Here is a 288,358-nt window from a genome sequence, read left to right on the forward strand (position 1 = left end):
ATAGAAATAGCCCAAGTGTCCAATAGATGAATGGATAAAGGAGATGTGGTGGTACATATACAAGGGATAAAAAATGAAATCCTGCCATTTGCAACAACATGGGTGATCAAGAGAGTGTAGTGCTAAGTGAAATAAGTCAGAGAAAGATAAATACCAAATTATTTCATGCCTATGTGTGGAATTTAAAAAACAAAACAAATGAACAAAGGGAAAAAAGAGAAAGAAAGAAATCCCAAAATGGACTCTTAACCATAGGGAACAAACAGATGGTTACCAGAAGGGAGATGGGTGGGATGATGGGTGAAATAGGTGAAGGGGATTGAGAGTACATTTATCTTGACAAATACTGAATAATATATGGAACTGTCGAATCACTATAGTGTATACCTGAAATGAATACAACACTGCATGTTAACTACACTGGAATTAATATTCTACATGTACATATATATATATATATGTACATGTAGTTAGATATATAAAGAATGTGCTCTGATAAAGGGGCTTTTCTAGAAAACAGCTATTCATTGCAGTAACCTAAGAGCTTGAGTAATTTTTTCTTTTTATGTTGACTTAAATTTCTATAAATCTTATCTTAAAATTACAAATTGATGTGTGTATATTTTAAGTGTGCAATTTGATGAATTAAAAACTGCATATATCCATGTAACCAATCATGATATAGAACATCTCCACCCAGAAAGTTCCTGTAGGCTCCGCTCTCTTCCAAGCAATCTCTACACCCACAGGCAATTATTGTTCTGATTCCAATCACCACAGATTCCTATCACTGTGTTCTTGAATTTTGTATAAATGGAATCATAATGTATGTATTCTTTTATGTATGGTTTCTTAAAAATGGCACGGGAAGATACAGATATCTACCAGTAACTATGCCCAAGGCGGTTGCTTAACTCTTAACAAAATTTCATAATGACTAAGGGTTTTTTTGAGAATGGTGATCTTACACTCTACTATACAGGGAATTCAGGGGATCCCATATCAATCTCCCATTCCACTTCATTAAGAAGCTGTTAGAACCCTTAACCTGTGTGCATGGAGAATAGCATCCATGTTGGTCCCACTTTTATGGTGTATGTGATCTGTGTCGCACAGGTATGGATCTTTGTGCAAATGCTGAGTTTCTCTTCAAAGATCATAGTTTCAAGATTTGGTCTTTGCAGGATGCATATTCTTATGAATTGCCCTTAAGCATGGAGCCTTTATTATTTAGCTAACCTGAGAATTCCTGCAGTTATTTCTAACACAGGTTTGCTGTCTTCTTCTCTGGAGCTGGGGATGAGGTAGGTTTCATTATGTTTTCCTGGGACAAAGGAAAGCCTTTGCTATCTAGTTTCCTTATAAAATATCTTACTGCTCAAAGAAGCTTTTGTGCGATATCTTTATGCTTCCTCTAATCAACAGCTGCACAGAATTTCTATTTAATGAATTTTCTTCTGAAATTGTATGGGTTACCTACGGTGCAAGAAGCCTGGAGCAGTGGGAGGCTGTGAGAGGGACCCAAGTCTGGGTCTTTCTAAAGACGGTGGTGATGATAGTGGCCTAGAAATGTTATGGCATTTCTTTGGCTCTCCAGATATGAGAATTAATGAATGAATGATTTTTGAATAATGCCTGTGAAGATGGAGTGCCTGGGTGGTTCCGTTGTTTCAGCATCTGACTCTTGGATTCCTTTCAGGTCATGAGCTCATGGGCGTGGGATCCATCCCCAGGAGGGCTTCATGCTCAGGACAGAGTCTGCTTGGGATTCTTTCTTCTTCCCTCTCCTTACACCTCTGCCCCTCTCCGCAAGCACACACATACTCTCTCTCTCATAAATAAATGAAACCTTACAAACAATGCTTGCAGAGGTACTAAGATACCCAACTGCAGATTCCCCCACCTTTAAGCTATTCTTCTGCCTAACAGTACATTCATGAGTGGCGCTTACGAGATGATGACTGATGCCTACCCTGAGCTATGAGCTACATATATGCTCCAAACAAGTGAGCACACGATCAGTAAACTGCCCCCCTGCTGGATTGTTAAATAGGGCTGTGTTAGCCTCCCAGACTTGAAAAGAAATGCAGGCAATAACATCCTAGCGAAGCTTGGCCCATGTAGCAAGCGGGTGACCTTAGCTGATGAGCTCTCTCTCAGCTCCTTCCCCACATGAACACCTGTCAACATGTATGCCTTTTTTCTCCCAGTGGTCAACTTTTGGATATTTTAGTTAGTCCGTGATGGCAAAGGTCTTCCTTGTTTGAGGCTCCAGGCAGAACTTAATCACAGCAGCTCAGGGCTGGAATGGCCTTAAAGGTCTGGTTAAATCAAGGCTGCTGGGATTCAGATTTGTGCTTTGTGACACCTCAGTCTACAATGCCACTGGACACCCTCTTTATCACAGTGGTTGAAGGAGGGAGAAAATATTTCACTTGGTTCAAAGTGGGAGTGGGAAGAAAAAGGGAGGTAAGTGGGCAGGAATGGAGGCATCGAGGCTTAGGAGGAGGATAAGATAGGCCTGTGAGGACAGGAGACTGGGACAGATCTGGGGAGGGCAGTGAGAAACTCAAGACCTCTGACCCTTCACCCACAGTGAAGACTGATGAGAAGAAGGAGATCAGGACCCGGGGAAGAACGTGGGCCATGAGCCACAGGCAGGAGAGAGGTCTGTGAGCAGCCTTCCCCCAGCGAGCACCACCTTGGCATGAGGTGGCTACTGTGCAGATGCTGAAGGCCTCTTTCAGCTGGCTCTGTGGCAGTCATTCAAGCCTTTTTTTTTTTTTTTAAAGAAAAGATTGTATTTATTTATTTATTCATGAGAGACAAAGAGAGAGGCAGAGACACAGGCAGAGGAGAAGCAGGCTCCCTGCAGGAGCCCGATTCAGGACTCAATCCCAGGACCCCGGGATCACGACCTAAGCCGAAAGCAGACGCTGAACCTCTGAGCCCCCCAGGCATCCCATCATTCAACCTTTTTTTTTTTTTATGCCAAATCTCTCTAGTCATTTCTGAAAGAAGAAAAAAAATTGACGAGGAGCTGTGCTTTTTCCTTCAGAACTGATATGAGTGAACCTGTTATATTTTTCATTAGTAAAAGCAACCACAACCTAAGAGCAGCCAGTGGGGGGTTGAGGAACGAATGCTACTTTAATACATTTTGTCCATCTGCGATGTTGTTGACGATATTGGCAAAGATAGGTGTGGTCTGTCCAGCAGTGACACATAAAGATTTGTCAACATACCACTACCCCCTAGACATACATTTCAGAAAGTTGCGTGGGACCTTCACTCATTTACAAGGCCAAAGAGAGCTAGCTCACGAACTCTATGTGTTTCAGGAATAGATACAGACGGATTTCTCAGCAGGCGCCTCTTCTGGAACTGCTCACCCCAGCCAGGCTCTCCCCTTTCTCAAAACCTGGGTCCAACCTTCTGGGCAGTACCTGCATGCGCGAACCAGTCACAGGCATATGTCTGTATTCAAATATCCTGGTTCAAATCCTGCTTCCACCACTTACTGGTTGTATACACTTTGGATGTGTTTTTATTGTTGTTTTTAGAGAGAGTGTGGGAGAGAGCGTGGTGGGGCAGAAGGAGAGGGAGAGAATCTCAAGCAGATTCCACATGCAGTGCGGAGCAGGATATGGGGCTGCATCTCATGACCCCAAGATCATGACCTGAGCTGAAACCAAGAGTCGGATGCTTGACCAACTGAACCAACCAGGTGCCCCAAGGATGTACTTCTTCTATTTCTTCATCTACAAAACAGAAAATATGGTACCACGGGGTCTTTGTGAGAATAAATTTTTTTTCAATTTCATTTGAATTCAGTTAATTGACATATAGTGTATTGTTAGTTTCAGAGGTAGAGGTCGGTGATTCATCCATCTTATATCACACCCAGTGCTCATCCCATCACATGCCCTCTTTAATGTCTATCACCCATTGTCCCTCTCTTTCCCTATGATCCTCTGTTTTGTTTCTTAAATTCCACATATGAGTGAGATCATAGGATGATTGTCTTTCTCTGACTGACTTATTTCACTCAGCATAATACCCTCTGGTTCCATCACGTCGTTGCAAATGGCAGGATTTCACTCTTTTTTGATGGCTGAGTAGTAGTCCATTATAGATATATATGCCACACCCTCTTTAATTATTTATAAAACACATACCACAGTATCTGAGGCTCAGTAAATATCGTCATCATCATTGTCTCAGGTTTTTTCCCCACTCAGTTTCTGTTTTCTCTGTCTTTTGCCCTCAACTCACAGGGCCAGAACTGGCAGCAGCAGCCCTGTCTCATGACTGACATTGGTATGCTAAACCAATGTATGCCCAAAGCACAGCATTCCAGCAATACCAGGGCTAGAAAGGAACATCCTTCACCAGATCTTTTTGAACATTTTATTTTACTTTTTAAAAGATTTTATTTATTCATGAGAGACACACAGAAAGAGGCAGAGATACAGGCAGAGGGAGAAGCAGGCTCCCTCTGGAGAGCCCCATGTGGGACTCAGTCCCAGAACCCCAGGATCACAACCTTGGCCAAAGGCAGATGCTCAACCACTGAGCCACCCAGGTGCCCCCATTTTATTTTATTTTAAATATTTTATTTATTTATTCGAGAGTGATCATGAGTGGAGGGAGGGGCAGAGGAAGAGGGAGAAGCAGACTCCCCGCTGAGCAGGGAGCCAGAAACAGGGCTCAAGCCCAGGACTCTGGGATCATGACCTGAGCTTCAGCTCAGATGCTTAACCAACTGGGGCACCCTTTTCAAACATTTTAAACCAAGCAATAAAGCAGGTTTGGATGGTACATATTTATTATACTATTAGTCTGATGGGGGAGTAGTACCCGGTTAGGGTACTCTAGACTAATTTTTAGCTAAATAATGACACCTGGGAATTTTCTGAGTAGCACATCAAGTCATATGCTCCTTCTTCATATCAGGTGGCTTGTAAGCTTCTGGAAACAGGAAAGCCACTCTGGTATCCAGTCTAATGTGGGAGAGAAGAACATGCATAGGCAAGTGATGGTAACATCATGTGGTCATGCTGCCATTCAGACATATGATAGTACTGGTTGTGACAGATACTGTTGATTGAGTTCCTGCTCTGTGTCTAGCATAATACTAGTCAGTTCCCAATTTGAGACATATTTAATTTTCATGACTACACTTCAAGAGAGTGCTTATTACCCCAATGATGTAGATGAGAAAGCTAATGCAAAGTGGTTCCAGGTCACTGACCTACCAAGGGACAGAGCTACTGTGGCAACTTTTAATTTAGGTCTGTCTGACTCCAAAGCTACTAATCCACACTGGGTGCTAGGAGGCTGGGAGAGACATGGTAAGGGCATGAAGAGTGATGGATTTCACAAGGAAGAGAAGTAGGGGAAGCCTCACAAAGGAGTTGGATTTAACCTTGTAGAATAAGGTCAAATAGGAAAGAAAGAGCATTTTAGCAAGAGGCTATGTAAGCAAAGATACGGAAGCACACTGCATCTGGGAAACTGTGACACAGAGGCACAGTGTGATGGTGGCACTGAGCACATGGGATGGGGCTACAGTCCCTTATCACTGGAGTAGCATGTCCTAGCACTGGAACTAGCACCTCACTTCACTCACGACCTCCAGTGTAGACCATGTTGCCTTGTCCCATCTGGCATCCCAGTTCCAATCTGTTTCTACTTTCCTCAACTCCCAGGTCTGTGCGACCAGACACTTAATACTGCCCTTCTGAGACAAACCCCTTACTCTTTTCCTGATCATCGTCAATTCCTCCAACTAGTCTGCTTCCAGAAGTTCAAGCAATTGACCCATCCCATCTACCTTGAGAGTGAAGACATTATCCATGTGCTATTTCCTAGACCCAGGAATTGGGCTAGGGCTTGGATTTTACCCTGTAGGCCAGGGATTCTCACTAAGGATACATGGACAGGCTCCAGGGAATACTGAACCACTGGAATCTAGGAAAAACACTGTAAATGAACTATTTATTAAAGGGATACGAAGCTTTCCTTAGATTCCCAAAGGGAAACATGACTTTCGCAAAAGATCAAAAACCATAGAAATGCTGCACTGTTCAATACTGTAGCCACTAGCTACATGTGGTGATTTAAATGATCTAAATTTAAAAAAAAATGTTCTAAAATTATATAAAATTAGAAATTCAGTTTCTCAGTCTCACTAACCACATTTCAAATGCACATGTAGACATCAGCCAGCAAAGATTACAGGACATTTCCATCATTGCAGAAAGTTCTATTGGATAGTGCTGGCATAGATAATGAGGTGGCCCTGAAGATGGCAAAGGGGGGCACCACCTGTGGTGTACCTGACAACAAGTGGAGGACAGATCTGGGGAAGGGAAAGCTATGAATGAGTCTGGGAGTCTCTGGGAAGAATCAATCTTATACAGTAGTGATGAGAATGGAGAGGAGCTCACAAGTATGAGAAATGTGTCAGAGCCCTCGGTGAAGGACTGGATGAGGGGATAGAGGCAGAGAAAGAAGTCAAAGCCAACTCTAAGCTTTCTAATTTGGAAAATGCCCACATGGGTTCCTCTCCAGTTTCCCTCTCCTACTGCTCCCTCCTCATTCTTTTTCAACACCCTGGGTCAGGTCCTGGGTCAGGGCCCTCACCCTGCTGTTCCCTCTGCCTAGAAATATTCTTCTTCTTCTCTTCTTCCAGGGATCCAAATGTCTTCTTCCCTCACCAGCATGAGTGACTAGGAGACAGGGAGACAGTGACTGTCACAGAAGCAGGTGTGAGGGTGAAAAAGCTGATGAGTCATTCTGCTGATGGGAGTCTCAAGAGGCCAACAAAATGCTGAGTCACCACGGATCAGTGATGCACATTCACTAAAGAAAGGCAGATGGTCACTACCAGGCCTGGCAGTGCACGGCATCTGCAAACTGCTCTCTTACTCCAGGTACCCAAGGCCCTCAAGCATTCACCATCTTTTCAAATCTTCTCTCAGGAAATGTCCTGATACATGTATCAATACTGAGTTCTAGAACACTAAAATGTACAGTCTGTGAGCCAACCCCTGTGCTTTTCATTTTAATGTGGGAAAGGTTCCTAAGCCAGAAGACTGAGTCTCTAGTGGTGGATTCTCACCCATTGCTGACAAATCTGGTGAGAACATACTTCCCCTACTCCTTCTAACCCTGATACTTCATAGGTGGCCTTCTGATCTCCTTAGGAGCTGACTAAAGCCCCTTTTTGAAAGGCATTTAGTAAAGGGTGGACAGAAAAATTCTTTGTGACTAACTCCCCATTACTCAGAAAATGTAAGTGGATCAAACGTCCCATCCCCTCATCCTCTGAGCATGTTGGTAATCACAATGTTACTGTATAATGTGAAAATTTCCAAATAGAACTAAACTCAGGACTATAAATATACATGATTAAGGCTTCAAATATAGCACTGCTTTATTTTCATGGGGGCTATTTCTGTGTGGTGATTGCCTGGCTGATTTGCAATTTCAGAATACAAATGGCTTTTCTCCATAACTAATGGGAAACTTGGCAGGGTGCTGCACACCCAGGCCCTCCTGAAAAAGTCTGTTAAATGGTGGTAAGTGCTCTTCTTCTGAATTACATAAGCAGAGCTGACAAAAGGCAACAGTACAACTCCAGAGCCTGCTAAAGTGAAATAGTGTTTGTTTGGTTTCCCTTCCTATGCTAGAAGAATACGGACTCCTCTGGTAATAAATAATGAAATGATTATGAGCACATCACCCTATGATAGTCTAAATTAAAAATACTATGGTACAGATGAGGAGTAATGCCAACGGAGATTTCTCCAACACTGGATTTACCAGTAGCTAAAAAAATGTTAAATAAGAATGGTGTAAATAAATTCATAACCTTGGGACAGAACCGAAAAGGGAATGCCTGAAGCCACACTCTATGGCTGTTATAAGCAAAACACGGACTAAAATGTTTATTATCTCCATCTAATAGGGAGGACAGTATAATTATGATCTTTGGTGATCTCAATACCATAAAGCAGCTTTTCTAATATCATCATGGACAGTACAGCCTACCTCTGAGCCAGGCCCTTGCAGATAAATATAACAAAACGGTTATATATTTTGCAGCAGTTTAGAGGATGAGGTACTTTGGAGTCAAAGTTCAAATCCCAGTTCTCTCACTTACGCATTTTCTGACTTTGGAAAGTAAGGCTTAGAAGAGTTTTCTCAAATGTACAATGGGGGTTTTAAAGTAATACCTGAGTCTTAGGGTTATTGACAAACTAAAATGAGAGAGCATATAAAAGCACAGTAAATACCTGGTAAACATCTTTAATATTTTGTCTAAAAGTCTATCTTCAGTGTCTCTCATTGATTTGTGAGCCTTCTTCTGGCTCCGTTGTCCCTCTTCCTGGAGAACCTTAAAACATTTGTTCCCACCAGGCACTTTTAAGGATGTAGTCAGACCAGGTGTTGAATTAGAACTCAAGTCAATTGCAGGGCCCCAAACCTTGTGTGGAAGAAACAGACCTAGCTACAGTAGTTGTCTTCATTAAGACAGAACTTTAGGTAAGGAGGCAGAATTAGAGAGAAGTTAATAAAGTTTAGGTTTTAAGACTCCTCTCTTGGATGGCCCCTTGTAAGACATTATGCCTGATTTTGTATTAATAAATTAGCATCCTTTTTCTTAAGGATGGCCCTTAAAATTGTATATGCTTTGGGCTCACCAAGACTAGCAAGTGCTCCTATCTATTGCATAAGCTCCAAGCACACCTGGCAGCAGGGCTGACCTGAAGCTGTGGATCACAGGGCTACCTTGGGTGTCTGACTTCCACCTTCTGCTGTTGAGTCCCACCGATGGTCAGAGATCAGGGATAAAGCCACGCCTGCAGGTGAGGTCTAGAGGTTCCTTGAAGCAAAGATGAGTCAAGTGGTATCAGGAATGAGGCAGGGTCTGACCACGCTGAGGATTAAGGATAATTTTTCTGCAACAGTTCAACTCCAGAGCCTGCTAAAGTGAAATAGTGTTAGTTTGGTTTCTCTTCCTAATACTGACTCATAAGTTAAAGTTCAGTAAAAGAAATAAGATGTTACAAAAATAGGTACAATAGGGTATTAAATCAGTGTTTCTCAAATGGGATCCAGTCCAGCTCTGTTGCTGTAGCCTGACCAAAACTCACTGAGAACTACTTAAAATGCTAGATTAAAGGGGAAAAAAAAATCTGCCAGAGGCACTAGAAATCTGCTGAGATACCCAGGACGTGAAGGAAGGGAAGCTAACTGAGGAAATCCTCACTTTTTGCACAGTGATTTTCCTCTAGGGGCATGTAGTGGACTGAACGTTTGTGTCCTTCCCAAATTCACATGTTGAAATTTGAACCCCCAGTGTTATGGTATTTGGAGGTGGGGGCTGTGGGAGATGATTAGACCATGAGGGTGGAGCCCTCATGTATGAATTAGTGCTTGCAGAAGGGACCACAGAAAACATTCTTGCCCTCTTTCCAACAGTGAAAAGATTGTACTTTATGAGGCAAAGTGAGTTTTTACTGGACCTGGATCTGCCAGCACACAGATCCTGGACTCTCTAGCCCCCAGAACTGTGAGAAATAAAGATTTGCCATTTAAGCCTCTCAACCCATGGTATTTTTGTCATAGCAGTCCAAATGCAATAAAATAGGGCATTTGGCAATTCTTGGTGCTGGACAAACAGCTGAGAAGTCAGCAGTAATTTAATGGGACTGGGAAGATAAATACTGAAGTTTGGAGCTGCCAAGCCATTTAGGACTTGGAATTTAGATCCTAGAGAAAACTGGAATGCAAGAATGTGAGCCCACCATCAGCATCAGTTTTCCCCAGGTTATTTACTGATTAAGTTATGTAGGACAAGAGTCTTGGAAGCCAAACAGAAACTGGGTGAAATAGCAAAGTGGAGTTTTGGGTTGTTTCAAAGTGCTACGGAAACGAAAATTGGATTCAGGACTGGCCACAGAGGACTGGTTCAAAAAATATCCCAAGCCTTCAGCTGGGACCTCTAGAGGTCTATGTCCTAGGGCTGAAGGTGAGCCAGACCTTCCCAGAGACAGTAAGCCAATCTGGGAGAGGTGTGGTTCCACCTAGATTGAAGCAATCTAACAAAACAATTTTTACAAAATATTATGTAAAAACAAAATGTAGAACAACAATAACACAAAGCAGGAAGATTGAATGTAGTTAACATCATCTGGGAAATGGAATAGGTATTAATTCTTAGTAGACTATATGTCAAGAATTTGGGGTGCTTGAGTGGCTCAGTTGGTTAAAGTGTCCAACTCTTGGTCTTGGCTTGAATCATGATCTCAGGGTCTCCGGATCCAGCCTCACATCAGGCTCCATACCAAGTACAGAGTCTGCTTGTTCCTCTCCCTCTGATCCTTCTCCTACGCTGTCTGTCTCTCTCTCTTAAATAAATAATCTTTAAAAAAATGAATGTCTTTTGTAATCTTTAGGATAACTGGTAAAGAATGTATTACTAATAAAGTAATGGAATAAGTAAACTAAAATAATAAAAAATGCTTTCTATATACAAAGGAAGTCAAGAAAGATGAGAAAAAAAGAACACAAAACACAGGGAAAATTAAAGGGTTAAAATAAACCCAAATATATCAGCAGTAAAATCATTTACTCTAATTAAAAAACAAAAATTAGGGATCCCTGGGTGGCGCAGCGGTTTGGCGCCTGCCTTTGCCCTAGGGCGCGATCCTGGAAACCCGGGATCGAATCCCACATCGGGCTCCCGGTGCTTGGAGCCTGCTTCTCCCTCTGCCTGTGTCTCTGCCTCTCTCTCTCTCTCTGTGACTATCATAAATAATAAATAAAAAAAAAAGAAAAAAAATTAAAAAAAAAATTTCTAAAAAACAAAAATTATTACACTAATTATATGTGTTGCTTACAAAAGAAAAATCTTAAATATATGGATGTAGAAAGATTGGATAAGAGGATGGAAAAAGATATGGCATGGAAAATCTAACCAAAAGAAAACTGGTACAGTTATATTAATATAAGATAAGGTCGACTTTAAGGCAAGAAGCATTACTAAAGTTAAAGAGGAACATTTCCTCATGATTAAAAAAAAGCCCATGAACCAGGAAGGTATAATAATTATAAATTTGTGTATACTTAATAACATGGCCTCCAAATGCATCAAGCAACAATTGACAAACTATAAGGACAAAGAAATAACACAGAATCACAAAGTACTCCTACCTGCCCTGTTGGTTGTGCCAAGAATACAAGACTGCTCCTTATTCAGGCCATTTCTCAAGATTGCTGAATCTGCAGCAAGCAACCTTGAGGGATGAGGTCAGGTCTCCTTCTGGGACAATAAACAAGCTTGCTGCTGTTTATTGCTTACTGCTTGCTGTGTAAGTGGTGGATTCCCCAGTGTTTCTCTCCTATAACACAATCCACTGACTACGCAAGCATCCCCCTCGGCCCTTCATCTCACCTCTGTGGGACTTGGGGAGCAAGAGGAACTGACACAAATAGACATGCTGATGCCCATGCTGCTTACTGTGCTATGAGTGATACAGCCTTCTGTGTATCACCTAGGAGCTTTACGTCGTCAACGTATTTGCTTATAAGTAGGAAATTAAATTCTAAACCCAACAATATGCTGCTTATGACAGAAACATCCTAAGCATAAAGACAAAGAAAATTTGAGTAAGAAAATGGAAAAAAAATATGCCATGCAATAAGCAACTAAAAGAAAGCTGGTATATATGTTAATATAGAAAATGTAAGCTTTAAGGGAAGAAGAGTATCTAGACCTAGAGAGACATTTCCAAATAATTTTTAAAAATTCATCTGTCAGGAAGGTATAATAATTCTGTTTGTATGCTTTTAATAACATAGCCTCAAAATACACAAAGCAAAATTTGTTGAAACTAAAAGAATAACAGGGACGCCTCATTGAGCATCTGATTTGGCTCAGGGCGTGATCCCGGGATCCGGGATGGAATCCCACGTCAGGCTTCTCACAGGGAGCCTGCTTCTCCCTCTGCCTGTGTCTCTGCCTCTCTCTGTGTGTCTCTCATGAATAAATAAATAAAATCTTTTTTAAAAAACCCTAAAGCTAAAGGAATAACATGCTAGGATTTTGTTTTAAACACACCTTTCTCAATAACTGATAGAACAAGCACACCGTACCCCCCCACAAGTAAGAATATAAGGGATTTAAACAAAATAATTAACAAACTTAACCATATATATTTACTATATATTATTATATTATATATTATATAAAATGGTACCTAACTACTATAGACTATCTTCTCAAGTGCACATGAAACATGTACCACAGAAGTCCTGACAAATTTCAAAAGATTATTAATGACCACAGTGAAACAAAGCTAGAATTACAAACAAAAAAGATAAGAAAAATGCCCAAATATTTGGAAATGAAGTAATCCACTTCCTAAAAATTTTTTTCTAATTGAGGTAAAATTCACATAATATAAATTAGCCACTTAAAAATGAACAATTCAGTGCATTCACAATGTTGTGCAACCACCACCTCTACTAAGTTCTAAAACATTTTCAATAAAAATGAAAAAAATGGATTAAAAAGAAGTTACAATGGAAATAAAAAATGTTTTAGTTGGAACAATGAAAATATGATATGGGATGTAGGGAATATATAGCTAAAGCTGTGCTATGAAGATATTATACATTACTTTTGGCAATATAAATTGGACAAATTCGTAGAAAAATGTAATTTACCAAACACGACAACAAGAAACAGAATAGTCCTATACTATTAAATAAATTAAATTTGAAATTAAAAACCTTCCATAAAGAAACCCTAGGTTTAGATGATTTCACTGAATTGTTCCAAATGCTGAAAAAATAACACCAATTTTAGAAAATCTTTTCCAGTGAATAAAAAAAGGGGAAAACACTTTCAAATCAATTTATGAGGTCAGCATAATCTTGATGCCCAATCTGACAAGAATGATACCATTATAATAATTATAGACCAATCTCTTATAAATATAAATGCAACAATTTTAATCAAATTATTGGCAAACTTAATAAAGACAATTTTTTTTTAAATTAGGAATGTAAGATTGCTTTCATATTTGAAAAAACAATCATTGGAAGACTTCTGCTACTGTGCATGAAACAGTAACTCATCAACCCACTATAATCAACTAGAAAACTGGAAAAAAATGAAGCAATTATTATCAGACATTAAGCAACAGGCAGCACGGTCTGTGATCTGCAAGAGAAAGGAACAAGACAAGGTGAGCCCAAATAGCAGCACAATGAAGAAGAAGCTAAGTAGAAGCCCAGCAGCCCCACTGAATTTAGGACCTAGAATTGTGGGGAGGCTGAGCTGGCTAGAATTTGTATATGAGAAAAGAGAGTCACACATACAAAGAACTGTAGAAATCTGAAGAGGGATCCCCTCAAGTCTTTGACTGATACAAACCTACATAAACACAGGGTAGAACTCCATGAGGTCAGGTGAAGAACTAACTGCCTGTAAACTATAAGCTACACAATTTCCAGAGCTTACACAAGAATAAGAAATGTTTAAACTTCTACCAGCCTGAGTACAGTATCTCATTGAACACCTGGGGCAGTGGCCATAGGAAGGGTCACAAACTCACTGAACTAAACTAGCCCTAGAGTTAAAGGTACTCTATACCAGTGCAACAAAGCTTAAAAACAAACATCAAAAAAAATTGACCAAAAAAAAAAAATCCACAACTGCCTGTCAAAACAAATTTCACCACTCTTTAAATGAAGACCACAAGGGGCATCTAGGTGGCTCAGTGAGTTAAGCAATCGCCTCTTGGTTCAGGTGAGGTCATGATCTCTGGGTTTTGAGATCAAGCCCTGTGGTGGGCTTCGTGCTCAGTGCAGAGTTTGCTTGAGGTTCTCTTCCTTTCCCTCCCTCTTGGGCCCTGCCCCCACTTGTACACACATGCCCTCTCTCTCTCAAACTAACTAACTAACTAACTAACTAACTAACTAACTAACTAAATAAATAAATAAAATCTTTTTGAAAAGACAACAAAATCCAAATATGCAACAACATAGCATTTATAATTTCCAAGATCCAATAAAAAAGTACTAGGCATGTAAAGAGTAGCAATTTTGGCACATAACCAGAAGGAAAAAAAAGCAATTAATAGAAAAACACATTGATGCAATTCACCACATTAATAAGAGAAAAGCTTATAATCATCTTGATGAATACAGAAAATAATTTGTAAAACTTCAACATTCATTCATATTGAAAAAAAAACACAGCACACTAGAAATAGAAGGAAACTTCTAAAATCTGATACAGAGCAACACAAAACCTATAGCAAACACTGACTAGTGAAATATTGAAAGCCTGGTCCCTAAGATTGGGAAGAAACAAAGATACTCATTTTGATGGCCTCTACTCAACATTGTGCTGGAGGCCCTCAATAGGTCAATAAGCAGAAAAGGGAAATAAAAGGTATATAATTAAGAAGGAAATAAAAACTATTAAAATTATAAATAGAGATCAAACTGCCATCATTCATGGATGACAAATTATGTGTGTAAGAAATCCAAAAGAAACTACAGTCAAATTATGAGAAATAGTAAGTGAATTTATCAATATCACCATGTCCAGGTCAACATACAAAAATACATACAAAAATATATTGCATGTCTGTATACCTGTAACAATTACAAAATATACTAAAAAAGTACCATTTACAAAAGCATAAAAGAATAAAATATCAACAAAAGATGGCCAAGATCTTTGTATAGAAAACTACAAAATATTATTGAGATTAAAAGGCCTAAGTTAATAGAAAGAGATGCCATGTTCCTAGACTGTAAAGATGTCAATTTTCCCCAAATTGATTTATAGATTGAATGCCATCCCAGTAAAATTCCATCTTGTTTTTTGGGTTTTTTGTTTGTTTGTTTTCGGGTCTTTTGTTTTTAGAATTGACAAGATGATTCTAAAATTTATACAAAGACTAAGGTCAATATCTTGAAGAAGAATATAGCTAAAGGATAGACACATCCAAATTCCAAGACAAGGTATAGTTACAGTAGTTAAAGCAGTGAAATGTTGGCAAAAGAAAACTATACAAATGAAACAAGTTCAGAAATAGACTCACACATAAACTATCACTTGATTTATGACAAAAGTGACATTATAGTGTCACATGAAAAACGATGGTCTTTTAATAAGTAGCGCTCTATCTTGATTCCTACCTCACATCATACAGAGAAATCTATTTGAGAAGACAGACACAAAAAAGTACATTCTGTATGATTCCATTTAAATAAAGCTTGAAACCAAAACTAATCATGGCAGAAGACATTTTTTATGGGAGAGAATAATGAGCGGTAGGGGGCCTGACAGCGAATTTCTGGAGGTGGCACTGTTCTATTTCTTGATTTGGGTGACGATTACATGATTGTATTCACTTTATGGAAATGTACAGAGTTGTTCATCTGACTTGTGCACTTATCCATGTGTATAATACACTTCACTAAAAAGTTTACTTAACCAGAAGCATATAGTCTATACCTATAATATTTATATTTAATATAAATATATATATTTATATATTTTATATATATATATAAATAACCAAATGTATTCTTAGGAGCCCCAAAACCCTACTGATATGTAGCACATCTTGCTTTTTGCAAGGTCCTACTAATTTAGGAACTCCTCATTTAATTGCTGAAGTATCAATGACTGCTGACATTCGTGACTCTTCACCAAAGGTAGGGCTGTTTTTCTGCAGAGGAAACACATTCTCTATTTGCTTAGATGAGCTCATTCACTTACTGAGAGTTCAACTAGATCAAGAGTTGCAATGATAGCTTCTAAAAAACTTATCACAATTGATTTTGTAATTGTATAAGAGCATCTTGTTTTGAGTTGTGTTAACAATAGACTTTTAAGACTCTCAACCATAGGAAACAAACTGAGGGCTGCTAGAGGGGAGAGGGATGGGGGATGGGGTAACTGGGTGACAGGTAATAAGGAGGGCACATGATATACTGAGCACTGGGTGTTATATAAGACTGATGAATCACTGATCTCTACCTCTGAAACCAATAATACATTATATGTTAATTAACTGAATTTAAATAAAATTTAAAAAAAAACAATAGACTTTTATTCCTGGGAACTTTAACTGTAACTCACATAGATTTTCCTTTCAGCTTCCAAGTGTGCTAAGGATTTGTGGTAGGTAGAGTTAAATTGAGATGCTGAATCAGTTGATGTATAACGGTAATTTAAAGTTCAGGTTTTGGTAAGTCTTGTCTTTCCCCTGATTATATGTTATACTTTTAAAGCTGTTATTTAACCTGTTCTGACTTTGCTTAAAAATAAAGACTTTACCAAAGAGAGAGGCAAATAAACCAGAAGAAACACTTAAGAGAACAAACTGAGGGTTGATGGAGGAGGGAGGGGAGGGCCTAGATTGGTGATGGGTATTAAGGAGGGCACTTGTGTTGAACACTGAGTGCTGTATGTAAGTGGTGAACCTGAATTCTACTCCTGAAACCAATAGTACACTCCATGTTAACTAACTAGAATTTAAATAATAGTTTGAAAAGAAAAAAATAGGGTATTTGGAGAGGCTCCCCTCCACCCCCACCCAAAGACTTTAGGCTTTAGCATTTCAGAGGCACGGATTAAATACTGCTTGTTAGAGTTCCTTCCCATCTTATGTTTCTCATGACTTTTTTTGGAACAAAACAAGTATTGATTTGGCTTTCACCCCTAGGTGTAAACACTATAAACATCAAAGCATACTTTCTATAGATCTCTCATCTCCTATCCTGATCTTGGTATCCTCTCTGGTGCTTTAATCATGAGGAGCTCTTTAGGAAGCTTGCCTTACCCATTGTGGAGTATAAGTGTTGCTCCTTTTACTTTGTTTCAAGCAAGTGAATTTAATGAATAGCATGGTAAGGGATTTGTCTGTAAGTTGGAGGGTGGTTCTAGTCCCAGTGCCCACAATAGTATAGTGTCTTAGGTAAATCACCCATTTCCCTTGTGTTCTTTTTTTTTTTTTAATTTTTATTTATTCATGATAGGCACACAGTGAGAGAGAGAGAGGCAGAGACACAGGCAGAGGGAGAAGCAGGCTCCATGCACCGGGAGCCCGACGTGGGATTCGATCCCGGATCTCCGGGATCGTGCCCTGGGCCAAAGGCAGGCGCCAAACCGCTGTGCCACCCAGGGATCCCTCCCTTGTGTTCTTATCTATGAATAAATGGGGTCATTTCTGGCATTGTTTCCCATCACACGGTATGCCCTCAACAGTCCAAGAATTCACAAGAATTAAATACTTGAATTTCAAAGATCTCTTCCAGCTTTTTCACATATTTAACTCAATTCATTCCTGTGAAAAGTAGTATCAGCAAAATAAAATACAAATTAACTAGGTCTACTCCTGTTCCACTACTATTCTTGGGACAGTCTGGGATTAGAAGAAACCACACCAGAAGGTGCTACAGGAAGCAAAGGGGTAATGAGAATACAGCAGTACAGCAAGTACTTTTATTCATGAAAAAAACAAAACAAAACAAAACAAAACAAAAACCTCTTCCCAAATGGCCAAAATAAACCAATGAACTAAAGTAGAAAACAATATTTTATACAATCAATTTTCATCCAGAACCCATAGTTTTTTGAAAAATGTCAGTAAAATCAATTTCTCAAAAAAAGCTTTTTAAATATTAAACCAGGTATTTCCCAAGAAGTGGCTACCATTATAGCTCTTGAAATTAGATTTACTGTAAAAGAGGTTGTTAGGTAAGTGTATTATGTAAGCCAAAGATGGTGAGGAAAGGGATCATGGGGACAGTCATCTCTGGAGATCAACCAAGAGAGAATTCAACATATCCGATGCAAGGTAACTCTTGGGATCCCTTGTGTTAAACTTTCTCAGGACGGGGTAATTTTCTTCATTTTCTGTATTTGCCTTTATTTTCTTCTATTATTTCTGGTCCATTCTTCTTGCCCATACTTTTCCTTCTTTGAAACTTTAAATGTGTGTTTTCTTTTCAAAGTTTTAAGAGCTGGAAAAACAAGATATATTGGAAATACAAACTGTTTTTTCACTGCATGGTAAGGAACGAGAAAGGCCTAGTGTGAAATCCTGGAGTCTAAAATTAAAACCTGAACAGAGAATGCTCAATGACCTTTTCTTAGGAGGCTCACATGAAAGAATGTCATGGTACATTGATCAAACTTCTATTCATTTGCATTTTCAGGATGTTGCTATTAATACCATATGACACTCAACAAATTACACTACAATATGACATTTTGTACAAATTACTTCACCTCTAGTTTCTTCTTCAGCTGTGTTATTTCAGCCTCTGGTTAATTAAAAAAAAATTAAGAGGTGTGTTTTGTTTTGTTTTTGTAGGGGAGGAAAAACTTTACCTCTACCTTTTTAGGGTTGGTCACTGGGGGCCTATGAGATAAATGGACAAAAGGTTAACAAGAGAAGCATACAAATTTTATATTTTAAACTTTACTTCTGTGGTGGTTACACAAAAAAGAAGTAAAAATCCAAAAGCTGTCTGGCTTATATACTGTTTTAACAAAGAGCAATAAATTGTGAACCCAATAGACAAAATGGGGGCTTGGGCTTTTAGAAGTTGCAAATTGGGGGAAAATAAGTATATGGGGAAACTAATGGAGAATAAGAATTATTTTATTAAGATTTATTTATGCAGACTCATCTCAGTGCCATCTGTTTCTAGCAATAAGGGTTATTTTCCTCTTCCTAGTACAGAAGAAAGAGGACACCTTAACAAATGAAAATTTGTCACTTTACAAAGGGACATTAGTGCCCTGATTTTTGGCAGAAGGAGAGGATGGAGTCTTTCCTATGCCTGCTACTTCTCAATTGCCTTTAGGTCAAAATAATCCTTATGCCAAAGTGGCATATTTCACGGTGGTATATTATAATCCCCTTAATTTCCTAAGGGGAAATCAAAGTTCAAGTGCTCTGGTAAAGATACTGGTTCCCAAATTACTGTGTTTTGCAGTTAGTTCTCTAAGGTGTCTTAAAAAAAAAAATTCTATTGTCAAGTTTGGGAAATGCTTGGTTAAACAGTTAAGCATGATTTTTTTTTCTCTAGCAGTTCTCAGAATCTTTAATTAACTAACAAAGCAATGTGATTCTGCAAAAAGAGTAATTCGTTGTGTTCCCCAAGCTTCTTTGACCATGGACCATGTTTTTCAGGAGTTTTCAAGACTAGTGTTTTCCGGTAATATATGTTGAGAAGTGATGGGATTAGCCACCCTTGTATGTAAGTACAGAATTTTGAGCAGCTGTTGAAATAAGTATAAGCCAAATTGAGTAAAGGTGGCACAGTATCAGCAGTAACCATGCTACATTCTGAGTCATGCTTCAGGGGACTAGGCTCTGATTTTCCCCTGGGAAGAAAAACCAGTGTCCAGAACTTCTGGATCCTACTGAATTAAAACCCCTTCTCGGGCACTAAAGAGTATCAATGGATGAAGGAAAAATGATCTCGTGTTCATTTCCATCCTTGGCTCAGTACAGCTCGTTGCATTATTCTTAAACATCTATTAACACGATTGCTTTGTAATTACAAAGGCTAACTGCCAAGTCTTTTTCACAGGAAGCAAGGCACTGCTTGTCTTTAACTGCTCTTCTGGCTCATGCAAAAGTGTCAGCTTTAAAGAAATTTTTTTTAAAATCCTATGTTAACTGAAGAAACAACTCTAAAATGTCATTTGAGTGACTGTAAGATAAAAAGGAAAAAAGCACATTCAAGGTACAAAGCTAACTAAATGCAACCATTAGATGATTTGGGGTGTGTGTGTGTGGGGTGCGGGATTCAGAACTGATGGGAGTCATCAGAAGTGTGATGGTACCTAGCGCCTTCCCCTCTGGTTATCTTGTTTTGTCAGAATTTTAATTTCAGCAGAGACCATCCTCAATACTGTGATCGACTGATTCAGATTCTCAACCAGTAGACTTGATCCTTGATCCTCAACTGTCCAACTGCTGCCACATGTCCTCTTCTTCAGCAGCTTTCAGGTTCTCAGAGTACAGGCAAAGCTAAGCACCCAGGCCGAGGACTGGTTGGTAATATCCTATATTGTCTCAAGGATTTGGGAAAAAAATGGAGACAGAAGGACTAACATCTACTGAGCACCCACGTGCCAGGTATTTTCACAAATGTTACCTCATTAATAAATAGATTTTTTTCCAATTTTGAGAATAAAGAAAACTGGGGCTTAAAAAGGTTATAAAATGTATCTAAGGTCAAACCAAATGCTGATGAGCAAATGAAGTAAAATTTGAGCCAGGTCCAAGTCCAGGGTCTGCTTTACAATATTATGCTGTTTCCTGATCATAAAAAACTCCATTTATATAGGAGCATGAATGACCCACTTATGCCATTTTTCTCAGTATCTAGTGCAACATCTCAATTTTTATCATCACACTAACTTCAAGAGACCTGATAATGTTTGGATCATCTCATTCATTTGCTCAAATCAATGGAGCTATTTATTCTGAACTGCTGGTAATGAACTTCCTTAACTCAGCATTTTGTGGAAAAAAGTCTAAATACTTGAATTGCTTCATTTCATGCTCATTCTCTTGCATACATCTTTTTGGTTTGCTTTTAAAAATAGATTCCAAAATCATGACATATTCAGATCTGAGAAACAGGATGGAGGGCAATGAGAACATTAATGTGAAATGGTCACCTGTGTCTGTTGTAATCCCAATAGAAAACTCTTGAATTTATAAAGGAATCACGCTTGTGTGCTTGACTGAAATAAAAAAATGTAAACAAAAACACTGCTCTAGGGTTGTAGACTTGGATTTGATCCCTTCCTTAGAAGAGTCCCTTTGACTCTTCCACTGTTGCCACCCTCGTTCATCCTCAGTTTCCTCATTATTTAAAATAAGAATAGATCTCTTAAGTTCCTTTAAAAATTTCATAAATTTAGTCAACTATAACTCACTGATCATTCCTGTGAAAAGACAATTTAGGATAATTCAAATCCTACCACTATTGTCCCTTTTAAAATTTCTTTGACAAAGGTGAAGGACTCACCCATCTTTCAGTTAAATTTTCTTTTTAGCGTGACAGAAAATCAAACAGCAAAGAAAAATTAAGTCACTACCTAGACAGAGTGATATATAGTGTCTGGAAAGTAGTTTACTTAATGAAAAACCAGCATAACAGTTTGCTTATTTTGGTTGCAGGTATATACCCTCTAAAGGGTAGAGAGAAAAACCAATCTTTTCCAGGAAACAGTAATAAAGCTTCTTTCTCTTTTGCTTAGCCTGATACTAAAATATTCACAAATGAAAATAATTCTGTGAGTGCTAGTTCTCATACGGATGCCCAAAACAACTGCTTCCAAATTCTTATAATCAGAGAAATTATGTAACAGACTATCTGGCTCAATCCTTACTCCAGTAACAAACAGACCAAGGTTTTCCAATACAGTTTCCTTGACATTCACTTTCCTTTTCCTGTGTTCTGATGCAATAACACACCTTGTAACATGAGAACCTGACTCATCTCCACCACAGCCTGGTAGTCAGTCAGTCAGTCAAAAATATCATGGATTTCCAATCATGAAATGGGCAAAAGACATGAACAGAAATCTCACAGAAAGACATAGACATGGCCAACAAGCACATGAGAAAATGCTCCGCATCACTTGCCATCAGGGAAATACAAATCAAAACCACAATGAGATACCACCTCACACCAGTGAGAATGGGGAAAATTAACAAGGCAGGAAACCACAAATGTTGGAGAGGATGTGGACAAAGGGGAACCCTCCTGCATTGTTGGTGGGAATGTGAACTGGTGCAGCCACTCTGGAAAACCGTGGAGGTTCCTCAAAGAGTTAAAAATAGACCTGCCCTACGACCCAGCAATTGCACTGTTGGGGATTTACCCCAAAGATAAAGATGCAATGAAACGCCAGGACACCTGCACCCTGATGTTTCTAGCAGCAATGTCCACAATAGCCAAACTGTGGAAGGAGCCTCGGTGTCCATCAAAGATGAATGGATAAAGAAGATGTGGTTTATGTATACAATGGAATATTACTCAGCCATTAGAAACGACAAATACCCACCATTTGCTTCGAAGTGGATGGAACTGGAGGGTATTATGCTGAGTGAAAGAAGTCAATTGGAGAAAGACAAACATTATATGGTCTCATTCATTTGGGGAATATAAAAGATATTCTAAGGAAATAAAGAAGAAAGGAGAAAAAATAAGTGGGAAATATCAGAAAGGGAGACAGAACATGAGAGACTCCTAACTCTGGGAAATGAACTAGGGGTGGTGGAAGGGGAGTTGGGTGGGGGGTGGGGGTGACTGGGTGATGGGCACTGAGGGGGGCACTTGATGGGATGAGCACTAGGTGTTATTCTGTATGTTGGCAAACTGAACACCAATACAAAATAAATTTATAAAAAAAAATTAAAAATAGTCATCCAAAAAAATATCATTGACTTAACTTTCTTGGCTTAATCTCTGTATGAATTCATTTCTCTAAAATGTCAAGGTCAGAAGCATTTCAGTGGCAGTGTGCAGTTTTTGCCTATTTCTTCAAAGGTTCTTTGAACGTGGTCAAGCCTTTAGGTAGAGGCACTAGAAAAGGTATTTTGGGGAAATGCTCCCCATTAGATATAACAGATGATGTCGAAATGGGAAGAGAAGTAGTGGGCAGGCTTTCCCTACCTTATTCATCTCTTTTCTGGCCACCATGCCCAGGAAACCTTATAGGCAGAGGTCCCATGTCAGAAAACATTGGACATACCCACTATTAACTTTACCATCACAGAATCATCACTCCACCTCTCATTCATGTTGAGGACAGTACAATAATCTCAGAACAATGCTTCTCAAACTACAAAGTGTATATAAGTCACCTGGGCACTTTGCTGAAAAGGGGATTCAGATTTAAGAAGTCTGGGGTAGAGCCCAAAGTGCTACAGTTTTAATGAGCTTCAGTGGATGCGGATACTTCTGGTTTGCAAACCACACTTGAATAGCAAGGTCTCTTGAGCACATTCTACCTTAAGGTCTCCTTGTGGCTGGTTATCTATCAAGAGAACTAAACAGAGCAGAACACTTACAACCTCTGCATTGTAAGAATTCTATCCTTTAAAGGGGAGTTAAGTTCAGTGACTTTCACTGCCCAGACTCTGGATCTTTCTTTTTGCCCAGATGGATTTGCCAGATTCTTCTTGGTTAGCTGAATGACAGATCCTGGCTCACCCTTACCAGCTTGATTTGATGCTATTTCGATAACATCTCAAACATTAAGAGCACTTGCTAAAACACAGACACCTAGGTCCTAATCCTGACATCCTAATTAGGTCTAGAGTGGCCCTAAGAATAAATAGATATCCTAGGTGGTTCTAATACATAAGACTTTGGGGAAGGAAATACATGTAGTCTCTTCGACTAACTGGAGAGGTCTGTATCTATCTATGGCAGCCAAAGGAAAAAAGGAAACACAACTTGAATATCTGATACTGTAATAGAAGAAACCACTTCTTCCCAATTTGAACACTTACTTCAGGGCGTTTATGGTTAATTTTGTCCTTTTCCTCAGAAAGTTTCACTGAAAATGGCAAATATGTCTTGTGTATTCTACAGAAAACTCTTGTAATGTGGGTATGATTACAGCATTTAATTATAAAAATATCAAATGAATGGCTATTTGCCCTTCTGACTGAACAAATGAAACAAGTTGTTCACACATAATTTTCTTTTAAATATATCCAAGAAGACAAACACGAAGATCAGTTACCAAAAATAAGGAATGAACATTAACTAGTACCCTTAAAAGAGCAGAAGCAAATATAAAATACAAAAAGTAGCTTTACTTATTAGACTTTACAAATGAAATGTCCTCCCTAAGAAAGGCCACAGTTTGGCTACTTGGTCTCCTCTGGGGCAGGTGTGACAGCTTGAGAGGCATTAGCCTCTGCTGGTACAGTTACAGGTCCTGCCACAGTAGCAGTGATATCAGATGTAGTAGGGATGGCTTCTGGACTGGAACTAGCTCCTGTCTGATTGGGGGTGCTTTCAGTCTGAGATGCTGAGGATTCTTGACTGGAGGTGGCATCTGTCAGACTGGATAGATCAGCTTGAGCAGGATTGGCCTCTTCTTCTGTTTCCAACTCTGTTTCCTGACTTTGAACTTCCTCACCTTCTTCTACCATAGCAGGTGGCAGCTGTAATAAAGTCTAATAAAAATAAAGAAAAAATCAGTGTGAACTCCAATGAAAAAAACACCGGCTTATAAAGTTATGCTCATGAATATTATCTTCCTAATAGATACTGTTCGATCTAGAGTTCTCTAAAACACCACTTACCATTTTATATTACAAACATAACTCTGATGACAATGGCCTAGATCTTGCTGACTCCAAAGATCAAGTAACATATTAGATCTTCAGGGAAGAAAATAATATGAAAATCTATCAGTTTTTTTTAGCCAAGAAATTTGCTTTAACACTTCTGCAAAAACAGTGGCTGATTAGGACTGACTGTTACAACTCAAGGGCCAACTTCAATCAAGAGCCCTCTGAGGGGTGGTGAGGAACCATGCCTTCAGACACAACCATGGCAGAGAGGAGCAGCAGGGCCTGAAGCTTCTGTCCCCAACCAATAGAACCCTGGAGCAGGGATGCTTGGGTGGCTCAGTGGTTGGGCGGCTACATTAGGCTCAGGTCGTGATCCCAGGATCCGGGATCAAGTTCCACATTGGGTTCCTGAAGGAGCCTGCTTCTCCCTCTGCCTGTGTCTCTGCCTCTCTCTGTGTCTCTCATGAATAAATAAGTAATATATCTTAAAAAAAAAAAAAAAAAAAAGAACCCTGGAGCAGCTTTACATCACAAGTGTGGGTGAGGATGTATATCAACTACAGCTCTTGTATACTGCTGCTGGGAATATGGTGCCAACTAACTGGCAAAAGGGATGGGCAATTTCTTAAAAAGTTGAACACATATTACTTTATTATTCAGCCATTCTACTCCTAGGGATTTGCCCAAAAGAAAATACAAAGAGAGGTACAAGAATGTTCACAGCAACTTTACTTGTGATTGCCAAAGTTGGAAAGAACCCAAATGTCCATCGTGGTAGGTCCATATAATGGGATACTATTTGGCAATAAAAGGAAAGGATTACAGATTGATGGTAAGATCCTTGGTTGCCTGGAAAGGTGGGAACAGGATTGGTGAAGGATGAAAAGGGTTACCAAGGGGCATGAGGAAACTTTTGGGGATAATGATTGTTTATTATCTTGACTGTAGTGACGGTTTCGGTGAAACCGTCACTACAGTATATATCAGTGTGTGTGTATATATATACATATACACACACACACACACACACAGATATATGTGTACATATAGATATATATTCATATATACATATATATTATGCTAGATATATATACGTATATATATCTGTATATATACATATACATATAATTCAGTATGTTCTGTATATATCAGAACATATTGAATTATATACTTTAAAGGTATAGTCTGCAAAGGAGATGATTCTTTCTACAACAAGAAAAATAAGAGTGAATTTTGAGAAAACTCACCTGATGATAATGGTGTGTGGTCTGTATCAAATGCATGTACATGTTGTACACAAAGTTTGCCATCTGGGGCATGTTCTTTATTATCTGTACTTCATGAGATGGTCGTTCTCCATTCTAGAAGGCAAAAAGAAAATTAAGTACAGTGAGAAGTTGATATGCTAAAAACAAACATTCCAGAAGCCCATGTCTCCATCTTATGTATAAGCAGTACTAGGGTTTGGAGGACATCTGAATAGTACCAGGATGTTAAGATGTAAGTGTGAGAGCTAAATAACGACTTCATAAAGAGAGATTGAATTTAAATTTAGCAAAATGTAGAGACTAGAAGAGAACTAAGAGTTATTATCCTTTAATACAATTTCAGGCTGGCAAGTAAAATAGGAGTTTGGGTCTAGGAACTCACATAGAAGAATAAGAGATAAATGATCATTTGAATACAGAGAAAAATCAACATGGCCTAAAGTATGGTCTCTAATACCTTGTTTGCTCCAAAGGCAATTTCAAGTTTATTCAGAAAGAAAATATTAAAATTTTTTCCTATTTATGGTTTTCTAAAACTAAGCTAACATTACTATTACTTAATATACAGACTATTAGAAGGGTCAAAATTCAAAAGATTTTTTTTTTTAACTAATAAAGTATATGGTCAAATATTAAAAGTCCAAACTTTGTGGTATGTATCAGAACTATCTGAGAAGACTTAAATGGTGGAGGTGTGTTGGCTCCAGCTCCCAGAGACTGAGATTCAGTAGGTCTGATACAGAATGAGGAGATGCTGATGTAGTAGTTTCCGACAACCATCTAAGAAACACTGCTCTACTAGTGCAGGTAAAGTGGTAAAGCAAATAGAGACAATAAAAATTTTGCACTTCTTCCTAAGCCATCCTAGAGTAAAGATGAACAACTTTCCTATTTACAGTCAATTATATAATATTTATAAAGCCTCTTACTATAGAAGTAGTTCAGAAAACCATAAAGGTAAAAAAATTCTATCAAGAAAATGATTTTTACCATAAAGTAACAAATTAGCGCACCTAATTTCAGAAATAAGTGTATTAAATAGTACTTCTAAGAATTAAGCAGGATGGCAGTATTACATGTAGGCAGGTGTTCTTTGGATAATGGTCACTTTCTGCAATGGTCACACCTGTGTGCAAAGACCGTCATTCTGTTACAACTATGTAATAATATGGAGTTTACAACATGGAAGGTTTTGTTTTTGTTTTATGATTTTTATTTGTTTGCTTATTGTCTGGTGGTTCCATTGGGAGCTGCCTCTTCTGAGATGTAGCGCTAGCTGTGCAGTCCTCTCCACCTCCGGCACTGGTCTCTTGAGCAGAAGATGGGCAGGTGCTCTTAGCCCTCAGCACCCCCAGGGCCTGAATCCGTGGTGTTGGGTAAAGCACTGGTTTTCAAGCCTTCTCTTCATTGGCACTGACCAATCTCCTCTATGTGCCTCCAACTGTGTCCCTGCAGCCTTTGCATAAGACTGTGCCTCAGACCCTGTCCAGACTGCAGAGGCTGACACTAAAGGCTTCGTATGGCCCCATCCCATCAAATCATTCCACCCTTATCCTTCTATTCCTCCATAGCATCATTTCAAATGAATGAATGAATGAATGAATGAATGCAGTTTTAAAAAAATGTACTTAGCCTTACTATAACACAGAATTTTTTTTTTTTTGGGGGGGGAAGAAGTATACTGTGAACATTTATTTAAAATCCAAATGGACTCCTCAGACATTGCAGTAAGTGAAAAATGCAAAGCCCAAAAGTCACAACCTCAAGATTAGTTAGTATGCTAATCTTTATGAAAGAAAGAAAATCTAAGAAAATAAACAGGTATTTGCTTCTTTATGCAAAAGGAACTGTGGGAAGAATGAAGGAGAAACTAAAGGGACTGGTCACCTGTTGGGGTGGGGGTTGGAAAGGTAGCAGGGATGAGGAGGAGGAACACTGAGTATGTCCTTTGTTAAGTCTATGTGCTATCCCTTCCTACATTCTACAAAATGTAGCTTTCTTAAGAGTTCTCCAAGAGCTAAACCATTTATTACTGTTACCATGTAATGGGTTAAAATCTCCTTAAAAAGCTGAACAAAGGGGGATCCCTGGGTGGCTCAGCGGTTTGGCGCCTGCCTTTGGCTCAGGGTGTGATCCTGGAGTCCCGGGACTGAGCCCCGCATCGGGCTCCCGGCATGGAGCCTGCTTCTCCCTCTGCCTGTGTCTCTCATGAATAAATAAATAAAATCTTAAAAAAAAAAAAAAAAAGCTGAACAAAGGTAGTACAGTACAGTACAGTGCTTTATGTGGATTCTGGGGTCACACTGCCTGGGTTTTCAAATCTTGGATTCTTTACCTATGAGATACATGACCAAACTAATTGACTTTGCTCATCCTGTTTCCTCATACATAAAATGGGGTTGATATGAAAACCTACTGAACAGGAAGATTAAGTGAGATGAAAAGAGATAATGTATGGGAAGAACTAACTGCTTAATACATAGTGAGTACTCAATAAATGTTAGCATGTAATTATTATTTTGCACAGAAAATCTAGTTCAGTTCTACAGTGTCAGGAACACTCTAAACCAGTGACTGGATGATCCATGTGATGCTGTTCCTAGCTACTGGGTCATCTAAAGAACAGTGCTGCTCTACACAATGGAGAGTCTTACCTTTCTACTGGTTGGGAAAGGTTCTGTTGGAATTATATGCAAATGAAGTGGACGGGCAGTAAGCTGGCTGAAAGCTGGAGTTAGTTCAAAACAGTTTTGGAAGAGGGATACTCTTGCAAAGATATACAATCCAAGTCTGGCTCTAGACATGGCCACCACTAAGCGACGGACATCCCTTTTAGAAATAAACAAAATTAATTAGGATAGTTCAAGATTAATAACATATGTATGTAGCTTTTTTTCTTTTTTTTACTTATTCTACTAAATATTCCCAGTAAAGCTATAGTAATAAAAAGTTAAGCTTAATAAAAGTTAAGCTTTAAAAACAGAATAAACATTAGGTTAATCAAAATCAAGTGACTAGTTAAGCCAAGTAAAGTTATTGCTTTATCACTAACCTTTATGTTGATGTTTTTGTTTCTGAGGGGGGGTTATTATGACCAGTGCACTGACTACAAGGTCTAAGTAGCTACATGAGAATTATGGAACAAGAAGTCAAGTCATAAGAATGTGAAAAAGACAAAAGCATGTCACCATAAGAAAAAAGATGGGGAGGGAATGACACAGTATTCACATATTTATACTGTGAGTTTTGGAGAGATTTTAACTATGTAAATCATAATGATGCCCCATTCAGACAGCAGCTATAAATCTCAATGCAGAAAAAGAACTGTTTTTTTTTAGAAAACTGACTCTCCAAATACATGTTTGATAAATAAGCAAAAAAACAAAAAACAAAAAACAAAAAACTATTTTAGAATGCAATAGTTTTCAAACAATTTTTTGAGACATTACATTTTTGTTTACTCTTACATAAAAGTTATCGTTCTAATGGAGCCTGATCACTGGGCTAAGCTCCAAATAGATTTTGACTTAATGACAACATTATGAGAGCTTGGAGACTTTTCTCTTTATATCCACCAAGTAAAATAATAAAATGAACTCTCATTATAGTTTTGTTAGTAAGTCATATGAGATAAAGATTTATATAAATCTAAATGGCTGCTTTGTAGTAAGAAGATATTTTTCTCATAAATCTCTGACGCATAAATACATCACAATAAATGATAAAAATAGATTATTGTTATTTTTGACAATTCTTAATCCTGGGAGAACAAATGGTTCCTTTATCCTCTAACAATGAAGCTGAAAGACTGAGAAAAAAGTGAGAAAAAGGTCAGAAATCCTGTGCAATGAAAAATGTACTTTGAAGACTCTTTACCACCTTATCTCTTTTAATTTCTGACATTATATATATATATATATATATATATGATATATTAAGATTTTATAATAAAATGCTATCTCTGGGTGTTACTGAAGACTAGAAAGTAAATGTACTAAAATATTTAAGATTCAAAAAAATCAGAGGCAATGACAATAGTTAACTGTACAAAGAATCTGATACTGTTACATTCCAACAAAAAGCCTCCAAACCAAAGGCTGCCCAAACAATTAATTATGCTTTAAACTTAAAGCAGATAATAAAGTTCAATAAGATAAAAGATCTCCCTTATGTACCTCAGATGGCCCACTGCCCTGGTTCGTACCAGAGAAAGAAGAATATAATCATTCTGTTGACCCTGAAATCTGTCAACAGTTGTCACCTAGGAAGAAAAAATGGGAAATATGGTATATTTTCCAAAGCACAATAACAAGATTCTAGAGAGATCTTTTAAATAATATGCAAGAAATAAAAATCTTATTAAAATAATCAATCCCAAAAGAAACATGATCATATATACTTGGGGAGTTGAGAAAACCAGTTATTAATGAATTCTATGAAATAAACTTTAGTAACCAGATTAGGCTGTGTCCCTATGTTATTTACACTCATAGCACTGGTCTTAATGTCTGCTGACAACAAAATTACTATCTGTAGAATTAACAGTCTTCCCCTACTAGACTGCCCGACTCCATGGATGCAGGGACCTGTTAATCTTATAACCTGGTATCCCAGGTTTGATGTCCAGCAGCAAAACTTAGTATACTCACTTACTATCTAGCATATTCTTAGTTCTCATGAACAACATCCTTCTGACAAAAACAAAAACAACCCAAGTAATCTTCATAGTACTTTTGCTCAGTTTGAAACTCTGTACAACTAGGAAAATTCACGCAGGTCTCAGTCTAATATGGGCACTCAGGCATTTATCTCCTTTTCACTAATTCAACAAAAAAAGTTTATGTTTACCTGTATAACCTATAATTCATGGTCCATAGTTTTAAGAATTTTACAAAACATTTATTTTTAATCAACTTCTCAGAAGTGTAATTTACATATAATAAAATCCACTCACTTTAAGTGTTTACTTTGATCAATTTTGACAATATATGCTCCTAGATAAGTACCACGATGAAGTTTTCCATCACCTCCGGCCCCTTTGTAGTTAAAAGTACTCCTAAGCTCTGAGCAAACAATGATCTACTTTCTGTCACTATAGATTACTTTTTGCCTCTGTAAAATTCCATAAAAATGGAATCACATTTTTTTTTTTTTGTTTAGCTTCTTTCACTTGGCATGTTTTTGAGATTCATTCATGTGCTGTGTCCATGAGAAGTTCATACCTTTTTACTGTTGAATAGTATTCCTATGAACAGATATACCACATTTGCTTACCCATTTACCTGTTCATGCCATTTGGGTTGTTTCTGGTTTGGGGTTTTTGTTTTGTTTTAAATTTTGATTCCAGTATAGTTAACATACAGTGTTATATTAGTTTCACAATATAATGATTCAACAATTCTATATATCACCTGGTGCTCATCATGGCAAGTATATTCCTTAATCCCCATCACCTATTTTACCCAACCTGCCATCCTCCTCCCCATCAGTTTGTTCTCTACAATTGTTTCTTAATTTGTCTTACCCCCCCTTTGCTCATTTGTTTTTGTTTTTTAAATTTCACATCATTGAAATCATATAGTATTTCTCTCACTTATTTTGCTTAGCATTATACTTTCTAGCTCCATTCGTGTTGCAAATGGCAAGATTTCATTTTTTTAAATGATATTTAAAAATAATATTCTGTTGTATGTGTGCACACACACATCATCTTTATCCATTCATCAGTCAATGGACACGTGGGCTGCTTCCCTATGTTGGCTATTGTAAATTATGCTGCTATAAACATAGGGGTGCATGTATCCCTTTGAATTAGTGTTTTTGTATTCTTTGGGTAAATACCCAGTAGTGCAATTGCTGGATCATAGGGTAGAGCTAATTTTTAACTTTCTGAGGAACCTCCATACTGTTTTCTACAGTGGCTGTAGCAGTTTGAATTTGGTTTGGGACTATCTTAAATAAAGCTACAATTCATGTGTTTTTGTGGATGTTTCGATGCTCTTGAATGAATATCCAGGATTGAAACTGCTGAGCTATATGATAAGTGTATATTTAACTTCATGAGAAACTGTCAAACTGTTTTCCAAAGATGCTGTACCACTCTACACATTCACCAGCATTGTTCCAGATTTAAAGTTTCAGTTGATCCACATTCTTGCCAACAACTGGTATACGGTCAATCTTGTCAATTTTAGCCAATCTATTTGGTGTGCAGTGTACCTCATTGTAGTTTTAATGTGTATTTCCCTGAAGAAAAACAATGGTAAGCACTTTGCATGTGCTTACTGGCCATTCCTATGTTTTCTCGTGTGGACTGTCTATTCATTTGCCGATTTTATTTTAGGCTATCCTTATTTAACAATGACTGTTGCAGGGGTTCTTATATTTTGGGTTTAATTCTGCTCTTATGCGTGGATGTAATCCCTGGAAATTTCTGTTGCCAACCTGACCATGGAGAGAGTGTGTCTGAGAACTGGGCTCACACACTCAAAATGGCAGAACAGAAGGATGAAATGAACCTTGGTCTTTGTTGACATCATGGATAAAAATGAACCTAGGTCTTTGTTGACATCATGGAGTCGTCACTAACCCAGCCCTGGAGCCGTTTCACTCTTGTCTTCTTATAATGAGAAAGAATAACTTTCCTTTTAAGTTTTTCTATTCTAAATAAGAGGATTCAGATACCGAGGCTCTTCTATTTCCAGGTTTTCTTTATTTCAAAGTTACTAATTTCTCATTTTCACTTTCCACATGGAGTGTGTCCTTGTACTCCTTTCAACTTTGTCTCCATTTCTGTGTTTTTATTTTCTTCCAGCTCATATTTCATCTCTTCCCGAGTTATTAAATTTCTCTGCTTTGTAGCCTACCCCCCCCAGAAATGGTTACTTAAGCATTTTAAAATTCACAGCCAATGTGTATTCAAAGTTTTCATCTGTTCCAGACCAATGTTTTCTGAAGCAAATGTCTTGTCAGTATGTTTTGATGCCCTTCTTCTTCCCTATATAAATTGAGCTCATGCTAGGTTCCTTTTTCTATTTCATCACTGAATAAGTGGGTTTCTTTGATTAGCTATGAGCAAGAGGTTAAGTCGGGTTGGGCTGGATGGTTTCCTAAAGATCAGATGGTTTTCACAACAGAAGGTTCTCTATTCTTCTGCTACTACAGAGACAAGTCTGTTTTTTGGCTTTCCTATAGGCTTTTTTGAACCAGTCTGGGCCTACAAAGGTTTCTGCTCACCGCAATTCCCATCTATATCCATTGTTCAGTAATAGGAATGTGGCTCTTATGCTTCAGTGTGTGTCATTCACCTTCAGAAGTGTTTTGCTGGTCCTTTCAAGACTGGTCCCCCAAATTCTCTTCTTCCCATATTTTCTTCCTGATCTTAGTCACTTGATTTGTATCATCTCGCTAAAAATGTCATTTGTCTTCCCCTCCCATTTTCCTGTTACTCTTCAATGATTTCCAAGAAAAAGTGAAAGAGCTTTTATATAGCCATGTTTACAACCAAAGTCTTAATCTCATCATAAGTAATATATGTTATTCTAACCTTTCAACCTTTATTGATATAATCAAACATCTTCATGTTTATTTGGTATTACTTCCTACTACACACACACAAAAAAAGTATAAAACAATCTTTAGGTCTGAAGGTACTTTACAATCTTCCCTTATTCTCAAGAAAAAAAAAAACACTCTCTCACATACATACATACACATTAAAATGCAGTATTATACCTTTGCAAAACAACAAAATAAAAAATGCTATAGTAGAAATTCCTATTTCTACTATAACGGTACACAAATAATGTAATTCCATTATCCTCCATTTTACCAACAAATATTTTTAGGATCATTTATTTCTGATTACCTTCAATAAAAATCTTCAATGTTGTAGTTGTGATAAAGTTCACAGCAAACCAATAACACTGTCAGAAGGGAATGCTAGAGAATTATTTATAGTTCCTATTATTTCATTTTCTCATGTATTAAAAGGAGAGAGCAGAAAAATATAAATAACTTGTAGTAAATACAAATATTCCCATCTTGCCAACATGATAAATAAAAGAACATATCATATTCACAAAATTACCTTATTTGGTCTTCCAATCAACGGATTGCTTCCACATCGTCTATTGATGATGTCACGAATAAGATGCTTTTGCCCGTTATATGTTGTTAGAATACTGATCTTATCAGCAGGGTAACCAAGTAAACACATGTACATAAAAAGTGCCACTACATATTCTGCTTCTCCAAGATTCTGTAATGTAAACATCATCAGATTATGCAATTATTTCCTCTTGTTTCAATTTTGCAGGAAGAATGGTTAACTGGCACAATTCATTTATCACATCTCAAGAAGTGAAGTCAACTTGGACAAGTGAACACCTTCCATAAAACTAAGGAATAGGGATCCCTGGGTGGCTGTGGCTCAGCAGTTTAGCGCCTGCCTTTGGCCCAGGGCGTGATCCTGAAGTCCCAGTATCGAGTTCCATGTCAGGCTCCTTGCATGGAGCCTGCTTCTCCCTCTGCCTATGTCTCTGCCTCTCTTGCTCTCTCTCTCTGTGTCTCTCATGAATAAATAAATCTTAAAAAAAAAACAACTAAGGAATAATCCTATCCTAGGCTAACACTGATAAAAAGAGTATATGATAATTACTTCTCTTTGATATCTGTAATATATTAGCAATATATGGAATAATCATAAAATAAAAGTCACCAACTTAGGCTATTTCTGGGACTACAAGTCATGATATAGATCAATAATATTCTGATATGGTGTACTGCAGCTGTAGGTACGAAAGGAATATGAATACAAAGCAGCGAGGTAACCATCTAAGAAGCCAGCAGAAAATCTAGTCTACTAGCATCTAGCAGTACTGTAAGTGGACTCTCAATTTTGGGGCAGTGTTTTTTTTCTTTTTCTTTTTCCTCACACTTAATAGTATTTTTCTTCTGTTTTGTGTTTGTTCTCTCCTTATGGTCCCCACTTCTACTAGACCACCTTAAGTGGGAAGAGGATGTGGCCTCAAATTGGTCAGTCTGGCTTACATTTAAGCTTAGCTGAATCTGCATGTGAGGAAGTGTACATAAGGCTGCTCTTCCAGTTCAGTAGAGACTAAATTAAAAGCATTAGATGAGAGAAGGAAGTAAAACAAGAACAAAACATAACATGAAAATCAAAAAAGGAAGATAAGAAACTGGATTTCATCTAAAGGCAAAAGAAAAATCCTAGAAGACCTTCAGAAAAATCACTCATATTCTGGTTTTTGGTTATACTTTCATGGTGTAAGTTACCTCTTTCATTAAACTTTTCTAGTTTTTTGGAAGATAGGAGGGAAAAGCAGCTACATGTCTGGTAAATCTTCCCACTGTCTGTACTGATATAGCAAACTACCTTTATCTAAGCATCATCCCTAGTACAGATTAAAAAAAAAAACACCAAAAAATCTTTTGGTGTACATGTTGCTGGATCTTTTTGTATAGACTATCTGTATATACTTCTATGTTTTGCTGTTCCTCTTTAAAAATAAAGTCAGATGGGGCACCTGGGTGGCTCAGTTGGTTAAGCATCAGATTCTTGATTTCTTTTTTTTTTAAAGATTTTATTTATTTATTCATGAGACACACACACACACACACACACACACACACACACAGGCAGAGACACAGGCAGAGGGAGAAGCAGGCTCCATTCAGGGAGCCCCACGTGGGACTTGATCCCGGGACCCCAGGATCATGCCCTGAGCCAAAGGCAGGCATTAAACCACTGAGCCACCCAGGGATGCCCTGACTCTTGATTTCAGCTTGGGTCATGACCTCGGGGTTGTGGGATCTAGCCCTATGTCAGGCTCCATGCTCAGCAGGGAGTCTGCTTGAGATACTACCCCTCTCCCTCTGGTCTGCACTTCCTCTCAAATAAATGAATACATTTTTTTTTTTAAAGATTTTATTCATTCATGAAAGACACACACACAGAGAGAGAGAGAGAGAGAGAGAGAGAGAGGCAGAGACACAGGCAGAGGGAGAAGCAGGCTCCATGCAGGGAGCCCAATGTGGGACTCGATCCCGGGGCTCCAGGATCACATGTGGGCCGAAGGCAGGCGCCAAATCACTGAGCCACCCAGGGATCCCCCTAAATGAATACATTTTTAAAAAGAGTACTATACCATATATTTTCCAACCTAATTTTTTTCATTTAATATAGCATAAACATTTTTCTTGCCAGTAAACAAAGTTATAATGTTATCATATTTAATGCCTATTCATTATATGGAATAGGTAATGATGTAATTAATTCCTGATAGATATTTCAGTTGTTTTCATTTCTAAAATAATATGTAGTAAAAGAAAAAGATCTGATGGACATGTTAGCATTGCAACATGTCTTTGCAAATATGTCTGTATTTTTTAGGATAAATTCTTCAGAGTAAAAACACTGCTTTTTAATATATACTGACAATTTTTTTAAAAAGATTTATTTATTTATTTATTTATTTATTTATTTATTTATTTATTTATTTATTTATTTATTTAAGACACACAGGGAGACACACAGGGAGAGAGGCAGAGAAATCGGCAGAAGCAGAAACAGGCCCCTCACAGGGGGCCTCATGTTGAACTTGATCCCAGATCCTGGGATTATGCCCTGAGAAGGCAGATGCTCAACCACTGAGCCACCCAGGCGTCCCAATATATACTGACAATTTGTCCACCACATTGCTTTTCTTCAAGCATTGCATGAAAATGTCCCAAAACCTACTCCACACTATTATCAGAGCTGAAAATCCAGTCCAGTGACTTATACTTGCCATAAATCTCTTTTTTTGTGAACTGCATATTCTTATCCTTATTGAATTTTTTTGTTGGGGTGTTATTTTAAAAAGTGATTTATAGGAGTTCTGTATATATATTTGGAATTCAACCCACTGTTAGTTAAATCTTGAAAATAAATTTTGATCTCCAATCAGTATTTTTCTTCATGATTCCTGCTTTTGGTAATGAGCTCAAGATCTTTATCATCTTAATATTATATAATACATATTTTATATATATGACAAACACGTGTTATATATTAAATCAATGTTTTCTTCTTTCTAGGGTGGTTAGTTTCTTTGATGTATGTATCTTGAATCTATCTGAAACAGAAATTTTTGTGTGTTTGTGTGTGTGAGAGAGAGAGAGAGTGTGTGTGTGTGTGTGTGTGTGTGAGAGAGAGAGATGAGAACCTAATTTTGCTTTTTTCAATGGCTAGCCAAATGGTTCAGTATCCTGACTTAAGTAGTAATTCTGCTAGGTAAATGCAAACATACTTAAAAGTTTTACAGATTTTCTTACCTGATAAAAATAAGGATTAGGTTCAGACTCTCCCACTCCTTGAAAATCTTCAACATTGATGAGCTGGAAGTCATAAAGCAAGCCAGCATTTGCTGTACTAAACTCTGGCAAGAGCTGTACGTGTGGTAAGTTTCCCAGATTCTTGTATCGCCAGTTGTAGAGGTTACACAAGCTTTCCAAAGACAAATCCCCCCCACAACAGGAAATATTTAGTGATGTAAAATCTCCTTTTAATATACATAAGGGAGTTCCTAAGGAGCTGTGCTCTTTTAATTTTCATGTTAACCATTCTGCACTCATCTTTTTAGCAATAATGCTTTTTCAATTTAGCCTCCCTGCTTCAAGTAACCAAAGGTCAGAAGACTTAATGATACAGAAATAAAGCTCTATTGTATTCTCTGAGGTAAATGCTATCTTTACTCTTTAAAAAAAAAAAAAAAAAATCAGGGAAGAATCTATAGATTGAGGAATACTTTGAGGTAATTATAGGATAGGGCCTACACTTAATATCTGTAAGAACTGGTGTGTTTTCCTTTTAACCACCTTTTGCTTTAGATTTCAAAATGGTATTAGCTGTGTATCTTCTGAGGGCATGAAAAAAGGGGAAGGGACAGTGAAAAGAAGCTTCAGTTTACAAGTCTCATGAATTAATCTCAGTGAAGGAAGTACACAGGAAATAATTTGGTCAGTTCACACCCCATGCAGAAGGCAATAAAGGCATTTTCAGATTCAATAGATGGCAAGGTCCTAGATAGCAGGAAATTCTAGAGTCTCTACTGAATATGCTATCAAATAATTGGATCACAGAACTGGGGTCCTTAAATAGGGTGTACGTATAGCTCCTTTACCTTGCTCTGGCTCTCCCTTGAGCATCAAGGTCCACAGTAGGGACTCCAACCCGGACAAAGCGAGTGAAGAGAGATTGCTCCATGTTTGAATACTTCTGAAAGGCCATATTCTTAATGACTGGAGGTAACTGGTGATGATCACCAATCATAATCCAGCGTTTCAGTCGGCTAAAACCATCTTGAGGATTCTAGAAATGAAAAGTAAGGAGATGTCAAAATACTCTGTAATATATTGCCTTGTTAGTCTCCAATACATCACTCAAGAGTCCTGCTATTTAAACAAGCGGCTTTATTAGCTTACTACTTCTTCTTCACTAGGTTCCACAGAGACAAACCTGGAAAATTTATAGAATGACTTGTGAACCACAAACAGGTTGACTGATGGTGAGGTAGGGTGGAGGGAATGGGAAGGCAAGCATGCAATTACCCCACTTTAACAGGCAGGGCAAGCCAAGGGGGTCTGGGAGACTCAGATCAGAATTAGGTAAGGGGTGCATAGAAAGAAAAAGAGGCCCAAGCAAGGAAATGAACAGATGTCCAAGAATATACTTTGTATTACAATTATGCCAAGAGCCAGTATGAAAACCCCCCAAATAGTAAACATTATGTTTTTTAATCTCCCACACTACTACTGTGATTTCCTACTTTGCACAACTCCTGGTTCCTTTTAAACACACCGTGATAAAACACATTCCGAATCCCAAGCAACTTTGCTTATAAAACAACTGTTAGATCCAATTTATCTAGAAGTTGAAGCAGTCTCTATTCTTAAATTGGGAATTCCACATTTTGTTTTTAATTCTTCCATAGTAAAGACTATAGTACAATAAGAAACATTCTTAAACATCACCATTTAGCTCAGAAAAATTTAGGCATAAAATAAAACCAATGTACTCAGTGAACAACATCAAAAACAATTCTAGAAACAACTCTAACAAAAGAAATGAAAAAAAAAATTGCTCATCTACCCTCCAGACTGTGTAACAATGTAATTTTCTTGATTAAAATTACTAAGTCTTTTCGAAACTTAGATAAACCATGAATTTTTAAATAGTACTCCCGGAAACAACAAACTACTAAATAACCAGTGAATAGATTAAAGGAAGTTTACAGGCTTAAAATAGAATAGCAAACATAATGAAGTTAAAGAGAATATGTAAGTCTGGCAATTAGCCCCCCAAAACTGTGTAGCTCTTTGACACTGTCCCCCAGAATTCTTCAAACTCTACTTTCTTGGCCTCAGATCTGTTTCTTACCTGTAGAAGAAGAGGTATAAAAGTTTCTATCTCCAGAATCTGTGCAGCTTCTTCCATTAAAATGTTGTCATACTGAAAAACGGAGAAAAAGGAAAGCTTTTCAAAAAGACAGCTTGAAAGCCAAACAACTTTCACTATAGCTGTCCAAAAAAACTCCAAATAATTTCAGATGAAAATAGTATCATACAAATTATTCAAACAGAAAGTTCATGAACTTATTTATCATAATGCCCGTTTTTCTAGTTCAAATATGTAACCTCAGGGAAGCACCCTAAATATACAATTCAACCTTGAGATATCCTTCATATCATTTCTTGCATTGCTTACCAAATTGTTTTTTATCTCAGTTCATTCAGTTCTATGTAAACAAGAATCAATTTATGATTATATATGAGGTGATTTCCATTGGTACTCTTACCCTAGGTAGTATTTTGGGGTATTTTTTTTCCTTTACAAATCCTACCCAGCACTTGACAATCTACCTCTGTTAATATCTGTTTTACTCCTGGCATTCAATTTGTCATCAAAGCATGCAATTTTATCTTCAAAACTCTCTCTCCATTTCTACTACCACTACCACTAAAATCTAAGCCACGTTCTATTAGCCCCTCCCCTTCCTGGCTTGCCTCCCCCTAAACCACTGATACAACAGGTGTCAGATCAGGATCATGTCACCTACTGGTTTCAAACCCTTCACTAGTTTCCAATTGTCTTGGGGAAAAGATCCTGGAATATGACCTGGAAGAGATGTATTAATACAGGCCTATATTAAATTTGGTCACTGTCATTCCTCTCTTACCTTAAATGCCACCTCTCTCCTTAGTAATTAAGCTTCATCCACATTGACCTATTTCATTTTCTTAGAAATGGCAAAAACCATTCTGGCCTTAGGCTCTCTGCAATACTACTCTCTTCATTTTTTGTCTGCTTGGCTCTTTCTCATTCTTAAAGAGCTTACGAGCTCTTTATGAGCTTAAAACCCACTTTATCCATGTCTTCTCTGACCTCTCAAGTTAAAACTGATTTCACAGAACCCTGTTCCTTTATCTCTCAGCATATCACAATTTGTAATTCTGTTTATTTACTTGTTTGATGCCTGCATCCTTCCACTAGCCCAGTTTCCAGTAATGTCATGCACTGCACACTTATAAAATAATGAAAAATCAAGTCTTTCTCCAACATCAGGAAATTTCATTCTTTCTTTGATGATTACTTCTCTTCCATCTGCTCAATTACCTTCTAGATCTATTCTCAACATGTTTTCTTTCCCTTCCACTTCTAATTCGGATTGTTACTTAGTTGACAGCCTCTTCCTTGTCTTATTGGTAAAATATCTTTGAGAATCTTACTAAGTACAAATTATTTCTTTGTTTCGTGTTTTTAAAGTTCTCTCCTCTTATTTTGCTTCTTGGGAAGGTGGAAGGTAAGAGCATATTTAATCTTAAAGCTTAATTAACTTTTATTTTATTATGATTATGTTTTTTCAGTTTCAGCCACCCTGCCAATAGGGTACCCTATGAACTCTGTTTTTAAATGAATTGTTTACATATACTGTCATTTCTGTGTTACTCATTTTTACCAAACTGTGCTTGTATCTACCTGTCCAAGACAAGTAGCTGAGATGAATTTCCATTGGACATCCAATGATGAAAGTTAAGGCTCAATTCTGTACTGTTTCTTATTGAAAATACCTAAAGACATGTGGATAGATGTCTTCTCTAGCTCTATCTGATGTTGAATTTCCCTATTACAAGGATTAGTTAGGTCCTCCCTATGGGAGTTTAGGAGGAGGAGGAGGAGGAGGAGGAGGAGGAGGAGGAGGAGGAGGAGTTGTTGTTGTTGTTGTTCTAAGATCTACATTTTCTCACAAGTCCCTGTGTGGACTCTCAGGATAATAGACATGACAGGCAAAACAGAGTGAAAGTAGCTCAAGATGGTTTAAAGAGCCTACTTTCTGAAAAATAACTCTGAAAATCTAATGCAATTTAACTTACAAAAAAATGTATCTACAGATTCTGCTTTTTTAAAAGGCAATTTTAATCACAAAGCAAAATTATGACATAACTATATTGGGCCTATTAAAGAAGGAAAAGAGAACATGACTGTGCATGCGTGTTTCCTTGGGGATGGCACTGGGTCAAAAGACAAGGTCTATTTATCTATAAGGATTTTATTTATTTATTTGACAGAGAGAAAGCACAGGTGGGGGGGTGGGGAGGACAGGAGGGGGAGAAGCAGGTTCCTACTGCACAGGGAGCCTCATACTGGGCTCTATCCCAGGACCCTGGGATCATGACCCAAGCCAGAGGCAGATGCTTACCCTACTGAGACACCCAGGTGCCCCTAAAATGCAAATTTAATATTCTTTATTGATATAGATAAAAAGAACACAAAAAATACTAAAAGAATTGAAAGACTGGTTCATCAGGAAGTAGGGGACTGCCCTTTCTTAATGTTCTAAGTAGCTTTACCAAGTTTTTAAATGCTTAAATCAGATGCAGAGGAAGTTTGATAAAAATAAAATTTGAAAATTAAAAATACCAAAAGATCTAAGGAATACTGTCAGCTCTCATGCTAACTATATATGTAGATGCTTACCATATAAGTGATTAATGAAAATTTGATAAGCTACAAGTAATGTTTTTAGAATATGCATGTGAAAAGTTGCATATTTCCCTTGTTATTTAACTGATATGATTTGAAATCATAAAATACTGTTGCATAATTTCCCTTATTAAACTGATATGATTTAATATCAAATACAAAGCATATTTTATATGTCAGCCCAAGAACAAAATATTTAGGCGAAAAGTTCTCACTGATAATTTGCAAAAGGGTAGGTTCACACCACTAACATAAGTTCACAGTACCTTTTAATAAATCATTGTGCTTGTGCTACCTTGCAACTGAGGAACCTTCCATCTAAGATAGCAACTACTCTATCACCTTGAACTTATTTAGCACTTACCTCCAGTGAGCTCACAACATTTAAAAATTGTCAGTCACTTTCATTAACAAATGCTTTACTAACTTTGAATTCAAACCAGCACACAAAGCCTGCCTATTTATTTATTTATTTATTTATTTATTTATTTTTTACAAAGCCTATTTTAAACAATGGATAAGCCAACTGCAGAGAAGTTAAATGATTTGCATTTAGGCCAATATCACTAGCAAAGTTATAAAGCAAATTCAAATTTACTGCTTTCTTATTATATTCCACTTTAAACAAGTCATAGGCTATCAGGCTATGGTACCCATTAGTTCTCCTGTCTTTATCATATGATGAAATCATTTTAACATCTCATTCTACCATCTAAATAAGAGTATTCCATATTCTTATATGGAAGGCTTTCCATCTACTGAATGGAACAAATAAGTGGGAGCGGATGTATCTTTAAAACATGAACAGAAAAAAAAAATAAATAAATAAATAAAACATGAACAGTGTAAGCATATAAATGTCTATAGGTGAATACGTGTGTCAAATGTTAGTTTTACAGCTTTTAGGTCTATTTGGAGGTTTTTTTAATATAGTGAATACAAATCAATTACCCTAGCAAATATTAGAATTTGGTGAGACAATCATTTAATTATAATGTTACTTAATGGACATATTACTGATAAGCAGACTTAGAAAAATCAGATTTAGAGGTTGTTAATCATATAAACATCAGAAGTTACCATCCCTTATTTGTCAGAAGAGACATTTTTAAGTAACTGTAGGTGTGAACATCAGTAACAGGTAAGCCAACCTTCAAGGGAAATGGCCTCGGTAAAGGAAAGAAAAGGAAAGGAAAATTTAAATTAGAAAAAAAATTTTTTAAAGAAAAGCAAGGGAAAGGAGAGAAAAGAAAGACATAACAGCTATGATGAACTGAGGAACTAAAATATAAGTTCCTACCTTGAAACCCAGCTTGACTAAATCATGTCGTTTTAAAGCAGCATGAGTACAAGTCATAGCAATGATTTTGGCTTCCTTCACCAAAAGGTACTTAGATCTGTCCAGTCCACTTCGAAGCAGTTCAGAAGCTCTGAATTCCTATGGGAGTGGGGGTCAGTGAGAGAGTATTTTAGGAAAATAAAAACACATCTCATGCATACATTCACACAATCCAGTTTATCAGACTTAATTCCTGATTAATATAAGTATATCATAAACTAACAAATTGTAATTTTGTTCATTATTAATTAGGTACTAATTGAGTTCATATAATAACTGATACTCAAGCTATAATTTGGACTGTTTTTCTTTTTTTTGTATAAAATACTGAGAGTATCTATCTATCTATCTATTACCACAGTATCCTATTTTACTCAAGGTCCCTCCACAAAAACAGAAACTTTTTCAAGTATTCATAACAAAGGGAATTTAATGCAGGGGTCTGGTTTCAAAGGTACAAAGCAGTACAAAAGCCAGCCAGGGAATGGCTGAGGTAACCCAGAGATTAGCAAGAGCAGGAAGTCTGACCATTCCTAGATTAGGACAGATAAGGGAAAAGCGGCAGTGTTAATCAGAGCCCAGGGACTGGGGTACCAGAATAAACTAGAACAACAATCATAGCAAGCCAGGCCAACACAAACTGGAGCCATGGAAGAGATGAAACCCAAGGCAACTGATGGAGAAATATCCTAGTTTCTCTATTTCTGCCACATTTTTATTGGCTAAACCCACCCAGAAGTCAGCTGATATCGGAGGCCAGGAAATTAAACCAAAAAGGACCAACCCCACCTTTGAACATGGCATAGGATCCCCCACAGAGCAGGGCAGAATGGACAACAGATATTAAATGAAGAGCAAACAACCTCAAGCAGAGTATCTAGTATCAAGTTTTATAAATTCTGAACATTATATGTCATACTTGACATTTTTAAATTTTTCTTTTTTAAATAATTAAAACATGGCCAATACAGGAGAGGTACTCTGTTTAAATCTTTCCCCATGCCCTCCCAAGACAGCTATTATTAAAATGTTTTTATCCATTTACTTTATTAATCATAAACATATTCTAATATTTTTAGGGCTCTAAAATTTTATTTATTATTATACTATAAATTTATTATTCTTTACCTACCATCCATCCACCTACCCCCTATCCACACCATGCATCAATATTTACTGAACATATACTATGTGCCAGATACTCTTCTAGGAAGTAGAGATATTATCTTACCTAAAAGGTGCAAAACAAAATAGACAGTCATTGTCCCTTTTACCTGGAGTAATCCTAAATCATCTTACTGAGGAATCTGAGCCTGAATATGATCTCTTTTTGAGGCTGCTAAAGCAAACAATGTTTTCCACAGAGAATGAGAAAACTAGGAAGCAAGGGGTGGGGGTACTATAGGTCCTTGCTTCCAGATATATTCTTCTCTTCTTATTTTACCTTAATACTCAAGATAAATCAAACTGGCTAACAAAGCGACCACATGTTTTGTCACTGGTCAAAAGGCATGAAGAACTTAAAATAGCCATGTGGCAGTCTCAGATTCCAATTCAAAGAAATACTGTTGAATCTCTTGAGGGAAGCATTCCTTTCTTAAATTCTAAGACTTTTACACCAGAAAAGTCAGAATAAAGAGGATTCAATTTATATCTTAATTTTTACTCATTTTTTTAGCCAAAACTATAAATATTTTCAATAATCTCATTTAAAAGTAACAATCTAGTTTGTAAGATATGAATATTCCACATTTACTTCATTAAAAACAGAAAACCAACTAATCTTAAAGCCTTTAAAGAGTTAAAGCCAAGTTAAAAAAACCCTGAGAATTCTTACCTCAAGCTGAGTGAAGATTTTCTTAATATGCCTAAAACATCCTTCAGCAATTTCCATATCTTCTTCATAAGTTCGTCCTTTAAAAATGGGTTGAGGGGCATTTGCAAAGTATTCATGAAAAGGGAAGAAAGTGGAGACTTCTGTAACATCTGGCAGCATATTACCTTTATTTTTCACTTTGCTGATATATTCTTCCCAACGAGACATGACCTATGAAAAAAAAGGGACTCAAAATTAAATTTCCCAGCTAATTATTATTTTTAAATGCTAAAATAAAAAGAAATTTAATAAAAATAAGACCTAATAAATAAAGGGAAAGAAAAAGAAAAGCAATCCCTGACCTAACAGGACTATTTTTTTAATCCAAGTCACAGATTGCCCTTTTTTAAAAGAAAAAATGTTCTTTAATCAATATATAAAAAATACAAAAACTAGGAGTGCCTGGGTGGCTGTTAGATGTCTGACTCGGTTTTAGCTCAGGTCACGATCTCAAGGTTGTGAGATCCAGTTGGGCTCTGCGCTGAGTGTGGACTTTAAGGTTTTCTCTCTCAGGACGCCTGAGTGGCTCGGTGGTTGAGCATCTGCCTTTGGCTCAGGGTGTGATCCCAGGGTCCTGGGATCGAGTCCTGCATCAGGTTCCCTGCAAGGAGTCTGCTTCTCCCTCTGCCTATGTCTCTGCCTCTCTTGGTCTCTCATGAATAAATGAATAAAATCTTCAAAAGAGAAAAAAAGATTTTCTCTCCTGCCCCCTTCCCCCCCCTGCCCACCATGCTCGCTCACTCTCTCTCTCAAAAAAATATATAAATAAAAATACAAATTTTTTAAAAGATTTATTCATGAGAGACACAGAGAGAGAGGCAGAGACACACGCAGAGGGAGAAGCAGGCTCCCCACAGGGAGTCCGATGTGGGACTTTAATCTGGGATCCCAGGATCAAGCCCTGAGCCAAAGGCAGACGCTCAACCACTGAGCCACTCAGGCGTTCCCAAAATACAAATAATTTATAAGTATATTTAAACTGGAAAGAACCACAGGGTCATCTATGGGACTTTATCTCAGATATTTCAGATTCTCCATGTATACTCAGAACAGTATTACTGATGCTTACAAAATCAAGAATAAGTCTCTGGACAAAGAAATTTTTTTCCCCATTATTTCAGTTTTTCTCCATATACAGTAAGTCCCACTTTAGCAGCATTTTAGTAAATTCGATGCTAGCCAACCCTTCTCCCAGAAGGGTTTTTCCAATTCTCTTTAGTATATTTACAAAGCACTTCTGTTAATCTGAGTATATATTTGAAAGCTCATTTTAGGACTTTTGTGATACAGTTCAATTACTTTCTGATATGTTTTATTATGCCTCTACTGTGTGGTTCCTGCTTAATCTCAATTTTGGTAATTTTCCCAGTCACGGGTTTCCAGGTAGGTTCTTAGGCAGAACATCTAAGGGGCTAGAACGTGACAATTACCTTTTAAAATAACTTCCCAAAGTGATTCTTACATGTTGAAAATTATTGATCTATATTGTGAAGCTTCAAGTTTGTTTTTCCCAAATCGATTACTTAAGCCTCCACAAATTTATAAATTATTTCTCCTACTTTTAAAAGTAGTTTTCACTGGGAGCCTAGTGATTTTTATTTTGTGCCAAATATACATTTAGGCATGATCTTTACTCTATTAATCTAAGTTCTAAACTGCGTAAGTCTAATGAAGGTTACTTTGTATGATGATGTACATCTCTGTGTCACAAGAAACCATTAAATCTGCTCATTTTGAATGGATTGAACTGGTCTGTGTATCTACTTATGAGCATATATCTATTCTTTCATATACATTTAAAAATTTTAATGTTACCATTTGTACTTAAAATATACAAATAGCATGAATACAAAAAAAACTAAGTTATATAAAATTCTCCATTATATCATTATTCCTTAATCCACTTAAAATTATTAGTAAACCAACTGACTACTAAGGTTTATTTTTGTTCATTTTATTTAGTTTTCTATTTCTTAGTGGTTTTCACACCCAAAAATTAATCCTAACCAAAGCAAAAGCACACTTTTAAACTAAAGTCAAAAGAATTTTTAACCTAAACTCCTAACTCTGAAATTAGTTTTAAAACATAATTTTTTGTAAATTTGAAAGGAGAATATGTTTTTTCTTCATTAGTTGATATATATGAATAGAAGTAGGTACTTCTGTACTTTGCTACCACTGTACTGTGTAACTACTGGGTAGCTAGCATATTTAGTTATATTTCTACAGTAATGAAAACAAAAAGACTAGAAAAATTGTCAACAGCAAGAAAGAAAAAAGAAAAAACTTTAAAAAGAAGCAACATTTGCCTTTTAGTGAATGAATCATCAAGCAAAGCTATTTAGCTAAGAACTTCAAAAATAATAGGAATACAAACATTTAATATTCACAAATATAGCTTTGGCAGCAGCATACATTTTAATCTACTCAACAAAAAAAAAATCGCTTACAAGAAGAGTTTCAAGAACTCATCCCAGTTTCCAACTGAAAACCATTATAATTTAAAAACTCTTAATCCCTTACCTGATATAAGAAGAAATAGCCTGCAGTTTCACAAGTATATGAAGCATCTCCTGGAACCCCTAGACTCTTTTGTAATCGTTTGACTTCTTCTAAAAGTTCTATTCTTCGAGCCAGGACATAATTAACTCTTCCATATCTAGAAATTTCAATTAAACAAAAAAAGCAAAATTATGTAATGAAGAGACTATTAAGGAAACTATCAGGAAAAACATTTAAGAAAATCATATTAATAGGGGTGCCTGGGTGCCTCAGTCAGTTAAGTAACAGATTCTTGGTTTCAGCTCAGGTCATGATCTCAAGGTCATGGAATCAGGCAGCTCAGGTCATGATCTCAAGGTCATGGAATCAAGCTCCCTGCTGGGCTCCATGCTCAGCATAAAGTCTGCTTGAGATTCTCCTTCCCTCTGTCACTGACTGCATTCTCTGGCTCTCTCTCTCTCTAAAATAAATAAATCTTAAAAAAAAAATAATGAAAGGTATAAATGGCCAAAAGGGAAAAAAAAAAAGAGTAAGAACCACTGTTTATATTTGATATAAGTGGTAGTTCTTGGATCAGTGTTGATCTGCAAACATATTAGTGGTCTGTGAGGAAGGAAAATCAACTGTATCACTAAATGTATCCTTTAATTCCTTTTTTTCACCCCCATAACATGACCTTCACAAAGAGGGAAATAGTACAGTGTATTCTGGTGCTACATCATCTCATCACAGACCATAATTTATAGATTGGCTGCTTTGAATAGCCCTGTTTTCCATTACCACAAAAGCAGATCAGTTCTCAAGGCTTCAAAAAGTAATTTTAAAATGTATTTGATCGTTCTTCATTGTCTCAGCATGTACTGTACCACCTGAACCTAGTAGGTTCACAAATATTTGCTGAATGAGTAAAAAGAACTGAAACCTGAAGATTACCTGGCTCAGAGGCATGTAATTAAGACACAAAGTATGGAATCTAAACTGGATCCCAAAGCCTGTATACTATTTCCACAATAATAAAGTGCCTTCAATAACAACCTTTTAACATTAAACAAAAATTAAAATAGTGTAAACACTGCTGCTGTTATATTTAAAGACTGGACAGAGAAGTCCCGTTTGTGTGAAACAGCAAGAATGATAAGAGAATATAGGGTTATAAGACAGAGTCTATGTTTAAAGAATTTTCCAAATTAGAAGGATATAAACATTACAGCAGGTAACCTTTTTCTGTTTGTTAACCTAGAGTTTAATACTTTTTCTATGATCAACACTTTGGCAATGAGAAAAAAAATTGAGGATGCTTATAAAGAGTCTGTAATAAAATACCAAAATTCTTGTGACATAAGGTTAAATTTAAAAAGCAGGATACAATGGAACTTCATGTACTATTTAGTTGATTAGTCTGTAAATCTAAAACTATACTAGAAAAATAAAGTCTTAATTTAAAGAAGCAGTGTATGCAATTATAAACATAGCATGTTTACAGCTTGATCATTAAGACTAACAAAAAGTTGTTTTGTAGTAGTGGAATTATGTATGACTATTCTTTCTACTATCTCACAAGGTCTGAAAATTTTTCTTTAGGGAAAACAAGATTACTCTTATCATGAAATGATACTATTTTTCTTTTTAATTACAACAAAGGGAGAGAAATGAAAAGAATATGTCCAATTGAATAAGCACATACCTACTAATAAGACCTGGGGCTTGACTGTATCAGAAAGCAAAAAGTATTTTTTCTTTGGAAACTTGGGATTACCTGAAATCCTCTTTTAAGTTCTACTTCTGTTCTAGTATATTTTTTAAAAAACTATAAATTCTATTGCAGTGTAATTATAACTACAGTATTTAGTATTCCATCAACACCTTTATGTTCATTGAATGCTGGATTATTAAATTTATTAAATTTTAGAGTCCAGCCCACTGTAAGTTTAATATGAGGAAATACTCATGGCAAAAATTCAAAGTAGTATCTCTGGCTAATCCAAAATTAAGCATCTAGAGCCTCAAATAACTTAATGTGTATTGTTGTTTGCCCTGTGACTTTTTAGAGGCTAAAAAATGTTTGGTGAGCTCTGTAATATAAGAACTCAAAATAGATGCAACATAATAATTTAATACTCTTTTAGCTCTTTTGTTGTCTATGATCAAATTAGTCAAAGGTCATGTTTAATAGCCAAAGGCTGTATTAATAAATATGTACAGCTGTTTGTTATGATTATTGTCTAAAATCATGCTTTAAAAATGGATTTAAATATAAATAAAGGAACTATTAGAAAGTTTGAAGGGAAAACTTAAAATATTAATAGAGGAAATTTGATTTGTAAAATTTTAGTCACTCTATTTCATGTAATGTCAAACATAAGTCCAGCTCAATGGCAATTAAGTAATATAGTAAGACTTACAACCCCAAAGCTTATACTACCGCTAATCTTCAATTGTTTCATTAAATGAATCAACTTCTTAATTGATACCTAAAATATGTGCAAATTAAATATTTGGATGAAATGTGGAAAAGAATCAGGTAAACTTGTACAGTTTGAGTTGGCATTCTTCAATAGAACAAATGGCAATCTGCACGATGAACAAGATAACGATGAACAAGATAACAATGAACAAGATAACTCTCTTTATAGAAATAACTGTATTCTTTAGGAAAAAATGGCATAAACACACAGAACTGGAGCTGAGGGAGATCATGACTAGACTTACGTCAACTAAAAGCAGGTTATGCTAGAACCTTTCAGAATCAAGTTGTATTATTCATGGCCCTTGTCTCTTGGTGTTTCTTTAATAAAGAAAAGGAGAAGGTTAAAAATTATTTTGTATATTATTTCAAAACTCATCCCCATTTGCTCACCTGCTGAAATCTTTCTCTGTTTCCAGCTCTTCTTCTCCATGACCAAGACGCAGGAGGTGGCGCTCGTCGATATCTAAAGCCATGATTTTCTCAAACAACTGGTTCAGGGCCTGGAAAGTAAGACAAAAAGGATGATGGTGAATTTTAATGAACCAGTAGCTCCTTAAAAGTAAGAAAAACCAATATTTAGAAGGATAAAAAAGAATGAGCATTGTCTAGTCAAGTAAGAATCAACTCCAAAACATAGAAACAAATCTTACATTAGGTCATTTACAACTTAAACAAAATACTGATTTTTGATAGTATTGCCTACTTATATTTAGCTAACTGGATAAGTGAAAACCATAAAAACCATCTAATTATTAAATCTTTGCTTCTAATTTATGAAAAAAAGAAAGGCTTTGGACCAGTTTCTATTTTCCCCAAATAGTAACAATTACTAAAATAATTAATGAACACTCCAAGATTTCACTCAATAGAATATCCACGGGTTGCAGAAAACTGAAATGTTTTTGTAGTTGGAGGACTCTCAGGCAGTGAATGTATAAGAATATATCTAAAAGACCAGAGTGGAAAGATGCAGTGCATCATTTAAATCTTAGGCTGATTGTCTAAAGTACTCCATACAACAATGAGCAGAGCACTCATTTATTAAAAACTATTCTAAAAAAAAAAAACTATTCTAGGGCAGCCTGGGTGGCTCAGTGGTTTAGCACTGCCTTCGGCCCAGGGCGTGAGCCTGGAGACCCAGAAATCAAGTCCCATATTGGGCTCTCTGCATGGAGCCTGCTTTTCCCTCTCCCTGTGTCTCTGCCTCTCTCTCTCTCTCTGTGTATGTGTGTGTCTCTGATGAATACATAAATAAAATCTTTTTTTTTTAAACTATTCTGATGGAAGCCATCTAGAAGTCACGTTTTTCTAGTTATGAAATGTTCATATTTAGGATTCCCTTAAATCCTAGTATTAAGTATCTGAACATCTGCAGTTACAATGTTTTGAGAAAGGCACAAGTTTCCTAGTATGGAAAGATATACTAATAAAGACATCATTTAAAAATCAGCCAAACAGCTCTTTTAATTTATCATCAATCTAATCCCTCCCATGAAATCAACATCCAGTCTTATAAATATCCAGGTTATATAATGTAAAAACAGATACCCTTTGCTATCAAAATTCTAGCAATTAGAGCTCAAAAACTGAAGAAATTAAAATAAATTTTCAGAAAAAAATTCCCCTCTATCCAAACTCTTGATGCTCCCATCCAAACCTGGGATTCAATGGATCAGACCACCTGGCATTACTCACTATCCAAACTCAGGAATCACAAAGATTTAGAGAACAAAAAAATACTCTCACACTGCACTCTCAGAAAAAACTGTAAGGCTTCATTATGAATTAAAGGAATAATGAAGAACTATTTGCAGGAAGTATGTAAATGAAGATCTGACAAATGAAATAAACATAAAAAGGAACAAATCAATAATTTAAATCACTGAGGATGATATGATTATCAAGGATCATTCAATAGCAAACAATGAAGTCTTTGGTTATATTTGTAAAACAATCTTCTCTGTAATTGTACTATACAAATCAATCATATATAGAAGTTTCTACAGAAAGTCATTATCAAGTTATGACAAAACTTACTAAAAATACTATGCTAAAACAACAAATGAATTATTCTTTATTCATTTTAAGAATCTGGAAAAGGGGAATGCCTGGGTGGCTCAGCGGTTGAGTGTCTGCCTTCGTCTCAGGGCATGATCCTGGGATCTGGAATCAAGTCCCACATCAGGCTCCTTCCTACACGGAGCCTCCCTCTGTCTGTGTCTCTGCCTCTCTCTCTGTGTCTCTCATGAATAAATGAAATCTTAGAAAAAAAAAAAAAAGAATCTGGAAATAGGTAAGATTATTACAGACTAAATTTCACTAAATAGAAGAAAAAAGGCCTTTAAGTAATTTGTTTCTTTTATTAAGATAAAGCCTCAATCTTCTCCCCTACACAATTTTAGTATTCTGTATAATAATGTCACCATTACATTACAGTGGAGGGGGAGCAATTTAGTTTAATCCAAGTATTTGATCATATATCTAAGTATTCTTAGCTTTCCCACATTTTGACCCTCTCCATTAGAAATAAAAAACTGTTTTTATATTTTCCTAATATGTCTGGTCATAACCTGTTAACAATCCAAGAGTAACTCAATAGCAAACACTATACTCATCAGCCTTTCAGTATTCTGTTGTACCTATGATCACGTTATTGTACAAGCAGAAATCTCCACTGTGCTTTAATTTATTCCCCTCTCCTTTATCTCCCCTATAGTTCATCTTACATATATGTGTGCACATGAACACATACTTACTTGATTAGAGTGAGTAACAATCAGAGTCCTCTGCTCTGGGAAATTATGGTAGATGTTGGATATAATTTGGACTGCAACATCTGTTTTTCCAGTACCTGGTGGACCCACAACCTAAAAAGGAGATGAACACATATCAAAATACTAAGTTATCACATTGTTAGAAAATGGACATTCTAAAACTGAAAGATAAATGTAAAAAATTGTTGATAAGTTCAATAACAGAATGGATAAGACAGTTAATCTGAAGACAGAACAATAGAAACCACCCAATCTAAAAAATAAGCAGAAAGAAAAGACTGAAAACAAATGAATAAATAGTCTCATGAATCTATGGGGTAATACTAAAAGATCTAATATTTATGTTACTGAAGTCTTAGAACAAAAGGAAAAAGTTTATGGTATAGAAAAAAATATACGAAGAAATAATGGCTGAAAACGTCTAAAATCTGGCAAAATACTTAAATCTACAGACTCAGGAAGTTCAGCAAACTCCAAACAGATTAATCCCAAAGAAATTCAAGTCCAGAGACATCATAATCAAATATCTAAAAAAATTCTTAATAGCAACCAGAAAAAAAATGATACATTACATACAGCAAAAGGATATTTCAAATGACTGTGGGTTTCTCTCAGAAACCATAGAAGCCAAAAGGAAGTGAAGTAACATTTTAAATTGTTTCAAGAACTCTGTAGAATTCTATGTCCAGTGAAAATATCTTTAAAGAATGAAGATGATTTAGAGACTTTCTTATATGAAGAAAAACAAAGATATTTCATTGTTAGCAGACCTACTGTTAAAAGTGGTATAAGAGTTCTTCAGGCAGAAAGGAAGTGACATCAGAGGAAACTTAAACTATTAGGAATGAACGATAAATGGCAAATTTACAACTCTTTTCCCCTAGAGTTCTTTAAAATGTTTGACTTTTTGGGGTGTGTGGATGGCTCAGTTAGTTGAGCGTCCAACTCTTGATTTCAGCTCAGGAGATGATCTCAGAATTTTGAGATCAAGCCCTACGTTAGGCTCCACACTCAGCGCAGAGTCTGCTTGAAATTCTTTCTCCCTTTCCTCTACCCCTCCCTATCTTCATGTGTAAATGTGTGCTTTCCCTCTCTCAAATAAATAAATTTAAAAACTTGTTTGACTTTCTAACATTGCCTGACAGTATTTCCAATGTATGTAGATAGAAAAGAACGTAAGTGATAAATTAAAATGAAATATTAAAAACTAAATAACATAAAAGAAGGGAAAAACTAAAAAAGCTACACAAAGGGAACAAACATAAAATAAATAATAAAATGGGAGGCCTAAATCTAAACACATCAATTGCATTCAATGTAAATGGTCTAAACACACCAATTAAAAGATACTGTCAGAGTGAAGAAAATGGCATACCTCAACCATAAGCGGTTTACAAGAAGTTCGCTTCAAACATTAATAGATAGGTCAGAAATAAAATAATGGGAAAAGACATACCACACAACACTAATCAAAAGAAAACTGTAGTTGCTATTATTAACATCAAAGTACATTTCAGAACAAAAAGAATTACCAGTGATGAAGACATTACATAATAATATATGCATTAATTCACCAAGAAGACATAACAACCTTGAATGTTTATGTATCTATTCATAAAGCTTTAGAAACCATGAAGCACAAATTGAAAGAAATGAAAGGAGAAACAAATATATATGTAGTTGTAGTTGTAGACTTCAATACTCCTCTTTCAGTAATCAACAGAAATAGTAACTGGAATATCAGCAAGGACAGAGAAATACTGAACCAAATGAATCTGACATATATAGGACACTCCACCCCAAACAACAGAATAAACATTCTTTTTACGTGCACATGAAATATTCACCAAGAGAGATCATATCCTGGACCACAAAACAAACTTGAGCATATTAAAAAAATAAAAATTGAAATCATACAAAGTATCTTTTCCGACCATAAACAACTTAGACCAGAAATTAGTAACTGAATTTTTTTTAAAAGATTTTATTTATTTATACATGAGAGACACAGGCAAAGGGAGAAGCAGGCTCCTTCAGGGGAGGCTGATGTGGGACTCCATCCCAGGATCCTGGGATCACGCCCCCAAGTCAAAGGCAGATGCTCAACCACTCAGCCACCCAGGTGTCCCAATAAGTGGAAGATTAACAAAGAGTCTCTAAATACTTGGAAACAAAACACACCTTTAAATCAGTCGTCAGCAGGCTTTATCTGTAAAAGCCCAGCAAATAAACATTTCAGGCTTTGCAGGCCATATGATCTCTGTTGCAAGTATTTAACTCTGTTGTTACAGAACAAAACTGGACAGAGGTAATTCATAACCAAATAGGCATAGCTATATCCCAAAAAAACTTTATTTATGAACACTGAAATGAGCAGTAAGCAAAATCTCACATAATGCCACAATGACCTATAAACATTTAAATTCAGTTGGATTTTTGTGGTTCAAATATACTCTAAACATGTGAGGCCTACTTCTTGTCTGAATCCATGTAAAAACATGTGTATGTGTAACAATAATTCTCTTACCATAGTTAGCCCAGGCTGCATTCCAGCACGGATAGCTTCTATCTGTGTGTGAGTGAACTGAATTGTATTACTGGAAATAAGAGTAAATAAAAAGTTAGTTAAAAACACCGATGAACATTTGCTAAAAATTTAAACAATGAATGGAGGTCTAAATGCCTCCTCTGTATATGCCTCTGTTCTCCCAATCTCTTCTTCACCCTACCCCAGTGCTTTGGGTGTGTGTGTGTGTGTGTGTGTGTGTGTGTTAAGTTTGCATGTGCATGTATATGGTAAAACAAAATACAAAAAAACATGAGATCCTACCCTCTTTAAAAAAAAAAAAAAAAAAAGACTTTATTTATTTATTCATGAGAGACACACAGAGAGAGGCAGAGACATGGGCAGAGAGAGAAGCAGGCTCCTTGCAAGAAGCCCAATGCAGGACTTGATCCCGGATCCCAGGATCATTCCCCGAGCCGAAGGCAGACACTCAACCGCTGAGCTACCCAGGTGTCCCCCTCTTAACAAATTTTAACTGCACAGTAAATACAGGAGTGTTAACTATAAGAACAATGTTGGGTAGCAAATCTCCAGTACTTCTACATCTTAAAGACTGAACCAATCTCTGATGAATTATTTCCTTTACCTCTATACTCTACTGACTAACTAAAATGGAATGAATCTTATGGAAAGCAAAGACTACAGTTATTTTTCAATATACTTAGGCAATCCTATATTTCACTTGGAATGCCAAAATTCTAGTTCCTAATCTAATACCGAATATAATGCTACTTTTCTTGTCATGGCACACACGCATGAGAGTAGCTGCTACATGTAACACATGGTCAGGAACTAAGAACGCTGTGCTCAAATTAAGGTAGCCCTCTAATGTTTTTTTCTCATAGTACCTAAAAATGTTTATTTTGGAAATATGACTACACAATGCCCAAAAATGTTTCAACTATTCAGCTGACAGAATACAAGGAAAGAGGGTCAAGAAACAGAAGTTTCCTGGGGTTTCTAAAGGATCAGTAAATTTGAAATGAATTATTATTAATCCAAAATAGCAAACTATTATTCATCATACCAAATAATATAGACAGTAAAATTACCGTTTGGGTTGGTTGTAAGGATAAGGACCCCTATTAGGAATGACATGAGGTTCAACAATTAAGGTTTTTGCCTCTTCAGTATCTTCATCTTCACCATCTACATCTTTCCTTTTCTTCCCTTTTCCGCTCCTTACTGGAAAAGTTATTCTACAAAACCAAAATCTTTGTTCATTTTTTACAATTAACAACATTTACCAAGCATCTACCATGTGCATGACATTGTATGGAAGATAATCAGAGCAGAAAGAAACATTTATGGCTTAAAGGAACTATCTGTATATACATCCTGAAAAAAAGTAGACTTAAAAGCACTACAATGTATATAAATGGTGTTCAGATTAGAAGTCAATTGATTAAGGGAGAATCAAAGAAGGAGCATTTATATAATTATATCCATGCGCTATAAAGTGCTTTATACATCGTCACTCCTTAAATCAGAAAAGGCTTCATGGGAGAGATGGCATCAAAGATGAGTTTCAAAGAACTTAAACATACAAACATGGTAGGGAAGATATTCTAGGAAGACGTAAGACTAAGGTTCAAGTGCAAGTGGTCAGTTTTGCCACAGTGGATACAACAGAGAAAATAAGGCTAACAAGACAGGCTGGAGCCCTGTTATGACACTCTCAGAATACCAAGCCTTTAAGGCAGAAGTTCTCAGCTTGGGGTTAGGACACCTCAGGAGGTGATTCCTCCTAGGTGCCTGGGAGAGTCAAGGAATACATTAAAATTAAACTTAAAAAAAAAAAAAAAGAAAAAAAGAATTCTCTCTGTGCACTTCTTCCATGTAATAGAATTCAGAAAAGAATAGTGAGTTGCTTCAGGTATTTTATTCCATTTCTACTAAAAAAAATTTTTTTTTAAAGATTTATTTATTTATTCATGAGAGACACAGAGGGAGAGAGGCAGAGACACAGGCAGAGGGAGTAGCAGGCTCCTCGCAGGGAGCTTGATGCGAGACTTGATTCCAGATTCCAGGGTCACACCCTGAGCCAAAGGCAGAGGCTCAACTGCTGAACCACCCAGGCATCCCTCTACTCAAAATTAAAACCAAAGCTCCTTTAACATGAGATATAACTACATTGTGAATATTTAACATTTGTGTAAGTAAGCAAGCAAGCTTAAAAAGAAAAATATAATTTTTTCCTGAAAACTAAAGAAATTTAACATTCCATGACAATGTCCACTAATTAGGAAATATACCAGATTATACATAATATACAAAGACATATTTCTTTAGTCACATTCTATAAATATGTTTATGTAATACTCTTCCGACAAGTATATATACAGATCCCTTATTAGATGTGAGGCTACTTTTATTATGGTCATAAAAATGTTTTATGCACTAAGAATTTAGGAACAGAGTCAAATAAAATAAGTTTATCCCAGTCATTATATGGTGAAGGTAAAGACTGCTCAAACAAAATCACAATATTCAAAGCTCTAGCTATAGTCCTATGGCCTAGTTCACACTGGCTACAGAAAGCTTGAAAGGAGTACAGCCAGTTCTGACTTTACCTGAAAGGGGGTATCTGTAGAGCTGGGTCATCCACAGTTACTTTAACATTATGACCAGGAAAGCTGGTTTTTAAATGCTCAATGGAAAGAAATGTATCATTGAAATCAAGAGTGGCAATCTGATTGGGCATTTTTGAATAATGTGCACTACTTGGATCTCCATAACCTAAAATGATGTCATGCAGCCAGTCAGGTACCACACAATCAGTATTCATCAGGTTCCTGATGGTCTCCAGCACAGCCTGTCAGTGAAAAGACAGAAAAGGGTTGTGTCAAGAAGCCATCTCAAACATTTGCACTTCAATGGAACGCAGAGTTAGCTGCACTAATCCAGAATTCCCAAGTGTTTCAGAGCAAGAAGCTATTTTCTGCTGACAGGTGCTTGGCTAGACTGAATCAACAGTTATATTTTCAGCTGATACCATACACTGAGTTAAACAAAAGACCAAACTTAGCAAGGACAGTTTATCCGTTAGGAGTTCATTTAGAGAGAATGTCATAAATGAGTTCATCACTTGACTCCTGTTGTGTAGAATGAAAATCAGATCAGGATTACACAAGAAGAAAATATTATAGAATAAAACCATGAAGAGGATGCTTCCTCTTAGAAATTCACTGAGTTTTCTCTTTTTATATTCCATAGTTCCTCAATGCTAAGATGACACACAAGCAGAAGCATGTTAACATATGCCTCAATTGTGAAACATAATTTAAAAATATTAAAATTAACACTCTTAGAAAAAAGTCATAAATAAAAATGAAGTAGACAAAATGATAAAAGCGAAATGTCAAATAATTTTCAGAATGAAACATTCTACAATAAATAGTCATTAGAGTAGTTAACATACATTGTCAAAATTCCAAAGTTAAGGCAAGCTCTCAGACTTTCCAATAATTACTTTGACTAAGTGATCTATGCCATATATGGAAACCAGAAGGCTAGGCTATTAATTACTAAGAATAAAATAATCAAACCAGCCATGTTTATAACATAAATGCTATACACTCCAACAGGATAACAAAGTAAGAGGACAGTGCATGTTAATCACACTCTCCTCACATCACCTTCTGTTTATCATTTATCTAATTCCCACTAGAATATCATTTCCATGAGAGCAGGGATCTAGAAGTTTGACTATGAGATGGATATATCATCGGATGGACAGATAAATGAGTATGTTTACATAATAATAGGTAAGACAAGTGCTCTACTCCCTAAGAAAATGAAAATTTTAGTAGGGAGATGATATATGTCCTCAGCAATGACACAAAGCAGCAGAATATGGTAAATAATACATTTCAATTTAGCTGAAAGCAAAGGATCTGCAAAGGAGCTTTGGTTTATTTCATCATTAATGGAAAGTCAGAAATGTTTTGAGAAGCTGACTGAAATGATCAGTGGAAGCAATATGAAAAACAGGTGACTGACGAGGACAGAGATAGGGGTAGGGCAGAGGAAACTATTCAGGCAAGAAATAAAATATCCAGGTAAGAACAGGCTGTACGAATTGGAAAAGAGAGAAAGAAATAAGGGATGCTGCCTGAGTATATAGTGAAATACCAAAGACACCAAAAGAGCATTCATCCTTTCCCAAACACAGCAGAATTCATCACTGCCCCTTGTTTCTTGGATGGGAATCTGAATGCCTCTTTTGACTTCCCATGATACTTTTTGTTATTGTTTCTTAAAGTTTATTTTTTTAATAGTCTTCACACCCAGCACAGGGCTTGAACTCATGACCATGAGTCACATTGCTATTCTGACTGAGCCAGCCGGATACCTCTTCCATGACACTTTTACCTGCATTCTTCTGACGACTTTTGGCAACTTCTAACATTTCATGGCAGTTATTTGTTAATATTTTTAACTTCCCTTATTACTAGTCTAAACTCTTTAAAAATACAAGCTGTGTCTTACTCATCTTTACTGGCTCCACACAACTTAGCATAATGTCAGACACACAGTGGGTATTAAATAAAATGGTCAAATGAATGAACATAAGGAACTTTTTTCATTTTTAGTAAAGTGACTAAAATTCAATTTACTGAAAAACAAAACAGAGACAAACAAAAGAGAGACCTTACCCTCACAGACCTGCATTCTAATGTGAAGTCAGATAAATAACAAATACATAGTCATCAGGTATAATAAAGATTGTGATGAAAAATAAAGACAATCCACTTAGGAGTTAATATCTAAGCAAAGTTGACATTATACAGTAAGGGAGCGAACCATGTAAATACCTGGGAGGAAGACTGTGTTGGTAGAGGGAACACCATGGACAAAGGCTTGGATTTTTAAAGGACAGCAAAAAGGTCAGCATATCTGGCATGGAGTGAATCAGGGAAAGGGAAAATGATGTTGAGAGAGGTGGCCAGAGGACAGATAATGAAGGAGCCTTTTGGGTTATGAGAAAAATTTTCTACTGTGAGATGGGAAATCATTAAAGACTGTTCAACAGGGGGACCAAGGCATAATTTATATTCAGTCACTCTGTCACTCTGTGGAGACTAGCAGAAGGGGAAGAGCAGTCGAGAATGGAAGCAGGGATGTGAGAGATGATGGTGTCTTGAATGGGGTGTCAGTGGAGGTGGTGAGCTAACCAGACTGACTGACAGACTGGAGGTACAGTAAGACAAAAAGAAATCAAGAGTACTTCCACTGTTTTTTCTTCAACAATAGGGTAAAATGGGCAAATAAATCCCTTTGTATATGAAGTCTTCTTTTTTTAATCACAAAAACAGGCAAAAAAAAAAAAAGATAATAAACTGATAATGTACAGGAGGGGGGAGAGAAAGACATGTATTTGCAGAAGGTAGTAACACCAAATGTTAAAACCATTCCATGTTTACATTTTATAATATAGTTTCAAATAATTTTTAAAAAATCTTCTTTTATCAAAACTCCTTAGCTCATTGTTATAAAAGTAAAATTCTGTAGCCCCCAAACCTCCCTTTTCCTGCCAATGAGTAAAACACATTATATCATAAAGTAATTCAGAGCTCTGAGGTTTCACATCTGTATTCATAAAGTGATTTGGAAGTACACTTTCTTTTGATTTAAAAAAGAACTCCCAGTAGACAAATAAGCAGTTTTCTTTGCTTTATACTGGCTATCCTGAGCATTTAATTGACAAAAAGCAATGAAAGAGACTGACCTGGATTAATTTATATTGTAAGTTTCTAAACTCATCAAATGACAACATGTAGACTAAATATAAAAGCCAAAGAAAATTTATTAAGCTTATTTTAAGAAAATAAGAGAATTGTTTAGAATCAGAATAAAAGCAATGATCATTTTCTTAACAAAACATTCTTTTACCTAGAATCTATGTATTTATGTTTTAGAAGTTATTCAAATTGGACATGGTACATTTATAGTTATATAGCCTAAAAATTACCTTAAAGTTATTTTCCTTTGGTTTTCTCCTCATTATGATATTGAAAGTTTCATACACATCTTCTGCTCCATTTTGTATAGTATTGGTCATATCTTGTTGATACTGGTTTGGGTCCAAGAACACTCTAAATGTCCTTGACTCTCCTCTAAGATTGGGTCGTGGCTCAGGTCCTAGACATTTTGAGGAAGTCTGATAAGTGAAACATGTACTTTTCAAGTACTGAAGTTAGCAATATTCCTTTTCTAGAAATGATGAATAAACTGTCCACATCGAACTCCAGTCATTCCCTAACTAGAAAGTTATCTACTCATTTCAAATGCCTAGAAGCTGAAAATATCTTCTCCTTTCCCTAAATTCTTACTATTTTTTTTCCCAGAACAGTCATGTAATGTTTATGATGCAATGCCATGGACTGCAATTATCTGTATATGTCCTCAACCAAACTAAAAGCCTTGGAAGTCAAACAACTTTACTTCTGTTAGTTACTCATAGCTCCATTACTGCCTTACATATAGTAAGCACTTGACTGATCACCAGTGTGAATGGAAATTTTATATACTAATGGCTGAAAGGTCAGAGCCCTCTAACTCTGGTCCCAATATATGGCCATATGTTTACTCCATCTTTCCCATCTTCTTTTATTCTAGCCATAAGATCAGTTTAATTACCAGCACTTTTAGCAGTGGTGCAATCTTAAAATCAGAGGTAGAAATTAATTCAAGTTCTGAGAGAAGTTTCATAAACAAATTGGAAAATAAGCACTGGACATAGATAGATGTACTTGTAATTTAACAGTAAGTATGACAAAAAAGGATAACAGAAAGAATTTCAAAGAAAAGTCATTGATTAAGCCTAAGAAATCAAAGAGCTGACAGTTCTGTAAGGTGGTATTTCTAATGGGGTGATGTCTGCATGTTAGGTATGACAATTCCTTTTATGAGGCAATTCTGTTTAAACTGCCCTTTTAAATTTTTTTGTGAGAGAGAGAGCGGAGTGGGTGGGAGAAGGGCAGAGAGACAGGGAGAGAAGAGAATCTTAAGCACGTGCTCTGTGCTCAGCACAGAGCCTGATGTGGGGCTTGATTTTACAACCCTGAGATCATGACCTGAGTCGAAATCAAGAGTCTGATGCCTAACTGAACCACCCAAGCACCCCAAGGTAGCTCTGTTTCAATGTTTAGCATCCCTAGGTGTCATCCATCAAATGCTAATAGCTCACCAACCCTTACCTCTACCCTGTGCACATGAAAAGATAAATACCACCATACATTTCAAAATGCAGGGAGAGTCCAATTGAGAGTCACTGAATCAAATCAATAAAACTTAAGAAGGAAAAATTGGCAAATATATCATGAGAGGTATTAGAGATTTTAGAAAGCAATATTATAAAGTATTATAAAGGGAAGTTTTAAATAAAGGTAATTTCAAAAGATCTTGTCCTTTCCAATAGCTAACAAAAAGTTTAGAAACCATATTATTTATTTCTAAAAGTGGGTAGCAGGTACCTTACACATATTATACATATAATCCTTTGTGTTGATTTAGTATGTAAAATAACTAAAAAAAATATTACCTAAGATGCATAAAGAAAAAAGGCACAGAAACATCATTATGTACAAATTCTCTTTCAAAAACATAGATTGCCATACCGTCTTCAATGACACGGCCTTTATCATCTAGCATGCCCTGGATTTCACAGCCTCTGACATAAACCAGGCCAATCTGCTCAATAAAAGGTCTCCTCCGGTCAAACTTAGTACCGTAAGGTTTTGTGGGACGTACAGTAACTAAAAAACATACATCATGCTTACGAAGACCTGGTAAAACACAAAGACATTTTCACTTATTAGAATGTTACGGTTTTCAGTCTTTTGTTGGCAAATTCTCATCATCTTAAGAGATGTAAGAAACATTTAAAATACCAGAGGTGAACAATGATTTGCACTGTAATTGTGGGTATTCCTATAATCTTTAAAATTCAATGTCTGACAGGAATAATTAAAATGAAAAGTTCTCTTTATATTAAAATTTGAGACGTTTATGCCATGAATATATTACTGAATAAGCCCTCCAAGTCATGTTACAGCTCCAAAATTGGATGCTCATCATCATTCTTATTTTTAGCATTCTTAATAAGTAACCGAAAATATGGTTGGCATATAATCCATCTATATCATATTCAGCAGATTTCTAACATCAGTTTAAACCATCCATCATTGTCATTCTAACAACAGTCTAACTGCATTCCCTGAAAGAGGTCAACTCAAGAATAATTCATCAAGGCACAAAAGCATTGTTTATAGATACCATATTGAAAACAAGGTTGAATATATATAGTTTCATTTGGCAAATACTTTTTATAAATAAATGTCAAGAAATAGGAAACTTTGCCAAAGTCCATTAGCTTCTCAGTCATTAGACCCAATACTGGACTCAACTGGATCCCCAGTTCCTTTAGAAGTAGAGACATGGAAAGACAAGGGACATAACTTAAATCACATATCCATATAACGTCATGCCATTTAACCTTCATTTCTTTCCTGATTAGTTTTATTAGCTACTATATGATACAAATGAAAGCTTAAACATTTTGTTTGCTCATAACCTTGGTAATAAGATATACAACTAAATCAAATCAGCAGTGTCAGTGTGTGGCTAACATTATTGGACCATTCTGGTTTGTTTTAATATGGAGCAGGGTTTAAGTGTACGAGTAATAATTGCTCTGATTCATAATAATGACTTCTTTAGTTCCCAGCCAATTCTACATAAAGCAGGAGAAGCAACAGGAATGAAAACTGTTCTACTATCTGAGCTGTACTGCCTTTAGTACTTCTGATCTGCCTAATTCATTACAACGTGTAAGTCTTAGTAGAGTCCAAGAGGTGGTCCTGAGAAGTAATGCAGTCCCTACCAATGTCACTTCTTGGCATCACTAAGGGATGACTGCCTATTCCCTACAAAGGCAGATCATTTTATTGTGGGACATGTCAGATCTACATTAAAAAAAAAACCCTACGTAATAGAGAGCTCAACTACCTTTTTCCTTTCAACCATTTGTATCCACTCCATCTTGGCTATGCCTTCTGGAGCAAAATCCAGCATTTGTTTCATTAATTGTTTCCTTAATTTAAAATGGGATAATGGAGAAGATGAGGGCCTGAATTTTTGAAGGAACAAGAATGTTTTATATATTTAGCTTAACGTCTTCAAAACTATTGTTTCTACAGGACAATATTCACTACTACTTATAAAATCTCCCTCTCAAAAAAAAAAAAAAAATCTCCCTCTCATTTTTTTGCCTCTATTTTCTATTTAGTTACTCCATCTATGATGAACATAGGCTCTGGCCTCTCAGAAAACATTTTTCTCCCCACCATGCCCCCTACAATGAACCACCTATTTATTCTACGATACCCTATTGTTCCCTCTCTCACACATGAAATATATCCATTACATTTCTCATTCTACCAGAGACCTATGTTTAAAAGAATGAATGGGGGGGCAAAAAAAAGGAGACCGTGTAATGTCCTCCTGATAGAAGTCTCCAAAGTAACAAAGGAGTATAGGTAACTGTGTTGTAAAATAGTGTTTATTTTAATGCCTTCTTATATGTCAAAGGTAGTAAGTGTAAAACCTTCTCCAGTAACTTAATGTCCTTCTTAAGGTTTACAATCATAAAGATAGATAGTACTCAAGATGTGTAACACATTAGATTAGATTGGAACTCTTTTGAAGGATACAGGAATCACAAAAACATTGTCACAAACTACACCCACTACAGTGGCCATTTGTTAAACATGTGGCCAGCTTTGCTGCTGGATTCCTTCAGAATTAATGGATAAACATATCATATAGTCCCTTGGTTATAAATAGCTATATCGGGAGCAATAATTTCTGAAAACTGATCCATCAAGGGACTATCGCTTTTCTTCTGGCATGCCAAGAAGGTGGAAGGAGATAAAATCTACCAGCTACTGTTTCTCACAATGGACAGCAAGCAAGAGCTCTCGTAAGACAGCTGAGAGAAAAATTTAAAGTGCCACTTAAAAATTAGGTCATGTGTCATTTCTGGCACAGGTGTTATCAATGTTTTTACTTTTTACTTGGCTTAGTAACTCTGAACATATCTGCCTCTAAATAAAATTTCTTGTGGAACTCCTGTCCCTAAAATCTTGCCTGGAAAGAACAGGGGAAATAACTCATCTAATTTCTCTGCATCTGTTATTTATCCTTGAATATACTTAATATCACTAATTCTTTATCTGACTTCCTCCCTTTGATGCAAATAGTGAAACTATTATTATTTCTTTCTGAGTTGTTTTACCAGATCCCCTTAAAATTGCTTTTGAGGTTGTCTAATTTTGATTTTATATCTTTATTTTTCAGCAATTGTATGTATCCCTATTCTCTTCAGTTTGGCAGCTTTTATTATCTCTTAAGAATGCTAATTTTCCTTATTAACTCTACATGCATGCAAGTGATATGTGGGTTTCCCTCCTTTCTTTAGTGAACAGTAATATTTTGCTTCTTTTTTATATCGATCCTACAAATTCATAAATATTATTTTATTAAATTTGGGATTTAAAGAGCTCTTCTCTCAGCTTTGCAATCCATAATTTTCAAAATACTGTGATACGCATGCTATTTTATGTTTTTTATTAAATTATTAAGACATTTAATTATTCTTGTATGATCCTTGATACTTTTACTACTAGTAATCATAAAGACAATTTTTAAAGATAAAATTTCATAAATGTTTAGAAGGGTAATGTTTAGTAAAAGTGCTTTGACAATTTTCTAAGTGAAAGTCTATTAACTGAAAACGTAAAAGCGTAATTTTATGTTTTGAAATAGAAAATTACCTTCCCATTCATCTTTGATGTGATCTCTGACATTCAAATTGATGGTAACATCTGCACGAACTCGAGTTGGCCAGTTTTCACCTATGTTGGGCTTCGCAACCTCAACTACAGTGAAAGCCACAATGGGCTGGGCCATTCGTGCCCAACCACCAAACACTACACCACCATACTCAGACTGCCTGAAAACCAAAAAAGTGCATGATTACTCAAACAAAAAATGACTTTCCCCCAATTTTTAGCCAACTAAAATTAGTGAGGAACATACGTTTAGCTAGTAAGCCCTGACATTAGTAACTCTTATTTCTAAATTAAAAGAAAAAAAAAAAAAGGAAACTAAATCCTGATATATAGGAAATATATTCATTAGCGTGAAAAGGCAAATACGGTCCAATAAAGAGATAAGTAGAGAGGAGTATCCCCTACACAAACAGAAAAAAAGGTAACTCTATAAGCGTAAGAGTGGAGGCATTTTGTCAAAGGATCATCTATTATAATAATAATAGAGTGATCTAGATTATTGTAATATATATTAAAATTATTATAGATTATTATAATTCTTATCCTTTTCCTCTCTTCATCGAGATAGTCTCAACTGTTTACATCTTATTTATGTATTTAGGTATTTCTACAAGCTGTTTTAGGACAAACTAGAATTTTAAAAATCAAAAATCAACAAATGAGATCTATGCAAATGCTTGCTTTAGGGCATAATATTTAAATCATGTAAAACATACTGCCATGAACTGGGGGTAAAAATAATCAAGCTAGTTGTAATAACCAGAATCACTAACATTCAAACACCCAATCTTTTTTCTTATGTTAGTCTAACTAGTACTTTAGCTTTTACATTAAGTAGTGTATCTGGGAAATCTGTAACATAAATATAGCAGCAGCACTCCAAAACTGGAAAGTACTGCCAAAAATGACATGCTTACACAGATAAAGAAAAAATGCCAGGTAAAGGCTTTGTGTCAGAAGAAAAAAACTGTAGAACTTCACAACATCAAAGAGTGAAACTAATAATAATGATTACCTCCTCTATTTTTTACAACTTTACTACAGTACAGTTTACATATCATTAAATTCATTCATTATAAATGCACAATCCAATGATTTTTAGTACATCTGCAGAGTTGTGCATCCGTCACCACAATCCATTTTGAGAACATTTCCATCCTATGTGTAAAAGATCCCTCTTATCTGACTATAGTTGATCCTGTTCCTACCCCCAGGCAACCACTCATCTATTTTCCCCAACACTTTTCTCCTCCCTTATAAAATCTACCTGTAACATGAAGCATTAAAAAGGACAGATTTCTGCCCCTCAGAAGTACATTCTCTCTCATGTTCCTCTGTGCTTAGAGCAGCCAGAAAACATGATCGTTAGTTACATGCACTGAGTAAAAATGCCTCTACCTTTCCACATTCAGCACACAGGAAAAAGAAAGAGAGCCTGGCCTCTTTTTAGATCTCATCATTTTTAACAGCCTTCAATGATGGGCAATTAGGAATGAAAATCCAGAAAAATGTATTATCACAAGTTAACTCCCAAAAGTGACATTTTCTTTCCCTTAGCAGAAAATAATGTAAGTTAAAAAAATGTCCTTTATTAATAGACCATAAGAACTCTAAGTATTTTTGCTTTATTTGGCATTTGAGTAAAATATAAGGGAATTTTATTTGATAAACTGCTAGTTAGTAAATCCCTAGTTTGCAAAATGGCCAAAATTAGGTCCAGAATCTGAGCATGTAAACCCAAGGTAACCATAAAATTGAAAGGAAGCTTTCTGATCAAGCACTCCCCCAGGGTCCAAACAATGGGCAATAATTCCAGCAAAGCTGTGGGCAGGGATGATCAGCCAATGAGTATACAAACTTCACAGTGCTAGCCTGCCTACTGACTCAACTGATTATTAAGTTGAAAATACTTTATGTTGTGTTTTATAGTTTCACCCAGAATAACTTTTCACATAATAATTAATTAAAAAATAGAACTGTGTATGAAATAAAATAAAATGTGGAAGTGGAAAAAAAATAGATCATAATCATAGTGTCCATGTAGCTCTCTGTAATTAGTAAGCGGAGAAGCCTAAAAGACACCTGAATCTGTTCACATTCAAAAACTGAGGCTTTTCATAAAGAATGCAGTATTATTGTATGCGTATGCATGCTATGACGAGAATGTAATAAAAACTCATTTTATAGAATTAATTTTACTAGCTTTTAGTCACTTGTGATATATAACTTACTCTCACCAATTTCATGCTTAGAATGAAACAGTGAATGAAGGGCATTTATCTCAAGTCAGTCATATCTAAAAAGCAAAACTGACCACCACAGATCTCATAATGCAGAGCTGCCTTCAATAACTAGAATGGAAGTCTTTTCTTCACTAACAGAATTCCAGACATAAGCAAGCATGTGGGGAGTTGATTTTAAACAGAAGACTTCCTCACATAATGAGACCTACTCAAATGGTCCCCAAAGTAAATTCTGATGGTTTAAGTCTCTTCAAGGTAATACAGATGGAGGACCTGGGAAGACTTTCCAACATTTGATTTCCCTGTGATGCTCAGCAATGCTCCTCATCTCTTGCCAGGTCCCTTAGAAAGGCTAACTGAGATCCTGGTGACAGCCACAGAGCAGTTATAGTAGAAGACCCCTTTATCATGAGCTTCCAGGATTTAAACTATCCTGCCCTAGTACAGTCCTGGTGGTCAGCTCATACCTTCTATTTCCTCTTTTGCTAATGTCCAACCTACTACTCTCCTCTTCATTTCTCCCTCTCTATCCCCCAAGAATAAGACCTCTCTTCCCTTATTCTCAGTCCCTCAGTACCACCCTCAAGTACCCAGATACATATTTTATATTTTAGTACTTTTGAAATACTCTAATCCATATTAGAGAATTTCTCAGAGTAAATATCTCCTATTTTGGAGGGCATCTTCCTGCCAGGCATACTATTTCTAAATATACTCATGAGGTTTCTGATAGAGGTATATCAGTCACTGTTTGCATCTCTTCATTACAAGTGGAACCAATTTACTAACCATGGCTTCATTCTGCTGACACTATCCTCAATGTCCTGCCTAATTTCATAAGTTGATTCTAAGCGGAAGAGATTAAAGTTCCTTAGGAGGTAATCATGAAGAGTCAAAAACTGCAAATTCAACTTGGGAAGAGCAAGACAACCTGAAAAAGAAAGCAGTATTCACAATTGAATTATGCTTTTAATCAGACAGCTACACTATGTATAAAGAAATGTACTACAAATTTGGTAAGAGTTTAATTTAATGATGTCTGCAATATAGCATATTTGATAAGGTCCTATTTTTATTTTCACACAGGAATTGAAAAACCAAGTTAACAAATGCTATCTATTAAGAGCTGGAAAGGAAGGATAAATCTCACGAATACGTATACCATGCATCGATGATTCACATACAAAAAGGCTTCTAAAAAGTATCTGAATATACTTAAAATTAACAGTCTCGGGTAGTTTAAAAATTCTTTACCCTGTAATTTATATTTGGCAAAGCTCGAAGTAAATACTGACCATAAACTAAGCCCATGACAAATTTATCATGAAAGTTAATTAGTATGTTACAATGTATTAATCTACCTCCAGTGAGTACTATTGTGCTCTGAATCGTTGCCTTTTGGCTATACTTTATGGATAAGGTATTGGTTATGTTATTCCTGGAGCTACTTCCCTTTTCTGACTATATTAATGAACAATATTCTTTCTAATACATTCATTAACCGCTCTTTCCCTTGAATAATAAGTGAACAAGCATTCAGCTGCAATACCTAAAAGGTTAAGAAAAACCAAACCTCAAAATAAACATATTTTACTGGAAAATCATATTACTTTCATCATCTGTATCCATTCTTACCAAAGCAATAATGAACCTAATGGCAAAAAACATCAACGCAAAAAAATTTCATACCATTTATGTTAGTAATTCTAAGTATCTTTCAGGCCAGAGGCTAAGGGAACATATCTTTTTGGAAAGTATCATTTTATTAAAAAAAATTATAATTAAAATGTCACCATTTTGCAACTGTCACTGAATTAAATCTAGCCATCAAGCAGCAATGGCTACTTATATCTCACACACACACAAAAACAATCAGACATTCTGTGCCTCTGATTAAAGAATATAGCACTACCAAGAATCTTGCCAGAGATAAAAACTCAGTCTGACCAAATCTCTGCATTCAGCTGCCAATATGCAAGAAAAATAAAGAGCAGAGAGACACATTCGACTGTACACTGAGTAGTCAATTAAGAAAAAAACTAGACTGTGGGAAACTACAGATAAAAAAAAACTCAAGTTCTTCAAAAGAAAAGGAAGGGATACAGAGGGCATTTGTGAAGCAAAAGACATTTAAAAAATTAAAAAATGTGTAAGACATCGATGCATAGGTAGGTGATAAAACGATGAATAAATATATAGTTTTATACTCAGAGCGGCATCACTGAATAGCACCAAAAGCTAGATGTAAGACTGTATATGTTCAAGGACATATAAGCTCAGGACTGACAAGACAAAATATAAGTGGTATTTGCCTTTTAAGAACTGATTAGACAAAGAGTTAAATGTCATACATACAAGTCATAATCTTTTAGTGTGAACAAGTTGGAAAAGTGAAAAAACAAGGCACTGACCTTTGTAAGAACAAAAAAATAATATGAAGACTATCTATTCTGAAATCTAGCACAATTTTGATGTACTGGGTATACTGAAGTTATGACTTTAAGGATATGACTCTGAAGTATCCATTTTTCTTTTAAATAAATTACCACTGGTGAGGTCTTTAAACGCTGTTGTTCAAAAAATTTCCTGAATTTCTTTTTTGAAATATGCCTTCAAAATATGTCAGAATGTACTTCAGCATATGCTTAAATGTGGCAAATTCTCATCCCTGGCAGATGAACAAAAGCAGTTAAGAACAAATCTGTTAAAATAGATATGTAAACAAACCAAGGAATAGCTACTTGCAGTCAAAACTAAGGATTTATTATTAACTAATGACAATTTTTTGATCATCATTAGTTGGTTTAAACAAGGAATTCAAATGAATTTCCAAAGAAGGCTTTGAAAAATAAGACATTACCAAGCAAAGCCTTTTACAGTGACATAATGAGAGATATACTTCCTATGCTATTAGGTCTCCTTAAAACATAGTTTTATGCTTCCAGTCATATTTTATAAAGGATGACATATATATAATCCAAATAATATATATATTGAGATGTGTGCAACACACACACACATACACACACACACACACACACTCGGGCATGGTTAAATTTAGTAAAAATCCTTAATGCTAAGTATTCAAAATACTGAATAATTTACAGCTTTAAAACTGAACTTAAGGGTACCAGAAATTTATCCTAAGGATAGGAAGTAATTTCAGTTACATATGATAAATTCTAAACTAAATTTCATGGTACACCTGAATCCCATACTTCTTTGCCATACCTTCCCCAGAATAGTACTCAGTTGGGACAATATTTTCATCCCATATGATTTTCTCAGTTGGATACAAAGGCATCTGGTTCAACTGCTGAATTTGAGAAATTCGACGTTCATGACGAGATACCTAAAAAAAAAAAAACAAAAACAAACAAAAAAAACATTATGCAGAAAGTTAGAAGTATCTTTTCAATTATTTATTTCATTATTTTTTTAGAAGTATCTTTTTAAAATAAAAATATAATTTGTGGAGAAATTCATAAAGTATAGAATGAGAAGTTGAGAAGTTTCAGGTCTTTCAGTTATGGTAGCACTTAACGAAGAGGGTTTTTTTTCCAATCTGTATTCTCCATAAATCAAAGATTGGAGAGGTACCAATTATGAGGGGTTTTGGAATCAGAGAGATCAGAGTTCAACTCCAAGTGCCTCTTACGTATGAGCTACATAAAAGCTGGGCATGCTCCTTCAACTTCCCTGATCTTAGCTTCCCTTTTCGTAAAACAGATAAAATACCACTCACCTCTCAGGTTTCTTATGAAAATGAAATGGAATACTGTAAAATAGCATCAAAGTGCTTGGCACATGCCAAGACCTTAAAAACTACAGCACTTAGTATTCACCAACATTAAGCCCTAAATCCTAGAAATAGTTTTCATTCCTATATTAATTAAACAATGTAGTAAACTTTGTTTATTAAAAACCTGGGAGCGCCTAGGTGGCTCAGTTGGTTAAGTGTCTGACTCTTGGTTTCAACACAGGTCATGATCACCTGTCATCAACACAGGTCGGGAGACAGAACCCAGTGCTGGGCTCCATGCTCAGTGGGGAGTCTTGCTTCCCCTCTCCTGCGCCTCATGCTGTGTGTCTCTTTCAGATATAAATAAATAAATCTTTTTAAAAAAACCATACATGCAAAAACATCTGGCCTCAGTCTTCCTTGCAAAATGAAGAGTTGGACTATATGACCTTTATGTAGATTTCCATTGTTAATATTATAGTCATCTATCTCAAACAAAGAAATAAGCTTATTACCTAATTAATGTGTTAAAATCATGATACATGTGAAAAATATGTCACACTTTCTTCAGTAGATGGAGTATTTTTTTAGGAAAGAAAATAGTCTGATATCATCTAAACAATATACATATTTCAACTTTTTTAAATCATAATTCAGGTATTAAAGAATCCACAGCCTAAGGAAATCCTTTAGGAGAGAGAAGAAATGAAAGGTAATGCTGTAGCACTATAAATTTTTAAAATTGTTTTCTTTTTGGCATGAATATTTAAATTTCAAGGATGAAATCTTGGCTGTAAGATTATAAAAGGCATAGGATTATCCTTATACTTAAACCTATTTTCCATTAGAAACATTCCTAAAGAAATCCTCATGTCTTTGTATAGTAAGGATTTATTATTAATCACCAAACCTGATTTATGAGAGAAGATTTCACATTGTCAGAAAATGGGACAAGGAATTTTTTAGAAAACACTTGTAGTCAGAAATAATGAAAAGAAAGCAAAGATGGTGACCTAAGTAAGACATACATTTCACACAAGTAAACTTATCAATAAAAAAGTATTTTCTATACTTGAATTAAATTAAAACTCCAAGAATTTCTCTCCAACTGGCACTTAAACACCTGTCGTCAGGCTTAAAACACCTGCTACCAATAGCTTCTGGTTACTACACCCAAAACTAGCATTATCATCTTCTATACAGTAAAGGACTATATTTTACACCCCATATTAAAAGTATTAGTTTGGAATATAAATCACAAAACTGTGTGCTCATTATGATTTCATACATGTAAAAAAATGCATATACACACCCACACTGTGTATGTTTGTAGAGTTATAAAAAAAAAACTAAAAATGACTCAACCTATAGCAGACAAAAAAACAAAAAATTAAAACAAGCTATTATTTTTTCACTCCTGCAACTGGCAGAAATTGGGATGACTCATAACATCCAATCTTGGTAAGGGCGTAAGGAGACACATTCCAATACATTGTTGGTAGCAACATACATCTTTCAGAGGATAATTTGGCTGCATCTTACCTTTTAAATAAGCACATGCTTCAATCAAACAATTTCACTTCTAGGTACCTCTCCTAAATGTCTACACGTGGGCACAAAGATTCTGTGCCACTATTTGTACGAGTGAAGACTGTGAACAACTTAAAAATTTGTGGTGGGGATATAATTATTTGTGCATGTTATGAATTATTTTGGTAAAGATAAAAGTAAATCTCTTTCCCTCAATTTTTCTGTGAACCTAAAACTGCACTGAAAACAAAATAAAACTTTACCAAAAAAAGTATGTTGTTTTTTTTTTTTTTTAAAGATTTTATTTATTTATTCATGAGAGACACAGAGAGAGGGGCAGAGACACAGGCAGATGGAGAAGCGGGCTCCATGCAGGGAGCCTGACGTGGGACTCGATCTTGGGTCTCCAGGATCATACCCTGGGCTGAAGGTGGCGCTAAACCGCTGAGCCACCCGGGCTGCTCAAAAAGTATTAGTTTGTTAAAGTTCATTATTTCCCAAAAGACTGAAAAATCCCTTAGAATTCTGAAGCCACCAAGTCAGCAATAACTTAATTTTTCTAGATCTACATGAGTTTTCTAATGATAAAGGTATGCCTTGATATTCAAGGTACCATATTTTAAAAACTTTAAAAATAAACCATTAGATAGATACGAACGTATATATGTATTACCTGTGTGTATGTGTAACTATGACCTCTAAAAGGAAGGAATGGTGTCAATTATCTATCTAGCCTCAATGCCTGAATCCAGTGCCTGACACAGAAGCTGCTCATAAATGTTTGCATGGAATAAATTCATGCCATAAAGAAGTTTTAAAAGGTAAAAGAGACAAGAAAAGAAATCTAACAGATGAGAAATCGGACAAAAACCTTTAGCCCAGGATAAAATCTGTATCAAGTCACATCTTGGAGATGGGGAAAACTTAAAGAATATTAACATTTACCAGCAATTCTAGAAGAAATTCTTTATCAAAAGTTGTGTCTTCATTTTTAGGAAGAATTGGTAACAAGCAGAGATATGATGCCACCTGGTGGAGCGTATTTGAACTGCAGAAAAAGGAATAGTCAGACCAGAATATTAGCTCATCTTGCTTCACTTTCGAAATACATAATTTTAAAGACTGCTTAAAAAGTTTTACCTAGAAAATACAATCCTATGACACTGTAGCAAACAAAAAAAATTAGCAATTAAAGTTAACCCCCTTAATGAAGGTTCTCAAACTGTCTTCTGCATCCCTCCTGTGGTTCCTGAGACCTTTGCAATAAATCTGCAAGAACGATACATTTTTCTATTAATATTAAGACATTATTTGTTTGTTGTTTTCACCATCTTTGCATACACAGTGAAAGCAATTGTGGTAAAATTGCTGGCATAGATGAAAGTGGTGGCACCAACCAGGACGATAAGGAGCCATTCTTTCATTTAAGAATGCCCTAAATGAAGAAGCAAAATTAATTTATTAATTAAAATTAAATTGTTACTTAAAATTAATTATTAACATAATTAAATTTGGACTCGAGTAACTGTTTTTAAAAAATTCTGTGTGACAAGATAGGAAGTACACATTTTGCACACAGTTTTTGCTTGAAAGAACTACTGACAAGCTATGGTTATATAGAACTGAATAAATGGCAAAAAGTTTCCAAATCTGAACAAAATAAACCAGTAACTTTAAGGAAAACAACTGACAGCATTTGTTACCAAAGATAAAATTTTAACTTCCAAGTGAAACACTGGAATTTTGGAAAATGTACATTCACCACCATGAGCTGAACAGCTTTCCATTACTTAAATACAGTTTCATCATCCTTGCCAAATGCTGTCACACTCTATCCCAGTCCTCGGCAACCAGGGATTTTTCATTTCTGCAATCTTTTTTTCCAGAAGGTCATATAAATGGAACCATACAATATATAGGCTTTTGATGCTGGTAACTTTCATTTAGCATAATACCACTAAAATGTACCCCTACTGTGTGAATATGTAGTTAATTCCTTTTTATTGCTGGTAGTATTCCATCATATGGAAGGAGCACAGTGTGCCTATTCACCAGTTGAAGGGTATCTGTTTTTGATAACTATAAAGCCACTATATACATTTCCCCACAGAATTTTGTGTGAACATAAATTTTAATTTGGGAATATCTGTCAAAACACTAGATTGTATAGTAAATTCATGTTTAACTTCACAAGAAAGTGTCACATTTTTCCAAGGAGGCCCTACCATTTTGAATTCCCACCAGCAATATGTGAGACCTCCAGCTGTTCCACAACCTTTTCAAAAGTCAATACACTGCATGTTCTTTAACAATTCTAATAGATATGTAATATCTTATTGTGATGTAAATCTGCATTTCTCTAATAGGAAAGGAAGGATATATTCAATGTGCTGAATGGGAAAAATATGCAGCCAAGAATTCTTTATCCAGCCAGGCTATCATTCAGAATAGGAGAGATAGAGCGTCCCAGACAAACAAAAAATTAAAGGAGTTTGTGACCACTAAACAAGCCCTGTAAAAAATTTTAAGGGGCCTCTTGTGAGTGGAGAAAAAAAAAGAACCAAAGCAACAAATACTAGAAAATACCAGAGAACCCCACCAGAAACACCAACTCTACGAGTAACACAATAGCACTAGATATCATATCTCTCAATGATCACTCTGAATGTAAATGAACTAAATGCCCCAATTGAAAGACATAAGGTATCAGAATGGATAAAAAAAAAAAAGATCCATCTATATACTGCCTACAAGAGACTCATTTTAGACCTAAGACACCTGCAGATTGAAAGTGAGTGGATGGAGAACATCATCATACTAATCATCATACTAATGGACATCAAAAGAAACCTGGATTAGTCATACTTTGACAAACAAAGACTGTAAAAGAGATGAAGAAGGGCATTATATCGTAATTAAAGGGTCTATCCATCAAGCTCTAACAATTGTAAATATTTATGCTCCCTACTTGGAGCACCCAAATATATAAATCAATTAATAATAAAGAAACTCATTGATAGTAATAATAGTAGGGGACTTTAACACCCCACTTATAGCAATGGACAGATCATCTAAGCAGAAAATCAACAAGGAAACAATGGCTTTGAATGACACACTGGACCAGATGGACTTAAGAAATATATTCAGAACACTTCATCTGAAAGCAGCATTCTTTTTGAGTGCACATGGGACATTCCATAGAAGAGATCACACACTGGGTCAAAAAATCTGTCCTCAACAAGAACAAAAAGATCAAGATCATGCATAGTTTCAGACCACAACACTATGAAACTTGAAGTCAACCACAAGAAAAAGTTTGGAAAGACCTCAAATACATGGAGATTAAAGAATTAGGGGGTTAAACATGAAATTAAAGAAGAATTTAAAAAACACATGGAAACAAATGAAAATGAAAGCACAACAGTTCAAAACCTTTGGGATGCAGCAAAGGCAGTCCTAAGAGGGAAGTATACTGCAATATAGGCCTTCTTCAAGAAGCAAGAAAAGTCTCAAATATACAACCTGACCTTACACCTAAAGGAAATAGAAAAGAAACAGCAAATAGTCTAAAGCCAGCAGAAGAAGGGAAATAATAAGGATTGGAGTAGAAATAAATGATATAGAAACAAAAAAACTAGTAGAACAGATTAACAAAACTAAGAGAGGGTTCTTCAAAAGATTTAATAAAATTGGTCCCTAGCCAGACTTATCAAAAAAGAGAAAGGACCCAATAGATAAAATCACAAATCAAAGAAATGAGAAATCAAGATCACAACCAGTACCACAGAAATACAAACAAGTATAAGAGAATACTATGGAAAATTATATGCCAACAAGCTGGGCAATCTGGAAGAAATGGACAAATTCCTAGAAACTTACAAGCTACCAAAACCGAAATAGGAAGAAACAGAAATTTTGAACAGACCCATAACCAGCAACAATTGAATCCGTAATAAAAAATCTCCCAACAAACAAAAGTTGTGAGCGAGAGAGCTTCCCAGGAAAATTCTACCAGACATTTAAGGAAGAGTTAATACCTATTCTTCTCAATCTGTTCCAAAAAAACAGAAATGGAAGGAAAACTTCCAAACTTATTCTACAAAGCATTACCTTGATTCCAAAACCAGATAAAGGGGAGAATTACAGGCCAATATCCCTGATGAACATGGATGCAAAAATTCTCAAAATACTGGCAATCGAATTCAATAGTACATTAAAACAATTATTCACCACAATCAAGTGGGATTTATTTGAGAGCCACAGGGGTGGCTCAGTATTTGTAAATCAATTGATGTGATACATCACATTAATGAAAGAAAATATAAGAACCATATGATCCTGTCAATAGATGCAGAAAAAAACGTCTGACAAAATACAGCATCCATTCTTGATAAAAACCCTCAACAAAGTGGGATAAGTGGAATATACTTTAATGTCATAAAGGCCACATACAATTTATTTTCCAATGGAAAAAAAGGCAGTCTCTTCAACAAATGGTAATGGGAAAACTGGACAGCAACATGCAGAAGAATGAAACTGGACCACTTTCTTACAACATACACAAAATAAGTTGAAAGTAAATTAAAGACCTAAATGTGAGATAGGAGACGATCAAAATCCTAGAGGTGAACATAGGCAGAAACCTATCTGACCTTGGCCGCAGCAACTTCTTATTAGACACATTGCCAGAGGCAAGGGAAATGAAAGTAAAAATGAAATACTGGGACTTCATCAAGATAAAAAGCTTCTGCACAGAGAAGGAAACAATCAACAAAAATAAAAGGCAGCCTATGGAATGGGAGAAGATATTTACAAATGACATATCTGATAGAGGGTTAGTATCTAAAATATATAAAGAATCGGAGAGCAAGATGGCAGAGTAGTGCAGGTGCCTCGCCTCACCTGGCCCCACCAACTTACCTAGATAACCTCAAATCGACCTGAAAACCTATGAACTCGACCTGAGATTTAAAGAGAGAACAGCCGAAACGTGCAGAGAGAAGGCTTTTCGCTTCTAACAAGGTAGGAAGGCAGGGAAAAACAAAAGAATCCAGTGGGGGAGGGGCCCGCGAGGAGCCGGGCCAAAGGGTGGGGGGCGAAGGGGGCGCCGAGAGCCTCTGGGATGGGAGAGCCCCGCCCCGGAGAAGCAGGAACTTTAAAAATCCACACTGGATTCTTCCCGGGAGTAAGGGGCTCAGCAGGGAAAGCGGGCAGAACCGCAGGAGGGGCCGCGGAGCCTCCAGTCTCTCGGAGCCACTAACAGAGGAAGTGGCCGGGGGGAGAGCGCCCCCCACACAGAGGGCCAATCTCGGTAAAGGGCTGGAGCCCCGCACCCGATGGGGCCTCGGGGAGAAGCCGGTCGGTCAGGCGGGGCTCCAGACAGAGGGGGCTGCGCCCTGCTGCCTTCTGGGCCGTGCCCGGGACCCGGATTACAGCAGCACAGGCCCCAGATCCCAGGGCTCCGGGGGACACAGCCCAGGATCCTGTGCTCCCCCGGGACGGGCGCACAGGAAGGAGATAACTCTCCTGCCACCGGGGGCCCCCAACCTGTGCAGATAAGCGCCCCTGCCCCGGGAGCATCCAGGCCAGTGCAGACTGGGAGCTGCGGTAGTTACTGTGGGAGCTGACTCCAGGGCTGGAGAGCTGGCCGCCGCCACTGTTGTTCCTCCCTGTGTCACCGTGTGCCTGGGACGGAGTGGGGCCTCCAGGCAACAGGGGCCTTACAGGGTAAACAGCTCTCACTGAGCCACCTGGTAGGGGGCGGGGCAGCTCCCCAGGTGCACACACCTGAGAGTCAGCACAGCCAGCCCCTCCCCCAAAAGACCAGCTGGAAGGACAAGGGAAGAGTAAGTTCTTGACCCAGCAGCACTGGAAAGCTTCAGAGGAAGTCGAGGAATTTACAGTATATAGAACCAGAGGGTACCTCTCCTTTATTTTTCTTCTTCCTTTTTTCCAGTACAACTATTTTTATATCAGACTGTAAATTTCCAATCTTTTTCTCTTTTCCACCTTAACTACAATATTTTACCACCTCTTCATTTTTAAGATTCCTCCTTTTTGACTTTAATATTTCTACAATTACAGTTCCTAGATATATTTTCCACTTCCAGATTCTCTTTAACATACTCAATTTTGGGAGATATACAACATATGCTTTTTCTGTTCTATGTTTTTTGCTTTCTCTGTCTCATTTTGTTCTACAATGGTGTAAGTTAATACCTTCTAAGACATGACCAGTATGCACCCAGAACCAAGTGGTATACCGTGCTGGTTCATTTTGTGAGATTCCTCATTCCCATTCTGCCCCCCTCTTTTATCTCATTTATGTTTTGGTGGTCAATGTTGGGGCCCTCTACAAGTATTTCTGGTTTATATAAATTTAGGACTGAGCACCTTCTAACATATAGAACTTAATATACTCAGAACCAAGAGGATCACCCTCTAGGACCCCTCAGGTAGACAACATACTCCCTCCACAACTTTGTCACCACCACTACCACCATCTCCCAGTCCCCCCCCCCTCCTTTTTTTTCTTCTTTTTCTTCTCTTCTTATTTAAGATTCCTGGCCTTTTATTTTTTACTACGTTATTTAAAAATTTTTCACTTTAGTGGTCCTTTTGTTTTATTTTGTTCTGATCGCTGTTTGCAATTACTGGTCTCTGACCTAGGCAAAATCATTTAAGGTGAAATTTACTTAGGTTGTGGTTGATACTCTTGACGCAGCCACTCTGCACTGAGCAAAATGACTAGAAAGAAGAACTCACCACTAAAGAAAGAATCAGAAATAGTACTCTGCCACGGAGTTACAGAATTTGAATTACAATTCGATGTCAGAAAGCCAATTCAGAAGCACAATTATAAAGCTACTGGTGGCTCTGGAAAAAAGCATAAAGGAATCAAGAGATTTCATGACTGGAAAATTCAGATCTAATCAGGCTGAAATTAAAAATCAATTAAATGAGTTGCAATCCAAACTGGAGGTCCTAACAATGAGGGTTAATGAGGTAGAAGAAAGAGTGAGTGACACAGGAGACAAGTTGATGGCAAGGAAGGAAGCTGAGGAAAAAAGAGAAAAACAATTAAAAGACATGAGGAAAGGTTAAGGGAAATAAATGACAGCTTCAGAAGGAAAAATCTACATATAATTGGGGTTCCAGAAGGTGCCGAAAGGGCCAGAGGGCCAGAAAAGATATTTGAACAAATCATAGCTGAGAACTTCCCTAATTTGTGGAGGGAAACAGGCATTCAGATCCAGGAGCTAGAGAGACCCCCACCCCCCCGCCCAAATCAATATAAACCATTCAACACCTTGACATTTAATAGCAAAACTTGCAAATTCAAAGATAAAGAGAAAACCCTTAAAGCAGCAAGAGACAAGGGGAGAAATATTAGATTAACAGCAGACCTCTCCACAGAGACCTGGCAGGCCAGAAAAGGCTAGCAGGATATATTCAGGGTCCTAAATGAGAAGAACATGCAGCCAAGAATACTTTATCCAGCAAGGCTCTCATTCAAAATGGAAGGAGAGATAAAGGGCTTCCAAGACAGGCAGGAACTGAAAGAATATGTGACCACCAAACCAGCTCTGCAAGAAGTATTAAGGGGGACTCTGTAAAATAAAGAGGAAACCTGGGCAGCCCCAGTGGCACAGCAGTTTAGTGCCGCCAGCAGCCCAGGATGTGATCTGGAGATGCAGGATCGAGTCCCGTGTTGGGCTCCCTGCATGGAGCCTGCTTCTCCCTCTACCTGTGTCTCTGCCTATTTCTCTCTCTCTGTTACTCATGAATAAATAAGTAAAATCTTAAAAAAAAAAGAAAGAGGAAGCCCAAAGAAATAATCCACAAAAACAGGGACTAAATAGGTATTACGATGACACTAAATTCATATCTTTCAATAGTAACTCTGAACGTGAATGGGCTAAATGATCCCATCAAAAGGCGCAGGGTTTCAGACTGGAAAAAAGCAAGACCCGTCTATTTGCTGTCTACAAGAGACTCATTTTAGACCTAAGAACACGTACAGCTTGAAAATGAAAGGTTGGAGAACCATTTACCATTCAAATGGTCCTCAAAAGAAAGCTGGGGTCACAATCCTCATATCAGATAACTTAAAGTTTATCCCAAAGACTGTAGTAAGAGATGAAGAGGGACACTATATCATACTTAAAGGACTTAACAATCATGAATATTTATGCCCCTAATGTGGGAGCTGCCACATATATCAATCAATTAATAACAAAACTAAAGACATACTTAGATAATAATATACTAATAGAAGGAGACTACAACACGGCACTTTCTGCAAATGACAGATCTTCTAAGCACATCTCCAAAGAAACAAGAGCTTTAAATGATACACTGGACCAGATGGATTTCACAGATATTTACAGAACTTTACATCCAAATGCAACTGAATACAAATTTTCTCAAGTGCACATGGAACTTTCTCCAGAATAGACCACATACTGGGTCACAAATCAGGTCTCAACAGACACCAAAAGATTGGACTGTCCCCTGCATATTTTCAGACCATAATGCGTTGAAACTAGAACTCAATCACAAGAAGAAATCTGGAAGAAACTCAAACACGTGGAGGTTAAAGAGCATTCTGCTAAAAGATGAATGGGTCAATCAGTAAATTAGAGAAGAATTAAAAAGATTCATGGAAACTAATGAAAATGGAGATACAACCGTTCAAAATCTTTGGGATACAGCAAAAGCAGTCCTAAGAGGGAAATACATTGCAACACAAGCATCCCTCAAAAAATTGGAAAAAACTCAAATACACAAGCTAACCGTGCACCTAAAAACTGGAGAAAGAACAGCAAATAAAACCTACATCAAGCAGAAGAAGAGAGTTAATAAAGATTCCAGTAGAACTCAATGAAATAGAGACCAGAAGAACTGTAGAACAGATCAACAAAACCAGGAGTTGGTTCTTTGAAAGAATTAATAAGATAGATAAACCATTAGCCAGCCTTATTAAAAACAAAAGAGAAAAGACTCAAATTAATAAAATCACGAATAAAAAAAAAGGAGAGATCACAACCAATATCAAGGAAATACAAATGATTTTACTTTTTTTTAAATTTTTTTATTTTTTTATTTTTATGATAGTCACAGAGAGAGAGAGAGAGAGGCAGAGACATAGGCAGAGGGAGAAGCAGGCTCCATGCACCGGGAGCCTGATGTGGGATTCGATCCCGGGTCTCCAGGATCGCGCCCTGGGCCAAAGGCAGGCGCCAAACCGCTGCGCCACCCAGGGATCCTACAAATGATTTTAAAAACATATTATAAGCAGCTGTATGCCAATAAATTAGGCAATCTAGAAGAAATGGACGCATTTCTGGAAAACCACAAACTACCAAAACTGGAACAGGAAGAGATAGAAAGCCTGAACAGGCCAATAACCAGGGAAGAAACTGAAGCAGTCATCAAAAACCTCCCAAGACACAAAAGTCCAGGGCCAGATGGCTTCCCAGGGGAGTTCTATCAAACGTTTAAAGAAGAAACAATACCTATTCTACTAAAGCTGTTCCGAAAGATAGAAAGGGACTGAATACTTCCAAACTCTCTCTCTTTTTTTTTAAGATTTTATTTATTTATTCATGAGAGACACACAGAGAGAGAAGGGCAGAGACACAGGCAGAGGGAGAAACTGGCTCCATGCAGGGAGCAGGACGTGGGACTCGATCCCCGGTCTCCAGGATCACACCCTGGGCCAAAGGTGGCACTAAACGGCTTAGCCACCTGGGCTGCCCTCCAAACTCGTTTTATGAGGCCAGCATCACCTTAATTCCAAAACCAGACAAAGACCCCACCATAAAGGGTGAATTATAAACCAATATCCCTGATGAACATAGATGCAAAAATTCTCAACAAGATACTAGCCAATAGGATCCAACAGTACATTAGGAAGATTATTCACCATGACCAACTGGGATTTATCCCTGGGATACAAGACTGGTTCAACACTCGTAAAGCAATAAATGTGATAGATCCTATCAACAAGAGAAAAAACAAAAACCATATGATCCTCTCATTAGATGCAGAGAAAGCATTTGACAAAATACAGCATCCATTCCTGATCAAAACTCTTCAGAGTGTAGGGACAAACATTCCTCAGCATCTTAAAAGCCATCTATGAAAAGCCCACAGCAAATATCATTCTCAATGGGGAAACACTGGGAGCCTTTCCCCTAAGATCAGGAACACGACATGGATGTCCACTCTCACCACTGCTATTAAGCATAGTACTAGAAGTCCTAGCCTCAGCAATCAAACAGAAAGAAATAAAAGGCATTCAAAGTGGCAAAGAAGAACTCAAGCTCTCCCTCTTTGCAGATGACATGATACTGTACATAGAAAACCCAAAAGACTCCACCCCAAGACTGCTAGAACTCATACAGCAATTCGGCAGTATGGCAGAATACAAAATCAATGCCCACAAATTAGTGGCATTTCTATACACTAACAATGAGACTGAAGAAAAAGTAATTAAGGAATCAATCCCATTTACAATTGCACCCAAAAGCATAAGATACCTAGGAATAAACCTAACCAAAGAGGGAAAGGATCTATACCCTAAAAACTATAGAACAATTATGAAAGAAATTGAGAAAGACACAAAGAGATGGAAAAATATTCCATGCTCATGGATTGGAGGAATTGATATTGTGAAAATGTCAATGCTACCCGGGGCAATTTACACATTTAATGCAATCCCTATTAAAATACCATGGACTTTCTTCAGAGAGTTGGAACAAATCATCTTAAGATTTGTATGGAATCAGAAAAGACCCCGAATAGCCAGGGGAATATTGAAAAAGAAAACCAGAGCCAGTGGCATCACAATGCCAGATTTCAAGTTGTACTACAAAGCTGTGATCATTAAGACAGCATGGTACTGGCACAAAAACAGACACATAGATCAATGGAAGAGAATAGAGAACCCAAAAATGGGCCCTCAACTCAATGATCAATTAATATTCGACAAAGCAAAAAAAAAAAATATTCGACAAAGCAGGGAAGACTACCTACTGGAAAAAGGACAGTCCCTTCAATAAATGGTGCTGGGAAAATTGGACAGCCACGTCCAGAAGAATGAAATTCAACCATTGTCTTACACCATACACTAAGATAAACTCAAAATGGATGAAAGATCTAAATGTGAGTCAAGAATCCATCAAAATCCTAGAGAACACAGGCAACACCTTTTTTGAACTTGGCCACAGCAACTTCTTGCAAGATAGATCTATGAAGGCAAGGGAAACAAAAGCAAAAAATGAACTATTGGGACTTCATCAAGATAAAAAGCTTCTGCACAGCAAAGGATACAGTCAACAAAACTAAAAGACAACCTACAGAATGGGAGAAGATATCTGCAAGTGACACATCAGATAAGGGGCTAGTATCCAAGATCTATAAAGAACTTATTAAACTCAACAGCAAAGAAACAAACAATCCAATCATGAAATGGGCAAAAGACATGAACAGAAATTTCACAGAGGAAGACACGGACATGGCCAAACAAGCACATGAGAAAATGCTCTACATCACTTGCCATCAGGGAAATACAAATCAAAACCACAATGAGATACCACCTCACACCAGTGAGAATGGGGAAAATTAACAAGGCAGGAAACCACAAATGTTGGAGAGGATGCGGAGAAAGGGGAACCCTCTTACACTGTTGGTGGGAATGTGAACTGGTGCAGCCACTCTGGAGAACTGTGTGGAGGTTCCTCAAAGAGTTAAAAATAGACAGATCTGCCCTACGACCCAGCAATTGCACTGCTGGGGATTTACCCCAAAGATACAGATGCAGTGAAATGCTGGGACACCTGCACCCCAATGTTTATAGCAGCAGTGTCCACAATAGCCAAACTGTGGAAGGAGCCTCGGTGTCCATCGAAAGATGAATGGATAAAGAAGATGTGGTTTATGTATACAATGGAATATTACTCAGCCATTAGAAATGACAAATACCCACCATTTGCTTCAACATGGATAGAACTGGAGGATATTATGCTGAGTGAAGTAAGGCAATCGGAGAAGGACAAACATTATATGGTCCCATTCATTTGGGGAATATAAAACATAATGAAAGGGATTATAGGGAAAGGAGAGAAAATGAGTGGGAAATATCAGAGACGGTGACAGAACATGAGAGACTCCTAACTCTGGGAAACGAACAGGGAGTAGTGGAAAGGGAGGTGGGCAGGGAGATGGGGTGACTGGATGACAGGTACTGATGGGTGACAGGTATTGACAGGGGCACTTGATAGATGAGCACTGAGTGTTATGCTCTATGTTGGCAAATCAAACTCCAATAAAAAAATATACAAAAAAAATCTATAAAGTATCTATTAAATTCAACACCCAGAAACCAAATAATCCAGTTAAGAAACGGGCAGAAGACACTTTTCCAAAGAAGACCTGTAGATGGCTAATGGACACATGAAAACGATGCTCAGAATTACACATCACCAGGGAAATACAAATCAAAACCATAATGAGATATGACTTCACACCAGTCAGGATGGTTAAAATCAAGTGTAGGAGAGGATGTGGAGAAATAGGAACCCTAGTGCCCTGTTGGTAGGAATGTGATCTGGTGCAGCCATTCTGAAGAACAGTTTGGAGGTTCTTCAAAAAGTTAAAAACAGAATTACCATATGATCCAGCAATTGAATTGTACTACTAGGTTATTTACCCAGAGAACACAAAAATACAGGTTTGAAGAGGTACATGTACCCCAATGTTTACAGCATTATCAACAATAGTCAAACTACAGAGAGAGCCCAAATGTCCACTAGCTGAATAATAAAGAGGAGGCATATATATAAAATAGAATATTACTCAGCCATCAAAAGAATGAAATCTTGCCTTTTGTAACAATGTGGATAGGGCTAGAGCGTATTATGCTAACTGAAGTAAGTCAGAGAAAGACAAATACCATATGATTTTACTCACATGTGGAATTTAAGAAACAAAACTGATGAACACGTGGGAACAGAAGGGAAAAAAAGGACAAAGGGAAACAAATCATAAGAGGCTCTTAACAACAGAGAATTGAAGATGGATGGAGGGAAATGGATGGGGGATGGGCATTAAAGAGGGCACCTGTGATGAGCACTGGATGTTGTATATAGGTGATGAATCACTGAATTCTACTTTAGAAACCAATACTGCACTGTATGTTATATTATATATTTTTAATTTGGGGGAATATAGGGATACCTGGGTGGCTCAGTGGTTGAGCATCTGCCTTCAGCTCAGGTTGTGACCCCCCAGGGTCCTGGGATCAAGTCCTACACTGGGTTCCCTGCATGGAGCCTGCTTCTCCCTCTGCCTATGTCTCTGCCTTTCTCTGTGTCTCTCGTGAATAAATAAATAAAATCTTAAAAAAAAAATTGGGGGGAATGTATTTTTCATTAACACTACATATGCTAAGACTTTACATATGCTTTTACATATGCGAAAAGGCTTTTAATTGATTTTAATAAAGTCTTTAAATTTTTTCTAGTTTTAAATTTTTTTTGAAGATTTTGTTTATTTGACAAAGAGAGAGACAGAGACAGCAAGTATAAGCAGGGGGAGTGGCAAAGGGAGAGGGAGAAGTAGCCTACCCACCAAGCAGGGAACCCCTACGTGGGGCTCAGTCCTAGGACCCTGGGATCATGACCTGAGCTGAAGGCAGACGCTCAACTGACTGAGCGACTCAAGTGCCCCTAGTTTTAATTTCTAATGTAGTAAATATAATGGCTAAAATCCACATTAAAAAAATGTTTTTAGTATCCTCCATAATTTACAGGAGTGTAAAGGGTCACTATGGGCAAAAATCTCCATATGCATTATGCAGCTAAACTGAATGTAAAAAAAACAACAAAAAGCAAAACTATGGAAGTGTTTTAAAAATACAATATTTTATAATCTTGTGATGAAGCCTTCTACACAAACCATGTTATTATTCAAAAATAATTAACAAATTGATTAATTAAAAACCTAAAACACTCGTAATAACAAAATACAATGAAACAAAGTTTAAAAGTGAGAAACTAAAAGTGCAACACAAACTGGACAAAATATTAGTATATATATATATATAATATATAAAAACTTAAAAAAAAATTCAGTATGACAAGCAGTGAAGTACAAAATACCAAAATATAATAACAAGAAACTTCCAGGGGAAATGCAAGTGGCCAAGAAAAATTGAAAGATGCTCAATTTCCACAATATAATCACAGAATGCAAAGTAAAAAACAAGGAGGGTTCTTTTATCCTTGGATTGGCAAAAATGAAAGACTAGTACACTTACTTGGTAAGGAAAGAAATAAATCCTCATATGCTGTTGGTATAATTTATTTTTTTTTGAAGGAAATCTAGCAATATGTAACAAATTTTAAATACATAATCCCTTTGAGTCAACTATACTGCTTCTGGGAGTCAATACTAAGAATTTTTTTTTTTAAGAATTTTTATATATATGTAGAAACGATGTTGCTCATTACTAAATTGTTAGTAATGGCCGAAAATTTAGAAAGTAAAAATCTGTTAACAGGAGAGTGATTAAAAAATAGCATAGTAGACTTGCCCAATGGAATTCTACGTAGTTCATTAAGAGAATGAAATAGATCTTCATGTTTATGATAAGAGTTACTAATAAATCTTTTTATGAATATCAAAAACCAAACCAACTTTCAAGTTGAAACCAAGTTTGTTTCATTTTAGAGAGCCAATAAACTAAACATAATTTCTCTCAAGAATTAAAGACAATAGGGAGATAACAGAGCAGTTAAAAGTTAGCTGCTTAGGTTTAAAATCAGACTACTTAGGTTGGACTTCTATCTCTGCAACTTACTTGTTATTTGACCTAAGCAAATGACTTATCAATTCTGTGTTTTGGTGACCTTTTATCTAAAATGGTACCCTGTCATTCATCATTCATACATACATACATAAATAAAATGGTACCTTGTCCTCACCTGAATATTTTGAGGATTATTTATACACTTAATAGAGTACCTACCATGTAGTATAAATGTATTACTACCATTTTCAAAAAAGCATATTAGCTAAGTGTCAAGGAATATTACTAATTTCATAAATTTTAAACACACAAAAATTTTTCTCATACTTCTGACATCATATATGAACATTTACTGGTTCCTGCTTTATGTTATAATTGATGGGATACCAGTTATATGTTGTACTCTAAGAAAAACTTATGATCTAGGAAAAAAGTTGAAGTCACAAAAAATATAAATCTTGCCCCCTAAAATAGAAGATCAAAATTATATCTAAGTGACTTAAAGACACCAACTGCAAGAGAGAAGTACTAATTTTAGTGGTGCAATAAGTTACATTACCTAATAATGCAAAATGATTAAAAACAAAAAAGAAAATTAAAATCCGGTTTTCCTTCCATGTCAGCTTACCTAAGAGGTCCAAAAAACTTGACCAAAGATTCCCGAGTATCTACTTCTGCCACATTTGAGAGGGCAAAATCATAGAGTTCAGGGAAATGTGCAAAAGCAGCTCTCTAGAAAAGAGAAAACAAAAAAATCAGTAACTAATGCCTACATATTATTATAATCAACTATAATTTACATACTACAAAATAAAAATATCTTAATATTTTTATTCTTCTCTTTCTTACATGCTTCTCATATGTGACCTTTGCTTTATTTAGCCAGAATTCAATACAAACTAGGAAACAAACTAGAATTATTCTAGCAGGAGTACAAAAACAACAAAGAGTCAATGTTTAGTTTTTTTATTTCTAATGCTGTATTTTGAACATACATGAATAGTCATGAAAGCTAGCTTCACTGACAGGGAGAAAAATAAAACAAAATTCTTTATTATCAAGAACTGGCCCAGGCAGCCCAGGTGGCTCAGCAGTTTAGCGCTGCCTTTGGCCCACGGTGTGATCCTGGAGACTCAGGATTGAGTCCCAGGTCGGGCTCCCTGCATGGAGCCTCCTTCTCCCTCTGCCTGTGTCTCTGCCTCTCTCTCTCTGTGTCTCTCATAAATAAATAAATAAAATCTTGAAAAAAAAAAAAAAGAACTGGCCCAGCAAAACAAAGAAAGTTCCAAGGGAAATTCCCACTGAGGAGACAGCTTGAGGGAGAATTCAAAAGCCCAGTAGTTTGTACTTTTACTTTGGAGCTCTGGAAAGAACGGACCTTGCAGGGTAACACTACTAACCAACATGGGATAAGCTGCAAGGAAACAGAAATAGCATTACAGTGACTACGGAAGAGCATCTAAGATAACATCCCTAGTCTTCCTTAATGCCCATGAGGCACAGAAAAGATCCAGAAATTTTCATGTGCCCCATAGTAGGTGGCATCACAAGTTGCCAAGGTTACTGGTGAACGTGCCATTAGATTACTACAGGTAATAGCAAAATGACCTTGCGACCCCAGCCTCAGTGAGCTGTTTAAGCTGGGAAATGAATGGGAGTAAGCTCTCAGGAGAACTCCAGCACCACCAAGAGCAAGGCTGGAGTCTCATCAGCAAGGACACAGTCAAATTCCCTGGGAACAATCATCATCCCTTGCCTGGTGCCAAGAAAGCAGATCACATGCCATACCAGCTGTGGTGGCTTCAAGGGCAGAAGTGGAAGGACAAAACACCACTGCCCTGAGAAGAGCAGGAAAAGACCTCTGAAATGGGACACTGTGCAGATCATTCCTCTTCCAAAACAATGAGGCTATCACAGTGCCTCCACATACCCAGATGTCATTCTGGGAAAGAGGGAGAGCAGAGTGGAATCGATTATGGAAGACAATTTCAACTTAAGTTTGACCAAGTCTTTACCCAAAATGACTCTTTAAAACATTAAGAATGGAATTTCTTCAAAGTGACAAACAGAAGCTTCTTTCTGCTACCAAAGAGAGTATGAACAAGATGAGATCAGTAATAGAAAACAAACAAAATGAAACTGGTTAAATATATGCACCAAATTGGTCTAACAACCGACAGGAAATTTGAGTGTCAAATTTATCAGTATCTTGATTCTCAAAACTGAAGAAAGCCATTTTTTCCCCCATGGATTCATCAGAATTAGCAGTATTTCAAAAGTTCAAAATGAAAATATTATTAAAATAGTACTTTCTTCTACCTGTACTATAAGAAACTATGACCCAACTTGATGGAGCAGAAGCATAGACTGAACTGCATTTCAGTTACCTGTAGAGAAGTAATTCTGTCATAGTGAATTGTGGTCATCTCATTTTCTGTCAGAGCATTTCCAGTCTGGTCGTTAATCTCAAAACCAGTATAGAACTTAAGCATGTCTAAAAGCTGAAAGGATATGTTTACATTAATAAACTGTGTGAATATAAGAATAAGGAACCATGAACAAAAACTATTATAAAGAATAAACAAATCCTTATAACCTCCCAGAAGTGCTGAAGATCTCTGGAATGTAAACACTATGACAAACACTTCAGAACATATTCAAAACATGTTTTACTTGTGTGAGAATAAAGTGTGGGTCTAGTGAATAAATTGTTAAAGTCTTTTTCATATACATGGTCTACTTCTACAGAAAGGAACTTATACTGCAATCTCAATAATGAATAGACATTAAAGACCTAAATGATGAAAGCCAAACACTAATGGAAAAAAACAAATTACATCACTGCAAATTTATATAACTAGACCAGTAGGGGGAAACCCTGAGGTCTTTAATTTAAGCCACTTAACACAGAATTTTCTGAACAAGGTTTTAGAATTTGTAATTGGAGAAATTCTCCTCTGTGTACTGCTTCTATTAGGGAAAAGCAGCAGGGTGAGGAAAGTGAAGATATTTATTCCTGTCATCTGTCTCCATGGCCATCAAGCCCTTCCTTTGGCTTAATTATTGTTGCTAATGAAGGCCTGCTTTCCCTTCATAGCGACGGTGGTATCAAGAGTCTACTTGTTGCATTCACTCCAAATCTTTATTATTGATTCTAACCTGTGGCAGATCAGATATGAGAATTTTAATGTATTGGTAAATCCCTGGGTAGAAATTAATAAAAGAATGAGAAAAATATAAATACAAGATAAAAGAATGCTTAGGGCGCCTTGGTGGTGTAGTCAGTTAAGCGTCTGACTCTTGATTTCAGCTTAGGTCGTGATCTCGGGGTTGTGAGATTGAGCCCCAAGTCAGGCTCTGTGCTCAGTGGGGGGTCTGCTTGGGATTCCTTTGCTTTCTCTCCCTCTGCCCTTCCTCTAGCTTGTACATTCTCTCTCTAAAATAAATAAATGAATGAATGAATGAATGAATGAATGAATGAATGAATAAATAAATAAATAATAAAAGAATTCTTAAAAAGAATATATAGGGGCACCTGGATGGCTCAGTCAAGGTCAAGTGTCTGCCTTCAACTCAGGACATGATCCCAGGGTCCTGGGATCAAGCCCTACATTGGGCTCCGTCCTCAATGGAGAGCCTACTTCTTCCTCTACCTCTACCCCTCCCCGTCCCTTGTGGTCGTGCTATCTCAAATAAAATCTTAAAACACACACACACACACACACACACACACGCACACGCACACACATTGTATCTCCAAGTATAATCTCATTGAAAGGCAAGTGTTAGAAGTCTGTTAGAAGACTTTTCTTCTATAAAGGAGTTGTGATACAGCAAATGTGAAACACTAATGCAACTTTCTACCCAAGGTACCAAATGAGCATTTCCATGCTATCAACTGTCTTTGTCACCAACATCTTATGGAAAGACAGCCATGAAATTAGGGCATAGTTCTCTTAAAATTAATGCTCCTCATCTATTGTATTCCATAGTGATTACTAACATAAAATATGAGTATGTGGGACTACACTGCCAAAATTATAAATTAGTCCAATAATAAAATCACATGATTAACAAAAGCTCTTCATTCATTCATTTTCTATATTAAGACTTGATTTTACTTTAAAATGACTAATTAGGAATTTACATTATTCAACTCAACACTTAGCAAAATTTCCTTTAATATCATCCACTGGTCCTCTTAGCTGCATGGCAAAAAAAAAAGAAATTTAGAAATGAAAATATTTAACAGTTCAGATATATCAATGCTTACCTGGGAAAAAAGATGGCCATCCTCTTCCCTATGAACAAGATTGGAAAGGTAACAATGAACCAAAAGGTGGGAGTCATCAAGGATAGTATTAAACCAGCGCCTTGTGGGGAGTAGAGCCTAGAAAAAATAAACAGCATGGCAATAAGTCTGTATGCTCTCTGCAGCTAGAGGTAAAATCTACTATTTTGCTCATAAGTATCAAATCACATACAAGTACCCTCTAGTCTCCCAAAAAACACTGTGCACAAAGCAAGAGGTCTGGTCCATGCAGTAAATAAACTCAGTGGCAACGTTTAAAAATAAAATCTAGCACTAGAAGAAATTTCACAGATATGCTGGCCAGTAGTTTTCAAACAAAATCCTATATGAAATCCCAATATATACTGTGTTTAGATTTAAAAGTGGTGCTACTCTGAGAGAAAAGGAACCGGGGACCCCTGAGTGGAGACTTCTTTTTCTAATCTTTTTCCCACATTCCCCTTGTGACAGTCAGCAAAACAATGCTAGGATACTGGTTATCAGCTTGAAAACCACTAATCTAATCAAATATCCTCATTTTATAGATGAGATCCTCAGAGGTTACAAATTAGTTACTCGCAGAACTAGAATCTGAATAAAGATCTCATGAATGGCTGCTAGTCCAATACTCTAATCCTGATGTCAAGAAACCACCCTCTCCCTCCTGATAAGAAATGAACACAAAGGATTTTCTTTCAATTTCCTGCAGTGAAGAGGGAAAGGAAAGTAAATGAATTCAATCTGAATTATATCAACTCTGCATCTGAACTTTCTGTCAAAATCTTGCAGCTAATAATATGAAATCTTTTTTAAAAATCTTTATTTAAAAAAATGACAATAGCAACTATATCTTTCTTCATCAACAATATTATGCACATTTAGAGAAGTGAGATTTATTAAAGAGATGGCCATAAACCCATAACTTCAGCCACTATTAAAACTCTATGATGGGGGGAAAAACCCAAAAACCTCTATGATAGGGTATTAAAATATGATAGAAAATAAAATGTTATTGCTAGACTCATGTTTAATAACTACACTACATAATATTTTTTTTCTACAAATAACAGCCATCTGACAGTTTTTTGAAAACCTCAAGGTCCAACTACTTTTGACTTTCCTCTCTCTGTTACACCAAGAAACAGGGGAAAAAAAAACCAAGGCCAGTTTGGGGTAATGAAGAAATATTTCATATAGTCATGTGCTTAATTTATCCCCCTTAAAGATGATGTAACAGAAAAGTTACTGCACATTCTTACCTCTAGGTCAATCATAAGTTCAATGAATCTTTCACAGTAATGAACTTTGTCCATAGTGACTGGTTCTAGACATAACAGAGAAACCATGTAAGAATTTTCTTACTTAGGCCATTTTATACACTGTATCTTATAACTGGCAGTTATTTTTTGAAACTGTCATTTGTCTCTTACTCATCAGGACCGGACCATGATTCAGAGTAAGGACCTCACCTGTATTTCAAAAAAAGCAGGACCTTACCTTTATATTTAGCTCTACAGATAAAAGAAAATGAAAACCTCTCTAAGATCAGAAACATATTTTAAAAATGAGATTTGCAAAAATATGTTTAAAGTAGATAGATCTACTAATGTCTGTAATAATTAGTCATAATAAATGACCTATACTAAATGACTAGATTTGAAAAAACTCAATGATACAAAAATTACAAAGGCAGTTTAAAACAAAACAAAACTAAAAAGGCAGTTTTACATTAGTTCTTGACCCACTTCCCTTCTTGTCTTCACACACTAAACATCTAGAACTTCTCTCATATACACTAACACATACATATATGTGTACATGCAGATACAGATTGGTATCTTTAGAATGCAAAGAAAATGGATGGGAAAGGTACACACCAAACTAATTAAAAGACAATTGCTAGGAGTTTTTTTCCACTGTATATATTACTTTTGACATTAAAATGTCAGTGATAGGGACGTCTGGGTGGCTCAGCAGTTGATCATCTGCCTTCAGCCCAGGGCGTGATCCTGAAGTTCTGGGATCGAGTCCCACACTGGGCTCCCTGCAGGGAGCCTGCTTCTCTCTCTGCCTATATCTCTGCCTCTCTCTCTCTGTGTCTCTCATGAATAAATAAATAAAATCTTTAAAAAAATGTCAATGACAAAGCAATGAAATATTTTTAAATCACTACCTTATTTTTATGCTATTCATGAGTATTAATGTACTATTTTAAAAAACACTTAGTTTTGTTCTTAAATAATTACAACCTTGTAACATGACAAACTTTTAGAGTACAAGTTTGTTTTTTGTTTTTTGTTTTTTTTTTTTTCCTAAAGTCAGGAAAGTCTACCATTTTACCAGCTAAACTATATCTTGCCAAGATTGTGTCAATTAAAAAGGAAGTAATTCCAGGGTCCCTACTGTTGCTTAGTTTAAGGACTCCTAGCAATGACTAACCCAGTGCTAGACCATGGCTGGTTAGAACTAGAATCCAGGTTTTCTGCAACAGTCTAGTCATATAGTTCTTGAAACTAAAGAATTGAAAGGAGCAACTTTTAAATTAAATCCATTCAAACTTGTCCTCTATTTTTTATTCTTGTTACTGTAAAAGAAAACTATTTTTGTCCAAAATTTAAAAAGCAAGCAAACTCTGTATTTTTATTTATAGTTTGAGAAAATTACTGGCAATGGCCTATTTAAAATTAAAATTAGAACATGATGCTTGCCACTCAACTTCTGAGCTCTGGTGAATAAAGCTGCATGTTTTTGTGGAAGTTGGCCCTACTGGGCATATTGTTCAGAGCTGAAACCTTCTCATTCCTATTTCAGTCACCAAGATATCTTTATCTTTTGCTTCTTACATGTATTGTGGGTTTTTTTTTTCTTTTCTTCTGAAAGTAGTCCTGACATCTCAGATCAACCTACACAGATTTTCTTTGTAACAACTGATATTGATATGTTGTTTTTCACAACCCTGTAAAATGAAACTATAATCCTTATTTTTTTAAAAACCAGTTTTCTGTTTTCTAACTCTATAAACCATCCATCTTTACCCTTTCTGAACAGGCACACTACTTTCATCATCCTATTGGCTCCTCTGCCAGAGTTAACAAATTTTGATGAAAGCTCAAGGTCAAACTAAGAAATTTTGTTTTCTGGCTATATATAAACGATGGCAACAGCTGGTGGTTTATAAATTGTTAAAATTACAGCAGGTCCTATGTTGCTGTTGTTACTTGATTTTCAAACCTTGCTGGATGACCCAAGATTAACATTCCACAGAGATGTCAATTTTTATGGCCATAGTTATTACAGGCATTAGTAGTTCTAAGCACTATTACTACCTTTTGTGCCAAGAAAACTAAACCTAAGTCTTCCTTCTAGATTTAAGCCACTAATTGAACATCTTAAAAATACTAAGTGACTTAGATTATAAGCATATGACAATTTTTTCTTTATACTGATACAAGGAGCATTATGTCTCTAATCCAATCTAGCTAAATCAGCATTATTATCTATTCCTTGCTGAATTATAGGTATGATTTTCAGTTGTAAAATATTACTTGAAAGGTCAGCATTTATAATTAATTCTCTTGTATTTTAGTTTAAACAAAGTGGTAATCTCTGATGCAAAAAATATAAATATGTTACATCTACAGAGCTATTCTTAGATTATATCCCACTTAGGAAATAAAATTTTATTAATCAAAGACATAGCTTACATATATACACCTTTATTAAGTAAAAAACATTCTTTGTACATTCACTAAATGCTTATAAAGATCTTACAAATCCAGCATGATGTAATTAACCCCTCCTGGTATTAGGCATTATCACACACACAAAATGTAGCATAATCATGGTATATTTTTAAGTATATAGTCTACCCAACATATATTTGTTTCGTTAATAAATGGAGGCCATGTTGGAGGGAAATCTTTCTCATTTTGTCTTGTAGCTCAAACTCTCTCCCCTCCAAACAGTATCTGATGTTTAAAAGCACTATTCAGCAACGTATTATAAATGCCACATGGGTCTCTGATTGTTTTCTTCATCACTGCATCCCAGCACCTTGTTCAGGAACTAGGTCTGGCAAGCAAACTCAAAAAATATTTGCTAAATAAATGAGTATTTAAAAAAACCATGCAGGTACCTTTTAAATATGTGAATTTTTAAGGCAGTTACAATACTTAGACTGGTAATATATATGAAAAGGGGAGGACAGATATGTTGTCATTATGATTTCAAACTATTCTAAGAGAAGGTTTTTAGATTAGAGACTAGAAAATACCACAGAGGCACGTAACAACTTCACAAATGAGCTGATAAGATAGTTACCGGAAAGTGGCACTGATTTCAGCACAGAGATAAACTTCTGTATGAGCTGTGAAAGAAATCTTCTTTCTTGAAAGGATCTAAATCAGAGAATAACATTCACCAAATTATTTTTGAAAAGTAATTATTTCAAAAGTAATATTTAAATGTCCAACAAGCCTTTCTTACACTGCTCAAATGTCCCATTTCTCTCTGGAATTGGGACCATAATTTGAACACACAGCTGCTTCTTTGTATGTAAATACAAGACTACCTGAAGAAAAAGAAATGCCTCATTACTTGTATAACAAGCCAGCTAAGAAAACATCCCTTTCTCTTACTGTTAAAGTTTTCGCTTGTGATTTAAAGGTCAGAACTAGAAAGTTTTCAAAATTGCATTTATATTCTGCCCCATGGTTCAACATTTAATGTTTAAGTATGTAGTTAAGCAATTTTATACTTCAGTATGTTTGAAGTATTACATATAGTAGAATATTACAATGTCTAAAAATTAAATGTTGCTGTAAAAAACAATTTTTGGGACACCTGGGGGGTTCAGTGGTTGAGCATCTGCCTTTAGTCCAGGGTGTGATCCCAGGTTCTGGGGATTGAGTCCCACATTGGGCTCCCTGTAGTGAGCCTGCTTCTCCGTCTGCCTGTGTCTCTGCCTCTCTCTCTGTGTCTCTCATGAATAAATAAAATCTTAATAAATAAATAACAGGGATCCCTGGGTGGCGCAGCGGTTTGGCGCCTGCCTTTGGCCCAGGGCGCGATCCTGGAGACCCGGGATCGAATCCCACGTCGGGCTCCCGGTGCATGGAGCCTGCTTCTCCCTCTGCCTGTGTCTCTGCCTCTCTCTCTCTCTCTCTCTGTGACTACCATAAATAAATAAAAATTAAAATAAATAAATAAATAAATAACAATTTTCTACTCATTACTAATTTAAGATGCACTATGTACCTATCAATGAAGAAACATTCATCAGGTACTGGACAGCTGCAAATGATTATGCCAGTCCTGCTAGAAATACAAAGGAGGGCAATGACGAAAATATACTTGAAATGACAAGTATTATAATTTAAAGATAATCAGTAAACACAAACCAGCATGTAATTAACAAAACTGGCTGACATTAACTGAGCACTTAGTGTGCCAGGATCTGAGCTGCCAGATTATTCATATGGATAATCTCATTTAATGCTGACAACAGTCCTATGAAATAGGTACTACTTACTGTCCCAATTTCCGATTTTCCCACTCGTGCTCAAAGAGGTGATGTTAACTTGCCCATCATTACACGGCAAGTGAGTGTGAAGCCTATTTAAGTCTGACTATTCTCTTAATAACTACACATATTCTAACCATTACACAAACAGCTGGCATTTCAATAAAAAACACAGAGCATATTTTTGGAATTCAGAAGAAGAAAGTACTTTAGTGGCCTAAAACAGTTTGTCTAGAAGTGCTTACATTAACCTTCAATTAAGTGGAATAGAGAGGAAAGGGTACTTAAAGAAGAACTTAGTTTAAGAAACAATGAATAGACTGGGCTTAGTTTAAGAAACAATGAATAGACAATGAATAGACTGGATTTGGGGGAGCTGCAAAATATAGCTGGGGATTTCTGAATGCCACTGCAAGGAGTTCAGAGTTTATCCTATGGGAACTAGAAAACTACCGAAACTTTATGAATAGGAATATGGCAAAGAATATAAAATTTTCGTTCTCGTTTTTCTTTTTTTTTTTTTTTAAAAGATTTTACTTATTTATTCGTGAGAGACACATAGAGGCAGAGCCATAGGCAGAGGGAGATGCAGGCTCCCCACAGGAAGCCAATATGGGATTCGATCCAGGGACTCTGGGATCATGCCCTGAGCCCAAGGCAGACACTCAATTGTTGAGCCACCCATGCATCCCAAAACTAAAATTTTCTATAAAGATGGCTAGTAAGGCTCATTGTTGTGGGAAAGTTGGAAGAAACACCAGATAGGAATTTATTGGAGTGCTTTAGTCAGGAGCTGTGAACGCTTGTTTTAAGACAACAGCAATATGAATAGACAAGAAGAAAAATGACAAAAGATGATCCAGTAGAACTGGCTGATGGGATACAAATTGCTAGTCAAAGGACTGTAGTATTCCAAGCCCTACTGTCTGGAAGAATTAAGAGAGACTGGGCAGAAAGGCAATGGAGGAAAAACAACGGATATTACTTAATACAAACTGGAGTTCATGGCAAATAGAAGTATAGTTGATCCTTCAACAACATGGGTTTGAACTGTAGGTCTACTTACGTGCAGATTTTTTTCAATAAATACACTATAATACTGTGAATATATTTTCTCTTCCTTATTTTAACATTTCTATTCTCTAGCTTACTTTATTGTAAGAGTATAGTATGTAATAGATATAGTATACAAAATATGTGTCCACTTACTGTTACCAGTGAAGCTTCTATCAGCAGTTAGTTTTTTGGGAAGTCACAAATGATATATGGGCTTTTGACTGTATGGTTGGAGGGATCAGTGCCCTCAACCTACATGCTGTTCAAGGGTCAACTGTACATAGCAAAGGGTCATACGAAGATAAGAAAGCAGGGAAGAAAGGGCCACAGAGATTTATGGTTAAATCATACTGAGAGTGGGTTTAAAAAAAAAAAAAGAGTAGTCAAATAATGCAGATGCCATGCGATTAGTTTAATCAAGAGGCTGTTGGGTGGGAAGTCACCATGAGAAATGAATGAGACTAGAGTTGGAAAATTAAAGAAGGGATTTTCCTACTCTGACCCTAATATCTTGTCCTTATAGTTTTCACTGCCTTACATTCAAATTCATTTCACTGACACATAACTTTTCTCAGTTCTTCCCATTTTCAGTAACCGCCAGCATAACTACAGGTTTCACTTCTTTTTGTCCTTAACCCTCTTTTCATGGTTTGTTTATGTATCTCACTAGATCATCTTACTCATGGCTTTCATTATTAGCTACACATGTATAGAGCACTTTCCTAAGTAGAAGAAAAAATAAGATAGAGTTAGAAAGTTATCATAGGCCCAAGGGAAAGGAGTCTTCAGCATATTTACATAAGCCAAGAAAAAGGAGTGGAAAAGAACAATAAAAGATGGAGACAGAGCAAGGAGTGCTGCTCCAACAGTCATCATGTAGATAAGGCAAGGTTACAATTAGACCAGTTAGCCTGAGAGAGAGAGAGAGAGAGAGAGAGAGAGAGAGAACTCTTAGAGTATGTAGATCTTCCCCATGTCCTACTAATAGCATTTTATTTGGTGAAATAAATACTTGCTGACAGACTTAACCAACTGATAACAATTATTATTAAAAGAATCCATAACCCTCACCTGCTTCTTTAATCCTTATACTTGATTTATTCTTCTCCTTAGAATATACTACCATCAAATATACTAAATAATTGATCTGTTTGTTACTGTCTTCCCTAACTAGAATGTAAGCTCTATAGAACAGGAATTACTTCCATTTTGTTCCCTGCTATATCCTCTATATCTAAAATAGTACCTGGCAAAATGTTTATGATTTTTTTATTGAATGAATAAATGAATGAACGATAGTGTATAAAAGTCATTGTTAAGAGTAAGAGTAAAAAAAAAAAGAAAACTTGGATTGACAGCCTGAAGAGGTGGAGAAAATAAAGAACTATCCATGACAGACAAATTATGGTTAATAGACAGGAGAAGATCAGTGATATACTTATCACTGTGGCAGAGGAAAAAAAAGGGAGAAAAACATGTTGATATTGTGGCTTCCCCTTTAGATCTTTATATAAAATATTCCTCTGACAGTAAAAGCACTTAATTATTTATTTGGTTCAGCCTTATATAAAGCAAACAACAAACTTGTCAATATCATCTTAGACTCACAGCCACCATAACAAACTAACATGGAACAAAGCTTTGGCAACATACTGTTCTCTTGCTTCTGGATCCATCTTTTCATCATTCTTTTTAATCAAGTTCCAGAATTTTCTTAGCTTAGGTGTCTTTTTTAATTCTAACTCCAATCGTGCCTGAAAGAATGATGTGATATTACATCAACAGTAACCCCAAAATTTACAAGGTTAAAGACAAGCTCAACTACTAGCTATTTTTCCAGTGTGGATACAACGGGATAAAACCTGAAAGCAACATGATAAAACCTGAAAACTAAGAAATAATTCTATTTTTAAAAACTATTCAATTCTAACAATTGTTGATAATAACTAAAAGATAATAACAACAACTGCCTTTTCTCTCAAGGTTTTAAGTTCAATAACCAATTAAATTTTTCTTATTTCTAAAATGAAGGATTTAAGCTTGAAAAATTAGAGCATTAACAATTATTAGTATAATCACTGAAATTTGAAAAATGAGTCTGAAACATTGAACATAGAAACAGCTGTCACTAGTAAACAAGGAAATGTCCACATGACTATATTCTTTCAAATGGCATTTACCAGTTTTAATCTAGCATTCATCTACATAAGTCTGTTTTTATCACCATCAACTGGTACCTATGAATAAGTTTGCATATCTGTCTATCTGCAAAAAACCCACATGCAGAAAATGAAATTCTGAGTGAATTTATTATTTAAATTTCTGAAATTTGATAGTTATATAACTTTATTCCCCAAGATCAATTAATTTGGTTTTGATAGTAACAGATATGATCCAGTAAGTCTTTAATGAAAAAAATAATGAAGTCATTAATAAACATTATCTAGACCTTCTCCTATAGCTATGTGTACGTTCTAATCGTATGAAATAAAAAAATTCAAGTTGTATTTAGTCTAATCCAAAGACACACACAGAAATAATAACCACATTTTGTTAATTTAATCCTTTCTTTATGAGCTCAATAGATACTACCTTATTTTACCTCATAATAATGACAAACACCTACTAGCTTACATTTAAAAACTTTAAAACTACAAAAACTACATGTGTGATAAGTTAATGCATACTGTATTAAATATATTTTCTAAGCAGGAAAAGGGATTTTTAGTTATCATTTTAAATCTATATTAATGCTACACAGTTTTAGACCACCATTTCCCACTTATATAACACAAATACACATAAGTTTCTGAAACTAGATACTTACAGGCTGTAAGCCCATCCACATTGGGAGGGAGATAAGCTGCTGTACTTGACTCCGTATCAAGTCTACTTCCTGTTTAAGGCACAAAGAAAACAAATTTATAAGCATACCAATATTTTAACTTAAATCTTTATATAAGGAATATACTACCTTTTAATTTTAAGTCCTTGGGTGAAAACATGCTACCAATACTTTCAAAGTAATGATATCTTAATATTTCCTATTAAGGGCTTGAAGTGCTGGTCGGTGTTCCTATGTGCAAGAAGGCCGTGATGTGCCTTATAGAGAAAATACATATGTTATGATAAGGTTTGTTCAGACTTCAGTTACAGTGCTGTTGGCCATGAGTTCAATGTTAATGAGTCAACAATATATTATTACATAAGGTGTCTTTAAACAGAAACACATAAAACAAGATTATGTATTGACTGATTGATGAAAATGTTGTGACTGTAGGCTTGTAGGCACCTAACTCTATATTTTCCCTAGGAGCAATGGTTCAGTTTTGGTCAATTCCGTGTTTGCAACTACTTCATAGACCTAACTACCTCAAGTAATAAGAACTGATGGCATACTGAAAAAATTTAAGTATTTCAATAATAAACTAGTTTTTAAGTTAATCAAATCTAGCACCTAACTAATACTAAATACATCTTGTTTTTGTTCAATTTCTGATAACCATGTTTATATTTACATCTGCATTGTGTAGTTTAATAAATGATAAAGAGAATAGTAGCATTCACTTAGGGCTTCACAAATCTTTTTTTAATGCCTTTACAAGATTCACGTGAGGTAGTACCTACAAGTAATAACCATCCATCTATTAACAACCATTCTTTTTTTTTTTTTTAACAACCATTCTTAAGAAAGAATCCCATCCATTCTCCTGCACTATCAGTTCAGAAGCACTTATTTTTAAATAGGTACAGACCTCCACATAACCACAGTAGAGAAGCGCGAATAAAATATTAATTACCATATTTAATTATTTTGAAGATACTCTTATGAAAGATGAAAATGTATCATATGCAACCTAAGAGATTTTCAAAGATCATCTACAACTGCCCCTAATCAGTCAACTCAGAATACAACTCTCCTGCTGACCTGCAGCCTGTGCATGAAGCATGACTGAAAAGTAATAAAGGTAGTTTTGTGTGCAGCTTGTGGCACAGACCTCATTACTCAAAATTCAAATTAGCCAGACTCTGCTGTTCTACCTTTCAGTTCTGATTATTATTTTTCTTAGAGTCTAGACAGAAAAAAAGGAGCTGTAGTCCAAATCTATTTTAAAAGTGAATGGATCTTCTAAAATGTTTTTAAGAAGTCGCTAAAATTAAGCTTTTGGCATTATCCTCCTTCCCTACTACCATGGAAGAAGAGTTGGTCATAGAGGGTAATTTCATTTATGTTTAACTTAAAAAACAAGAGCATTTGAAAGTTTTCCCCAAAGATAAAAGTAAAATTACCAAACTATTGAAGCAATGATCAAGAAAAAGCAGTAAGACCGTCTGTTCATGGAGTGAAAATTCACCATCGGTTTCAGCTAACGCTGCTTTCAAGATACACTTAAAGAAAAAAGGAAAGTGGTCGGGCTTCTTCTTAAAAGTCTGAAAAAAGAATAAAAATTTATTTTGAAATGGCTTGCTCTCCACTTTTCCCTTAAACAAACATCAGTAAGACTCTTTAGAAGTCTATTAACAAAACCAAGTAATTACCAAAAAAGATTATTTTCTTACTTATAATTAATGGTAGCAAGTCAAATACAGGTTTCTGGCAAGACCATGGAAGAGTTGCAGAAAACTTTACCTAAAAAAATGGGGGTTTTGTGTGTTTGTTTTAAAAAATATTTTTTTCACTTTTATTAAAGTAATCTCTATGTTGAACATGGGGGCTTGAACTTGTGACCTCAAGATCAAGAGTCACAGTCTCTCCTGATTGACTCAGCTAGGTGTCCCTAAAATAGTTGTTTTACTTCCTTTTTTTTTCTTTTATGGATTATGCTCATATTTAGGTTAACCTTTGTTTTCTAAGGATCTGAAATGTTTTAACTCTTCTAACTTATGCCAAAAGATGTTTCTTTAGCAAAAATTATGGTTTCCCATTAACTAATCTCAAAGATAGCCTCTCTTGCTTTGTCTTAGCTCTTTACTCTTAACATATAAGTAATGTACAAAAAGTAAATAATGTAAATATATTCAAGCTTCCCACTGATCTGCCTCCCCATCTAGTTACTTCCATATCCATCTCTCTTTCAGAGAAGTGTTCCAAATGTGTGGTCTATACTAGTTGTTTTCATTTCATTTACTTCTCTACAACAGGTTTCCACCTCTCATATGTCTCTGAAGCTGTTACGGCTGTCAAGTCTGACGGACTCTTTCAACCCCCCACTACTTTTCAATGTGCTGAGGAGTCCCCTCTTCTTTTGTTGTATACACAGCAGTATTCTAGGGTTCTAATCTCATTCTTTTTTTCCCCCTCTCTTGACTTCAAGACATATGCTAATGATTCGAAATATACATCCTCAGCCCAGATTACTCTCATTAACTCTAGATCTCAAGATTTCTGTCTACTAGACAATTTCATCCAGATATTCAAAAGGCAATTTAAACTCATGAAATCCAAAAATCAATTCAACAATTTTGTACCCTCGAGAGTACTTCTCAATCCTCTATTACCACCTATTTTGGTAAACGGCAATATCATCTATTACACGTGGTTGCCCAAGCCCGGAAAGTTATTGAAAATAACATTCTTCCTTAATACTAATTATTCAATTATGAAATCTAGTCAGTTCTACTTTCTAAATATGTGTGTACCCTATTCTCTTCATCTGTATTTCTCTACTTCAAGCCCTAATCAACAAAATGGTCTTTATAACACGCAAACTGATCAGGTCATTCTTTAGCTCAAAACTCTTCCCTCTCCTTTCCTAGAATAGTTTGAAGCAACTTCAAGAAATCCCCAGGCTTTTTCAATAATACACAAGGCCTACAGTTTACTCTGGGCTCTAACCTGCCCAAAGATGGCACTTACTAAATGAATATCCAAGAGAAGTGCCCATGGTTTTATCTTAAAGAGTTTAATACTTCCTCAATTTAGAGACCAATGTCATAAAAAGATGGCAAGTACCTGTGCCTTTTATTTAAAAAAGTTGATGAGCGGACCATTTTATGGCAGCCAAAGAATATCTAGATTTTAGACCTTTATTGACCAAGTCTCTATTACACTGGCACAAAGAAAAAATGTTAGTCTATTAGAAATTTCTAAACAGGAAAGCAGATCCTAAATTGGGGATAGGGAGAAAATTGAAATTACAATTTAAACCATCTATCTTGGGATCCCTGGGTGGCACAGCGGTTTGGCGCCTGCCTTTGGCCCAGGGCGTGATCCTGGAGACCCGGGATCGAATCCCACATCAGGCTCCCGGTGCATGGAGCCTGCTTCGCCCTCTGCCTGTGTCTCTGCCTCTCTCTCTCTCTCTGACTATCATAAATAAATAAATAAATAATTAATTAAAAAAAATAAAAATAAAAATAAACCATCTATCTTGACTGTGGCAACACTACTTTATGTATGGAAAACTACAAATAAATATTCTTGGTCATGAAAGAGGACACTGAAAAATATTATCTCATTTAAGCACTATTTGTGCTAATGAATATGAACTTCGTATCAATCTGATGAAAAACCTTTATAATCCATACCATTCTTATTTCAAGCACAAAACAGAAAAATAATTTCACCTCCATAAGTTTTTGGTTCATAGTAAATGAGTTTGAATAAAGTATTGAAACCAAAAAAAGAATAGTATTTTTTATACATTTTTTTCCTCAACACTTGCTTTATTATTGGGCAAAGTTCTGTCCTTTTTTTTTTTTAAATTTTATTTATTTATTCATGAGACACACAGAGGGGAGGCAGAGACATAGGCAAAGGGAGAAGCAGACTCCCTGCAGAGAGCCTGATGCAGGACTTTATCCCAAGACCGTGGGATCATGACCTGAATCAAAGGCAGATGCTCAACCATGAAGCTACCCAGGCATCCCCAAAGTTCTGTTCTAAAAGCATTACTTATTATCAGTAAAAAGTTCTGCTACTTTTTAATGGCTTAAAGTGAGCACAGTATGAAAGCTATGAAGTAATTTAAGTCTGTTACCTCCCATGCAGGGACATTTTCTCTGAATTTCTCATTCACCATACAGCAGATTGACATTAAATAGGCCTTGCTGGACACCTCTGGAGAATAATTCATCCAGAGGTAATTTTCAAGATACTGGCTGTGAAGAGTGAAAAAGCAGAGTATTTCATTAGTTACCACCACTCACTATAATATGTCACTCACCTGGAAAAGCATGATTTCTACAACTTCCTGAAAACTTTTTAAAAACTACATAACTTGAACATCCTTCACAAATTTACCTGTAATCTAGGTCACTGTTACCTGCTACAAATTTATTTATAATAATTGCAGCTTTGGAGAATGAGAGTTTATACTTTTAAGGCAGGAAGACAGCAAGGATTACTAAGATCTTATTATGACCATCAGAACACTGGATATTCCCTATCTAAAGCTCTTAATGAAGTAAAAAAACCAAAATGGTGTAATGGGTAGTTTCTGTAGATAAATGTATCTGAGACATTAATACTACCTCATATGAGGACCAAATGACCTCCAGACACTAAGAAAGAGACTTAATAATAAAAAAAAGCATTTTAATACTTAATTTATTAGGTATTCAACACAAGTCAGTTTTCAAGGTAACTGGTGTTGTCCCCTTAAGATGCTAAAATTCTTATTTTAAGATTGTGGTGAAAATATTCCTAAATAAATTTAATTATTTCTGATTTCTAAACATAACTTAGCCTATTTTTATCATTCAGAGTAGTTATAAATAACAACTACCATACTGGGGTTAAAATACTCTCAAGCATTAATGAAAAAAAGCAAGGTGTTTTGTTCCCACTTTAAATCACTCCATATACATGTTGTAATCACTCACATACATGTTTGCATACCTATGCACAAATACACATAGTTAAGTGGTTTAGATTCTACCATAGCGCTGTAGTTTTCTACTTCCTTTCATGCTCACATCAGTATTTTCATGGGTCTATCTTTAGCAATACTTACTTTATTTATAAGAACTTAAGAAACTGGGCAAGTGAATTTTTACTTAAAATGATGGTCAAAGGCTCCAAGTAAGAAAGACACTTGAGTGCTCTTTCATAAATAAAATGCACAAAGCTTCATTTCATTCCTTTCTTATAAGTTTAAATTCCTTTTTCCTGAATTATATCCTTTAGAACTTCTCTCACCAAGTTCATTAGTGTTAATCTGTCTGCAATTTCTTTATTTCATGATAGTTTAGCTGATCATATAATTCTTTCTGGGTTGTTAGTGATTTTTTTCTTATATTAGTCTTATTCTTTTACATTCTCTATTACTACAACTGAGAAATCTACAATTAATCTGTATCTTTGAGTATTATCTTTTTTTCCTCTAGCAGATAAGATCTTCATTCCATCTTAGTCGGTCTTCAGTTGTTCTAATCAGAATTACTGTACTTCCTGAATTTAAAAGTCATGTTTCAACTGTAGGACATTCTTAACCACTGTATCTTCTAAATTGCTATTCTCTCATATCTCTTCTAAAATTCTTATTGGACTTTCTCATTTTCACCACTGTATCTCTGAATTTCCTTTTATACTGTTCATCTCTATTTCTCTCTGCTATTATCTAATGAATTTTCTGTATCCCTATCACTAATTCTGTCTTTAGCTGTGTCTAGTCCACCAAAGGCCTCTGTTGTTTTATTGTGGTTCGGTTTACTCAGTTTTGCAGATGTTGCATTTTTCACCAATTGAAGGTGTGTGGCAATGCTGCACTAAGTAAGTCTATTAGCACCATTTTTTCCAACAGTATTTGCTCACTTTGTGTCTGTCACATTTTGATAGTAAGAATTACTAAATAATTTGGCAGTAAGAGTATTTCAAAAAACTTTTTCAGTATTATTGTACTTGTTATGGTAATCCATGATTAATGATTAAGAGTTGTTGAAAGTTCAGATGATGGTATTTTTCAGCAATAAGGTATTTTTAAAATTAAAATTGATATATATATTTTAGACATACTGCTGTTGCAGTTAATAGACTACAATATAGTATAAACACCACTTTTATATGCACTGGGAAACCAAAAACTACATTTGACTTGCTTTATTAGTGGTCTAGAACTGAAAATGCAATATATCCTAGGTACCTGTAGATAATTTGTCTACTGAATTTTTAAATTTCAATAATTTTTGTTTTCCCCAAATCTGTCCATTTTTAGTGTCCTGTTCCACATTCACAAGCTCAATTTCTTCTTTTATACTCATAACTTTAAACATAATGACTTGACAGTGTATATCAATTATTTAATTACCTAGGGTCCTTGGTGGGTGGGGTAGGGGTCTAATTCTGTCCTCTGTTATTTCAACTGACTCTTGCTTAAAGTTGATTATCCTAACATGGTTTGTAACTGGGGAATCTGAACTCATCTCTACGAAGGTTTTATCCATAGGAATTTTTCTGCATTTGGAATACATATCCCTCTAGGTATCTTTGTTTCTCCTGGATGCCTCAGAGATATCACTGACTTGTCACAGTTAATGTGAAAAAACAAGTAATGTTTTGTCTTGGGTGTTATCTGACTACATATATTTTCAGATGAGGAACTGAGGCTACGAGAGTAGATGATTTGATATAGGTAGGTGGATAGGGGGATGGATGGAATAGGTGATAGGGACTTAGAAGTGCATTTGTCGAGATGAGCACTGAGCGATGTATGGAGTTGCTGAATCACTATATTGTACACCTGAACATAATGTAACACTGTATGTTAACTACACTGGAATTTAAAAAAAATGATAAGGCATCTCTATGGTATACAGACAATACAAATCTGACAGTATCTTTAACTTCATCCAAGTAAAGCCTTTAACTCACCTAAATTCCAAGAGCATTATCTTTCGGATGGCAAACCTAAAGTGTAAAAATAAATAATAAAAAAATGTTTAAACAGAAAATATAAACATTTCAGAGTCATTAATGTAGATGCATTTTGGAATCTTGCTTTAATATTGACCAACATATCAGAATAATAATATTTTAATATGCACTGAAGAAAGTTAATTTTGCTTTTATATTTTTTCTTTGTATTTTGTCAGGGTGGTTTATTTTTAAAAACTAAAAAAAGTTACTTAAGTGAAATCTTATCCTACCCCTGTTAAATATAATTAGCACCATGACATACAAAGATATAACACATACATTAATAAATCAAATAATTTTAATGAACACATAAATGTTCATCATTATTCATAATACTGAATTACAACTGCCAAAAGCTAGCCTATCTTAATTTCTTAAGCACTGACAAATATTCTTTTTTTCAATATTGAAAAGGAAACATTCTGAAGTCATGCCCTCCCGAAAGTACAAGGGAACACATGTATCTCTATCACAAAAATAGGAATCAGACTTTTCACAGGTTTTCTAAGTCTTGGCATTAAGTCTACAATATAACAAAATTGTGAAAGGAATATGAGATAACTCTCCTTACTATACTCTTTTTAAAGTAGAAGTACTTTGTTTCACAAGAATAAATGATGCTGTAGTTACCAGGTATCTCTCCAAAGGGCAGTTCAACCGTCCACTAATTCAGTTTTATCATTTTGTATATTGGAAATAAAGTAGTCAGGCCAGAACACTGCCACTAGATAATAGCCTCCAGCTTTGAAAATTAAATGAGTAGGCATTATGAATTTATATTACCCCAGCAGACCAATATCCTGTCAAAATACTATTCCATTGATTTCTCATCTCTTACACAGTTTCACCAAGCAGTATCACAGAACTTTAGTGAGAATAAAATATAGGTTCTTACTGTGTAAAAGCACACAGATATAACACTGACAAGGTACTAGCTTCTACACCCAGACAGACCACTGAGTAGATATGACATCTTGTGTGTCAGACACACTAGATCTCCAGCTGCAGACATGCTGGAGAACACAATTCCCTGCATGCACTATGCACTCAATTGGATGCTTAATTTCTTCAGCCACAAATAGGACTTCATGATAAAAGAAAAAAATACCAGTTCATGAGATAGAATATAGTATTCTGGGGGCTCAGTTGGTTGAGCATCTGACTCTTGGTTTTGGCTCAGGTCATGATCTCAGGTTCATGGGATCGAGCCCTTCATCTGGCTCTGTACTGGGTGTGGCGACTCCTTAAGATTCTTTCTCTTTCCAGGACTCCTGGGTGGCTCAGCAGTTGAGTGTCTACCTTTGGCTCAGGGTATGATCCTGGTCTCCTGGGATCTAGTCCCACATCAGGCTCCCCACAGGGAGTCTGCTTTTCCCTTTGCCTATGTCTCTGCCTCTCTCCCTGTATATCTCATGAATTGGAAAAAAAAAAAAAAAAAGATTCTCTTTCCATCTTCCCCCTGCTCCCTTGCTCTCTCTTTCCCCTGTCCTTTCTCTAAAAAATAAGTAAATAGATACAAAGAAAGAAAGAAGATAAGTAGTCTGGTCATGATTCAGCATTACCCTCACAACATTTTTTAAACATTCTGGGACCCAGTTTCCTCATATTCAGAAGAGGTGAAGCGGCCAATTTATTTTTGGATGAATGGTCAAGAGGATAAAAAGTTATGATAGTCAAGATAAAGCAAAAACACTCTCTTCTAGCAATCTTGGTGATATTCATTAAATTTAGAGTTTTATGCTTCTGCCAATAAACTATGCTGCTATAACTGCCCACTGTTTCCTCTCTTGGGGTATAATGTGTGAAAACATGAATCTGGAGTTATGGCAGCCCTCTTGCACCGCATAGGGCATGTAAAAAAAAAAAAAAAAGAAAAAAAAAAGATTGTTAAAAGGCTGACAAAAGCCTTCACATGAACTTCTGAACTACTCATTCTAGATTTATTGTAGATGATTAAAAAAAACAATAGTGAACAAAAGCCAGCCACAAAAGAGTATATACACCATGTGATTCCATTTTTTCAAAGTTTAAAAACAAGCAAAACTATAGTGTTCATGTTTCCATACTTACATCCTAAAATGTTAAAGCAAAAGGCCATGGAAGGGTTTCTGAGATGCTGACAAATATTGGCTTTTGTTACCTTGATGGTGGTTATGAATGATAATAATTTAGAAGGCTATACATTTTGTTTTACGCCCTTTTCCGTGTTATATTCCATAGTAAAAAAGTAGTTTAAACATTTTTTTAAGTTGTTTTTTGTTTTCTACTTACTGAAGTAATCTCTACATGCCATGTGGGTCTCAAACTCATGACCATGAGATCAAGTCTCATGCTTTTCTGACTAAGCCAGCCAGGCATCTTGGGGTTTAAACATTTTAAATAGAAACAAATATAAACACTGGCAAAAGTAAGCTACACTATAACTCACTCTTTTTTTATACATGAAAACCACTTAGATTCATAACAGAATTAATAGTATACCAAAGTGTGCTGGTTAAGGGAGTTCTAAAGGGCAGTTGATCCTGCACTACAAAAGAACAGAATATCAAAGAAGAGTCAGAGAACCATGATTTAATACCCCGTTCTTCCTCTGACTACTGAAAAACATTTTGGGTTAGCTACTTAACTCTTCTGTACTGCAGTTTCCTCATCAATAAAAAAGGATAATTAATAACAGCGACTATCATAAGGTTGCTGTGAGGAAAAATGAACTACTACACATTCAAGGTGCTTAAAACAGAATCTGGTATATAGTAAGCACTCAACAAATAACAATCACGATTATTTTTAAGACTTTTTTTTGAAAACTTTTTTAAATTTATTTATTCATAGAGACACACGGGGGGGGGGGGGGGGGCAGAGACACAGGCAGAGGGAGAAGCAGGCTCCATGTAGGGACCCGACATGGGAGGGACTCGATCCCAGGTCTCCAGGATAACACCCTGGGCTGCAGGCGGCGCTAAACCGCTGCACCACCAGGGCTGCCCTATTTTTAAGACTTTAAAATCAAAAAGATAAAAATATGTTAAGATATGCTTGCCAAATTTGATATTTGCATAGCAAATATGAATCAACTGTGTAATAGACCACACATTACATGGCTGACTAGGCGATATATTTTACTACTTTGATATCCTAAGTTATTATTTATATCATAAGAATATTAAGAATTGGTTGATTTATTTCCCAGATTCCTCCTACAGAAATAGGGTTAACATGCAAAAAATCTTAATGTATGAAGATTATGCCTATAAACTGCCTATTTTGGTAGCTTACAAACAAGTTAATAAATCTTACATCAAGTCATTACCCAATAAAGATTCTACCAGCACATGACTCTGCAAAACAACTTCTTCAGACATTAGTCTAAAAAATGGTCATTTAAAAATGTAAATATGCATCTTAGGGGGGATGGGGATTAAAGAGTACATTTATGATATATATACATTACAGCTTATGTGTATAGAAAGAAGCGCACTTAACTTTTTGAACTTTGAGATTTGGAGGCAGAATGTAATCAGGTTACTTTAAGTATCAAATGTGTACAAGATGAGAAAATGACCTGGAAGAGTGCCATGATAAATCCTAGTGGGCCTGGCCAACAACAGCTACTTATTATTAAAAAAATAATATAGCCAAGTATATAACTTAAAAATCATTGGCAGATTTTGGTTATTAGTTACATAAAAATTATCTTTAAGGAAGAAATATTAACAGCTAAGGTTTAAATGAAATAAACAAACAAAACCACAATTACTTTCCACTGGAGTAAAAGCCTGTTCTGAAGAGAGAGAAAACTAGTTGTGAAGGGTCAAGATAATTTTCAGATTGGTATATTCTTAATACATAAGAAAAAAGAATCCTAGAATTTATCTATCCACTCATCTGAAGTTTTACTAGGCAATCTCATCCATAACCATTCCCAGACCAACAGTTACATATCTGTTCAAATGTTGCATCTTCAGAGGATTTTCCCCCACTCATTCAATCTAAAATATAGGCCTTGCCACTACTAAACCACACTTTAATTCACAGCGCACTACTCCTTGCTAACATTATGTACCTATGTATTTCCTGTCTGTCTAGACTAGAATGGGAACATAAGTTATCATTTATAACTTATTTAATAAGTTATAAGTTTATTATAATTTGCTCTCTGTTGTACCCTTAGCACTGAAATGGTGGTTGATACAAAGTAGGTTCAACCCTGTCCTCTTTTTTGAGCCCTATACTGAGATATCCAACTGCTTATTCTGTATCTCCACCTGTATGGCTCATTAGTACCTAGAATTTAAAATTTCCAAAAGTGGATTAATGATCTATGCCCAACTCCACCCCTAGCAACAATAGCAGAAGTCAGTAATGGAATCACTGATCACCCAGCAACCTAACCCAAAAACTTAAGAATCACCTTTGATTCCCCCCTTTCCCTCACCTACCACATCCAACCACCAACCACCCTGACACTTCTATCTCAAATTGGCACATTTCTCCATCTCAATCTTCCACTGGTTAAAGCCATCATTATCTTGAACCTAACTACTACAATACTCACCAAATTTCTTGCTTCTTATACCGTCCACATTCTCTTTTTAAAATATCACCCCCATGGCTTAAATGCTTTAACTGGCTTCCTATTATTCTTCAAATAAGAAACAAAATCCTTAACATGGGCTTTGGCCCTGCCTCCTTTACAGGCTCATGAATCAATCATTAAAGCAAAAGAACTAGCCTCTCATTTTGACAATAGGCCATGTTTTGCCGTCACAATATTTAATAAAATTAACCTTCTAGGGCTCAAACACATGAAAAATAACACGTATGAAATTTTGTAATTTTTTTACTTTCATAACCTAAATGTTTCCATTTCATATTAAAACATTTAGTCAATTGTCCTTTTTTAAAAAAAGATTTTATTTATTTGACAGAGCATATAAGCACACAAGTAGGGGGAGGGGCAAAGGAGGATGGAGAAGCAGGGAGCCCAATATGGGGATCATGACCTGAGCCAAAGGCAGACACTTGATGGACTGAGTCACCCAGGCGCCCCTCAATTGTCCTTTCAAAATACTCACTGGGCATATATGTCTATAGCTGCAGATATAGAAATATGCCCAAAATATGCTGGGGGTGGGGGGGGGGAGACATGATATGGGATGATGTGTAGAGTATAAACTTTCTATATTAAAAAAATCGAGGCGGGGGGGGGGTACCTGGATACAGACACATATGTAGATAAATAAATTGAGGATTAAGGGACAGGGAAGATTTCTTGAAACTTATCCCTTCTGTATATTGTTCAAAAACAATTTTTATTATTTTATATATATTCTATACATTGTATATAAAATATATATTTTATTATTTTGTATAAGGTATGATGTATGTTTTACTTATCTAATTTTTAAATAATCTTAAAAATGATTAATCAGAAAATGATAAGAAAATTAGTATTAGTAAAATTGAAATAAAACCTCCATGTCTATTCTTCCTGACATTTCCTCAAAAACAAAATAAATCTGATGGGATTTAATCCCTCTAAGTCAAAAATTAGAAAGCAAAAAAATAATTCATGACTCTTCAACAACTAGACATAAACTTTCTCTAGCCACCATCTCCCTGATGACCAAATCAAAAAGAAAAAAAAAGTTCCAAGTTATGACCACATTTAGTTTAGAAGTGCAGAAGAGATCCAACTTGGTCCCACCTAATCACTATGCATGAAAATTAAACCCATTCTTACCTTGATTTGACAATCTCTTTTTCATATATATCTTCAATGACCTGTTATCAAAAATATAAAAATGCTTGATGTCTCAAACAGCATTTTTTTTAGATCCTACGTTGACAGTTTCTAGTTACTGAAATTACACAAAATAAACTGGTTTAGGATAGATATAAAATATTATTGAAATAATACTTAAGAGATTTTTATAATCTCATCACATTCCTCAAAATGTAAAATAATAGAAAGCAAAGTAGTAGAAGATAAATAATAAAATATATCTACATAAAAAGATTCCTAGAAACAATCAATAAAATGATGTATTCAAGGTGGCTCTGTCACGCAATGGATAGTGCCCTGGACTTTTAAAATGATGTATTCATAATATTTCTAGGAAAAATAAAAATTCACAAATCAGACTATTTTTTAAAAACTTAATTTTAAAGTATATGCTATCAGACTCCATCTACGAATCATAATAATGTACTTTCAAAAGCCAGATAGGGCACCTGGGTGGCTCAGTGGTTGAGCGTCTTCTGCCTTTGGCTCAGGTTGTGATCCTGTGGTCCTGGAATCAAGTCTTGTATCAAACTCCCTGCGGAGAACCTGCTTCTTCCTTTGCCTATATCTTTGCTTCTCTGTCTCTCTCATGAATAAAGAAATAAAATCTTAAAAAAAAAAAAAAAAAGCCAGATAGACAGCAAATTGGAAGTATTAGGACATAAGAGAAGCAAATTGTATCCTATTTTGCAAATACACATGCTAAAGCCTCAGAATTTCAATTCTTTTGGGTTAGGGACCAGGATTGTGGGACACTTTAGAATTTAGCATTGATATTAGAAGCCTGGTTCATATCACCCATTTTCATTGCAGATAGCTAGAATCCTTGCCTTGGACAGCTCTAACTAAGGCTTATTACTTTTTCAATCCACAAAAAGAATCTGCTAATACAAAGTATCCCACCAGTTGCTGTAAGATACCATGTGTAAAGAATTTAGTACAAGTCCTAGCATTTCATCTTTTTTTTTTTTTTAAAGATTTTATTTTTAAATAACTTCTATACCCAATATAGGGCTCTAACTAACAGCCCCAAGATCAAGAGTTGCATGCTTTACCAACTGAGCCAGCCAGGTGCACCCATAAATCTTTAATAATAGTTACCAGCAGAAATCATAAGAGTGCTAGTGGCTGGTGATAATAGCAGTTAAAAAAAAAAAAAATTGTACTGGGATGCCTAGGTGCCTCAGTGGTTTAGCGCCTGTCTTTGGCCCAGGGCGTGATCCTAGAGTCTTGGGATGGAGTCTCGGGATGGAGTCTCCCTGCATGGAGCCTGCTTCTCCCTCTGCCTCCCTCTTCTGTCTCTCTATGTCTCTCATGAATAAATAAATAAAATATGTTTTAAAATTTAAAAAAGATACAAAATATCCTAATGTAATATTATAATATTTTAATATGGTATATATTTTATGTAGCTATAACATCTTTTAACTGCTCAAAGTAAATGTTGGTGATGGAGGAAGAGAGGGAAGCAAGAAGTCTTGTTCAATTTATTTTATTTTTTAAGGATTTTATTTATTTATTTGAGAGAGAAGAGTATAAGCAGGGGGCAAGCAGACTCCCTGCTGAGTGCAGAGCTCCAAGGGCTTGACTCTAGGACTCTGGGATCATGACCTGAGCTGTAGTCAGATGCTTAATCAACTGAGCCACCCAGGTGCCCCAAGTTTTGTTCAAATTAGATAAAATTTGTTTTTGCTTTTCTTTTTATAAAAATTCAAGTTAAACAATAAAATGAAGGGCATAATCTTCAAATACCAACCTATGATAAAGTTCTTCTAAAGAGGCAAACGGGGCACCTGGGTTACTTGTCAATTAAACATCTGCCATCTGCCTTCAGCTCAGGTCCTGATCCCAGGATCCTGGGATCGAACTCCTCATTGGGCTCACCGGGCAACCTGCTTCTCCTTCTCTTCTGTACTCCCTCTCCCCTCTTCTCTGTATCTCTCTCATATAAATAAATAAAATCTTAAAAAAAAAAAAAAAAACAGGCATACACAGCTTCATTTAGAATTATAATGATCTGGGTATAATCTCTGAAAATCTTAATCTAATTAGGTTCAACTTGATCTAGTAGTGTCATTAAGATATTCTTGTTATTAATGAAAAATGGCCCTAAGGACTCCCAGACCCCACAAATACAAACAGCATATAATAAGATAAAGCAACTCTGCTGGTAGAGTAATTAATGTAGGCCATGTTTATGACTATCCTCCTGATGAATACAAGGGATTGCTGGCAAAACAAAAATATATTTATAAATGAAGCATTTAAACTCAAATAATATACAAAATTTGGGGTTAAGTTCATTTTTACCAAGTGTGCCTAAAGCATCACAACTCAATTTACAATGACAACTTAAAGTGAGTCTTCATTAGCTGACCTTTGAACAACACAGGGATTGGGGTGCTAAACCCCTATGCAGTCGAAAACCCATGTATAACTTTTTTTTAAAGAAGATTTTGTTTACTTATTTGAAAGAGAGAGAGCATAAGCAGAGGGAGTGGCAGAGAGAGAGGGAGAATCAGACTCCCCACTGAGCAGGGAGCCCAACACAGGGCTGGCTCCCAGAACCCTGGGATTGTGACCTGAGCCAAAGGCAGATGCTCAACCGACGGAGCCTCCCAGATACCCCCATGTATAACTTCTGACTTTCCCAAAATTTAACTAATAGCCTATGTTGACTGAAAACCCTACAGATAAACAGTCACTTGACATGTATTTTTCATACTATATGTATTATATGCTGTATTCTTACAATACAGTAAGCTAGAGAAAAAAAAATGAAATCCATTAGGAAAAGAAAATACATTTATAGTCCTGTACTGTATTTATTAAAAAAAAACAAAAACAAAAACAAACAAACCCATGTATAAATGGACCCTTGTAGTTTAAAGTTGTATTATTGTTCAAGGGTCAACCATGCTTGTTAAATGCCATGCAATATGTCATTTCTAATTTTTTTTAAGATTTTATTTATTTATTCATGAGAGACAGAGAGAGAGAGAGAGGCAGAGACACAGGCAGAGGGAGAAGCAGGCTCCATGCAGGGAGCCTGACGTGGGACTTGATGCTGGGTCTCCAGGATTAGGCCCTGGGCTGAAGGCGGTGCTAAACCGCTGAGCCATCCAGGCTGCCCATGTCATTTCTATTTTATTTAAAGATTTCTTTTTAAGAATCTATTTCAATGAGAATTAATCCTACATTTAGGAATTTTTGTTTTCATTTATCCTAAATTGCTCCAACTGAATCATAAGTCCATTCCATCACTGAAATACTACTGGTCTTTGGTCATCTAATCCTCTATCCAAAACAACTCCCACTTCTTCCATCATTCTTACAAATCTTTATCTCAACCCATCAATCTAAAAATTAAAAAAAAAAAAATAGATTCTATTGTAAATGAACTGTCAAGAAATGGTATAGAAATTTTTGTATATTTACAAAGATGATCATTAGTCATTATAATAATAATAAATTTAAAACAATCCAAAAATCTATAACAGGAAAAGAGTTAAATTATATTTACAACTTTTTAAAAACTTAACACAATAAAATGATAATAGAGGTTATCTCTGGATAGTGATTTTTATTTTCTAATGTGTAACTTCTGTATTTTCCAAATTTTCTAACATGAATAATTGTCAGTCTGATAATTAGAAAACTGCAATTTTAACTTAAAAAAATATCACGGAATGTTTTTGTTGAATTAGCCCTTAAAAATGAGATAAATAAGAACATACCTATTTAAGAAGAATGTTGCGAACCAAAAATACTTACCTTTATATCAAAAGGTGATTTTTTCTTGATATGAGGAGCCCAGTATTTACATGCTAACTACAAAAGTAAATAGAATAAACAGTAAGTCACAGGTTTATACCATTGTCGAGCTAGAAGACTGAGGTCATATAGCTTATTACTAGAGGCATTGGGAGGACGAGTAATTCCATCTTCTAAGGGGACTACATGGGCATGCAGGCCAATCAGCATCCTTGGCCCCAACCCACCAAGTGCCAGTAATGCCCTGTGCACTGCATCCTACCACTGTAATTTACAAAAACAAAACATACTTTTCTAACCACCCCAAGAGAAACAGTAGGACCTAGTTAATAACCAGAGTCAAACATCCTCAGCATAGAGATAAGGAAACCCAGGAACCTCCTAGAAAGAACACCTAGAATCTAAGGATTAAGTGAGTTGCCCAAGATTAAAAGTAGTTGAAGAACTGAGCCAGTATTAAACAGATTCTAAATCTTCAGGAGTTTTTTTTAAGATTCTATTTATTTATTAATGAGAGACAGAGAAAAGAGAGAGGGAGGGAGAGAGGGAGAGAGGGAGAGAGGGAGAGAGGGAGAGAGAGAGAGAGAGAGAGAGAGAGAGAGAGGGGCAGAGACACAGGCAGAGGGAGAAGCAGGCTCCATGCAGGGAGCCTGACGTGGGACTCATTCCCAGGTCTCCAGGATCATGCCCTGGGCCGAAGGCAGCACTAAACCATTCAGCCCCCCGGGCTGCCCTTATTTTATATTTAGTTCTAAAATTCACCTAGAATGGATTTTTATTTTAGTTTTTCCCAAATGAATATTTTATTTCTCCAGCAATATATTTTTTAAAGATTTTATTTATTTATTCATGAGAGACACAGGGGGAGAGAGAGAGAAAGAGAGAGAGAGAGAGAATGGCAGAGACACAGGCAGAGGGAGAGGCAGGCTCATGCAGGAAGCCTGATGTGGGACTCAATCCCAGGACCCCAGGATCAGGCCCTGGGCTGAAGGCGGCGCTAAACTGCTGAGCTACCTGGGCTGCCCCAGAATTTTTATTTGTAAAACAGTAACCTTTAAATGATTCGGAGATACCCAGACACGCATAACAAATGCTAAAAAGTTGTAATCGATAAGCAGCTTATTACATAGCATAAAAGCTTGTATACTTTAGCAGATTAGATTTCACCCGGAAATCGTGAATTTTAAACACATATATACGATATTTCCAGGTATTTAGATGGGTATGTATATTATATAATATCAAAAAACAGTCTTATTAATACGTACTAATATTTTTTTTAGAGAAACTAAACTGCAATCTCTTGAAAAACAGAAAAACTCTGGTAAGCTGAGATACTCAACATATTTATAAAAAAGTATACCTGCACAGTGTCTAGTATACTGTAGGAACTCAAATAATAGCCAACGGATTGAGGTATGGATGTATGCATGGACAAATGAACAAATAAAGAACAATCTGAAATGTTTCCTTTTCTGAGGCTTTCCTCAATCCTCCCTGATGGTGATAACCGTTTCTTCCTCTTCTTCATTTCATAAAGAACTCTATTATAGTCTTATCTTCCTGTATTATTCATCATTTGATTGCTTATCACCCTTCCTGTCCACCTAAGCGGAACGAGATGAGCCTCCTGCCTTTGCTTCTATAGCTAACTACCTATCACGGTAAGTACACTCATAGGGCCTCCCAAGCAGTGAAGACACTGGCCCCGAGGAAGTCTCTCCAAAACAGTAACAGTTCACTTATGTCATACCTTCTCAAACTATCAATCACTCTCCAAACTATCCTATGGTATCCTCATTTCCTCATTCCACACACTAACAAGATATCTTTTACTTACCTCATACCATTAAGAGAACTGAATCTGATCTGTTTTCATGGATTTAGGATCTTCTAATCAAATATGCAAATCCTATTTTCTGATCCAAATTGCTTATTTTAAATATCTGATCTAGCTTCTCCATGGGGTCTAACCTATGACCTCTCACACACTACTACCTCCAGGATTATACTGCCCTCCCCCACACTCTTCGGCCTCATGTAAAACAGAAACTCTCTCCATTTCCCATTTACTATAGCTAAGAGAGCATAGACTGTTCAAAATAAATTTTATTGAAAGACAAAAAGGACACCAAATACAGTAGCATTAAAAAAAAAAAAAAAAAAAAACTGAATTGTCAAACTTACATGCAAGCCCAGAACCTGCTCAGGTACTCCAGACTCACATATTCTACTGCCTTCTCAATATTTTCAACTGAATGTCTACTGGGCATCTCACATGTAACAAGGCCCGAACAGAACTCTTGATACTCCCCACTAAACCCTCTCCTTTCCTTTCTCAATGTCCAAACCATTCACCTAGCTGTTCAAGATATGCCCTATTTGTCTTTTCCTCCAAACTTCCACAATCAATCAGCAAGTCCTGCTGCCTGTAGCTTCAAAATCTATCAGTCTACTCTAAGAGTAGAGGCCACCATCATCTCATACCTGGAGTCACTGGTAACCCTACTACTGCTCTCGCACTCCCACCCAGTTTCCATAGATTAGTCAGAGGATTCCTTCTAGAATATCATTCCCTGGATCGCAATTAAAATCTACTGATTGAGAATGAAATCCAAACTTATCTCTGCCTCTAAAATTGTAAGACCTCATTGTACATACTCATCTCCTACCATTCTCCCTCTTCTTTTGTCTCTAATCCTGGCCTTTGTATTCATACCATAAAGCATTTGCACTTGCTCTTCCCTGGATTGTTTCCCTACTTTCCCCAAAACTGCCTGCTTTTTTGCATTCAGGTCTTCGATCAAATGTCACGTCAGAGAGGACTTTCCTGACTGCCTTTCACACACCCCATCTCATTTTTCTGATAGCACTGATCCCTGTTTGAAACTGTTAACTTGTCGGACTCATCTCTAAAATGTAAGCTCTTTAGGTGAAGGAAACTGATAAACAGCTTTAACCACAAAAACACCGGTATGTAAGAAAAGGGAGTTGTCAGGAAAGCTTCTTCAAAGTGATGTCATAGATGGGTGACAATGAATTAACCGTATAAAGGAAAGTGGGGGGAAATGAGGATTCTGAACAACGATGAAAGACCAAGGGGTGAAAGACCGCACGGCAGATTTATATAAATGTGTTCGGTACGGCTAAAGGAGAGTTAGAGGGAGGGAGGAAACTGGATACGAGCACAGGCCAGGTCACATAATACTTCAAAGGATCCTGGTCATTATCCCAAGACAAATTAGAACTCTTCATAAAGATGTTAAGGTAACTGATACGGTCAGAATTGCATCTGTGTGAAGTCACTGGCAGCAATATGAAGAACGGGGAGGAGAAGAGCAAGAGGAAAGACCACCAGACAGGTCAGGATGCCTAGGTCCAGGCGGTCAACACGGGTAGCACGCGTAGTATACACAGAAGCAGATACGTTTAAAAGACGTTCAGAGGCAAACACGGAGTGGTTGAGGAAGGGAAGGGAAGGGAGGGCTCTAAACGGCCCTGAGGCTTCTGCCTGGGCAAATGGGAGGCAGAGGCCAGAGAGGAAAGAAGATGGGGTAACAGCTTCTGCGGGGAGCAGCCGCACTCGGCCGACACCCGCCCGCTGTGGGGGCCAAGGGCTGGGCTTCCCTGTTCCCGGCCGCCCGCGCCGCCCCGCGCAACGCCGTCACCGGGTGTGGGCCAAGGCCCTCGGGCACCACGGCTGCGGGCTTCACGGATGCGCCCGCCCGGAGCGGGGCCTTGCCAGACTCCCGTCGCCCCCCTCAGAGGCCTGGGCTGCTCCACGGCCAAGGCAAGCTCTCGTCCCCGGTCTGGCAGCCCCCGTCCCCGCTACGAAGCCTTGCCAGTCTCAGGCTGGGGTCCGTTTCTTTCTGCGAACCCGCCGCTTCCGCGACAGAGTCCGACACACAAGAGCTCGCTTAGGAGCCTTCTTTGCGTGCGTCTCTCCTCCGCGGAACCCGCGCCCTTTAGGGCAGGGCGGCCTCTTTCACGCGTCTCCGCGGCGCCCCCTGCAGCCGCCGACACGGAGCAGATGCTCCGTCAAGGCCCGTGAGCCGACGGACGGACGGACGGACGGACGCACGAACGCCTCCCGGGAGCGCCCACCCCAGGGAGAGCCTCGCCCCCAGGCCTCGGGGGTCTCGGCGGCCCTTTCACACACGCCACACTCGCCCGCGCGCACCTGGGTCACGAACTCCGCGTTGATCTGGGACACCGTCGGGGCCACGATTTTCTTGGGCTGAGCAGGGGCCGCCATGGTGGGGAGGAAAGGCCCGCCCGGGGCGGCGGTGAGCCCAATTCCGCGCAGCAGGAGCCCGCCGGCCCGGCCCGCCCTGCGCCTCGGTCTCCGCAGGCTCGGAGGGGCGCGCACAGCAGCCCGCGCGTCTCCCGGAAGCGGAGCGGAGCAGGACCGGAAGTTTGCGCGGGCGCTGGGGCTGAGCGACGGACCGCGGGGGCTGCCGCCGCCTACGCGCGCGCCCCCTAGCGGGCAGCTCGGAGAACGCACCCGGCCGTCGGGACCGGGTCTCAAGGACGCGGCCGGCAGGTGCTGTCGGGGGCGGGGCGGGGCGGGGCGGGGCGGGGACACTTGGCGGTTCTCTCGAACCTAAAAAAAAGCAGTGTTGATAAAAACATACGCTGTGAGTATGCGGGGCTCGGCTTTAACTGTTTTTTAACAGACTCATGGAGGTATAAGTTGACATACGATGAACTGCATGCACGTATTTTGGAGTGTAAAATTTGATACGTTTTCAGTCATACATCTGTGAAACCATCACCAAAATCCGGATAAGCATATTCAACGCCCTTAAAATTTTCCCCATGCTATTTGCAATCCATCCCTATTGCCATACTAGGGAAAAAAGGGCTACCAGGTAAAAAGCGGGTGACAGATTAGTTGAGTGAAGAGGCAATGGAGAAAGTAGGTGTAAAATGCATTTTCAACATAAAAGACAAAAAAAAAAAAAAAACAAAACAAAACAGTAACCCGAATAACCGGTAAAGCTCAAGTTGTTTGTCCCAACTGCTATCTCTTTTTATGCTAGGTGCAGTGGAAATGTTTTATTGCCTATCCTCTCTTCTTTCCAAACACAGCTTCAAACTTGGCCTGTATCCCTATCCCTATTTAAAACATAGAACATAAAAGGATGCATTCCTTCGCTTTCCAGAAGCATGTAGTTTTGCTTATTGTTTCTCAAAGTGCAATTTCAATACAGCACTAACAGTTAACCTGCATAAATGCAAATTCTTGGGCCCACCACCAGACATGAGAGAAACTGAGATGTGGCTTAGCTGTGTATGCTTTGAACAAACCCTTTACAGGATTCCAGTGCACGCTAAAGTTTGAAAACCACTGATCAACAGTGACAATCGAGTTATGCAGAAAAAACAGTGAGAGCACAGGGGATGGAGTGTTTGGGTAAATCAGAAAGGCTTGCAGAGTAAACAGTATTTAAGTTCAAACTTGGGGCACCTGGGTGGCTCGGTGGTTGAGCATCTGTCTGCTTTTGGCTCGGGTGTGGGGATCAAGCCCTACATCAGGCTTCTCACCGGGAGCCTGCTTCTCCCTCTGCCTCTCTCTCTGCCTCATGCGTAAATAGATAAAATCGTTAAAAAAAAAAAAAAAAAAAGTTCAAACTAATTTGTCTTACTGCTAATAGAACTCCAGCAGTTTGCCCTGAAATTTAAGCCCTTCAAACCAGCAATAGAAAGCTCAAGATAGAAATTTAATGTTCTTTCCCTGCTTCTAAAAAGCAGATATTCTGTATCATCCGTCCTTGGGGCACCTGGCTGGCTCAGTAGGTAGAGCCTGGACTCTTGATCTCAGAGCCATGAGTTTAAGCCCCCACCTTCAGTGTAGAGATTAGTAAAAAATAAGCAAACAACAACAAACAGTCCTTGAAAATGTTACTTCTAACAAAAAGTTTCTGTATGTTACTCAGACTACAAAGATTGTTGCTATGTCTTAAAACTATAGTTCTGATTGGTTATCTTCTATAACATGTACATTGAAATGTTTTGGGGGACTCCTGGCTGGCTCAGTCGTAGAACATGTGACTCTTGATCTCAGGGTTGTGAGTTCAAGCCCCGCATTGGGAAAAGATTACATTAAAAAAATAAATAAAAAATAAGTAAATCATTTAAAAATAAAGTTTTCTGCAAGTGTTTTAAACACTTTAGTTTTTTCCCATTATCATGGAAAACCGAATCAAATCTGGCTCAACTAAATTTCTTTGAACAGTGTGAAAGTCTGTATCTAATTTAAAATAATAGTGGGTAGCCAAGATGGGAGACAAGAAGAATAACAAGAATATGCATGGGAGGAACTAATTCTGTATTTCTTTAGTACAAATCTGGAGGAGATAAATGGGTAAGCAGGTAGATTATGTAACGTGATGCAGTTAACATCCTTTTGTAGGTGATAAGAAGCTAGTAAAGAAATATAATAAGAAGTAAAAAATAAGTAAGAAATAAGGAGATGATTAAATATCCATATCAGGAAATTCAGTGGAGGTGGATTGGAGTGGGCCCAGGAAAGTGGTTGGCAATCAGTACCTTGTTCCAATATTATGTGATTTTCCAAAAAAAAAAAAAAAAAAAGCCGAAGTGTATCTTGAAAGTTTATTTTTAAAATATTCTGAAGTTTAAATTCTTCAAGACTCTTAACCACCATCTACTTTCCTTCAACACACACATTTTGTTCTAAAATTGTTGGCTCTACTGCAGTACAAACCAAGAAACAATAATTCCATTAACTTAGCCAATGAAACTACTTCAGTAGATATCATGCTACAGCCCTGGAATCATCCAAACAAAAAATTTTAATGAATCTCTTTAAAGATATTTATAAAGTTTATTTTTTCAGGAAACCAAAGTAATTGATTCAACAATACAAACAGTTCTAGCATGCAGCAAATCATCATTTAACACCTAATGTTTTATTTTTCTTAATCATGGATGTATACAGTTTATTTTTATTCCTAAGAAGTTTCCACAAGAAGCTTGCAGTGATAAAGGTAAATAAGAATTTTGTTATAGGTACTTCAAATAGCACTACAATACATCTTTGACAAAATTTTTACAGTATTCCAACTTTCAATATGAAACAGCTTAAAAAGGCATGGGCCAAAAAAAGTATAGTAGTACCACTTAAGCAAATAAAATCTAATATCATACAAGCACAACACTGTTAGGACTCTCCCTGTTTGGGTTGGGAAAGGACTAAATGAGACATTTACCTCAAATAAAATATATAAATAGCTTTGGAAAATCCCAAAATACATAATTTCAAACAAAAAACCCTTTGAACCTATATTCTTGGAAAATTTGAATTATCCCTTGCTTTTATGTAATAGGGATGTTTTTGAAAAGTTTGTGGTGTAAAGCAAATTCTGTAAACCATCATCTTGCTTGCAATGGAAGAACGTATCTGGAGGAAACCTAAGAGAAATTATTTTTTAGATCATATGATTCTCCTGCACCTTTATACATCATTGGGCATTTTATCTGTACCTTTACCTTTTATCTCTGTATATTAAACTCGAGTTTCTCAAAATGCAGTTGAAAAAAAAGATACCAACCTCTCCTCTTCCCTCCTCCTATACAAAGACAACTCTTAAGAGTATGATGAAGAGCTTAAAATGCAAAGAATGTTTATCCATTCTCAACAGAAGGCTTGTCACTATTATTGAAGTATACCAGGACCAACACCCACCTGTTCTTCTCTTAAAAGATAATGGTTAATTACTGAGAAATGTCGTTCTTAAAGACTTTATTAAAACATGGCAAATACGAAGGACAGTTTGTGATTACGTCTTTCATAACTTAAGATTTAATATTTCCCAATCATGACAGTACTGTTTAGAGGAATGATATCCTCGATTCCATAGGCATTTTATTCCTTTATGGGAATAATTACCTTACTAATCAAAATAACAATTTGCTAAGGATCAGAGTAACATTCTTTAGCATTAGAGTCTTGCAATAAACATAGAATTAAAAACTAGAACTAGACCTAGTCATTGCCATTTGATCAAACTTAACAGAATAGATTTAGTTAAGTCATAGGACTACTCAATTCCAAGATGCATTAAAACAAAGTTTTACTAAAGTAAAATAGAAGTCTTGGAAGATGCAGTTCTATGCAAGTGAGTTTTAAGTTTACAACTACTATTGTCAATCATTTAGTAGATGAATTGCATTTATTCCTCTGAAAAGATAATACAGCATACATATCATCAAAAAGATTATGGCACTTGGACAATACTCCTGATAAGTAAATATGGTAAAGGTATACAAGTGCATCCTAGTCTCTTTCCTACTTTCAGATCCTTTGGGAAAGACAACAGGCTGGGTAAAAAAAATACAATTCTAATCCCCTGTGGAAATGAAGGTGAAGCTACCAGAGTCCTAAGAATAAATAGCTTGCAAAAGACCAATGAAAATAATGCTGACGTCCTCATCCATTTTCATTTTTACTGCCTTTATAGTTTTTAAACTTAAAAGAAAAAATCTTGCAATGGAATCTGAGCCATAGGTGTACAAAATTATGCTTTCATGTGAAACATAAAATAAAGAAAATGTAGTGGAGCTATTTGCTGCAGCCAAAACCCAATTTTTACCTCTCACTCCTTTGAGTATATTTAAAAGGAGATGGCAAATGTTAAGGAATAATTTCTTTTAAAAAATGAATGAACTGAGTTATTGTACCACATCATGGATTTACATTTTCAATACAAAGTATATATTAAAATAAAATAAATGCTTACTGTATGGCATCAAACCATGTTCTTCCCCCTAAAAATTAATTTGGCTATTCCAAAAACATTGTATTAATTTTCTATGTATCTTAGCTCTTACTTGCAGCACAAGCAACTGCCTATGAAATCACTCAACCTAAGAAAGGCCTTTACATAAAAATACATTTTAAACGATAGAGGCTTTAGGAACAAAATTACCAGAGACACCACAAATGCGTTACTGGTTCTGTCAGTTACACAACAGAATTTGAGAACTGCTTTCTCTTGTGGTTGGTCATTCCTTAAAGTGAGTAAGTTGATGTCTCTTCCAGTGAGGAGCCTGTCTGAATGTTTTCCCACAAACTGAACATTCAAATGGCTTCTGCCCTGCATGAATTAGATAGTGTCTTTCCAGTTTAGATGGAGACCGAAAACTTTTGGAACAAACGCTGCATTGGTAAAGAAGGCCATCATTCCTCTCCACACGCCCTGAATAACTGCAACAATGGCTATGTTGGCTCTGCTCAGATTGCAGAAGTGCACTAGAGAGGTAAGGCTGCCTGTTCCTGTAGGGGGTACTGAGAATGAAATCCTCTGATTCTACCTTAACTTTTATTTCTGTTATTTGATCTGACTCTGAGACCTCATATTTTTGGAGTCCAAGAGTCTGGCATTGTTGGGAAGCATTATAGTTAACATTATCACCCGGATGAATGAGAAGTTGGTTCAAATTTTCAAATTCTTGGCAAAGAGATCTTCTATAAGGAATCTTATCAATATGAGTTAATTTGTGTCTTTTTAAATGAGCTGACTGTCTAAAAGATTTCCCACAAACATTACAGCCAAAAGGCCTCTGTCCAGTATGAATTAAATAGTGTCTTTGTAGTTTGGATATAGAAGGAAATACTTTCTCACATTTGTCACAAGGACACATCTTATGTCCAGTATGTAGATTTTCACTTGGGACTGAAAAACCACACTGAAGCACTTCACAGTTACCAAAGAATTCCTCACCTGATGAACCATAGATAGATACATCTTTATTACTCACTGAATTATCTATAGGTAACTTGTTTTCTGTTGTAAGGATACCTTTCAAGTTTTTACCTATATTTTGGTTCTGGAAGTGCTTTTGCCAAGAAAATGGCAAAGTCAACGTTTTCTTCTTTTTATTGCCAACTGTCTTATATGTTCCATGTTTGCTAAGAGAACCCATAAATGTTCTCTGAGTTTGTTCAGGGCTAAGCTCACCAGTAATAAAATCACAATTTTTCAAGAAATTGTTTTTAAATACTTTTTTCTCAGATCGAAAATTATCTAATTTCTTACCCCCAGCACGTTTAAGTTTAGCCAAGATTTTTTTCACAATGGTTTTATAGTTGCAGCTTCTTTTGAGCCTGCTTGGAATTTTGCCACCTCTGGCAGGAAAACACTTATGTCCATTGAGAATTTGCTCTGATTCAAAACACTCTTCACACTCTGGACACTGAAAAGGGACGATATAAATAGAGTGGACATCAAGTTGATTATTCTCCTCAGATTCACCTATATAACCATTTTCAAAACTATCCTGCTTTGCACTTAATTTATTAGGCAGGGGGCATGATTCTGGACTCTTTACCTTTAATGAAAGAGTCTGAAAGGTCTTATTCCTGGTATGGATTTGTTTATGCTTCAGAAGTTTGCTTTGAATCTTAAATCCTTTTTGACAAAAACAACATTGGAAAGGTCTTTCTTCTGAATGTGTGAGTTGATGAATTTTTAAATGAGTTGACTGCCGGAAAGATTTACTGCACAAGACACACTTAAACGGCCTCTGACCAGTATGAATTAGTGCATGCCTATCAAGTTTTGATTGTGATGGAAACATCTTGCCACAGATTGTACATGCGTGAATATTCTTTCTTTTCTTTGTAGGGCTGTATGTAGGATCAGACTTAGAGCATGGGTGTAATGCCCATCTTTCCTGTGTGGTAAAAGTATGATACATCCCATATACTGGTTTTTCTTGCTTGGCCTCCAACAATCTTCTGACCTGTTTAACATCATTCTGGTAGGTTTCATTGTGAAGTTGTTGGTGCTTCACAAACGTCTTCAGATTTTTAAAGTGGCGTTGACAAATGCTACATTTAAAAGGTAGATTATGAGTTAGTTGATGTCTCTCCAGATGAACCAGTTGCCTAAAGGTTTTATGACATACATCACATTCAAATGGCTTTTGACCAGTATGAATGAGATAATGCCTAGCTAATTTTGATGGTGTTTCAAAGTGCTTGAAGCAAATATTGCAAATATATGGCCTGTTTCTAGGTAGTTTGTTGGCTACTACACACTGTTGAATCTTTAGCATTTTTAAATTGTTTTCAGCCATCATATTCTTCAGTGATATACTCTGATGAACTCCATGTTCTTAAACTCCACAGATGTCTAAAAATTAAAAATAAAAATGTATTAATTTAAAAAGTACTTATTCATATGAAAAGAAATAATTTAAGTTCTCCTTTGGCTAAAGATATTAAGGGTATAGAGGAAGCTGGACATTTTCTATGTTTAAAAGTAAGGTAATAACCATTTTAGATGAATACTTTAAAATCATAAAACTAACCTCACACATAGAAATGATGAGTCTTTAAAAGAAATCTCTAGGGATGCCTGGCTGGCTCAGTCAGTAAAGTATATGACTCTTGATCTCAGAGTCATGAGTTCAAGCCCCATATTGGGTATAGAACTTACTTAAAAAAATAAATCTCTAAAAACCTATGTAACTTCAAGCTATATTTCTAATTAATTGAGATAATAAATCAAAAGGGGACGGAGTTGAATTTCTTAACATTAGACCTTTTAATTCCAATTTTCCTATTTCTTTATTATGTAGCATTTTCAATATTTAGTTGCTTTGTCATTATTTATTTATTTATTTTTAAGAGCAAGAGAGAGAGAGAGAGAGAGAGAGAGAGAGATTGCCTGTGTGTGAGTCGGGTGAGGTGGGTCAGGAGGAGAGGAAGAAAATCTTAGCAGGCTCCAACCACAGCACAGAGCCAGATGTGGGGCTCCATCTCATGACTCTGATGTCATGACCTGAGCTGAAATCAAGATGGACACTCAACCTACTAAGCTACCCAGGTGTCCGTTTTTGTCATTTTTTAAAAATTAAGCAAGACTCAAAAAAAAAAAAAAATTAAGCCAGAAAGGTAAGGAGTGCAAAAATTGAAATATAAAACTAAAAATAAGATGTATTTGCATTTAATTATAGCATACCATGGGTATGATCTGAGAAGGGAATGTTTTATTTACCAAGGTTGGATTTCTTAGCCACATCATTACCAGTATTTACTTCTAATTACTTCTTTGGACCAGCAAAGACAACCTTGGACAACTGGGAGAAAATTCCCCAGATAATCTGGGTTCTAGTCCCGATTTGCTACCGAATGATTTCAGTGTGTGGGGGGCGGATAAACCCCATCATATTCATCTCTAAAATGGAGAAAATGCCCCCTGGCCTGCCTACCACATCAATTTTTGTGAGAATCAATGGAAATAATGCATCTGAATGTGTTGGACAACTGTGAAGTGATTACAAATGGAAGATACTACTTTGCTCAACATTAATCAGATTATGTAACTTTATCTACATAATACAATTTTTTAGGGTTTCTAACTAAGAAATAAACATACTAACTAAACTTATAGTTCTTTGTATTTCTTCTTTGCATTTTGTTGTGGAATTCCTAAAAGACAGTACAAAGGCAATGAGGCTAACTGGCTACTTATATACTTATCGATGGCTGAGTAACTGAGAGTTAAGTGTGGTTCAGACAATATAATAGAAGCATTGTTTTGGTCCTGGAGTTAATATAAACATGCTTTCCTTAATATAACTATGTAGGATACATGCAAAAGTTTACTAAGTATTTTTATAAAAACTGTATACCCTATCTTCTCTTTTATCAGGGAAACCAATTTTCTTCTCATCCTCCTTCTACTATTGCATCTACCTTAAATAAAGGAGTCAGAGATTAAAAAAAGAAAAGCTGCTGTAGCTCTGATTCTAATGTCTTTATCTTCTATTTGAGATCAGAAAGTTGATAAATCTACTAGAAACTCAGTGTTCTTTTGTCAGCTAATCTGGCGAACATCCAACATATATGCTATTTTTTTAAAAAAGATTTTATTTATCTATTCATGAGAGACACAGAGAGGGAGGGAGGCAGAGACACAGGTGGAGGGAGAAGAAGCAGGCACCATGCAGGGAGCCCAATGCAGGACTCGATCCCAGGTCTCTAGGATCACACCCTGGGTGGAAGGCAGTGCCAAACCACTGAGCCACCCAGGCTTCCCCATATATGCTATTTACTGTCTTTTCCAGAAGACACCTTAAACACACAATCACACCCACTGTGGTTCTCTTCAGCAATGTGAATCAGAAACAAAAGCATTCATTTATTCAATAAATATCTTCTACTACTAGTTGCTTTATCACAGTACTTTTCAGAGTCTAAAAAAAACATAACTGCATGTTGCTATCATTAATGCATTGTGAAATCAACTTAGTGGGTTATGATCAGTTTTGTTTAATAAAAAGTAGAAAATATCAGATTGCATTACATATAGTAAAGATGAATACTGTTTTGTGAAACTTCTGTAGAAAGCAGTAAGAATGTTTGTGAAAGCTATTCCTGGTATACCTCTTCACACAACACTAGACAGAGGAACCCACAATGAATCAATCACTTTATGCAAAGTAATCAAGTGACCCATTAGATAAAGTTGGGGCCCATAGGATGAGGCAGGATTACTAAGGACAGCAACAATATCTAATTTTCTTCAGTTGGCCCATGTAACCCCAAAATATTTACCAAAAAATGTAATTACAACAAAATGGATATGCCACACAGTCTATGTAAAATAAACAAATCTGACTGCAAGCAATTATATTAATTTATAAAATATACATATAACCCAGATATACAGGTTAGCAGCAGCCAACTGTTGGTGCTATTAATATGCATTTTCACTACACTGAGTTAGAGAAATTACTGGTGAACAACCTCCAAATCCCTGAACATGCTAACACAGGAACAGTTATGAGGGTTAAGTCATGAATCCATCAAATTGCCGAGAACTCGGCAATTCACTTCATTCCTTTCAAGCTATCAGGTATTGAGGTGGTCAATTAGGACAAAGAGCCAAAATGAAAATAATACACCTTTATTCACTTACTGCCACAGTGCAAGCATGAGGCAAAACAAATACTGGTTCTCCAGCATCCATTAAGCAGAACTACACTAGGAAAGGATCAGATGGATGCCATGCACACAAGCATCTCCCTGCAGAGGAGCTTGGAACAAAAGGCTTTTGCCTCTTTATGGACCTGTGGGCCAGAGCACGAGGAAGGAAGCGCTAGAAGTGGAAAGGTCTGGAGTTAAAATGGAGAAAAGTAACCGAGGTGTTGGTGGAGACAGTGAGGCCTGGGAAGGACCCCAGTCAAGAACATCTGCATGGAGGTAACTGAGCCACCAGTGCACTCTAGTATGAGCATGGGTAGCAGGAGGGAAGGGGTGAGTTCTTGACTGCAACTCCCTCTGAAACTCCAATGCACTGGCCATGCACCAGTCTGGTGTGGGGAGGGCAGTCCCCCCCCCCCCCCCCCCCCCCAATAGGGCTGGCCAGCCAAAGCCAGCCAATTGTCTACTGTCAGGCCTGGAAGATCACACAAAGAATTTTGGCCTGAAGCTGACCTCCTCAATTCCTACTATATATTTCTCCTTCTCTTTAATAGTTTCTACCGAATACTTCTGAAAAAATATCCCAGAGTAGAACCCACACTACAACCTTCTCTGATTATAACAGGAATTGACTATGTATAGTTTCTGTGCCAAAAAGTGTCTACGGCTGATCAACTACCACTAACACTAAGACTGGATACTACTGTCACTTGCCTTCAGAGCGGGTGTGAAAGCACTTACTGGGAGCCCTGTATTGTGGCAACAAGTGATCTCATCTGCTATTTATAAGCGATAGCGCGGGATCCCCAGCGCTCCAAGTGCAGTCCCATATATACTTCTACAGGGTGCACGTTAATTTGAGAGCGCTCCAAATCCCACTTCAACTGATTCTCTATGCTCTCAACTGATTTTTTGTTGTTGTTGCTGGAAATATTGGAAAAAAAAAAAAAACCGAAAACAAAAAACAAAGCCAACACTGTGTACTTTACTCTGCTATACCGAAAATAAAAAGTAAAATAGCAAATCTCCCTGGTTCAACCTGAAGATCATTCTGACAACTGCCGGATGCACTCTGTTGGAAGACTAAAAAATGATCTGGGGGCGCCTGGGAGGCCCAGCGGTCGAGCGCCTCCCATCGGCTCTGGGCGTGACCCCGTGACCCCGGGATCCAGCCCCGCTCCGGCTTCTCGCAAGGAGCCTGCTTCTCCCTCTGCTTGTGTCTCTCATGAATAAATAAGTAAATAAAATCTTAGAAAAAAATTCCAATGACGCTTCACGGCTGAACGCCTGGTGGTTTCTTACTAACAGCACAAAAGCAAACTGCGGATATCACAAAAGCAAACCAACAAGAGAGGAGAGACCGGGGGGAAACTTGGACCACTTGCAGCCGGGGGATCATCTCTGGCGACGCTTGCCCCAGCCTTTCCCTCGTGGTGGCTGCCTCTGCCCCGCTTCCCCGGCCCACGCTCGGGGCCCTGCACCCTCATCTCGTCCCAGGGCCGCTGCAGGGGACGGGGACCCTGACATCCGGCCGTCGCCCTCACCGCCCGCAACCCATAAGCACCTAGGGTCGAGCCGAGTCCAGAGATCGCAAAATCCCACCCCAGGAAAGGAAGCGCAAGGGCGAAAACGGCTCCGGCGGCGGCCAGAGGGGAGGGAAACGCCGTATGCGACCCGGGCCGCGGCGAGGGGAAAGCATCCTTCCTGCGCCGCCGGCCCACACCTCGCCTGCCGCTCCCTAGGGGCCGTCGGGAGGCGGGGAAGTGGCGAAGGAAAGGGGCTGAGGTCGTGGCGCCCCCGCTCCGGGTCCCCGGGCACCTGGGAGGGAGCGAGGCAGGCCCGGCCCTTGGCGGGGGTCGCGCCGCCTCACGCACGGGTCCGGCGAGTCCTCCGCACGCACCTGGAGCTGGCACCGACCGGGCGGCCGCACATCCCGGGCCCGGGCGCCGCGGAGGCAGCGAGCGCACGTCCGCAGGACCGGCGCGGCGACGGGCGGAGTGCGCAGGCGCGGCGCTCGGGAGCGCCCGGGGACGCGGTCCGGCTGGAAACAGGCTCCCCCCACTCCGGGGCCGCCGTCGCTTAGGCGCCGCCGCGACCGGCTGTGAGGGGGGCTCCCGAGGTCGGATTGCTCTTTTTACGTTACGTGCAACTTTATGGAATGATAGGACCTCGTTTTAAAATGAGGAGAATGAGATTGAGGCGTAAAGGAACGAACTCCGTGTCCCAGGGCTGCAAGGCGATGGAGATGGGGTTTGAACACAGGTAGCCTAGTACCAGACCTGGCCTTTTACTTCCCTACTTCTTCCCAAATCATAGATACCTCAGTATGGTGTGTGGACACAATCAAGGGTCAACTGTTGTAGCTCAGTTATGGACTTGGCTGACGCATCACTAGCTGTAAGATGCTTAGGCATCCACCAAGATTTTAAATACAAAAGATACTGGAAAATTATTGTGGATTTTTGCAGGTTCCAATTGTAATGGTCTCAGCTTGAGAGACGAGGACCTGAGAACAGATCACAAGCACGTTTTCCTTCAAATGTAAGTGACTTTTTGCATCACTTCTCAAGGACCGCTGAGAACAAAAGTTGTTATCTCTAATGTCGGTCTAGGGTCCTTCACTTAAAAAGGAAAAAGTTGGGCCAGTGAAAAGTCCGTCTCTATTTTCCATGTCGTACATGAGGAAATGGCTAATAGGAAATAGGCTTCGGCTTTTTATGTAGCAACCTTAGGGGAGTCCCATTCGGGAAAGGCTGAAGCCCTTACTTCAACCAGAAGCAGAGACAGAGGAGGGGAAAAGCTTCAGGTGTCCCAGGTGCTAACTAACCCGAGGGTACAGACGCTGTGTGTTCAGATAAACCCTGGAGATTTGCTCTGCTCCGCAGCTTCTCCGGGGAGCTCAGCTTAACCAAACCGTGCAAACAATTGCATCCATCACCAGCCACAGAAATCCTCAGGAAGATACCCAGACTATGAAAGACTGAGGTTGGGAACAGGTGGAGGGTACATTACCTGCAAAACAAGTAGGCCTTTGCATCAAGAACCTGAATTTGCATCAAGAACCTTAACACAGATGAGACACGGATGAGCTATTCTCCAGGGCCACGTACCCTACCTCACAACCTTCCCCGCCACCCTGAAAGTCATCTCAGGAGCCTTTCCGGGGGAAAAAAGGGAGACATTACCAAGAACAAGTCATGAGGAGGATTTCACTGAGGAGGTGAGATTTGAATAGGGCCTTAGCAAGGGGTAAACAAAATGTGGGGACAGGCTAGAACACTGTAGGGAGAGATGGTACTAGTGACAAGGCAAAATAAACAAATGGCGTGGAATATTTTTGTGTTAGTATATTACCTCTGCAACTTACTAGTGTGTGTCCTTAAAAGTTGTTTAACCTTTCTGAATCTGTTTCCTCATCTTTTTTTTTTTTTTTTTAAGATTTTACTTATTTATTTGACAGAGAGAGAGGAAGAGAGTGCACAAGGAGGCAGAGCGGCAGGCAGAGGGAGAAGCAGGCTCCTTGCTGAGCCGAGATAAGAACTGAGGGGAAAAAATAGGCACAGAAGGAAGCTATGAAGATTTAGGTGGGAGGGCTTGTTGGCATTTTGCTAGATGACCAGGGATGACCTTACCGAGCCTGATAGAAATGAGAGAGCCAAACCTGCTTATTTATGCTTCACATCTAGAGCACCTATTACTCACCAGGCACTTTGCAAGAAGCTGAGAAAAGCCTTAAATGCTTTGCAGAGGTTTTCTTTTGTCTTCTTTATTTTAATTCTGTAGGCAGTGGGAGATTATTGAAGAATTTTGATCACAGGTACGTCACGCTTCCATCTGTGTCATAGAAAACTCACTCAGAAGCAAAATGGATAACAAAACAGCAGTGGCGAAATTAGAATAGCCACGTTATCAGCTAGAGGATTCCTACTCCTTGAATATCTGGTCAATTTGGATAAAAATCCAATTCTGTAGCTTGGGACAGTCCTCATGATAGCTTGCGCCTAGTGTGTGTGTCTGTCCTCCTTGGTAGTTCTTAACCTTTAAGGCTATCTCCTTTTTAGCAACAACACATTGAACATAGAACTCAGCTCTTTTGTCAGTTTCTAGAAAAATATCCACTCATACTGGAGGGTGTGTGTGTGTGTGTGTGTGTGAGAGAGAGAGAGAGAGAGAGAGAGAGAGAATACTTTACTGAAGATTCAGGGGTCACTAGGACATAGGGCTTCAAATGAAAGAATGTGGGGCCTGGGAGCAACAGCCAGCACCAAGTGCATCCAAGATAATTGCACTTGAAAGGAGTCCACACTTTGAGCATCTTTCATGTGTCTTCAGAGTATTTTAAATCAGAAACTATGAAATTGAGTTTTAATGCTAAAGCTCTTCCTGCTCTGAAGTGATTGGTCCGGCAGAGTTCAAATCTCCTGTTTTCATCTCCCTTCTTACTTTCCTCTCACCTCCCCCCCCCATTTTTTCTGTGGAGCAACCAATAAAACCACCACCTGCCTCCTGCAGATAATCCACAAAACCATACCCATCAAATGTCAGTTTCTACCCCCAAACAATTATCAAAGCATTTCTCCAACAAAGCACTCCCTTTCTAGGAGGACTTTTGGTGACTAAAATTCTCTCTTTCCTATCATATATTTTCTCAAGAAAAACATATGCAGCTTCTTGTATGTTTAGCTACAGGACTTCTGAGGGCAGGATGGTAAGGGCTGGAGGTGTGGAGTGGTGAGTTGGGATCAGAAGGTAAACATGGCACAGCTATATTTTGCTTAACACAGTTGGGCCATATCCAACTCACAGCCTAGTCCCCATCTCTTGAAGGGCTGCTAGAAATTTTCTCTAAAGCTCCACTGGTGCCAATGCTTGTTGGATTTCTGGGTCTAGTTAGGCAGAAGCATCCTACCCCACCCACCACCATGTGTTGGTTCAAATTCAGTAGCACTGGGGCTCCATGGTTACCCCGAAAGTAGGTAGGAGTCTCAACATTGGGCTTTGACCGCATATGTTCCCCCTTGGAGTCGGGGCTGACCTCTGGACCAACATTGATTACAAAAATGCCTCCTATTACTTTAATATTACTACTTTTATAGGCCAACCAAGGAGAGAGGGCAGAGCTATGGTATTTACCAAACTCTTTTGCTTATGGGGTCAGGAGAGCCTGACCCTGTAACCTCTCTCCTGATTCTGGATCTTAATTTCTTGAGTTCTTTTCATAGCTACATTCCTCTAAAAATACCTATCCTCCCAAGAGCCAGAACAGATAGAAACATTTCTCTTCTCAGCCTCCAACCCCATGTAGTGCTATGGGTATTAATTCTGTCTCTGGTGGCTGCTAGATTGCAGGGGCAAATGTGTGAGATATTACTTTTACTTTTATTTAGGACCTGGCTTCCCAACTAGATAAATATTCAATAGTCATGGTTCGTGTTTAGGCCTAGGGCTTTTTCCATCTTGTTCTCTGACCCAAAGTAAGTAACTCACCTCATAGTCTGGAGGATTTGATAGTTGGGTGAACTACCTATGTGAACTAACTCTCTGAACTTGAGTGGCTGAGCTCTGCACATTCTGTACAGCTGCATAGGTACTTTTACCTCTAACCTCGAATAATCATAGTCTTCTCTCTTCTTCCCTTTGAATAACTTCTTTAAAAGCAAAGAGTAGGAGGAAAACTCAGATTTTCAGAGGAAGTTCTGAGCTTCTCCTGTAATGTTTTGCTTTAAATTCCTCCTGCAACAACTTATTCCAGCAAGCCTGATTCTTCCACATTACTCTCCAACAGCAATGTGGGGATGCTTTGTGGCAAAAGCCTCTTAAGTTTTAACACAAATTACAGAGGTCATTTCTCCTTCCAGCTGTTACCAGAATTGTCTAAATTCTAACTTACAAATTCAGACATTTACATTGCCAAGTATTGTTAAGCATTCAGCTACCCAATGTACCCCAAGGGATGTATTGGCAGCTTTGCGATCACTTAAATTCCTAATTATGGACCCTGGAAACTTTTAATTAATCATTGTCTACATTCCAACTGTTATTCAGGGAATGTGAAAATCGTTCTTTCTGCATCACCCAAAAATGTCTTTATTTGTTCTTGGTGAACATGTAGTGTTCACCAAGGGTCGTAATAGGCAGTCCCCAGTTAAGATCTTTGAGGGACCCTTACTCAATAGAAGAAGCAATCATAATAGGGATCTTTCATCAGGTCTCTACCTAATTGTAAGTTAAGGACTTCTTTTGTCTTGCTGCTTTTAATATTTTTTCTTTATCACTTTATTTTGCAAATTTAATTACAATATGTCTTGGTGTTGGCCTGTGTTTGTTGATTTTGATGGGAATTCTGGTGCCTCCTGGATCTGGATGTTGTTTACTTCCCTAGGTTAGGGAAGTTTTCAGCTATTATTTCTTCAAATAAATTTTCTGCTCCCCCCTCTTTTTTTTTTTTTTTGAGTCCCTGAGTTCTCTAAGCCTATTCTCATGTTACATAATTCTTCTCTCTTTTGTTCAGCTTCATTATTTCCCATTATTTTGTCTTCTAAATCACTAATTCATTCCTCTGCTTCTTCCAGCCTGCTGTTCATTGCATCGATACTATTTCCAATCTTGTTTATTGTAATCCAATCTTCATCTCTGATTGATTCTTTTTTAACTCTTTTATTTCTGCAGTAAGGGTCTCCCTGATGTCTTCTGTTCTTTTCTCAAGCCCAGTGAGTATCGTTATGATTGCTTTCTAATTTCTTAATCTTCTCAAGAACTTTGAAAGGATGTGACCTTGTGGCGCAATGGTAGCGCGTCTGACTCCAAGAACTTTGAAAGGAAATATTTTTGTCCCTCTTTATGAATTAGGAAACATAAAGACTTAGAGTTTAGTTGACTTGTCAAAGTCATACAGCTAGTGAGTGCGTGAGTAGGTTTCAAATCCATATCTGTCATGACTCCAAAAACTATCTTCTTTCTACTGCATCATAATATAAAATATATAATACAATGCTTACAGCATATTTGATACTCAATATATTGTACTTTTTGTTCTTCTTTTTTTTCCACTTAGAGTGAAATGTCTATAATTTTAGCAGCTGTGTGCTAGGAACCAGAGACAGACACCAACATATATATTTTCTATTATCTTATGGTAGATATATATTGGATGCATGTCTGCCTTCATGTACAGTTGCACCAGGCCCCACACTTGGAAGGACTCCACCATGGTTTAATTACCTGATGTCTCAAAATCCTTTATAGTTTTCAGAAAGGGACCCTGAATGTTTATTTTTTATTGGGCCCACATAATATGTAGCAGGTCCTGATTGGATACAAGGAGTGAAGGAAAAAGAAGCTCAAGGATTACACTTAGGTTTTTTGCTTCAACTATTGTGTGGATGGTAGCATATTTGGAAGTGGAATTTGGGGGAGAAATTAAGAATTTTGATGTGAACATGTTAACTTAGAGCTGCCTTTTAGATCTTATGGTGAGATATTTGCTGCTTGCTACTCCAGCATTCATTTCCCTCTTCCTGATTCCTGGTTAGACCCTGTTTCCCAGCTTTGTGATAAGGGTTTGATTGACTAGTTCCAGCCATCTACATGCTGTCCTGGCATGGCAGGCTCTGGCATATAGGAGCAAGGTAATCAACTATGCTGAGTAGACTAGTGCTCTTTGTAATTCCTTTCAACCCTAGATTGAAGGATAAAGGTTTAAAAGGGTAAGGAGAAGACTATTTGAGAAGGAGAGGCAAACACTGCAGAAACGGAGTCTAAAGGTTTTTTGTCTGTTTGTTTTTAATCACAGGCCATGGATACTTGTAGGAGAATCTGCTTACTTTCCCAGTATCTATCTTTACCAGCTTCCTACGTAAGAGACCTTCCACTGTTTAGCTGGGTATAAAGACTACATTTCCCAACATTCCCTGGAGCATTCCCTAGTACAGCCATATGATTAAATTCTTTTAAATAAGCTAAACAGGCATATGGCGTGTGCAATTTTCTGAACATATCCTTAAAGAGAGGGGGCTTGCCATTTCTCCTCCCTTTTACTTTCGGCCTTCTAGAATTTGAGTGCAGTGACAGAAACCCCAGTAGTAAGCACCAGACAAGAACCCTTGGTCCTTTGACATCATGGATACATGCCAGTTTTGGACTGCCTACTTCTTATCTTTTATGAGAGAGCTAAATGCTATCTTATTTAAGATAAGACTATTATCCACCATTATTTTGGATTTCTGTCACATACAGATAGTGTTAATCCTAAATGATGTGATATTCATATAATTAACTCCTTTTCTTTTCAGGGTACCTAAATAATGAACTGTTTGTTAAGAATAAGACTCTAATAAGGACATTTTTTTCTTACTCAGCCATGTGCAATTTGGTCTACATACACACTGAAAAAACCCCTATCCAACCCATATTTTGCTTTGGCTTTTTAAGTCCTCAAAAGATATAGATACTTTACTAGGATCTATATTATTAAAAGCACCTCTACTCCCTCTAGGGAAGCAACAATTGATCCACATTTTTCTGGCACCAGCTCACATTTCATAAACCCTTGTTTAAAATTAACTCAAACCATTAAACAACACATAAAAAAAACCCTATCTTTTTAAGTTACACTATAAAAACTACCTTCAGAGAAACTGAAACAGGTGAGTTTACATGTAATCTCGGATAAGGTGACCAAATATTCAAAATTGACTAAGACAGTCCCAACTCCCAGATTGCTGACTGCTCTGGTTTCTGTCTCAGCACACGTCCTATGGTTCTGGCCAGATGTCATCCAACTTTAGGACAGAAATTCCTGCCCCTACTTGGACAAACAAATTACTAAAAATGGAGAGAAACAACATGAAAGTGGAAATGGCAAAAAAATAATAACTAAACTTTGGTTGCAATTTTAGTTACATTTTGGCTCTTTGGCAATGTTTGTAAGCATTTCTCAACACATATTGTGTAGTTTGAGGTCTTTCAATCTGTGTATGAGATGATCCATTTCTAGGGTTCAATCAGTACTTTTAATAAGTGGTATTAACTATAATAGGCTAGAAAATGTCAGAATGCACTTCACATACTAAAGATGAGTGTTTTTCAAAAATTTCTGTTTATGTTTTATCTGTGAGTCTTTGGTACGAGAGGGTGATAAAAATAAGTTTAAACTCACAAAATTTTAGTCACTTAGGAGTACATTCACCCATTGTCTCTTGAGTCATGCATCAATATTAAGAAATCTTAAATCTTTCATTCAACAGCTATTTGACAGATGTAACATTAACAATACTTGTGAATCCATCACTTTCCTGAATAGGGTTTCCCTTGAGCCTCATTCTCACATTAGTTTCCCAGGGCTGTTCCAGCAACTTTACAAGTGTCTGTCCAGGACTGTGGGGTGGGGGTTGTCTACAGGGGATTAGTCAGTGGACAGTTCAACTTTGAAGTTCACTGGACAGAGGGTGTTTATAAAGAATTTAAGTTAGTCAGTTGGTCAAGGAAAGAAAGGCATTCCAGTTAGAAGGAGCAGTATGTGTTAAGCAGAAGAAAGAAGCAGTAGAGTGGATGGATTCACAATATCTTAGATGTAATTCTGAATTTCAAAAAGTTCTAAAAGCTGAATACATTAGGCAAGAAAACTGATCCATTCAATCTGAACTTATTGGTGTGCTGCATTTGTCAAATGAGTTCAGATTGTTTTATCATACTAAACAGTCTAAAATATCCAATCAGTCTAAAATATGGTCCACATAATGTGTATTTGAGTTGTAAAAATATATATATAATTATGAAAGCCTGATGCATTAACTATGCTTATCAGTTTTTCAGGAGGTATTATTTTTTTTCCTCTTTGAGCTTTAATGAAAATAAAATGTCAGGGGCACTTGGGTGGCTTAGTTGGTTAAGCATCCAACTCTTGATTTCAGTCAGGTTATGATCTCAGGGTCTTGAGATTGAGCCCCACGTTGGGCTCTGGGCTGAACATGGAGCCTGCTTGAGATTCTCTCTCTTTGCCCTCTACCTCTGCCCCTCCACCCCCTGCTCATACTTTATCTTTCTCTCTGCTCTGAAAATTAAAACCTCAAAATCCATAGCATTGGCAAAATAGATATCTAGTAAAGCTAACACAGTAATTTATGCATAATTATGGAAGAACTAGTGAATAAAGTGGTTATATGATATATCTCATGAATCAGTTTGTCAAATTTATACACAGCTTATTTATAATTAATAATTGCTTACTTTTTCTCCAGTTGTTTAATGACTTCTATATGCTTGCTTGTGCTTTTACTCATGCATATTTGGTGAATCTTACCTACCACAAGCAAGTAGAAGTCTATAAAGTAAAAAATCATCCCCTTTTCACCACTATCCTCCTCCCCCTTTAGCACATTTTCCAGAGGTAATCTCTTAAGAGGTTTGCATGTATTCTTTCAGACCTTTCTTGTTTTTTTTTTTATAATTTTTAAAAAGATTTTATTTATTAATGAGAGACAGAGAGAGAGAGAGAAGGAGAGAGGCAGAGGCACAGGCAGAGGGAGAAGCAGGCTCCATGCAGGGAGCCCGACATGGGACTCGATCCCAGGTCTCCAGGATCACACCCTGGGCTGAAGGCGGCCCTAAACTGCTGAGCCCCCCGGGCCGCCCAGACCTTTCTTATTTGTATGTAAGCATGCTTATGTTCTAGGTATACAAAAACAAATGTTGTTTCATGTGTCATTCTCTCACAAAGATGACATAATACTGTGAAGGTGTTCTGCAACTTGCCTACTTCACTTAATATGTTATATATATCTTTTCATGGAAATGTATAGATCAACCTGATTCTTCTCAATGATTGCCTCATGTTCTATTGCATGGATGTTCTTCAATTTAACCATTGTCTTACTGACAGATATAAAGGGATTTTTAATGTTCTTATGATGGCAAATATTCCTTCAGAGTTACATCCCTGTACTACTTCTTAGTCATACTTAAAGGACTTCAGTCTCTAAGGTCCTTGGCCAAAGTGTATATTTTGTGGGAACTGATACCTTCTTTTCTTTTAAACCAAAGAGAAGTCATTCATGTTAACCTGTAAACACAGCAACAAAATGCATTTTGTTGATTTTTTATGAGAATTATAAAGGTGACTAAAAGGGCTCTTATGTGGTAGAAACCATTCATGTCTTGCTGCTCACTCCTTTAGCTCACCAATCTCATCTTTTTTTTTTTAAGATTTTATTTATTTATTCATGAGACACACAGAGAGAGAAGCAGAGACACAGGCAGAGGGAGAAGCAGGCTCCATACAGGAAGCCCGATGTGGGACTTATCCTGGAACTCCAGGATCATGCCATGCCCTGAGCCAAAGGCATACGCTCAACCGCTGAGCCACCCAGGTGTCCCACCAATCTCCTCTTCTTAAGCAAGGTCATTCTATAGGTTACTCTTTAAATTCTTCTTTAGTGTTCACTGCATCATATCTTTCATTGTAGGAACATCTAGAAATCACAGACCTGAGAAAGAATCTCCAGATGGAAGTTGCTAGAATTTAAAAGTAGTGTTTCCACACTAGAGACATGACATGCTTAAGGGCCATGGAACAAGGATGCTTTGTAACTTCTTGCCTCCACATCTGCCTCATATAATGGCCAACTCTGAGAGGAGGAGAGTGTGTTGTTTAGAAGCATGGGCTCTGCCATCATATTTCCCAGGTCCTGCCTCTTGTTAGCTCAGAGCTTGAGCAAATGACTTACCTCTCTATGACTGAGTTTCTTCATCTGTTAAAATGGGGACAGGGATGGTGATGATGATATCATCTGTTCTATAGGATTGCTATGAAAAAATAAAAGATTAGTATTTGTAAAGCACTTACAGCATCTGGCACATATTTGTTAAATAAGAATGACACAATGTTATAGGCACTGTGGCTCTTCTTAATTTCCTGAAGAAACAGCTGTTCACAAAACTTTGTGAAAGCTTAAATGTAGCTGAAGTTGACCAAAAAATATGGTGTGAAAAATTTTGCTTCTCCTACTCATCAGCCCCTTCACTATAGAGGTGTGTCTATTCAGTGCTCACAGAAGTCCTATATTTCAGTGGCCTGTTCTGGATGTCCAAACTTCTAATGAGAAATAATACCTTATTTAGGTTAAAAAGAAGATGGACTGATATTAGGTGTCTGCTTTCTAGATGACTGTTAGGACATTCTTTGTGTTCAACAAAATATTCTCACAAGAAGAGATGCTTTAAAAAACACATCACAGGAGAAATTGAGTTAGATTTCAGAAATGTAAATATGGTGAAAATTGTCTGGATTCACAGGAAATTGGTGACTTTCTGAATGCAAGAAAATGATATGAAATTCATTGACAATGTATATTTATACTTCACATTTTCAGATTTTAATATTACAGCTATTAGAAATGCATCCAGTTTTTATTTATGCAAGAGCTGATTAGCCAGATCTGATATTTTACAAGTTTTTTATTGCTGTTTCCTTCCCACTCTAAACCTGCAATTTTCTGCATTTTGATCAATTACAAAGCATGTGAAACTGGTTTCTTTAATATGGTAGATTTCCAACACAGACAGTATAGCTCCTCACTTTCTCTTTTGTGGGAAGATACAGGACTAAAAGGCCACATCTTCTGGGTGGCTTCCATATTCTCTGGATTTGTTTATAGCTTTGGGTTGAACACTCTGACTAAGTAATTTCATATTCTTGCCTGCTGTGTCATGATTTAGTATCCCAACAAAGTTGAAGGTGTTACTTCCTCATATTACCACTCACAGGATTTGGGGGCCTGATACCAGCTTTAAACACCAGCTTCAGCGTAGAAGTATACTTGTAGGACTTTGGGTGGGACTTCAAATACTGAAAGAGGAAAGGAAAATTTGCATGCTGTGGGTAGCCACTGAAGTACCCATGGTGAGTTGACATTCAAGCTTTCAGACTTTGATTAAAAGGCTAGGAAGGAAGCGATAGATGATAAGGCTACAATCAACTTATAATTGGGTATTTTATGTGTTTGGTTTTTTTTTTTAATACTTTACCTTATTAAAAAAAATACTTTACCTTATTCCCAAAAGTCAAGCAGTTATGTGATTCCTCTTCCAGGACAGTGTCAGGAACTCTCATTTCTTTTCTTTCTCCTCTGCCTGTTCAGGCCGTGCTTAACTCTAATAATTTCTTTTCAAACTCGAGTTGCTTAGGCAACTACACTCTTTGCTCTCTAACTTGACCCCATTTCCTGATGAATAGGCTTTTCATTTTTTCACTAAGTCCTAAGACTTTCACATTTTGCAATTTTCTCTGCTAAATAACTCTAGGCATAACTGCTTAGAAAATCATAAGCAATCATAAAACCTTAGATTTTTAAAGGAAATTTAGAAATCATTTAATCCAGCCGCCTCATTTTACAGTTAAAGAAATTGAGCCCCCCAAGAGGAGATATAACTTGTTCAATGTCATCCAGCTAATTTGTAAACTGGGTAGAATTTTTCCAAAGCTAATTTTTTGAATTGATTAAAACTATAACTAAGATAATTTTAAATTTTTTTTAAATTTATTTATGATAGTCACAGAGAGAGAGAGAGAGGCAGAGACATAGGCAGAGGGAGAAGCAGGCTCCATGCACCAGGAGCCCGACGTGGGATTCGATCCCGGGTCTCCAGGATCGCGCCCTGGGCCAAAGGCAGGCACCAAACCACTGCGCCACCCAGGGATCCCCAACTAAGATCATTTTAAAGGGCACATACTTTTCCATCTTGATCCTTTTGAGTTTTCATAGGAATATTATTTATAGAACCAAATTTACAAAATCATGACTCCTATTGTTAAGAAAACACTGTGATGTGAGAAATAGTTAAATGAGGTTTGGTATTACCATGCTTTTTAATTGATCATTTATCATAACAATAGTCTCAGATGTGGTGGTTAATTGAAGGTTGACTAGGTCCAAGGTGATTGATTTGCTTTACCTTTTATTTTGGTGGGGGAGAGAGTTGAGAGAAAATGGACCAACACATGTAGAGAGAAATAATCTTAACATGGACATCAGGTTAGGGTAAAAATCTATTGTCATTATTGTTAATAAAATATCACACTTTGTGTCCACAAGATCATAACTCTAGTTTGAATATGAAGACCAGATAAGAAATTATAAATTATTTTTGTGTCTATAATTTGTATCTAGCTAGAGCCAAAGATTAAAGGTCTGTGTCTTCCCACGCTCTCTCTATTGCCTGCTCATTCCAGTTAGTGAGTTCTCCAACATGGCCACAAAGAACTTATAGTCTTTTTTTTTTAAGAATTTTTTTTTTTTTTAGGATTTTATTTATTTATTCATGGGAGACACAGAGACAGAGAGGCAGAGACATAGGTAGAGGAAGAAGCAGGCTCCCTGAAGGAAGCCCAATGTGGGACTCAATCCTGGGACTCCAGGATCACACCCTGAGCCGAAGGCAGATGCTCAACCGCTGAGCCACCGAGGCATCCCAAGAACTTATAGTCTTTGAAGAGCCACTTATAGTCTTTTATGCCACTCTGTGCAAGGCAGTGTATCTCACAAACAGGCCTACCCCTAACATTTGTGAGCCTGAGGTGAATATGAAAATGGTTATCTCTGACCCTCTCCCTATCATAATGGATCACATAACCCTTCTGTCTGTAATGACCTCATCAAAGAAACTTGTGTATAATTGTGTAGAATTCACCAAGCTTCACTACATATCCAAGCTCTCTCCACAAGTCCAAACACAAATTGTACAAGTAACGCAGTCTGCTCTTAAGAGGATAGAGAGGATCAGAAGCCCAAGCAAGCACCTGAAGGAGACTCAGACTTCACAAGCGGGGAATTCTAGGTTTTCTGGGTAAAGAGAGCTTGGTCTAGAAGAAGGAGAACATGTTTCAGGAGGTGACAGACCTGTCACCTTATGGGAAAGAGAAAGATAAGGGAGGGCCAGAATAGAACCTAAAGTATTGGACCCAGGAAAGAAGTCTTGGTTGATTGAATCAAAAACAGTACTGCTGACAAGAACACTGGCATAGAACCCTTCTATAGACATTGTCTCTTGTGTAGGACCTATACAAGAAATGGAAGCAAAAGCGTCTAATGTCCAGAAGGAAGCCACTCTTTGAAGTTATTTCTTAAACAGGGAAGTTTCAAGAGATGTTCTGAAAAAGCATCTAAAAGAACAACACTATTCAAAGGTATGGCATGTCAAACTGGAAGGAATTTCAAGATAGTTTCATGAAGATAGAATAGAGATCACAGAGATAAGTAACTTGCCCAAGGTCAGACTGCAAGTAGTAACGGAACTCACCTGGGCTTCCAGGTTCTCAGGACTGGGTTTTTACATGACCAGGTGCTGAAGCCCCTAGAAGTATAACTCTAAGCAGCACAGAAGAAAAAAAGACATAGGGTAGGTCTTATACTCTAAGTGTATTTTTAATGATGTGACAGCAAAACAGCATATACCACCGATTTTTTTTAATAATTTTTATTTATTTATGATAGTCACAGAGAGAGAGAGAGAGAGGCAGAGACGCAGGCAGAGGGAGAAGCAGGCTCCATGCACCGGGAGCCCGACGCGGGATTCGATCCCGGGTATCCAGGATCGCGCCCTGGGCCAAAGGCAGGCGCCAAACCGCTGCGCCACCCAGGGATCCCTATACCACCGATTTCTATAGAAAATCAGACACCAGTCAGGCTTTGAGAGAGAGAGAGAAAGAGAGAACAAGAGAGTGAGTGTGCAAGCTGGGAAATCAGGTGAAGAAGAAGAGGAACCACTATAATGTAAGGGCTGATGTCTTGGTAGTGATGCTGAGCATCAGAGAAACTCTCTTCTTATGAATCAAAGGAAAGTGATATAATCACTATTAGGTGATTCATTTGGGGAAGTTGGTGCAATGAAAAAAGGTAGAAACAAAGAAAGGGGGCTGTAGGGATTCTGAATGATCCCCTCACTCCCATTAACTCCCACTTTGGGACTATATATGACTTGATTTATACACTCCTATCCTGTCTGTAGGCTTCATATTTATTTTAAATATGAAGGCCAGGAAATAAAATGTATTGAAGTGGCAAGTATGGTATAAGTATGATTAATAGTTTTAAAACAAATTGAAGTTTGGTCTGTGAAAAAGAGAATTAGGCTGGAGGACAGAGTTTGTGTTCCAGTCCTAGTCCTGCAGCAAGCCATTTAACCTCTGCAGTGTTTTCTAAAAGGTAAACTGAAAATAGCAAGGCTAACTCTTGATATTTAATGACAGCAAAAATAGAGGGAGGAAACGCAAGTGTCCAGTAACAGGGAAATAGATTATGGAATATTTCTAAACTACAGTATTATCCACATTAAAAATTACAGTTTTATAAAAAAAATAAATTAAAAAAACAAAACTTACAGTTTTGAAAAATTTTAACAATATACTAAAATGTTATAAGGTTAATGGAAAAAACATGATTCAGAAACTATATATATTGAGTTATTCCAATTTTATGAAATATATGATCATAGAATGCTTGAGGAGGTGCCTGGGTGGCTCAATGGGTTAAACATCCAACTCTTGATTTCAGCTTGGATCATGATCTCAGGGTCATGAAATTAAACCCCGTGTTGGGCTCCATACTCAGCGAGGATTCTGCTTGCGATTCTCTCCCTCTCCCTCTCCCCACCCCCTCACTCTCTATCTCTAAAATAAATAAATAAAATCTTATAAAATACTTGAAGCAAATACATCAACATGTTAATTTTATTATCTCTAGGTGACAGAGATGGTTTTAATTTTCTTCTTTATATAGTATTTTTATTATTTTCCAAATTGTGTCCAATGGACATACAGTATTCTCATTTTTTAAAGTTTTTATTTTAATTCTAGTTAGTTAACATACAGCATAATATTAGTTCCAGGTGTACAATATAGTGATTTAACACTTCCATACAACACCCAGTACACATCACGAATGCCCTCCATAATCTCTATCACCTATTTCACCCATCCCCCCCAACCTCCCCTTTGGTAACATCAGTTTGTTCTCTATAATTAAGAGTCTGTTTCTTGGCTTGTACAGTATATTAATTTAATCATCAAGAAAAGATGTTTTTAATAGAAGTGATGCACTCTAGCCTAATTCATAATGATGTTGTAAGGAAAATGGAAATAAAGTAAGTTTAAAGCTGAATCCTGATGAGCATGTGCTAAATAAGTATTTATGTTAAAGTATTTATGTTAAAGTATTAAAGTATTTATGTTAAAAAAATGATGTATGTGTCCATGTGCAACTTTTTTCTTTTTTTAAGATTTTATTTATTTATTCATGAGAGAGACACACACACACACAGAGAGAGAGAGAGAGAGAGAGAGGCAGAGACACAGGCAGAGGGAGAAGAAGCAGGCTCCATGCAGGGAGCCTGATGTGAGACTCGATCCCAGGACTCCAGGATCACACCTGAGCCAAAGGAAGATACTCAACCACTGAGCCACTTGGGCAACCCTGCTTTTTTCTTAATAATAAATACATATGCCTGTAAATAATTAGAAGTCAATTCCAGTCATTAGAAGAGCATAGGATATGTGCCATTACCACCTCAGAAGCATCTGTGGGGGCTGACTCTGATGTCTAAAAAAAAAGTAAAGTCAACCTTGCTCAGTATACAGCAATTTTATCCAGTCATCAGGAGGGATGGTTAGCTTTTTTGGGAAAGTTTGTGCAAGAGGTGGGGCCCTCAGGTAGGGGTGGAACTGTGTAGACTGACTTCTTTTTCTGTAGCTTCAATTTCAGCCCCTTTTCTCAGTAGGCAGTGACCACTCTCTCTTGTCATTCCCCATGGAAGTTGCAGTAAGTTAGAGGAGGGTTAAAATAGGTTCTTGGGAAATAAAAATAGGCAGTGAGTAGGGCTGCATATGGGGCTTTTAATAGAATGAGTTTAGCATCCTGGTAGGTTAAGGTAGGCTAAACGAGGTAACTACTTCCATTTATGAACTACTGTGGCAAATACTTGCTAGTCGTGCACTCATTTAGTCCTCTAATAATATGAGGTAAGTCATATTATTTCTTTTCCTCCTCTTCCTCTCCCACCTTCTCCTCCTCTTTCCCCCCCTTTTTCTTAAAATTGGAGAAACTGAAGCTCAGGGAGGAAAAAAAAAAAAAGGAATTCTTATCTAAGACCACATAACTAATAAATGCTAGAACCAGAAATTTAGGTTTTACTGTTTACCTCAGATTCACTCAAGAAGAATGTTGAAAATGCAAACTCCTAAATTCTGTCCCTGGAAATTCTGATTTAGTAGGTTAGCAATGGGACCAAGGCATCTATATACTTTTTTTTTAAGATTTTATTTATTTATTCATGAGGAAGAGAGAGAGAGAGGGAGAGGGAGAGGTGCAGAGACACAGGCAGAGGGAGAAGCACGCTCCATGCGGGGAATCCGATGTGAGACTTGATCCCCAGACCCCAGGATCACACCTTGAGCCATAGGCAGACGCTCAACCACTGAGCCACCCAGGAGTCCCAAGGCATCTATATTCTTAAAAGCCTTGTTGATTTGTTGTCAGGGCAAGGATCCCTGCTTCATCTGACAGTGCTACTCCTAAGTCAGCAAGGAGGCAGGCTGTGTTCTTGTGCACAGGCCTGAAGACCCAGCCTTGTGAGTGAGATTTCCTGGGGGAGGAACCTTTGACTTCACATTCTGCATGAAACTCCCTATTCATGGTCCTTGTAGATTCTTCAGATTCATTTGTCTCTCTCACACCGTCAGAAAGCTGGTCAGTTGGAAAGGATGCTAAAGTAAAACGTGAATGTACCAAGATAGAGGAAATGGTTTTTACTAGAACTCATCAGCAAGGACTGAACTGATTGAAGATTTATGGTTGAAGATTCTTGCGGTAGTGAATGGAAGAGGGCATAAGCACCACCACCCCACTGCCACCTTCCAGAGTTTAGTTCAGTAAAAAGACAGTCATTAAACTGGTTCTAAGGAGGGCAGGTCCTGCTAGGTATAGACCTTTTATTAGGCTGAGAGAGATTGCACTTTTGGGGCCAAAGAGTGTCCCTCTGTAGGACTACAGAGGAATAGCTGAGGGGCCACCAGTGTCCTCTCTGCTAATTTTTCCCCAGGCTAATCAACTTCTTCTCTAAGTAAAATATTTACCAAATATATTAAATATACAGGCTTGAAGAGGAACAAATCATTGACCTGATTCATGCATCCCCATACTTTGGTCTTCCTTGCCTCAGACACCATGCCCACATCACCTTTTCTCTCCTCCCTATCTTTGCACATCTAATCCCATTGCTTGGAACACTCTTCTGCTCTCTCTTATCTTCTTTCCCTTCACCTATATTATTATTAGTCTTGCAGGTCTTAGTTTAAGCATTCCTTTCTTGGGAGGCTTCCCCAACATAAAGGTTAGAGACACTTTTTTTTTTTCTTTTTATTCATGAGACACACACACACAGAGGCAGAGACACAGGCAGAGGGAGGAGCAGGCTCCACGCAGGACACTTGACGTGGGACCTGATCCCGGATCTCCAGGATCATGCCCTGGGCTGAAGGCAGCGCTAAACAGCTGAGCCCCCCTCCCCCCCCAGTACCATCTAGCCCGAGGTTAGAGACTCTTAATGTATGTTCTGACAACCCTGTGCTAGCACTCATCACATTTTATTGTTACTACATATCTAATTGCCTATTTCCCCCTACACTGTGAGCTCAAGGAAAGCAGGGACTTTTTCTCGCTTGTCCCTCATTGTTTCCTTATGGTGAATTCAATGTTTGTCCAGTCTGTATTGGGGATTGAATGAGCTGAGCTGAGAATGTGAAACTCTGTACTTAGTGAGCCCGTCACCTAGAAGGATCAAAGGTTGGGACTGGAACTGTGATCAGTTAGGGACAGAATTCCTAACTCTACTAGAGCTCAACTTTATACAGATTATGATGCCAAGAATCCCGAGATGAGAATCAGGAGCATGAGGTGTGTGACTTTTGACTAGTTGCTTAGTGTCTTTATCTCTCAGAGCTTTTCTGAGTAGGAAAGGGAAGTGTAGGAAAGTACTTTAAAAATATAAATATGAGTGCACAGTCGTGGAGATGTAGGAGAAATGGGGTCATCTCCAAAGGGCTGTGTTTGGGACTTAGAGGCCACATTCTGGTTCCTATTTTTCCCACCTCAAGCCATATGTCTGGTTAAGTCAGCACAGTCAGTACAATGGAGCTCTCATCAACCCTCACTCACCACCGCCATTATCTGGTTGATTAATACAGTTTGTGTGTTATTTCAAGAGGAAGGGGAGGAGGAGAAAGAACAAGGTAGCAGCATTTGCTGGTGTTAAGTGTGGTGGATCTGTCAAAAACACTTTCCAGATTCCTGATTCTCTAGGGGATAATTTTTCTGCTGGTATTTTGAGATCTCAAAATTAAATACCTGTACCAGAGCTGCCATCTCCAAGGTGACAGTGCTAGAAATCTCCTTTGGATTCTTAACATGAGAGATTTTAAATAATAGTTTCCTTAATGAAGCACCATATGGATAACATTTTAGGACAGGTAATCAAATGGTGGAAGAAAAAAATCAACTGAAAAAAACAAGTGAAAGCATTTCATAATATATACATATATCAAATCATCACACTGTACACCTTAAACTCACTCAAAGTTGTATATCAATTACATCTCAATAAAACTGGAAAAAAATAAAGAATTTGAAGTAGAGTTGCCAGATATAGCAAATAAAAATATTTGGGACATACATTAGGAAATTATTTGTTATTTATATCTGAAATCCAAATTTAACTTGGTATCTTATATTTTGTCAGGCAAACTTTAATGGAAGGCATCTCCTTTTCCCTCGCTTAGTTCTGTTCTAATTATTCCATAGTAAAAAATAAAATGTTTTTTTAAAAATGTTAATTCTCTAGTATTATTGTTTATATGAGTTGAATGTTATCATTTAGTCTTTTAAAATTACATTTCTCTTCAAAATAGCCCTGGGGCACCTGGGTAGCTCAGTCAGTTAAACCTCTTGATTTCAGTTCAGATCATGATTTCAGGGTGGAGCCTGCCTAGGATTCTCTCTCTTTCTCTCTCTCTCTCTCCCTCTCCCTCTCTCTCTCCCTCTCTCTCTCTCTGCATTCCCCTCCCTAACCAGTGTGTACTCTCTCTCTCAAAAATAAATAAATAAATAAATAAATAAATAAATAAATAAATAAATAAATTCAAAATAGCCCTTCATTTTTATTCATATTTTCATATAGGAGATTAAGATTTAATTTATCTGGTCAATTATTTCATGGCATTTGGGGGGGGGGCTCTTCTGTGTTTTAACCTTAAGTCAATAGGATTTTGATCATTATGGTCATTTTATTGTATTATAGTTCAGTACCATCTATTACTATGTTTTCTTTGAAGGCAATAAACCACAACTTTACACGTGGAAAATCTTGGGTACTGCATTTCATTCATTCTGCTTAGCACTAAGTGGTATTTTATTTTATTTTATTTTATTTTATTTTATTTTATTTTATTTTATTTTATTTTTTAAAGTAGGCTCTGTGCCCAGTGTGCAGCCCAATGTGGAGCTTTAACTCACAATCCTGAGATCAAGATGCACACTGAGATCAAGAGTTAGACACAACCAACAAAGACACCCAGGTACCCCTATGTTATTTTACTTTTTATTGAAAAGTTTCGGGTGTATACAAAAAGAAAAGTATTTTTATGAACTTCCTTGTATCACATTAGCCACCTCCTATAGTTACCACCTCTGGCCAGCATTGTTTTAACTATACTACCATCTGCCTCCCCACCACCACTTCAGTTATTTTAGACCAAATCCCAGGCCTTGAATCATTTCAATGATAAATATTTCAGTATATATATGTAAAAAGAGAAAAAAATTAAAAATATATCTATAAAAATAATCATACCTAAAACAGTGAATAGTATTTCTTTAATATTATCAAATATCAAATGAGGGTTCAGATTTCTCTGATTGTTTCTTTTTTTAAATTTTATTTATTTATTCACACACACAGAGAGAGGAACAGACACAGGCAGAGGGAGAAGCAGGCTTCATGCAGGCAGCCTGACGTGGGACTTGATCCCAGATCTCCAGGATCACACCCTGGGCTGAAGGCAGTGCTAAACTGCTGAGCCACCTGGGCTGCCCTCTCTCATTGTTTTATAATCTTTATATGTGTGTAATTTTTTGAATCAGAGACCAGAAACCAAAATCCCTTTGTTGTAATTTATAGGTAGGTTTCTTCCTATTTATTGAAGAAACTTGGTTATCCAGTTGAATCTTCTACATTCCAGATTTTTAAAACTATATCCCCATAGTATTATTTAACATGACCCTCTGTCTCTGTATTTTTTATAAACTGGTAGTTGGATGTGCAGATGTAGTCTAATTCAGGTTAAATTTTTTTCAAGAGTACTGGTAAATGGTGTGTGTATTATGAGGTATATAATATCTAATTTTTGTGATATCAGAGACCATTGATGATCATTGCCTAAATCCATTATTTAACTAGAAATCTGCAAAATGGTGTTTGTTTTACTACATCATTCTTTTTCTATTTATTATTGAGAAAACTTTCCCTCATCGATTGTTTTGTTACATTAAGATATATACGTACCCATATATATGTAAGTACATGTCATAGATCAGTCCCCTAGGAAACAGACTTTGAGGTGGAGGTTGCCTATCGGACTTATAGAAGAGAGTTCTAGGGAACAACACCTGTAAGAGAGAGAGGAAAGCAGGGACTGGGTGAAGGAGTGGTTGAACAGTGAAGGAGTTGAAAAGGAAGACTCAGCCAATCCCACAGAAAGCTTTGAAGCTGGGAAAACTCTTCAGAATTGAGACTGTGCCTACCCTTGCGTTGACAAATCGTTGTTTGTGGGCTGCCTCTGGATTGAGAATGTATTCTCTGGTAAAACAACAACCTTCATCCAAAGGCAATTCCTGAGGAAGGCTCTGCTGGGAACCTTTAGCAGTTGAGGCTCCAGACAGCTAAATTAGTGTCTCAGTCTTGAAGGGGAATCAGGGCAGTGCTCTGAAGTACTCAATACAAAAAAGGCAGGTTAAATGCTTGATTCTAAGAAAAAAAAAAAAAGAATAAATAGATAAATGCTTAATTCTTTGTACTTACCAGATTTAAGAATTGTGATTTTTAAAAAATATCATAAACTCGTGGATTTTAACATATTTGATGTGTTTGCAATCCATGGCAGTAGTCATTTTTAGTGATTTCCATCTTTTGCCAGGAGAAACTTCCTCAGGTTGGCCTATGAACCCTTTGACATGACCCCTCCACACTCACCAACAGTTTTTGATAGCTTCTTTACTTTCTTGATGACAGAATGTTCAGACTCAACTGCTACAGTTCCTGTCCCAAACCTGTAAATTACCAGGGAGAAATCATGTTTAGAGGCCACAGCAAGTTTAGGAGTGGTGCTCACTGCTCCTGGGTTGGCTATTGCTTAGCTTTTACAGCAGAGATAGCTGGAAATACATAATTTCCTAAAAAGAGAAATGTATCATGAACTCTTCAGTGGTATTTCTAGCTTGAATTTAAGATTACAAGAATTTACTAAACTTTGATTTTATGTTAGTATCTCTTTTCCTTTGGAAATCTTTGTGTTAGGAAGCAGTGGGAAATTAAGAAGGCTTAAAGCTATCAGAAGAGAGGAAGGGAAAAGACAAAATGAAAGCAGGGAAGGAATGTGTGTCATTTTGCAAAACCAACAGTTTTAGTCAAGGAGAAGTTAGGTGTCTTGCCTGATAGCTCCATACATAAGCCAGTTTGAGACTGATTCAAGCCAAAGACCTTCTCAGAAGCCCCCTTGAGTTGTCCTGAAGTTGCCTTTAGCTCTTTATGATACTAAGATCTCCTTCTATGGGCAGAGTTTTATGGTGTTTTTTGAATATACAATGTATACATTAGCATGTTGACTTGCTAGGCATGCACAATTGAACCAAAGTGCCTAATGCAAGCCCCCTGCCCTTGCCCCTTTTCTACTTTTGAAAGCTAGAGTGATTTCTTGAAAGTTTCGGTGTTTTCTTTTTGAACAAAAACCAGATGTCAGCTTTATATATTCTGTTTGCATAGAAGTGGAGAAAAATGCAACCTGCCCTATTATTCCAAATGAAGTTTTAAAATTAATGGCTTTGATTAGTGACTCAATGTTTACTTAACCTTGATTCCCAAATTGAGCCTAAGGAAGGACTTTTCTTACCTTTTGATGATTTGGGCTATAGATTTCCCTATTTTTTTTTTCTCTACTAGTCTTTGTCCTACTTTTTCCTCTAATAGTTCTTGCAACTTTTTGGTCTATACTGGCTCCTTTTCTTGTTTTCTGGCTCAATATATACTAATAAATATGAATTTTAATGACACTGGGAACTTGTAATCAGATATGCCACACAGCATGTGCTCAATCTCCCATTTTGAAACCATCTTCTTAATATCATCAAAAATCAAAATCTGGGGGATCCCTGGGTGGCGCAGCGGTTTGGCGCCTGCCTTTGGCCCAGGGCGCGATCCTGGAGACCCGGGATCGAGTCCCACATCGGGCTCCCGGTGCATGGAGCCTGCTTCTCCCTCTGCCTGTGTCTCTGCCTCTCTCTCTCTCTGTGACTATCATAAATAAAAAAAAAAAAAATCAAAATCTGGTTTCCCTTACATAATACATCAGGTTGTTTCCAATTGTTTAGTGCTAGAATTCCTTAATTAAGAAATATATGTAGAAACCTGACAGTTTAGTCCACCTGGCTGTCTTGGTTGGTGGAATGTGCAACTCTTGACCTTGGGGTTATGAGTTTGAGCCCCACGGTGGGTGCAGAGATCACTTAAAAATAAAAAAGAAATAAACTCTAGGAATGCGTCCATTTCTCTAAAAAAAAAGAAATCTGATAGTTTTTTATTATATTTCACTCATACATCTACTTGTATTTAATTTTGCATTTACTTAGGACCTACAATGTGCCATGAAGTGTGCTCTTATGATATGTTGCTGGTCCTCTGGCTCATGTGGGATTCTTTTTTTATTTTTTAAATTTCATTTACTTATTTGAGAGAGAGAGAGAGAGAGAGAAAATGAGCGGGGGAGGGGTAGAGAGAGAAGCAGACTCCCCAGCTCAGCTGGGAGTTAGCCAGGTGGCTCCATCCCAGGACCCTGGGATCATGACCCAAGCTGAAGGCAGACACTTAACTGACTGAGCCACCTAGGCGCCCCATCAAGTTCTGATTCTTGTCCAGGTTGCTTAACAATAGAGAAGTATCTGACCTCAGGGACATTTTTTTTCTTAATGCTTATTTGACTGATGGGTATTTTGGAAGGTAGGAGAAGGAATAGCTGGACTGCAAAGCTCAAGTGATAATTCCTGCATTTTCAGAATCATAGTGCATAAAATATTCTTAATTTAATCTCATATTAGAAGACAGTGACCTTATAGGATATAAGATAGTAATCCTTATAGGATAAGTGGATGTCATTCAGATGAAGCTGTCATATTGGTACTGGGAAATACAGGTCTGGGACAAAGGAGAGAATTCAAGGAAATGCTGCATGGGTCAGAAGGCTGACCAACTGTTTTAATTCTGTCAAATGATAGAACAAATGCACATGTACTTCAGCTGAAGCCAGAATACCTTGAAAAGAATTTCCTGAAAGAGTGAGGATCTTAATGTAGAAGATAGTTTAATAGCCTTCTCTAGACTTTGGGAAGGTTCCTATCTATATAGGCCATAGATTCTTATCAGGAGATAGGTTCAATAGCTAATAGCTTCTCCAAGTACTTTCTAGCCCCAGGAGTCGGTAATTTAGTATACTTAAGTAGGGATCTCCTTGACATTTTTGCATTGAATATCAGAATAAATAGATAATAGCATATCTATATAACTTGCTAACATGTCATTTAGGCCGCTTGAGGGCTGTAGTAAATTGCTCTGCCACTTTTTTAAGTGATTATACAAGTGCTAAGCATCAGTGATAAGATTATTCTGTGTTTTATTATTATTCCTCCCCTCTGGTGCTGAGAAATGAATTGCTTATGAAACAGAAGAGAGGATTGGCTTAATAACTGTAATCAGATATGCCACACAGCAAATGTGAACTTCCCTTTCCCCCATTTTAGCCATCTTTTATCCCAAGAAGAACAACCGAATCTCAGATGTGGGAAAGGGCAGTAGTAATCCTTGAATGTAAACTGTTCACAGGAATTAGACACAAGTGAAACTAAAACAATGGAACAAACTTGTGATTGGTGACTATCTTACATTCTTTCTAAAGAGTCCTAAGGGATGATTAATATTAATATCAACACACATCTTGCTGTTCTAAACACTTCACTACTAATTTATTCTTATAACAACTCCATGAGGTAGACACTGGTATTATTTCCATTTTATGGATGAAAGAGCTGAAACACAGGGACTAAGTGATTAGCCCATGGTCACATAGAGACGACTAGATAGTATGCTAAACTGCCTCTAATGAAATACTGATTTCCTGACTGTATTTGAGTTAGTTCAATATTATGTTTCTAGGGAAGACTTAATCAGTTTTTGAGAAAACATGCAGTCAGTCCAATTTCAAATTAGGACGAATCTTTGGCTCAATCCTTTAGTCTCTAAAAGTCCCTCAGAGCCTTTACTTGGATAATTAGTTGTGAACAATATCAATTATATCTAAGTGGACAAATTTAATTACTACAGAAGACCAATTGATTTTTTTAATTATCATTGATTGCTCAGTGGTTATCTCAGGGTAAAGATTGGTACTTTCTGAATCTTTCATTTAATTGGTTTATTAAGTAGTCCGAAGGTTGACACCAAAGTTAGAAAGGGGAATTTTCTTCCTGCACCCTTTTTATCTCCATAAAGGGTAAGCATCATTTAAGCCTAAGGCATTCAACAACCAAAACAACAGTAACAACAAAAACAACAATTAATATTATGTTTCTTGTAGATTTTAGGGATCTTCTCACTTTTTGTTTTAGTGGATTTATTAGAGGTAGTGATACTCTAGTTTCCTAATGGTAAAAATAGAACTTGCCATATTAGCTGGAGCACCTCGATGCTGGTATTTTTTAATTCTTAAGTCAAATTCACAGTGAAGCCAGTTAAGATCATAAGGATTATTGGAAATTGATGTGGATTTAGAGAGAGGAGAACTGGATTCTGCATTTCAATCTATCCTTATACCCCTCCTCACCTCAGTAATAGCTGGCTGTATGATTTAATTTTCCTGTCTCAATTACTTATCTTTAAAATTGGGATAATCACATTTGTCTTCTTTATCAAGCCAAGTCTGTGACAGTACATTAAAAAATATTAAATGTATGCTGGGGCACTTTGGGTGGCTCAGTTGGCTGAGGGTCTGACTCTTGGTTTTGGCTCAAGTCATGATCTCGGGGTCCTGGAATCGAGCCCCACAGTGTGCTCCCCATTCAGTGGGGAGTCTACTTAAGATTATCTCTTCCTCTGCCCCACTCCACCCTTTCCTCTCTCTCTCTCAAATAAATAAATAAATCTTTAAAAAATATCAAATGTATGTAAATTTAAGGACCATTAATATTTAGAGATTATCATACTATTTGCATTGTTTTGCTATAGAAATATTGTCTGACACCAATTATGTCAGTTTTCTATTGCTGCACAAGAAACTACCTCAAACCTGTTGGCTTGAAACAACCATTTATTATTTGCCATAAGCCTACAGATTAGCTATGTAGATTGTGCTGGTCTGTGCCAGGCTCAGCTATTCTTGGGCTTGCTTATGCATCTGTGATAAACTGGTGGGTTAGGATGACCCTAGCTGGAATAATTTGGCTCTCATTCACATGATCTCTTATTCTTCAGTAGGCTAGCTCAGAATTATTCTCAGGACAAAGGAACAGGAATGTGTGTGTATAATGCCTCTTGAGAGCTCTGCTAAGTATGGCACCCCATTATGTCAACCACATTCTAGAGGCCAAAGCAAGATGCAGGACAGTTCAGTTCAAGAGGTGGGACAAATAAATGCAACATCATGATGAGAGGAGCTGTATAGACATGTTGTAAGAAGAGGGAAAACTGGAGCCATTTTTGTAATTACTCTATCACACTAATTGCATCACTTATATTCAATTTAAATCCTTAATTTTTTATTTATTTTACTAGGATAGCGATTTTTGACCTTTTCAATTTTATGTCACTGTGTTATATATTTTTTATATAAATACATATATCCACATCCATGGCTTGTTGCCCATATATAAATCTAACATAAGACATTTGAATATAATTGCAATTATTGTGACCAACAGGTAAGAACCTGGGTAATTTATTAGATATATTTGTATTTATTAATTCTTGTTTGTTATATTAGCATTTGCATAAAGAGATAAACAGAAGATCTGGTTAAAATAACTGTTGGAATTCTGAAGCCCATAAGGTTTTGCACTACTGGATTCCCTATCCAGTAAGGGAAGCATACTTCCCTTCATTACTGGTCTTATAAATAGTCAGATTAAATGAAGAATTGAGACAATATAAGTGGAAAATTCAGATCTCTAGCCCTGCCCTCAAGAAATTTTGTTTTGGCTTTGTTTTATTTTGTTTGAGCTAGAATGAGCCTGACTGGATGTCTACATTGATTAAGCCCCCTAAATATGTGTTTAACTCATGATTTCACTTGGATTTAGGCATTTGGTTGTATGATGCCAAACATCTGGATGTTTTTCCTCAGCAGTGCCAAGTATGCATATATGTGGAGGAATGTTCCAACTTTGGCATTTAGTTGGCATTTCTATATATGCTTTTCAATCAGATACACTATGTCACCAGAGCAACTCCAGAAGTTTGGGTCAAACAGATGTATTTCTGATTAAGTTTAATTCTATAAACTGTAAATATAAGCTCTCTAAATTACACATAGGCACTTGGCAATATCCTGTAGATTCTAACATTCTCTTTCTTTATGTTGACATCATGTTCAGGAACATTTAAATATATTTCCATAACATTTTCTAAATGACTGTATTATAACTTAATGTTATATTTGGCAAACACAACCTAAAATGCAGTAGCTAATAGTGTAAGCTCATTTCATTTGCATTACCATTGTTAACCACTTTCATGTAGTACTTACCAAATGTGTCAGATTATTACGATCTATTTAATGACTTTAATGGATGAGGTGCATTGTTCTTAAATTCAATTATACCCTTTGCACCTCTAGAATTAAGGTCATGTCAGCATTTCTATTATATAAGTGACTGGATTTAGCAGTTTCTAACTGAGCTGTAAAAATTGGCTTCTAAATTCAATCTTGGTAATAAAGGTCACTGCCTGGGGGCTTTCCCCCCCAAATTTAGTATATATATAATTTTATGGTGCATCTCCTGCTTTCTAAAATAATCTTTTAGGAAAAAATTCCATTACGGTCTTCGTGTGGCAGAAGGAAAAGTCCTTAATTTCCTGTTTGCTTTATAAGACTAGTTTTTCTTCCTTGCTGAGTAACAATCTTTTTAGGCAATTTAGTTTTTAATATGCTCTCCACTACTTGCTGGTTGAACAACGTTGTGCTATGTGCCTCAATTTGCTTATCTGTAAAATGGACTATTAATGTTACCTACCTCATAGAGTTGTAGTGAGGATTAAATGGGATAATACATGCATGTGTTCAGAACAGTACATATTAACTACTCAACGAGGGTTAACTTTTATTACTATTAGATAGGAGATTTAATATGAGTCCATTCAGCATTAGAGAAACATCTGAAAAGAACAGGCTATTGAGGTGAGATTTGGCATTTACTGGGAAGTCTGGAAGAGGCTATTGCTATCAGCTAATTATCACCATGTTGTTAATAAATAGTTTTTTTTTCTTTACAAATGGGTGGCATCTCACTAAGAAATGAGTGAGATCTCCTTGGAGAAGCATGCAGGCAAGGAGGATGAAAGGAACTAAGACCAAGCTCTGAGGAAGAGATGAGGCTGGAAGGATCTGTGGGAGAAAGAGTGAACAGAAAGTGAAGGAGTATAAAGTATAGTACCGTAGAGTACATATTGTGGTTCTGACTCAAACGATTCTAAAAATCAGTTGGAGGGCTTGCAAAATGCAGAAGGGCCTGGAATGTCTCACACAGCAGGTATAGGGTAGTGCCTGGTAATTTGCATTTCTAACATTCCCAGGTGATGCTGCTACTACTAGCTGGAGGACCACACTTTGAGAACTACTGTCAGAATGACCACTTCTGCTTGGCTGTGAATAGGCATCAGATAACTGGAGCAGAGTAGGCATAAAGGAGGATTTCTAAAGATTAAAAATGAAAATAAAAATCATTATTTTATTGCTCATCCCCAGATTGCTTAGGAAGAGAACAAGATTTTATTAGGTGGGTTATGATCCTGCAGTGTTGAAGGATTATTGTATGTGTTGCTAATGAAACACCCTAGGTAATTCCCTGCAGCTGTGTATAAAATTACAAGAAGATGGACATATTTTCCTGGATGCATGAAAAAAATCCACCTCTTTAATGTCTTAAAAAAATAATTCATTGACATTTTTCATTTTGCATTGACCAAGTGCTCAATTTGTTCCTGAATAGCCTACAAAGAACTTATCCTCTACGAATGGGAAACAAACTGATCCATTGGTGGAAAAATCTGTTTTTCTTTGACTATACTCAGGGCAAAATCACTGGTTTTTTAGTTGTCATGATCCCCTGTTTTGTCACAGGACAGGTCACTGTGTGAGAAACCACACACAGAGGCATTCTCCTGAGGTGATTACACATGACTCTGTGCAGACACCTCAGCACTGATGTACCATATTGCAAAAGATTCCAAAAAATAAAATAAAATAAATGTGATGGGATTCTAAAGACCTTGGGAAGAATCTAATTAAAATATTTTTGGGGGGAGGGGCAAGATGGCGGAAGAGTAGGGTCCCCAAATCACCTGTCCCCACCAAACTACCTAGATAACCTTCAAATCATCCTGAGAATCTACGAATTCGGCCTGAGATTTAAAGAGAGAACAGCTGGAACGCTACAGTAAGAAGAGTTCGTGCTTCTATCAGGTAGGAAGACGGGGAAAAAGAAATAAAGAAACAAAGGCCTCCAAGGGGGAGGGGCCCGCGAGGAGCCGGGCTGAGGCCGGGGCGAGTGTCCCCAGGACAGGAGAGCCCCGTCCCGGAGGAGCAGGAGCTGCACCGACCTTCCCGGGGGAAAGGGGCTCGCAGGGAGGTGGAGCAGGACCCGGGAGGGCGGGGATGCCCTCGGGCTCCCGGGGACACTAACAGACACCTGCGCCCCGGGAGATGCGCCGAGCTCCCTAAGGGCTGCAGCGCGCACGGGGGGACCCGGAGCAGCTCGGGGGGCTCGGGGGCGGCTCCGCGGAGGGGGCTGCGGGGGGAGCAGCTCGGGGGGCTCAGGGGCGGCTCCGCGGAGGGGGCTGCGGGGGGGAGCAGCTCGGGGGGGCTCGGGGGCGGCTCCGCGGAGGGGGCTGCGGGGCGGGAGCAGCTGGGGGCGCTCGGGGGTGGCTCCGCGGAGGGGGCTGCGGGGCGGGAGCAGCTCGGAGGGCTCGGGGGCGGCTCCGCGGAGGGGACTGCGGGGCGGGAGCAGCTCCGCGGCTTCGGGGGCGGCTCAGCGGAGGGGGCTGCGGGGCGGGAGCAGCTGGGGGGGCTCGGGGACGGGAGCGCGAATCCAACAGCGCAGGCCCCGGAGCACAGGGCGCGGGACTCAGCCCAGGATCCGGCCTCCCCCGGGACAGGCAGAGGCCGGGAGGGCCCAGGACAGCGAGGACGCTCCTGCCCCGAGCTGAGCAGATCAGCGGCCCCGCCCGGAGCCTCCAGGCCCTGCGGACCGAGAGCTCTGTGGTGACTGCGGGAGCTGACTCCAGGGCTCCAGAGCTGGCCCCGCCACTGCGGTTGTTCCTCCTGGGGCCTCAGGGGGTGAACAACCCCCCACCGAGCCCTGCACCAGGCAGGGGGCAGAGCAGCTCCCCCAAGTGCTAACGCCTGAAAATCAGCACAACAGGCCCCTCCCTCAGAAGACCACCTAGACGGACAAGTTCCAGGGGAAGTCAAGGGACTTAAAGTACACAGAATCAGAAGATACTCCCCCGTGGTTTTTTTTTTTTTTTCTTTTTGATTTGTTTGCTTCTCCCACCCCTTTTTTCCCCTTTCTTTCTTTTTCTTTCTCTTTTTCTTCTCTTTTTTTCTTTTTTCTTTTTTCTTTTTCTCTTTTCTTTCCTTCTTTCTCTCCTCTCTTTTTCTCCTTTTCCCAATACAACTTGTTTTTGGCCACTGCACTGAGCAAAATGACTAGAAGGAAAACCTCACCTCAAAAGAAAGAATCAGAAACAGTCCTCTCTCCCACAGAGTTACAAAATCTGGATTACAATTCAATGTCAGAAAGCCAGTTCAGAAGCACTATTATACAGCTACTGGTGGCTCTAGAAAAAAGCATAAAGGACTCAAGAGACTTCATGACTGCAGAATTTAGATCCAATCAGACAGAAATTAAAAATCAATTGAATGAATGAAAAAAAAAATCAATTGAATGAGATGCAATCCAAACTAGAGTCCTAAGGACGAGGGTTAACAAGGTGGAAGAACAAGTGAGTGACATAGAAGACAAGTTGATGGCAAAGAGGGAAACGGAGGAAAAAAAGAGACAAACAATTAAAAGACCATGAAGATAGATTAAGGGAAATAAATGACAGCCTGAGGAAGAAAAACCTACGTGTAATTGGGGTTCCCGAGGGCGCTGAAAGGGACAGAGAGCCAGAATATGTATTTGAACAAATCATAGCTGAAAACTTTCCTAATCTGGGAAGGGAAACAGGCATTCAGATCTAGGAAATAAAGAGATCCCCCCCTAAAATCAATAAAAACCGTTCAACACCTCGACATTTAATAGTGAAGCTTGCAAATTCCAAAGATAAAGAGAAAATCCTTAAAGCAGCAAGAGACAAGAAATCCCTGACTTTTATGGGTAAGAGTATTAGAGTAACAGCAGTACTCTCACAGACACCTGGCAGGCCAGAAAGGGTTGGCAGGATATATTCAGGGTCCTCAATGAGAAGAACATGCAACCAAGAATACTTTATCCAGCAAGGCTCTCCTTCAAAATGGAAGGACAGATAAAGAGCTTCCAAGACAGGCAGGAACTGAAGAATATGTGACCTCCAAACCAGCTCTGCAAGAAATTTTAAGGGGGACTCTTAAAATTCCCTTTTAAGAAGAAGTTCAGTGGAACAATCCACAAAAACAAGGACTGAATAGATATCATGATGACACTAAACTCATACCTTTCAATAGTAACTCTGAACGTGAATGTGCTTAATGACCCCATCAAAAGGCGCAGGGTTTCAGACTGGATAAAAAAGCAGGACCCATCTATTTGCTGTCTACAAGAGACTCATATTAGACAGAAGGACACCTACAGCCTGAAAATAAAAGGTTGGAGGACCATTTACCATTCGAATGGTCCTCAAAAGAAAGCAGGGGTAGCCATCCTTATATCAGATAAACTAAATTTACCCCGAAGATTGTAGTGAGAGATGAAGAGGGACACTATCTCATACTTAAATGATCTATCCAACAAGAGGACTTAACAATCCTCAATATATATGCCCCGAATGTGGGAGCTGCCAAATATTTAAATAAATTAATAACCAAAGTGAAGAAATACTTAGATAATAATAAACTTATACTCGGGGACTTCAATCTAGCTCTTTCTATATTCGATAGGTCTTCTAAGCACAACATCTCCAAAGAAACGAGAGCTTTAAATGATACACTGGACCAGATGGATTTCACAGATATTTACAGAACTTTACATCCAAACTCAACTGAATACACATTCTTCTCAAGTGCACATGGAACTTTCTCCAGAATAGACCACATACTGGGTCATAAATCGGGTCTGAACCGATACCAAAAGATTGGGATCATCCCCTGCATATTCTAAGACCATAATGCCTTGAAATTAGAACTAAATCACAACAAGAAGTTTGGAAGGACCTCAAACACGTGGAGGTTAATGACCATCCTGCTAAAAGATGAAAGGGTCAACCAGGAAATTAAGGAATAATTAAAAAGATTCATACATACTAATGAGAATGAAGATACAACTGTTCAAACTCTTTGGGATGCAGCAAAAGCAGTCCTAAGGGGAAATACATCGCAATACAAGCATCCATTAAAAAACTGGAAAGAACTCAAATACAAAAGCTAACCTTCCACATAAAGGAGCTAGAGAAAAAACAGCAAATAGATCCTACACCCTGCAGAAGAAGAGAGTTAATAAAGATTCGAGCAGAACTCAACCAAATCGAGACCAGAAGAACTGTGGAACAGATCAACAGAACAAGGAGTTGGTTCTTTGAAAGAATTAATAAGATAGATAAACCATTAGCCAGCCTTATTACAAAGAAGAGAGAGAAGACTCAAATTAATAAAATCATGAATGAGAAAGGAGAGATCACTACCAACACCAAGGAAATACAAACGATTTTAAAAACATATTATGAACAGCTATACGCCAATAAATTAGGCAATCTAGAAGAAATGGACGCATTCCTGGAAAGCCACAAACTACCAAAACTGGAACAGTAGGAAATAGAAAACCTGAACAGGACAATAATCAGGGAGGAAATTGAAGCAGTCATCAAAAACCTCCCAAGACACAAAAGTCCAGGGCCAGATGGTTTTCCAGAGGAATTCTATCAAACGTTTAAAGAAGAAACCATACCTATTCTACTAAATCTGTTTGGAAAGATAGAAAGAGATGGAGTACTTCCAGATTCATTCTATGAGGCCAGCATCACCTTAATTCCAAAACCAGACAAAGACCCCACCAAAAAGGAGAATTACAGACCAATATCCCTGATGAACATGGATGCAAAAATTCTCAACAAGATACTAGCCAATAGGATCCAACAGTACATTAAGAAAATTATTCACCATGACCAAGTAGGATTTATCCCCAGGACACAAGGCTGGTTCAACACTCGTAAAACAATCAATGTGATTCATCATATCAGCAAGAGAAAAACCAAGAACCATGTGATCCTCTCATTAGATGCAGAGAAAGCATTTGAAAAAACACAGCATCCATTCCTGATCAAAACTCTTCAGAGTGTAGGGATAGAGGGAACATTCCTCAGCATCTTAAAAGCCATCTACGAAAAGCCCACAGCAAATATCATTCTCAATGGAGAAGCACTGGGAGCCTTTCCCCTAAGATCAGGAACAAGACAGGGATGTCCACTCTCACCACTGCTATTCAACATAGTACTGGAAGTCCTAGCCTCAGCAATCAGACGACAAAAAGACATTAAAGGCATTCAAATTGGCAAAGAAGAAGTCAAACTCTCCCTCTTCGCCGATGACATGATACTCTACATAGAAAACCCCAAAGCCTCTACCCCAAGATTGCTAGAACTCATACAGCAATTTGGTAGCGTGGCAGGATACAAAATCAATGCCCGGAAATCAGTGGCATTTCTATACACTAACAATGAGACTGAAGAAAGAGAAATTAAGGAGTCAATCCCATTTACAATTGCACCCAAAAGCACAAGATACCTAGGAATAAACCTAACCAAAGAGGTAAAGGATCTATACCCTAAAAACTATAGAACACTTCTGAAAGTAATTGAGGAAGACACAAAGAGATGGAAAAATATTCCATGCTCATGGATTGGCAGAATTAATATTGTGAGAATGTCAATGTTACCCAGGGCAATTGACACATTTAATGCAATCCCTATCAAAATACCATGGACTTTCTTCAGAGAGTTAGAACAAATTATTTTAAGATTTGTGTGGAATCAGAAAAGACCCCGAATAGCCAGGGGACTTTTACAAAAGAAAACCGTATCTGGGGGCATCACAATGCCAGATTTCAGGTTGTACTACAAAGCTGTGGTCATCAAGACAGTGTGGTACTGGCACAAAAACAGACACATAGATCAATGGAACAGAATAGAGAACCCAGAAGTGGACCCTGAACTTTATGGTCAACTAATATTCGATAAAGGAGGAAAGACTATCCACTGGAAGAAAGACAGTCTCTTCAATAAATGGTGCTGGGAAAATTGGACATCCACATGCAGAAGAATGAAACTAGACCACTCTCTTTCACCATACACAAAGATAAACTCAAAATGGATGAAAGTTCTAAATGTGAGACAAGATTCCATCAAAATCCTAGAGGAGAACACAGGCAACACCCTTTTTGATCTCGGCCACAGTCACTTCTTGCAAGATACATCCACGAAGGCAAAAGAAACAAAAGCAAAAATGAAGTATTGGGACTTCATCAAGATAAGAAGCTTTTGCACAGCAAAGGATACAGTCAACAAAACTCAAAGACAACCTACAGAATGAGAGAAGATATTTGCAAATGACGTATCAGATAAAGGGCTAGTTTCCAAGATCTATAAAGAACTTATTAAACTCAACACCAAAGAAACAAACAATCCAGTCATGAAATGGGCAAAAGACATGAACAGAAATCTCACAGAGGAAGACATAGACATGGCCATCATGCACATGAGAAAATGCTCTGCATCACTTGCCATCACGGAAATACAAATCCAAATCACAATGAGATACCACCTCACACCAGTGAGAATGGGGAACATTAACAAGGCAGGAAACCACAAATGTTGGAGAGGATGTGGAGAAAGGGGAACCCTCTTACACTGTTGGTGGGAATGTGAACTGGTGTAGCCACTCTGGAAAACTGTGTGGAGGTTCCTCAAAGAGTTAAAAATAGACCTGCCCTACCACCCAGCAATTGCACTGTTGGGGATTTACCCCAAAGATACAGATGCAATGAAACGCCGGGACACCTGCACCCCGATGATTATAGCAGCAATGTCCACAATAGCCAAACTGTGGAAGGAGCCTCGGTGCCCATCGAAAGATGAATGGATAAAGAAGATGTGGTTTATGTATACAATGGAATATTCCTCAGCCATTAGAAACGACAAATACCCACCATTTGCTTCAACATGGATGGAACTGGAGGGTATTATGCTGAGTGAAATAAGTCAATCGGAGAAGGACAAACATTATATGTTCTCATTCATTTGGGGAATATAAATAATAGTGTAGGGGAATATAAGGGAAGGGAGAAGAAATGTGTGCGAAATATCAGAAAGGGAGATAGAACATAAAGACTCCTAACTCTGGGAAACGAACTAGGGGTGGTGGAAGGGGAGGAGGGCAGGGGGTGGTGGTGAATGGGTGACGGGCACTGAGGGGGGCACTTGATGGGATGAGCACTGGGTGTTATTCTGTATGTTGGTAAATTGAACACCAATAAAAAATAAATTTATTTAAAATACATATATATATATATTAGAAACTTTCATTTCAATGTGTGATGTCTAAACACTGAAAGTTATAATTCTCAATTCAATTAATTGACTAAGTTTTCACTTCTTTTAAAATTTTTTGGACTGTTCTATTTGATCTGATTCAGGATGAAGTTGTTTTTCTCTTTGACATAACACAGATGACATTCATACAACTACAGTCTGTTGTTTTCACTCTGCTATTATACACACAGAATCCCAGAGCTGGAAAGTCCTGCAGAACTAATCCTTATGAGTGCATATTGAATGTTCAATATGCACTGTGTGCATGTTGTGAATGAATTTCCTTTCCTTCAAAAGCCTCTGATGGGCAGAATCTAAATCTGGGAAAATGCTATTGTTCAGAGCTCTGGCTAGGCAGATATATCAAAGTTAAAGGAATCCAATGGAATAGAGGAAATCAACATAAAACTCTGAAAAAATGAAGACTGAAGAGAAGAACCATTACCCATTTGTTTCAGATATGTAAAAATCTCCAAGCATAGTTTAAGAAAACTACAATATTTATTAACAAAGAATGAGCGCAGTAGATGCCATTCAAAAATCTAGACAACAGGCCATTTATGCCCTGATTTACTATCAAAATATAAATTATTATTATTATTTAAAGATTTTATTTATTTATTCATGAGAGAGACACAGAGAGAGAGAGGCAGAGATACAGGCAGAGGGAGAAGCAGGCTCCCTGCAGGGCCTCAGTCTCCCCAGGTCCTGGGATCATGCCCTGAGCTAAAAGGCAGATGAAAAAAAAAAAAAAAAAAAAAGGCAGATGAGCTCAACTGCTGAGCCACCCAGGCACACCCCAAAAAGAAATTAGAAATATATCAAATTCCTTTTCAAAATACAATTAATGGTTATAAAGGAATATGCAGCACAGTTGATCAGGAATCTCAAAGCTGGTATGATTTCTGAAAAAAAATCTGGCTTACATGAATTGACCAGAAACCATCGATATTAAGCATACAATGGAGATTTACATTGTTCAGTGATCCATATTATATTAATACCAGTAAGAAATTAAGACAAGTGATGATATGACATCTTAGAAAATCAATACTACTACTCTAGAAAGAAATTCTATTTAACCAAATTACGTAGAGCAGTGGCCAGCATAAATATTAGGAAGCAGTTTTTTTTCTTAAAATTCTACTGTAAGTCTAGTTAAACTTGAAAGGAAAATTCGGTATTAAAATAGAATTATATACAAATGGATGGCAATAAATGCCTTAAATTCACAAATGTGCAGAAGAGTGCCCAGGGAAGTATTTATATAAATTGTGGCCTCTGAAGCTGGGCATGCTGACACTGCCAGTACCACTGTACTGGTAAATTAATCAAGGGGCATCATAATTAAGTTTAATGTTTATTGATCAACAATGAATTGTTACATGTCCTCTCAAAGGCAGGTGAGGTAGAAGATGATACTTTGGCAAATTTATTTATTTATTTTTAAATGGCATTTTATTTTTAATTTTTTAAAAATATTTTATTTACTTATTCATGAGAGAGAGAGTGGCACAGAGACACAGGCAGAGGGAGAAGCAGGCTCCATGCGGGGAGCCCGACGTGGGACTCGATCCCGGGACTCCAGGATTGCACCCTGGGCCGAAGGTGGCACTAAACCGCTGAGCCACCAGAGCTACCCACCTTGGCAAATTTAAAGAGAATATGGATTTTACAAAAGGTTGGTGAACTGGCTATGAAGTCTGAAGATGATTTTAATGGTTATACTGAGAGCATATGATACTGTGTGTCTTCTTACTATTAACTGAAGAAAAAAAATCTAATAAAACAAGGGACAAAGTAATGTATGTGCATAAACCCCCCCTATCCTTTTCCGTATGAAAAATTGTTCATCCTTTCTTTCCCAACTCAGATGATTCTTCTTTTGTGAAGCTTTCTTTTACTCATAGGAGCAAAAATAATACTTCTGTGATCCCAAAGTGTGTGCATATACATCTACTATTGCACTTATTCTATTTCACTTTAATAAACTGAGTATGTGTTAGTTTTTCTATTTATTAATATAAGAGGAATTCCATGGGACCTTGTCTTATTTAGTTTTGCAGTACTGGGCACATAACCGTCCATAATAATGTGTATTAAATGGATTTGATTAATCAATATATGAGAATAAGAAATGTTCATGATGTCTCTTGATACTTTTAATTCCAAAGATAAATGGGCTTACAGGCAAAACAAATCTCACAGATCAGATTTCTGTTTACCAAAACCAGCTTAAATTATTCAGGGATCATCAAAGACAAAACTCTAGGAGATCTTGAAAAGTTGGAGAAATCATCTATCTAACCTCAAGATGATAATGAATAAAAAAGCCAGTAACAACTTTTTAATCTTTAAGCAGATCCTGCACTCATTAATAGGTAAAGAGAACTTAGGGAACAAGAGAAAATCTACATTAAAAAAATTGACGTTTATGTGAATATTTAATTTGGAAATATGTAACTTTTCTTTTTGTATTTTACTGGGACAAGAGATAATGAAGAGAGAGACTGTTGACTCTAAATTATTGTAAGTGTGGTCAGTTTCTCTCCCTGTACCCTTGCCTGGTCACACTGATAACTGGTCACCTCGCATGTTTTCCTCTTGAGGTTGAAAAAATATGTTATGGAGGGCAGGTTTAAAAAATTACCTCAATATCTGAAAGTGCCAAAGACATGAAAAAGAATTCAAACACCAAGGGTATATTTGCCACTGATACTGTTTTATTGAACTATTTGTCTAAAACTGTTACCAAAAGATTTTCTAAGCTAAATATTTTAAATGCTATTTAACTATTTGCCCTCTTCAGTCTATAGATGAAACATTTGACTTGTCAAATGAAAGAACTTGAGAATTTTGCCAGTACATACTGTAGCCTTGCCACCATCTTGGTGGTGTATTTCACAGGAGACAGTTTAGGCAAGGAGTTGGGAGCCTGGGATGATGTCTTGCTTCTGCTCTTTGCCAACTAGATCACCTTGGGTAGTTATTTGACCTTTATCTCAGATTTCATATACAGAGTGATGATAATCAACTCTTTCACAAGGCTGGTATGTCAATGAAACTACGTGTACAGAAGCACTTGTAAACTGTAAACTGCCATATAAATGTTAGTTACTATTATAGCTTCATCTACCACAATAACATCAGGAAAACGTCATGAAATATGGAGAGTCTATTTCCTTTTTTTGAAATGTGCTCCTCTGCAACACAAGTAATGGAGATCTTTTTCACTTGTTTGGTCATTTTTCCCAATTTTTTTTTTGTGGTAAAATACAAATAATGTAAAATTTACCATCTCTGCCATTTTTAAGTGTATATTTCAGTGGTATTAAGTACATTAATATTGTTGTGCAACCATCACCACCATCCATTACCAGAACTCTTTTATTTTGCAAAATTGAAACTATACCCAAACAATAACTCTTCATTCCCCACTTCCTGCTTCCTTGTTTTTTAAGATAATTTAAAATTCTTCTTAATTATTATAAGAAGATTTTATTTATTTATTCATGAGAGACTCACACACAGAGGCAGAGACCTAGGCAGAGGGAGAAGCAGGACCCCTGTAAGAGGCCACTGTGGGACTCAATCCTGGACCCCAGGATCATGCACTGAACCAAAGGCAGACTCTCAACCACTGAGCCATCTGGGCATCCCAAGATACTTTAAAATTCTAATGCTGCTTCCAACCTATCCTTAACACAAAATTCATTGCCAACCAAAATATAGTGGTGATAACCTCAATTTTATTTACTACCTTCATTGTTTTGGTCTTGGTAAGAGAGAATATGCAGTGAAGAAATACTGTAATGCAGACTTTGCGTGATAGGAGAAATTTGCCACATGTAAAAAGGTTTAGTATTTTGCAAACTTCTGGGCATAATGACTCTGCTGGAAATGTATCCTAAGAAAAGAACAAGGGAGGTGTACAGAGTTATCTGATAATATGTAAAAAATGTAAATCCCTCTTCTAAATTCTCAACAATTGCAGATCAGTTTAAAAATTGATGGTATATACATCCAGTGAATATCATATAACCACTAGATATCTCATTATAGAATAAGACTTAAAATATTGGGGTATGGTCATGCTATAATATAAAGTTAAAAACTTTTTAGATAACAGTATGATGATATTATATCAATTAAGGAATAAAAGTTACATGTATATATATTTTATATATATATGAAAATCCTAGTGAGTGTATAGAAAATATTAATGGCAATCTCTGGGTGACAGAATTATTAGAAATTTTAATTTCTTCTTTGTAGTTTTTTATGTTCTGTAATTTTTTCAATGACCATATATTACTTTTATAACCAGAAACAAAATGTAATTGAATAAAAAACTCAGGCCTAGGCCACCTCCAAAGCAAACCCAGTAATGAACTCTGAAGTATTTCAGCTATGAACATTTTAAGTAATTGGAAATTGGGAGGACCATAAAAAGTGGTCACTGGGGGGCTAGTATTTGAATGAAAAACCCAAAGAGCTTGTTTCGAATCATGTCGACTTTCACATTACTAATATAATTAAAGCAAGTAAATCAGTTGGGCAACATGCCACTCACCCTTCAGACACACGTCACAGCTGTCTGCATGCTCACTATCTTCACCTTGCTCAATTTTCACAGTTTTTAATATGAATATCAATTCTCTTTTTCATAAACCTAACCTATAAATGCCACAACCCCTCTGAGGGATTTCCCCAAGCTTCATTTTAGGCTCCAAAGGAAAGGATGTAAAAGAGACCTTTCTTTTGTAAAGTGATTCTATAATTCTGTCCAATATCCATCATTTTCAAGGCCAAGTAATCATATTTAATAGATCCTAAATTACATTCTGTCAGGCAAGGATTCCCTTGATGATATTAACCAGAGCAGAGGACTGACAGGCAGAGGCCTAAAAGTAAGATATTGTTCTACAAAGGGCTTATGAGCTTTCTTTTGCAAGGCTTGACCTGACTCAGTTTGGGGTGGTACAGGACCTGTGCCTTCACTGTGATCCTTAGCCTCCCCTGAATCACCCACAAACCAACTCCTGATTTCCTGTCTTAAAGTCACTTTTAAAATTAAATTATGTGGTTCATTTTTGACCCTTTCCTTTGAGGAAATTGCCATCATGAATTTATTTCTACAATACTTCACTAGCAAGACCCCAAGATGTATAAGCATGTACCTAGTCTATCTCCATTTTATCTGCTTATAGGAAATCTGAAAGAGAAAGGCTGAGGGACAGGAGAAAGTTGGAGAGATGGCTTCATGTCTTGTGCTGTTTATATGAATGTTGTAAAGTATAAAGTTGGAGATCATTTCTTGACAGGAAAGATTATAAGGTCATGATGCTGGGAGAGAGTACAGGGACAAATTTTCCTTTGAAAAAGGAAGAAATCTTGGATCAGGTTTTCATTAGGAGGGAAGTTCTCAGCACTGTATTGAACATCTCTTTTTATTTTGTTTTATATCTCGAAGGTCTTGAAGAATAAGAAGGTAAAAAAGAATAAGTATTTCCCCAAATTAAACAAAATTTAAGTTTTTTAAAAAGTTTATTTATAATGAAAAGTTTATTTATAATACACTCAACGTGGGGCTTGAACTCATGACCCTGAGATCAAGAGTCACATGTTCTATGACTGAGCCAGCCAGATGCCCCACAAAATTTAAGTTTTTAATGCTTCAGTTATTAAAGTAGTTCAAGCACAGATCTTCAATCAAAATACAACTGTTGAGCTCTTGCTATGTACCTGGTCCCTAAGGACTTTATAAACATTAACTCATTGCATTTTTACAAAGACTCTGTAACTTGCAGATAGATTTATTCCAGTTTTAGGGGTGACACCTACAAGTCAGCCATTTCTAAAATTTTAGAGTGGCTTGGACTCTAACAGTTTAGAACATTCTTAAATTTTGATCATCTGCTTTCCCACATAAAATTGCTTGTTCTTGTTCTGTAAAAAATAATCCCAACCCAGTTGCTCCAAACTTTAAAATATATGGATCTTGTAATTCTTGCCTAAAGAAAACTGTGAGAACATGAAAGGGTAGAGTAGGAAAGAGGGAATGATGGCAGTTAGTGTTTAACATTTTCAAACAGGAAGTAGGATGATGAGCGTGACTTAGTGGAAGAAAAACAAAAATATCAAACCATTATCAAGATATTTGTCCTATGATTTTGGGCAAAAATAAACAAAAGAACCAGTTCCAAATTGGTCAATTTTCTCATGTTTCTCTCTTATTTTTTTTTTGTTTCTCTTTCTTTTTTTAAGTTCCCAAGTTTCTTTGTCTTTCCTTTGCTCTTCACTAATTCTTTTATTTTTACTCACAACTCTCCCTTCTTATTTTTATCTTACCATCACTCTTTCCCTTGTTTTTTTTCCCTCTGCTTAAAAAAGAGAAAAAATAAGACAATAAAACCTGACTTTTGTGCTCTCTCTTTAAGTGCAATAAAACACAGGTGCAAAAATGGAAGGAAGGAACTGGCTGGTTTCATGATCGTTTCTTCCATCTTTCATCGTCATTAATTCCTCTTGCTACTGTCTTCTTCCTTACTTTCTCCTTTCCAATATGTCACTTCCTTCTTTTCAATAAATCACTATGGCTAAGATTTAAGGGCACTTCACCACATTCTGATACACTACAGTGGTTTAATTTTCATATCAGTCTAACCCAAATTGATTTCTCATTGACAGAGCTCAGCTGCCACCAACTTACTTGCTGTGTTCAACAAATGGAAACTCTCAGCAAAACCTGTATTATCATTTATTCCCACAATATTAAACAAGCTGTAATGTAGTGATGTCTTTAATTTTTCAAATAACAACACAATTATTAGGAAAAATTCACAATTAGGAAAACTTCACAATTTTCCAGAGAATGAGGATGGATTTCAAAGGAAGTAATCATTTAGAAACTGACCATCAGGTCTCCAGTAGAGTTTGGTCCATTTCTATTCATCTTGTTTGGACATGTTAATATATTATCTACCTTCTTCTCGATGCTCTTATTATTAAAAAAAAAATAGTGACACTCTTTTATCTTTTAATGGGGTTATGTTAAATGGGTTTATCTATTTTTAACTCCACCGAATAAACAATTACAGCTGTCTGTATGTGTGTCACATTTTATATCTTTCAGAGAACTTTCATGGCATTATCTATCTAATCCTCATTAAAACACTAAACACATGCTGGGCACTGTGATAGGTATTGTGGTCCAGATAAAAATGTTCCACAGCTCCTTCTTTGACATCCTAGGAGAGAGATTATGGGACACATGTAACAATTCCAGACAGACTAATGTATTATGGATTTTAATAATTATACATATAAGGTACTACATGGACACTGGGTACCTAATTATTAATCATATTTTTCTCTGGTAGTATTTGTCATATTATATTTTAATTTGGTATGTAGTATTAGTCAGTTTCTCCCACTAAATTGTGATAGAGAAGACATCTTATGCACCTCCTGCATTTCCATCATCAAACACAGGGCCTTGAACTTGACAACCAGTTACTCTTCAATGAATGGATGAATAAAAAGGATGGATATCTATAGATACATAGCTACATGGACATTCATTTTATCTGTTATAAATGTGTGTTTAAATATGTAGATACTATATAGATACTATACATTGATTTATATGATATACATAAACATATACATGTATAAATTATATATACACAATATTATATATATATAATATTATCAAACATTATTATATATAATATCTATCTAACATATATATGTTTAAGAATTCCAGGAAAGAGGATCTTTTATGTAATATGAGAAAAGATAGGTTTTTCCACCAATAAAAGTACTATTGTTTTTCTGTTAATACAAAGTCAATATATAATTTGGAAGGGGACAAAGGAAGAGCTATTTGACATAGGATGTAGGTTGCATGGAAAATGCCCAGTCAAGTTTCTAACAGGGATTCATTCCTTTCTTTTGCTCTTTGATATGTCATATTTGGAGAAATGTTGGGCTTTATGTAGTTTTATTTCAACAGATGCTGAAAATAAGATGTTGAAGTAAAATAGTTTTACTTCAACACTATTCCTTTTTGTGGAAGTGTTGCCTGAAGAACTCTTGTATGGCTTTTTAATCTAGATACAGTAAAATACTTTTCAATGCCAACTTTATTCATGACACATCAATTTGGTTGCAATGTTTACCTTGTTTCTGTTCCTCTAGTTCTGGCCCTTGAGCTCCTAACCTGCACTGATGAGTTTTTCTTGTTCAAGAAGAGGGATATAATATGGACCTTAATGGGATCAATGAGGACCCCCATGCCATCTCTGAGTGATTCTTCTTGTTGGTTCTACTAGGATGAGTTTTAGTTATTTTTCTCTTGTTTTCCAGGGACTGGGTACCCTGTGGAAAAATGACATCATCTGCTGGCCTTTCTTATTGACCATGTGCCTACACTGACCCTATCAATTGCCTCTAGCGAAGATCTCTACTCAGCTATCTGCACTGGGCCTACCTGCCATAGACACCTGCTCCCTAGGTGTCAGGAGTCCACTGTGTCTTCCTTGTCGCTTCTCCTTTGGCCTGATTTGTTTCAGGACTCACATCTCCTTTCATAAAACAATCATCATCTGGCCATGATGACCTCCTGTGTGGAACTCTGACTCTCTTTAGATGCTGAACATCTCAATTTTTTCCAAGTGGTTCAACCTTCTCAGTTTTTCTGGCTCAGTGTTGGTTAGGATAATAAGAGAAACTCAGATGCACTCCTCTGTTGGAAAAAGGGAGCGTTAACCAGCTTTTTAGGGTCAGCAAAATGATGACTTATGAAAAACCATTTCACTGTACTCTGATAAACATGAAGAACATCTCATTTTACCCAGAGATTATTAAGGCCAGGAACTTAGGATCTGAGACAAAATCTCGGAAGGATCCCTTACAGCTCTTGTTTATGATCAGACTCTCCCTTCAATGTATGCATGCATTCCTTGGCTGATAGGTGAAAGTGGGAAAGAGGAGGAAGGTAGTCCTAGCTTATTTCTGTGTTGTTTCTCATTTGTTCACCATTGACCTTTGTACTTTGCTGCATTGTCCCATGTAGATCCTTGATATGCTGAAGGTATCAGTCAAGATCTCAACAAGACCCAGAAGGCACACTTAATAGGGCCTTATTCAGGGAGTTTAACAAAGAGGCTATTTATAAGAGTGTAGACAGTTTCAAGGGAAACCAACAAAGGATAGTGATGTATCCCCAGGGCTAGGAACAGTGGCAATCTTCATCAGCCATTGGCTTAAAGGGATAAAGGAGGGAAAAGCTACTAGAACCCTGAGAGCCATAGCTGTAGTATAGTGTGGGCTATGACCTTTTCCAGAGGGAAGGTGCTAATGCCAAGCCTTGGTCATGCAAAGAAGGACCTCTGACCTCACCCTGCTTCCTTTTCTTCCCATCCTCACGTCTCCCATCTACCTCTTGCTGGTGCCTCCCATTAACCGAATCTAAACAGAAAGTAGAGGGGATGGGAGCAGAGATGATGCAAAGTACAGGTCAGCCTCTCTTGGGACAGAGCAAGTTGGGGAGGTTGAAAAGAGCATGCGGGGCTGATGCTGAAGATATCTGGCACATCTACTAATTGATCCTCAACTGAAGTTGCCTCTTTACACAATAAGAGAGTTTTGATGCAGAGTGGAACATGTCTTTAAAATCTCTTAGAAGCTTATGTAGCCATGTTTTTCCATGAACACATTTTTTTTTTTCTAAAATAGTCCAATAATATGATAACTAGAAGATTCCCTACAGCCTTATGGTCTCCCTGGATCTCTGGCTTGGAGATTTGTCTCTTAGTCCTTCAGCCCCCAGCATCTTGATCATGTGGAAGTCACTCCCATGGTAGCTGCATTGGTGACAAAACTACAGTTTTCTTTGATGCCCCTTTCCTTTCAGTGATGGATGTCAAACAACAAACCAAATTCCTTTCTTTTTGTCTAGAGATTAACCTTCCTTATGCAACAGGTCTGATAAATATTGGAAGCCATAGAGGGTTTTCTCCCTTTTCTCTCACCTTAACACACACACACACACACACACACACACACACACACACACTTGTGGAGAATATGAAAAAGCAGAGCCTTGATCTTCAGAGAGAGAAACAGATTCTCTGGATGGAAACTGAGAGATTGCTGAATTGAGTGGCAGGAGACCCCCCTAGATAATAGCCTCTTCTGAGCTGGCACAGCTTTATGATTCAGCATTTCTTCTGGAGATAATTCAGTGAACTCATACACACCAGATCCTAAAGGGCTAGAGAAATGTGCTATTGAGCTCTAGATATAGGCTCTGAAACTAAAGCAAGCGTGGGGAACAATATTGAAAGCAAAGGATATCACTATTTTTTGGTGCATAAAATACTTAAATTCTGTCTCAACAGGGAGTAGGGAGTGTTTATACTTTTCTAAAGGAGAGGCTTGGAGATGGTGCCCTCTACTTTCCATTGTGCTACAGTCTCTCGCCACAGTTGTAAAGGAGCTATAGCAGGGCTGCTTGGCCCTCCTGTAGACATCTGCATCTGGGGGAAACCTGAGGTGGGTGTGGCCACCCAGTGCATATGGGGACATACCTACAAACTTCAGGGAGAGTCTGATTAAGCCATGGAGGGAAGATTAGCACCAGTGCTGATGCCTAGGCAGGGGTTCTGCTGAGAAATGCTTTGTAACCTGCTCGCATCCTGAGAGCTTTGAGAACCTGTCTTCCCAGACTGAGCAACATGTGAAGTTCTTGCACCATGAAATCCTGGGGACTATAGCATGTGCTAAGCAGCATGTTTTCTATGGCTCTGACAACTAATGTTTTTTGTACTCTTGGTCTGTGGGGTTTTGTGTTCATTTCTCTTAGACTTAACCAACTCACTTGGTTTGCTCGAGACTTTACCAGTTTTAGCACTGGAAGTCTGGTGTTCCAGAAATCCCTTCATTGTTCAACCAAATTGGAATCTTGTGACTGTGAGAGGTGTGTGTGTCGGGGGCGAGGGGTGATGGACTGTGGGTGTCACATACCTGAGAGTCAGAACCAACAAAGGTCAGATCTCCTCTAGGGGTGTGGCTGCAATATCATGTCCTTCTTTACCAGATTCCCAGGGACCATAAACTGGATATATTTACTCCTGTCCCACAGAGCATTTTGAGTGGTTGTTGTTGAGGTCCAAGTGGAATAGTATATGTTAAAGCTTTTTGGAGATTATAAAACACTATGCAGACATAATTACTTTGATTGCATCATGTTTTCCTCATTGACTATCCCTGATGCTGAGCATATGTGGATCTTTCAACTTTGGGAGAGAGAAGGAGCTAATAAGTATTATTAATTTAGTATATTAATTAATAATTTAATACATTTATTAACAATTTAATGTATTAAAATAATAAATATTAAGTACCTCCTGTGTCTGCTGAACATTATGCTAAGTATTTTATATACATCTATGCTTTTTTAATCCCTCTAAAAATTCTGTGAAGTAGTTATTGCCCCTAAAGTTAATTTCCTTAATACAAGAGTCCGTTCTCTTTTGGTGTGGACTCCGTGCTGATGAAAGCAGGTAAGCCAATATAAATAAGTTACTTGGGCTGGCTCTCAGAATTGGCTTGCTATTTGGCATATGAACATAAATTCTCTGTGAAGACCTCTAGCTCATCAGCCCTTGGATAGGTTGAAGCCCAACCTGCTCTTGGTGGCCTTGCTCAAACCTTGAGGTTTGCAGGTCTAATTTAGAGCCATCTTGAGCCATTTGGCACAATCTAACATCCTGAAAGGCATAGGAGTATGGGCTTAACTCCATTGTATTATGCACATTTGAAAGCTCATATATCTTTCCGTGGTAACTAAGAGTTTTCATATGTCAACAGAGTTCTTGTATAGATGTGAAAAAAATAATTTTCTGAAATACGTGTTATATACAATACATAAAATATACAACCTATTTTCATATTTCATTCAATTTTTATTTATTTATGATCAAGTTATTATTTCATCCAAGCATTCGTTTTTACTTCCCATTGGATTAAATGTATTTTTAAAATTCAGAAGTGAAGTTCATTTCTTACCAACTCACCCTTTACCTGTTAGATTTATTAAAGTCCATAGATTATCAATGATGCATTTGATATAATAATTAAATCATGATGTTAAACCAGTTTCCACCAACAAGAGATGTTGTTTTCTCAGGGCACTTGGATCCTATGTTCAAGGCACCACTTGCTCAAAGAGGGAATCTGAAGGAAGATCTTTTACTTCGTGACAGTAGCTAAGTTTGAATTATGTTATCCAAAGGAGAAATTTCTCTCCATTAGTCAAAGTGCCCAGAGCTTTCGAAGAAACCAATTTTCCATATATTTAAGACTCTTGTGTATACATTTAGTACCTTTCGATGAAATTTCTTACCCACAAAAAGTAGTAAAAAAAAAAATTGCTGTATTTCCTCCTGAATGTTGTTAAAACACCTTCTTAGGCAAATGGATTATGAGTCTGGGCCAAAACTTTGTTTCAGACTAGTCACAAGGGATGAAACCTTTAAGTGTGCCAATTCAAGATTCTCTTTAGGGATTTTATAAGAAAAGTGAATGGTTAATCATTGTTAAACTGGGTACAAGAAAAAATATGTCTGGTTAAAGATTATTAGGCTGGCCAGTCAGCTGGGTGGGTAACCCTGGCTTCCCAGAAGTCCTTAATCTTATTTAGGTCTATCAGAAAATTGCTCAAGCATTTTAACAGCAACGCCAATTACATCCCAAAGGAGGTTGTGAATTTTACCATCCAAAAAAGTTCTGCCCTAGACCAGGTTTGGGACAATTTTTATTCTCAATGTAAATATAATTTCTGTGCCAAAGCATTATCATCTGTTTTTTCTTCTAAAGTAATGATTTTTTTTCCTTAAAATTTGATTTCTGGTGGTTAGCCCTTTTGGAATAAAACTATTTCTTACCTTAAAAGGGTATTGTAAGCCTTGAAAAACAAAAAAGTTAGACAAATGCAACACTTTGGAGAAACAATAAGATTTCATAACAAAAATAACACTAATGTAAGCTACAAATGTAATTTGAAAACAAGCTAGCAGTGTCTAGATCTACCTACCAATTTATAAGAAGTATCTTATAAATTGTATAGTAAACTATACCCTGAAGAAGTAGTAATATCCAAACCATGGGAAATTCTACAAGATTCCAAATGGTTTCTTCAATAAGCACATTGCAGGGATGGAAGGGGGAGGGATAGAGGAAAGAGGGAACCTATAAAAAAACACTGAAAAGACTTACCAATCAATTACAACATGTAGATCTTATTTGCATCCTGATTCAAACATACCACAAAATAAAATATTGACATTCATAAAGCAGTTGAAAATTTCAACTCTTACTGGAAAATGTAATGATATTAAGGGATTATTAATTTTTAAATTGCAACAATGGTAATGAGTTTATATAAAATCAACTTTGTGGTTTAGAAATACACAGTGAAAAGTTTGCAGATGAAATATATGTCTAAGATTTGCTTCAAAATAATACAAGAGGAAGAGAAGTGGGTGGGGAATAGATGAAATATGATCAGCCTGAGTTGGCAGTTACTGAAGCTAGGGGATAGGTATATAAAAGGTCATCACACTCTGCCTACTTTTTGCATATGTTAGAAACTCTCTTTAATAGAAGGTTTAAATAAAACAATGACAACAGGATTGATTTGCCAAGCTGTCAGTTCTTTCATTGCTTTCCTGGCTAAACTCCTAGTCTAGAGCCTACCGCCAGTGGAGCCCTTTTCACAAAAAGGCAGGTTGGGGGGTCAGCAATGCCAATTATGGCAGATATATAGAAGTCATGCCCTAATATAATGTCAGTGAAAACCCATACTTTAGGGTATAACATAAGAGAATGAAATCATAGCTAGACACATAGAAATTATTGGCACCTGGGTGGCTCTGTTGGTTGAGTCTTTAGCTCAGGTCATGATCCGAGGGTCCTGGGATTGAGCCCCATACCAGGCTCTGTGCTCAGCATGGAGTCTGTTTCTCCCTCTCCTTCTGCCTGTTGCTCCCCTTGCTTTTACACTCTTTCTCTGTCTCTCTGTCTCTCTCTCTCTCTCTCTGTCAAATAAATAAATAAAATCTTTAAAAACAATGATTGTCATTCTGTGCATTGTAGTGAAGGGGTAGCACTCATACCTCTCTTAGGTATTTCCTAAATTCCTATTGCCCCCTTTTTTTTTTTTTTGAGAGAGAGAGAGAGAGCACATGAGCACATGAGTGCATGAGTGGAGGGAGGGACAGAAAGAGAGGGAGAATCATAAGCATGCTCCATGCCCAGCATGAAGTTCAATGCAGGGCTTGATCTCACGACCCTGAGATCATGACCTGAGCTGAAATCAACAGTCCGATGCTTAACTGACTGAACTACCCAGGTGCCCCTACTTTCTATTTTTTAATTTAAAAACTTGATGGGGTTTCTTGATTGTGTATAAAGAGAAGGGAAACAAGTGAGAGAGAGTATGGTCCCAAATCTGGCCAGAGACAGAACCGCTCTTACTTAATTTAAGAGGTACTGAGCCTCTTATAGGAAGTAATTAGGATTCCTAATCAAATGCTGGACAGATGTTACCAAAATGAGGACCTTTTCTAGAAAGTTGATTAGCATTCACCTTCTGACAGAGCATGTGGAACCGTCTTCAACTAGGCTTTTATTTATTTGCCTCCCTCCTGGCTTCTTTCTTGTAACTTCTCCTTCTTCCTCCATTGCACTCTCTTTTTCCTTATCTATTTCTTCTTTTCCATCAATGTTTCTCCCAAGAAAGAAATCTTTGTTTTGGCTTGCAGTAAGCTTGAAATAAAACTCCAACGTATCTTAAAATCAATTTGTCTGAGAACTTAGTTTTTAGTTTGTCACATGAAAAGAACTAAATTGTTCATTGGCACATAATAAAAAAAACAGGAATTTTGGAGTTTCAAGTTCAGCCACTCATGGTATGTAGTTGGAACCTGGTGGAGGAAAAGATGGAGAGAGGAGCCCAACAGCAAGGCCAGAGATGGAGACTCTGGAGGGATGCAACCAAGGAGAAATTCTTATGCTTAACATTCAACTTGATTTCCTTTTCTGAGCTGTGTTATTATGACTCTTCTCCCTGACCCCAGCAAATGACAAACCCATCTTTCTAATGGCATAGGACAAAAACCTTGCTTTTTCTTGTTTTTAATACAGATTTTATTTATGTATTTGAGAGAGAGAGAGAGAAAGAGAGAGCAGGGGGAGGGGCATATGGAGAGGGAGAGAGGGAATCCCAAGCAGACTCCACGCTCAGTGTGGAGCCCGATGTGGGGCTCAGTCTCACGACCCTGAGACCGTGACCTGAGCTGAAATCAAGAGTCAGAAACCTGACTGACTGAGCCATCCAGGCACCCCAAAACCTTGGTTTTATCCTTGCTTCCTCTCATTCTTTTACATCTACATTTGATTCATCTGCAAAGCCTGTTGGCAGACCTTCACTATATATCCATAATCTATGTATGCTCCTTACCACCACACTGCAGGACAGTGGTTCCAGTCACCAGCTCTAACCTGTATAGTTGTAATAGCTTCCAAATTCATCATCCAGATTCTACCTTTGCCCCTCTCAGTCTCCTCCCACCCGAGGAGCCAGACAGATAATCCTTCTAAAGCAAGTCAGGTTCTAGGACTGCTCTACTCCAAAGCCTGCATAGCTTCCCAACTCATTCTGAGTAAAAGTCAACCATCACAATGACCTACTGGCCTGCCCAACCCACATCCAACCCCTCTGATCACATTTTGGCTCTTCCCTCATTTATTCCCATTGTAGTCACACTGGCCTCAGCCTGTTCCTCCATCAAGGGCTGTGCATTTGCTGCTCCCTCTGCCTGGGACATCCTTCCCCAGATATGGGCATGGCCCTCTCCAGCACCTCCTCTACTCAATATAAAGGCTCCTCACTGAAGCCTGCTTGGGTTAGATATTTTAAAAATCGACTTTCCTCCTAGCACTCTGCTTCCCTTTTCTCTGCTTTATTTTTCTCTGCACACTTATTGTTACCAGATACACTCTATAGTGTCTTATTTATTGTACCTGTTGTCTGAGTGTTTTCCCTGGAATGTAGGTTCTGCCTGGGCAAAGATTTTTGTCTCTTTTGTTTGCCATTGAATCCCTGGAGCCCAAACAGGGATAGTAGGTACTCAATAAATAATTGTTAAATGAATGAATTCCCCAAACTAATGAAATCTGGCATGTACAACATTCTTACATGAATAGGAGCTTTGGGGAATGAGGCAAAATGGCTGAATGCAGAGGAAACAGGGCAATGGTTTTGAGGGCCAAGATACTGAGCTGGTAATGCCAAGTGCTTAGTGGGAAAAGACATTTCAAGTGAGGGGTGACAATGGAACCTGAGGCCCTAAGAAGGACACTTGTTAACCTATCATCCAGACAAAATCTGGTGTCTCCCCTTCTAGTAATCTTTCAACCCAGACATCACCATTTTCAAGGTCGTCTGCCACTCCCGGACATAGAAGGAGGGCCTGGATTCAGTCCTTCAGGGGTCTCACCCAGATTCTATGATACTCTGAAGTATCTGGGGGTGCCTATGTACCCAGGAGGAATATTGACGATGCTAAGGCCTGGCTGGAAGCTTGCCAGAGGGCTCAGTGAGGTCCCTGGCATGTCTATGTCTGTGTGTGTTGGTGTCGAAGTCTGGGAGGCGGGATGGGCAGAGAAGAAAAATCACCTTTTAGCTCAAGGCAGCACTGGTCTGGAACCCAAATGAGATTTGTAGGAAGATCACCTCGGGATCTCTAGCAAACCACCTGCAAGAGTGGAGATGAGCTGCTAGATAGCCAAGAGGCACAACTGGGGTTTGCCAAGCTTGAAGAGAAATAGGGGTCAAGCTGCAAACAGTAGGAACAGCAGACCTTAGTCAGGCAACAGCAACTAGGTGGATAAATGTAAGGTCCTGCAGACCAGGGAGCTAGGGGACGTCATGCTTGAGACTCCTGACTCCACCTACCACGAGACTGCAAAGTTTTATGATGACAGCTCAACACTATATATATTCATGTATTCAGATGCTATCTTGCAGAGGAGCCAGGAAGTGAGGTGGAAGACAGAGGAATCACCAAGTACCTTTATCTAGAAAGGTGGAACATTAAACAAAGAGATTCTAAATAGTTGCATTGTGCCAAGGTTTAAACCAGATTGGACTTTTAGGTTTTATTTTTTTTTTTTCTCCTTGCTACTCAACAGTTGAAAGCTGACAAAAGATGTTTGTCTAATTGCCTAAGAATACCAATTTTCTTCTTACACATCTAAAAAGAAGAGTAAGTAAATTATAACCTCATAATATGTATGTGATTGTTGATGTACAACAATCAACAAACTATAAACCCTGTGTGTAGTTAGTTATTATATTTAAAAGCTTCTGGCTTTTTTTGGAACGTTGTAAAGAGGGTGGGCTGTAGCCCCAAATAGATTTAGGCTTGAGCCTGGCCCTTGCATTCTGTACCCACCGTGTAGGAACTTGAGTGAGTTACTTAACACGTCTGAGTCATGGCTGTCTGTAAAATGGATTTAATACTGCTTTTTGTTTTTTTTAGATTTTATTTATTTATCCATGAGAGACACACAGAGAGAGCCAAAAACAGGCAGAGGGAGAAGTATGCTCCCCATGGATGGCTCGATGTGGGACTTCATCCCAAGACAGCCTGAGCCAAAGGCAGACATTCAACTACTGAACCACCCAGGTGCCCTGGGCATTAATACTGCTGACCAGAGTCTTATTCTGAAATTAAATGGCATCTGAATGTAGAGTTGCCCAATACAGGGCTTGTCATGTGGTAAATACTCACCAAATGTCAATTTTCTTTTCTTCCAATGCTGAATAATTTGCACATCGACAAATGACAAATTGTCTCCTAGTTAATTTACTACAATTAACTACCAATAAGTTGACCTTAGTGTTTGATGGGATCATCCAGATTAAAATATTGACAAGTGAATTTTATTTTAATTTTAATCCAGTTCTATCCATGACCTGTGTCTCTGTGACATTCACAGATGTCTCTGTGAATCTTCCTCTGTACCCAGTTATGACTAAAGGTACGGAAGACAGCTCAGCCATTTGTGTCAATGATTATTCATAAAGCACAGGGGGTTGGTGCGTGGGAAGGGAGAGCACTGGTCACTCTGTCTATCCACTTAATTTCCTCTGTCTCTCACCACGGGGTGAAACGAGACTTTCCTCAAATCCCTTTGCACTACATCCAATCTCAGGCTTACAGTGGGAGTATAACTACAGAGCAAGGGACTTTGGGTTCAATGGCCACATTCTTGGGGTCCTTCTGAGGACTCCCCAACTACCTACCTCAACCAGATGGGAACTCAGGGCAAATAGCTGCTTACAGCTGCTGGTGGGGCATTTTCCACCGGAAGCTGATATTTTCCATGGACATGATTTGACTTTCTTCTTGATTTAGGTGACACCTCCTGAATAAGGCAGAGCTCCTGTGGTGTCCCCCTGTTTCAGACAAAACATTTAGCTTTTGTTTCAACTCACCCAAGCAACTCAAAGCACAAGAGCTAACGATTGAAAGATGAGAGGAAGAGGATTTAACAAATCATTTGCTAGATATACATATATGTATTTATATAAATATTTACTTATATTTATTAAAATACATTTTTAATATATATTTTATTATATATATTTTAAATAGACTACACACCCAGTGGGGAGCCCAACATGGACTTTGAACTCATGATCCTGAGATTGAAACCTGAGCTGAGATCCAGAGTCAGACACTTAACTGACCGAGCCTCCTAGGCATCCCTGCACAATATTTTTAAATGACATTTTCTACTCCATGAAAATAGGATTCCTTAGAACCTCATAAAATAGATATAAATACATGTTGTTGGATTGATGGGTCTGGCCTTTCCTGGGCTGTACTTTATGTGGTATTATCTGGTAACTAATGGGTATGGGGCAGTGGTGAGTGAGCAAAGAGAGGAGAGGTTAAATCTCCCATCTGCATTCTATTTTATTTTGCAAAAGATAAAATGAAAATCTGCTTTATTTTCAGGTCAAGGCTCTGTGCTTTCTTCCTGACAAATGACTGAGACAGTTTGAGCAGAACCAAGTTTGGCATTTGACTCTCTGGATTTCCTCCATCTGTTTTTATCTTCTGTTCAGTCCCTTGGAGCTTAGGACTATCTGGTCCTGAGGAGATTGTGAGCTGGACCCCTTCCCTCATGGATCCCAGGCACCTGCTTTGCTCTGCCCTGCCCTTAGTCTGTGCACACTGATGGTGTTCATGATTCCATTTGTTGTCCCTGGAGGATGATCTCCCTTTGGAGACATGAGTGGAAACCATTAGTCCCAGGGGGTTTGCTGGCAGTAAGGTAACTGAAGTCAGTGAGTGGGTGAGAGGGAAAAGAGACATAATGCTTGAAAATGTGATAAAGTGATAGGATGTTAGATCAAGTTGGAGCACTAGAGCCAGGGAAGGCGGAACCTGGAACCAGTTACAGCCACACGTGGGTTTGGCTGGAGCTTGGTCTCTGTAGGTTAACCTGTGTACAGGTAACCGTGTGCTCTGGTCTGCTCGGCATGCTGCTGGCTTATGCCTGTTGCTCAGAGCAATTACCCAAAATACCCCCTTTTACTCTCAAAAGGGTCCTGATTTGGTGATCAATTATATTGTCAGCCTACATACTCACCTCACTAGATATCCCATCAGCATTCCAAGAGGGTGCTGTGCTTGTCAGTACAGTAAAACATGAACATAAAGCTTCTAAAATACCAAGAAACTAGTCTAGAACAGGGTAAGAGTTTTCCTTGAGAGGCAGTAGGCTTCCTAGTTCCGACCATGTGTTCAATTTTAATCATATCCAGATTTCTTTTGATTCTTTTCTTTCTTCTTTCCTTCTGGCTAAAAAGGGTGGTTTTAAAAATCAGTATGATACTGTGAACTGCTTTTTTACTAAAACGCATATTTAATTATTTCTCTGTTAATGGAGAGTCAGAATGCCTCTAGTCTATGGCCATTACAAACAGCACATGGACATGGATTCTTCTGGATTACCATATTTGTTTCTTCATCTGTAAGTGAATAAATTGTAGGGTTTGGTGGGGGGATTAAATGAGATAATGCTTATAAAAGCACTAAATATAGTACCTGGTACAGAGTAAATGTTCAATAAAATTGGCTGTCATTTTTTTTTTTAAGATTTTATTTATTTGTGAAAGACAGAGAGAGAGGTGGAGACACAGGCAGAAGGAAAAGCAGGCTCCCTGCAGGGAGCCCGATGTGGGACTCCATCCCAGTACCCTAGGATCATGCCCTGAGCCAAAGGCAGATGCTCAACCACTGAGCCACCCAGGTGTTCCAGCTGTCATTATTATTTAAATATTGGTTTCATAAATTATTTTTTCCTTCTCTCAGAGAGATTTATCTCTGGGCCTTTTGACTAGTGGAAATGGTGATACTATGCCCTTTCAAGGTCATAGGCAGGACCATGGCATGGCTACATGAAGTACCCTCCTAAAGCTTCACTCAGAACTTCACTGAGGGTTCCCAGTGAGGCCCCCAAATTTCATGTGGTCTACGCTCCCCTTCAGCTCCCAATTTCAAAGTGGCTCTGATGATTTATTCATTTCTGCAGGGGCCAAAATACATTTAAATGTTGTCATTGAGATGTTAGACTTTTCTTTCATCTCTAGAGTATAAACTTCAAAACACCTACAGAAGTGGGTGTGAGGGGTCGTGGGATGAATGTGCTCCTTGCAAAGGCTACTGAGCAGAATGAGACAGGAGGAGCAGAACTGCCACTCCTGTGACAGGAGGTTTGTTTGGAGCGACTCCTGTAGAGACCAGCGTGGGAAGTGGCAGGGTAAAGAGCTGCCTCAACTTTCATGTTTGGAATATGTTCTTCAGATGTTCCTCCCAGTCAGAAGTTATCAGTATGACAAAGGGACAGCTGTCTGACCTCAAAGAAAGGTGACCTCCTGTCCCCTGATACCTCTCTGCAGTCCAGGGCTTCCAAAAGGAGCCATCTCTGGATGCAAACTGATTTTCTCTGTGCTGTTTTTTTTTTTTTTTTAAAGCTTTGAACAATATGGCAAAAGATAAAAAAGGAAGCTTTTGCTCCAAATGAACAAGGTTCCCTAGAAGAGAAAAGAACTAAAAAGCTTCTCTGCCACCTGTCCTGGTAAGGCACAGAGAGGACTTCAAATGAGAAAACTTATCAAATAAAACAACTCTGCTTGTCAGAATTTTCTCTCTAGATCCCACTCCACAGTGGCACATCCGGTTGGGTCTCTCCGCTGGCCCAAACTAGAAAGCAACAAGACAAAGCAGAGTGGATAGGACTGAGGGTTTACAGAGTTATTAAAAACTAAAAGGAAGATTCTGGTTCTACCCAACAAAGAAACTGGAAATATTTCAGGAGACAGAGCAGGGGTGGGGAAGAGGAAAAATGACTTATACATGTTTAATTCTGCCTATATCCAGCAGACTTACAAAATTAAGAAAATGAAAATATAGAGTGCATTTTAACAAAAACAGTTTAGTATGTGGTTACCACGTGCCTACTTAGTGCAAAGCCTCTATTTTTCAGAGCCCTGGGAGTGATAGAAGCCACTGTTACAGACTGAATGTTGTGTCTCCCCAAAAGTTCATAGGCTAAAATCTTAACCCTAATGTGATTTTATTAGGAATTGCGGCTTTGGGGAGATAATTAAGCCATGAAGGTGAGCCATCATGGATGACATTAGTGCCCTGGGTGGCTCAGTCAGTTAAGTGGCTGCCTTTGGCTCAGGGCATGATCCTAGGGTCCTGGGATGGAGCCCCTCGTTGGGCTCTCTGCTCACTGGGGTGTCTGCTTCTCCCTCTCCCTCTGCCACTCCCCCTGCTTGTGTGCACTTTCTGTCTCTCAAATAAATAAATTATATATATATATATATATATATATATATGTATACACACACACACACACACACATATTTTTAAAGAAGAGACACAAGAGCTTACTTCCTCTCTCTCCACATGTGAATGCACAGCAAGAGGACAGTCATCTGCAACCCAGGATAAAGGTTCTCACCAGACACTGGATATGCTGGCACCTTGATCTTTGACTTCCAGCTTCCAAAACTGTGAGAAATAAATATTTGTTGTTTCAGCAGTCCATGGTAATTCATTAGAGTAGCCCAAACTAAGACAGCATAAATGAATTAAATCTACTGACACTCACAACAGAAATTTCATTTTGGCCTTTGGTTTTAATTTTCATTTTAATCTTCTTCTCAACCAGAGACTCTAACAAAAGTAAATCAAACCACTCAGTTTCAGAAATTTTCTTTCCTGTCTCTGTGGTGTTTCTAAGGTATGAAGGTGGCTATTGACAAACAGGAGGAAAGGGAGAAGCCACAAGACTCGTTTGACCAGATCGTAGGTACCTGTGGAAAGTGGGAGTGACACCAGCTCACCATGAGAGAGACACAACAAATCAGGCTCTTAGCCTTACCTTTGTGTGAAGGGCGATGGAGACCAACGTGGTAGGGGCCAGGCACTGGGATGGTTGCAGTGCAAATCTGCACTTCATCCTCACCACAGCCCCATGAAGTGGAAATTTGTATCTTTGTTTTACAGAAGAAACTAGGGTTCTAAGTATCATGGTCAAAGTCACGTGTCTGAAAGCGGTGGGACCAATATTTGAACAAAGAGGAGCCAGTGTATTTGCTGTGTGGTGAAGACACATATTTCTATGTAATTTGAACTGACAGACAATCCTGAAAGGTTCTGTAGAGTGAGAGCCTGAAGTGGTGCCCCATCAAACCAAAGCCACAGGCCCGCTGGCATTATAGTTTAGGAATCAGCAAAGGACTAGCTCTGTTAGGCAGGAATGAAGTAAAGACAGAGAGAAGGAGAGAACAGAGGCTTCTGAGAGACAGGTGGAGGTGCAGTGATTACAGCTACAGATGCATCAGTCCCCCTCCCAGATCCACTAATGAAAATTGCCAGAAATTTTTTTAGAGCTCCCCATGTGATTCTGCTGTGCAAGAGCTGAGCATCCTGGCCTTACATAAGTAGGATTCTGTTCCTTGCCATCTCATAATCCCTCACTCTTATTGGCCCCTTGTCCTTTCTCCTATATAGCTTACTGCCTTTCCTAAGCATAAAAATTCAGCAGGTAATTCAGGAGCAAGATAACAAAGAGCAGGGGAATGCAGAGAAGGAATCTGTTGTGATGGCTTATCTCCTCCCAGACCAACTAAACTGACATTTTTGCAGATATTTTTGTTCAACACTATCAGAGTTTGCTGCAGGAATGTCACATCTCTCCTCTTGGGTATTTGCAAAGAAGCTATATTGCCACCTACTAGCAGGACTCTGTCTTCTTGGAACATTTTTCAGAAAATCTCGACTGATCCTAGTGCTTTGGAAATGTGAATTTGTTATTTTATTTTTTAAGATTTATTCACTTGAGAGAGAGAGAGAGAGAGAGAGAGAGAGAGCACATGGGTAAGGGGAGTGGCACAGGGAAAGGAAGAGAGAATCTCAAGCAAACTCCACCCTTGGAGCCTGACTTGGGGCTCCATCTCGAGACTTTGAGATCACAACCTGAGCTGAAACCAAGAGTCTGATGCTCAACTGACTTTGCCACCCAGGTGCTCTGGGAGTTTGTCTTTTTTTAAAAAAAATGTTGATAATAAGTGCAGCGAAGTATCAAGTCTGACCTCAAGGTGAGTGTAGAGGGGTAGAGTGTATGCTTACCATGTTGGTGGTACTTGGGCAAAACATATTTAACAGCTGCAAAGAAACAAATAGGAGAGGGTTAGAAGGTCATAAGTAAACATAAGCTATTAGTGGTTTTGTCCCTTTCATTGCTTCTATCAATTAAAAAAATCCTTTTAGCACAAAAACCTTTTTTTTTTTGGTAGGATTAAAGTACAGCAGCCACATTCCAAACAAGGCATTCTAAAATAATAAGAATAAGAATAAACACAGCAAAACATAGACCATTAGAAAACCACCCTTGCCACCCATACTTTGCTTTGAATTGAATCATTTGGGGGATGATTAGGCAGTTTGTAAATTTTCCAGATCTTTGTTGTGTTGGGCTGTGGAACAGAAAATGATTTATCCAAGTCAAGACCAGTATAGGTCTTACAGTAAAGGATCCTTCAGCTTTTAAAGATAAGAGGTTGGGAGTAGAAGAGAGTAGTTGGTATATTTTGCTATCCATCAGAAATGGTGGCAAAATTCTCATTAGTAAGGGAAGTTGAAAAATTTGAATTTTCAAAAGTGAAGTGTGATTTCAATTTCTGGTATTTTGTCAAATACTTGGTGAACATACCAATGAGGATAAGGGAACATCATTCATTTAAAATATTCATAGAATATTTCCTCTATGCTAAGCACTTTGTTCAGCACTGAAGGTAATATAGCCCACACCTTCATGTTCTAGTTTATTCTTTTCATGCTTCATTCTTTAGGACAATATTCAGTTATGTTTTTCAGAACCAGCCTTCTATACTTGAGTTTGTTCTATCACTTATGGCCTGATACAGAACTACTAATGGCTCTGATGATGCTCCACTCCAACCATCTATCCAGGTATACACCAGCTATGCCAATCTAATGATATGACTGATGTTCCTGTTCAGAATACTGAATCTGGGGTTTATGATAGAATTTTCCATCCTGAAGAAGAGCTTAAATCATAATTAGGTCTCCTCTGTAGTCAAAACAAAACAAAATTAAAATCAGCCTATAAGGTTGTCAAAGTCCATGTTAATAGTGCTATAGAACGTCCTTCCTATAGTCAAAGGAAGCCAAACAGAATCCAGGGCCACTTTTCCAACCTCATGCTATCAACTTAAAAGAGATTTGCCTTGTCAGTATTTCAAAAACATTGTCTAATTTGGTGGGTTATTTATTTATTTCTTGGATTTATGGATCAACTTTTCTCCAGACGGACTCTCCACTAACATTTAAACATGATTTAGATCTCCTCTTCCTGTCATCAACGACTACCTCTAAAGAGAGCTGTGTTGTCCTGCTGTGTGATAACAATGGTGTTTGCAACCCCATCTAATACACACATTTGTTGTTGCACATTAATTTATCTTTTTTTGAAGAAAGGAGACTTACAACAATTTTCAGAGGGACACAATGTGTTCTTTCTTGTCCTGTATTATGTTTTTCCATGTGTTCCCTGCTCAGCCTCTTGGGGGAGGTTATTTTCCTTTCTTATCATCTGTGTTTTCTTTGCAGCCTTTCTGGTTATTCATCTGGGCTGTTTTCTATCTTACAAACCTTCAAATTACTCACAAATTCAACCTTCTCCGGTCACAATTTTGAAATCATAAACTAAATGGTTTTGTCAGCTCAACAGACTCTCTTCACTTGAAAAAAAAAAAAAAAAGAAGGATTAATAGGCATCTGGAGGAGAGTTTTACATCTTGGGAAAAAAGAGTAGGCTTTTCCCAAAGGTATCATGGGATTTAGTGGAGAGAATACACCACAGAACTGGCCAAATTTGCGTCCTCCCATATCTTAAATATTAATAATTAGATGGCCAAAGCCATCCTAATTATTTCTATGTGTTTATGCATGTTTGTAGGTCCAGGGGGAGCCATTGGTTAGGGGACCTGCAACAGCCACAGAACTCTGCTCTGCTGCGTGGGTGTTGTAGCCAGTAGTAAGATTCTTTCTTGATAATGATTTCCCACTCCTCTTCACAGAAGGTAACCTTCTAGACTTTTAGACTTCTAGAATAATGGAGACTTCTAGATGTCTAGACTTCTGGGACATTCTGTGGTTTGGTTACCCATCTATAAATTAAATATCATGTGTGCTCAAGTGTGGGAGAGAATTGTCACTGCACTGCCTGATGCTTAACTTTCATTTTCTTTACTAGTTTTACTGGAGATTCTTGGGGAAAACAGGAAACTCCAGCAGGGAGCCACCTGCTGTGCGAAAATGTCAGTCCTTACTTCTCCTAGATGGGAAGCCTGGGCTGTCCAGGGCCTCTGCAAGCCTTCTGGCACCAAGCCTTCTGTGTCCCTCCTAGTAGCCCATATGTTCAGGCTGAAATTGAAAGTGGGCAGAATCAGTAGAACAAAGTCAACAGAAGCTGATTCCTTAATAAATGGATATATGGGATGTGGTTTTTGGTTTTATATCCCTAGCACCTAGCATAGTGCCTGGGATGGAATAGATACTTAAAAATTGTTGGCTAAATGGTCAAATGAATCTGAATGACTGCTTTAAATGGCATTGCCAATGAAGACTGTTGGCTTGACTGCCTTGCTGCACAAAGATGGCCTTCTGAGAGAATCCTAGGCCTCATTAATTATCTAGTCAGTTAACAAATACTAGTGATGGCAAAATGAATTTAAATAAGAAAATGTAAAATTTTTTTTAAAAACCCACAAATACTAGTGAGCACCTCATAGATGTCATTGAGCACTGTATTTGAAATTACCTGGTTTGTTTCTATTCTCCACCCCTACCCACCTGGGCCTAGAATGTAAGCTCCAAGAGAGCAGTGATATTGCCTGCTTCGTCCATGGCTGTTATCTTTAGATCCTGGAATGGTACTTAGGGGCAGAGAGGAGTCCTCAAAACATAATAGGCCTTTCTGCTGGCTAGTATTCCCTGACTTGCAAATGGCTCCAAATCATTCCATGTACTGAAACTGAGTGGCAGCTTGGGGAGGTGGCTCTTGTGTTAGGCTTGGCATCTTCTGTCACAGGCCAGTCCTCATCTGCTGATCAGCATAGCATCCCATACCAGCTGATTGGATTAGAGCAGATATACAAATTCTCGAGTTCATATTTCCTCAAAGTTCAGTTTTTAAGATAGAGAGTCTAGCATTCCTTTATTTTAGTCATTTCTGTTCGTATCGTATTTCATAAAAATCCATAAAATGTTCAAAGGTGCAACTTCCCTCTAGTAGAAAAATGCTTGACTAAGGTCTTTGACAAAACCGTTTTCTCTGTGCTGCTGAGTTAGGATGGGTCTCATAAACCTCCCAGACTTCAGGCTAGAAAAAAATGACTTCTAGAGTACAGGCTGCCTACAAGATTTCCTGAGGCCCCTGGAACGTCCTTTATTTTATAGTTGCTTCCTGAGTCCCAATTATGAACCTACTTTCCATAACAGAGGGGCAGAAGCTAAGAGGGAGAAAGATATTTGCATAGAAAGCCACAGTTCACAAGGTTATTTCATATGCTATCTTTTTAAAATTTACACATTAAACTGTGAAAAGTGTGTTATCCCAGTTTTAAAGATGAGGAAGTAGAGGCTTACAGAGGTTAAGTAACCCATTGACCATTGTGTTAGTTAGGTCAGGTCTCTTAGATTATTACCCTACATGTCTTTCCTATGCTATGCCATAAATGAATGTCCAGAATTTCCTAGGTTTTTTGTTGGTTTGTTTCCTGCTTACTTCCTTGTGGATATTATTGTTCCCCAAGCTTGGTTAGCTGGTTCACATCTTTAGGCCCATATATAATGTTGTGTCCTCTGCCTACAAGACCTTGTTCTCTCCTTTATTAATTTGTTTAGATAACTCCTACTTATCCCCCAAACCTGAGCTCAAGGCATGAGAGCACAGGGCTAAAAGCCTCAGAGTCACCCTGTCTGGGTGCAAATCTGGGTGCTGCCATTTATTCTCTGTTAGAGCTCATGCTTAACCTCTCAGTCTTTGGTTTTCCCATCTGTATGATGGTGAGGATTTTAATGCTTCTCTTCAAGGACTGGTAAGTAAAGGAATGTAAACACCACATTGCTTAAAGAGTATTCAGTGTGTCATTGCTCCTACCCAGTTTAGAATCACCTGCTTCTCTAAAATTGCCTCCTGATCATCCTGAGGTTTCCAATTATAAATCACCCCTCCCCAGAAAGGTGGGGGGGGGTGGGAGGAGGAGGGAAGAGAGTAAAGAAGAGCATGGAACACATAGAGAAAAACATCAGCTATGGAGTAGACTGCCAGTTGAAGGGAAAGAAGGAAATTATTAAGATAAATGTATCAGTGTAGTTCTGGGAGGGATTGGGGAGAAAGGGGGAGAGAAATATCTAAAAATGACACTGCCTGCCCTGGCAGACACATCCTGGCTTCGAAGGATCTGCTGTGTATCCAAGAACCAGCATAGGGGTCTGGAACCTAACTCAGCAGTTCCGAGGGAGAAGGGAAATATGAAAAGAGCTGGCTTGGGAAAGAAGTAGGATGACAGGAATCATCTTAGTATAAATCCAAGTGGCAGTTGGGATGTATTTATGTTTTAAGGAATTATGTGGGGTTTTTTTTTTTTTTTAAAGAAAGGACAACAAGTTTTTTATACACTTTTTTTGCTTAGCAACAAGACCCACAGAAGGCATGTGATCAGCCAGGATGTCTGTTGCTCAGCTCATTAAAATATTAAGTGAAACCTTGATGACAATTACATAGCACAAGCCTTTCTGTCTGCCAAAGTGTGCCTTTCAGTGCAGAACAAAGTAGGTCGAAATTTTGTTTTGTTATTTGATTGTTTGCTTTTATCTTTGGCTTTTGATGAAGTTTGGTTTTAGTAGGTAAAATGGTTGTCAGCTTTGGTGGAGATCATTTGGTGGAGATCATTAGGGCACTTCAGTGACTTAGAAGTCTACTTCTGGATGACAAAGAAAGGCTCCCTAAACTTTTCTCTGGGATGTCATCCATTCATCCAACAAAGATTTTTCCGGACCTCTGTGTGCTAGGCCTCACGCTGTAGGTTGGAAATACAGTATTGAACAAGATAGATACCAGCCCCATCCTCCTAATGATACTCATGGCTCCTACTCAAGTCTATTTATCTGGGTAATACCTCATGTTCAAAACTCTCTCCCAATCACATAAAATGTACACCTCTTAAGACTTCCTCTGTCAGGCTCTGCTATGAGAAATGAAGGTTGATAGCCACTGAGGTACTGATGGGAAAGAGCAGTTATGTAAGTCACCTCCCTGGGCATTTGTGCCTAGAATATATAAAAGTACACTCCTGGCAATATACAAAGCTTTAACACACAGGATTGATTTCTGTTAGTGGGGCTTTTGGCACATAAGCTTTCTTTTATGTGACACTCCTGTGGGCATACCCCTATCGTGATGGTTCTAATGTAGAGTTAACATTTTTTGAGTGCTTATCAAGTACCAAGAAGTGTGCTAAACATTTTCAATGAACAAATTCATTTCATCTTTAAATTCTCTAAGGTGTGAAGAACTGCAAGGGCTGTGATTTTTTTGCTCTCGTGGCAAGCTTTTGAGCGCTGGTGAAAGACACAAGCCTCCTGGGTAAGAGACAAAGGACTTTATTACTCACGACTCAGCCCACAGCATGAGCATCAGCATATTTGTGGAGTTCTGGCCCTGAAGTGCCATGGGGATGCCAGCACACACAGGGACTGTCTTGTAGGAGAAGATCCCTGAGCTTCGAGCTTCGTGAACCTAAATCTTTTATAATAGGCAGTAAGTATGCCTGCCCTTTGCTCCGAGGAAGACACTATTTCGAATTCTCCAAGGCCACTTGCTATACAAAATCCTTAAGAAGGTAGCCTAGAACAAAGGGTAGTCAGTGCCTTCCTAAGATAGATAGCAATACAAGAGACTTATGGAGAATTAGGCCCCCAAAACAGACACTGCGAATATCTTAATATTACAGTGACTAATCTGAGGTGTAGAGAGGTTAAGCGACTTGCCTAAGGTCACTAAGGTCAGTAAACTAGTACACATGCAACTAGCATTTGAGGGACATAGACTGATTACAGAGCCCATGCTCTACACCAGTAGTGTTTTGGTTTACATCACCTGAAAGCTCAATCTGTGGGCTTGTTTAGGAGGCATTAGAGTAGGTACTAAGAGTGAAACTTATCTGGGTGGCACTCCTTACCTGCCTATTAATCTTCACATTTTAAACCATTATGTCCCTGAACTGAATCTGATGCAGACAAGAGTTTTGTGTTACAAAGAGGTTAACCACCTCTACCACACAATGTTGTACACAGTTATTTTTTATCTCATTATGGCTTTACATCTCTCATTTCTAAAACTTCCCTTAAATACCCAATCTGTACTTATACAACTTTTGGGTAACACTAAACAGGGAATGCAACGATGACACATTTATTTCCTTGAGGATAATGTTGGCAATTATTATATACTTATGTAACCAGGTGAATAACACCAACTGAAGCTGAGTTGAAAAGTGATAATTTTGGTAATTTTCACTAGAAATATAATACATGGGTGGTTATGCATTTATCTTCAGAATTTTACTTATTTACATATTAGCACACTGAGCAGAGTTTTTAGAGACCACTTTAGCCTCATAATATTCATGCAGCAAGTCTAAATAGCATAGCCTACTTGGTTGTCACACCAAGATACTTTATGTCTTACTCTCCCACTCTGAATCTCTTAAGCCAAGTGGAGATGTTATGAAAGATAGAATAAAAGGAGACAAAGAGCAGAGTTGAGATTTGCCACTCGTGAGCTGTGCAAGCATAAGCCAGACACTTTTAGCCTCAGTTTCCTAGTCCATTAAATGGGGGTGGGGTACCTGATGTAGTTTTTTTTCTCCCCTAGTACTAACCGGAATATGATTCGAAGCTATTAAACTCTATTGGCAAGCCAGTACCTAGAACGGAGTTATTCCTTTATGTTTGTAGTCAAGAACAAGGACCCCAGAGCCAGACAGACCTAGATTTGAATCCTAGCTCTGTTGATTATATGACTTTGGGTGAATTGCTTAACCTCTTTGATTCTCTATAAAATAAGAATGGTAACACTTTCATTTCTGTCAATATTTATACATAAAATCAAAAACCCCTCCTCTGACCTCACATTTCTATCCCATTATCACCATGTGTCTTCCTTTTCTTTCATAGTGAAGCTTCATAGAAATTGTCTCAGTATTGTCTCTACTTTCCCATCTTCCCTTGACCTTATAACAATGTGACTTCTATTCTTATAACTTCCGTGGATATTATTTTCACCAAAGGTCACCAATGACTGCCCTCTGGATAAAAACCAAAGAACATTGCTCAGTTATCTCTCAGCAAAATCCAACATTGTCAAACGCTCTCTCCTTGAAGCCATCGTTTCCTCTGGCTTCCAAAAATTTGCCTTCTACCTCCTTTTTGTTTCTTTCTGCATTTCCTGTGGAGCTCTTCTGTTTGCCCTTTCCGTGTGTTGTCCCACACAGTTCTATTCTAGATTCTTTATGTTTTATTTCTCTACAAATTTTTGTGGATGTCTTATGTATTTGAATGTTTTCAAGTACCACCAACCACATATGCTGATGAATCCTATATCTTTATCTTTAGGTCATACTTTTTCTGAGATTTAAATGCACATACACAACTGCATCCTGATTATTTCCACTTGCTTACCTGTCTCACAACATGTCCAAATAAAATTCATTATCCTGCTGCCCATATTAGTTCCCCTCTATTGGGGATGGAATTTCTATCTACTTAGTGGCTCAAGCCAGAAGCCAGATATCATCCTTTTCCTTTCCTTTATCTTAATCATACCAACCAACCATATCTTGTTGATTCTACTTCTTGAATAGAATCTTATACTTAGTCTTTTTTTTAAGTATTTATTTATTTATTTATTTATTTATTTGAGACACAGAGAGAGGCAGAGACACAGGCAGAGGGAAAAGCAGGCTCCTTGCAAGGAGCTCGATGTGGAACTCAAACCTAGGACCCCGGGATCATGACCTGAGCCAAAGACAGACGCTCAACCACTGAGCCACCCAGGTGTCCCCCAGAATCTTCTGCTTCTTTGCTGAATTAGACCATGATTGTCTCTCATCTCAATTACTACAACATTCTCTTCATCAATCTCATTTATCAGCCTTGCTGGCATTCTTCAACTACAGCTGAGCTGATCACATCATTTTCCTGATTATAATCTTTCAATAGATTTACATTGTCCTCCAGCTAAAGTCTAGACTTTTCACAAATGATTTACATGACCATTTGTGATGTAGACTCTGCCCACCTTTCCAGCCTCACCTTTCCTTCCTCTTTCTGTTGTGTCTCCCATACACTTGATGTTTCCTTGAAACAGAGCTTCTTCCAGTTCTTCAAATGAACCATGTTCCTTCCCACTCTGGGTCTATGTGTACTTGTCATCCCCTTAGCTGAAAAACTGCTTTCCAAAGTCTTCACAGATCTCTATATATCTCCATGCCAAAAATTTTTCTCTGATCTATGAAGTTCCTGCTAAGTGTACTCCCTGGATGCTGCCCTCTGTGTTTACCCTATCACCACATTGGCCACATTGTATTATAACTGTCTGTTTGTTATCAGTATCTCCAACTGCAGTAAACACTATGAAAGCAGGAGCCCTACTTGTTTCACAGGTATTCCCTGTTCTTAGCATAGCCTGGGACATGGTAAGAACATAATCTACAATGTTTACTGAATGAGCAAATGTATGGAAATCACACATGGTCTGGTTTAACAAGTGTTTCTTTTTAGCAAGAATTAATAATAGACAATTAGACTATTTTTTAAAGTGTTGGGATTACTATAGCTATGATCTATACCATTGGTTTCTGTCTATATTCACGAGTACTGTAGCTTCCCTGAAGGAACCTAGTGGCTTCCATTCTCACAGAAAAGGAGGGAAGGAGGACAGAATAGTAAAAGAGGCTCACTGGGTAGGACTCTGGTTCCCTAACGTGGCTTTAACGGAGCAGCTCAGAATTTATTCTTTTGTTTTACGCCCTGGGGTGGCATATTATCCTTTATATGGAGAGAGAAAAGGAAGGAAAAAAGTGAAACAAAAAGGAGTGAAGCCTTGATATAAGTAGACTATCAAAACATGTCTTATAAAGATGGTTCTACAGTTAACTAAGGAAACTGTGAAGCTTTTGCTTATTTAAAAGATGTAATGAGGGCAGATAGTGCGGTCACTACAGCACAGGATATACTGATATCATCAAGAAAAGGTACCACCCTCTTAAAAACTCTCCTGGTACGATGGGGTTATGTATCCATGCGTTTATGTCTCAAATCAGTCAAATTAAATCATACTATCAACTGATATTTGATCATTGACAAGACTGAGAATTTTCTTTATCATTATGTTCTTTGCTATTTCTTTTCTGTGTTGTCTCTGTTGTTTTAGAAAACTGTACCTGCCTACAATAGGACTTGTTGATGAGTAGATGAGGAGAAACGTAGATAATCAGACTTTAAAAAATTAAATTAAACCTTGTACTAGTAATTTGCAGTTCTAATCTGCTGTCTCTGCTGATGCATGGACAGGGATTTTGTTCCTTCCAGATCCCTTAGTGAAATTCTGCCTACATCTCCATGTCCCACTTTCCTAACACTGGAGATGACAAGATGTTAGACAAAAATATTGCTATTGGGAGAGAAGTTTTAGGAGATAAATATTCTCTATTATCCATTCAAAAATATTTACTGGAAGTCAGCTATGTGCCAAGCACTTGCAACATTTTCTAGTGTTTGGAGGTGTAGTATGGGAAAAAAAAAAGTCCCTGATGTTATAAAGCTTATATTGTGATGAGGGAAAGAGAGAGAGACAGTAAATAAGGAAACAAATAACATAATTTTGAAAAGTCACGAGCTGTATGGAGCCAGAAGAGTGACCACGTGCTGGGGTTTGGCACTCTGGGAGGGTGGGGGTGTGGTGGAGTCGCTGCGGCCAAGTGGCCTCTGAGCTGAGCTAAGTGAAGGGAAGGAGCCAGCCATGTGAGGGAATCAGGGCAGAGTCTTCCGACGGAAAGGCCCAGTGAGAGGAAATGTCCTCTAGCATCCAGCCCCGACATGTGAGCCATGTGAGCGAGGGGCTCCTCTAGCCGACTTCCCCGGGACTCTTCTGGGTCAAGGAAGGCCCACCGCTGCCCGTGCTATGTAGGGACATCATGGAAAAAAGTACGTGAAGAAAGCAGGGGGAGGAGAGTCATGTGAGTCCTTTTACAAGAAGTTATGTGTCTTGGTAAAATGTCTTTCTTTTCATTTCAGGATCTAAAACAAAGTAAGCTCCAAGCTGATCAAGCAAGCCCCCAGCAACACAGGATGCCCCCGAAGAGCACGGGCATTTAATTGGACCTGCGCTCGCCTCGCCTGGCCACTAGAGGGCGGCCTCGCCCACCGAATGTGTCGGGAGGCCCAGCCCTCCCCGCCCCCGGCCGCCCGAGCCCTCTCGGGGACCCGCCCTGGAGCTCGCGGCCCCCCCGGCCGTAGGGCAGCGGCTTGCTCTGGCCGAGCTCTGTGTTCAGCCAGAAACCCCGGGTCGGCGCGGAGAGCGCCAGGGCGGCCCCGGAGTTGCGGTGGCTCCCGCGCCCCGAGACACAGCGGTGGGCGCCGAGCGGGGGGGGGGGGGTCCTCGGGGCTCCTCTGCCGGGACGGGGGGTCACACAGCCGTTGTCGGGGGGCGGGTCGGCGTGTGCGGCAGCCCAGGGGGCAAGGCGCTTTGGCCCTGCAGCGCGTCCGCTGGTCGGCCTGGGGCTGCGGGCCTGGCCTGGGGCCTGGGGCCTCCTGCCCCCTGAGCAGCCCCGGCCTGGCGCCTGTGTGCTGGTCCTGCGCTGCATCCTAGCTTTATTTTTAAATCGGGGCCTTCCATGAAACAATATGCAAGAGAACGAAATCAACAAGGGGAAAAGGAGAAGGAAATGACAAAATTTTACCTGTAGCTACACAGGCTGAGTAAACACAAGATTTTTGCAGACGATGTAAGAATCATATGCAAATAAAATGTGAGGATTTCTATTATGGGCTGTTTCAAAGGATTTGAGGTACACATCCCTCAGCTATATTTAGTGCACTCCATTCATGTGCGGGGATTCAGGGGTGTAGGGATGAACAAGACAGACCTGGCAGAAGACTTACGCAGGTTCCATTGTAACTAAGAGTATGAATGAGATAAAAAAAAAAAAAAACAAAACACATGAGAATGTGTGTATGTGTTGAGAGGTGCTTCAGAGCTGGAAAAATCTTAAAGATCATCATCTCCAATAAACATTTTATGGATGAGGAAATCGTAGTTCAGAAACATTGTGACTGTTTCAGGGATGAAACAATGAGCTCCTTTGAGCACTAAATTTCCTCTGAGCAAATTGGACAACACTCTGGGTCACTTAGCTTTGAGTGTTTGATAAAAGGAAAGAGAACTGTCTGGAAAGGGAAACTTCCTTGGGGGGCCTGGTAATTTATGGAAGAATGATCATATGGATTCTTGTATCATGGCTATGGAGGGACAATGAAACATTCTTCAAATGACTATTGAAGAATCGTCAGTCCTTCAGGAGGTTAAACAAGGTAGTATTGAGTTATATTCCAATGAAGGGATTTCTGTGTGGGGTTAAACTATTACATAGTCCAAGAATGTAACTTTTGTTAATCTAACTTGACATAGGATAGAACTAAAAAGATCTGGAGAAACGGTTCCCCGTTTTAAAGTCCAGCATTGAGCAGCCTCTCAAACTCTTCTGATGAACCAACCCACTCCCCACACCAGGCTGCGTGATCCAATTGCCACCCCTCCCCTTTTAATGGCATGTTTCTGGGCCATAAATTATGCCTTGATGCCTCAATATCCACCTATTGCTTATGTAGGCTTGTCTTAAAAGAGAGAAGGAAGAGGGAGTACGACTGGGAAGAAAAAGAAACTGGGAGGTTTGAATGTGTTGTCTACCTCACTTACCATTAGAACATAAACTCCCAAAGCTGGAATTGTGTCTTGGATTTTTGGTTCTGCTGGTAGCACACTCTGCTCAATAAAAACCCATCAATCAACAGGACAGAAAATCCTATCCTGCCAGAAGCAATACCTCCTGTTTGCCCCACAGAAAGCCAGTTAGGGTGTTAGGATGTTGTAATGGATACAGAAACTAACGAAAGTGTGTGTGGGGGGGATGCCCTAAAACAGCAAATAAAAAATAAAACCAAATAGAAAAAGAAAAGGATAACAGTGGAGTATTCAGGGAAAGCTATTTCCACTTCAGTTTCTTCCCTGGAAGGCCTCTTTCAGCATACCTTCAATGTAATGGAAGCTTGACAGGGTGGCCTGTTGGATGCACCATTTCCCTCCCAGGAGATGCTGCTCAGGGAGGGTCCAGGAGCCACCAGCCACCTTCCTAACAGCCCACCCACGGGGCATGCACTGCCCGCCCCCCTTCCCCCCTGCAGTCTTGCCATTTACTTGCCACCACCACTGCCACCACCCTGGCTCAGCCTCCCTTATCCGGAAAACTAAAGAACAGTTCATCTGGGAAGGGATTAATAGGAAGCTGGCTAGAGAGAGAGACAGCATGAGAGCTGTTGACTTCAGAGAAGCAAGGGAAGGAAAGTGAGACAGGTAAACTGGGAATTCTTCCTGTCAACAACCCTCTTGAGAACTGATTACAGCCACGAAGTCTTTCTTCAGAACACAAACATATGCATATGCACACACAATTTTGCATATCATTTCATGAATCTTCCTTACACACAAACATACCTTTTGCTTTAAAGACTTAAACTCTAGAAGCTATAAATTTCCAAATCTTATTAATAACCAAGAACTTCTGGAAACTCTTTAATCATGGCAACATTTCTATATTGAAGGATTTTCTTTTTCTAATTGTAGTTTTGTGTATTTCAAATACATTCAGCTTTAGAAGCAATTCCTTGATTAAAAAGAGTGGTCAAAATGGACCGTTATAAGGATAAAAACACTTTTTCTTTTTTTTCCTCAGGTTGCAAAGCATATCTTATTCAAAGCATGTACATATTCATTTACCTAAAGGTGATTTTGTTTAGAAGAAAAAAGGCTTTATTTCATTACCAAGTTCGAGGCGGGCCCAAATCACCTGATATTTGACTCTTCAGTGCTCTTTCAGGAAGATAAAAACCACAAAAGCAGACAACAGTTTCATCAATCCATCTGGCTCATGCCTTCTGTGTCCCCAAGGGAGGGGACACATTTTCAAGTCCAGTTAAAGACATGCAAGGTGCTCATTCTTCCACTGGTGTATCAGTGAACACGCGGCTCACTCTTCTGAAGTCAGGTCTAGGGACCTTGGCTAACCTGTGTTTTGAAACCACGCAGAGGAGAGGTCTGTATCTGAGGAGTGAGCGCTAAGGTGGCAGCGCCTGGACTGCCCGCAGCCAAAGAAATGGGAGAAAGTCTCTTCACCTGCCCCCTTAGTTAGTGGGGGAGGAAAGGGGCAGAGGTAACAACAGCTGGCAAGGAGCAAATGTGGGAAGGAGCGAGGGGAAATCAATAACACAGAGATGAAAAAATAATGTGCTCTCTACGCCATAAAGGAAAATCATGATGAAGGCCCAAGTTAACTCCCATAATGCTTTCAAGGATCAGAGAAATGACACTGTCAGAATACACCATTAGTTTTCTGAAGCCCACAGGCTGAATTTTATTTATTTAAAGTTAACTCCCATTTTAATACAAAAAAAAAAGAAGATAGCATATTCTACATCAAAGGAAGAAAAACTTCCTAATGTATCCATTTCTCTTCTGAAGTACACAAGCTGTCGCCATATAACGCTTTGTGGTGTTTTCTCAACTGTGCTTGCTTTTCTTTACATCAGGAAATGCACAGTCAACAGACTCAAGCCGGGGGCTGCTGGTTCTCAATGCCAACACGGCAATTGTTTGATTTTGTGCATGTTTTTAAATGCATTGTTGGTTTTAACTAAGATCTATATATGCTCCATGAATGATGTTTCAAAACAGGGGGGAGAGAGAGAGAATGAGAATCAGACGTAGATATGAAATCAGTCCTTGGTACATTGTGTAAAAGCTTGAACCATAAGCTGTCAAGAGGATTGGGCTGGGGTAGGCTCTGGAGGATAAGTCAGCTTTCTGCAGTGATCATTTCATTCCCCTTGGAGGTTCAGTTGATGGTCACCTGGGCCTGGTCAGATCTTGACCTCTTGGTGAGGACAGCACTGCCTCATCCTACCCTAGCATAGAATAGGATCATTCCATGTAGAAAATTTCCAGGGAAGTGTTTAGCCCCTTGTCCCGTGTGAAGAGCAACAGAGGAATGTGAACTTGTTTCCATGCTTCCCAGCTGGATATTGTTTCCATAAGCCGTGAGATGAGACCAAAGTCATCGTTGATTTCTGGTCTTCTCGCTGTTTGTGAGGTATACTTTGCTCATTTCTGAGTCTGAGCATTAGCTACTTTTCTGTGTGTACAGAAGTCAATTTTAGTGTCATATCCCAGGTCAGACCAAGAACTCAGCAATCCGACAGCCTGGGTTCAGATCTCTGGTCTGACATTTACTGGCCATGTGATAAATCCTTTACATTTGCAGGCCTTAGTTTCCTCATCTGAAAATGGGGATATGATTAGCTCCTTTACAGGATGTAGGACAAGTTAACAAGCAATATATGAACATTGTTTAGAGTAGTACCCGGTGAGTAAGTTTTTTAGTACTCATAGTAAGTTATTTATCTTAGAGTATTGTAGTGATGATGATTATTGTTATTTTTTTGGTAATAGCATTACAGTTTTTCTCTCTGGGGAACCATCTCTTCCCTAATCTTGTTTGGATGTGGCTCAGATGGGGCTGACCCCTCCTGCTTCTGTTCCAAGGACAGAGACATAATCCAGACCTAGCCAATCAGTTAACCCCATCCTCCCTACTTCAATGGTTGACTCGGAGATGGGAAAAATGATGTAAGTTGGTTCAGTCAGAGTAAATCACAGGAGTTTGCTTAGAGCTATTGGGGAAGAGAAGTGGTCTTTTGTGTTGGGTGGTTAATGGGGCAAACTATAAACCTGGCAGCTACCAGGTGGAGTCAGGAGTCTGAGACAAAAGTCAATGCAGAGGAAAGCAGAGCCAAGAGAGGGAGAGAAACCAATTCAAATTATAGGACCCTGTGACTCCAGCCACATGGAAGCCCCAGGACCACTCCTCCTGCATGAGTCAGTTTATATTGGGCTTCTGTGCTTGGGAATTGAAAGAGGCATCGCTAATCAGGCTCCCTTATGGCACCACCTATCTCCTTGACCTATTCAAATCAGATCCATCCTTCAGGAAACAGTGCAAAGCTCATTCCTTCTAGAAATTATACCTCTTTTTCTAAGTTCCAACAGCACCTACTATTCATTTCATATATTTAATACTTATGACCCACATTAGAAAATTTACCTTTGCAAATGCGTTTACTGCATCTTTCCAATTCCATGGGTTGGTTCTATGTTCTACTCTTTGGTGATTTCCATAACCACTATTACATCTGGTATTTTACAGCAAGTTTCCCAGATACACATTATTTGAATTCCTTTTATCTTCTCGTATCCATCAGAAGTGGATTCTATGCCTCGGTACACAAAGCAATGTGAGTATAAGAAAACATGAAGTAAACATGGAATGCCATGTAGAAAATTTCCAGGGAAGTGTTTAGCCCCTTGTCCCGTGTGAAGAGCAACAGAGGAATGTGAACTTGTTTCCATGCTTCCCAGCTGTCTGCAAACTTCTTAGAGTAAGGACTGGCTCTCTATATTAAATGCTGTTCCCAGTCTTTATATAGTACCTGACATTTATTGTAGGTGCTCAATAAATATTTATTGAATGAATACAGCATTGCAGTTGCAGTGCAAGGGGCTCAGCTCAATCACCTAACCATTAAGGAATATGCAAAGGAAATGAAGTAAGAAAGGAATTGCTGGTTCTCTGAAGCCAACACCTTCCTCCCATTATTTTGAGCCTTTCTACCATCACCTCATTTCTCCAAATCACAAGAATAAATAAAGCCATTCCTTAGGTTGACAGATGAGGTGTAATGACAATAGCATGTTTGGAATTTCTTGGTCTGTGAGAAAATTGGTATGAATTCCAGACCCAACAAGGAAAGACTTATATCATCATCAGCATGAGTGAGTGGAGGGGTCTGAAAGCTGACTCAGATTTAGAAAAAGGCACTGGAATGTTCAATCTACGTGCAAAGAGTTCCAGGTTTGGTTCAGTATTCTTTTCTTAGGTCTCATTAGGTATCATTAGTTCTATAGCTGCTTTATGCATTACAAGTCAATGAAAATCCATATCACTTTTCCTTTAAATAGTTGATTCTCTCCCACAGAAAGTATTAATACGACTGTCATCCCCTGTTCCAATGCAACATTTCCATCCATCCATTCATTCATCATTCATTATCTATAGGTCAAAATGGTCATTCCAAAAATTATTTTCATTATGTCTATACTCTTGTCAAAAATTTTGGTTGCTCCCATAGCATAAAATCCAGCCTACACCGGGTAAGCAAGGCCTTCAGTAATTTGACCTCAATCCATCTTTCCATGTGTAAACTTTCCCACTGTTCCCTCATCCGAACCTCCCTTCTCTTCACCCTTGTCTACCCAACTGTTGCCTCTCACTTACTTCTCCTTTCTGTACTTTTGAATCTTTCTCTCTGCCTATTCAAGCATTTGTTTTCTTCAAGGGATATCCTTTACATTCTTTAACTACTCCAGCTGAAGATGAACTTTCTTTCCTTAATTCCTAGAGCACTTTGTGGTCTTTATTATTCATTCCTTTTATGATCTCAGATTGTTATGATTTCATGCAAATGTGTCTTATGTTCTTTACTATGAACTCCTTAAGGACAGAGATCACATCTTGGGCTTCTTTGCATTTTGCTTTACATATAATATGGGTTATGTCAATGATTAGTATGGTAATAACTCAGGTGATAGATAGCTAGGGCTTTCTGCTGTTCGTACCTGGGAGGTTTTGTCCTTTTTCAGTTAGTACTGCTAACTACAATACATTTTCAAATTTATAAATATCGTACATGAATGAAATTAATTAGAACTTCTTCCCAACTTTTCTGTTTTTAAAAAATCTCTTAAATTAATGAAAGACTAAAGAAATAGGTAAAGATGCACATCTTTCCTTAAAGAAGTGCAAATTACAATGAAATTTCTTCTTTGGCTTTTGAGATTAATAATGATTAAAAACTTAAAATTGCCATTGAATAGTGTGAGCAAGGGTATGAGGAAATAGGAACTTACATATACTCAGGAGTACAAATTTGGTGTAACTTTTTTGAAGGGCCAGTTAGCAGTATACATGAACATTTTAAATTGATGTCAGAGAATCTCATTTTAATAAGATTTCAGTGAAGAAGTCCACTTTTAGGAATTCCCCCTACAGTTATGAACATGTAAATGCACAAACACATTTATGTGCTAAAAGATGTTCATTGCAGTATTATGTACAATAACAAAAGACCTTTTACCACTCTTTAATAGTGATTCATTCAGAGTTAGTACCAAGCTGTTGGGGGTTGGGATTTGAATCCAGACAAGCTAACTCTATGCTTATAAAAGGAAGCCTTTATTACTTCCAGCTGAACTTACTGAGAGCTATTCTCCTCGGAGCTCAAAATCTTCTGTAGACATTGTTCTGGTTTTTAGCCAGAGGGAAGAGTAGTTAGGAATAAGTGATAAACACACCACAGTCATTGAACAAGTCAGCAATAGAGATAAGACTAGAATTTTTACCTTCTTGGCTCTCAATCCATAAAGCACCCTGCCGTTTCTCATCTGTTTTGAGTTGACATACGTCAACTTTCAATTTAACTTGGTGACAATGTCTGCAAAAAAAAAAAAAAAAAAAGTTCTAATGAATATTTCAGGGTGTTCTGATAGTTTCTCTGTTTTGAAGTATATCTGATGAATGATTTATATGTTAGATTTATTAAAAACATATCCATTACTTTGGAGCTTTAGGTAGATATTTAAAGGAAGAATATGGCATATTCAACCCAGCAGTTAAAGATTACTCATAAATAGCTAAGAGATGACCCATCAGGGGATGTCAGACCAAAAAGATGCTCTGAGAAGGTGAATAGATGTGGCCTCTCTAATTCAAGATGCAGAAGCAGAACCACCACAGAAAATAGTCTTGCCTCCATTCCTTGTGGCTCAAAATTTCAAATTTCTTTTTGAAGACAGGGAACGGATTCTTCTTTTGGTTTGACCTACCAAACTCCCATTACATTTGGGCAAAAATGCAGTTCTCAAACTAGGACGCAAATACAAGTGGTAGTGCACCCAATGAACTTAGGAACAATGAGTGATCAAACATACAAAGATCTTTCACAACCAGCATTGGGTACATAGATACAAAATTCCTTTTAGGAAGTCAGCTAGAAAAGGCACTAGATGGGCAGAACATAAGGGTTCAATTCACTCTTCTTGTCTCTGGTTTCTAATTAAATTTTAGGACATGGCAAAAAATTCTAGAGTTTGGAAGAGAACAAAGTAAAAGTGTTGCAAGAGTGCAAGATTTCAAGATTCATCTCTGAAAGCTAGGTTAATATATCAAACTGGATTAGTCTGCCAAAAATATGAAAATATAAAAACATCATAAATAAGCCCATTGTCCATGGCTATAATCTGTCTGCCTGATGCCAGATGTACTTATGATAGGAAAAACAGGTGGCTTTAAAAATAGCTGGAAAATGTTAGCACTTATATGATAACAGATTTTTTTTTTAAAGTATCAAATGGGTTGGTGTCATTAGGGTGTGCAGTTTAAAAAAAGTGGCTATGATTTAACTGGTACCAATGATAAGTTTTCTCATTTTAGGATTTCAGTGTTCATTTAGGGAACTATAATACCACGTAGTACAAACCCTTTATTAAATCAATGCATTCATTATTTGAAATAAAATTTTATTCAATCACTGTATTTTGATAGAGTACGCTATTGCACACGGGTAGGAGATAATGGATTAAAGACAGTGTCCTTGAAGGAGAGGAGCTCTGACCTCCTTTCTTTATACATTCCCAGAAGACAGTTGGTTTCCGACACCATCAAGACTTCAGAAAGCTTCCAGGGACTGTGAGCCAGCCCTACGTAGTGTAACAAATCAGTACATGAACTCACTAACCATATAACTGAGGAGAGGAAAGAATGAAATCATTTCTGCTTAAAATCTATCCATGTCATCTTCTAACCTATTTAGGGTGATTGGCTTAGCTGGCTTTACGGCAACACAGGCTCATGTAGGGTAAGGACTCACGAGAAGCCATCATGAAAGTTAGTAAATCTGTTTCTGCTCTCTACAAGCTCTAGTCACTTAGCCTCATCAGTCCATCCGTCTCTTTGCCCAACAGTTAGAGGAAGAGCTCTTAAGGGAGATGGAGGAGAAGATGAGACCTAGTAGGCAGATGTGCACACACACACTACACAGATCCAGAATAAGGTACTAAGAGGTATTTTCATAGCCTGATACAGTTAAGCAAGAGGGAAATCAAGGCTCATTTAAAAAATGCCCATTTTCTTATAAGTGCTTACAACTTGATTTGTGCACTAAAAGAGTTTTCTAACATACTTTTGTGTTTTGGGTGCTGGAATAGTCATCAGCATAGATTAACTCTGACACGATCACTAAATCCTAAATTCTGGCAAGAGGGTATGGTTGATGAAATCAAGGAAACAACAAAATTAGTCCACATATATTCTTAAGGCTGAACTTTTTTTTTTTTTTTTTTTTTAGATTTTATTTATTTATCTATGAGAGACACACAGAGGGAGGCAGAGACATAGGCAGAGGGAGAAGCAGGCTCCCTGTGGAGAGCCCTATGTGGGACTTGATCCCGGATTCTCAGGATCATGACCTGAGCCAGAGGCAGACACTCAACCACTGAGCCACCCAGGTGCTCCCACATATTAAAAAGATTCTAGGAAAAAAATTAAATATATTTGTGTACCCCAAGACTAAACTTGTTTTTTTTTTTTTTTTTTAATTTTTATTTATTTATGATAGTCACAGAGAGAGAAAGAGAGAGAGGCAGAGACATAGGCAGAGGGAGAAGCAGGCTCCATGCACCGGAAGCCCGATGTGGGATTCGATCCCGGGTCTCCAGGATCGCGCCCTGGGCCAAAGGCAGGCGCTAAACCGTTGCGCCACCCAGGGATCCCTCAAGACTAAACTTGTTAATTAAATATTGATCACCTAATATCAAAATTTCTTAAATTTCAAATCTTAAAGGCATTCTCCTCTATACAGCATCCTGGGTTTCTTACAGTCATAATCTGGATACATATATTGCCACAAAGATCTCCAGGCTATGCTTTTTGGCAGCAGATATGGGAAATTATAATGAAAAACACTCACTAGCACAAATTGTGTAAAAAGATGGTTATGCTACTTCTTGAACATAAATGTTCATACCATTTGCACACATAAGTCAAATCACTATATCGATATAATATGTTTCTGCTAAGAGCCTGAGGATGTGAAAGGGAGAAGAGAGGAGAGAAAAAAGACCCAGGCTTGGGCAGGGTAGAACCAGTAGGCTCTCACCCTCCACAAAACATTTCAAAAACTATCTTTCTCATAGAGAGGACTTCAAATATTTCCACCTCATAAAAAGAGGGGCAATAATTCTTTTTTTTTTCCACCATCATATATACTTTTTAGTTAACAGAACTCTTGGAACCATAATACTTTTATAGGCTTCTTGACATATTCCTTTTTTGTTTTGTTTTGTTTGTAACTAAATTTTATTTAGAAAGGTATTTTCTTGATTTTTATATTTCCTAAACCTTTGAAACAGGAACATCATAGAATATCAATGTAGCACATTCTTATGTGAAATGAAAGAGTATTTGTTAGGTTATAAATATGTTTGATAATGTATTACTTAAGAAATTAATTTTTAAGACAATGCATAATTAAGTAACCATACAATAAGTTCTGTTATTCCAGCAGAAAAAAAAAGCCTAGCTCATTGTTTTATTTGGTCTGATATATCCTATTTGTTTTGTTGTTTCCATCATTGATGATAAGTAGTTTGAGGATACTTTGTATACTCAATTCCTTGTCACAGTGTTTTATATATAATAATCACTGAATACATATTTTTGATTCAAAGTATGATACCTCCATTGGATACCTGCAAGATCTCAGATATTTTTAAATTAAAAATCTAATTTTCTTTTTTTTTTATTTTTTCTTTTCTATTTTTTTTACATTTGTTTTTATTGAAGTTCGATTTGCCAACATATAGTGTAACACCCAGTGCTCATCCCATCACGTGTCCCTCTCAGTGCCTGTCACCCAGTCACCCCACCCCCCATACCTCCTTTTCCACTACCCTTTGTTTCCCAGAGTCAGAAGTCTCTCATGGTTTGTCTCCCCCTCTAATTTTTCCCACTCAGTTTCCCTCCTTTCCCTTATAGTCCCTTTCAATACTTCTTACATTCCACGTATGAGTGAAGCCATATGATGATTGACCTTCTCTGATTGACTTACTTCACACAGCAAAATATTCTTCAGTTCCATCCACGTTGAAGCAAATGGTGGGTATTCGTCCTTTCTGATTACTGAGTAATATCCCATTGTATATATAGACCACATCTTTATCCATTCGTCTGTCAAAGGACATTGTGGCTCCTTCCACAGTTTGGCTATTGTGGACATTGCTGCTATAAACATTGGGGTGCAGGTGTCCCAGTATTTCACTGCATCTGTATCTTTGGGGGAAATCCCCTGTAGTGCAATTGCTGGGTTGTAGGGTAGTTCTATTTTTAACTCTTTGAGGAGCCTCCATACTGTTTTCCAGAATGACTGCACTAGTTTGCATTCCCACCAACAGAGCAAGAAGTTTCCCCAGAAGGCAATAATTCTTGATGGAGAGGAATTATCCTATGACCATGTCTTGAACCTCTGCATTATTTTTCCACTTTCCTGTTTCTTTCTTTCATTCTTTGAGAGCATGAGTGGTGGGGAGGGGCAGAGGGAGAGAGAGAATCTTAAGTGTACCCCATGCTCAGAACAGAGCCCAAGATGGGGTTTGATCTTATGACCCTGACATCATGACCTGAGCTGAAATCTAGAGTTGGGTGCTTAACCAACTGAGTCCCACATGCACCACTATTTCCCCACTTTTCAACACCTGAGTGAAAAGAGGATGGGGACAGTGGACTCTCCTTCTGAAAATAGGTAGGTCTGAGGTTGGACCAGCTCCATCCACATCCAGGTCAGGGTCAATGTTGCATGCACTGCATCTTCCACCTGGAGCTCCTGAATGCAGTGCTGAAATGCATTGGGTTGCATGTGACTGCTTTTTTTGGGCACAACATGAGAGTGATTTATGAGGGAGGAGACAGAAATGGCTGAGACCCACAAAACACAGTGTCTTCTTACTGCCTAAGAATCCCCTGCTCACCCATGACTAATATGGAAACAAGGGAAATTTGCAGAATTCTAAAGAGACTCTTGGTCAACAGACTGTAGAATGCACAATGCTCCCTACTTTGGTCAGGGATTAAGACTGTTTTGAAAACAGTACTTTTCTTTGCATGAAAGGAACCATTCTTGTGATGAGTGTTTCCCAGGTCTCAGGTTCAGAATGTTGGTTGAATATTAGGTAGCAAGTACCTGACCTCCTTTTTACCTAGGCCGGCATTTGTTTAGTTGAAGTGGCTAATACATGCACCTTTAAATTCCTTACTCAGTTTTTTGATAACTGCACCTCCCCCCCCCCCCCCCCCCGCCACGAAGTATAACATTGTTTTCCTGTCTTCTCAGTGCTAGAAAACAGGCAGCTTTTCTATTTTCTTCCTATATCGACATTAGGGCTTTGTTTTTAATAGTTTAAACTTGGTAAGAAATGTTAGAATTTTGAAGTGTTATTTTTATTCACTCATTAAGGAACAAAGCCCCTTTCCAAAATAAATAGAGTTGAGGTCTAGACTGGGAAAACTTTGAAGGAGTAAATCTAGGCATAGAAGAACTGTCTTTCAAAATTCACCATGAAAATAGTGTAAAGGGACAGAGTGGCTAAGGAACTGCTTGAGGGGATAAATGAGATGATGAATATTAGTGTAGGCTAAATTGTGTCCTCCACTCCTGCCCCTTTCATAAGTTGAAGTCTTAACCTTCAATATCTTAGAATATGCCTGCATTTGGAGATAGGGCATTACAGAGATAATTAAGGTAAAATAAAGTCATATGGTAGAACTTAATCCTATGATTGGGGCCTTTATAAAAAGAGATTAGGACCCAGACAGCATAGACAGTCATGTGAGGGGCAATCATGTGAGATGAGAAGGTGGCCATCCAAGTGAAGGAGAGAGGCCTCAGAAGAAACCAACCTGCTAACACCTTGATCTTGGATTTCTAGCTTCCAGACTGTAAGAAAACAAGTTTCTGTTAAGGCACCCAATCTATGGTATTTTGTTATAGCAGCTCTAGAAAACTAACACAGATTTGAAAGTGATTGGTAATTTGTGGAGTACTTTACAAATATTAGTTGCCATCATTATTATTAGGGGAATCATGGTGGAGCCAGGGAGTGGCAACCAGCGTGGACACACGAAAGCAACAGATATCAATAAAAAAAGATTAAATGCTGACTATGATCTTGATTTATCAAGATGAGTAAGTTAGGCTTTTTGACCCACAGCAAATGTTAACATGACACAGAAGATAACTGAAAGAGCTAGAGAGGCTCAGGGAGAAGACAGTTACTTCCGCTTGTTGGGTGTGGTGAGTAGAGGTGGGCGAGAGGAGCATTTGCAAAGTTTTCATGGAAAGTGAGTGAGGGAGGCTTTGCCAGACAGATGAGGTGGGGGCAGAGGAGGAAACATACACAAGGGCACTCAACATGGGAAAGTGTGCCTTGTCTCTGGAAAAAGCCCATGTTGTGATGGCAGGACAGAAAACACAGGGAAAGTGTGGGAGATGAGTCTTACAGAAAGGGTTGGCATCAACTTGTAGAGGGCCTTAAGTGCTGCATGAAGGGATTTAGGTGCTATCATGTAAGTGATAGTGAAGGAAAATGTGTTGTCTTTTATTCTCTCAACATTACTTTCTGCTCTGATCTGTTTTTCTTCACATTTGTTGCACACCTTCACCCAGGCTTCAAGTGCCTCCTCTCTCCCAGTCCACCAGGTTCCATCAGCCAAACTTCTCCTTAAAAGCCATCTTTTCTAGAGGCTGATTTTCCACAGATGCCCACCCTTGAAAAGTAAGTGTTAGCCTGGATGTCTTGGATTCTGAGCAAGTTTTGCCACCAATTTGATATATCTTTTAGGGCATGTGATTTTTGCAATTTTGTTAAGAACTGACAATAGTGATCACCCACAGAAATTGGCCAAAGTGTGTTCGGGTCTCAAAAAGCATTGATTGACTGGATGAGTAGTGTCCAAAAGCTGATATATATCCATTCTCTGGCTTGACCATTCTCCCATTCCCTCTCTCTCTCTCTCTCTCTCTCTCTCTTTTGGTTATCTGAATTAAAATAACATCTATAAATTATGGAACATGGCCAAAGAGTTAAAAACAAGTTATGAGATTAATTGAAAATGCGTGCCATTCCTTGGAGAAATTTGAAAAGGAACTTTCCTGATTCATATTTATCTGTCACAGGGGAAATGAAAGTCACACTCACCATTTAATCAAAATAGTCCACATCATATATTCTCAAATAGCTGCACAGAATCTTTTGACTATGGTGGGAAAGCTGAAGGACACTGCAGAATATGTGTCTGAACAATTAGGTGGTGGAAGAATGGGCTAAATGTCTACAAAGGCAGGAATAGTCTTTTTCACCACATTTTCTGCCCCTGCATACCAACTTATAAACTAGAAATAAATGTACATGCCTCTGATGTCTAGCTCTATCTTCAGGACACCAATAAAAAGCTTCCATTTGGATCAAGAGTTAGTTTTTATGTTCTTAGAATTCACTCTTCTATCATTTTAAAATTTATGCTCTAAATTTAATTATGGAAAGACAATTCTTAGAGAAGCAGTCTAAAAGTAATCAACAAGAGCGCTGGTATCAAATGAAGTTGGTTCAATTTCTGGTGCTTTAGTTTGTAATAACCCTGTCCAAGTTATTGTAATCTCTTTGCACCTTTGAGGATTGCTGTGAGGGTTAAATGAGATAATCTGGGTAAAATGTGTGCTTAGAGCAATAGTGGATGAATACAATCATTCTCTGCTGAATGCTGAGCTTTGGAACTGAGTTGACAAAAGAAGCCATACAGAATGCCAGATACAATTCTCATCTACAGCTATACTTTCTCTGGTCAGTGGACAAGAAATGATGATGCTGACTGACATAATTGGCAAACCACAACCAGAAAAATCAGTCTATTTACATTTCAAATGGCTCAGAAGAAGCAGACTTACATAGCTGTAGCAGAAAGCTAGCAGCTCAGGGAATTTGTGTTAATAGGAAATATTTTTGAACTCTTGAAGCAAAACACATGTTTATACTTAGGAAGAACAGTTTATTTTGGGTGTTACTGCTTGACTGTGAACTTCAGTATTAAAATCCTTAGGCCAGCTTTGCACTGGTAAGACAAAGACATTTCAGAATAGTGCTGAAGTTAGTGTAAAAGCTTACTCCTCAAGGAGAATGGTGGAGTCTTTGTTTGGTGGTCTAGATGTTAAACCAGTATGCCACATGGATAATTTCTCCTTGGGATAAATGGGTCACGGGTATTAGAACCAGTGTGGGTAACATCTTGTCCATCTCTGCTTCCAGCAATGTCTGGAATTCTAAAGTGCAAAAACAGAAAAATGATGAGTTTTCATTGTTGACCTTGCATAGAGCAGGTGCACAATCAATAGTTGTTGAATACATTTATCTACTACTACAAAGTCAATTTCTTTGGGGGTGGGATATGGATAAAGATTCCTGTGTCTTGTACAGGTCTGACAGCCAGCAAGCATCCGTTATGTCTGGTTCTGTAGTATGTTTTGCCAGAGGAGTTCTCCATTATCATACCAAATGGAACTAATGTTAAAATATTAGATATCTAACTTTTCTGGTTTGTAATCTTAGTAGAAATTCTACTTGTAACATGATTGAAATGAAAATGCTTTTTCCTAGATCTGTAAGTGATGTTCAAGTTGAACTTATTTAAAATAAAACACAGGAAAGCAATCCTAAAGAAACATTTAAGATAAAATCTAATGATGATAAAAATCAGCATTATCATTTGCTGTTGGTTTGATAATGTTAATCATAGAAGTGAAGCATGAGTACATTATAAATACTGTATGGGGAGAAATATTAAGTTTTTATTAATCAATAATAAAAGCACAAGAAATAAATAAAATATTTTCAACTGTCATCCAACTTCTAAGTATTATAAAAATTTCTCATATGGGAGAATTTCCTCTTTAAACTGAGAAATTCTCTTGTAACTAAAACTGTCATAAAGTTGCCATATTAGACTAATGACCTTTAGTTATAATTGGATAATTGAATTTTAAATTGTCAAGAAAATGGAACTAAAATTCATAAAACTTGCCAAGAGAATAGCTCTTTAATACGCATTTGACAATCTGAAAAATACCACAGCTTAAGAAAAAACGAACCTGCTATTGCATTATCCAAGGGCAAAGCAAACACTTGAATGTTTCTTTTTTCCCTCAATAATCTCAGGATGAAAAAATAGCTAAGTTGCTTTTGTTGAATTTGTGGTGCATTTGCTTTACATCTCCTTTATTTTTTTTATAATAAATTTTTTTTTATTGGTGTTCAATTTACCAACATACGTCTCCTTTAGAGTAACATTTTATCAGTTAAGATTTTTAGGTGACTCCTGTACCTCATATAAGGATCATTTATAGCTAACTTCTTATTATAATGACATTTAATGATATATTATTTCATGATATATATGATGCCCAATCTCCAATCATTAATTAAGAGTACAGAAGAAATAAGCAAATTATTTAGCTGGATAGAAATTGTAATGCATAAGAATTAAATATTCGGAGTGTCTGTGGATTAAAAAGACTATCCATTCTTGAATTTATTCCACCTTGAAAATTTTTGACACGAGAGGCAAGTATTGACAGAAGTAGGGCTGATCGATATTGAACCTTAGGGGTCAAAGGACTTCATGCTTAGTGTAATAAGCAACTTAGTTAAGGTATTACAGTGTTTTTGGTAAAGTAACAGTTATTAAGGGTCAGGCAAGGTTTCTTTGATAAACTCTAATTTGGGGAGGCTTGCCTAGTTCAGAGTCTCCAAAGGCTTGAGATAGTATGATTGAAGCAAGATGATGGCTTGGAAATAAATAATGAGAAAGTGAGTCATTACACACAAAGTTGAGGAATTAGATTATTTCCACTCTCCACATTCAAATCCCATCTTTTCTTACCATCTTCACAGAACTTTTATGAAATCTCTAAACCTAGGAAGCTTTAGATGAGAGGTAAATCTCTTTTAAGTTTCTAAATGGCTTGAAAGCTTTATTTTTGAAAATTAACTAGCACATTCAAGTAGGCTATAAATTATAAATACTACCAAAGGGAGCTCTGTATCTATTCAACCAGATATGGTTCAATGAAATCTCAGAAACACCCTCTACACTTTCCACTTAGTTGTGTGTAGAACATTAGTACCACATGGAAATCATTATTCTTCACTTGAACATTCGGGGTCATATTAGCCTACTTAAATGTTTGGTTTCCCAGCAAATCTGACTTTTAATGTAACTCAGAAATAGTTCTTAATTATTTACTTTAAGATTTGTGATAGACTTATTGGGTTTGAACTTGGAAAAAAGCAATAACGTAAATATATGCCACATTTTTTATCTTAATAAAACAATGATAAAACAAGTAGATAATTACATAGAAGTAAGTATATGTTGCTTGGCCTGGAATTTAACAACATAATTCATTCCTTTATTGTTATTTTCTTAAATTAATGTAAAACTTTAAAATTAAGGTGGAAAAGTTCAAGATTATGGGTTTGAAAGAAACGATGGCATATCTGAACATAGAAGAGGAGGAGCTGAAGTGCTAACTCAAGTACTTTCTACCTACTGAGCCCCATATAAACACAATTCTGACTCTTCAAGTCCTTCCTGGGCAGACACTAAGTGCTCTGCCCTCCGTGACCTTTCATCTAGAATTCAGAATGTATAGATACATTCAAACAACAGAAGTGGGCATTGATCAGTCAAGGAAGAAGCCGTGCACTTTCAGTTTCCATTACATTAAACAAAATACTCATTAGTGCTTGGCATTTTCCCAAGCAGACACAATCTAGGTGTCCACTGAGGCTTCATTGTGCAGTTAAGAAGTTTAAAAAGACCTTCTAGACATCAGCTAGGGACAATTAAGGGATGGGTAAAACTACTCCAGGGCAAGAAGACTGAAATTACTGGAAACAAACACACATAGAATATCAACTACAAAGTAGACAAATTATCTTTAAGATCAGTTAGATATTCAAAGAGACAAAGACTAAAGATTACTTTGCTTAATAATCATTATCCTCCTTAATGAAACCACAATACACTTACTATGGGAGTATTCAGTTATATTAAAACAAAATATGTGGTAGAAAAAAACCTAATCCGATGGAAGCCTGTCATCACAACGTAATTATTCCTATCGTTTACCCAACAAGGGAACTAAGTGCTACTATTATTAAGAGGTCCTAATAATGTAAGTTAGCTCTGAAATTCATATCCATTAAAACTGTTGAAACATGTTTTATTGCTAAATGTCGACTCCCATATCCAAAACAGCTTCTAGAAAATGTTAGAAAGAGACTACTTACATGCAGGGCAGACTGACAAACTTTAACTGAGTGTTTCCTTCCCTTCTGCCTTGCTCCCTTCCAGCACCATCCATCCATCCATCCATCCATCCATCCATCCATCCTTCATCCAGAAAGCATTTATTAAATAGTCTGTGTGTCAAGGGGACACAATAGTGAGCAAGTCCAACAAGGCTCAGGTATACATGAAGTAAAAGATTTCATATGATTTCTATTGCTGTTGGTATTTAAACAACCATATTTAAGAAACCTTTATGCAAGATCATTAAATTGTGTTAAATTTCAAAAATCACTCACGTTACCTGTTTCTTACCCTCTGGGTTGGGGAATATGAAGAAAAAAAAAATGTGACAAAATTTCTCGTATTTTAAGGACAGATTTATCCGTGCACTTAGGCTGATCCAATCTAAACTACCGGCAAGTTGTAGGAACAAATATCAAATGTAAACTTTTTCTCAAAGGATGCTGTGCTACCTATTCACAAGGAATGCATGAAAAAATAAGAAAAATGAAAGACCACAAGCTTCATATGGAACATGAAAACCTCCTTGAAATTGCTACACTATGCTCTCCCTGCTTTTTAACTCAAAGACACCATTTTATCAGTACTTAAAGCATCTTTAAATCCCAGAGCTAATAATGCTTCCCAGCTACATACAACTGGCTGCATCTGACAAGCAGTGTGTACTAGGAACCTCACAGGGAATAAGGTTCCGAACAGTCAACTAAGAGTTCAAATCCCAAAAGAGGTGCCCCTGGTGTGCAGAGCACTTAACCCTTCGACCAGTACCAACATGACTATTCACAAATTATTGATGTCTCTAAATCCCTGGCAGATTGCAGACAGTTCTTGTATCCATTGAAACCCAGGCATATGGTCACTAATGGGATGGCTTAAAAAGAAACACATACACACATTCAGTCTTTGCTACGTGAATATAAAGCCACTGAAATGCTAGAAGGTGATTGAACTGGATGGAACACTGTTAAATACATGCTTAGCCTCATGTTATGGATCATTTCCATTGACATCTATCTGCGTCCTTGGTACAGTTTAATTAAAGCTGTCTGGAACAAGTCTGCCCTGTAAATGATCGTCAGTGCAATGAAAAGGTGAAACACGAGGAGGCTTGAGGCCTTTTTGTAAAGCATTTGAACAACTGTCTCTGTGGTTACCAGCAGCAGTAGGAGAGAAATTCATTTTCAAAATTGGCCCGCCATAAGACCTTTTGCAAGAGAAAGTGGGGCTCCTTCTGATGTCATCTTGGAGTACTAGAAGCTGAGTTAGGTAGCCAGATCTTAAGAACTAAAACTGGGTCATGTTCTGGTCTAAAATAGATACAGGTTTTTGGTGCTGAAGCAGTACGTTCTTTTTTTTTTTTTTTTTTTTTAAATTTGTATTTATTTATGATAGTCACAGAGAGGGAGAGAGAAGAGAGAGAGGCAGAGACACAGGCAGAGAGAGAAGCAGGCTCCATGCACCGGAAGCCCGATGTGGGATTCGATCCCCGGTCTCCAGGATCACACCCTGGGCCAAAGGCAGGTGCCAAACCGCTAGGCCACCCAGGGATCCCTGAAGCAGTACGTTCTATAGCTAACTTCCATGTTTGCAATTTATTTGACAAAATATAAACCCCCCCAATAAAACAATTTTGCCTAAAGTAGTCCTTTTTATAAGACAATTTTGCAATTAGAAGGCAGGAACATTATTTATTTAATTTGGTTTTATAGCATATAGAATACTAGCACAGTAAGTAAATAGCTTCAAACAATTAAGATGTTTGTTGAATACCTTTTATATCTCCATTACTGTTATGGAGCCAGAGAAACAAGATAAAATACGGATTTGAGATACAAGCAATGTGGGACATAGTTCATAGTTTAGAGATTGAATCTTTTTTTTTTTTTTAAAGATTTATTTATTTATGATAGAGAGAGAGAGAGAGAGAGGGAGAGAGGCAGAAACACAGGCAGAGGGAGAAGCAGGCTCCATGCCGGGAGCCCGACGTAGGACTCGATCCCGGGACTCCAGGATCATGCCCTGGGCCAAAGGCAGGCGCTAAACTGCTGAGCCACCCAGGGATCCCCTAGAGACTGAATCTTTTAAAAAAGATTTTATTTCTTTATTTTGCAAAGGTGGGGCACGAGAAGGGGGAGGGAGAGGAGGAAGCAGACGCCCTGCTGAGCAGGGAACTCAACATGGGCTCCATCCCAGGGCCCTGGGATCATGACCTGAGCCAAAAGCAGGTGATTAACCGACTGAGTCACCCAGGCGTCCCAAGACTCAATAAATTAACTAATTATACCTACTTCTTATGGCACTTCCTCCCCTTTAATATGACTTTATTTTAAGAGATGTAAATTAAATTATACTTGGTCTTTAATTACAGAATGAATTGTACTTTATGAAAGGGTCCAAAGGATTGTGCCATGTTTAAAATTTTCACTCACTGACTTCTCCACATGAATCCATGAGGCATGAGATGGGCTTATCCTTTTAATTTAATGTTTATTTGGCATCTCTTTCATAGAGGACATCAAGCTATATCTTGTGTCCTTCCTCCACCCTCAAATGCCTTTGTCTCTCTCTGTTCATTATAATATGTTTATCCGGACTGGTGAAAGGTAATAGTAGCACTGAACAGAAGAGCACTCCTAAATTCAGTAGGATGCTATCAGTGCAGATTATCTTAGCCTTGATGCCTAACAGAAATTGGTCAGACCTATAAGATATTATGGACAACAAATAGGCTAGTTAAAGCCTATTTGTTAAAGTTAAAGCCAATGAATCAGGGAATCATATATTGAGTGCTGACTATACGTTGACATTATGTTGGGAACACTGGGGACCAGGGTGCACCAGAAGCATCCTCAATAAGCTGCAAATTGGGAAGAGGTACACGTTGGAAGTCACCAAGAAACAGTGGAGTTGGAGGACCAAACCCTAGAGTGATGTCAAAAGACTTACTGAGGGAGAAAGAACTTGAGCTGTCTTTGAAGAAAAAGTTCAGGTGTCCAAGCCAAAAACATAGTGACAGGAACCTGGCAAGTGGAAAACCAGGTAGAAAATTGTCTTGCTTTGAGTTGAGGACTATATCTCTTGGAGTCTGATCAGGAGAACAGAAACCACTTTAAGTATTTAACATAAAAGAAATTAGTACAGGGACCTGATTTTATAGGTGATGACTTGAGATGACCAACAGGAGACAGCGTAGCAATTAAAGATTAGCAACTTCAGGAAGCTGCCAGCAATACTGGGGTTGCAAGGACAAGGGAGAAGATAGAGCTTCTGGAGCTTGGAGACCAGGGCCAACCAGTGGAGGATGGAATTTGAGAAGAACTAACCAGTAGGTGCTGGAACTATGGAAAAATACAAATGCAGTTACTACTAGAAGTCTACATGAAGTAGAGAGAAGAGGAGAATCCTGGCTTCTACCTGTCTGGCCTCCTGCTCCATCACCTGGCAATGTTTCCCATGGACCAAGTCCAGACAGAAGCTGACAAAGACCCTGGGAGGTGAGGGGGGAAATGTCTGCAGGGTCACTTCCCTATAAAAAAGAATGGAGTTGGAAAAAGTAAGGAATATTTATAAGAGCAAACAGGCTAATGATCTGCAAAGAGACTAATACAAAATAATGTAAGATTGTTACAGCAGAACCCTATTAAATAGTAGATTTTTAAAACTAGGGAGAGGAGTTTAAAGCAAATTGGCAAGAGAAAGCCATTTTAGGTTTTTGGGAAGGAAAGAGACATCATGAAATTGGTATTTAAGAAGTATTTGATCAGAATTTGGAAGAAGATTTGAGACAGAGGCAAGATAGGAGGTAGAAGTTTAAAGGCGGCCACAAACTCTTTGACATTCCTCTCTCTGAGAAGTGGGGTGTGTTTATTTCCTTTTTCCTTAAATCTGGACTGGCCTGTAGAAGGAGTGATGCTGCACCAGTTCTGGGACTAGCCTTTAAGAAGGCTGGCATATAGTTAGCTTGGAACTCTAAATTGCTATGTAAGAAGGTCAACCACCCTACTGAAGTGGTCCCTTGGAGAGGCCCTGACTCTCCTGAGTCCTCCAGATAAGCCAATGGCCAGTTAAATTCCAATGAGTGACTGTTATGAATGCTACATGGAGCTGAACAATTGCTCAGCTGAAGATTGCCCAAATTTTTGATCTACAAAAATCATGAGATATAAAACAATGGTAGTTGTTAAGTCATTAAGTTTTGGTATCCTGTTATGCAGTCATATGTGACTAGAATTGAGGGTATGTGATAATGTGAACATATCATGATATGCCTCCAAGTCGAGGGAACTGTGAAGAGACCCCCAGTTTTGGGGAAAATATCCTAAATCCTCTTTGTGTTTATAACAAGTTGATGAATTTTTTTCTGTAAAGGGGTCAGACAGTATTTTTTATTTTATTTTATTTTATTTTATTTTTTTTGTGGACTGTATGGTCTCTGCATTTACTTTTCAACTCTATCACTGGAGGGCAAAAAAAGCCATAGAGTATGTGTAGGTGAGTTTCAATAAAACTTTATTTACAAAAACAGGAAGCTGGCCCAGAGTTGGTTGTAGATCATAGATTTCTTTCTCCTCATTTATGATGCATGCAATTTAAAAGAAAATTCAACTGGAGATATGCCATACATAGATGACACACAGGAATTGAGATGTAGATTGAAGAATAATAGATAAATATTCTGGAAGAGGATTTAGGATACTGCTATTGTATCTTCTTGAAGGCTACTTCATTACTTCTTTTAAAAGATACTAAGATATTCGGTAAATATGTTAGTGGGCTGAAGGATTATTTGAATTTATAAGGTGGGACCCTTGAACCAGATGATTTATAATCTGGAGGCATAGAGAGGACAAAATCAAAGGGAAGTGGATCTTCAGAGGGAGTACAGATTTTCAAATCTATGAAAGTAGTCCTGGGTCCACTGTCAATGGTTTTCAAATTTATATAATTTCAACCCAATGTATTTTATGAGTAAACTGGAGTATTCTAGAGGCATTCTTTTAAGTGTGACTAACATCCTTCTAATTTCTAATTTATATCACATTTGTGATTTATTTGAACAATTATGAGTTTGGCAATATTTCTTGCTTGTATTTGAAAAGCATTCATAACATTAATCTCAAAGTATTTATATCCCAAACTATCCTGAAAAGTCAATGGTTATTTTCCATAATTTATGATATATCGAAGGCATTTTATCATGCTATTTACTCTTATGTCACAGGAAAAAAGCGTGACCTTTGAAGAAATAAAACAAGCAGCTTTTTAGTTCCCCTGCATATCTGTTAAGTTTATGGATATTTATTTTAGGCTTTATAAAAATTCTATCAGGCAGCTGAACAATTTAGAGTCACACAGCATGTAAATTCTATTAAACAAAAGCTTTTTACCCTTTCACCTATTGCCCTACATATGCTCAGTACAGTGGTACAGCTATTCAGGACAAACAATAGTAGTCTGCTTAAAATCCTTAATATAACTGATGCAGGTATGCTAGAGGATGCTAGTGAATATTCAAAGGTTGTTGTTTTTTTTTTTTTAATCCATTTCAGGCAGAGAATGGTTGAGCATTCTGTTTTTGGCCTCCAAAGGAGCAACCTGGTTAAGAGGTGAAGTCTTCTTGTAGTTCCTGCATTTGATAAAGTACAGACCTTGCAGCATTCCCTTGTAGATCTGTGACCTCAAGCCCTGGCCTTTAGACCTTTTTCCTCCTTGAGGATAAAATGATTAGTAAGTTCCTTCTCTTAGATATGTTAGCAGTTTCTGCTAAGAAGAGGATTTTCATAATATTAAAGTGCCAGGAATTATGAGGCAAGGCTTGATCTTAGATACTAAGACAAACCCAGTTTCAGCCAATGACACAGTTCCTACGAAGGCCATCTGTTTAGCTCTAACAGCATTTTCTTTGTTTCACCTTTGTAGCTTGGTTTCAAATCCTGTCTGGGACACCTGCTAGATGTGAAATGAGATTGGTGGGTCTCAGTCCATTTGTGGCTGGCTGAAATTTCCCATCTTCCTTTCCAGAAAAATGGTCCATAAGGAAATTAAGTGAAAAGAGTTAGACGTCACACATGGATTCACGTATAGGTGTACTGGAGGCCTAGATAATCTTCCTGTGTAAAAAGTACAATATAAATTCAACACTGGTTCATTGGTTCATCTACTTTGCCTCTCAGCAGCTCTCTAACACCTGAGGTCTCCTGTATCCTGAAGATGATGCAACTTTAGGGACATCTTTTTACTATTCTAAGCCTCTGCATAATTTGAACTGAGATTGTAACGTGGCTTGAAATTGGCTGTGATTTGCTGCTTCATTTAAACAGGGATGGTGTATGAAAGTAGCATAAGAGGTACATGTTCTGTGCTTTTTTACATTATGTAAATAGATCTGAAGTCTCCATAAATAACAATTAAAGAATATTCATAGGCTAGGAGTAAACAGATTAGATGCCTTCGGGCCATCCATTACCCAAGAGAGAAAGTAGAACACTGTAATTTGTCATAACCCAAGGCAGTATTACCTTTAAATGGTATGAATTTTGATTTCAAGAGTCAATAAGGTCTTTTCCATATAAATTTAAGAACACCAAAAATTGCCCTGAACTTACTAAATACACAATTAGTTTCTTGTTACGGATAATTTCTATTGATCCAAATCTGGTTTGTCAGCATGGATTAATCAAAATCGTAGGGGATTGAGATCTGGATGGCTCAAGGGATCAGTTCCTGGGCTATGAGCTTTTCACCCTCAGGTCACTGTTTCCAATACTTATAGGAGTTTCAAGAGGCTGATTTGACAGCTAATGTGAAACAAACCAATACCTTCAACTGAGTCCCTTGCATGGATTCACTGTCCCTTGTATTCAGAGACGTCATCCCTTAAAGTCTGAGGGTATATGTAAGGTGAAAAGTTACTGCATTGTCAGCAGTCCTGGTTATTATTCTATGGATACATCCATATTTATAATCTATGGTAAGCAATCATAATTGCTGTCTGCAAGGCTGTATCCAGTTATAGAATACTTATAATTGTGTGACATTTTCTGGCAAACCAGACCAGTTGATCTCTGACTGGTTGCCCCAAGCTGTTATATATTCTGTTCTTTGTGGGATAAACTGTAGAAATGTTTCTTTTCTAGAGATTATATGCATGTGTATCTCCTTTCTTTGTTTGCCTTTCAGGCCTTTAGTAAAGTACAGGCTATAACATTCTTAGCTTTTAGTACCTAAAACTCCTGGTCCAGGTCTTTACCAGACAGGATTTCCTGAAGAAATACTGTTCTCTGCAGTGCTTGGGTTTGATGATTATCCTTCATGCTCATGGTCCTTTGGAAGCTTTTGATCCCCACTTCGGCATCTATAGTGATCTGCTGGGTAGTACAGATGCCCTGGTCTTCAGCTACCTGATCTCATCCCACTAGGTCTAAGAAACCTTCTGAAGATCCACTCCCTTCAGCCCTCAGTCTATCAGAAGCTCTTAATAGCTTTCTTTATTCAAGGTGAGTCAGGCAACCTCGTTGTTAAGATTTTTCTAGTGGTAGTCCCATAGATTTTGTTGCCAGGGGTAAAGCACCCAGTTTCTGTCTTGTTTGGTGGAAAAATTAACAGATTTGATTACAAAGATACTTGCCATTTTTAGGTAGAAGAGAAAGAAGTTTGGTTAATTGGGATAAAAGAAAGGGGATTTTTAGCTATCCTAGATCATTTATAAAGTTTTTCCTTCTCTTCACTAGGGCATTTTCAATTGCTGGCTTTTCTATAAAACTATACATCTAGGAGGCCAAATATAGTGACTATTGCCTATACTGACTGCTGTGCTATGAACTGAAGTTCGTAGTTCTCAATAATATAAAGAATGGGAAGGATCTGGTGCTTTTTGGGGTATTCTCAGAGGGAGCTCATGATACTCTTTAGACATTGTGGAGGAAATAGCATGGTTCTCTACTACTGGGCCATGTCCATGCAGTGAAGCCAGTTTGGTAGAATGTCCTGATGATGGAAATCATCTGTTAGAGAGTGGCCAAGGGAAGTGGTAGTTTGTTTATGGTTATCCGTATATCTATGGCTACTTAATTTCAAGTCTCATTGTTATGAAATTGAAAGTGGAGGTGTAGAAGGTTCTCATTAAACCAAGCAATGTACCTTCATGGATTCCAGATGTCAGGGAAGTAGCCCAAGAGAGTTACTGTACAATTCCGAATTGCTGACACAATTGCTCCAAAATGATCTGAGTCCTCCTGGCTCATAAAGCTGTTGGTGTGGAAGGAAAAAAGAAGAGCCCCTGATTCCAAGTAAATGAATGGAGATGACCTAGCTGAGTGTTCTCCTTCTTAGTCCAGGAGAGGGAAGCAGACAATCACTTTTATAAAACTTCTTAGTTGAGAATGAGGCTATTCTGGATTCTCCCTCGGGGGATCTACTAATCTCCTGGAGATACGCTGTTGACAAGTTAAGTAAAAGCATTGAATTCCTTGGACTTTCTTTTTTTCCCCAGTGCTATCATAGTACCTTGTATACATTTCAATTACAGCATCATGCTGAACTACAGTCATTTACCTGGTTTTCCTTCCCAATGGATAAGGGGAGCAGTAACCATATGTTATTCATCTTTATGTCCTCAGACCACGGGTACACTCTGGCATGTTACCTGCACACAACAAATGTATGACAAATGAGTGAACAGTAGACTCCAGAGAGGAGAACCAGGTCTTCCACACTTTATAATCCTACGCTTTCCTTTGGTGTTGGTGACCTAGAGATGGAATCATTCCATGTTAGTATAGTATAGTTGGTAAGCACATCAATGCCATGTGCTCAACTAGAATCATGATTCTGATACTTTTTAGCTATGTGATTTTGAATAAGACTTCAATGCTTCCTCTGTAGAATTAGAATAATACTTAGGTCATTTGGGATGTGAGGATTAAATAAATTAACCTGTAGTTCCTGGCACATGTAAGATACATTATTATTATTATATTATATTATTATTATTATTATTATTATTATCATCACTGCCATCAAAGTGACAATATGTCCAGTTTGCTGCTGTTGGGAGACAACATTTGTAATAGCAGGTAAGGGTGCCAGAATTATTGTTATGAACAATACTCATGGATCAACTAACTTTTAGTTATTGTGCATCCTCTGTGTGGTTTGATTTGCCAGGTGGAAATATGTGGCTTCCTTCTTCTAATTTCCTCTAGAGAAATAAAATCTGATGATTTAGGCAGGGGGATCTCTTTTTGCTTCCAGGTGGCCCAGAGGTGTGTGTGTGTGTGTGTGTGTGTGTGTGCGTGTGACTGATCTGAGCTGTGTTTAAATATCCAGCAACTGTTTAGGCAGAGAAGAAATGTGGGAGTAGAGGCATGGAATGCCAACTTTCTGGCCAAGCCAGAGAATGTTCCTAGATTCCTAGGTGGGGCCTAGAAATGCAAGGGAAAGGAGGCAGCGTGGACAGAAATTTCTGGAAGCATGGCATGGGAAAGGAAGACTTAAGAGACCTACAGAGGAATAGTGGAGAAGAGAAAACATCCTAGCCTAGTACCCTTTGTACACAGCAGCAGAATAGGGTAATAGGCTAGAAATAGAGGTACCAAGTACCCATAAACCAATGTACAATAAAAACATTCTAGAAAGACTGGACAATATCTAGAGTCTATATTGCTCTGAAGGAATGTGATCATTTCATATTTAGATTTCTTTTAGTTAGCATCTTATGCTTAAGCTTGTCTCTTTTTTTTTTTTTAATCTTGTGTCTTTATGTTACCTTTCCCCTTACTTTATTTGTGCTCATAGCTCTGCTAAAATAAATTGGTGACTGGGAACTGCACAGACTGTGTTTCCTTCTTACCATTGCCAGGTTGAAATAATCAACAAATAGAAGAATTCTACCTACCCAAACCTTGATTTTAAGGGTATCGTGAAGATTTACAATATGCTAAACTAGGGAAAAACTTGGGAATAATCAGTACAATACATTTTGCTTTCCATTCTAATCAGTTTTTCAAGCCTCTGTGTCGATAAAACTTTTTCTCCTTTTTCACAATGGTTTACAACTTAAATAATTTAATACAACAGTTGTTATATTTTTATTGCAAGCTTATAAAACTGGAGCCATAAGTCTTTTCTATGCAATATATTACCAAAAAGTGACACTGGAGAAGGGGAGCTGATGATTACTGAAACTGTAATTCAATCTTCCAGTTCTGAAGATGTCATAAAAATGGCTTCTGCTTTACTTGCATATGGCAGATACCATCAGGATGCCTCAAATGAACTCTCTCTGGGTTTTCAAGCTCTCCTTCAGCATTGTTTCATATACAATAAAAACAAAAATGGGACTCCACGATGCAACTGTGATTCAAGCCCAATAGTTCTTTTGTCAATAGGATTTTATTTTATGAAGTTTCATTTTAGAATTAATTTTGATATCAATGCCTGTCAAGCTGTGGAAATTGAAATGAACCAAGTAAGTCTTTTCCTATTCGAGATCACTTGTAGGAAGTGGTAATTAGAAAAACGTGGAGAATTTGTACTGTGCCAAAGAAAATTAAACCCGTTATGCTACATACTGTCAATTTGGTTAAAAGTATAGGTGTGGGACACCTGGGTGACACAGCGATTGAGCGTCTGCCTTCAGCTCAGGGCGTGACCCCAGGGTCCTGGGATGGAGTGTCCCACATCGGGCTCGCCACAGGGAGCCTGCTTCTCCCTGTGCCTGTGTCTCTACCTCTCTCAGTGTCTCTCATGGATAAATAAATAAAATCTTAAAAAAAAAAAAAAAGTATAGGTGTAGTAAACAGCAACATTCCATAAATGCGTATTTGTTCATATATTTTAAATTTACCACTTTTCACTCTGCCATATGAGTTGTCAGAAAATAATTTCCTAATTCTGACTGATACTTTCAATGATCCAAAAGGTGCGTGAATTAAATAACGGATTCCTATAGTGTTTACGATTAAGAGTGTCCCACAGAACTTAGGGCTCTCGTATGGAAGGAAATATGTTCCTTTTAGATAAAGAGGATGGTTAGTTATTTGTAAGTTCTTGCCAAGGGTTGTCATTCAGTGGACTTGTCACGTCTGTTTTGACTTTAGCCCAAGACGACAAGCATCAAATTCCCCAAACCTCTTCTTAATATGTCCAATATGCACTTAATCTACTGACGATGTTGCCAATGAAATTTAAGAGCTGTTTTCTATTAAAAATGTCACATTGCCTTCTGCATTATGGCACTATGGCGAGACTCTACATAATCTTCAAAATCCTCCCAGGATGAGAATAAATTAGCTCCTCAAGGAGGGTGGAGGAGTTGAACTTCCATGCACGGCTACTGGGGGATCACACGCGCCGCGGGACGGTGGCGATCTCCGTCCCCCCGCCCGGGCCTCGCTGCGTTTGTGTCTCGGCCACGGCGACCCTGGCCCGGCCGCAAGGGGGACAGGCCGCAGCCCTGAGAGCGGTGGTTGATTCTCACCACGACACAGGCTGCTCATCACGTAGCTATCAGGTGACTGATGGCCTTGACGGCGGGCTGAACACGACAGATTCAAGGACAGGGACGGCGGGCCCTGGCTGTGATGCCCGCGGTGGGAGGTGGTGCTTTTGCGCCCCGGGGCCAGGCTTTGGTTGGACGCTGGAGACCTTTGGTGAAAGACACGTTGCCCCTCCCAGGTTGGCTTTCTCTAACCATCGCTGTAGTAAGTCGAGAGAGACAGGGCCCACTGAGCAGTTCTGCAAGGAAAAGGTGCAAGACTTTGTCCTTCGGAGCGCTGAGGTCCCGGGAGTCTGTCTACACAGTAGACACATTCCCACGTCATTGCTTTCCAGCGGCCTCCGCCTCAGGCTGTTCGCTTCTGCACCCGGCGTGAACTTTCAATCTGTTCCATCTCCTTTTACTCTTCTACGCATGTAACCCCTGAATTGGAGTTCGTTTTCCCTTAGGGATGTTGGCAGAACGATGAAGGGGAAGAGGCGATTCCTGGGTGTTTTTAAATTTAAGAAAAGTTGCTTATATGTTTTAAAATCTGAAAAAGTCCAGCACTGGGTATAGAGTGAGGTGAAGAATAGCTAACTTGTATAGTTAGTCTCTACTATTTGCTTTTCGTATTTTAGGGCCAAAAAAAAAAAAAAAAAAGTTTAATAGTGTGCCCATCGTCCCTCAAGTTGAAATGCTCTGCAACATGAGTTGGCAGAGATCTCTAGGAGCCAAGAATTGCAAGGGGAAACTGAGTCACCATCAGCCTCGAAGTTGAGCTTTAGGATACTGGTTTTTGAGAACCAATCATTAACTGAACTTCTCAAATATACAAATGAAGATGCAGTTTGAATACACACACACACACACACACACATATATAACCTTGTGTATGTGTATGTATGGAGAGAGATAGGGAAGAAAGGTAGGAGAGAAGGAAAGAGGGAGAGGAAGGCTTCAGGCATATTTATAAACTAAAGGTAACACACTACATTTTGCCAGGAAGTCAAAAAGTAGTCCTGGTTGACAAAATAAATGAAGTGACACATATATTCTGTGCAAATAGCGCTATAAAGCAAATAGTCTCCTATGTTACAGCTAAGGCATCTGGATAGTTTTTAAAGATGTCTTTTTTTTTCTTCTTAAAATATGATGCAATGGTCCGATGTGGAGGAAGGGGAGATGTCAGAAATCTATGACAAAATCTGAATCATGAAGAAAAAGTTCAAAACTCTTCAGCGTAGTTCAATAGAAGCCACCCCAAGTGCTTTCAAAAATACTATGTTGTCAAGTCCAACTGCTATGAAGTTGGAATTATTCCAAACTCTTGTGTAGGTGATTTATCTCACATCATTGTATCCCACCTATTCGGCTGGTTGGATGTTAGCTTGGTGAGGTAGTTTTGGGATAAAAAGTGCTGGAGCAGGAAGTTCCTGTTAAACTTTAAGCTGATTTAAAAATATTTAGATTGAAATGTTCCATAACTACTAAGGGACATGGCTAATTAAATGCATACATCTTATTAGAGTCCTGCACCACAAGAAGTAATGACAATAATGGCCATAATAATAACTACAACTAACATTATTTGCTAGAGACAGGCATTGTATTAGGTGCATTCCATGCATTATCTCATTTACTCCACACAACATCCTGAGGCTGCCTTTGCTATTACCTCTGTTTCACAGATGAAAAAAAAATGGAGGCTCAGAGAAGTTAAATAACCAGGCTTTCTGAATTGGGTGAAAATTTGGGCTCTACTGAGTTTCAGAAACATCTGGGCTAACAAATTGAATCATCCTGCTCTTCTGTGATTATTGGCTCTTAGCAGCACTGCAGCTTTAGGAATCAATATAGTGCACGAGTTCTATAAATGTGCCTCTTAATAAGTTAATAAAACAGAGATATTCTCATTGCCTCTCCATCAAAGTTTCAGGGAAAAAATGAGAATATTAAATGCAGTAGGATAGGGAAGATCTGCTCCATTTGCTCTACAATGATAATCTTTTACAAAAGAGGATTTTTATTATTAATTCTTTGCCTTCTGGGGATATTATAATTTTCTAGAATATAGAACTGCCTTAAGCGCAGTAATTTGCTGAGCTAGACTGAATCTCAAAATGTTTCAAATGAGCTGATAAACAACTGCATAATTAGCCATTATTAGATCAAGTCTGTGTGTTACTGATATCCAGATGAACAAACCAATGGATAGGCAAATTGTAGATATAGTTTAAAAAACTAAGAGTCTGTGTTATATTTTTGCATGCTTTGTAACTTGTCCTTTAAAGAATTAAAAACCACATTTCATTTGCCTTTAAAAAAAAAGACATTTAGATTATTCTATCAAATAAATCCTTAGAGACTTAATCATTAAACACATACTTCCATGTATGAATAATGAAAGATTTATGTGTTGAATGCAGCTCATGCTTTAAAAATGAATAGATAGTGGGATTTTTTTTTTTTCAATTAAAACTTGCCTCAAATCTATTGCTTGCATGGGTAATGCTCTTTCATCCCCCTTCTGAGTTCTGGTTCAAGTCCAGAGTACAAAGTACATTTGGCCCAGATTATGAAAATAAAAGGTTTTGCATGCTTAAATCAGAAAAGGCAAATACAGTCAGCTTTTATGCTGAAACACACACACCTTATTCAATTGGTAACATCCAGTCCAAAATGTATCCACATTACAGTTAAATCTCTCTTTCCTCTCATTTTTCATTTTTCAAGAACTTGACACTGGATCATAAAAATGTTGCTCTGGGCTGGAATTCGTCATGCAGGTTTACAGCCTAGGAAAAAGGTGGTTTTTTAAAAAAAATATTAAAATTAGCTCAGCCGTTTTGAGGATCAAATAAAGAAAAGAGACATTTGCAGAAAGAAAAGAATTCTAAGCTGCCTTAATTTAAACAAAATTTTAGTTTATGCTCTGAACTCAGAGGCCACAAAGCAAAACAGGTAAATATGCTAAAATCATCTTTGAACACAAAGAGCTGCAGCAGCAATTTTCCAGAGGATTTCTAGAATTAGAGAGTTGACATTTTTGTCTTGAACGGTTTAAGTGTCTGTTGAGGGGGCAGACCAGATAATTTCTTGAGATTCTTTGAAGATCAATGATTCTGTGACTTGTATCTATCGGTATTTGGTATGCCAAAATGAACTGTGAACTGCCAATGTGCAATGGGTGCCAGGCCCTGTGTGAATGAGCCCCATTGGAAAATGAATTTGTTGCTGGATGAAAACAAGTATTTTGACCTTTGACGATTTTAACAGCTTCCAAAATTTTTATGCCCTTCTTATGCTTCCCATTATCACTGATCCTCCATTTGATGCCAACTAACAGCCTTAGGTTAAATTTTATTGCTGTTGGGTTCAAGTTCTGCTTTTTTTACAATGATTATATTTATCCACAGTCTGAGAGTTTTTTGTTGCTGTTGTTTCCGCCTTTATTTATTACAGATCTTGGGTCCCTGGTCTTACATTTACATTTCTTCAGCTATTCCTTTCATTTGGTAAATTAGCATGCATTTTCTTTGCATATTTACGTGGTTCCAGAAATAAGACCATTTATATCCTCAAAGTTAAAGCCATAGGGCCATCTGGGCTACAAAACTAACAAGGAGCGCCAGTTCTTCTTTCTATAGGTGTGTCAGCTGTGCCCAAGTCACAGTGAGAAAATTAGACCTTTGGTTCATAAGGTATCAGCATAATTACTTTGATGTTTTTCAAAGGCATTAGAAAAGTTTTCAACTTTTTTACAACGCTCTGATTTTATCAGGAACACCTTGCCATCGTGTGTTTGATAAGAAAGCCTATCGTTACATTTTATAACTTTCTGTACTTAACTCCTAAAAATGACACGAGTGTTCTCCAAAGTCCAAGATGCCTTGTTAGGATTTTATTAATGAGCCTTTTAAAGATATTCTCTCCCTAAAAGGGAAATTATATTTGGTTCAGAATAAATGAAGCTACACACTTCAAGATCTGAGTTGATTTAAGTCTCTGAAGCAAAGAAACTTCAACAGATTTCAAATTTGGAACAATATACTGTCATACCCCAGAATAAGAAGATGATATCTAATTTGATTATACCATCACAACATGTAATGCTACACATATCTTCAGAGTTAAGTAAATATTATTACAGAAATCTGGGTCATTACTGGCTGCAGTGTAATGCATAAATAAAATAAGGTAAGGAGAACATTTCACTAAATTTTATTTCAATTCCTTGTTTTCCCTGCATATTTTATCACTGACATTATTGTATCGAAACAAACCACAGTTTTGCTGTTGATGAGGGGCACACAAAACAGCTTGTCTGTCATTTGATTCCTATACAGACTTTAAGGTCAAAAGTTATTCCTCACAAATGTATGACTTTCCTGAATATTGAATATTCGAGCTAGGTTTTGATCTGAAAGCATTCTGAATAAGCCTTCTGATGGGCAATATTTGTATTGTCACATTAAAACACCCAGGAAACCAACTGAGAATTGACATCGCTATAATCAAAGGAAGCAAAAGAGATCCCCAGTCATTCAAGTAAGTTATTTCCTTACAAATGGGAACAGAAACACATTGCAAAATAAACTACAAAATCAAAAGTTAACAGACCATGATCATAACTGTCATTTGTTTCTGACTTGTATGAAGAAGGAAGTAAAAACTACCTTGGGGTAAAAGAAAACGTGAACCTAAATCCTTTATTTTAACTCTTCGCTTTTTATTTATTTTCTGTTTTATTGAGAAATAATTGACATACACTTAAACATGGTTAAAATGGTAAATGTTACATTTTACCAAAATAAAAAAAATAATTAAAAATATTCACACAGGGAAGCAAAAGTGATGTTCTATTTAAGCACCTTAAAGTGGGATGGTAGACCTCTGATATTTACAACAATGGATTTGGAGACTTTTGTGAATGCGTAATTTTATATGTATGGGAATGTTTGTTTTGACTTTATTTTGACTTCTGGCTTTCTCCTCAGTTACCTTTCCACTAATAGTTCTTTCTGGTACATCTGCTAACACCAAGGAAACAAATTCAACTTTTACTCATTCTTATTCCCCATGGTGTGTGACATTTGCATTGCTGAGACATGAAACTTCTCCCTGAAATACTTTTCTTTTGCTTTGCATAGAGGATTCTGTGACTTCTTTCATGTTATACTTCTGATCTGCTATCAGGGTCAGCTTTCTGCTACTTAATCTATTGAAAACCTCTATTTCTTAGCTAAGAAACATTGTGTCCCCAAATTATTTTGTTTCCCACTTATTTCTGTCAACAGCCCCTAGTAGTTCACCTTCTTTTTTGAGTTATTTCCCCCCATAAATGTTCATGACAATTACTACTGAAAACAAGTGAAAGCCAAAGCTGAATAATACTGAAGGTGCTCAATGGTGTGATATAAATACTGGGCAGTCGCAAAGGCTCATTCACTGGTTTAGTGATGCTTCTTATGAGTATCTGTGATTCCATTTCTTGCTTCAGAAAAACTACCAATCATACTCAAATGAGTTCATATTTGCAAAGTTCTAAGAATTGTACCTGGTACGTAGTAAACATGTAATTTTTAAACTAAAAAAATACCCATTATAGGACTTCGGCATGTTGAAATCAATACATCAAAATCAGAAAAAAATTAGAACCGAAAAATGACAAGGCTGAGTCTATTGTTAGATGGGAAAGGAGGGTCCACACCAATAAGAAACAAGATGGGGGAGTCTTCCTGACTAGAAATTAAAGGGCTAGAGGCAAGGCAAAAGGAGGAAGTACACAAACAGGGCAAGAATCTGAGTTCACGTTTCTGTTTGGCTCATGATGTGGATTAACTTCTCTTATGGTTAATGCCTTTGGGTTCCATAACACCCATGCTGAGAAACCCGGTTTCAAATAAATCTTGGTTAGTTGCATTAGATTCCACTGGACCTAGGTTCATTCAGTGGATTTCTTATACTAGGAGTAACTGGAGAATACTAAAAATCATTAATATTCAGTCTATGATTGCCGAGGACATGCATTTTTTAAAAATATAAACAATGAAAGGTAAGAGCAGAAAATAGGTTTTTAGATGCTCTAAAAATCATAGTTAGGGTTATTTCTCAAAGATTTCCAGGAGAATTTCTGAAGTCAGCCATATCTTTTGACAGACTCATATAATTAAGAAGTTCCCTGGTAACAGAAGCCATGAAATCTGAGGGAGAGTAGGAGCTACTAAATGTACAGAAACAATTTAAGCATAACTGCAATGGTGTTATGAGGGTTTAGTGCTCTTGCCCTAAGTTCCTGGAGCACTGTTTATAAAGCTCTGCTGTTTCATCTTGCACTGTACAGTATGTTCATTGTGTGCTGACACTCCACAGTATTACTTCAGCTCCCTGAGCTAATGCCTATCTAGAGTCGATACACAGGAAGTACCAGTTGAATGAATACGCCAACAAATGAAAAAAGTGCCAAGAAAGTGCTGTTCTTCCTTCCCTTTACTCAACTCTATGTAGTAGGAGCTGACTTCTTTGTTCTTCTCAGACTGGCACCAAGAAACTACATATTATTTTTTTCTGAGTGGTGCGACCCATTTCATAGAAAGAGGATTCTACAATTAGACCTGCCACACAATATAAACTGATGTAAATTGGAGATTTCAAAGAAAAGACTACCAAAAGTTGCAATGGTTAAAGAAATAACTTTATCAGGAAAGGTAAGGTATGTCTTATAGAAGGTAGGCTTCCATGGGAACAGAAAAGGAATATACTGTTTTGTCAGCTTTTTGTGCATGGCAGGATAGGTTTTAAAAAATATTATCTTTAGGAAAGTGAGTAAAAGCGTAGAGATGAAAACATTGTATTTTACTAATTTAATTTAAAAGTGTTACGAGAGTGAATTAAGACATTATTTTCTCTTTAATGAATGTTTCCATTTTAAACTTGGGGAAATAGCAGGTTTGTCTTGCCACATGGTAAGTGATTCTTACAGTTATAGCCATTAGAAATTCCCTCTTCATCTCTGAGTGGGTAATTATTACTTGAAATAGCTCTTTTGGAGTGATTATTATGAAATGTACCTATCTTCTGTTGATCTACTGCTTTATTTATCTCATGTTAAAAGATCTTTAGAAACCTTTCAATCATTAACAGGCAAATTCCATTTTACAGATACATCCATTAGTTGCCAAGAATAATTCTAATCTGATAAAAGGATAACCATTTAAAGACTACTAATTCACATATTAAATGCTTAGGGTTGTACATTGTTAAAGACCTTACATCTCCAGACCCATTATCCTTTGTCTCTTGGTAGAAGACAATAAATGTGGGTCTCAAACATTGGCTGGATCTTCTTTCATCTAGACTGGATAAAAAACGGGCTACAAAAATGAATGTACAGTTTGAGAAATTCTTCCATAAGGATGCTCAAGGATCAGTACAGATATTATGTAATAACAAAATATCACAAATCTCTTTGAGATGGAGAGAAGCTCATTAAAAAAGAAAATACCTTTGGATAATTATGATCTCAAATGAGTATTTAAGGAAAGAAACATGACAAAATATTTCTAATATTTATGAGGTGCTTCTCAGAAGGATAGAGTTAATTTATTATTCTCATAAGAGCTGTTTTCCATGTGATTAAGATCATAAATAGAATTTAACTGTTTTCACAGCGGCAATAAATACTGGAGAGGCAGAAAGAGAAATATGCCATTTTTTAGCAAAATTTAAGGGATAGATTGCAAACCTCTTGAAGGCAGAGCCCTAATTTATCTCACTCCTTATCCTTAGAGGCTGACATTCATCCTGCCAAAGTTAATCAATAAATATTTGCTCAATAAATACATTGAATTAGTATGTACTGGGTTTTCTGACCTCAGTAGGGAATCCACAACCTACAAATGCACTAAATTCCAAAGGAATTTTGAGGCAGATTGTTTGCGACTTATTACTCCCTACAGAACAAGCTATCATGCATGGATGGTATGGGGGTGATCAGGCCAGCTTGTGAAAGTCACTTAGTCTACAATGAAGCAGAAACATTAGACATTTGATATGAACAAATACTCAAAATACTCAGCAGGATAAAAAATACTACAGCAATAAAACAAAAGAAAGAAATATTAAAATTGAACAAAAACTAAAAATTTTCATGTCCCTCAGTACTTGAAGAGAAGCAGATGTTCTTTTAAGATTGTATATATTTATTTGACAGAGAGAAAGGGAGAGAACAAGCAAGGGGAGCGGCAGGCAGAGGGAGAAGGAGAAGCAGGCTCCCCGCTGAGCAAGGAGCCCGATGTGGGGCTCAATCCCAGGACCCTGGGATCATGATGTGAGTTGAAGGCAGACACTCAACTGATTGAGCCACCCAGGTGTCCTGAGGAGCAGAGTTAAGTACGAGAAGATGAAGAGATGTTTGGAGATTATCATGGAGAGGCTCAGAAGCTCAAGGAATTTAGAAGCTGATGACTTTTTAAAAGTTACGGAGAATTCCTCTGCAAGACATAGCTCTACTTATTCATGATAAAAGCCTGTCAGTAACATTATCTTACCTCTATCAGCCAAGACTAAGGTACTTTTTAAGATTCAAAAATGGAATGGTAAAAAGGGGAAAAGAGAGAAACAGGTGAAGAAAAATCAGGTAAACTGAACCGCAAAGATGAAAAGACTAAGATCCATATCAAACCAGTCCTCTCTGCGCTCAGGGCTTTGATGGATAAGGCACAGTCCCTGCTTTCAAGAAGCTACAAGCATGGTAAGGTGCGTCAAACTGATGAGCGGTAAGTATGGCCCTTGTGGTGAAAACCGTGACAAAAGTAACTGGGTACAGTGGGGCCAGAGCCTTCAGAGGGGCTGGGTGAAGGCTGGGAGTGAATCCTAAAGAAGGAACAGGCACCTCTCAGGCAGCTGCAGAAGCTCAGAGAACAATCCACGCTCAGGGAACAGTGTGAGCAAAGGTGCGCGGAGTACGGAGGCTAAGTCAGAGAAGGAACGCACCGGTACATGGGAATGGGGTGGCCAGCTGGGTGGGCTGGAGAGAGAAAGGGCTTCTGTGGTCCCCTTGTGAAGCAGCCTGACTCATCCTGCAGATGACTGGAAATGTGAGGGTTTTAAACGGGGAAATAACATGATCAAACAGGCATTTTCGAAAGATCACTCTGGCAGCATGATGGAGGATGGACTGGAGGTGTGAAATACTGGTGGCAGAGAAACCTGTTAGAAAACCGAGGGAGAATGAAAGCAGGGAGTAAATAGCAGGCTAATTATAGAGGGAGCAGAGCAGGGGAGCTGTTTGGTCTGTTCTCATCTTCATGAAGGGCCTCAGATTTAGATTCCTGATGTTGTCTCCTAATGAGGCTATCCACACTGTCCCTGGGATTCATTGTCAAGATTGAACTTTTAAAACATGCCACAAATTTTGTTACCTCATTTGAACATCTTTTATTTTAGGGGGCTGGGAGCCTCAAAAAATGGAAGGGATCTGAGTCCCTCCTAATCTCAGAGAAGCCTGCTCACCTGCTCTGTGTAGTTTGTGCAGGTTAAGACAGAACGGGAGGTGTGGTGCCTGGTTGGCTCAGACAGGAGAGAATGCAATTCCTGATCTCGGGGTTGGAAGCTCGAGTCCCACCTGGGGTGCAGAGATTACTTAAAATTAAAACAAAAAATCTTAAAACAACCAAACAAAAAGACTAAGGGATAGAGAAGAGAGGAGAGCTAGAAAGTTTCCATAACTGACACAGATTAGCTTTGTTGCAGTGTGGGAAAAGTGTGCATCCCTTTACTCACGAATTTTTGATGTTTGCAAGATGGGTGTTCACAGCTTGGGAGCACCTGAACCATTGTTACCTAATTCTTCCTTTACCTACTTATAATCCAGATGGAGACCGTGGATTGGAAATATTTAGGAAAAGGTATTCTGTATCTCTACATTACTCTGTTTTCTTGACATGGGAGATGGACTTTGAGAAATGACCCAGAATTAATAGTTTTTAACCTAAATTATTAAGAGACTTACTTCTCTTGTGTTCATGTTTCTGGTATTATGCTTTTTTAAAATGACTGATAAAAAGCAGTATAATCTGGAAAAAACAAACATTTTGTCGTTGTTAACTATAAAATTGAAATTTACTTTAAATTTTTGCTTTCTAAACATATTTAATTAGCTATTGTTGAGAGGAGGATCAGACTGGAGGCAATGTCAGTCAGGGGCTATTTGTTTCCAGGTAATTACAGCGGAATCATCCAATGAGTAATGAAATAGTAACAAGGTATGTTTGAAAAGGTGAATTTTGAAGTTTATTTTTTACACATTCATTCACTAAATGCAATTGATTATTAGCACTTTGCTAACTGATTAGAATACACCATTACTTAATGATATTATTAAACCTTCAAAAAGGTCTATGAATCTAATATCTACAAAAATAAAAATACACCTTCAGAACAAAGTGGCATGGTTTTAAGGCCAAACTTGAGTGAAAAGAAAATGTCACAATTTAGTCTTGTATAAATTCAGGCTCTAAATAAATTTAATTTATGCTTCCTGAGCTCAGTTGTCCTTGACACATAGAAAACCATGAAAACATATCTCTTTGCAGAAAGAAAACACTTCTTCCTTCTAGTGTATGAGTAGATCCTTATCCATGTTGAGGAAAGCGATAAAAATGATAGAAGTGTTACAGTATTAAGATGAAGAAAGAGGGTCTTCATATTTTTAAAGTTCACTGTTTCACAACAAACCAAGGACACAGAAGGGCTCTTTCTCTTTTGGAACATTTGACTTAACATTTATGTCCAAAACTCTGAGCCTCGGGTAAAGATCACTTCGTTCCTCTTCCTTTGCTTCTGCATTGAACATGCCCTACCTAGATCCTGGACGGTGAGAAGCCCAAGCGAAAGAAGCCATTGGCTGTCGGCTCTGAGCTTTCAAACAGTCTGAGGATCTTCGGGAGAAGTCACTGTGCTTCCTTCTTGTTGCTGAGCATGCTTCTGATAGATGCCATGGAATATTATACCATGTAGATATGAAGTTGTACATATTTATTGACTGAATACATATATAACTTCAAGATCTTTCAGTATTTACCTGAGATTGTTCAGGAGGAATTATTAGCATGTTTCACAAAGTTTAAAGTATTTCTCTCCTCAGGTGTCAGTTTCTTGACCCAGAATTACTATGTGAAGATGCCCCAGGAATGATCATTTATGAAGCAAATTATGATCCTTTTTTAAGTTTACATATGTTCTCTTCATTGATATGTTGATTTCATCAGACATTTTTTGGGAGCAGTGGTGGAGGAAATTGCTATTGTCAAGTATACTGCCTTGATTGATTAACTTTTGTCCTTTTTTGGTAAGACATAGGTCCCTTGACAGGAACAGTGAAGTGATTACTTATTATAGCCCCACCTCACTGATATGTGATCCAAATTTCGTGGCATACATTTTCAACCAGTAGCTTTATTTTTTCCTGCTTAAAAAAAAAGGCATTAACGTAACTTCTTATTCAGCTTAGAGGAGAAAAAACAAAAAGGTCTTATCTGTAGAACAGTTCACATGGAATCTCCCAATATATTATCTTTAATTTTGCAACAAACTCAAATAAAAAAAAAAATCAGAGTTTCTAAGACAGTTACAATGAAGCAAGCGTCCCATGGATATAGTTACGGGCATGTTCCAATACTCACCTCTGTCCGCTGACCTTCCTTAACTTCACTTCTCTCATGTGATAATACTGAACTGGAAACTGACAAGAGGAACTTGGGGTTTTATGATGACTAGTCTATACGCTTATATTAAACATTTATCCATCATGCTGGGAAGGGGCTGATTTACTTTGGGGTGTTTAACTCACTGGGTATTCTAAATGTCATATTTCTCATAACACAAAAATACAGAAGATATCAGGTGCCCAAAGTTTTAAGATTTCTTTTCATGAGTGGCATTCACTGGCCTCAGTCTGTCTGTACATAAAAAAAAAAAAAATCTGATTCTAAGTATGGATTCTAGATTCTAAAGCCCAAGAATAATGAATAAAATCTGAACTATGGAAAACTGAACAACTTCCTAGAATGTTACTATTTGCTGGAGACATTTGCATTCAGATCTTTCCTCAAATTAGATCTCTGGCATTGCTTCCTTGCTTTCTAGCATTGCTCCAATGTTATATCTGTTCATGGCTGGGAGGAAGCCAATTTCAAGGATTTATTGCACAAAGAGCTATTTACTGAGGCATATGCAATGCTTGCACTATGAAACAAACAGAAGTAGCATGCCTTTAATATACGTTTTGACAAGAAGAAACGAGACTTATTTGTCTTCAGCACTCCCACACTATGGAATGAAGGGGAAATACCTTTGGTATTTATTACAGTGTAGTACCTTCCATGGTTTTGGGAACACATGATTTTCTTAGCTTAGTCTCACATTTCACCTTACACATGCCTTTATATCGTTTCCCCAAAAGTGAAAAGCTATTACTTTACATGTTTTTAAAAGGGGAGGCCTTTTCATACTGATGGACGAGGCTCCTGTATTCTACCCTGACAGTGTCATTCTCTTTACTTGCCATGTTGGAAACAAGTCATTTTGACTCTTATATTTTGCAAAATTCTGGCAACTGTTCTCATTCACTAATTCCCTCAGGTACGGATCCTTCTTTAAGGCCTGTCATAATCTCACCTCTTCTAGGGCAGTCGTTCAAACTTTAGTGTACATGGAAGAAACAAAGGAAACTCATAACAGTCAGATTCTGGATCCCAATCTCAGGTGATTCAATGGTCTTAGGAAAAGCACAGAAAACTACATTTTGATAAATCACATATAATCCTTTGTCCAGATTTTAAGAAATTCTATAGTCTTCTTATCTCCACTGGGTCTTATAAACTATTTCCAAACTGTTTTGGAATAGTTCCAAAAACTATTTTTTTTTTTCCAAAGAGGAAAAGAAGCAAATTTGTTGTTGTTGGTAGGAGGGCATGAAGGGGAGGGTTCTTCACCTTCCCCATCATCTTGGATAGATGGGAGGTTGGGGGGGGGCAATAGAAAAGGCAGTAGATGGGGGCGCATGCCCCATTCTGTACAATATAGAAGAATCTAATATAGATACTTTGTATTAAAGCCACTTGTCCTCATTTGTGTCCTCTTACTGGCTGGCCAGGTTGGGGGACACTGGGGGACAAAGAAGCTGGGGGTGGTAAGCCAGGACAAGGGACATCCCATGGTCCCCATCCTCTGGCTGTCTCTTTGTGGGGTCACTTTGGATCCTTGGTGGGGGCATAGCAGAGCTCTAGTGGCCGGGACACCATCCAGAACTTCTCATTCACCAGTTCGAGGGTCAGCGAGCCATTCAGTGTCGTGAAAGCTCCGCCCTCAGGGACGATGTAGATAGTGTACTGCTTTTCACTGACACCTTCTGGACTGGGTAAGGCAGGCTCTTCAGGAGCTTAGAGATTATACCTAAATAATCCTAAAGATTATACCATGTTCATTCATTTACACTTTCAATGATTTATTGAGCACCCATTGTGTTCTAGGCATAGGGTTTATAGTAGTGACCAAAGCAAACATCATTGACTTCATGGAATTCACAGTCTATGTTTACCTAGGTTTAAGAAGGGACCTCTATAACTTATCAGATTTGACCTAAACTTTCTTAGTTTGATGTTAAAGATCTTAACTGACTTCGTCTCTTAACTCTCATTTGACAAAGACACTCTCTGCAGTCAAGTCATTCTTATTGTTCCTCAGCCTTCCTGTCTCCATACCAACCCAATCTACCTCTGGTCATTGATCACATCATTCCCCATCAGGGATAATGTGCAGTGTTGTAGACAGGGCAGAAAGATGGGAAAGTAAGGTTCATCTATCCATTAACTACGTTTATTAAGAGCCAATATTATTCAGCAGTGAACAAGCGAGAAAATAAACATACGAAAACAAAAAGAAATATCAGATAAGTGCTATCAAGTACTACTTGATATTGGCTATATTAAGCTGAGAGCTAAATGACAAAGATGGTGCCCATGCAAAGTTTAGGGGAAAAAGCATTATTGAAAGAAGGAAAAGCTAGTGAAGGTTTCAGGGAAGATGTATGTAAGAAGAATATAAGGAAGGCCAGTGTAGTTGGTACATAGTAGGAGATGGTAAAGTGGTAAAGGCTGGGTTGAAACAGGTCCACATGAGCCAGATGACATAGGGGCAGAAAAAAGGATTTTATTCTAGGTAGAATGAAATATCACCGGATGGTTTTCAATAGGGTTGAGAGGGGATCTGATTTATGCTTTAATGTAGCTCTCTTCAGATGTTGTGTGGAAACTGGATTGTAGAAAGGCAAGAAGAGACCAAATCAGAAGTACTATAGTAGCCTAACTGAATGATAATGGCGGTACAGACAGGTATTAATTCAAATGGACAGATTGGGCATATGTTATGCAAGTAGTATCAAGGGGCTTAGTGGTGGATTGAATGTGGGGGGTGCATGAGAGGACTCAAAGATAATTCCTAGGGTTTTTCCTTGAGTAACTGGCTGGCTGGTCATATCCTTTATTGATCAAGAGAAGGTTTGTGAGGGAGGTGGTAATCAAATGTCCAAATGGGGGGTGATGTGGCTGAAAAGATAGATTGCTGTTGCCAGACTGCAAAGAGTTTAGAGTAAGAGATTAAGAAACTCAAACCTGTTCTAAATTGTGACTTAAGGAAGCATACACTGATGTGTAGGATAAGCTGGAACTAGGATTTGGGGACTAAGAATGATGCAGGGTGGGGAGCAGTTGGGTATGAGACGGAGAAAGTCAAAAGTGACAAGAATAATTATAAAAGAGCCAACTACAATTGGGAAAGAGGTTAGACAAAATACAAACAGAAAATGTGTTTGTACATCTGAAACTGATGATGTCCTAGATGTTGGCCAATTGAATTTAAATTAAAAAAAAAAAGAAAAAGAAAATGTGTTTATTTGAAGATGTAAACAGAGTTCAGAGTGGAGTGGAATTCATCATAAATGCCTTCTTGTTTGGTAATTTTGAGAAGAGGAGATGCATAAAGTAGAAAGGAGAGCATGTAGCCAGCTCCTGAGAGAAGGGCTAAGTCTGCTGCAGAGGAAGGGATTCCTCAATCGTGATTCGGTCCTGCAAACACACCAGTGTGGGAAAGAACCTGGGTTAAAGGAAGACAGCAGACATTTCAATCTACAACTGGTCATTCCCTCCACTGGTAGCATGAGAATTGTAGGGGGTGGTGTGTATGTGTGTTTGTGTGTGTGTGTGTGTGTGAGTAGTAGCCTCATCTACATTCTAGTTCCCACACATCTTTTTATCATAAAAAAATTGGCAACTCTATTACTATTAGGATCATCTAATGGGTTATCTGATGAAACATATATTGTAGCATTTCCAGAGCTTGAAATATTGGTCAGTAAAATGGAAAATTTTTCCTCACCTTTATGAGTTCTATTGCCAATGAACAGTATTTCCACAACAGGATGCTTGTAAGGAAGATGTTTGTACATGAGGGGAAAAAGCTGTTGGTCTTTATGAGAAAATGTTTTCAGTTTACAATTAATTTTATTTTTCTGACTGAGTTTTCTTTCTGCAATACAACAGGCTAGATCAATAAGAACTCTGCATCTATAACAGGAAATCTAGACAGAGAAAGTCATCAGAGAAAGCAAATGATGAAGAAAATCAATATGCTTACCTTCTTGGTATTCCTTTATCCTTCATTTTCCACTTCTCTTGACTTCACCAAAACCTCACCAGTGAAGCTAAATGAATCACCGGAATGAATTTTTTTTTCTAGAGAAACAAATTTTGGCTCATTTGTGTCAATTGCAAAAGCAGCTGCTTCTTTCCTATATGAGCCATTTTCTGAATAAGTGATTTTTTTTTGGTTGGCAAGCTGAGGGATTTTGCCTTAGTCAATAGTTGGCATTATCATCAAATAGGAGGCAAATTAGTCACTGCAAATGAATTAATATCTTCCAGAACCAGAGTTATTTATGCCCTGAGTGATAAACTTGGGAACTGTTAATCAGTGCACTGACAGAATTTGTAAATGAGATCAATGCATCACTGTTGGGGATCTTCCAGGAATGATGGAGGACAGGATGGCTGCCAGAGAACTGCATTCATTCATTTGCTTGCTCCTTCCTTCCTCCCTCTCCTTCTTTTCTCCCTTCCTTTCTTTCCTCTTCTCTCCCCTCCCTTCCTTCCTTTCTCCCTCCACCTCCCTCTCTTCCTCCCTCCCTTCCTGCCTTCCTTCCTTCCTTCCTTCCTTCCTTCCTTCCTTCCTTCCTTCCTTCGCATGATCTATTCCATGTTAAATGTCAGGGACATCCTTAAGGAAATCATGTCTCCCTCCTTAAGAATCTGATGGGGAACGGAAATACATGAAGACATCAGACATTATTAGAGTACAGTGCATTAAACATGATAACAGAGGTCTATGAAATGTTTTAATGTACAGACAAGCAAGAGCCTAACTTTCCCTTTAGGGGTTAGAGAGGGTCTCACTGAGAAAAAGAAACATGAATTTGCCAGGTGGACAGGCAATATTTTAGGCAGAAGAAAAAAATACGTGAAAGGCCATAGATTTAGGGGAACCATGATCATCACTCACTACTGCAGCAATCGCAATAACAAATAACATTTACTGTGGACCTAGTATGTGCCAGGCACCATATTATGTGCTTTTCATAAAGTAATGCTTTAATTCTTACAGCCACCCTATAAGATAGGTATTATTCCGATTTTTCTGATAAGATTATGAGGTCCCAAATGGTAAAGAAACATGTCCCAAAGAGGAACTGGTATGTTTTTGGAGTTGTAACCACTTTAGTTTGTTGGTGTATGTGTGTACAGGGTGGGTAGTGAGAAATGTTAAGAGATGAGGCTAGAAAGATCATCAGGAGTGTGTGTTAATAAATACTAAGATATGCTACAGAAAAGGGCTCAGATTCATTCTTAAACAGGACAAATTTGTTCATCTGTTGTTCTGTCCATCCACTCATTTATTAAATATATTTACATATGGAATTTCAAGCAATATATAGAGAATTAGTAAAAAATGAGGGTGTAAGAAGAGAAAAGATGAGGGAAAGGATGTGATGAAGTTAGGAATAAGTCTAGCTGTGTAGGCATTGCTGAATCTTGGCAGTCACTGGTGCTACATCTTTGTGTGGAAGTTAAAGAACTAATTGAGGAGACAATGCCAACCTACCCTGAGTGAGCTGAAATTGTACCCCCTGGAAAGGCCAGAATCTTTCAGAATAATTATTTTTTAAAGTCATTTATTTACATGGACAGATGTGTGATATCTTATAGTTGGTAAGATTTTCACTCGAAAACAATTTTTTTTTGAGAGAGAAAGAAAGAGAGAGTGTGTGTGCAAACAGGGGTCAGGGAAGGGCAGAGGGAGAGAGAGAATCTCAAGCCAACTCCATGCCCAGCATGGAGCCCAACATGGGCCTCGATCTCACAACTCTGAGATCATGACCTGAGACGAAATCAAGAGTCAGGGCTTAACTGACTGAACCACCCAGGCACCCCAACTTGAAAATTATTTTTACTTTAAAAAATACTTTATTTATTTATTTCTTTGAGAGAGAGCGAGAGAGTACAAGGGGGGTGAGGGGCAGAGGGAGAAGCAGACTCCTTGCTGAGCAGGGACCCTGATATGGGACTCGATTTTGGGCCTCTAGAATAATGACCTGAGCCAAAGGCAGATGCCCAACTGACTCAGCCATTCAGGTGCCTTGAAAATAATTTTTAAAGGAGGTATAACCAAATGCCTCCTCCATCAAAACACAATCTCAGTAAAGCACTCATGGAATGTCTGTCTCTAATAATTCTACTACCCAAATATTTGCTTAGATGATTTATTCATGACATTTGTACCAATCCAAATAAATAAGTTAACTTGTTGCTTGGCTTGTTATTTTTAAGCCAAGTAAAAGATGCATACCTCTAACAAATACACCACCTTTGGTTTTTAGAATGGTTGACATGTAGCTCTTCCTTTTGACAGTGATTAGTTAGCAGAGGAAATGCCTTTGTAGGCTATTTTGAGTTTGCAAGACCCAAATTGTATCAGCCAAATAGTCTCTATTATAGTGGAGCTTTGAGTATATCCAGACCTGCTTCTAAGATTGTTTAGAAACAAGTTCAAAAGAAGAGGGGAGAGAACACAAACTATGAAAAAATTAACTGCTGTTTTAAAAGATCATCCTCACCAAAGCTAATTCTAGTCAGTCATCTGACTCTATTTTTGTGTAAACAGTAGAGAGATAGGATGAGAATAGTCTGTGTTGAGCTTGTGTTTCTTGGCCCAATAACTGAGTCCTGGCCTCAGAGGCAAAAGTTAACAAAAGCTGCACATAATCCGAAAGTGCTCTTGGTAGAGATCTCCATGAAATGGTAGAAAACATGACAGTGTGGTGGCAGTTTGTAGCACGGTAGGCTAGATCTAAAGGTCACCAGTTCCTCATGATGTCTTGAGTAAATAATTGGTCAGGCTTGTGCATGATTCAGGTAAACAGTCAAGTGGTCTTATAAGTCTGTGATTTGGGGAAACAGAGATGATCCTTTGCCCAGAGTCAACAAAAGTATAAAACAAGCCATTGAGGAGAAAATATTTCAGTTCAGAAAAGTCACTGATTAGCTTTGAGGGCAAAATGTCTCAACCAGGGCCTTTATTGGTTTATATTTTCAATCAGCTATACAATTGAGGAACTGCTTGACAAAAGTTGAGGCAGTTAAGTGTGTTGTAAGGTGGTGAGAAATGGCCCCCCTGAGTCAGTTCGACAGTTCTTCCCCGTCTATTTCATATCTATGTTAACTCTGTCTAGAATCTATCCTTTTTATCTAATGAAATCTAGTGGCATGGGTCTGGTCCTCCTATATGTCTTGCTAGAAGCAAGGTTTTCCTGAGGTAATAAAATGTGTTAAATGAGCTCTAAAAGTTTTAAATTTTATAAGGCCATGGCCTCTTGTTTAATTATGTTACTTTAAACTTTTTAAAAAAATATTTTATTTATTTATTCATGAGAGACAGAGAGAGAGAGAGGGAGAGAGAGAAGCAGAGGCACAGGCAGAGGGAGAAGCAGGCTCCATGCAGGGAGCCCGACATGGGACTCAATCCATGGTCTCCAGGATCAGGCCCTGGGCCAAAGGTGGCACTAAACCGCTGAGCCACCCGGGGTGCCCTACTTTAAACTTCTTAGCAAATGTCAAACTAGAAAAATGAAAAGTGGAGCATGTATTTTCTGTGAAATTTTATTTTTTAGGTAAAATTGGTTTTAAGATCTGCTAACAAGTGGAAAGAAACCAGCTTCTCTCAAGTTACAGAGCAGAGATTTAACTGTCCTTATATAATGAAAGGTCTTCACTGAAGGTTGAAGCTTCAATTGTACCACTTTGAGCTCCTCTGACCTCCCTCATCCAGTCATCTGTGCTCACAGCTCACAGCTGTACAGGGCAGTTATATCTTGGACTATCCCAGGACAAAAATGGTTTCTTACCACTCAGCTGAAATATCCTATCTATGGAAGATAAGAATCCCAGAAAAGCTGTGTGGCTGTCTTTTGGAGTAGAGCCATGGATAAAATCTTCTCTAGATTTTTCCAATGTATTTTGATTCAACTTATTAGATACATGAGTTGTTAAGGAAATTTCACTTAAAGTAACAAATATCCCTCCAATAAAATATTCATCAGGGACACAGTCTTTATTTTTTAGCAATTTTGGATTTCCACAGATGCCTAGAGGATCTAAAGGTATTTAGTCTTGGGATGACATCTGAGTTTCTTTCTAATATCTGTAGACTGTTATGTAGAAGTAGTGCTATAATTATTCTTCATAGCTATATCAATGGCACAAAACCTTAATTACTGTAGTTGTCCAAGATGAAACAAATTACTTTGGAGGGTGTGATTCCCATCCCCCATCTCTGGAGATGTTCAATGTGTGGATAATCATTTGGCAGGAAGTCCTATGTCAGAGAGTACTTGGACCAGATGATATGAAAGAGCTCTACAAACCTAAAAGTTCTAAGAATCCGTAATGAGTATTTTTTAAAAAATATTTTAAACCTTTTTTCAAGGTGGGGAGTGAAGATTAAATCTAAGGAAGAGCTATTTGCTAGAAGCAAAATGTATGCCTATATTTTTATACTTTTAAGTTTTAAAATTGTTGCATTATTTTATCTTTTTTTCAAATAGCTCACTGGAAATAAATATGGAAATTTCCAAAGAGGCTGAATACTAATAAGGTTTTAACTGAATTTGGAATTCTCTTCTAGGCACAATTCCTTGGATAATATAAGGTCTTAAATTTATTTATGTTTTACCTTTTTAGTTTGGAAAAGTTAAAATCTATAAAAACTGATAGATTAGTATAATGAACCCTTATGTGCCCATCACCTAGCTTCAAGAATTATTAACTCACAGGGCAGAAAAATGGCCCCTGCAAAGATGTCCATGTCCTAAAGCCTGGAACTTGTGAGTCTGTGAGGTTATATAGCAAGAAGGAATTATGGTTGCAGATGGAATTAAAGTTGCTAATCAACTGACCTCAAGATGGGGAAACATGTGTGATTCGATTGGTCCCACCTGGAGAATCATATTAGCAATTTAAATATTTAACTTTGGTGGCATATATTCACATCTCCTTTTATAGGTATTCAGACTGGTATATATGACTATTATAGTCAAAGCTCACAAATAAGAGCATTATCTTTCTTTGCTCGTTAGCAAATACTTGTTTTAGTTGAAATACGTACAAAGAAATTTCTAGCTTTATCCTTAAGGATTATTTTATCCTCTTCATACTCTACAGTCTTTCTCTTTTCTTTTTCTTTTATAGAAATTTCTTTATAGCTGCTATAAAAAATTACCACAAACTCAGTGGCTTAAAGCAACACAAATGTATTATGTTGCAGCTCTTATAGGTGGGAATGTAAGAGGAAGGCAGAGGAGAGAGACCCAGCGAGATAGGATGGTCATGTGAAAAGGGCTCAGCCTGATGTCACTGCTGATGAAGATGGAGGGAGGGGCCCTGAGCCAGGGAATGCTGGTGGCCTCTGGAAGCTGAAAAAGATGAGGGTACAGATTCTCCCTCAGAGCCTCTTGAGGGAATGCAGACTTGTTGAAACCTTGATTTTAGCCTTATGAGACCCATTTCAGATTTCTCACCTATAAGAACTATCCTATTTATCATCCAATTTCAATACACAGGTGAATATTGAAGAGAAAAAAACTGCATTACTTTATAGGAGCCAGTGAAATTGTTTATCCTCATTAAGGTATGGGACTTCCAATAAAATCAACTAAAATCTATGATCATTATCTTCAAAATCATTCTCTAAATTTCCATTTATATTCATAGGTGCTTTTTTCTAGTCTTGATAAATGAAGTACTTGAGTTAAAAAATCAACCAATTACTCAACCAACCAAATGACTCTGCAAACATAAACATGAGCAAAAACAAAAAATAAAATGAAACAAAAACAAAGCATTTAAAGTTTAAGCAGTCACTTTTGAAAATCGATGCCAATGGCTTGAATGAAATTTCTAATATATTATTTTTATCTTGCTAGTATTAAAACGAAGGACAAAAGATCATTGCCTAGGTTACTGAAGTCATATATCCTTAATAGACCATTTATTTCTTTTATGTGTAAGTCCTTCCCCTTTAAAGATATTGGCCATATTATTCAGAATCTGGAGTAGAGTTCTTTAAATGTTATCACTGAAGGTATATTCAACTGCAGTGTTTGCAATGTGCAGATTATATTCCTTTGGAAAGTTGCAGGAGAAGTGCTGTGGCAGTGCATACTAGTTTTACAAGTATAAGTTAGAAACACACCAGTGATACTGGGCATATGGCACAAACTTCCACACACACACACACACACACACACACACACACACACACACAAAACTCCAATACTATTTAACATTTTACTTAATAGACACAATGAGAGATTAAAATGTAGAAAGTTAAGGACAGTTGCTAAAGCTATTGTGATGTGTACACTTGACTAGGCTGTAGTGCCCAGTCACTAAGTCAACACTAGTCTAGATGTTGTTATGAAAGGAATTTTTAGATGAAGGATGAAGGATTAACATTTACAATCAGTAGACTTTGAGTAGAGGAGATTACCCTCCATAATGTGAGTGGGCCTCAACGAATTAGTTAAAGGCTTTAACAGACTGAGGTTTGCTGAGGAAAAAACAGTTGGGCCTCAATACTGCAACGTGGAAACGTTGCCTGAGCTTCCCATCTCTTGGCCTCCATTGCAGATTTTGGACTCAAGACTGCAACGTCAACTCTTAGCTGAATTTCTAGCCTGCTGGCCTCCCCTGTGGATTTCAGACTTTCTGGCCTCCAGAATCATGTAAGTCATTATTTAAAATCTCTCCCTATATATTTAGACAGATGGACAGATGGATAGATGGATAGATGAATGGATAGATGATAGCTATATCTCCTATTGGGCCTGTTCCTCAGGAGAACCCTTCATAATACAGCTATTATTACCCAAACATCTTTCAAATAAGACAATATCTTGATGAATCCTGAAATAATTTTGTAGTCTCACTTTGGGCACCTGTCACTTTATTTAAATTGAGCTAAAATATTTTATTTCTGTTAAGCCCAAATTGATAATGAAAACGAAAATCTCACAAGAAATTCTATAGGATGTTGCTGTTTCCTGTGCTTTTTTTCTCCACCCTAAATCAGCCTCCAACCACTTTCCTATCCAGCCCATGAATCATTCCTAACACAGACTTCATTTTTCTAAAATACAAGATCAATGAAGAGCTCTATAGACATTCTGTCATAGTTTTGGGGTTTATTTTCTTTTTTGGCTTAAATCTCTTTTCAGTGACCATCACTACTGTGTTTCGGTTCTCACTGGTGACTATTTTTTATCAATTTATGTTTAGCCAACAGTTAAAATAATGTGTGTTGGGATACTGGCTGAAATAAGCTCAGAGACTCTAGATCAATTACCATAAGGCTTCCTAAGAAGACTTGCTTTGTCTACCTTAAAACAAAACCCTTCGCTAAGGTTTAAGATAAAGTCATGTCTTCATTTTCTTCTGTAGATTCAAACTAATTTTGACCAAAACTCCAAAAAGAACTAGACATAATCAGTTAATTAAAGCAATGCAGTCCATGATTGAGAGGCTTGAGTTCCTTAGTCGATAAAATATTTCAAAATGCATAATAATACAGGGCTTTTCCAAAGCAAAGATATAAAGTCCAAAATAACAAAACTGTCTTTCTGCTATTGTTTAAGAGGGATCTACTCACTATATGCAATTTATGACTCAGATTATCTTCTTAAACAAATGTTACCCAAATAAACCTTCCTTAAAATCACTGGTACTGGTGTTCAAACATTTTTCCTTTATATGGAGTTAACTGTGTCCTCTATCATCTGACTGAACCCGCTAAAGCCATTTCTCTTAAAGACATCAACAGCTCAAGGGAAGAAAAAAAAAAGTTTTCTCTCCAGGGCCGGGGGAGGACTTTTGCTTTGCACTTTAAAATGTTTGCTCTGTTCCAAGAAGATATTAGGATCAGTTGACTGACAACAGGAAAAATTTTCCTGGCAGAGAAGGAAGCCAGAGGAGATTCATATGCAGACAAAATTTTAACTATCAGGCTGTTTGTATCCCCATGTCTATTCTAATATGCCAAGCTGGGATAAATCAAATGGGCTCTAAAAATGGTAGATAAAAATGTGATTTCACAATAATTCTGGAGTTTTGCAGAATATCCATCTTAAGCGTTTCTTTTTTTTTTCCGAGGAGTTATTTATTACTGGGCAAAGCTATACAGCTATTTCAATATATGTACTACTCTAAGAAAAAAAAATCCTTGAAAACTTTATATTTTAAAAGTGTTATAAAGATATGACGGTTTTGTTGAAGTGCTAGTGTGAGTTTAAACAGACTGGGGCCCAGGCAGAGATGCCTGAAATCTGAAGCGAGGAGGGAAACCAGGTCAGATGATGTAGTGTAGTGTTTGGTGGCCATGTCCACATTCCAGCTGGCCATCCCTCCTCGGGGGAGGCCCAGACTGGATGGTCCTGCTTCAGGGTGTGGGGTGCGTGTGTACACACCTCTTCTTTATTATGAGACCCCAGGGCTGGCAAGCTCTTTTTGAGGTGGGAATTGGACTCACGGCATAAATGCAAAGAGGACTGAGGACACATGAAGACAATGTTGGGCAAATTCACGAAGCAAATATTTCAGAGCCCTCAGGACAGGCTTTTCTAGTCAGCGTTTCATAGCAACTTTGTAATCATTTCATTTTCCTTGTTTCTCAAAGATTATGTGGCCCTTGTAAGGATTAGCAGATCCAGGCAGCAGTTTCTACTCTAAAAATCCCTCCAAGGTTGGAGGAAATTCTAATTTCTGAGATTAAGGGAATACAAACAGCAGATAGTCCTTTCTTTTACTGCCTTCAGGAATCTCACCTGCCCCCCAGGCATAAGACCTCCAAAATGGGTCTTCAATCCTAACTTTCCTCACTTTGTTGGTACGGACCTTGGGCTGTTTTTCTCACTGTGACATTTCACAGGTAAAGTGGGGTGTAAATGAATACTCAAAATGCAGGCACCTGGAGTTAATTCATGGCCTGCTATGATCAACTTTAAATGAACTAAGATTGAAAATATACCTGTTGTAAATATAAATCTCATCATAGCAACACAAGGGGAATGTGACTGGGTCTTGCCCTCATTTTTCCCTGAAGCAGGCTCATTGTGAGAACCATGGAAGAAATACTTGAACTTAAATTTGATGTAAACTGGACCAAAAAGCTAAACAAAAAGCTACAATAATGAAGAAGGATATAAGAAAGAAAAGCTCCCAAACACAGATAACTCTGAGACTTAATGTAGTTGGAAATTACTTACTGTAAATAGCATATATAATTCTATTAAAAAACAGTATAAACAATTCAGAAATAATGGAATCTATTTTATTAACAATAACTTTACCAAGCTACTAACTTCTTAATGATTTTTCAGGTTAGAAGTTGCCTTAGGGTTCTTGAATTTAATTTTTAAATTTTGCTTGTTAAATATTAATTTAATTATGTTCTTATTTTAGGGGTCATTTCTCAAGAAATCTTACTTTCTATCACCTCCTAAATGCATATTATTTTATCAGAAAGTTCTCTTTGGTTTGATATCTTTTTCAACAACCCTGGGAATTAGATTTTTCTTCTTTCTCTCAAAAGTCCAACTCAGTTTACTTCAAACTCGTGCTGATAAATAGGAATTTTTCACAATTGTTAATCTGGGCTAACTGAACCATACTGATAAACCAAGAGCTTTAGGAACTGAGTTACTGGCCTAGTTAGAACCTGACAAATGTTAACATAAATAAAATAAAAACACTGAAAATGCTTTTTCTATAATGAATTATTTTTAATGAATTTTGGTTTGTCTCTTTCTTTCTTTCTTTCTTTCTGTCTGTCTGTCTGTCTTTCTTTCTTTCTTTTTTTGAATTTTAAGGCTTATGAAGCAGAAGTTGTTGAGATCTAATTATAGGGAAATAACACTAACCTTAGGGCTAATTTTACCTTAATCTCCTTTATTTTCTAGGTTATTAAAATAATTATTATTCTGTCTTCTTATAATATGTTTTTCCTGCAATAACAGAAATTTATAAAGAAGAAAACCTAAATCATCTGTAAACCTACCTTAATGTAGAGATAACCTCTTTTAACGTTCTTTGGTAAATTTTGGTCTTTTGTGTACACACATGCATTTCCCAGAGATTATGTTAGATTTCATAGTAGGGAGGTTCTATGTTTTACATATTTGACACTCACAGTGAGTTTTTTGTTTTTGTTTGTTTGTTTGTTTTTTGCTTTCCTGGTGTCCTTTAACTGAAGTTTCTCTATATGTAAATCACACAGAGCAGGAATCCGGAAAACCAGTGATTAGCATTGACTCTCCGTTGGAGGAGATAGAAGGTGAACAGACTTCTTGGGAGCTCTTGCTGGCAGCCCCCTAGAAAGCTCAGAATGCACTTGCTCGAAGATGCACGTTCCCTGTTCCTGTCTGCTTGTGGCAGATCCCTTCCGTTTGTCAGAACTCTTTTGCCATTTCTCCCTTTGCCACAATATAGTCCTGAATCTTTAATGAACAATGATTGGCTTCACTGGAGCCCACGGTAGGAACATAGCTCCAGGTTCTGAAGTAGTGACCTTAGCCAGCAATCAAAAAACAACTGTATTTGTGCACTCTGAAAAGGATGGCTGGAGATATTTCTATCCGTATATTTGTTTATCCATCTTGAGGCATGAAAACACTTCTCCTAAATAGTTTTTTTTAAAGATTTATTTATTTATTTGAGAGAGAGAGCGAGAGCCCAAGTTCATGAGCGGGAGAAGGGGCAGAGGGAGAAGGGGAAGGAGAAAAGCAGACTCCGCACTGAGCCCAGAGCCCCATGCAGGGCCTCATCTCTCCACCCTGAGATCATGACCTGAGCTGAAACCAAGAGTTGGATGCTTAACCACCTGAGCCACCTAGGCCCCTCTGAATGGTTTCATTTTTATAATAAGGAATGATTTAAAAATAAATAGCATAATGAAACACTTAAACCCGCTTTGCAATAGTATTTGTGTAATATTTCATTGAGGTGTACCTAAATAAAACTCCAAACACTGAAAGGCAAACACCATAATGTATATAAAAGTTAGATGGATTTGTAAAGGGTTTATAGTTTTTTTGTACCTGTGTGTGCACATGCATGCACATACATGTTACATACAGGGCTGAGCACTTATTCAAAGTTTTATTCATTGAATATATATTACTTTTATGATAGACAAAACCAGGAACGTTCATGAGGAATCATTTTAAAAGTTCTCACTGCAATAATCTTCCATTTCTGGTTCTTAAAAACATTTCTGATCACAGAATGTTTCAGAAAATGTGGTATCAAAACTTAAGACTGTCAAGACTATCTGGTTACTTAAATGATGGGGTACCTCGTGCCTATTTCAACATTTCCTTTTTTCATTTCCAAGTTCTCCTTATTTTCTTCTTGAATACTTTCATATTCGTAGTCTACGAATAGTCTTTTGGATGTTATGGGGAGGGGAGAGGAAAACTGACACTTTGTTTTCAGCTCTGCATTATTTCAGTGTGATCTCTTCCACTATTTTATACCATTCTTTGCCCTCTGTATCTTCTTTCCCTTTTCTTTCTAACCCCTTGCCTCTCTTACCTCGAATAATCATTTTGATTTGCCATAGTCCAGAGGTACTACTAACAGTGCTGCTAAAGACTTAAGCAATTTGAAAGACCTTACAGTGTTTGTCATTATAGTGTCTTAACATTGCTTTGTTCTACCTCTAAATTGGCGAGGTTCCTTTGTTTAAACTACTGTTCCTCAGGGGCGCCTGGGCAGCTCAGTCAGTTTAGCATCTGACTCTAGATCTCAGCTCAGGTCTTGATCTCAGGGTTGTTGAGTTCAATCCCCACACTGGGTTCCATGCTGGGTGTGGAGCCTACTTAAAACAAACAAACAAATTTTTAAAAATGGTATTTGTTTGGTGATGTCCGCCATTACTTTACATTCCAACATTGCCACCAAGTAGCTCATCAGACTGTCCTAGCATCTAGCATTAATGTTAGTCTGTTCATAGAGGTCTTGAGGGCAGTTGTAGCTAACTCCAGAGAAACAAAAGTAGAGAAGATGCTCCTCATTTTCTTTCTGAAGGAAACACTGGTTAATGTATATTACATATAGCAGGGTCACATGATTGAATAAATCAAGCTATAAAGGGCTAAATGGAGGTCATACTCCTTGTCAAGCAAACATTTATACAGTACTTTCTATATGGCATTTGATCTAAATTCTTGACATATATTAACCCGTTTCTTCCTCTAACAATTCAGTGAATAGATAGAACATTACCCCTGTTTCACAGTTGAGAAGACAGAGAAGCAGGGAGGTTAGGGAACTTGTCCACAGTCGTGGAGCTCCTATGGAGCAGAGCTGGCTTTTCAGGCCAGGCAGCTTGCTCCCAGAGGCTCATCTCTTTTATTTATTTATTTATTTATTTATTTATTTATTTATTTATTTATTTTTCCTTCTCTTTTTTTTTTTAGAAAAGATTTTATTTATTCATTCATGAGAGACACACAGAGAGAGAGACAGGCAGAGAGAGAAGCAGGCTCCACACAGGGAACCCGATGTGGGACTCGATCCTGGGACCCCAGGATCACACCCTGGGCGGAAGGCAGGCACTAAACTGCTGAGCCACCCAGGCCTCCCAGAGGCTCTATCTTAACCCCAATGCCATCCCACTTTATTATCGTATTAGTAAAATTTGACCACATTTGAAAAATTATACAGGGTATTATGCTATGCACCTGGAATGTTAAAAAAAAACAAAAACAAAACCAGTATGAGACAATTTGTGCCCTTAGAGGTCTTCAAGCTAGTTAGCAAGACAGGGTAAACAATAGAAAACTGCAGATCTTACCAGGCAGCAGAAGCTGTGATGAATCAGCCATTCAGAAGAGCTCTCCAGGATTTTGGAGGTGGCCAGGTCACTACATGCTGGAGAAATTTGGAAAAAGACCTCTTATATATGGACTTTTGAGACATTTGGAACAAAGATTAAGATGCTTTTTATGCTTTTCATTGAACGTTATCCAAAATATGAATAGCTTTAAAATGCATCCGAAAATCACTAACACAGATGGTCTGAAAATGATTTGAATCATCTGTAGGTAGAGCAAGTATTTGATTAAACCCCAGCAGGTGAGTGAGAATTACTACATAAAACAAAGGAATTTAAAGCAGCATTATGGTGCCATTAATATAGAAGAATTAGAGTGATCACATAATTCAGAAGATGCTTGTCTTGATGCCTTTACAAGTGGGTCATGAAATGCCTTGGGCTACAAACAATTAGTCTTGCGTGTCAGAGGAGCTTGCGAGTGACAAGACCCTTTGACAGCTCTGAACAATGAACCAATGCCCAGAAGAACAGCAATCTAGAAACTAACTTGATTTGATACTTCTTTTTGTTTAAAGAAATCAACATTTCAGTGATCTATAGTACTCCAGGGTTATATTTATCTACTCTTACTATAATGCAATTGTTTCAGAAGAAATAATGGGTGAGTTAAATAAGAAGACCAATGGCACCTTGGGATAAATAAGAATATAGGAAAATTTAAATAGTTAAAAATCCTCTATATCTATTCCTGCTGTTTTTTTTAAACTCACAGTGAGATTATTTTATTTTTCTTTCACTTACTTTACTTGCTATTAAACTGTACTGTAGTTTGACTTCCCAGTATAGCTAGTTATAATTTATTCTATACATTCCATATTTTCAGTGAACATTATGTATGTTTCTTGATATTAACATCTTTTTTATTTATTTATTTATTTTAAATTTTTTATTTATTTATGATAGTCACACACACAGAGAGAGAGAGAGAGAGGCAGAGACACAGGCAGAGGGAGAAGCAGGCTCCATGCACCAGGTGCCCGACGTGGGATTCGATCCCGGGTCTCCAGGATCGCGCCCTGGGCCAAAGGCAGGCGCCAAACCGCTGCGCCACCCAGGGATCCCTAACATCTTTTTTAGAATGTGTTTGATTCACATATAGATTGAATGTATACATTATCTCAATATATCTAATAATTCAGTATTATTATTTTCTCTCCATTATTTCTACCATCCATCCAGTTATTTAAAATTAGAAAGTTAGGGATTCATGGGTGGCTCAGCGTTTTGGCGTCTGCCTTTGGCTCAGGGCACGATCCTGGAGACCCGGGATCGAATCCCACCTCGGGCTCCCGGTGTATGGAGCCTGCTTCTCCCTCTGCCTGTGTCTCTGCCTCTCTCTCTCTCTCTCTCTCTCTCTCTGTGACTATCATAAATAAATAAAAATAATTTAAAAAAAATTAGAAAGTTGGCTGGGGCTCCTGGGTGCCTCAGTCTAAACATTGACATGTGCAGTGAATAGAGGGATGCTTATCCAGATCTCCTTCCAGGAAGGACCGAAGACCTTGCTGTGGTGAGTGCAGTCAATACAAAGCCTCCAACTGCTGGTTCTGCAGGTTCAGCATAAGCTGAGTTGCGTTGCCAAGGTCATGCATTCTCTCATAGGACAAAATCTAAAGGCTGAGCGGGGGTGAATATGAAGATGTGGGTGTTCTGGGTTCAGAAGAAAGTAAATTATGCAAGATGAATCTGGAAACCTTGATCCACAAGAAAGCAGGGACACCATCAAAAACCCTGACGCCAAGGTAAGTGACTTTCATTGGCCAAAAAAAATGGGACAAGTTTAAGTATTGATAAGAATAATAATGGCAATGACTAAAACACATCGAATCAAAAATCCATGAGTTCATAGAAATACTAAAGGAAATCCACAAAACCTCATTGATTTTCTTTGGAGAATCCTGGGAAAGCAACTCATATTCTCAAAAATGGTAAATGCAGCATTTAACCTGCCTTTTCGGTACAAGCTAGACCTTAGTATAACCAAATAGTTGATGAAGAAAAGTTTCTCCTTATAAAGTATCCTATCTAATAATGAATGGAATTAATGATTGGTAAATAAGTGATAGAATTATAATATCATTGTTTTGCTCTCTCTCTTTATGAAATAATGGATCTAGGCAAAGATTGTGCAACAAAATCTACAGAAAGAGCTCACTTATAAATATTAGTATAAAATACAATAAAATATTATCAAACAAAATCCCACTGTTACAGAATCATGTATGTATATAGAGAGAAGATTTATGCCGGAAATCAGTTCGATATTAGGAAACAAGGTTAGTGTTGTTCATCATATTCCAAATCTAAGGAGAAAAATAACAATCCTCTCCACAGACTCTGAAAAGTCCATTGACAAAGTTAAACACCTATTCTTTTAAAAACACTTAATGTGAAAGGAATCAGCAGACATTTAATTAACTAAATAAAATAAATATATCTCAGCCCAAAAGCCAACATCTAACTGAATGGGGAGATCTGAAGGTATTTCCTAAAGTCAAATGCAAGACAAAGATCTCCGCCACCATACTCAATGGACTGTGATATTAAGCAACACAATTATATAAAATAAAGTGGTTATATAAAATCATGATACTCATCTTATATATTATGTAAGAAATTACATAATTGAAGTGTTTAAGAGAAAGACATAAGATTGTATAAGAGGTAGGTATAAAAATTATAAAGGAGAATGCAAAGCTATACTATTTGCAGATGATGTGATTATAGGCCTGGAAAACCCAAGAAATTCAGCTGAAAAAGCACAATATACAATAAGATAGTTTAGGAAGATAGCTGATGTTAACTTACCCTGCAGAAAAAGAAAGCAAGTGTTCATGTAGGCAAACAGAAGATATAACTGAAGAAAAGACTTATTAAAATAGTAGCAAAAAATGTAAAATATTTAGGAATAAACTCAACAAGAAAATGTGAGAGACCCATAGAGCAAATGCTCCTGATACACAGAAAAGTATACTTGGAGCAAATGTAAAGACAAACCATGTACTTAGGAAAGTTCAAGAACAAAAATAGATATTTGTAAATGTAACAACATCCCCGCCCCCTAAAAAACCCACCAGGTTTTGTTCTTCCCTGCTCCCCCAAATGATACACCCTAATCCTAAAGTTCACTTAGGAAAACAAATAAGCAAGGGTCCCCAGGGAAGATCAGTGTGGGGAGAAGGGGGCAGAGGCTGTCCCTATCAGATATTGAAACAGACTTTAAAGCTTTAAGAGTTGTGTCATTCTGGCATATGAAAGAGTCTCAAAATACCTACAGGAATTTAGTGTGTGGTAAAAGTAGCATCTCAAATCAGTGGGAGTACTTAATCAATGTAATCGTTAATCTCACTAATTAATTAATGTAGACTTAATAAATGATCATAGCTATGTGGAGAAATATAGAGTTATGTACGTTACCTTGCTAATCAGAATAAAACACCGGATGGATCAAATCTTTAAATGTAAAAAAAAAAAAAAAAAAAAAAAAAAAAAAAAGCCAAACCATGAAAGTTCTAGAATACAAATTGCTTTATAAATTGTGAAGTGTGAAAGGCCTTCTAAATATTGCAAATGATGATGTTAGCAGCTAGTGCTTCTACAGCATGTACTGTGTGTGAGACGCTGTTCTAAGAACTTCACATATATTTACTGATATAATCTTTGTAACAACCATACGAAGTAGGTACTATTATTACCTCTGTGTGAACATAAGCGTAGGATGAGGCCAAGCAGCATCATATGTGCCCTGAGGCAAACACAACATACTTCAGAGATTCAGAAGGGGAAGAAATATCAGCTTGAGGAAGTAAGAAATGATTTCATGGAAACAGCAGAATCTGAGGTAGATCCCAAAAGATGGAAGGTGAGCAGTCATAGGGTGAAAATATTGTTTAAGCCCCAATTCAATCCACCTGGGTCACACGGTAACCCTTGAAGGACCTGAGGCCTAATTCAGTCTTGGTGTCTTATATTGAAGATACCTAACGGGAGAGCTGGTTGCTGACTAGTTTGGAAGGGCCGACTTCATCCAGAGGTTTCCTTCCGTTTTATAGGAAGTGAGGTCGGCACAGTCGGGCAGGTATGTCCTGTGACCGCTGATGGCCTTGAGCTTCAGGGAACGTCCACAACAAGGATCACTTCAGTGCTCTGCCTGGAGTGCACTGAGGCTCAAGTGTTCACAGGCTAGCAGTGCACGACACTCGTGTCAGAGCATCATTGCTGGAGTTGGGGTCTTCTCAGTGCCTCCACAGCACGGTGAGTGCAGACGTATTTTTATTATGTAGATCCATCCGTGTTGACTACAGATGTGGCCCAGATGCTTGTTCTGCTCTGTGGCCCACACGTCTCTCTAATGCAGAAGGCTCTCAGTGGCTGTTCTTTGAGGAGAATGAGGGTCTGTCCATGGGGAGTCTTAGGCCTTTTTGATCTTATATGACGAACTGTTTTACATAAGGGATCAGCAAATTGGAAATTGGAGACTTTTGTGAATAGAGACAATGTGAATGCTATTTTCAGTTGTGCCTCCTGTATGCCTTTTAAAATCAGATTATTTTTTTCTGAGGTGTCAGCATGATAGATCCAGAATTATAACTGAAGAATAAAATCAGGAACTTTTTTTTAATTATATGGTGCAATTTAATAATAGTAAAAACAAAAGGTAGGCTTGAGAAGAGCAGTAGAGGAAATCTCCATAACTCTGAACTGGTGGCACGTCATGAAAATTTCTATGGACCTATTTAAGAATCTCATTTGGTTTCCAAACAGTATCAGCCAATAGCAAAGCACAGAACTTTACAGTGGTTGTTTCTTTTTTTTTTTTTTTTTAAGATTTTATTTATTTATTCATGATAGACAGAGAGGGAGAGAGAGAGAAAGAGAGAGAGAGAGAGAGAGAGAGAGAGAGAGGCAGAAGCAGGCTCCATTCGGGGACTCCAGGATCACGCCCTGGGCCTAAGGCAGGTGCTAAACTGCTGAGCCACCCAGGGATCCCCACAGTGGTTGTTTCTAATAAGCACTTACAAACTTAAGAAAACTATATGCTCATGGATCATGATAGTTTTAAACTAATATTATGTGTAGAAGGCAAAGGACGGGTTGTAAATTTTATACAACAGCCTTAGAAATCTCACAGTAAACAGCAGTCAAATGTAGCTATTATTCCTACCTAAATACACAAGCTTGTGGTGACGAATATGTCCTAGGGCTTTTACCTGGGACATCATTGTATTTACTCAAAAGAACAAAAATAATAACATTTGGATGCTTCTTGAGAAAACTGTGATTTGTTAAAAGATGAGGGTTAAGAAGATTACTGTTTCTGTTGAGAAGCAAACAAAAACGGAGGCTTTTTTTCTAGTTTACATTTCTGGCTCCCAAATGGTTATTTCTTTTTTAGGGCTTTGAACACATTCAGAACATTGAGTCATTTACTACATCTTTTGTAAGCTTAGTTTTTGATCGCCTTGTCTCTCTACTGCTCTCCCAAACCCACAGAAGCAAAAGAGAAATAAAGTCAGAATGTAATGAGAAAAAGAGAAGTAAAAAAATGTAGGCAATTCGTTTGAGTTTCTCAACTTTAACTCACGGAAATGGGTTTTACTTCCTAGTAACCAAGATTTCTAGTAGTTCATGCTATGACTTCTTTTAGCTTCTGGATCTATGATGCTCCTTTAGCTTAAAGGATTATTTACAAAACTATGGTCTGTGGCGGTCTTTTAAAAATTTAACGTGCATTTAAAACACCTGGGGGTTATTTTAAATTGAAGATTCTGATTCTGTAGGTCTGGGGTGTGGCCTGACTATTTTTAACAAGTTCCCGATACAGCTGATGCTGCTGGTCTGTGGACCACATTTGGAACAGCAGACATCCCGAGTGGAGCCCTGCTCAGCGGGGAGCCTGCTTCTCCCTCTCCCTTTGCCTACCGCTCTTCCTACTTTCTGTCAAATAAATAAATATATAATCAAAAAAGGGAAATACTTCAAAAAAGAAGAATTGGGTGGCTGATAAGAATCAGTGATTACCGTCCCATCCTCTTGGAGAGTTATAATTGATACCAGCATATTAAAAGCTCTGAAAAACCTAAGATTCTATAAAAAGAAAACATGTTTAGCTTCATTCCAGTGAGTGACTTAACTGGTAAAATAGCATAAAATCCTCCCTTCCACTTTTTTTTAAATTATTTTTTTTGTAACACATTAAAATCTAGGGGAGTTTGAGTTCTGTGGGTACACACTTTAGGAGACACTGGTCCAAAGAAGTGGTCCAAAACCTATCTCCTCAGAGAAATCATCATACTGCATTTTTGAGGTAAGAGGAAGGAGTAAGAAGTGATGAGCTTAGTTGTACTTAGGGGGAAGAGTATCATTTTTTTTTCCTAGAAAGTATGTTAACTCTTCTGAGATTTGGCTTTGGCAGGGCAGAGAAAAAAAAAGCAGCAAAGGTTAGTTTGTCTCTTTCACAATCAGATAAGGTATCATGACATAGGGGTTGGCTACTAAAGCCATCATAGCCAGTTTATGTAAGAATAGACTTGATGTTTAAATTCTAAGATTTCAAATGGTTGAGAAAACCTAAAGGAAGAAGCATATTTCATGATGTAAATATTTTGTGAAATTCAAATTTCCATGTTCGTAAGTAAAGTTTTATTGAAACACAGCCCTGCCCATTCTTTTGGGTTGGGTACAGCTGCTGTCATCATGTGAAAGATGGGTAAGTCATTGCAGCTGAGACCGCATGGCCTGCCAAGTAAAAGATACTGTTTGATGCTTTATGGAAAAGATTTGCTAATCCCTGCTGTAATGGACCTAAAGAACTTATGTTTAACAAGAGTTAAGGGTAGAGAGCACATGGGTATTTGGTGTATTATTTTTCTCCTTTCTTTCAATTTTTAAAGTTGGAAATTTTTTTTTTTTTTGTCTAAGAATCAGTAGAAGTGGACCCTATCTTTTGTTTAGTAATGTCTTAAAAAAAAAAAACCCAAATGCAGAGCTGATATTTGCATATATAACTATCCAAATATGGTTTAATACCAAATATGAATTTCCATCAGGAATCCACATTATGTCATTGCAACATCCTTCTAAGAAGTATAATGCTGGTGAAATGGGAGACCTCTGGTTCTGCAGAGCATCATAATGGGTTTAGTGTCTGATCCAGGAACTGGGAAGAGCAAGAGAGCTCTGTAAGAGGAAGGAAGGAAAATGTGGGCTGTCCTGGAGGGAAAGGGAGGAGAGAGAGAGAAAGAGACACAGACAGAGGAAGAAAATGAATACATGGAAAATTACGAGTAGCCTAATATAAGCCCCTTCACAGGGGCCCTCAAAACCTTCAGAAACTCTGCAGATGACATGAATGCCTGATGTGGGGGATTTGGTTGTGAAAATCCGGAAAGAGTGAAGTTTCCAATTTGAGGGAGGCATAGCTAGAACCCATGAGATGAAGGAAGACGGAGATTAACAAAAATTTGAAAAGACACTAGGATGTAAAATGTGTACAACTGAGTAGTTCGAGACAATATGACCTAGCTCTCCAGAGGAAGGAGGGGGCAGCTGATATAGGACTGTATAATCAATAAATAATTGTCAAATGGTGAGCTCATACAAGTGACTTAACTTTGTTCAGTCTCATTCTTTCAACTGGTGAATGGGACCAAGAATACTTCCTTCTTGGTGCTTCTGTGAGGCTTAAATGAGATCACTCATATGAAGCTTAGCCCTGTATCTGGCAGGTAGGAGGGTCTCAACCAACAGTTAATATGATTACTGCCATTAGTTTTATTTCATCATTCTCAGCACATAGTAGGTGCTCACACAATATTTGTTACATGTAAAATAGAGATATTTTCCCTGTGACCAATGTTAACCCAGTGTGAAACGAGGTACACCTTTAAAAAGTGCTGTGCTTTCACATTTTGATTATGACCGAAAGGAACACCAATAAGACAAATTGCCTGAACTGTTATGAAATTGGGATTATTATAGTAGTAAGTTCCTTTTACTTACAGTAGCCTTAACATTATCAAACCTATGAGTCCCTGGAGACACATTGGCCCTACACTATGATAAGATATCGTGCAGAAACATCACAGACCATTGGTGATTATAATCAGACACTCACAAGTTTGATTGAGACAAAGAGGCAAAGAAGACAGCAGGAAAAAAAAATCTATTCATTTGAGAAAAATGTGAACAAGGGAGGGAGTCACGTGAGGAAAATGTTCTTTTCTCTTTACAGTATTTCAGAAAACTGAATAATCTACAACTGGCTACTTCTTCCTCTTCCATTTGAAGGTGTGCCAAGATCACAAAATGGACATTTAGCTCTGGCCTGTCTATGACCTTCAGCAGGGGTTAATTGAGATGGAAAAGAAAAAGTACCAGGTCTTCTCTTGCATGATTACAGTGCATATTCCCATCCCTTTTTGTATCATTATAAAGTATTAGAGCCAACCATAAAAAAGGACTGGATTTATGAAACTCCTCATAATTCAAACAAGAACCAGAGAACTATAAAATTTGAATCCAGATTTTCTTTTACCGTGTGTGTGTGTGTGTGTGTAGTGCGGTTTTTGAAGCATGTTCACTTACATGATCTCATTTGATTCTCCTAACAGCCCTATGAGCCCAGCAGGCCTAATTTACCCTCCATTTTATGGAGAAGCATACTGAAACTCTGAGAGATTTAAGGTTTCATCCATTTTTGCCTGGTTAGAAAGTACCAGAGATGGGATATGGGTCTGTCGACTCTTGGTCCCCTGCTCTTGCTGCCCCATTGCACTGCCGTGGTCCATGTGTCTCTAGGGTAAAGGGTTATAGGAAACGATGCATCTCCAAGCCTTGCATGGTGTTAGCCAAGGGCTTGGTCTTCCCCATGTGAAACACACGCCGAGATGACATTTATCACATTTGAAAGTGTGAAAGTGACACTCCACTTGAGGAGACTAGGCCACATTCATAAAAAGGGTAACCACACGTGAAGTTGAATCTTGCTTGGATCACACATTCTTCCAGGGGAAAGGCACTGTTTTATGAGCCATTTCCGTTATTACTTTATAAATTCTTTTTTTTAAATTTTTTTATTTATTTATGATAGTCACAGAGAGAGAGAGAGAGAGGCAGAGACACAGGCAGAGGGAGAAGCAGGCTCCATGCACCGGGAGCCTGACGTGGGATTCGATCCCGGATTTCCAGGATCGCGCCCTGGGCCAAAGGCAGGCGCCAAACCGCCGCGCCACCCAGGGATCCCGTTATTACTTTAAATCACATCATATTTGTTTCACCGAATATGAATTGGACCTGTACCAATTTGTAAATGTTTACATTTTCTGGGCATAGTTTGAAATATCGTAAATAAAATTTACCTTGAAAGTTAATATATTACAGAACCACCTATCTTTCTGAGAGATATGGTGCAAACTTGCTGTCTGACAGAGGTCCCCTCCACAGACTAATAACTTAAATGACTTTGTCTTCCTTAACACCAATGACATTCACATTTGAGAAATTAAGGGAATCCTGAATGCTTAATGATACTTGGATTCTCTTTTATACAGACCTAGCCCAGATTTAAGGAAACCATGACTTTTTTTTTCCATGTTAAATATGAAATATAGTCAGGATTTCTTTAAGAACACGCAATTTAAAACACACACAAAAAAATCCTGGTTTGTGGGGCTCAAATTTCAGACCTGTTTCTGTCATATGTTATACAAAAGGAAGCAGAACATGTGAATGGCCAAATTGAAATGATTTGAGGAAGCTATTTTTAGAGGATAAGAGACATTTGAAAGCATAAACTAAATGTTTCTTTTTTTAAACATCTGGAATTTTATCATTTGAATCCACTTATCTGAAGTAGTATGACATGTGAGGAGAGTTGTGATATCTTCTTTTTGTAGTTTAAGGTTAAAACATCACCATTGAACGTTCAGCTCTGTGTGTGTGGGGGGCATAAGCAGTACAGGATAGAGTGGGGCACATTTATTTGAGTGGGAGAGAGAGGAGGAAATAAAGATGAGGGGATGTAAATTCATTCAAGCTGGCTGAGAAAGGTTCTGTTGTTACCTTTGTTTTGATCTGGAGACTGGATTATCTGTCTTGACCTGATTATTCTTTTTCCCTATTCCCCGACTGCTATTTAAAATCTGATGCACAGAAAAGCCCCAGTGGACCATGAATAAAGAAACACAATTTTGTAGGTGCTCCGTGTTTGTGGAAAACAGGTGTTCACCTAAACATATATGAGAGAAATGTGTATCACAGAGTTAGAGTTCTCTGAGCATCACAGCTTAGAACTAAGGCCCTGTTTACAGGACCTGAATAGGCATATTTAACTGGAGAAAACACTTCTTCTAACTGTGTTTTGGAGATGTCACAACATTATACTCGGGAGCATTTGAAAGATACACTGTGCTTTTGGGTTTATAAATTAGATCTTGATTACCCAGAATCATTACACAATCTGTTTCAGAAAGAAAGGCTCTGTAGCATGACACGAGACTGAGGCAAGAATAGTGAGTACACATTGTCAGGCCTTCAACACATCAGAGAAGGTTTCCAATGGTATATATATATATATTTTTTTTTTTTTTTTACCATGCTATTAACTTTTCAGATGGTGTTGCTTCTAATTTTCCTGTTTCAACATACAAATCTTTCAAATTAATGAAAAGAATCAAAAAGATTTACAAAACCATGTGCCCAAGGCACCATTATATCCCTACATCAAAGTCAGAATGTCACACAGCTTATTGGCTGCTTACATTTCTAAGATCATATCATGCAGTGATTTCTTATCTGGGGTGTATGAGCTTCCTTTTCAAAATTGTATGTATATATATGAAATTGTGTGTGTGTGTGTGTGTGTGTGTGTGTGTGTGTGTTTACCACAGCTTTCATTAGATTTTTAAAGAAATCCATGACCACACCTACTCCCCAAAGTTAAGAATCACTGATCATAAGTAAGAACAAAGAGTATATGAAACTTAAAATGGAAGATCCTAGAGATGGTGTTTAATATCCCTCTCCCTTATTTCTTTCAATCCTGTCCAGTGTGCCCTGGGGTTGGGGTTCAGTCTTAGCCTTAGACTCCTATGCATGCACAATCAAGTTAATGAAGGGACACTCAGGATGCCTCTACTGAATGCCTGCTTCTTAATTCAGAACTAGGGGATCCGTCTCAAATCTCAGTTGCCATCCCTGCTCTTGTGAACTAGTTAGACAACGAAGAGAGGAATTGAAAAGTTTTCTTTTTCACTCTCCTTTTTAAGCTAAGAGCCTAGAGCTGGCCTGTTTCCTGAATTTTACACCTCGACATGGTGTTACAGCGTGAGAACTCAAAGGTATACCCCGAGAAGGACTCCAAATCCTTCCAGCAAAAAATCCCTCATCAGGTCTTCTGCATTTATTATCTTTTTGCTTTTCCTATTAAAAAACAAAAACAGAAACCTTTCATTTTAAGTCGTAGGATCCCGCAGTGATACTTAAATACCACCATATTCCAACCAGGCAGGAAGAGAAAATGGTATCTGACATTGCTGAGAATCTTGTTGTGATACCTGCTTGTTTTCTGTATTCCTACAGTATCCAATTCTTTATTTGTATGTTACCAGTTTATGGGAAAATGGTGGAAATTTGTGTCCTAACTCCTCTTTACAGGAGATAGAAGGGCAGAAATTTAAAAAAAAAGGGGGGGGGTTAGTGAGACCAAAAGGCCACCTACCTTCCTACATTCCTTCCTTCCTTCCTTCCTTCCTTCCTTCCTTCCTTCCTTCCTTCCTTCCTTCCTTCCTTCCCTTCCTTTCTTTCTTTCTTCCTTCCTTTTTCTTTCTTTCTTTCTTCCTTCCTTCCTCTTTCTTTCTTTCTTTCTTTCTTTCTTTCTTTCTTTCTTTCTTTCTTTCTTCCTTCCTTCCTTCCTTCCTTCCTTCCTTCCTTCCTTCCTTCCTTCCTTCCTTCTTTCTTTCTTTCTTTCTTTCTTTCTTTCTTTCTTTCTTTCTTTCTTTCTTTCAGATTTTGTTCATTTATTCATGAGAGACAGAGAGAGACAGAGACACAGGCAGAGGGAGAAACAGGCTCTCTGCAGGGACCCTGATGTGGGACTCAATTGCAGGACCCTGGGACCATGACCTGAGCCAAAGGCAGATGCTCAACCACTGACCACACAGGTGCCCCCATAAGGCCACATTTCAAACGGACTAAGATCTCTACTTTTTATACCTTGACTGGACTGTATACACATTCTTTTTCTTGGATTTGTTTGATCAGTATTTGAATTGCTACCTTTACCGTGGCTTTCAATAAAACTAAAGTTACTTGTAGTTTTCATGGAATTATGGAGTTCTATGCATGTACTAAATATAATCTGAATCATTTAAAATAAACCTCCTTGTATGAATAGCATATTTTTCTGAACATTCTTATAACAGTTGTTTTGGAACTCAAAAGTACCAATGTTAATAACATCCATAATTATTTCTCTACAACTTATGCTGTTATGTATTATGTAAGAAAAATTGGTAAAAAAATAAAAAAATAGAGTCCTCAACTTGAATTAAATAAGCGAGAGATAGAAGAAATTATAGTACTTATTCGGGAAAGCTATTTTTCAGCTGTTGAGTTCTTAGTTATGATACGATGGAGAAGAAAGTTGAACGCCTACATACCAGCATACACAATGGGTTTCCATGAGGGAAATTGGTTTCAGCAAAAGATGACTGGAAATAATTTTTTAAAAGTCCTTTGTCTCTACTTCTATGTTATTCACCAAGCAAAACCCTCTTCCTCTTCAAGTCCAACTCCACCTACTTGCTGCCTGCACCAAACAGGAAAGGTGGCTGGGAAAACATACTGGCTGACTTCGTTTTAATAGAGAAATGCTCACTGGTTGCATCTTAGATTTATGTTCATTGGCCTTAAATGGGCCTTCGAGAATCTTCTTACATTGATCTAGTCATTTATTCTTCTATTTTCTAAGCTAATACTTTCACACTCACACTCTTTCCTTTGTTCTCCAACTTCTAACACTTCCCCCTCCTCTTCACTCCCAACTAGTGATCTTGCCTCTTACATTCAAACTTGAGAAAGCAGAAGAGAATGACTTCATCTTCCTGCTACAAAATCTTGCCTCCATGTACCCTGTCTTCTCTTCCTTTACACTGGGGAACCTGTTCTCATGGAAGGCACAAGGATCCCTCCCTCAGACCATTCCCGGATTTCACTTCTACATTTATCCTACCTTTCTCTTGTATTTTAAGTTTCTACTTTTTTTTTTTTTAATTTTTTTTTATTTATTTATGATAGTCACAGAGAGAGAGAGAGAGAGAGGCAGAGACACAGGCAGAGGGAGAAGCAGGCTCCATGCACTGGGAGCCCGATGTGGGATTCGATCCCGGGTCTCCAGGATAGCGACCTAGGCCGAAGGCAGGCGCCAAACCGCTGCGCCACCTAGGGATCCCAAGTTTCTACTTTTCTGCTGGATCATTCCTAGTTGGCATTCATATAGACTGTAATGTCTCCCATTAATAAAATACTTCTCTCTAAACCATACATCCCCCTCTACCTGTTGTGCCATTACTTTGGGTTTGCTGTAAAACCTTCAAAAGGCTCTGTGTCTATACTTTTCATATCTACCTCTTCTCTTCCTTTTATCGCTAACCCATTCTATTCAGGCTCTTTTCTTCATTGCTCCACAGAAGCAGTCTTGTTGGGATCCCTAGAATTCTCCATCCAGCTAAATCTACTGATTTGTTCTTTGTTTTCATCTTGCTTGACTAAACCAACAGAATTTGACACAGTTATGCTATCTCCCTTTCTTGAAACATGTTCTTTCTTTGGTTTCTGAGATACCTTGTTCCATTAGCATTGCTGTTACCTCAGAGACTTCTCCTTCTTAGTCTCCTTTGCTGAATCAAACAACTTTTTCATTTCTTTTTTCAGAAAGGTTTTATTTATTTATTTGACAGAGAGAGACACAAACAGGGGGAGGAGCAAGAAGAGGGCAAGAGAGAAAGCAGATCCCCACTGAGCAGGGAGCCCGGGATCATGACCTGAACTGAAGGCAAACCTTTAACCAACTAAGCCACCCAGGTACCCCAAGTTTTTCATTTCTAAAATAAGTCCCAGTCCTTAATATTTTTCTTTGCCTTCAACTCTCTAGGTGTTTTCAACGTTTTTATGGTTTAAAATCTAAATGCTGGATGCCTTTTCAATTTTTATGTCTGTCTTCAAACTCTCCTTGAGGCCTACACTCATGTGTCTATCTGCTCACCATCACTTGAATGATTGATAGATTTGGAGAAGGCCTTTTTGGAGGTAATTATGGTTAGATGACATCATGAGGGCAGGGTCCCAGTCTGATGGCATTAGTGCCCTTTTAAGAGGCACTAAAATGCTTGTCTTCTCTCTCCACCATGTGAGGACACAGTGAGGAGGCAGCCATCTAATGAGCCAGGAAGAGGGCTCTCTCCAGAAACAGAATCAGCTGACACTTTGATCTTAGACTTCCCAGCCTCTAGAAGTTTTAAGTTTAAGCCCCGTCTATAGTATTTTGTTACTGAAGCCTGAGCTGATTCATATGGCTTTGTCTTTGCCTTTGCCTTTGCCTTCGCCTTCCAACCTGTTCCTCTCTCTACCCATTTGATAAGTGACATTGTTATGTACCCACTTGCTCAGAATGAGAGCCAGGAGCATCCTTGACTCTCTCCCCACATTTGTCATCCAAATTCACCAACAAATCCTATCAGGTCTTTCCTCCTTTGAAATGTATCCTGAATCTTGACATTTCTCACATGTGGATCGCTAGCAACTTTGCCCAAGACACTTATACTTATGCAAAGTTTTTTAATGGGTGTTGCTGTTTCCATTCTTCCATATTCTTAACCTCAATTCAATTCAGGTATCCTCCATACAGAAGCCAGAAATATCTTTTAGAAAGAAAAGTCAGAAAATGTCACTTCTCTGTCTAGAAACTTTTGTGGTAGCCCAGGATGTGCAGAACGAAATCCAATGACTTAAGCATGACCTGAAGGTCTTCCATAATCCAGCCACTGTTTATATCTCTACCCCATTTCCTGTCCAATTTTTTTGTTTATTTGATTTGCTCTGGCTATATTTCCTACTTCTAAATATGCCAATCTTGTTCTTACCTTGGGGCCTCTGCAGCAGTCGCTCCTTCTGAAACAATCTTCTCCCATAGTGTTGCAGCGTTCACTCCCTCACTTCATCCAGGTCTTTGTTCAGGTGGTACCTTTCACAAAAGTTTCCCCTGAGCATTGTATCTAAAATAGCCACTACCCTGTCTTTCTCCCCTGCTCTGCTCTATTTATCTCTATTGCACTTAGAATAACTTATTGTTTCATCAACTTTCTCTTCCATCAGAATGTAAGCTCCAAGATCTTTGTCTTGTTTACTGCTGGATCCTCAAGGCCCAGAAAAACCTCCACTAAAGAGCAGATACTCAATATATATGTGTTGAATGAATGAAGTTTTAAAATGCTTTTCCAGGGGATCCCTGGGTGGCTCAGTGGTTTAGCGCCACCTTCATCCCAGGGTGTGGTCCTGGAGACCCAGGATCGAGTCCCATATCAGGTTCCCTGCATGGAGCCTGCTTCTCCCTCTGCCTGTGTCTCTGCCTCTCTCTCTCTCTCTCTCTCTGTCTCTCATGAATAAATAAATAAAATCTTAAAAAAAAAAAAAAGCTTTTCCAAAGATACAGGAATTGCTATTTATAAATTTTATGGTCTGAAATCTGTTTTCAGTAATGTGTCCTTTGAATGAGGAGAAGCGAGGAAAAAAAATACAACCCAGAAAAAAATGGCACAATAGTCAGGACTAGTTCTTTGTAAATCAAGAAGATTTCAAAGTGGCAAAGGCTGAGGTATTAATGGAGCTTACAACCATGCTTCCAGCAATGGTGATGAAGTAAAGTAAGCAGAGAAAACAAAATTACACGTGTGTTTTGGGATCCTTGAGTGAGTAGCAGAGTGAAGGAAGTCAGTTCTACTGTGCCAACCATATTCTTTTCACCTCGAGCCTTTGGAACTCTGGTTGGCACACTGTGTTTGGGCTTTCCTGTAGATTGTGCTGAAGCTGCTAATGACTTCTGCAGAGAGGACCAGCCTGCTCCCTTTCTCTTGGCTTTTAGTTTTCCAGAGGACCCCAGCTTTACTGTCATTTATCTTCTTCCATCTTCAACTCCAATACTGACATCACCCTCAGTAAGCTCATGCACCACCCCCAAATTGTAATATCTTATTTCTTAACTGGCCCTTATGTTCTAGAATGAAATACCATCCCTAAATACAGTAATAATATAGGTTTAAAATATTAATTTGAAGAAACAGCCAGGACTTTTCACTCAGGTGTGAAATGTACTGATACAAAGAGAATAAACTAAAGCACATTTGATTTAATAAGCAATGGATCTAAAAGTTATGCTAAGCGGTTTATCCAATCACAGTCTTAAATACATATCTGGGAACTGGCTGGATATAATTGGGAATAGGAATAAGGAGCAAGCACCAAAATATTAAATCTACATTAGTCAGCCGTTCAAATGAGCAACGCTTTGTGGACCGTATTGGTCATGAAACTGCACATCACCACCCGCCAATGACATCCTAGGACAAATGCTCAGAACGCCTAATTTTTTGCCGTGGTTGCTAGGTTGGCCTTGAGCAGCAAAAGGCAACTGGATTTATTTTGTTCTGGCAGCAGCTCAGTGGGAACATAAACTAGCAATGCTAGGGAACAGAAGGTCTACACAGAAAAGGAAGCTCCACTCATATACTATACTAAACCCTCAAATGCCAACTACACTTAAACCAGAAGCAATGCAAGTGGTAAACACTAACATTTTCAAAGAACTGTCTAATATTCATGGCAGAATCTATAAAAGGTGACTTTGAATAATCCCTTCCCAGCAAACCTGTAAAAGTTTTATAAAATATGCTGCAAAAATGACTCACAGTAGATGTAATTACTGTGCAACCTTGGAAACTGATGTAAAAAATTCAGCTGCCAGCATGTTAACAGCCACCTAATATATGGGTTGTTTGATTGGACTCTTTGGGCAAAACTGCAAAATTCCTAACCCATTGCTGCTATATATTTTATCAGGGCCAAATTTAGCTACTTTCATTTTTTAAAATGCCATTTTCGACATCACAGTGAATCAAGTTCAGTGTTGCTTAATTGCTTGCATACATTACAATCTAATTCATTTCCCCAAACACTAATTTAACTAGTTATTATTTATTTTTATTTTTTGGAACAGCAGCAGAGTTCTGATGCCCGAACTATGAAACTTGGCAAAATCATTGCTTTCTTACCAAAAAGCTGTAAGAATCAGCAGTGAAATTTCCTCCTCTATGCAGTCAGCAACTGTTACCCAGTTTTGGGTTTTTTTTTTTTTTTTTAACGTATTCATCTAACAGTTTGGTATAAAAATGGTTCATTGCCTGTATTCTGTTTTCAATCGTAATGTAGTATTTTTGTGGACAGGGAGAAAAGCCAAATTTTAGAAGGGTCATATGCCGTATTTTTCACCCTGTGCCTCATATCTACCCTTTGGCTTTGGCTGAGGTGATCAAGTGTATTGTCAGTTTAACAGTTGACAATGCCAACCAAATATGTCTACCTTTCAAAGATGTCTTCTTATTAGGGAATGTTCACTCTGCAGCTATCACCATTCTTGGCTTTGGTCTTATGGACTATCGTTTTTGGAAAATTGAATTAAATCAAATTGTTACAAGATTAATTCTATGCTAGTGTCACTATAGGCATTTGCTATTTAAATGACCTTGACAATGAATCTTTTAGAAAAGAGCCCACCCCCTTCCCCCCTATTTTACAGTGGAATAAGTTTATCCCTTTTCCTAAAATTTACCTGTTTGGTAGGTTTACATACATAAGATTTTCTCTAAGTGGAGTCTATTCCAACTCTGGATAAAAGAATGAGTGACACAGAAATGCTCTACGGGCCTTCTTCCAGATTAATATTCAGGATTATTAGGATCACCCAAATAAAGCCACACAAACTGACTCGAGCTCTCAGTCTAACTCCTTCATTACATATCCCCTCGTTATTCTAAGACATACTGTTAATGGGCAGGGATTTTGTCTTATGAATCTTTGTACTCCAAAAAGTATTTATAAAATCGAATTCTCAATTTTGTGTAGCTGAAACAATGCTTCATCTTATTATATGGTCACTCTGGCAGAAAACACCCTTTGATTTATTTGTGGGAAACTAAAATTAGTTTTATGAAGAAGAATTAATTAAAAAATATATATATAAAAGTTTGCCAAGGAGGGGATCAGTGGGGAAGCCTTCACATGTATCAGTAACAATAAAGACTTCCTGATTTTTATCATTCCAAGTTTCATAGCTAGAGATATTGAAGGTCATATTATTCTACATAATTTTTATTCTGTATGAATATGCTTGTAGATGCTTATGAAATTGAATTTGCCAGCACTCAACTTAGTTTGTTTTGAGGGTTAGAATCTTTTGCTCCTACAACAGTGAGATGGAGCAAATGTGGAGCCCTGAAGTTATTTTAACTGCAAACAGTTCTTAAATTTTTAATTAGTTTACATGTGTTTAGTTAAGTCATTGCGATAACTAGAAGACCCAAGTCTACTCAGCCAGGTAATCTTAGTGTATAATTCTGAACAACCTAAGTCTCCGGACTGCAGCTTCACTTCAGAACTCTGTAGAGTATATAAGATTTAAAAAGCTTTGTGTTGTCCAGAAACTCCCACAGATCGGTATAATTCTGTGTCTACAAAGTTCAACTATTATACATCTCATCTCAAATAATTTGAGGTCTTGTAGTAATAAAAACAATCAAATTATTATCAAAACAACATTGTGAGAGCTTCTATGTACTAGGCTTCTTAATATATATCTAAAATTGATAACAACGAAGAGCATTATTTGACTTTTGAAACCAATGTTTAAGAATGATCTCTTCACTTCAAAACCATTAATCTCAGAAATACATCTCACCCAGGCCTCCATTAACGTTTTATAGAGTTAAAAAACTTGACAACGGTTCATTCCTGAGGGTTGGTACCAAAAGAAACTCAACTAACCGTTACACAACACCTGCACAAAAGATTTATAAGGATCCTGCAGTGCAAGAGAAGAATGCAAAAAGAAACCCCACCTACGCTTTGTTCATAGTTGTTAAAAAAAAAAAAAAAAAGTACTGCTTGGATTCTGATGATAAGAATCAGAACAAAAAAGAATATTGAAAAGTGTCAAGATGTAGAACTCTTTTCCCTAGGGGACCCCACCACAAGTCTGCCAGCTGGGAGGAGGAACTGGTCAGTCTGCTCTGTGAAGGGAGGGAGCGTCCTGGAAGTTGAAAATCCTGTCACTCAAGCATCAGGAAAGAGGAACTCAAGGGAAATAAATGCTTTGCAAAAGGCAATAGAAGGGAGATTCTGATCAGGGAAGGAAACGTTTTCTGTTTTTTAGAGGTACTAAGTCGGCAGAAGGGTGAAGAGTGTTCATAAACATGAATTCCTTTCCTATTTCGGTATATGCCTGCCTTAGGGAAATCTATTTATAAAGATCAACAATAGAACTAGACAAATCTTTAAACTTGGCTTTTAAATTATGGGGCAAACAAAAGCCTGTTTATCACAGGATGTGATAGAGATGAAGCCTCAATGCTTCCCTCTCTAAAGCCACTAGGTATCTCAGAAGAATAAGAGCAAACGCGAGAGTAATACCTGGCATCGGTACAATACTTGACAAGGAACAGAAACACTGCTATGCACATTGTCTCGATGGATCAACAGTAGCTGCATATATGTGGACAAGGCTAGTTCGTTTTTCCATTTCACAGAAACGGACACTGAAGCTTTGAAGAAATTGCCAGTTTTTTTTTTTTTTTTTTTTAAATAGGTCACTTTTTTTTTTTTTTAAGATTTTATTTGTTTATTCATGAGAGACACAGAGAGGGAGGCAGAGACACTGGCAGAAGGAGAAGCAGGCTCCCTATGGGGAGCCCCATGTGGGACTCCATCCCAGGACCCTGGGGTCATGCCCTGAGCCGAAGGCAGACGCTCAACCACAGAGCCACCCAGGGGCCCCAAGAAAGGTCACTCTTGATATAGAGAAGTCTGACCACATTAAACAAGAACCACATTCGAGAATTGGGAAATTGTCCGTAGTAGCCTGTACTAAAAACTACATCTTACGTTGCATGGTATGCCTTTGGTTTTATCATGGGATCTTATGACTGTTGTTGTACTTGGTTTTGCAAAGCAGACAGTGTGAATACCTGACCAGCCGCTTCAAAATCAGAAATCTGGTGGCTCAGAGAGTTTCAGGGAGTGGATTGTTTGCAGCGGAGAAGGATCTCTGACAGCCTCGTCCCAGATTGTGAACCCGGGGCACTAACCGACAGTTTCCACTGTGACACGAAGTCACCTTGCCTGTCCGGCTCTCTTCCTGACAACCTCTGAACTGCACGGACCATCCAAACTGCAAGGGAACTGTGGGTGGGGGAAGGACATGGAAACCTCCGGATTGCTCACAAGGTCCTACCTCTCTCGTACTTCCAGATGCCACCCTATGTTTCTCTCCAGATGAGTGGGCCTTGGCCTTTGGAAGCTAGTTCCAATTCTGTTCCTGGAAGTTATACAGAGAAGGTAAAGCCTTTGCTGTACTTGCTGAGTGACAATGGGACATTTATAACAGAGCTCAGAGACAGGATTTCATAGGGTTTATTTTTTTTTTTATTTTTTTTTTATTTTTTTTTTATTTTTTTTTGGATTTCATAGGGTTTAATTCAAAATATTTCCCACTGATATTTTCTCACCCACTCACTAGCCAGTCTTTCTTTATTACATGCAAGAAACTCTAAGGGAGGAGAAATGCTTGGAATAAAGTTTTGATGCTGATAATTCTTAAAACTTGATTCATAATTGAGGACTTTGTTATGACTGCTATCTTTGACTTAATAACCTTCAACACGGGAGTGTAGAAACTGGCCTGTACTTTATTTTCTCCTGAGCTAAATGATATTGCCTTGTAAAGGACAAGAGTACATCTCGGTCACAAACTTAATCAGGAAGACTGCCTGACTGGCGCTCTACGAATTTCCGGCATCTTGTGTCCAGGGTTGTGTGTGCAGTACTATTTCAGGTCCTCTTTACTGATAATTTAATGCTGCCTCTAAATTTAATGCCGATTGCCTTTTCACCAGAAAGCAGTTTTTACTGATGATAATGATGATGGTCATTAGGGCCTTGGAGACTTTTAAAAGGATCTGAGGATGAATGAATAAATAAAAACCACGATGACTCATTCTGCACCCAGTGTCATTAGCTTAACACACATGGGCACGGTTCCTCTCCCTCACAAAACTGCACTATTTAAATACATGTTAATTTCTTTTTCAAACAGAATGAGTATAATGCATTCAAAATATCATGAGATTGTGGAATGTCAGCAATCAAGTAGGAATGCTGCAGAAAGTAAATATGTCTTACCAGGTTGATTTTTTTTTTTTTTCCTAAGACTAGTTCTCATAGAACAACCACAGATTCTTTCAGGCTCTATGTTTCTTCCTTCCCTTCTAAATGAAAGGAGTCTACTGTTTACTATATTTTCATTGCCTTCTTTATTTTATGTTTTGAATATATTAAAGAATGTCAAGTGGAATTTCCTTCTGGTATTGCTTCAGATTGAGTGGGGATAAAAGAGGATACCAGGATCTTAGAGCATCATCTTTTACATTATTAAATTAATACAGGTCAATAAATATTTGATATTCATATTCATGAAAATGTGAATATATAGACCTTGACTTTTAATACTAGCATACAGGTACTAAGAGGTATTCCAGAATTATTTTTATAAAGACATATGTAGTATTTTCTCAAAGGTAAGATTGTCACAAAGTGGTGTGTTACAGCCATTGTGGTGTATTTTATTTCACAAAGGATTAAACTATAGAAATCCCAAGGCTGCAAAAAGATTTAGTTATGCTCATCAGGCACTGAGTTTATTAGGACAGTCTCTGTTTTTCCCTTTATGAGCCAATTTCAAAGTCATCGATAGGCTTCCTAATGACATGTGTAAGTAGCCGCTTCTCTGTTTTCTGTATACCTATTTTCCTTTTCTTCTTGCGGCAGACACTGTAACCGTGAAAAGGACATCGAGCCAGAAGTCAGATAATGAGGATTCTATACCTAACTACCTACTCAGGGGCCAGGTGATCCATCATGGGATGGTGACCAGTGCCATCTGTGACTTGCTCTCTTCCATACAGTATAAGGAAAACAGCACCGCGGGGTTGGCATAATTTCGTTTAGCCTGCAAAAACAGAACGAAACAAAACAAGAACAAAAACCAATCACCCACGACCCAAAAGAGAAGTGAATTACAGAAAGGGTCTGGCTTTAGACAGATTCAGTGTATTAAAATTTGTATGTAAACCAAAGATAAATGAGGAGACAGTTATTCACTTTACTTTAGAAATATCTGATATAGGAAATGATGCATTTTAAAAGCTCACTTCCATAAAACGTTCAAAGCACAATTCAATTTGCAAATATTGATTTAAAATACACCTACGGCGAGGCCTGAGGTACGGCTGCATTTTAAAACCCACTAAGGGGCTTTGTACACAATTTAGGCTAATACGGTAAAGAAATAGTACATCACACTGGGATTGATTGTTCCAGGCAAATCCAGTCACTACTGTTTACATGAGGCTGCTCCAATGAAAACCAGAATCTTCCACCTGCCTGGGAAGAGTGAGAACTTCCCGCCCGGTGCTGTTCCAGCGGGAGGCTGCTAGGCCTTGAGTCTGACTCCGGGGCAGAGCACGACCAGGTTCAGGAGGACCCGGTGCCCCCGGGCTCCAGCCCCCGGTGGAAGGCCCGTGGGAGGCCCCAGCGCGCGGCCGCTCTCCTGGGGAGAATCACAGCCCTTTAAGTCTAATGCTTTGGGAGCACGAGGGGTGGAGCTCCCGCTTGAGTCTGGGCTGGTTTGGGGGCGAGACTGTGGCCATCGGTGGGCGGTGTGTGTTGGGCGGTCAGCACCGGGCGGTCCCCGCGGTCAGCACCGGGCGGTCCCCGCGGTCAGCACCGAGCGGTCCCCGCGGTCAGCACCTGGGGGGTCCCCGCGGTCAGCACCGGGCCGTCCCCGCGGTCAGCACCGGGCCGTCCCCGCGGTCAGCACCTGGGGGGTCCCCGCGGTCAGCACCGGGCCGTCCCCGCGGTCAGCACCCGGAGTACCGAGCGCCCGCGCCTCCTCACGGTTCCGTCTGTGCATCGTGTGTGCAACATGGCTTGGAATAGAACACAGGGCCCAGTAGATGAAAAGAGCACATTCAACACCTTGCGTCGCTCCGAGTGCGGCAGTGTGCGGCAGTGTGCCTAGAAGGGCCAAGGGAAGGGCCGGAGTGAGGCTGGCGCCCCACCGAGCGGCTGGGAGCAAGGCAGCGCCAGCAGGACTGCTCAGGCTGGCTCTCTCCTCCCACAGGCAGGCACCAGGCCGGTTCAGTCTGCACTTCCTTTCGGCTTCTAACAGCTCCCTTACCTGCCTGGAGGACTGCAGCCCCAAGGCTCTCTCTTTAATAGAATCTCTACAACAGGGCCTGGCGGTAGGCTGTCTTCCGAGTCTTCTTGCTGCTGGAAACACAGACATCAGGTCTCCCAGCACCCTGTTTGAATCCGGTGAGGAAGTAGAAGGTGATGTGCATCTCAAGGAAAGGGGTATGTGAGTCCTGGATGACAACCTGGATGCTTTGCCTTCAATTTGAAGACCCTCAGCTTCTTCAAAGTAAAGTGGCTCCTCCTAAGTGGCTCATTGGCTCTGCAGTGGCCCTTCACTCCATCACAACATCTCTGGGGACACCGAGAACTATCACTACCTCCAGGATATGACCTATGTCATTGGCATTGCCAGGACACTCGTGTTCTTCCTGGCATAAAAGAAAACAAGCAGGGACACCTGGGTGGCTCAGCAGTTGAACGGTCTGCCTTTGGCTCGGGACCTGATCCTGGGGTCCTGGGATCAAGTCCTACATCGGGCTCCCCGCTCGGAGCCTGCTTCTCCCTCTGCATGTGTCTCTGCCTCCCTGTGTCTCTCACGAATAAATAAATAAAATCTTTAAAAAAAAAGAAAAAAAGAAAAGAAAACAAGCAGGATGTTAATGTCAAAATGGACCCGCTAGTATTTCAGAAACCTCATTAGGTTTCTGCATACACACTTCAGTAAATTTTTAGCAAATTAAATAATTATGTAATAAGTGGAAATAGATATAAATACAGGGAATATATAAAGTGTTTCAGTTTACTGGTTATTAATTAACTAATTAATAGGTGTTGCCCATAATTACCACTTAGTGAGTTTTGCCCTTATAGCCATGTTATGTTTGGATTCTGAATAGCTCTGTGTCTTCACTTCAACGTGTTTGGAAGAACCAAGAGAGAAAAGAGGAAAAAATTACATGGCATTCAAAACTATGTGTGGCCATATACATTCAATTCAAGGTATTACTTTAGCATGTCATCCAACTGTAAATGCAAAAATACTGAAGTGTATTTATCTATGCAGATACACCTAGGGCACAGCACATCATCTGTGGTGACTTAGTGTGTGGTGTCATGCTTTTCATGGACTAGTCACAATTCAGGGTCATGACCATAACTTAACTCTTAGAAACTGTTTTTTGTATACCTTTACATCTCATAAAGACTTTCATGAGTAAAGAAGAATATTTTTATATTGAAAAATGCAATTTGTTGTGGATGTAAGAAACGTATGCCTATAACTACTGTTATAGGTGCTTGGATTTCTTTCATGCATTTGTAATGGATTTGCATAAATCTAGTCTGAGACTACAAGAAGGAGGGGACAGGAAAAAAAACCTCGGTTCTGACGACAAGATGCTTTATTTATTTATTTATTTTTAAATTGGTGTTCAATTTACCAACATACAGAATAACACCCAGTGCTCATCCCATCAAGTGTCCCCCTCAGTATCCATCACCCATTCACCCCCACCCCCCGCCCTTCCTCCCCTTCTACCACCCCTAGTTCGTTTCCCAGAGTTAGCAGTCTTTACGTTCTGTCTCCCTTTCTGATATTTCCCACACATTTCTTCTCCCTTCCCTTATATTCCCTTTCACTATTATTTATATTCCCCAAATGAATGAGAACATATAATGTTTGTCCTTCTCCGACTGACTTACTTCACTCAGCATAATACCCTCCAGTTCCATCCACGTTGAAGCAAATGGTGGGTATTTGTCGTTTCTAATGGCTGAGGAATATTCCTTTGTATACATAAACCACATCTTCTTTATCCATTCATCTATCGATGGACACCGAGGCTCCTTCCACAGTTTGGCTATTGTGGACATTGCTGCTAGAAACATCGGGGTGCAGGTGTCCCGGCGTTTCATTGCATCTGAATCTTTGGGGTAAATCCCCAACAGTGCAATTGCTGGGTCGTAGGGCAGGTCTATTTTTAACTCTTTGAGGAACCTCCACACAGTTCTCCAGAGTGGCTGCACCAGTTCACATTCCCACCAACAGTGCAAGAGGGTTCCCTTTTCTCCGCATCCTCTCCAACATTTGTGGTTTCCTGCCTTGTTAATTTCCCCATTCTCACTGGTGTGAGGTGGGATCTCATTGTGGTTTGGATTTGTATTTCCCTGATGGCAAGTGATG

At 38.0% G+C, this 288,358-nt stretch overlaps 2 protein-coding genes and 2 long non-coding RNA genes across 16 annotated transcripts; 1 reads left to right on the top strand and 3 right to left on the bottom strand.

Moving 5' to 3' along the window:
• Positions 1-23,695: 23,695 nt before the first annotated feature.
• AQR (aquarius intron-binding spliceosomal factor) lies at positions 23,696-123,100 on the bottom strand. Of its 2 annotated transcripts, XM_072808615.1 has the most exons (35): positions 122,876-123,100; positions 118,696-118,752; positions 114,880-114,920; positions 109,092-109,127; positions 106,261-106,381; positions 103,571-103,711; positions 102,108-102,176; positions 100,934-101,034; positions 97,024-97,100; positions 93,963-94,027; positions 92,686-92,802; positions 90,800-90,913; positions 89,041-89,144; positions 74,543-74,645; positions 71,557-71,677; positions 69,115-69,256; positions 66,065-66,243; positions 62,849-63,016; positions 61,201-61,370; positions 57,800-58,041; positions 56,279-56,425; positions 55,188-55,257; positions 52,643-52,753; positions 50,277-50,386; positions 47,441-47,576; positions 44,879-45,088; positions 43,003-43,140; positions 39,099-39,170; positions 37,843-38,030; positions 36,995-37,166; positions 33,747-33,917; positions 29,833-29,918; positions 28,312-28,486; positions 25,637-25,750; positions 23,696-24,269 (listed from the first exon to the last, which is right to left on the bottom strand). In XM_072808615.1, the coding sequence occupies exons 1-35, from the start codon at positions 122,948-122,950 to the stop codon at positions 23,958-23,960; spliced, it is 4,455 nt and encodes a 1,484-aa protein (XP_072664716.1). In that variant the 5' UTR covers positions 122,951-123,100; the 3' UTR covers positions 23,696-23,957. The 2 variants fall into 2 exon arrangements, with proteins under 2 accessions (XP_072664716.1, XP_072664717.1); XM_072808616.1 differs by lacking the exons at positions 114,880-114,920; positions 122,876-123,100 and having other exon boundaries at positions 118,696-118,712.
• On the top strand, positions 121,719-204,391 carry LOC140622850 (uncharacterized). Of its 10 annotated transcripts, none has more exons than XR_012022523.1 (8): positions 121,719-122,057; positions 135,124-135,196; positions 135,541-135,875; positions 147,706-147,836; positions 154,167-154,274; positions 163,596-163,694; positions 171,518-171,692; positions 178,382-178,633. It is a non-coding gene; the product is annotated as an uncharacterized lncRNA (long non-coding RNA). The 10 variants fall into 10 exon arrangements; XR_012022520.1 differs by lacking the exon at positions 178,382-178,633 and adding an exon at positions 204,058-204,391 and having other exon boundaries at positions 121,720-122,057; positions 171,514-171,692; XR_012022519.1 differs by having other exon boundaries at positions 121,722-122,057; positions 154,170-154,274; positions 171,514-171,692.
• Positions 125,300-134,661, bottom strand: ZNF770 (zinc finger protein 770). Of its 3 annotated transcripts, none has more exons than XM_072808898.1 (2): positions 134,556-134,661; positions 125,300-129,857 (listed from the first exon to the last, which is right to left on the bottom strand). In XM_072808898.1, exon 2 carries the CDS (start codon positions 129,802-129,804, stop codon positions 127,726-127,728), a length of 2,079 nt encoding a protein of 692 aa, XP_072664999.1. In that variant the 5' UTR covers positions 129,805-129,857; positions 134,556-134,661; the 3' UTR covers positions 125,300-127,725. The 3 variants fall into 3 exon arrangements, with proteins under 3 accessions (XP_072664999.1, XP_072665000.1, XP_072665001.1); XM_072808899.1 differs by having other exon boundaries at positions 134,474-134,609; XM_072808900.1 differs by lacking the exon at positions 134,556-134,661 and adding an exon at positions 134,220-134,355.
• A 3,029-nt stretch (positions 204,392-207,420) lies between the features above and the next one.
• LOC140622719 (uncharacterized) lies at positions 207,421-211,643 on the bottom strand. The gene is made up of 3 exons (XR_012022411.1): positions 211,550-211,643; positions 209,196-209,367; positions 207,421-208,371 (listed from the first exon to the last, which is right to left on the bottom strand). It is a non-coding gene; the product is annotated as an uncharacterized lncRNA (long non-coding RNA).
• Positions 211,644-288,358: the final 76,715 nt, after the last annotated feature.

Source organism: Canis lupus, chromosome 32, assembly GCF_048164855.1.
Source record: "Canis lupus baileyi chromosome 32, mCanLup2.hap1, whole genome shotgun sequence".
Taxonomy (NCBI): Eukaryota; Metazoa; Chordata; class Mammalia; order Carnivora; family Canidae; genus Canis; species Canis lupus.

Excerpts from the sequence above, each read along its gene's own strand:
- ZNF770 (XM_072808898.1), bottom strand. The coding sequence starts at position 129,804 with ATGATGGCTGAAAACAATTTAAAAATGCTAAAGATTCAACAGTGTGTA.
- AQR (XM_072808615.1), bottom strand. The coding sequence starts at position 122,950 with ATGGCGGCCCCTGCTCAGCCCAAGAAAATCGTGGCCCCGACGGTGTCC. Across the intron at positions 106,382-109,091 it reads ATAATGCTCTTGGAATTTAG|CCAGTATCTTGAAAATTACC; the intron begins GTGAGTTAAAGG and ends CACTCTTCACAG. Across the intron at positions 38,031-39,098 it reads TTATACCTCTTCTTCTACAG|AATCCTCAAGATGGTTTTAG; the intron begins GTAAGAAACAGA and ends TTTCATTTCTAG.